The following is a 288358-nucleotide window of genomic DNA, read 5'->3' on the forward strand; positions in this document are numbered from 1 at the left end:
TAGTTAAAATCTTCTATATTATGTATTATTTGTTTCCAAAGTAGATTTCAGTTTATATAGTAGTAGGCTTATACTGTATTACTTTTAAAAATATAGGTTCCAGTTTATTATATTTTACTAATTTTATATCTAGAAGCGTTTCAGTTCAATTAGCATTGAAAATTTATAAGATTTCGATGAGGTCATTAACATAAATGTAAAATAAATTATTTTCATAGCAAATGTATACGTTTTCCTCCTTTTGATACAGACCAATGACTTCCTATGCTATAGGTACCATAGACTTTTTATTTACAATAAACTTATAGTATGAGTAAAAAATGTTTCATATCCTAATGCCAAAAGTAGTTTTGTTTAAAATAAATCGATTGGATCCAAAAGTCTGGAAACATATTTAAGTATGTCAGCCAAATAGTCATCCAACTCATGTCCTGCCTCTAGTACTAAATCCGGTTACAGTTTTAAAAACTGGGTCTGTGTTATTGTTGATTGGTAGGCCACAGGTGTGCACTTCCACTAGACCTACAAGCGAGTCGTTGAAATCCCGCCTATTGGACACGTAAAACTGACCGCCAGGCGAAGGGCAACACTGGCTACAAGGTGTACGAGGTGTAGGCCGCAGGATTGCTGGTCATAATTTCACAAGCTGGCGCAGTTTAAGTTATCTGACCACGAGTGTAGGTACATACCTAGACTATAGGACTTGTGACTTTTACTGCAAAGGTTATCACCCGTTTTTATCATGCTGACTAAATATGTCAGTCTTTGCTAAAGAAACTGTTCAAAAATGTACACAGAGTTTGACGTTAAAGGCATAAGGACAAATCCTCTCCCGTAAAAAAAAAACGCTTTATATAATTTTGAAACAATTTGTTAAAATTTTGTTTTTCTAAAATGTTTTTTACAATAAAAAAGATACACAACATGACTTGGCTTGATATATGAAAAGTTTTACATTCAAATGTTTTACCTTCAATTTTATGTACAACATGTATTTTTAGTATTTGAATACATTTACATTTTTAATGGCATTGAAAGGGATAGTAAATCAAATTTACTTTTCAGTCGATTACTTCACGTGACTTATTTAAGGTTTAAGACAACTTATGAGATATGAGAAATACTCATTAAAGCTTGCTGGTGGAAAATATATTTTCAAAAGTTTTCGGCTCTTTATAAGAATATATTAATGTATTTGATTGTTATAATCTTATAAATAGTAGAACTTATTTATAAGAAAAAATATATAATTTTTATGTACATTGTTACATTCAGTTGTATCTGTAATATAATTATGTAATTATACACAATGATTTTATATTATTCTTTCAAAAAAACTTTTTCTATTTTATAACTGATTATTCTTTTATAATTGATTGTATCCTAACTTCCAATTTAAACTGGAGAGAAATGTTAATACATGGTTATTTTAAAAGAAGTAAATTTGTATAGCATGATTAAATGAATATATAAACCAGAGTTAAATATTTATTGGAATCCCTTACTCCTGGAGATAATAAATGTCATGGGATACTTATTACTTGATTAAGATTTCCTGAGTGACTTCCTTTCGATATTCATAGTTGTATATCTCTACACTGCCATCATTTTGAGCTACAGGTAAGGAATGGTACTGGACATGTGTTGGAGCCAATGAAGAAGTTCCTGACTTGATGTGGCGAGATTAATTTTTGGACAGTTTGGTATAGTATATATTTTTATTACTATGATTTGCCTTCAAGGATATTCTTATATGAGTGTATTATATCATTGGCAAGATAAAATTTGTTGATCCCTGATTAAGGGCAGATTCTACACCTGATCAGGTTGGTGTGATGAAAAGAGGTTTTACTTCCAAAATCATTCTAAACATGTAGATAGTACTTTAATGGTAAAATTATTCAGAATGTATAACCCTTGAGAAAACAAACACAAATGTTGTTTTAAAAGAACTTTTAAAAGAATAAGAATTATAATGATAAATTATATTTATTTTTTGTGATAGTTAAGGTGTAATCTAAACATTTAGGACTGAGATAACAAGAGATTCAATGATAAAGAAGCATTCTTTAAATTTGAGTAAAATTTTGAATTCAATATTAATTTAATAATTCAGAATCGAAATCCAAAATGTTAAAAAAACCTCAGATGGACCTTGAAATCAATATAATATATTTTAATCTATTTAATAGCTTATAAGTTCAACATATTTCATCTAAACTTGTAAGGTTCTTTTTAAAGACATTTTATTAAGTAAAACTGGGATAAAATGGATTTTATTTTAAAAATCTGAAGTTTTTTTTATAAAAATATTACAATACATACTTGCATAAAGTTTCAGCAAGACCAGATAATCATATGTGGTCTTCATGTTTTGATTTCAAGAAACATAATGTTAAGATAGAATATATTGTAGTTTTTAACAAGAATTTGCAGAGAAAGAAAGTTTGTGCTAATCATTTGATTGATTAAAAATTAATTTATAATTTAATTGAGTTGGAGTAGTTTTCATTAAAAGCTTTAATGTTTTTGAATAAAAAAGAAGGGTATTTGACTAATACCTATGTGGTAAATGACAATATCCTACCATTTGTTTGCTTACAGCCGTTACTTATATTATCATAAGTACATAAAGACATTTTTCAAAAACATCTTTTTGGGCCACAGAAAATCAGTTTAAAACTTGTATAAAACTCATAACACTCACATAGTTTATAGGAATGGAGTTGGGAACCCCTGATTTAATGACTTACTATATGACTTAAGTTACTATGCTGATATTCTTCTACACCTCTTGATGTTTTCAGGAACATTAAATGTGTATTAGAAAGATCATCAGAGCAGAACCTTACAAATTCCTTTTTAAATTTCTCTGCCACCATATGACTCATTTGTCTTTCACAACTAAAAGCTGCAGAAATGCAGGTTAACCCCATATTTTTTGAAAATGTTTTTTATGTTTTTCTCAATTACTTCAATGTTTCCTGTTATTTATATATTTATTTTGCACTACAATCTTTTCCAAACTGAGTTGCTTCTTCAATAATTATATGAATAAAATAGATAACTTACATTTTGTTTTCCTCTTCTACAGATGTGGAACCCCTGATTCATAGGACGGTGTCTTTGAAGACACTAAATATTTAAGATTCCAAATATATACATTATTACAATGATAAAAGAGATTTCCTGTTTTGAAGTTAATTGATCTAATAATTTCATTTTATAAACTTATATTAACAATATGATATCAGTATAGCGTAGTGACCAATATTATACTTGTGTGTTGAAGTCCGTTCACCTGATCTTCCATCATATTGATCAAACCTTCAACAAAATATTTGTATTGATAGTCAGTAATGTTTGCAACATCACTTGAGCCTCCAACTAGCAAGATGTTATTGAATATTTATTAATGTACGGATTGGTCTTAAAAGCACTAATTACTGCCTGTCAAGCAGCACCAGGAAGTACATAATCAAATGTTGAAAAACCACTTGATAATTCTCCATCAAAAACTTTTGCCATATCCCTACTTATCAGTGATCACAGTTAGCTTATTTACTGGTATAATCCCTGTTTAAGTTCTTATAAGAAATTTTGTGACATATTTTTCTGTTTATTAACAAATAACACTTTAGTTGAGTCATCTATTTGTTGTTGTTCATATATAAGATCTTTTAAAATTTAAATTCTTTCTCTAAGTACTTAATTTTTTGATTTAGTAAAGATATATGACCCTACACAGCTTCATTTTGTAGATCAATTTTCATCTCACCAATCTTATTTCCACATTTTTCATTATAGACATGGTTGTTTGTAAATTCATTAAGGAGAGTGTAAATTTTACTGTTTGAAAATGCAGTACGATTATTAATGATGTAGGCTAGTAGTGAGCGCTTTTTAAAAATTAATTCCATCCATCCCAAATTTCAGGTTTCAATATAGTTTATGTCTATATACTGTATATATTCCCACTAGAAATTCTCTTAAAATCTTGTTGATAGCAAAGATGACATACAGGCCGCAATCAAAGTTGTTGATTTGTCTACCTCCATTTATTAAGGTAAAACTAGTTTAAGATTAAATCATCCCCATAGAGTCACACAATTTATTCATTACTTTTTTAGATTGTGAGTATTTAATGGTATCTAATGAGTCATATAAGTAAAACGTAGCACATGTGATAGACAAGAACATCCCAATGTGCACCTCCAAATCTGTACATCAATTGAACAAAATTAATTGGAACAATTAAAATGCCTGTGTTTGCCATAATCAAATGTTCTAAGAAATAAGTGTAATATATCAATGATTTCAACCCACATAACTGATAATAGAATTGAAAACAAAAGAATTGTTGATGTGTTTTCCAATATACTCATGTAATATTTTATAATATCAATCAAAATAAGGTACCATTTGGGGAATGTATATAAACATCTATAATTCCATCTTGGTGTGAGGATATTCTGAGAATGTCCCTCCTTTGTCATGTGACATTAGCTATCTTATTTCAATCTCGTATTTCTATTTTAAAATTAATTCATTTAATAAAGTTATTTTTAAAATAAAATTTTTTATAGAATAGGTTTTTATTCAAAGTTTTATAGGTTTTTATTCGATTTTATTCAAAAGTCCAAACAATGGTAATATTTAAAATTTAACTGTTTATATTAATCTTCGTATTAATATTCTATTAAATAAAAATTAATTTTAGTTTTTACTGGAGGCAAAATATATTACTACTGATATATTTAAAACTGGGCTTTACAGATTGTAAGACCAGTGTACTGCCACTGAGCTGCTTAGATACATTGGTAACACTATCATAATCTGCAGTTACTTCAGTCTTCCTAAAGATAACAATTTTCCCTGGGAAAATTCTGTCTTTTTACCAATGATAACATACTATAAAATCAGTTGTCTTAAACCATTAAATAAATTCTTTTATACAGTTTTGTTTATACAAATTCATAACCTTTTGAGCTATTATTAATCAATACCGAGGCATTTCTCGCTAAAGACAGTTGGTTTTAAAAGTAAAGCTAAGCAATATTGATTGTAGGTGAGCTATAGACTTACTTTTTCCAATAATCTTTATAATAGTAATTAAGCACAGACATTGAAAACCTATATCTGATCTCTTCTACACTAGTCCAATGTTGCCTATAAAAACTATTTCCAATATCAATTTACATAACAATATAAATGGTACTTTGGGATTATACAGACCACACCCAGACATGAATCGTTATTTGACATTTTGCTTCTACTGATTACTAAATTAGCGTAGAACAATATTTCGTCAATATAAAACAGGAAATGTCTTATCGCAAACCCCTCCCCAACCTCAGACAGAGGTCAAAGTCGAGCGGTCTAGTAGATAACGTGATTGCAGAATCTCGCCGCCCGTTCAGCTGGTGCGTCGCTTTGTTGTACTTCCGTGTTTTACCCCTACATTTCTCCAAACACAAAAATTCAACAAAAACAAACATTACCAAACAAAAACTAAACTCTTTATTGAAAAAAACACACAAAACTTGTTTTTATTCTTGATCACACTCCGCCACCCAAAATGCGAGTGCCTCCGAAGCCTGCGCTGATGTCAACGAATAAAAAACATCCCTCGAGATAGTACATATCTGTAAAATATCAAATTCTAGAGGGGCTGATCAGAAATATAAATTGAATTGTAATGGAAAGGCAATTATGTACTGTGCAAAAAACTTATATAATCATGTGATGCCGCGCGGCCTGCTGTAATCGGGATTCTCGAGAAAGATAAGATAACAGCGACAACAATACCGATCACAATACCTGGAGATGCTTGTTGATTGATGGAATGTTAGTTCTGTTACTCAACTACATCGTTTTATGACGTTCTAAGTTCATTGAAAAAAGTTTAAGCAATGGGGGCATATAACAGAATCTGACCCCATTAACAATTGATAATTGTTGTAACTTTGTAATTAAAGAATTGTTTTTTCGTTCTATTATGTTTGTTTCTATACATTTATATTTTTGTGTTCTTCATACTGGTGTGGTCGGTATAATCCCAAAGTACCCAATATATTTTAAACACTACAAGGAACCATACTCAAACATCAAATGCTAATCCACCTTTAAGCATAGAATGGTCATAGTAGGGAAAGTTTGATCTAGATGCATCATAGTGGTGCCTTCCTGTAGTCTACACGTAAACAGAGGCGTGTCAAAAAAATATTTAAAAATATTTCATTTCTACTCGTTTGAAGGGGATTATGGGTGACGGCAACATAATTAGAAAGATCTAGCCAAATTCTTTAATTGAAGGATAGTATTGACCTACAAAGTACCGATAGTAGGATCACCTTACAATATTTTAATGTACAATTCTGTTTAACTGTGTACAAAAAATTAAATAAATTTGAAAAATGGATTAATTTTTTCAAAGTGACAGTTTTATAAAAATATTTTTAATCAATCCACTAGGAAGTGCAGGTATGGAAAGTTCAAAATGTAAACAATTCTGTAATGTCCCAAATAAACCGCTGAACATAAACATGCAAAATTGTTATAGTAGCCTACGCATAAGAGACAAGCTTCAGGAGTGACCGTTATTAATTTATGACACAAGGAGATGACATTTTTATAAATACAAATTTCACTGTCTAGTTATTTTTTATGTATAGCCTTCTGTAAAGGTTCTTATCTTTATTTTCAAGAGTTTTTCTGTGGGCCATGTTATAATGTCCAAAATTATCCTTCACATTCCTACCACTTTTAGACAAATAACAAATATTTCTGCATTTAGAAATAGCATCAGGGGTATCATAATACTAACAGCCTTATTGCACCACCTTAATGGACCTAAGTATGTATATTAACAATTTCCGTATACAGGTATCTCGCAGTATAAAGATATAAACGCTGTAAATATTTTTGACAATTCCTACTGCAGTTGTATTTTTTAAGCCTAAAATTGTTTGCTTAAAGTGGTTTATAGGCTATAAGTATCCAAAGATACAAGAAATCGAATATTTAGAATATTTATATAATCACGTGCAAAACAGGACTGGTAAAATGCGGCAACACTATAGGTCTAGGTATCGATGGGTACTATAAAACTACTCATTGGAATTTATAAAATAAAAAGTAAAAATGAAAGTCCAAATATATTTATGGTTTATGCAATCAATAGTTTTAACGTTGCATCATTAATATATCCATTATTTAAACTAAATGTAAACTATGAACACTCAGACATTGAAGTCTTAATCGCATTTACTGTAAAGATATATTATATATGTATTGTTTATTAGGTTATAAACTACTGGCTGACAACTTCTAATAATAGTATTTAATTTACACTTTCAGATAATCGGTATATCTGAGGTTTGTTGACTAAAGGGATGTGGTAATATATAATATTTTTCAATGGTAAACGTTATAAGCTAACTTAATCAATGAATACTTTCAAAGTGCATTTATACAAATCAAACCTTAACAGTGTATGAAAAAACCTATTTCAGAGGTATAATCAATTTGAAATACAAAACGCGCCTGCAGCTGAAGGACGCAACTACCTGCACGCGGCCTCAATGTCCCAAGTGCTGGTTTAGACTGTAAGCCCCGTACTAAAAGGACCTGGGCTACATGAGACTGCTGTCGCTCAGCCAAATTCCCTGTAAGATTTTGTAAGAGTAACAATGTGATCTCTATTTAGAAATGAAGCTTCATACAACATTTAAAGTCTATAAGACATTTATTTCGTTTTCAAAACATCTTTGCGAAAGACAAACAGACAGGCATAAATCAATTTTGCCAGTACACTGAATGGTATAAAAATATCTAAAATTCCAAGTTTGGAGCTCAATCAGCTCTCGAGATATAATGATGAAAGTTAAGCTTAAATGGCGCTCAGTCAAATACCTTGTAGGGGTATGCATTTTTATCGAATTCGATATTTCTTACATTTAAAAGAGGCTTCATAAAAAATTCCAAACTTAATCACGATAAGTGTGGAGATGGTCAGAAGTGACATTTTCATTCCCCAACTTCGATTGTTTATCAATAATAAATTTATTCAAATAACTTTGTTTACACGTGTTTACTAATTATGAGCTGTAGGGGAGGAGGTGTATCTATAAGAAGAATGAAACAGCAGGTCTTTTTTGTAGGCTAAGAAAACATAGCTTATATTTATTTTGTATCTACTAATTTTAATGCAATGCATTGATGAATTGTGCAACACGATACAATACTTTATTTTCTGTTATGTCCAAGAACTGAAAAACATGACGTAATGATTCACGGATAAAAGAGTCTTATTACTTTTGAAGAATAAAGTAAAAACATAGAAATAGTTCAAAGTCATTAAACAGCATAAAACATATAATAAAAATCGTGGATATGTAGTTCCGTTTATAAAATAATAACTGCCATGTCCTATTCTGATGAGCGTCAGAATGGGCCAGGATCGTCAGAAAGGTAGCACTTACGTATAGAAATCGTCAGAAAGGGAGCAGTTACTTACGTATATATATATATATATATATATATATATATATATATATATATAAAACACACATCTTGGATTATGGTAGTTTTTGGTTCATGATCCAACAAAATTGTACAAATCTCCCAGAATTTTCATTATGAGGGCGATTGCAATATGCAAATTCTATCATTACGACCTACATAGGAAAACGCCGAGCTGGTCCAACTCTATGTTGGAAGCCGCGCCTTTATGCTTTTGTCTGGCGTCAAGCGACTATTACACACAGCTGCCCCACAGTATTCCAGATAACAGAGCTGACAACGTCTGGTTCACTATTCATGTTGAAAAATTTCTCTGCGTCTTATTATAATACTCTAGTACTAGTAGTAAAGCAACAAAATTCTGCTTCTCGAATTAAAATAAATTTTGTATAATATAGTAAAAATAAATAATATACGTAACACACACACACCCAATCCAATTAATTTTTGTTGGCATGTACAAGTATGCTAAAAATATAAAGTATTGCTGAAAATGTATAAGTTTTAGCGTCAAGTTTCTTAGCACTTAACATCGGAATTATATATTTAATAAAAACCTTTTGGTTTAGTTCTATTTTAATTTTGAGTCAATAAGTTAACTGTAATTTATGTTATATAAAACAAGAAAATCTTTCTTGAGGAATTCGTACAAGAAAAGTAGTTCTCTAGGCAATTGGAGATTAAATATAAATATTTTACATCGTATAAATATTATTTTATTGAATACCAATTTTAACTTTAAAGTGTTAATGAGATGTTGTTTGATAAAATATTATTTAGTAATTTAAGAAAGTATTATCTTGTTTCTACACACCATTGAGAATTGTAAGATTATAAAAAACTGGCATTAGTACAGATAAAATAATCAAAATACTATTAAAAGAGATCTTGGGGGCTGACATACATAATTAAAATTGTCCTGACCGCAGTTATAGGCTCCGCTAAAGTTCACCTAATAATATTTAGGTAATCTATTAATCAGCGATTTGTAAAATTAAAATAAAGAAAATGGAATAAAATTAGGAAAGTATACATCAGTATTTGAACACGAAGGTTTGGGCGCATCCATAGAACTATTCTGAGATCTTTTTACGCAACTGACAGCCTCAGATAGCACTGAAAGTTCGTGTTTGTACTTTTTATTTCCAGTTAATTTATTGCTCCACATGGAAACTATAAAGTATCTTTTAATACTACTAAATGTTAATAAATCAATACTTTCCAATACATGGTCGAGGCCTTTCGAAACCAGAGTTTTCATCATCTATAGGTATCTTTATTTCAAGGCGTTTTTAAATGATTTAGTGGCCATGGTCACGTGTGCTATATTTTAATGTGAAAAAAAAATGTTAAACATAAAAGTTTAGTACTTACTTTTACTGGATATTCTTAATGCAAATAAATCACTAAGAGTATAATTAGTAATAATAAGTGTCTTATTATTTAGGCTTTTACGATATAAAAGAATACATGCAAATAAGTAATTAAAACATCAATACAAAGAATCTTAAAATTTCTTTCAACTAAGTGCTCATTATAAAACTCCCCTTTAGATGGCCAGAAATACATTTCGCTGTAACCAAAATTCGTAAATGGGAATGTTGTTTTACTAAGAAGGAAGCACGTTTTTATGTAGGTATTTCGGTCAAGAAACTATATTTATTCTATGTACTGTAGTAATGGAACCCCTAAACAGACAACAGTCTTTGGAGCCCTATTTTTCTTTTTTAAATATGATGATTATATACGTACACTGTACTCGCTGATATACATTTTGTAGCTATGTGTATTTTTGATGAATATTAATCCATACATAGTTTTTTACTATTAAATGGTTGGGGAATTAATGTTTTACTACACAGCGATCAGTCTGTTTTGTCAGATGTAGTAATTGGTATTTGAGACATTTAAGTGTAAAATAATGAAATTTAATTAAGGTTAAATATATGTAACGCCAAAAAAGAAAATAAATTATTAATAGTATCATTGCTACTGGAGGCAACATAACCTAAGTTACTGCGTATTTCTCAGATTCTTTTTAACATACATACAAAATATATAAACACTTTTAGACGCTCCTAACACAGTCGATTACATTTTTATTTTATTAAAAGCAAAAGCCTCTGTTCTTTTCGACATCATCACATAAGGATATATGAAACCTAAGGAGTACGTAAATGACGTTATACGCACCTATTATTTGAACGCCAAATATAGATAACTGAGTAGCAAAATCCTTGCCATACGTTCTTTCTCGGTTACAGGTCAAATCAAACATTTAATAACAGAGTGAATACTCGTAACAGGAGTAACCATACTAAAATCGTTTAGGTAAGGTATTGGCATTTGGTTTTCGTCTGTATCAAAAATCGTAGATTGGACTAGGGCATGTTCTTCTCCACCACTCCTTCCACGATAGTCTTTAGACTAGGGCATGTTCTTCTCCACCACTCCTTCCACGATAGTCTTTAGACTAGGGCATGTTCTTCTCCACCACTCCTACCACGATAGTCTTTAGACTAGGGCATGTTTTTCTCTAACACTCCTTCCACGATAGTCTTTGGACTAGGGCATGATCTACTCAACCACTCCTTTCACGATAGGCTTGATTAAAAGCTTCACTTTGGCTTTGAGACATTTTGTGAAAAAAGTAATGAACGCTATACTATGTTGCGTGTAACAAATTTCATTGTAGCTGGATGACAAATTTAATTTCGTCTATGATGTACTTTACTAGGTCATATGTTAAAATGTCATATAATTGTAGTCAGTTTATTTTTAAGTTCATTTATTCTGCGTATTGCTCGTTTATTTATCGGTTAAACTTAAAACCTATGTCAAACTAATCACTGGCGATAATGCTAATCCTATGGAGCATTAAAAAAATTCGTCAAACTTGATGTTGCCTTTATAGAAATGAAGCTTCATACAACATTTCAGTTCTTAAATATCTAACTTTAATCTTTAAATTGTGTTGTTCTTTTTATATTTATCTTCATGTATGTTACCTAATTTCAAAATAGTATTCAATTTCAAATAATTTTGATGGATACACTATTACCGAACTACTTTTAACATTGTAAACCTACATGATGCAATAATGAAATGGAAATAAAAAAGAGAGTTGAAGCAGGGTATTGAGTGACCACCGCTAAAACTAGCGTCATTTCCTATGTATTTATATAAATTTTCGCTATCAATATTGTGAAAAGATATGTTAGGTACTCACCAAAGCAATGTTAAAAGACTATTGTTGTAAGCAATTTCAAAAATTTCAAAACACAACAAATATTATTCATCTTTACTTTGAAATTTACAATTAAGCTTACATAAGTCGCAACAGAATTATGAAAGACAGAGGAAAGTTATAGTAAATTCTATGTTTAGTAGAGTTCCGGATTATTTTGTAAATAAGAATTGACCCCCTCTCACCCTGTACTCTCCTTATCGTCGCTGTCCTGTGTTTTCCACAGTAAGCGTTATCTTGGCGGAAAAACAAACAAAGGGACTCGTGGCTTTTCACACTTTATTTGTCCTGGTCTCTGGTATTATGTCTGCAGTGCAATTTACGATATATTTGTCTATCAAAAATTTTTAATATTAGAGGCTTATGAGTATTATGTTGAAATAATACTATCCTGATTTTTATTTCCTCACTAATAAAAACTGAAGATGAGGGATAATAGACCTGCAATAATTATTTATAAAGTAGATGAATTAAGACTGAATTTGATTTTATTTGAAATATAACTACAATAATATATTTCAATGCTTAAAAAACGATGCAATATTTGTATTTTTATTAAAGTTTAAATTAAATAGTTTTTTCTGTCATATCTCATTAAAAAAAAACTAAAATAGATGTTCCATTGAATCCTTAGGTCTTAATATCATAATGTTCTTGCCATATATATTGTGTGACTCATTATTAATTTAATTTGACATATTTATTGTAGATTTTATAAAGTCAAAACATTTGTAATATGTAAAATAACGGGTTCATCAACTAAAATAATAGTCAGTTTTGTTTTTTTACGCTTTCTCTAATCTGGGTTACTTCTGGATTGCATAAACATCCACATTTTTCTATAGAAGTTAAAACAGTATGCAGAAGATCTATTTCCTGCATTATTTTGTACATTTCAAGCGCAAGCCGCAACTGCTTTGCTATTCTAGCCACGTACCGTATAAGCGTCAATTGAGACAGTTATATATTAAACTGAGATAGTCTGCTGTTACACTCTGGGATGCAGGAAATAGAATAATCTGACTGAAGAGGAGGTGTACATCTTGAATACGTAATGTGCTTTGTTGATTAGATTGTTTAAAGCTCATGCTACTGACGCGTAATTTCATCATGATTGTTGTAGCTTCGTTTAAACTCTTGGGGTATTATTTTGGCATAGCTTTTAATTAAGGAATATATGAATCTTCTCACACTTGTAGTTAAACAAACAATCTAAAAAATACCTTTGCAACAATGAGTTGTTTAGTGATCACACCTCCGTTTGTCGAATGATCATATAATTATAACCTGGAACTTTTGGTAATTTGGGGAAAATAATAATTGCTAAAACTCTGTGTGTGCTTTGGGTTGGAAACTCCTATACATGTGTATGTGTTTTCCACGCTATATCCTCGGGTAGAAATGTGTGTTATCTAATTCTTTGCATGGAGTGATTAATTTTTTTTTTAATCATATTAAATTATAACAGATAACCTTTCACCGCTTTTACTAATGAAATTTGTAAAATTGATTAAGAAATATCTACCAAAGAAATTTGTGAATAAGAAATTCCCTGTCAAATAAGTGTGTGCGTGCGTGCGTATGCGTGTACGTGTGTGTGTGTGTGTGTGTGTGTGTGTGTGTCCAAAGAAATTTGTGAATAAGAGATTCCCTGTCAAATAAGTGTGTGCGTGCGTGCGTGTGCGTGCACGTGTGTGTGTGTGTGTGTGTGTGTGTGTGTGCGTGCGTGCATGTGTGTGTGTGTGTGTGTGTGTGTGTGTGTGTGTGTGTGTGTGTGTGCGCGCGCGCGCGCGCGCGCGCGCGGTTTGAAATTAATATAAATAGTTATAATACAATATGTATAATAATCACATAAAAATGCATTTTTTATAAGACAAATACATTGGTTATAATAAGGAAACTGACTTCTTCGTACATTTAACAAGAAGCCAAAATAAAATAAAATGGGAGTGATACCTTAAATCTTAATCACACATCATGTATGCAAAAATAGCAGTATAAGTAAATTGCAGCTGGGTATGAAATGTATTTCCTAATATCTCAGATGTAATCGTCTCAACTTATAGCAGTACCCTATGGTACGTTAGTGTAGTTACAGGCTTTCAAATCTGATTCAAAATTTGGGAAGAGGAGTGTTAACTTGTCTAAATATCTATCTTTTGCAAAAACCCTTAGTGTTTTATTTCCCAGATCAACTAGGATAATATTTGTGACGATGTCCTTCTGACGAGACCACGTTGTCGTCATTAAAAGTTGTCTCGATAAATGGCTAATACCGTCGCGATTTTGTTTTAGGAGAGTTGCAGTTCGCTCTTTGAGCTCACTTCTTGAGTTCAATCCCAATTCCTTCATGTTTTAGACTTCCAGTCTACTAATCTTCCCCTTTTCCGACTACAGCTGCATTGTCGAGCCAAGAATGCTGACGCCCGCGTTTGTGAGTCGAGTTTTTCCTAAAGGGAAGTTGTTTTAAAAGTTTTAATAATTATTAAATTCAAAGGTACAATCCATAGAACATTGGAATATTTAGACCCATCCCAAGGTATCATATTTTGGTTCATTCATACTCTATTTGGCAGCAACTTGGCAATACTTTATTTTATTTTACCAACTAGAAGTGGTGATTTTATGTTTATTTGCCAATATTAAACATGTACGTAAATTTCGAATTTCGATTATTCATTACTATGACCTCAGCGGTATCCAACCGGTAAGTTCATTCGGTGCAATACAAAAAATTGCAAAAAGAAAAATTTTAAAGAAAAGCTCTTTTATTAATCATTTTAATTTACTTAGTAAAATATCTTATTGTATAAAAATTTCGTTTAGGCAATATTAAATTAATATATCATCACAAATTATTAGTTTATTATTATTTGAAAACAACTCGCAGTGTTCCGTTTTGAATATGAAATACATAAATCAGTGCGACCAAAATCATCCTTGACTTCGAGTATGTAAATTTCAGCCACAAATGAATACAATCTCAAGGTTGTTCTTTAATCATAAAACATAGCTATAATATGCAATGAGGTGATTTCAGAACAGTCCTCTCTCTCTGCTGATTGTTATATCAAATCAGCAGTTTGTCAACAAACTTGCCACCAGAAAATGTATTTCGCCAAATTGCAGTATATTACAAATGATTATCAAACACTATTAGTTATAAATGCTATTTAAAACATTTAAGAAAATAGTAACCTTTTTTATGTTGTTAGAACTTATTAGAATATTATATAATAGTGAGTGTCTTTACCAGAATATATACCAGCAATAAGAGCACTAACCTCAGTTGTTGTTACACGGAATGGCATCCCACATCCACAACCACGTTTAGCAAATTATCGCAAAGCTATCATTAATTCTGATGCATCATAGTGAAATAGTTACATCCAAATGAGGGTGTTATTTTTAATTACTACGTTAAAAATAATTAATGTATTTCGTGTTATGATAACTGAGTGTAATATTAGTATGACGGATTCATCAACAATACTGTGCTTTTTAGGCGTTAACTAACCATGATGATCTCTGACATGGACAAGCACTTTCGACACGATATCGAAAACTTATTTATATATATGAGGCAAGATTTAACTTTATAAACATTGTGAAATAATTATGGACTGAGCCTGTTGAATAACTTCATAAAGATTATATTAGAGAATATGAATGTATTATTTATAGAGAGCTGTTTCATTGTAAGGATAGACATAAATAAAAAAGCGCCACCTCAGTCGTTATCTATTATGGTACTTCACATGCGCACCCACTTCTGACATGCTAGAGAAAACAGCATTAAGTCTCGCCTAAATTTCATTTTACAGTATTTTAAAAGTTACAGACCGAAAAAGTTGAAGTCAATAACTGTAGTTCCTATTACTAAATCGTACTATATTATTTAATAGTAATAGATTTATACAGGGTGCGGCAAAACAAACAGTGCAGTTTGGAAGTGATATTAAAGAAAATCTGTACGAGTTATGAAAATGTGGTTTATTTTGCTTGAATAAGTACATTACCCCATTTTTTCTGTTAAGTACATTACCCACATCAGAAAGATGGCGTCCTCCAGAAGCAATGCACTGATGTAGGCGATTTCTGAAGTTTTCCACTGCATTTTGGCACATATTGATTGGAATGGCGGTGATTTCCTCTCTAATCCGGATCTTGAGTTCTTCCAAGTTGTGAGGACGATGCCGAAAAACCTTGTCCTTGAGATAACCCCACAGGAAAAAATCGCAAATGCTCAAATCAGGTGATCTTGCAGGCCACCGCAGGTCACCCCTCAGAGACACGAGACGCGCAGGAAACATCTACCGCAATTTCGTCCTTGAAACATGTGCTGTGTGGGCCGTAGCCCCATCTTGTTGGAACCAAATATCCTCAAGATGTTGTTCTTCAACCAACTGATTCAATTCTGGCTCAAAAAAATCTTGCAGCATCGAAACGTAACGCTGGGCGGTCACGGTTGTTGTAAGTCCATCCTCCTCAATGAAGTAGGGTCCAATAACCAAATTTGGAAATCGCACACCATACAGTCACTTTCGGGGAATGGAGAGGTCGCTCATTAACTTGTTGTGGGTTTCTGCCCGACCAATAACGGAAATTCTGTTTATTAACTGAACCTGACAGGTGGAAATGGGCTTCATCACTACTGAAGAAGGTTGACCTTGGTGGGATACGTTCTAAAATTTCTTGAGCGCAATTCACGCGGTGTTGAAAGTCTGGAGGCATTAACTTCTGAACCAACATAATTTTATAGGGGTGGAAGAATAAATCTTTGTGTAAAATCCTCCTAACAGAGCGATCAGACATGTTTTACGCAGTTGCGTGGTTCCGGGCAGAGCATGTTGGTGATTGTTCAACAGCTGCCCTCACTACTGCGACGTTTTCGGGAGTTCTCGCTGTTTTTGGTCTTCCCATACCTTTAAGCCTTTGTGTTGAACCAGTTTCTTCCAACGCACGAACCCAACTTGCAATAACATTGCGATGTGGAACGGGATCATTACGCGGAATGTTAAAGTGTACTCGGAACGCTCGTTGAGTCGTGATGTAAGAACGGCCACTTTAAAAAACGTGCGAACGGCAAAGCCGCGATGCTCTCCGCTCCAAACCATTGCCACGACTGAAAACGGGGTTTAATTTGCTAATTGTCATTATTTGGTAGATTAAAAGTATTTGGGAACTCATTAAGTTACTAAAGATAAAATTTGGTGTTCTACATCAGAGGTTAAAGTTTAAAATAAACTAGCAAACCAGCTTTAGTGTTGTATATGGCAACCGACATGTGGCGTGACTTTATTTATAAATCCTTGTTATAATGCAGATTTTCAGAAGAAGGAATAATTCAAATAATGTTTTAAACAGAATAAACAATATTAACAGTTTGCATTCACAATTACTTTACAATAAATTTTGAAATAATGTAAATGTTGAACTACCAACGAAATAACATTTAATTCTGAAAAAAATAAATGATCACTCTAAAAGTAACAGTAAAGAGCCCTACTAGAAATATTCAGAGACCCTATTGAGATTCCAAATATAAAGTTTAATAATATTTCTTTGATAAATTAGTTATATTTTCATAATTTATGTATCTAATTATACATCTTAACAACAACAAAGATGTGTATAACCAGAAAATCAATCGGTTTGTTAAGAGTTTAGGTTTTTGTATATAAAAGGGCTCCTAATTTAAAATGTGAAGGTGTAATTTTCTAATAACATATAATTGAAAAACTTAGACAATCGGATTTCAAGCATTGCTTAAATAAATGCTTACACAAATTTTTCCAGTACCCAAATGAAGGATCCCAGTGGAACACCAGATTTACAATGATAAATCCCTGATGAGAAAGTCATTCCATCAGAATAACGAAAAGCTAGAACTTAATTAGTAGCAAGAGAGAACATTGTGCCCTGATTCTCAGATAAACCTATTTAGACCTTTTTTCATTCCGTTTATAAATTCTTACTTTTTACTATCAACGACTTTTTTAGTGTCTTTTACCTTAAATTAAAATTCAAAAGCTGACGTAATGTTTTGTTAGCGTAAAAATGTTTTTATAACGGACAATTTGAATAGAGGCCTTATTAAGGTCAGTAATCTGTTTTATGACAGTATTAGATATCAGTTGTTAATATAGAAGAGCTTATTATTGTCCTTTCTGTACAGTCTAGTAGTCAACAGCTAATGTTTTCTCTACAAGCACTCCTTATTTTATTGAAATTAATCAAGGATGTTTTGTAAGATACATATTGGTCATCAGCTGTGCTACTTTTGGTGGAGGTCAAAAAAATTAACGTATAGAAATGTTTCAAAATATCATTACAACTTTCTTTAGTTAATGTTTCCTTAGTTTAACCCTCTTAAAAACTAAAAAAATTATACTAATTTCAAACCATATAGTAGTCATAACTATATAGTCGCCATTTTCATCCAACAAGTTGGTTGTTATAAGTCAAGCCTAATTAGGATAAGCTGAATCAGGATAAGCTAAATCTGATTTCGTAGTTTTTATCTGATGTGTAGAATATTTTTTGAACTAGTTACACTCATTAGGGCCACGAAACCACAATATTGATCATAAATTTATTAAATATCAATGTGACTTATAAACCAGTGTTCATAAATGTTTTTTTTTTTCTATTAGCTAAGTATTTTTTTTTCACCAATCAAACAAGTTCACAACAATCTAAAAATCACAAACTTTTTCGGTTTTTAAAAAACGATAATTCTCAAGCAATCAATATTACCAATTCACCTCTTCTTTAAACACGGACTAAAGTGTTTTAAAAACTACTCCTTTCTAGGTTACTTTTCTTCTTGGACCAATTTTGATATTCTCTGCAGGGATTAATTTAGGTGTAGGAGAGGAGGATCTACAAATGTCTGTTATCTTCTCATACACATCTCATATGTTACATATTAGAATATAATTATTCTTAAATAATTGATAAGATTTTCTTATAGATTTTTTTCATTGCCCTGATAAATGCCAACAAGACCAATGTAAATAGGTTTACCAACGTTGAGCCAAATGCCTTATAATCTCGTACACTTATCAAACTCGACGCAGCCTATAAGAAAGTAGAACTGCCTGAAAGTTAAGATGTGATACTCAAGATATTTCTGCCAATTAGAGCCAGAAAGATAAAAATAAACTACAGCTTAAAAACTGTTATGAAACCCACCTTACCCTTTTGTGATCGAATTAGGCTTCCCAGATCTACTATTAATATTGTTTCTTGTTCGGAGCTTCAACATATAATTTACTACAGAAATTACCTTAAACTGGAGGTAAGCTACACTAGCCGGAGGTATAAACTTATAAATTATAAAATCCTCACACACACATACACACACACACACACACACACACACACACACACACACACACACACAAATGAATAATATAAATAAATGTTATTATATTTTCTTATTCGGGCTACCGAGGCAAACTTAACCTTGGTTTTGGAAATATCATTGATTTGAAACTGAAATGCCCACAAAAGGAAAATCTTAAAGGCCTAAAAACCAGTAAAAATATTTCTTAACATATGAAGCTAAACACTGACATAATATAAATCGTAATGGTTCCACTGTTTATGAACGAGAGATTGCGTGCAAAGACACGGGTATCTGCTAGTATACTATAACAATAAACATATGTGTTTACTTATATCGTGTTTATTGTAATATGATATGGCGTATGATACACAAATAATTACTCTCAAACACACAATCATTGGAAAAAGGCTCCATTTCCTGTATGTAAGGAATTATGAAATAGGTATGATAAAAATTTCTTTTTCTTATGATAAAAATTTTTTTTAGAGGGCTTTACTAGCTTTTTATTATTTAAAAGTCTCCCCCTCATTGTGTAATGAGAAAACAAGAAGCTCTCCATCTCCTTTCTCATTTATCCCCTCTCTCAGAGCGCTATGTTTAGATTATGTAATCTTTCTCAAGGGGACTCTAGAAGTTAAACAGGTTTTTACAAAATATAATTTTATACATGATTTTCACCTTTAATTTATTCAACGACAAAAGCTTATTTAGTTTAAACAAATTCTTACTCATTTTACTTTCGACATTAAAACATACATAGTTGTCATAAGTATGTAATAATGTGTTTGTCGACAGTTAAGTATCTCCAAAAATAAATTGCAATCTAAAGAAGAGAGTTATTAGCTGTGATTCCTTATGTATATTTACTAATAACTGCAACAGTACATTATTATAACACAATTAGGACTTCAAAAAAATAATTATCTTAGAACATTTCAGCAGTCCAAAACTAAAACTCATTTTGTTAATTGTCAAAAATTAGTTCTACAACCATTAGAGAGTGTGATAATGACACTAACAAATTTCCAAATACGGCATATTAGTTTGTAGGTGATAATTTTCATTATATAAGTAGACTGTACATATTATAAAAATGTACATCCATATACGATAAATTTTCCCCATTTAAAGGAAAATCCTCACAAGAATATTAGAATAATAGCTGCAAATGTGCTGGGGACTTTTAGTGCTCAAAATGTCACACGTAAGCACAACGAAATAAAATACGAGATGCGATGGAAAGGCTAGAATACGATATTTTGTGTTCTGCGGGTTTAACTCCAACAAACGCACCTGAACGAAGTTGACTACCACACAGAGTTCACGGCGACTGCTTAAAGTGATGACTAAGGGAAGGGGGAAAGGAGCAACAAAACGCCTTGACGTCACTCCTGACCAAACAGTTTTCGGCTATCCTACAGGTGCTCGACAGTCTCCTCAGGTTCACTGCTCCGTATCGAGATTTTCCTATATAAACAGATTAGATTACATGTGCAGGAGTTATAACTAATCTTCTATAGCTATAGTTTGAACCGAGTCTCTTCTATAGCAATTAGAACACCAAGTATTCCAGCAGTAGCCACAGAAAAACGGAACACATTCAATTTGACACAGAGCTGTAAAGCAATAATCTATAGAACAAATTACTAATATGGAACTCTCACCAATCGGTAATGGTAGTGTATACGGTACACAATCTAGTAGCGAAGTAACCAATAACTCAATACAATGATACCTCACCTACCTATTTGCTTTTAAACACTTTGGGAGGGTGACTGTGTTTACTCGTACGAAATAAATAAATACATTCATTTGCTTGTCCTTCCGTTTAAGGAAAATATAAGCTACACTTTTTAATTATATTTATTTTACAACGTAACAGAATGTTTATGTTTTTCAATTTATATTGATTTTCGTAATTTATATCGTAAAAATTAATATTGTTAGATAATATATTGTAATTTTAAATATGGATTACGAGAACAATGAAGATGTTTTTTATTTTGATATTTTTAAAAGCCACTTCGTACAGAAATGTGATTGCAAGAGTGAACAAAATAGGATGATTTATTTATATAGTTACAATAGCATTCATAAATTCGAGTTCTTTTTAAGGAAATGTATTTCTTTTTTTTATCAATTTAACACATTGTGTATTAATTAATTCTAGTATGATGATAGTAAAATTGTTTATTTATTTTTATACTCTATACAAGATAAAAAAAAATATTTCATATGGATAAATATGTGGCGGCTTTATGGTACAAGCTCCCATGATAACCAAGTCGTATGAATAGTAATAGAAAAGAGCTTTGTTGTGTATATTATATAACATAACCCCATAATCAACCTGGAATGTTAGATGTGTTATTGCCTTGGAGACAAATAAGCCGCCAACTGTATATTCTACTGCCAAACTTAGCCCATAAATATTCTACCCTTGTCTGTAATGTTGTTAGCTTGTGTTAACGATGTTCACAGATACTAACACACTTTTACAAAACATGAGATTACGATTGTATTAGAATCCTATAATCATAAAACATAATGAGCTTTATGTATAAAAAGTTTTGTATAAAATTTCACTGTTTGTTCTTAATTATAACTATCGCTATGATTATACTTGTCTCGAGGTCATTAAACAAAAATTTTTAAATATAATTCTGTCCAGTTAAAATTGTTATTGTAATATTTAACTATTCACTGTATATAGCAGTTCAATCTAATATTTATACATAACGTAAATATAATGATAGGTTATATTAGCTAATACAAAAAGAACATTATCAACGTTAATTGTTTGAAGTTTGTTTTTGACGAAAGAAGATTCTTAAGAAAAAAATATCTTTTCTGGACATTTGCCATAGTTTGTTGATGTACACAAATTTTTTGCATTACTGAATGATGGGAAATGTTTGGAAAAAATCTGTTTTTCTTTATTGTTAAAATAAAGTTAAGAATAAAATTTAGATGACCATTAAATTTTACGAGTACGCTAAAAACATTCTAAGGGTAAGGTATTTCAACATTTCATATTTTCAACACGTTCAATTCATCTTGGAAATTAAAATATGAAACCCTCTTATATGTTTATGTACATGACACACACACACACACGCGCGCGCGCGCACACACACACACACAGACACACACACATGCACACACACACACACACACACACACACACACACACACACACACACACACACACACACACACACACACACACACATATATATATATATATATATATATATATATACAGGGTGATTCATGAAGTTCTCCCCCACTTCTACAGCACATTTTACTAGTAAAAATAATGAAAAAATGTTATATAAACATAGGTCCGAAAACGCTTCGTTAGCGAGTTACAGCTAGCGAAAGATTTCGCCTGAATTCCTGGGTAAAGAGTAAAATAAAGCCATACTGAACTTTTTGAAAGGTTAATTAAGTAAGAATATCGTGGATTCTTATGTATTTTTACCTGATAAAGCTAATAAAATAGGTTTCAGAACTGTACCTGTAGTAGTTTTTGAGGGATTCAGGGTTAAATGCAAAAAATTGGGGCACGAAACAATGTTTTTTAAGTATGATGTACAATTACTTTGTTAAATTGCTAATAAATACATAAAATCAACAAACATTAATTGTAGAGAATTTAATTCTGAGAAAATTGATATAATCAAAGTCTAAAATAAAACAGAAATAAGTACCAAAAAATCGATTTTATTCAGTATAATACATTACTAGCTGTAAAGAAATACCGTACGGTATTTAGTTAAAATAAAACAAAAACAAAATGTTTGTTCCTTAATGATGTGATAAATTGAGAAAACAAGATTAACTGTTAAATAAATTTGTTTGTAAATAAAAATATCATGTTTTATTACGTTGTATTTTTTTTTTAATAAAAATTTACATCAAATGTTCGAAAATAAATGAAGGAAACATTTTCCCATTATTGTTTACTAATCACCGAAATGCAGTTTTTTGTTTTATTAATTTCTAAGTTGGTAACGCACGAATAACAGCTGATCAACAATGGTATTCTGTACTGTTACGTTAGAACTGTGTATTAGTGGTGTTTTGCAAGCTACAGCAGGAGATCGGGTTCTGTGAATCGTGTTATTAAATGCAATTTTTCTGTGAGTTATAATTCGATTGTTTATTCAGCGAAAAAATACCTTACTTATTTACATCAGAGGAATACGCTGATATGGTTTTTATTTTGGGTTACTGTAATGGTAATGCTAGAGCTGCTGTAGAAGAATATGAACTACGTTACCCTAATAGGAGGATTCCAGATACCAAAACAATTTCAGGAACTTTTCGTACTCTTCGGGAAACAGGATCACTACCAAGTACTAGAACCAATAATAATAATAATAAATTATTTAATTGCGTAGAACATAAAACAATGTTTATAGCAATCGTCACGTATATCGAGCTAAATTTTCCACTCGTTTCTACCATCGAAGTCCCTTCCATACATACAATTTTTTGCGTTCACTCTCTCTCACTCATTCGAATTGATCCACCACTTCCCCGTCAGTCAGCCAATTGAGAGGTCTCCCAATTGTGTGTGCCATAAACTCGTCTATACTGTAGAACGCATGTGTAATCAATGTTGTTTTTTAGACGAGCTTTGAATGGCCTTCAGCATGGGGACACATTTAATCGAGTTTGGCAAGTTGTTGACAATTCGAACTCCTGCCTGAGAAGGCAAACGCTCGTGAGCTACCGTCCTGTGTCTTCCAGTTCGGTTGTCCATCCCTGCCTCTAGTTGCATAAGAGTGTAAATCACTACCTCTTGTGTGTTCGCATTTGGATTTGAAAAAAAGACACGTTTCCAAGACGTAGAGGCAAGGTAATGTCAACAATTTTAGATTTTTGAAAGCTGGCCTGCACGACTCTCTCCATTGCAGTTTTGCAATTGTTTCGAACTGCTCTGCTTTTTTTTGAAGGATGAAAATTCTGGAAAAGTTTGCGGTTGTGCAACCTCCCCACAATGCCAATCCGTAAGAAAGGTGTGGGTAGATCAGTCCATAATATGCCGTCATCAGTACCTGCGTTGGGCAGTATTCGGACAGTTTCCTCAAGACATAAATGCCTGAGGATAACTTTGAACAAACATAGTCTACATGACAATCCCAAGTCAAACCTCGATCTAGGTGTATTCCAAGGAATTTCATTGAGTACACTTCAGTGATTTCAGATTCGTCTAACATGAACTGTAGGACTACAATCTGAATCTGTTTGTCGCAAAACTAAATTGAATGAATTTTGATTTCAAAGGATTTGTTTTGAGATTGAGCTCATTGAAATGTTGAACTGCACTGTTGAGCTCAATGAACGTAATTTTTTCAAGTTCTTCTTGTGATTTTGAGTTGAGAGACAGAGAGTCGTGTCATCTGCGTACTGGACGAGTCGCCCTTGTTGTACCGATGAACCAACATCAATTACGTAGATCAAGAAGAGTAAAGGGCTAAGTATGGAGCCCTGAGGAACACCATAGCTCAGACCCTCCTCTCCCGATTTGACGCCTGAAATGCCTACAAATTGTGTTAAATCACTGAGATACGATTTGAGCCACTTGAGCGACACTCCTCGCATCCCGTAATACTCCAGTTTGCGAATGAGGATTTGATGGTCGACACAGTCAAACGCTTTGATAAGTCAAGGAACATACTCAAAGTATCTCCTCGACCTTCAATTCCCTCCACTATCGCAATCGACTAGACGCACGACTGCGTCCACACCGTCGATCTACCACTTCGGAATCCGAACTGAGGTTTACAGACAGTAGATGTGTTTGTCCAGAAAATTCACACAACGGGAAAGAAAGAGCTTTCTCAAAGATTTTGCTGAAGACCGGCAATATCGATATGGGGCGGTAATTTTGAGTTGAAAGAGGGTCACCCTTCTTAAAAATTGGAGTGACTTTAGCGATTTGAGAGAGGAAGGAAACGCTCCCGAGTGAAAAGAGAGGTTGATAAGGGTGTTCGAGCGGGGCCCAATAAATGCTTAGAGCATTTGCTTTAGGAGCCACGTTTGACACATAATTTGAGTCATTAGACCGTTTTGATGGGATGCCTCGTATCACTCTAGCAATTTCCTCCTCTGATACCGGGACCAGAGCCAATGAAGCTATTGGACTCGGCACTGTCATGTGAACCGGCTGACTATATGGAGGACGATGTCCTAGTTCAGCTCCAACCGAGGAAAAGAATTTATTGAACTCCTCAGCTACCCTTAAAGGATCATTGATGAGTTTATCTTTGATCTGTAGTTCAATCGGTTTATCAATTAATAAATTTTTATTGTTGATGAAGGCCCATGCAGTTTTTTTGATACGTTTTTCGACGTGAGCAACGCTTTGGTTTACATCATAGGCTTTCGCAGCTTTGATGACTTTTCTATAAATTTGTTTTGTACTTTTGAAAAAATCTTTTGAACTCTTTCGTTTAACTGTGTGCTTGTTTATTTTCCGAGAAAAATGAAATTTTTTCTCTAGAAACCAGGATACCTTTGGTAATCCATGTGCACTTTCGTTTCTTAGGTCTTTGTTTGGGTTTCCTTAGAGGACAGCTCACGTCTAGATGAAAATTGAATGTGTGTTTAAAATTTTTTGAAATGCATTGCAACTCAAGAGGATCCCTAGAATTCAGAAGATTTCCAACTTTCTTTTGCCAAGCTGAAAGTTGAGCAATGCTATGTTTGTGGGTCCCTTGTATCTCTGAATGTTTTTTTCTCTGAGATGGGACCCCTTGGTGCCGTCGTGACCATTGATGATGGCCTGTTGGCCATAGTGGTCTGAAATGGCTGTGTCAACCACCATGACCTCAACGTCTGCTGTCAAATCTGTGATGACGTTGTCAATCGCGGTCGCTGAGTTGGCCGTCACTCTTGTTGGAGAGTTAAACCGACCAGTTCAGGCCAAACGACCCCAGCAAGTCAGCCAATCTCCTTGTCATGGGACTATCGACATCTAAGACGTCAATGTTGAAGTCTCCCATGACTATGAAACCGCGAGTTTTAATTGCAACGTCAGTCAAGATTTGATCGAATTTTGAAAAAAAAACAATTCCTCGTTTCCGTTGGGAGACCTATAGAGACTAATCACATCAATATGAGAGTGTTTGGTTTTGAGTATTTACACCTGTATGTTCACAGTGTTTGTCTGTAGGTTTTGAAAAGAGTGAGAGGGGTAAAGGAGAGCTCATTTTTTCAGAAATATTGCTACAAACCTCCTCCTTTGAAGGAGTTGCGGCAGTAAAAATTTGCCAATTGGTAATTTGGAATTTTAAAGTGTTCGATATTGTTGTTCTTAAAACCGTGTTCGGTCACAACTAACAAGTCTGGATTGAGCTCCTCGCACATGAGAGTAAGCTCATCCACCTTATTCGTAGCTATTTGTGCATTTTGATGCACAAATGACACTGTTTTAGAAATGTGTTTTCTTTAAATTGAAATTTTTTATTTTATTTTTTGTCCAGTCAAATTTGTATGGGGATCAGAGGTGGAGCTTCTACTAAAAAAGACTGAGTGCTGGTTGTTTCCTGCAATTGAATTGGGCTTAGATGTCCCAAGCGACAACTTCAGCAAAGGTGATATGCGGCAGGAGTGAGAGGAGCGGACGTTGATGGAGACGACGGTGAAGACGCTGGCCCCAAAAGTGTCAGAAAAGGCGTTGGAGATGAGGGTAATGGAGGGACGTCGGTACCGGTGGTGGTGCTACCGGAGGAACCGCTCTGCTGGGTGCACGGTTGAGGCGTAGGAGCGATAGCTGACAGTCCTGCTATCTGTGCAAACGGGGCGAGTTTTGGGAGTAGTCAAGCACCTCACCAACATCTCGGCCAGCAGTCTTTTGCCACGCATCGACAGGTGTAGACCATGTCTCGTGAAATACTTCCGGCTAATGGTGTCAAGACGAAGCACTTGGATGTCGTGTCTGGCAGCCAGCTCTTCAATGAAAGCATTCACGAGAATGGTCTCGTCATGGATGGGATTGTCAGGATCTTGCAGGTCGTGGCGATGTGTCATAGTGGCGACTACTAGTTGAGTGTCGGCCGGTCTGTTGGTGATGTACTGCTCCAGATGCTGGTAGATCGTGTGCTGGGCGCCGGTAGCCAGGTCGTGTGTTCCGGCAATCAGTACCTCGCAATGAAGCTAGGTCCAGGTGGAGACGCGGGCTGGTCCAGGCCGACAGTGCTCGCAGGTGGAGGTGTGAGCTGAGGCAGGCTGACAATGTCTAGTAGGCGGGCGCCGGGTTTGCAAACACCGGTGATCGAAGTAGAGGAGTCGACCAGTCCTCTTGTAAGAACCTGCGATGTGCCGAGTGTGACTATCGCCTCTTATTAAAATAGATTTCAGGTTGAGAGCATGTTTTGCGAACGGCAAGCCGGTGCTTTTGAGCTTTATTACTTTTTATTTTTTCTGCTGTTTTGATGTCAAGCTGTAGTCGGGTGTTTTTTGTATTTTTTGTTTGCAATAATTCAGATTTATTTTGAGTTGTTACTGGAGGGAGATGTATCTGAATTGCTGCGAATCACAGTCAATGGTTGGCGAGACTGTTCAGCACACTTGCAGGACTTTAGTTGGAGCTTTAAACTATGGTTTTCTGCTTCCAAAACTTCCACTGTTCCTCTTAAACTACGCACCGATTCTTCCAATTCCATCCACGCTGCCCGCTGGTCTGTTAGGTCACACTGCGCAGACACGTCTGTGTATGTGCGTGTTGCAATAGGTTCAGACGAGCTTTCGTTCACAGGAAGATCGCACACTGTATACTGCAGTCCTTGAGTCGCTGGCCTATTTTTCCTTATTATCGGAGATTGATGCGTCTGATACAAAGATTTTGGTCAGTAAATTTTAGCAGGTGCATATCCGACTTCGATGGCGTGGTCTAGAAGACCCCGCATTTCGTTATTTAAAACGAGTTATTTCATTTTTTAATGTTGAATTTCTCCCGATGAGTCTTCTGCTTTGTGTGATGAAGTGGCTGGAGCATTGCCTGGAATGGAGTGGCGAAGCGGGTGCGGGAGCAGGCGGAATATCAGTCGAGGATGCGGACTCGGGTGCGCTGGAAGATGTGGTCGTAAAAGGTGAAGATCCCGCAGGTCTTGGAGTCGTGACGAGGGAAGACGTCTCTGTGGAGGTGGAGATGGTGTCAGGACCCTTATGGTTATTGGGTTTGGTCCACTATGAGTCTCATTAGCGGTGTAAATGATAGTTTTTTTTATTATCAGTCCTAACATTTCGCTTTACAGTTCCTTTCCCAAACAGCGCCAGACGATGTCTCCACATTTAACCACGTAACTCTCCCGGTATTTATTCTGATTATATAATATCAAGTCTTTGCCATTTATTACTGTTTCTAAAACAAAAGACATAATGTTCTGTGGGACCATGTACAGTTAACTCGACCAAAACTAGCAAATGTGTCAAAGACAAAAGACCAGTAAATAAATAGGCTAATTAACAATTCACAGGAAAACAAATAATAAATAAACGAGCAGGACAATAAATAAACGAGCAGACAATAAATAAACGGAGCAGACAATAAATAAACGAGCAGAAAATAAATAAAAACAGCGGATAAAATATAAATAGACGAGCAGACATAAATAAAACTATGTACATAAAATAAATAAAATAGATTTTTTTTTTTTTATCACAGGCAGTGTAAAGATTTTAATAAAAAGTATATTGTTGACTAGAGTTTCGAATAAAAAGTTGACGGTCAGAAGTGGATCCGATCCGGCGATCTCCAGGTCAGTGGGTAGGGAGCGTTATCTATTGGGCCACGCCGGATGATAAGAACGGCGTTAGAATATTTGTACAAGTAGTGCGGCGCTGGAAGTTTTGATAAACAAGGCAGGTGAGTAGAACGGTTTATTCATGTGTAATCTAACCATAAATTCAAGTAGGTCGAAGCCGTTCTTTACTCACGTTCTAGGTCTAATTAAGCCAAGTTAACTTTTTCAAAACACAATTTAGTCAATTAAATAAGTCAGTTTCACTGTTAAAAATAAATGTCTATAGATAAAATCCGGCCTAAAACTACATTTAATTCAGGAGCGTACCGTCGCACGTTCAACATGTGTAGGACCAGGCCTACCAACCAATTATGAACGAGCTGTCCAACTTGATGATGATATTGTTATTAATGCTGTTCATCGCAGTCCAGGTGTAAGTACACGACGTATTTCTAGGCGGATAGGAGTTTCGCAGTCAACGGTGTGGAGGTCACTTAATCGAAACAAAATTTTATCCGTTTCATAAACAAAAGGTTCAACATCTACAGCTTGGGGATGGTCCGCTCCGCTTGGAGTTTTGCAACTTTTTGAATATTAATAATCAACTCTACAAGCGTATTTTGTTTACGGATGAGGCACAATTCACTCGGGATGGTGTCAATAACTTGCACAATGAACACTCATGGGCAGAAGAAAATCCACATGAGGTAGTGGAACAGAACTTTCAACACCGATTTAGCGTCAATGTCTGGTGTGGCCTTTTGCACAATCGGCTGATTGGACCTTTCATATTACCTGGACGCCTAAATGCTGAGTTCTATTTGCATTTCCTTCAAGAAGAGTTGCCGCAGCTGTTAGAGAATGTTCCTTTACATCTCAGACAAAATTTGTACTTCCAGCATGACGGAGCACCTCCCCACTTTTCACGTGCCGTTTCTGCTTACTTAAATCATCAATTTCCTGGACACTGGATTGGTCGTGGAGGGCCTCACCCTTGGCCACCAAGATAACCAGATATATCTCCATTGGATTATTGCATCTGGGGATGGATGAAAGACATTGTATATACAAGACAAAAGTGAATTCTCGTGATGAATTAATTGCCCGTATTATGGATTCGGCTGTGCAGATACAGGGAAGTCCTGAAAAATTAAGAAACGCAACAAAAGCAATGCACAAACGTACTGCAAAAATTTATTGATAATGATGGCCTCATTTTCGAACATCTATTATAAAAAGGTGTGTACGGTTGGCCCAACCTGATTAATTTTGCTTAAAACTAGTAATGTATTATACTGAAAAAAATCGATTTTTTGGTACTTATTTCTGTTTTATTTTAGACTTTGATTATATCAATTTTCTCAAAATTAAATTCTCTACAATTAATAATTGTTTATTTATGTATTTATTAGCAATTTAAGAAAGTTATTGTACATCAAACTTAAAAAAACATTGTTTCGTGCCCCAATGTTTTGCATTTAACCCTGAATCCCTCAAAAACTACTACAGGTTCAGTTCTGAAACCTATTTTATTAGCTTTATCAGGTAAAAATACATAAGAATCCACGATATTTCTTACTTAATTAACCTTTCCAAAAGTTCAGTATGACTTTATTTTACTCTTTACCCAGGAATTCAGGCGAAATCTTTCGCTAGCTGTAACTCGCTAACGAAGCGTTTTCGGACCTATGTTTATATAACATTTTTTCATTATTTTTACTAGTAAAATGTGCTGTAGAAGTGGGGGGAGAACTTCATGAATCACCCTGTATATATGTATATATGGTCGCATACATAGAATTGAAACTACGTGTAATATTTACAGTTTACAAGTCAGTTCACTTAAGAGATTCCTTCCAAATAAGATGGCAAACAGAAAATTGATAGAAATGTAAACTTTCTAGCCCTCGAGTGTTGGAAGTCATAACGCTTAGCTCATAGCTATTAAAGATTATATGTTCACTTAGTATTTCTCCTTCTAATAAAGAATTGCCTTTAGACACCTATTGAGGATGTAAAGTAATACAAAGAGTCATGTTAACGCCTGTTGTATGCAGTTTTATTATTTCACTATCTTTCACTAAGTCTACAGCTGATATTACTGAAGAGATGTCCTGCAGATAGAAAATTTATTTCAGCTGCAGGTAAACAGAAGAGCTTATCCGCCTGTATACTAAGTGACAGGCTAATTAACATCAGACAAATCCTATAAATAGACATGAATCTTCATCTATACCATGCTTGTTTACATAGAAGTAAATGTTAATAGAATGTTTTCAGTTTACAGATGACATAATTGTCGATATATCATGCGGATACTTATGCTACGTAAAGGCCCAGCCAAACCTACAGAGAGACCTGCCTGTCATCATACACGATGTAGCCTAAGTAAATATTACATTACGTCAATTAGATTAGAATTATATTATAAACATCACCCAGATTTACAGTTTTTTATGCTCAGCCAAATGCTATGACAGGAAGTGCAATATGATTTAACACTATCTTATCTATACTAATGAAAGTGATACGACCCATTATCGAGGGGCTGAATAAAATTTAAAGAAATGCAACAATCAGTCCACCAAATATCATTAGTTATAATGGCATATGATAGAATTAAAATCAGAGCGAAAATTCATTTATACTATGATGGTGTAATTGACATAGTAGTTACCAATAAGGGCAATGAAAACGTTTGGCATCCACACAATTAAACTTGATTATATTAAGTGGGGAGATATCTTCATAAATTTTTCGTCTGTTGACTTTTAACCCATTGGAGACTGAGATATTTAAACGCTATTGTGACAACCCAGGACTGAGTTTTTTTTTTGTTTAAAAAACGTTTAATAGTTTTTTTTCAGTTATGGTGGTATAACTTACCTGTAAAAAGTTTTTGTTGTGGAATTCATGTGTGGTATATATTTACAAATAATTACAAATACATTTTTACTTTTTTTTAGTATTTATTTACTGTATGAAAAATTTCAAAACAGTTCTCCAAATGTAAAGGAACTTTACATTTTTTACATTGGTAAATTGTTTTCTGATCGCCTTCCGTGATCATAACACACTTTACATCTTTTGGATGGTCTAGCTTTGTTTGTTGGAGGAATTTTTTCAATGAAATGTCCCCATTGTTTACATTGTAGCCTCATTGGTTGGTCTAGTGAAGGCCTCCCTCCTGTAGGCCTATCAGGAAGCTGAACTGTTGATAGTAACTGGTCAACAATGTTTAGCCTAAATTCTGAAAGATGAATTTTTCTTTTTAGTGACCAAGTTGTGTACAATACTAGCATTACATAATGCAATATCAAAAAAGGTAAAAAAATATTTTTTTGTACCCTTTGGCACTCCTAACGCATTACTGGAAAGGAGGAAAGTTTTTGGTCCTGCTTGTCTACCCCACACATATACTTGTTGTAATCTACAACAACATTTGGTTTGAGGCTTACTACTGGGATTTTGTTTTCTACTTTCTCGCTGAGAAGTTACTTCTTGGAATCTGGTCTCTCGTGGTATGTTGAAAGCATTGTCACATCCTTCCTATCTTTCCATTTCAGACACAACATGTTATTACTTGAGCGAAATGTTATTTCTCCTTTCTTCAGTTTTTCTTTTTTATTTCCTTGGGAACATTTTTTCTATTGGCTCTCAATGTACCAATGCAATAAGTATCCTCTGTTTAGGAGCTCCAAAAAAAAGGTTTGGCGATGAATACCAATTGTCCATAAACATAAGTCGACCTTCACCAACTAAGTCTTCTGTCATTGTCAAAACAACTTGTTCACTAACTAGCATTGTAGTGTCATTGGTAATTTCCTTCCCCAGTGTATATCTTGAAATTGTAGCAGTACCCTGTTACAGAATCACATACCTTATAAATCTTAATTCCAAACCTAGCCCTTTTTGAAGGGTTGAATTGGATGTAGGCTAACCTTCCTCGAAGGACATCAAACTTTCGTCAATACAACAAAACTTTCCAGGTTTGAATACCCTTTTGAATGATGACAAAAGTAATTCAACAACTGGTCGGATTTTTCCTTAGTTTGTCAGTTTGCAGAAGTGAGGATGAAAAGTGTAAGTATCTAGAAATAGATTTGAATCTGTCGCGTGACATAACCTCACTATAGATAGGACAATGAATTATTTGTCTGCGAGACCAATAGTCAGATTACTTTTTGTTTTGGGTTTTGTGACATCAAAACAACAAGGCTAAAGTAAGCCTTCATTTCATCCTTGGTTACATCAGTCCAATTATTATTAGGCCTAACATCACCTCCACCAAGAATTTTCTCCCTAAGCATACTTGTTAGTTTCACTTACAACTTTATCCCAGAACTCATTGGTTAGAAATTGATTCAATACATCTAGCTCTGTACAATCAGCATTCAATTGCCTGGAAAAGGAAACAATTGGATTTATACCTGAATTTCCAGTAAAGTTGATTTGCCTTACTGTGTTTGTGTCATTTGTCCAGGTCCAAGTTTGGAGGTTAGGCCTATTGTCATTGTCGTCATCGTCATCACTACTATCACTTCGGCCCGTCATTGTCACTGATTTCATCATTATCGTCATTGATATTCACAGTTTCGCCATCTAAATCACCACTATCACTATCACTTTCATTCAGTACATTATCCACATACGCAGATAACTCCGACGAACGGAGAAACACTTCATCGCGAGACGCCATGTTGCTCGACTGATCGCTGTTCTATTGCAAACAGTTACGGTATTCAGGTTTATGTTCGGTTTTTTGCATTCAGTTTCTTGTATTCGGATGTTAGATACCGAATAATACGATTCAACTATCGATCGCTTGTTGGTGAAGAACGGAATAACCATACAAATAACCGAGAATTATATCGATTGAACAAATCCCAAAATTCATGACGGACACTGTCCGTCATCCGTCTTTTACGCGCTGTATACATGATGACGGGCAATATACGTCATCCGTCGCCAATGGGTTAATGCTGCGTAAAACTTCATTTCTATATACACACTAAAATATTCTTTGAGGTCGAACACTTAAATTTGGATGTGCGTCATTGAAGGAAATGACTCAGTGAACTGACACAGCTTTGCCTGCCGGACGAATGTTAACTTTTTATAATTTTTTCTATCTCATCGCAGGACATCTCTAGGATAAAATGAGATGAAGGGTTAACATTTTGGATGCAACCACATAGAATAACGTGAGACTACGATGGGCTTAAACATTGTGTTTAATTTATAACTCAATAACTATTTTAGAATTATGTTTCAAGTTATTTATTTTTAAATAATTCTTTTTTTGTAAAATAATTAATAGAAATAAAATCATATTAAGTTTAAGTGTAAAATATTGCTGTGACAGGAAAAGTATTAGCCTGGATATACTAAAGATAGCACTAAATGCTTTAATAACAAAACACTGCGTCAATCTCCACTGATGGCTAGGATAAATTGCAGCAATTTGTGATGAATTGTTCGTGATCAGCCTATGAAATCCGATAAACCTAACTGTCATAGTGGGATATTTACCGTAATCCCTAATGTAAGGGTTTGCAGAGCTATTGTAAGTCACAAGGGAGTTTCATTATTATGGAAATGATTTTCTTTCTATTCGTAATTGATGAGGGACGGACGTCCTTGTGAATTTAATCTTTCTAGGACAGCGAGGGATTAAAAGGGCTGTTTTAGGGGTTCCGGTAATATTGTTCAGCCCCTCCGATTGATTTATTTACATACAATTTATATGTTATTGGAAGCGTAACGCACATGTGTGTAAAATTCCATCGTAGCAGGATATTGGCAATATAAAACAAAAAATTTCATCTATCTAGTAAATTATAAATTTGGAAAAATAAATGACAATTATCCTCTGGGTTCAACCCTATTTCAACCTTTGTGGATAATTCATCTTCTCTACGTGACCCATGATACTTGTGCGTTTCACGTTTATTTTTCATGACATCGAGAAATTGTAAGCAAATTAGTTTTTCCGAGGATTGCATTCATGTTTACACCTCTAGGAATATATAGTATTTATAAAAATGTATTATTTTTTTGTATTATTTATTACGTACATGTACCAAAATTGCATTAATACGGGAAATCGGGAAGTTGGAGTGTTATTGATGAGTGAGTCAGCCGTTTGAGTGCTATAGTTGCGTAGCTGTTAATTTCAAATGACAATTAAATTTATGTTACGTTTTTGATATCGTATAGTGTTTTATTTATTCAGGGTATAAATTAAGTCCTGATACGCCTGGATATATTCTAAACGGATTTAAATATAATTGAACATCTTATAAAAAATATTTTAATAAACAAATTTCCCTCCTCCATTTTTAAAGTGGGATACTAGGGGGTAACTTACAATTTTCAAATTGCAACCCATATCTTGTGGCATGCCATTTAAAATTTATATTATTTTAATGAAAACACGATGAAATTAATAAAAAACCTCTACGGAATTTCTAACAATACCCATTGGCAAACAACCCCTTACGTTTTAGGGTGAAATAGAAGTCCCGATACGCCTGGATATACTCGAAACAGATTAAGATATCGATGTAAAACCTTCTCCATATTTATTAAAATACTTATATGGATTTTTAAAGGAAAAGTGTTTATCCTCCAAAAAAGTATTTTAAGAAGTATAGTGAAGGTGTTAGATTGATATCTCAGTCTGTTTCGAATATATCCAGGCGTATCAGGACTTAATTCACACCCTAATTTGTAAGTTGTTATTTAACCATACCTTTCCTAGAAAGATTATAGAGATTATTTTAACACAATCATTTTGTTTCTATTGAGTAGACATTTAAAATGACATATCACAAGATAGGGTTTGTAATTTTAAAATTTAAAATAACCCCCTTATATCTCCCTTTCAAAAGAAGGGGTAGAATTTCTTTTCCTTCAAAAAATCCATAGAAGTATTTAAATAAGTATGGTGAAGATTTTATATCGATGCATCAATCCGTTTGGAATATATCCAGGCGTATCGAGACTTAATTCACGCAATGTACTAACGTAAGTGGCCTTTTTTAGCATGGTTAACAGGCTATGCTACAATAAAATTAGCCGATAAAATTTAATTTCAATAAATTCCTCATTGTCTGCGTATGAAAATAAATAAACATGTCCGTATAATCAATAATTGTTATAATATGTTTTCTGAGGCACCTGCTGTACTGCAGCGTTGTTTATTTAAAACTTAAGAACAATTTTAAACTTTAAAGAATTCAAAGACCGTATGTTTAGGAGTAGAGATTTGGGAGATATTAAATGTATTTTTTCTACACACATGTAGCGCAAATTTTAGTTAAGCCGGAATATCAATGAATTGCGTCCACGTTAGTCTATGTCTGAAACTAAGATACGTGTCTAGCTAGTTAGTTAATAGTGATAATAGTATCAAAACGTGCACATTTTACAGGCGAGGATCTCTGCAAAATCATTATATATATATATATATATATATATATATATATATATATATATATATATATATAACAGAACCAGTATTAAATTTTGTCCCAAAAATTCCTTATATGTAACTCAGTTTACAATTACAGTTTCATATTGTAATTCACAAATATGATCAATATTCTCCTATCTAAAATTTATAAGACAAATAATGTTAAGGTAATAAAAAAAGTGGTTTAATTTTATACTGGTAATTGCAGTCATACGATTGTGAGCAATTTTACATCATTTAGTGAAGATAAAGTAATTTTAAACTAATGTCAGAAGCCTAAATGGGCCAAGATTCTGATAAACTGTCTCATTTAACTAAAGACTTTGGTTGATGTCGAAGTTTTCTGATTAAATTCCTTAAATGTCTGCATTTATAAGTGATATTAGTTCTTGCGGTATACCGTTGTATTAACAATATAACGCCCTCTATAATCTAGATCTTCACAATGTGTATGGTATGCCCGGCTTCTAGTACAATATAATAGGTCTAATGTAATATAAAGCAACAAATTTAAATTGTATTAGAGGAAAGATATGCTTAATTGTTTCAAGCACGTTTTAAGGAAGTAATATCTATATAGAATAGTCATAACTTATATTATTAAGTTTATATTTTATGGTATAAGCTACATAAGCTACGCATTTAGTAATTTTATGTTAAATATGATACTTTTTTTAATATTCTAACGAATAAAAGTTTTTCAATTAGTAAATAAAACTATGTGCAATCCACAATAACTAAAATGCTTTTTTACATTTGCTACTCACCGGTATGAAACTTTTAGTTGACTTGTTATTTAAACTCATCACCTGAGATTTTTTAATTAAGAGCCTATAACATTGTGAAAATTCAATGTTGATTTCCTCTTATAAACACACTACGTGTCGAGTAACAGGCTTCGTTTAGATGCATTGGAAATTTATAGCTCATTTCACTATTTACAGTTAGGCAGTTAGTTGCACTATTAGGCAGACAATCCTATGAAAAATAAACATTTACGTTCGGCCACTAATGATAGAGAAATTTTGTCAACCTACTGTGTAGTAAACTTTAACGATGCATAGTTAGATACTCAGTATAATCTAACTCTAGTTTCCATTTTCAATCCATTTTTAGGATATCTTGCAGTCAGAGAGACATATTGATATACAGACAGAAATGAAATTTTTCCCATCCCACACTAATAGTTTGCTAAAGCTCAGTCGATAAATGTTATGATACCAACCAGAAAGAACAACGATAGTTACAGAACATATGAAATAGATCATAATTAAGTCATATGAATACTGCATTTAAGTCATATGAAATAGATATAGCAAATTAAACCGTGCAGAGGAAAATTCGCAACACAGAACATGGATCCTGACATTAAAATTAGCTGAAATATTTAGGATGGTATTGTATAAAAGAAATTTATTGTAATAAAGCATGTAATAAAATAATTAATGGATTAATTTTAATAGACACAGTCTTCAATATCGATATTTTATACTATTTAGGTAGGGGTTCGTCAATTTATTCAAGTTTTGCTTACTCGTCAATTAAACAAATAACAAAAGTATTTAAGTATCAGAAGCCTTTTCCAACAATATTCAATATGTATATAATTATGATTATAACATTTGTAAAACAGATTAAATAATATATCCATTAAATTAAATAATATGGAATATTTAATTTAAAAATCTGAAATCTAAGTATGAAATAATGCACGTGAATAAATTTATCATATTAAAAATACTAAGTCGTAATGCTTACAAAAGAAGGCACATTCGTTCAGCAACAAAGCTAACGACCAAGTCGGTTCCGGGAAGTTAGATTCTCGTCTGAAATTGTACGTGCTTGTTGTGACGTAAGGACTCCATTTTTTTGTTACATTAGTAAAGTGACTTAAATGTAGGAAGTTCAAGGAAACGTTGTACGTTTAACATTTGTTAAAGTTTCTACGTGATGAAAAAATTGTGTACTCAAGAAAACCTTGACCTATTTTTTCTAAAATGATAGCTATGGAAACAAAAGTACTACGGACACGAGTACTATGGAGACGAAAGTACTATGGAAACAAAATAATAAAACTACGCAAGTTTAAGATTTTTAAGTACAAAATCAGAGATAAGTTGTGCTTAAACTGTACGTGGAAAATTGCTCAATATCCGTAAACCAGTCAATATACGTCAGAGTCCATAGAATTTTCTTAAAAGTTCACCAAAGTCATAAACAAAAAAAATCACATTCGTATTCACATCTTTGTATTTTTATTAATGATATGACTTATTTATAACACACATGTATTTATAAAAACACCTGCAGTTACTCGCTTCTCCGCTTGAAATTCGTGGTTAACAAATAAGGAAACCTATGGCGTATGTCTTTTAAATATCATTCTAAACAACCTGTAGATAAGCGAAAGTCACTCAACGATATTTGGATTTCCTGATCAATTTTATATTTAAATTTAAAGAACATTGCTTGGAGTCCTGAAGCGAGATAGAGAAACAATTTTTGTTATTGCCTAAAAAATTACATGAATATCTCTCGAAAATTCTATATTTATTATTCCTTCTGTAGTGGACCTATTGCAAACAAGAAAACTATATGAACCAATTTCATTTATTTTATCCTTTTTTCTGAGCTTGATAAAATTATTTAGTCAGTAAGATGTGGATACATTCATAGTATAGAGTTTATAACACAACAAACCACCACAACAAACATAAGGCTGAAATAAAATCTGAAAAGGCGCACTTGAAGATTTGGTTTGGAGCTTTAAATAATTGATGTAACAGCTAAAGTTATGAGGGTATTGTATTGTATTTTTATTGTATCGACCGACTGTCTACTAAATCATAAAGCCAAGCTCCTGGTGTCAGGTATTATTATATGTCTAGTACCTGATATAAGATCTATTGAAGTTACTGCATTTTAAAGATAAAAGTGAAACAAAATAAAGAAATAGAAATTTCTGTCACGTTCATTGTTGTAGAAAAATGGCACATTCCATTCATATCGGAATATGTTGTAAATTCTTAACCTAACTAGATTAGAAAATTGGATTAAAAATTAAAAAGTGTATTCTTTCTTTACAATAAAATAGTGTTAAAAAAATGACAATAATAATAATAAAACAACTAATTCATATATTTTCAGGGTATTTACAAATGTGTATCACAAACTTCTGTGGCTGATAGGGCTCGTGATTCCAAACAAAAAATGCTCTATAAACATATGTCAAGAAATTTTTCATTTAGCTGATAGCCATTTTGTGTTTTTATAACAATTTATTATCTTTAAAACTACAGATATCAAACTTTTCACATTGGTTATGACAGACAAAAGAAAACCTCAAAAATAATTGTGATAGTTTTTTTTCATATGAACCAAATTTCGTTTGCTAAACGCTTTTAGTCGAATAGAAAATACAGTATGGTTAAATATATTTAAAATATACCAAATATTTTGAAATATGTGCAACTATGCCGATGGTTACTTTTTCCAGCGAAATCACTGTCAACGTTTAACGTATAATTTGAGCACGATAGCTATAAATGTATGCTTTCACAAGCCAGGATCTATAAACCTTTTTCTGTCAGTTGATAGTTATCAGCCGTTTCTATAAGTTATAACAATTTTCAAAATCTAACTGTTTGGAATTTTTATAAAGATTACAACGGTGCTTTTTCTACGAAACCTATCAAAGCATAAGTGAGCACAACCACATAAAACTACGCTTACAAACCGAATAATAATAAGGTGATGCCTCTCAACTATAGCATGTTTGTTACTTGCTACAAACATACCCTTAAAGTGGTCATGCTCAATTATATACGTTGCCAGAACAGTTGGCATCTAGTAAAGTTTTTCCAACTAACTGTATTGTTCCTATTTTCGACTTGAAAACTGTTAATATTTATAGGATGCTTCCTATATTATTGAATTATTTGTAGGAATATTTTTATTTTTAATTGTAAAACTTATATAATAGTTGAATTGTAAGATTGTGAGCCTTCCAGCAGTGCTGAATTTCTTGTCAATTCGTGTTCAAGGAATGCTAGAAGCTTCCTTTTGTATGTAGGTATTGAGCACAGGTTACATGTCTGGGTTGGATATGTGCCATTCAACACAGACATTGTGTTGCTCAATTTTGATTGGCCAATGTTAGCTTGATTAGATGGTGGGAGGGACTTCTAGATCCTTCCGGTGGATTCAACCACGTTTTCAGGGTTTTCTTTGCTGTGTGCTCAGAGAGTGTAGACGTATTAAGGTTTAGCCTACTCTTGCCGTATTGATTTTTCGGGAAGAAGGTTGAGTTGTAAGATTAAAATTATTTTCAAAATTTAAAGTTGTGTTTCAATTAAGTAATATATAATAGTCATTTCGGTTACTTGGTGAAGTCTTCAGGAGAAGTGCGAGGTACTGTGAAAGTTAGAATTTAATATTGAAATAGAAAATTACTTGATGATATTTTCCTGTTCAATTTGGTTTAATCAGGAATAATCTACTGAAAAAGAAAATGTATTTAATCTTCTGAGATTCTATATATATTTAACTAGTTTCTAAATTTAACATTCAAAGCCAAGCGAACAATTCTGGATAATTCAATGATTTGTAAATTGGAAACTTACAGAAAATAAGTAGTTTGAAATTGATACAATTTTGAGTTTAACTGGTTGGACATTGTGTTTGTTCATAAATTAAATATTAATATTACCTTAATTTGTTTGATTTTTATTTTGAGAAGAAAGTATTGTTTTATTATTTATATCATTTTATATTTGAAGAAGATTATTTTATTTTGAAGTTTAATGAAGATTTTAATTTTGAGTTTCCGTGGAAAACATTAGCACTGAGAAACTAGAAGGATACAATTGTTGAATGACTGACTGATTGTTAATTTTAAAGACTGGACTTGTAAAGTTTTGATGAGTTATAAATAAGATTTAATTGAGAATAAATTAAAAGTAAAGAAAGATAGCTTGGCGTTGCTGTATTATTGATTTAAAATTTTAATTAAAAAATCACTGTTAATTTATACTGAGGTTAATTATTGAATTCCATTGATCTCTCTTATACTAAAACAAAAATAGTTGTAATTAGTTTATAGTAGATAAGCTTACTATAGACACGTTACAATATTAAAGGCTATAACACAATTATTTTTTGAAAGTTCCTATTATTTGTCTTAACATATGTGCAAAGATTGCTATCTGATACTTTATTAATTTAAGAGATACATTTTTTTGTAAGAAGTAAAAATTGTGGCTAGTTACATTTTCATACACATCTTTACTAATTTTATAGAGCATTGTTCAGAATGATGAGTACTATCAGACACAGAAGTTTGAGGCACCCTTTTGGGAACACTTTTTAGGTATATATGAAATTATTTTTTATTATTATTATTTTGTTACAATTCATTGATTTTTCAGGAACTGTGTAGATTTAAGGTCACTCACCTCCTCGTATTCTAGAACTACTCTAATCTTTTATTCCTGGGGTGCAATGTGCCATTGGTCTTAAGTTTTCTCAAACTTTTCGGTAGCTGGTGACTTTTTTAGGACGTCCCTCACCTCAGCTGCGTATTCGCCATTCATATGCCCCTCAACAATATTACGTTTCGGAGTCATTTTTAGTGACGCCAGCCAAGGAACACTTGTTCTCAATCTGCACAAACCATAAAACAGGATCGGCAGGCCAGAAATGTGCAATATACAGTACAGTCCCGTTCAGCACTGGACTGTCAGTCTTTGGCATTGTTTTGATAATTCTTCGACTCGTCATTTATCACACATATCACGCGAAAATCACATCGATCTCGTCGGGTCACCACTGTCTTGAAGTGGTAAGGAAAAAGTAAAATGTGTATGTGTATAATGGCCTACTAAACTCTTGAAATATAAACACTAATCCAATTATAACGTTAACTATAATTCAAATAAATCAATAAATTAAAATGTACATGCTAATTCGAGTCAGATAACAAATTAATTTTCCCAAAATTACCACAAACACTACTCGAGTACTCCAATTACGGTTTTCTAATACAATACGGCATCATAACACATTAGGCTCAAATTAGTCTGAGAAGCAGCAGCCAGTCAGGTGGGGAGGCAGATGATAGTGATGGAGTGCTCGTGTAGACCTGGTTAGGAGTATTGACTCCCTGACATAGTAGGTACAGATATTGGAGGGGTATTTATAGACCGACTGTCTACTCAATCACAATGTCAAGCTCCTGCTGTCAGGAATAGGCTCTATCAGATCCTTATAAGACCTGTTGAAACCACGGCTTACTGAAGATAAATTAAATAAATATTTGTTTATCTCTGCACTAAGAAAGAGTAGACGTAGTTCATATAGTTTACATTATTCATATATCAACCAAATTAAGTAAGAAAATTTTAATACAGTGGTATAAGGTATTAAAGTGCAATTTATGTGTGAATTATGATATATATCTTGAAGATAAAATTACACAATAAATAAGTAGCAGTACGCAGAGAACCTTCTATTTATAATGCTCACAAAGAATATGGTGCTTAAATGTGCAAAATTACACGTACTAAATAATACAAAAATTTGTTTTTTATATATATATATATATATATATATATAATCGTTTTAAAAACGCAAGAGGCCTAAACAAAAAATTGGGCTACAAGACAGTGAAATCTAAGAAAAGAAAGAATATGAATTGTTACTAATATTTCATTGACTCAAACGTAAAATGCTACAACTAATTGATATGATTATTACGTTATCAAAGAGTGATTGCTACAATGAAAATAATGCCTATGAATTTAAAAATTACCTATAACTGTGGAACTGTTGTGAACATTTCGGTAAATAGTATACATGTGTTTGTTATATAAGAACTTAAATGTATAGTTATCTCAAATTATTGGTTTTCCAGTAGCTGGCCGTAGGAAGGCCGTATTAAATTAAATTTAAATTACTTTGTATGAACTGACGTCAGAAATTCTCTCAAGATAAAAATATTTTTTTAAGTACTTAAAAATCGCTCGTTTTTCGTGGATGATATTGCCTAGTACAGAGTGAAACCGGAATTTTTTAAATTAAGACATGTAGATATGATAAATATTTTTCAGATCTACTGATACATTTTAATAAATTTTTTTTAATTAAAAAGCCTAATATTTGTTAAGAGATATTTATAAAACTGTACGTATTCTCAAGCGCTAATTCTTACAAGCAAGTAACCATCAAAGTATCTTTGAATTTCGAATCGATAACATGAGTTCATAACATTTCATCAGAACACCTGCGAGAAAACACAGTTCAATCCATTCACGACATAACCACTAAAAAATTAATACAAATAAATAATATCACAAACAATTAGTTTTCAGTCAGCAGTTGTGTAAAATGTTTTCATTTTGAAAAAGACACATGTTTAGTAAGAAGAAAAGAATGAAAAGATAATAATGTTACTTTTAACCTGTCTAGTTGCCTTTATTGTAAAATTAATTGCTGTGTGATTTCAACATTTCTTTAAGAAATCAGATTAGTAATATTAGGTATGGATTTAGCTCAAAACTGTAAATTTGAGTAATTTGCTAGTTAATTTGTATTTTACTTCTAATTGGTTTAACTTTGTATGGCGAATGGTTTTCTGATTAAGGGTCCTAATAACACAAAAATTAAACAACATGTAGACACATAAAGTAGCTATACTGGAGAGGGTTGATTCCATGTGAATTTTGAGTTACGCTCCCATTCACCTTACCTGTTAGTGCAATGCCTGGAACATGACGCTGTTACAGACTTGACCTCTGAAATCTAAAGTCGTGTTCGTCTAAAGAGATCTAAACATTTCGGTAACGAAGAAGCTCAAAATGAACTCGGTACATCTTTCAGTTAAAAGAGGCATCTAGATTACAAGAAATTGTGTGAATTTAGTTTGTACTAATGTAATATGTATGAGTTGAAGAGGTATTGTCATTGTCTCATAAGGTACACAGTTAAGTGCACTACGATGTAATAGACACGATCTTAAGGCACGTTGAAGCAACCAAGTTTTCTAAATATAAATTACGTATGGAGGGAATGGTTGTTTCCAAGTGAATGTTGGGTTAAGAACCAATTAAACTTCCTATTAGTACGGCGTCCTATTAGTGGGATATGACACTATTACAGACTAGACTTTTGAAATCTGACTCAGTGGTCAGGGTCTTCAATAGGTAGTGTTCGACTGAAAAGTATGTCATTTGGGTCTAGCTAACCCCTTTCATGTGAAAGTAACTGTTCTATTGAGGCAAATTTTGTTTTTTTTTAAGCTGTTTCCAATGGTAAAGAATATTTAAAGGTGTTATATGTAAATGCTAATTATAGTATACTATTGAAGATAATCCCTCTTGCAATTATGAACTATAAATACAGATACTTGTAGCGTTAATTGGAAGTTTAATAGAAATAAAAGTCTTCCTTTGCTGTAAAAATACATTTTATCCATAGTAAAGTCAAGCAAGCGCGTAAAAAATTAATAGTTTGAATTTATTATGGTGGCATATATGGTTACTAGTTAATTAGTAAAATAAATTGTATTCTTGTTATACAAGAATAACATTTATTGTAACATAGCAAAACATTAATTGTAACAATTTAGTTCGCAAAACAATACACATTAGTGGACTAATTTACTATCTCGTATTTATGTATACCAGACGATGACTTGTATATAATCTAAATATTTGGATTTTAACGCACACCTTATTAAAACTAAATATTATGATTTATATTACTCATATTATAACAAATGTATTTTGTCTACATAAAAAAACTTTAATATGTTTTATATATATATATATATATATATATATATATATATATATACATATATATATAATAAATTAATCAAACATATTTTTTAATTTCTTAAAGTACTATTATTTAAAGGAACTTATACAACTGTTACAATGGATGAAAGTTTATTTCCGAAATACATATACTGTTTACTGTGTATTGTAGTTTTTAAAAAGTTAAATACGAGAGTAAATGACTTTTTAATGGTATAGAGGGTAGGGAAATGTGTGACTACACATTATACATAACTCTACTGACACTGTGATATGTTATATATATCAGAGAGAAACATCTACACGCCAGGTACACTCGCAGACAACTGTGATAAATGGTATTGTACCAGCACGGCAAGTCTATCTTGTCTCTTGTAACGTGTGTTATGACGCAATATTGCTGAAAAACATACGTTGTTTATGGGCTTAAAAGTAATTTTTTATGTACTTTCAGTATTAGAACTATTAAATTTGTTACAAAAATTCAGGATGTTTGCTATTTAAGACACCAACTACAGTGCTATTTAAGAAATCCGAATTGGGGTCCGAGTTATACATAAAGAGATACGGAACATTCAATTACTGTCCATGAACTTAAGTAAAACTTTACCAAATAACGTAGCCAAGGTGTTTATAACTGATTTTATGTGAATGTTTTCAATCTTTGATGAGTGCAGATTCTGAAATCAGATGCTGTCACGGACCTGACTCTTGGAATCTAAAGTCATGTCAGTGGTATTTTCTAAACATTTACCTTACACTGGGTACCTGCCGGGTAAATAAAACAGTGCTCTTGTATTTTAGGTGTCTCTGAATTCAAAAAAACCTTAATAAACATTTTGTTCGCCTTCATGGCCTACTTTGTTTTAACCTTTTCAGAACTGTCGTGAACTTTAGGTCTACGGAGTTAAGTCTGTGAGAGTGTCAGATATCAGGCGCTGAACTCAGCGTCATATGAAGCTACATATGACGCTAACATCATCATTCTTTTTTATTTCATCCTCCAAACCATAGTTGTGTTATGTTTATAACAACTAAATATAAAAATCATTAAGGACTCTATGTTGTGTGCACTGGGAGTAGATCCATCATACTAACTCCATAAGATATCCGGAGACTTCAGAAATATTTTAATTATTAATTAAATTATTAAGTTGTTATATAGCTTGATATGTGTTTAAAATACAAAATATCATTGTTTGCATTCATACTTTAGCTAAAGTGATAAGCAAAAATACTGAAACACAATGGTTGATACATATTTACAATACATAAATGTTTTAAAATTGTTTAATTGCGTATTCCAAAATGGTCATTTAGAAAATGTCCTGCTTAATATTTTTGTACTACGTAAAATAATTTAATTATTATGGTTTTAACAACTAAATTGTCCTATATTATAAAATGAAGACTTACAAAAAACATTCCTCATATTACTGCAAACAATTGCACTAATACACACGTAATTAAAAAACAACCAGTGCTGGTATAAATTATATAAATTAATAGTATAATTATAATTTAAATTATTAATTAGTATTACTATTATTATTATTACTATTAATTATTATTATACCATACATTAATAATAGTATAAATTAATAGTAAAAAATAAAGTAGCTTGCGCGACGGTCTGTTTGTGCATCCATTTCTTTTTTAAACATTAAATGAATTTTGATACGGTTCATTGTTGGCTTCAGTATGATCTCGAGTAAGTCCCTACGTATAATATAGCAATATATAATCATGTAAAGTAGAGGTAAGTTTGTATAATCCGAAAATTTAAAATTTGTAGAGCTTTCATTATTAATACTGACTGAACGACTGGAACGATTTGGCTAATTTTGATTTTGAATTTTTTTTAACTCCAAGGAAGGTTTAAAAGGTGAAAAATATCGGAAATTGTTTCAATATATTAAATAAATGTGGAAAATAATTACAATATTTACGACACGTAATCGAAAGTTAACTAAACCTAAACAGTTGTTAAGATTTTCAGATAAAGTTCACCAAAGAGGAAGAAATTTTTGTGTACACTTTAAGTTTAAAACATATTGAATAATTATATAGAGCATGATCAGTACTGTTATGCAAATTGAAAAAAGTAATATCTAATTTTTATTTTAGATTACGAGTACACTAGAGACAAATAAACCATCCAAATGACTGAAAACCACATTTCAATTGTGTCTAAAACCCAACTTAATGGACAACGCTGTGAATATTTTACACATAAGTTATTTAAAATTTTATCTCCCTTAACAATTTTGTCATAAAAAATCTAAGAGGTGGCACACCCTTTCCCTCAAATAAGAAGCAGAATAAAAGCGACAAAAGTAAATACATTTTAACAAAAGTATTATTTTTAAGCATATTTATGCACATATTTTCTTGGTCGGAATAAAAATTAGTATTACTTATAGCACAAACATCGCATTTAACGCTTTTACATGTAGGTGGGATACCAAAACTCGCATATTTAATTGTTTTCTAGGTTAGTCCAAAAACATAAACTCTACTGTGGTACCATAAATAAATTAGAGCGGAAGTGAGTTTAATCTGTCGCATCTGACTCTTTTGGAATGTAAAGGAAACAAGATTTTGGAATTGATATTCCTAACAGATATATTTTTACTATGGGAACAAAAAAGCAAACTATCACTATTGCAGTTAAATATCATAGACAGAAAGTAAATTAGAAGAGCCATAAGTAGACGTTTTTATCAAAGATTGTTTTTGTTGATATATTTTCTTGATTGAGGTAATCAAACTCAATATGGCACTTGAAATACCCTGGATATGAATTTAATCGAAACAGACGGAAGTTGAAACTTTTAGGCTAAATTAGGTTTTTGAGATACATGCACATATATATATATATATATATATATATATATATATACAATTTCGACTAGTTCTATTTTAGGTTTTATTGTGTGGAATATATATATATATATATATATATATATATAATATTCCACACAATAAAACCTAAAATAGAACTAGTCGAAATTGTATTTAGGATTTGAATATCTCAACCATGTATACTAAAATTATATGCACCTGATAATATGTCTTCTTTTGTTTGTCATATTACGTCACAAATGCTTTCACTATGAAAGCAACATCCTTCCAGTTTTAACATTTTGTGTAAATGAACACCACGTGTAAAGTGGTGGGTAACTGCCAGTATTGTACATTGATTTGTTTTATAAATATTTTAAGTATAGGATTATGACCTTATTTCACGAGCTAAAGTATTACTATACGTGCGTGGATTGGATAACACAAAGTCAAGCTTCGAATGGCATTGGCTTTAATAACAGTTTGTTTGTTCAACGATATAGTTAAACATTTTTACACTTGAGCAATGTTCCGTATTCAAAATGTTTATTGAATCGACATAAGTGTATAATTTACAAATAAGCAAGTTGGCAATATCAGTTATAAATATAAAACTAGTTGTGTGAATTTTTATGAAGATCAAGATTGGTTAATATTCTTCTTTATATGTATCTTATGCATTATTATTTCCTTGAAACATTTTACCAGTAAGATATATGGTATCATATTCATTATAGTTTATCATATTATTAAATAAAATATTTAAAAGCTGTTACAATGTGTAAGTAATAAGGATTACACACTAGTGAAACGAAATGTATTTATAGTAATGTTGCTATTAGTATTCTCCTTTACAATGTGTGCAACACCCATGTCAATGGTTAAAGGAGCGTGGACTTGGCCTCTCTGCCGACACTTAAGCAGTATTTTATTGTTGTGTTCTCACCATATCTGTTATATTTCCCTCCAAAAGGCTTTTGATGTTCCGGTCTTTACTCCATACGATGTCGTCTTCCATCGTAAACGTTATTTTCTGTCTTTTATTAGATATTTATTTATTTATTTATCAACGTTAATACACCATTGTACAGATAAGGATATCAAGATGACAATAAAAATTATAGAAACACAATACAAAGGTATCAATAAAGAACAAAACAATAAAATATTGCAAGCACGTCAAACAACAACAAGCTAAATTTCTTCTCGTATATGTATTAGCTGTTAAATTGTTGTTTAAATAAAAGATTTAAAATTATGTTTTTGAATTTAAATAAATCGGAATAGATATTAAAAATACCGATTATGTTAGCTTTGTAGAAGAAACATGAATACCGAGCATATACTACTTCTTAGTATGGATATGCGTGTACTTTATTACAAACATTATTTAATGTGTTATTAGAGTGGATAGGACTACGGCATATCGCATGTAGCGTAACAGGCTTCACTAAAGTTGCATTAAAAATTTCAAACCTATATGTCACATAATTCTCAAAGTGTCAGATATACAATTGAATAAAAGAGCACTTTTCAAGGTGCTAAGGTAGTCAGAAAAGGAAATATGCCTGTATGCTGAAGTGAGAGACTTTCAAGCACTTTCAGTCAAATCCCATGGATAGACTGGCACGTCCATTAAACTCATTCTTGCCAATGTTGAAATAGTAAACAAACTACTCGTATATTTAAACTTTACAGATGAAGTAGCTCTGAAGATATCATTTAGATAGTTAAGTTACATAAAGGCTGAACCAATTTCCACAAAGGAACATATCCATCAACATACATAACGTTAGCAAAGTAGACATGACGTTTCATGCACACACACAAAATTTATAGCACAGTACAACATCGATCCTACTGAAATAAGACACACAAATATATAGAGAGAGGAGACATTTATCATATTGAGGCAAATTGGAGGTTTATTCTATGACGTAGCAGATGGAAACAGAGACGGTGACATTGTCAACGTGATTCACAAAGGTTGAAGTGCGCCGTGATCTAGACCCTCAGCGACAAAATTTGGGTCGAACTCAGACAAAAATTCAAACACCATCATTAGTGCACCGGAAGGTTTGTTCTGCGCCTATTGCTTTTCGTTCAATAAAATTTGTTTAGCTTTGAATAGGATGCTAGAATTTATTTTATAGTTACATGTAGCTAAGTAAAATATATACATTTTCAAGCTTAATTAATTCTAGAGATACCATACTGAGGGATTGGCTTTGCTTAACCTCAGTCACGTTCCATGGAGGGGCATGAATGAGAAATATTCTTTGATGTTGCCTATAAAGACATAAAGGCTCATGCACCATTTTAAGTACATGGGTCAGCTGGTATTTGACCTATGCGTGCGGACAGACAGTCTAGTAGACAGAAATTAGTTTTTCTAGGCTATTGAGTAATACGCTTCACTATCGATCAGCCAATTATACATTACGTACATAAGAAAGTAATTTACAGAGCTTTTGCAAAGGCTATCACTCAAGAGACTAGACAAATTTTATTTCTGTTTATTTAACTTGTCCGCAGGTTATCCCAAAAACGATATGACCTATACACATGAAAATTTTGCATTAAAAATCATTTAGAAATAACAGTTATAATATTGCATGTAACTCTATAAGTGTTGTTTGGCTGAGCATTGTGAGTATTTTTATTGATCCTATTGGTAACAATTATCGCAACATATGCGATTATGTGATTTTTTATTCAAAGATTACATTTAAAAAATAATAGTGTGGAAAGGCCACGTTAAAAGTTTGTGACATTATATGATTTCTGCGCACTCTGGTGTTGTAGTAGCCTCCCTAGCACAATGGAAATTACATTATTCCAACATTGGTAAGAAGCTTTACTTAATGAACAAACATTTAAATGAATGACGAGGCAGGATTTTTGAAGAAAGATTTAATTGATAGACATTAAGTTTGGCAGGAAACTTATATGTTATGGTTACAAGAAAGTGTTCTTTTATGGGGCATATCCACCATGGATTTCCGCAAAGCGCAAATATTTGTCAATTCAGGTATGTTTTCTGTCGATCTATCTGCCCACAAGACAACTCCAGAATCACATGAGTTACATATTAAACAATTTGCATGCAAACTTTGCGAAGCCTGGTACGCGACACCCCTACCCTTTATTTATAAGATGTAGAAATTACGATTTTATGCAAGTTTAAACATGAAAATAAAAATTTACTTAATTAAAATGAGCTTTGTAGGGACTATATTTGTTTTGAAACATTTAAACAACACATGACTTCAATAAAATGTTTAATGAAAGGAAATATAGGGAAAATAGTTCAAATAAATAGCACACTTATAGTAGATTAACTGGTATATATTGTTATTGTGTTTACGTATCAGCGTAAGATTACAGAAACCTATTTATAGCAGCCAGAGTAATGTGAGTTAGTGCAATAAAGCTGCAATAAACTTTTAAAGAGGCCCACAACAGTAAACTGTGTTTGTCCTGGTTCCGTCAAGTGATTCAATTTGCTGTGATAAAGTGGCCATGGGGCAGGCAGAGTCCACTCGGTTTTTCACCGCGAACCGTGAATCACAAAAAACACACAATAACACACGTGGTTGAACATAATTATTCTACCAGTTGATTAATGAAATGATTTCAGTTAAAGGTTGGAATTGGAATTAAAACCTCATAATTTTAACTAAGTGTAGTAAATTAATTATAAGCTTTAAACACTACGCCGTCAGCGATTATCTTAAAGTAATTAAGGTCACCATCACAACTGTGCGGGCGACGTTTCTTAATACAAGTGTTTAGATTAAAATTTATATTTCGTCTGCTTCTTGGTCTCCTGATAATTCAGATTGTAAAGGTTGCCCTCAAAGTTTGTATTAACTTTAAGGTTTTGGCTTATTGTAGATAATATCGCGTTTATAGCTTGCTATCAGCAAACTGGCTTAATCCTTGGTTGACCGCTGAGAATTTCTGCCTATTAACGTGTAGGCGGACTGCATAGACTGGGATGGTACAATGGAAGTCATTTTATGTAATTTATTTCATAATCTATTACAGATATCTAATATTTGCCTTTTTAAATGTGGTAAAATAAACTAAGCTGAAAAAGAGCTTTCCAAGATTTTTATTTTTGTAGACATATAGAGATCAGTAATAGTGTTCTGAAATATAAAAACATTCCTAGGAATTCTTTGCGTGTTTGAATTAACAACGTAAATTTTGAATAGTTTTCCTACTCACAACAGTAAAAGTATTTTTAAATATAATAGTGGTGAACGAGTACAATTCTCTTGGGTTGGAACAGTGGAATCGCATTTAGTACAACGAGTTGATCACTGTGCCTGTGGAACGACGACAAACTAAGAGGTCACGAACGGTTCTGGTATTTTGTTTCTCTAGAGAATACGCTAGGATAGCGGTATAAATTATTATCATATCTATTTCAGAGTTAGCGTGTTATATTGATCAACAATAATTATTTCTCTGAGTCATTTAATTTACGACTTTAGGGGACACAATAAAATGGGCTGTTTAAGCAGCGTTGTCATAGAATTTTGTGCCGGAGCCACATAAAGTGAATCTTCATTCAATTAGAGAGCAACTTGATATTTAGATTCCAAGGTTTAAATTGAAGTTTATCTTAAACGCATCATATAAAGGAAATGTGTCGTATTTAGTTGTAGAACATTTTTATTTTAGTTATTTCCAAGTGGTATTTGATTTTTATTTGAAAACTTTATTATTTTATTTCAGAAGAGAGCTCTGATTTTTAGTTTGATATATTTGATTAATATTTTGATTTCTTGCCAAAGGACCTTTTAAAATTACTAAATTAAATTAATATTAAATACAAATTACAAATTTAATTTAATATTAAATCTGGAAGACTATTTCAATATAACGTACAATAAATTTGGTGCTTTCCTCAAAACCCCTCGCGGAAAAAAATTTATAAAAACGGCGCACTGTAATCAACTTAATTCACGAAAATTACCAAAAGAAGGGCGAAAATTATGAGCTGGTGGTTATATACTTCCCCTTCCCACCAATTCTGATGGACATCCACGGTGTTCTCTCATTGGCCCAGCCGAATCCAACTCAAGAACAATAGCCATGTCAGATCTAACGTAACTGCAGAACAAGACAAGTAATTCTGATAAATTTAATTCAAGGCAGTGAACCGCCTTTCTAATAATTTAAAATTACCAACAGTAACTTGCCAAAGGATTACATATTCGTTTTTATCTTTACTTCTCACAATATAATATTAAATTAAATCCCAATATTTCTTTTCCAAAATTTTCATTTAATTTAAGTTTTAATTAAAAAATTAGCCTATGTAGCTTTAAAAACGCTACATTAGTATATTATAGTTTCTTTCTCTTATTAATTATATGCGAACAAAATGGTGGTTGTGTTAATAATGGTTGTTATTCGGTATTATAATCCGTTTTGTAACTGTATCTTTGGGCTCTATTCAGTGAAATATTCGGGGATAAAAATACCCAATTACATAGAGATTCATTCAATCGTAATGAACAAATGTATATTTTTGACCTAATCAACCATGCAACTGTTGACTCATTGAATACAACACTTACCATTCCGTGACCTTCCATAGGATTTTCGGATTATTAATCATGGTTGTATTTCATTTTTTATGTGAGGTATTATTGAACTGAATTCTTTTAATTATGTGAATTTATTTGTAATTACTTAATTTTATCAATTATCTTTTTAGTAAGTGTAGATTTGGATATTTATTAAAGTATATTTTGAGAGATGTTTCATAATATTTTTCAATTTAAAGTTATAAAATTAAATCACATATTTTATATATTTCAGGAAAGTTTTCGTATAATGTGTTCGTATTTTTCCGTTTATATTTTGCAATTTTAAGCATTATAATGCGGGAAGATTACTTTGTATTATCAATATCCCTCCTTCACAAAACCGTACCAAAGAAAGTGTTCAAAAAGGACTTTCAATTCCCAAGAAATTTGTTTAATTACATAGATATGTATATAAAGTCATGATTTTAGAGTTTTCCTCTGAATTAAGCAGGAACTATTTGTTTTATTTGACCAATTCAAAAAATCCAATTAATCTCATTCTCTTAGGAGATTATTTTTTTATACTATGCATGGAGTAGTGAGTTATTAATTTTACAAATGACAAACATTTAGTTGCTTTAAAGTAGAATATATAAAAATAGAAAAAGATATTGCAACCCGTATTTTAAAGTACTACAAAAAACTGGTAAACGCATACTAATACAATACAATAGCTTGATTTGAACATAATACGTTTCAAAGACGTAGTAACAACGTGAAATACAATTCCATTTCTTGACCTCTTCAGATTTTTAAATACATAAAATAGCGTTTATACAGTTAGGCTACAAGGAAAAAATTGAGAAGGTTCGATATTACTATACGTGTTCTCATACCAAAGGTTTTTGTAGATTTCGTGATCAACCACTAAAAACTTTTCACATAAAAAATGTCATACCGAACACCAAATGTCTCTCATGTTAATTAGTATTGTTATTATTATATACATCATTAAAAGTCTTGTACTTTCACGTATGGTATTTATTTGTTCAGTAGTTTAGGTAAAAGAACGTTATCCATAACAACGACTTAATGAGTTTAATCTGTTACAATTATTATACCAAATATTTCGAGCAAAAATTTACCAATAATTTTATACTAGTCCTCAAAGTGGGGTTTATTAAAATATTTTATAGTACCTAATATACAAAGTTTGGTTAAAAATTTAGATGAATTATAACAATTAAATGAACGTATAAAGTAGAAAATGATACTAGAACTATAAATTTAAGCACTATCAAAATTAAGTCTCAGATAGGAAAACTCTGCATCAGCTGATGTCTTATCTCACAAACAGATGATTTCCCCTGAGACTTGCGGCTTATCTTTGACATTACAAAAATATTAATATACATCAACATAGATGTTACTTATACATAGAGAAATTATGAAATATACCACGTCTTGGCATGCAAATAACGTATCATGATACACGTGTAAAAAATACAAGAACTTTATTAATGGCGTTTAAAGACTATTGCTTAAGCTTTATTTACTAATAATTTATTGTTACCCTTAGTGTAAATACAGTTTTCCTATTTAAGAAGAAGAAGTGCTTTTAGAATTTTTAATATAAAACTAAAATTTATTTCTATATACCTTTTAATTATATTCTTTTGGGGTGTAGATTACAAAACTACAAAATACTAAAACAATACAATATTAAAATCTATTATTTTCTATAACTATGTAAGATTTAAAATAAAAATCTGATAAATCTTACATTAGCATACATTTAAACAATGTTTTATCAATAAATCTATATTATACATTGAGTGCGTTCAATGTTATTATAGGTCCGTTCTTGAAAACAGTTTTACATTTTTACAACTAAGCAAAATATATCAATAAATTACAATAAGTACAGGAAAGCTTGATATTTTGAAACACTCAATGCCCTTTACTTAATCAATCGGCGCGAATTAAAATAAATATAGTTATAGAAGATTTACGTTTTATTCTTTTGGAATATTATTTTACTGTTAGTTGTTATTGGTTTACAATGTAAAAACATCTACACCATTAACCTCGATATAGTTTTGAAGTGAACTGAAACGCATGCCTTTTTCAACGCCATACAATTAGTTTAGAGTATTGACTGTGTAGTATGGACTAGGTAGGGTATGAGCCGGGACCCGATTATACCTCCACTGTGATTCAGTCTACACCAAGTGGGCACAAGTCAGGCTTTGGGTGAGCGTCAGTTATAATTTTGTATGGTCTTTTGCTCAAACATTTGCTTCAATAATCCTAACGTTTCACTTTTTTTATTTACCTGATTACCATGATATTCTTGTTGATAATACTTATTAAAGTATACTGTTATCTTGACCTAGCAACACAAATCTTCTTGTTATTTCTTTTGTATTTTAAAGAAATCTTTTGTTATAAGTTCTGCAAAGTTCTCTTAGCCGGGTTCCTGTTCAATAACTTGTTACGGAGCTTTGTAATAATCGTTTATACAATTTAAAATTCATGCTAATATCTATTTAATTTGCTTTTAAAAATAAATAATTCCCCAACATAGTGTTTGCTATCCGATTATTCCAATTTATTTTTTAATAATATACGTAAACAAGACGTAGAAGAACATTTGTACAAAATCCTAAAATTTATTTCATACAAATACGAAATGGCATTTGTATGAAGGTTTGTGAAATTTAAAGCGGACAAATAAATTAATTACAAAGTTCTCTTTTTTAAATTGTATTTTTATTCTCTTTAATAATTACTTATGCTAAAAATAATCTAAAAACGGTATATTGTAACAAAAACGACAAATAAAAACTTTTTACATGTACGGCAGTAATTCACAAAACCCTATGTAATATAGAAAGGTTTTCTGTCGATGTATAATATTAGTAAAATTCCCTTAAATTTGTGGTTATAAATGTTTATTCCTTACTCTTTACAAAATAGCGTATATTGTAATTGCACCTAGCTGTTACAAATCTAGCTGGACGAAGTCCGTGTTACTCTTTAAATTGATATTTCTTCTTGAAAACTCCTGAATAATTGTTCAGAACTATGGTATTATAAGTAATGTTGTTAATACATCTAGAAAAACAAGTAAAATTAATAACATTGTTTTGTTTGGTGATAAATAAACAATTCATATACTACCAACTCATTATCAACAACTTCACTCAAAAGTAAAGTAGTCTTTGGAGATTTGCCTGCATTACTTAGTTATGTAAATAGATAATTACTGGAAAATATTCTTCTATATAAGGTTTTATAAATGTTTTTATTCCTGCATTATTAATAATTTAAGTGTTTTAGAAAGTATTAGTTTTTACTGAAATAAAATGTTAGTAACTTCCGAAGGAAGCAGCCACTATTTCTTTAGTATTGTATGTTGAGTACATTTACAAATTACTCGTATATTTGTAGTAACGCTTGACTTTATGTTGTTTAGCACTGTGTACCGTTCATCTATTTATCTTATTTTTGGACCTTCTCCCAGGTTAATTTATTAATATTACATTAAAGACTAGTTTAGATTTACTGTGGAAAAAGTTAATAGCTTTAATAAAAGTAACAACTTTTTCAATTGCTTTTGTAAGATGGGCATTCATATAGAAATCCTAAAATATCAGTACTGTCAATTTCAACTGTACGGTGAAAACGAGATTTTCTGTCCAAGGGTCAACATTGTTCCTACTCAATATGCTGGGTGAAGGGATGAATATGGAATAGAAATGAGCCTACTGACCTGCTTCATACATGATCTGGTTTGAATACATCACTAAGTTCATACCTATCTAGCTTGATTAGTTGGATTGTCATTATAACATTTAAATAATAAATATATAACTTATTCAGTCTTTATTCAGCAAGCGTTGTTCAAAGTTACACACTCTGATTTACAAGACAACTCTTGTCATAGCATACAAATAAACAATCATTAAAACCTAAATTTAATAAAATTACATAAAAATCTTTTTGACATGGTTTTTAAATGAACGGTAACTAAGGCCCCTCAAAGCAGCGGGCAAAGTATTGTATATGTTTGGTCCAAAGTATCTAAAAGCTTTATTGCCGATTTCTAGACGGACCCTTGGCAAATGAAGTAGGCCGTCCTGTCGAGTACTGCGTGTGTTTATTTCATGCCTGAAAATAAGTTTTTTCCTGAGATATTCAGCCTTGCCAGTCTGAATAACTTTGTAAATAAGTTGAGCAGTTTGCAAGTCACAGCAATCTTCAAATGATGACACCTCAGAACTTAACCTAAATTCACTGATGTGATCAAATTTTTTGAGACCATAGACAAATCTCAGGGCTCTGTTTTGCAATCAACTTAGCAGTCACTGACAGTATCTTTACACATCTATATAGCGTCTTTAACTTGATCACGACTCTTTTACATATCGATTTTACATGACTTGTAAAATAAAGATTGGAATCCAAAATGACTCCAAGGACTTTTAGAACACTGTCTATAACCAAGGGTTTGCCATCTAAAGTGACGAACTGATCAATGAAATCAACACGTGATTGAAAATTCAAAGATGACCCGTTGACCTGCAAAACAGAACATTTTTCCGAGTTAAGCAGAAGCCCATGATCGTCCAACCATGACTTCACCCTCTCCAGGCCCGCATTGATGTTACGCACAGCCACAGCTCTCCCTAATGGGTTGTAAGACACCAACAGTTGTGAATCATCTGCATAAGAGTTAAGAGAACAGAACTCCAAGTGATATTTTAAATCTGCAACTACCCTGAGGGACACCAACGGATCTGGGTAGTACGGGAGACAGCCGATCACTAACCTTTGTTCGCTGAGTTCTCCCCAACATATACGACGAGAACCAACTAACTGAATTGTCATCAAAATGATAAAATCTAAGCTTTGCTAACAACTCGAAGTTAACCGAGTCGAAAGCTTGTGAAAGTCCAAAGCAGTAACCAAGCTCTGAAATCCCTTATCCTTTGCAGAAAGCAGATCATCAGTAAAATTAAGAAGCGCGGAGCAGGTGCTAAATCCCCATCTAAAACCAGATTTTGCTTCAGGCAGTAACTCCTCAGATTCCAAGTAGCTGACCATCTGTTCCGACACAACCCTCTCTAGTATTTTAGAAATTACCGGAAGAATGGATATTGGTCGAAACGGACAAATCGAGGTAGGATTGTTAGTCTTTGGAAGAGGAATCATTATGCTCTGCTTCCATAAGGAAGGAAACCTTCCAGTATTCAGAGACACATTGATTAGATGCGTAATTGCTGCAACACAAAAAGGGCTTAAGCCTTTCACCATAGCAATAGATATTTCATCTATACCAAAAGCAGTACAGTAAGGCTATTCATAAGGTCTATTACCTTTTGCTCAGATACAGACTTAAAGGCGAAAGGAGAATTAATACATGCGTGCTTTTTAGTGTTATAGAAATAAGTTTATCCATGCTTATGTTTCCTCCACAGCCCATGGTGGAAAAATAATCATTCAGCTCTTTTGATGAAAATGGATAGGGATTTTCTTCATTTACGCTCAGAATGCCACCAGCTCGCAACGTAGCCCAAAACTTCTTAGAGTTTTTTATGTTTAGGTTCTCTGAAAAATACTTCTTTTTCGCCAATCTTACTGCCGCGTTGAGAGCATTACGAGCCTTATAGTATTCTGATCTTGATTCTTGTGTTTTCCCGAAAAGATAAGTATCTTTACACCTTTTCTTCTTTTATGTAAGGACAATCAAGTTGGGGTGTCTCCAAGGAGTTCTTTTCTTGGTTATTCTCTTTCTCACCATAGGGGTACACGCGTCAAAGACTTGGATAATGTTTTATTTAAATTCACTGGTGATCCCATCAACGTCTTTTAGAGTTTTTATGTCTTCCCAACGTAAACTGGAGTCAATCGCAATAAACTTCTCACAATCAAAGTCTTGCGATATGAGATGAACTTAGCCTAGGATTTGGGTTCATCGCATCGCACGTCACCATATATTAGCTGATGGTCAGTGATACGTTTACCACTATGCTCAAACATACTGGAAGTATTAACTAGTCCCACATCTGGATTGAAATTCTTGTTAACAATTATGACGTCAATAAGAGAAGATGTATTCTCAGTTATGCGAGTGGGTTCCCTTATAATTTGAACGATACCCAAAGATTGAAAAATTCTCTCAAGATAGTGAACATCTGCTCTTCTCTGGTTCAGAAAATTCACATTCAGGTCGCCCAACAGAATCACCGAATCCACCTCAGGTGACATGTCAATAAACAAAGCATGTATCAAAGAACTTATGCAAGAATATGGTGCATCTGGTGGTCTATAATCAATACACACCCATAGCTTCTGACCCTTCAGATAAACAAAGCCACATATATATTCAATACGAACATCAACGTTGAGAAGTCGGACAAGAGTGAACTTATAATCGCACCTCACATACATAACCACACCATCTCCACAACATCCCAGCTGAGGTGGCCTATCGCTGCGATGAAGTGTGTAGCCCGGCACATCGAAAACACAAGAGGGAACGTCCGGAGATAGCCATGATTCAGTGACTCCCAACAAGTCAAGTTGAAAATCATCAATTATCGAACACAACTCTGTAAAAACTACTATCTAATATGTACATGTGCTACCCTACAACAATTGGTAGTCCCCCGATCTCGTTTCCCGACTGGATGGTACTCGCTGGGGTGCAAACCCCATCAACAACATGACAAGACACTTGCGGCCCGGGACAGACGACCTTTTGTGCCGTCTCACCTGTACACAGGAAGTGACGGGCCTCGTGGACTATTTTCAATGACTAAAAGATAACTCCTGATCCTGGATTCCAGGATCATAGATCCTGTAAAAGATTATTTCCGTTTCGATTGAGGTGTCTCCCGTCATGGGAAAGATGATAGTTTCCAATCACATCGCTGTTATCAAGGAACTCAACGTTGAAATTATTACACATGAGCATCAACTGCTCATTTAAATGAAAGAGGGCTAGCTTACTGATATCCCTTCTTGTAAGAATAATATTTTAGGATCACCGTAGTATTAGGAAAAGTTCGTTTGGCAGCATTCAACATGTCCGCCATTGAGTGGAGCATCGCTTTCTTGCCATAGCCGCCATTGTAACCAGGGCCACCGTCATATCCGCGAACAAGGTCATTAGTGCCAATTAAAATGAATATGATTTCAGGTTGTGCTACTTTATATTTAATGATTTTTTTCTCTAATGTGAGATATTCTAGCCTCTGGATTTATATCCACGATAGCTCCACTCTCTTCACAATGTTCCCCAGAAAAACGCAAAAGAGAGTCCCCGATCAACAAAACATTGGACATTGGTTCTTCCCGAGATTTTAAATTTAATTCCGCTTGAAACTCAAAATCTACTTTGCCACTAGAAACCTTTTCTCTCACAAAAGGCAAATAAACATTTCCACGAGTAAAGAATTCTTTAACTGCTTTTAAGTTACTATTCTTTGTCAATTTTACTGACAATTTAGGTTTGCTTATTTTAAATAACTTCTGGTACCATTTCCCTGATGCATTGTATATTGCAGTGTCTTTTACACTATTGTCCACCTCAGCAAGGGACTCAAAACGATTTACACAATTTCACATTGGTGCCATCTGTAAAAGAATTTACAGTTTTTTAGCCTTTTAACCAAGTTTTTTATTGTATTTTACAGTTTTCCATTTTTCAGAGACATTCCTCGGTCTAATTTAATCGACACTAGAATCAAAACTTGAGATCATTTCAGTAGCATCAGTTACAACAGCTGCCAAATCAACCGGATCTCCTATATTTGGCTCTTCACACTTGTATGCCGACAAAGTGCTTTGAGGCCCCTTCCTAAATAGTGAATACCATTCACAGAACGTAAGACCATTCTTAGGAGTATTGCAAAACCCCTCTTTTATAAATTTAGCCTTAACAAGTACACTATCAACCACATTCATAGCTGTTATTTTGTTGAGCACAACTCAACTCATGGAGATTTTCCTCCGTGGAGTCTACTGGTTACCAACTTAGCAGCAGTCGCATTAGCACCATTGAGTGAATCTAGGTGGTATACTGACTGCCCACAAAGATCAACAAATAACAAACTCCAGTGGGAGCCAGTATCCGCCTTCAAAGTATTTACACTATCACTAATACATAAAAAAGCATAGTCAGATTTGAAAAATTCTAAATTACTTAAAAGAGCCTTTAGATCAACAAAACTACCATGTTTTTACCATTTTAGATACAGTCGGGCCTATAAAATTTAATTTACTTAAGTCTTTACAAGTATTATTATTAAAATTTTTCAAAAAAGAATCCAGAATATTGTTATCAACCCATCTATTATTAAGCCAAGATTTTTCCTCTAGCGCGTTCATATACGACTGAAGTTGCATCACACAATTATTTAATTGTACCTTCTGGTTATCAATAGCTTCTATATCTACACTAAGCTTAGCTATTACGAGATCCTTATCATTAACTACGTTTTTTAAGGATACACATTCATTAGACATTTTTTTCCAAATTGACTTTACCTCTTATTAAGCTAGCGGAAACAGCACTATTCTTTCAACGCACCTCCTTTTTCTTCGCGCATAATGTCTAATTCATTGTAAGATACGTTTAGATCAGACTGTCTTCGTTCTTTCTCACGTTCCAGTATGGCTTCAAGAGTTAAAATGTCACATTTCAACTTATTAATAACTTCTTCAAGATGTTTTGTGGTCGTCAAACTTTGTCCAAAAACTTAAGTAAATTGAAAATGTCCAATTCAAAGTTCGAAACATTAATTTGTGGATTGTTTGCCTCTAGCTTTCTTAATTTAACACAGATGTTAGTAACTAGGATTTCTGTGTCACCGTCAAGATTCTCTGAATTTGTAAACATTTCCTCAATCACATTTATTGCAACGTTTGACATACCACGCGTCATCACCATTTTATTTATTAGGTCAGTCCTATATACAAAAGTGAAATACAGTCCTAGTTTTAAAAACGCCGACTCAGACAATTCTGCAAGCCACAAAGTGCAGTGAAGAATCTGAAGGCGCAGCTGATATCACTCGCAGCGGGTAGGTAGAGTTCAGCGGTTAATTACAAGCAGGGACAAGTTCTGCGCCGCGAACGGAATATTCAGGACGGGATCAGCCGAATCTTATCACCACTGCCAGCGAGCTCGTTAGCTTAGTTAGTGATTTCCACATTCAGCTACTTACAGTTGTCTGATACCACCGGGCGATTGAAGTGGCTAATGGAGACCCAATAAAACAATCGAATCAATACATAATTGACGTATAACGATTGTACCAACGTGTAAAAGAGACATAATTAATAACACACGTCACTCTTCACAGGTCTGCCAACCCCTACGATTTTATCCCACGTTACTAAAAGCGTATTCATAAAATCAGTTACCAAGATCTAAAATAACTAGGCACAAAAATATGAAGAAAAATTATAGACAGCATGAAAATATTTTCTCATTTACTCATGAAGTTGAGACTAAAATAAAGAGATTTCTGAATCAAAAATTTACAATTGAGTTGCATTTTGGTTTATATCAATCTCGTTTGTTCCCTGATTATCAGAGAAAATTATAAGAATAGATATAAAGAACAATATATTTTTGCGTTTTTTAATACACAAGATTCATAATAAAGCCTCGTATAAATAAAATATAACATTACGAAGTAGTATAAAATATAAATTCAAAAATCTGTGTTTACATTTCAAAATATAGTTGTTACAAAAACATATGCAATAAAAACAGACACTGTACGTTACAATAAATAAACACAAATACAAGAAAATACTACAAAGAAACTAACGTAATAGTCTAAAATTCTTCATTGTGGTTGGTCCGATGATCATCATATGAATTGGGACGAAAATTACGTAATTCATTTGAAATGTCACTTTCTTAAAAAGAGCATTAAACTGGAGGACAAACCGTCAATAAAATTATGCCATTAAGTTTAAAGGTAAATTAAAATTAATCCTAATTCCGAATAAATACTAATAAATAGGTCTACGACAAACATAGAAAAAATATTTATTGCACACCGATGAGCAGTATCTGTAATGTTTGATTTGAAAAGTTTATCGGGAGCAAAGCAATAACAATATTTACTTTATTTGTCACCTCCTCGTTTCCACTGAAACGCTATCTTTTTTTCTTACTGTTCACTGGTAATTTTCCAAATTTTTTTCTGTATAGCTATTGTGCCTAGAATTGTTATGACCTTCATCCCTGATTTTAGGTTATAGAAATTAGCGCTTGCTTCATTATATCAGTTTACAAACAGCATTTATGTTGCCTTGAGTTATGTGTGCCTGTTTTTGTGTGATTATTTGTTCACCCTTTTATTTTAATTATGTGTTGATTTAGTTGTCCACCTGAAGAACAGATCTTTCTTTAAGACCTTGAAATATAGTTTTTTATCACGGAATTATTAAAATTGCTTCCCAAAATTTTTAACTCTTAAGTATCAAACCATTGAGCATAGAATATTATTTTAATATGTGTTCACAGTAAAATGTAGAAAATCAGAATTAAATTTTATTTATTAAATTATCGAATAAACCTTTAATGATCAATATTAAGTTAATTATCTATTTTATATAGTGGATTATTAGACTTCTATTTAATGAAAGTCCGACATTAAAGAATACCTGCTCATGGATTCGGTTATCAACAGATAGCAACTAACTTTCCAATCACGTGTATCCGTTGTTTGCTCAACTTCTACTGAACTCTCTCTATTGTTCCGTAGTTTCTCAAATTGTTGTTCAGTTCCACAAGCCAGTCATTCGTACTTTCCATTCACGCGCATCCATTTTTGCTCAACTTTTACTGAGCTCTCTCTATTGTTCCGTAGTTTCTCAAATTATTGTTCATTTCCACAAGCCAGTCATTCGTACTTTCCATTCACGCCATCCATTGTTTACAGACCGTTACTTAACTCAGTCTATATATATATTATATATATATATATATATATATATATGCATGGTGTCTAAATTGATTCTAATAATTGTATTTATTATTATGTTGTATTATTGAGGGACAAGAGGAAACTGTGTGCTCTATGGAATTATTTCTAATTCCATAACTAATCATCTGCTTCAGCAAAATGTCAATATCCACCAAATCAAACGCTCTTTTATCCAACGACTCAGCAATATGTTAAATATGACTTTTTTGGGGTAAAACCCCAAACTGATTATCAGCTATTATAGAATTCCTTAAAAAAATATTCTAATAACTGACACTTGATGACGGACTCAAAGATTTTAGCTATTGTGTTAATCAAAGATATGGGACGATACGATGACAACTCATGTGGGCTTCCAGACTTGAAAATATGGACAACGGTTGCAACCTTAAAAGCATCGGGGAACACACCCTTCATTAACGATTGCGAAAATATATGAAACAATACAGGAACAAAAATATTTTAATTTTTCTTTATAGTCATTATACTAATCCCATCTATTCCACAACTTTTTTTGTTTTTCATTTGTGTTATTATTTGTTGGATGCAATTTTCTGATAACCAGAAGTTTTCTAAATAACAATTTAACTGTGGGAAATGTAGTTCATTAAACAGATCACAACCAAAAGATTCTTCCCTTAACTTAGCCGTAATATTTACAAAGTATTCATTAAAATTCTCAGCATAGGCAATCTCATTGCTTTTTACCTCTATCAAAACCACATGGCAAAGAAATTTATTTATTTTACTTGTTTTCTGACGCATAATGCTTTTAACAATTTTCCAATTTTTTTTGTATCTCCATTGCTTTGCTCTACCAATGAGGAATAATATTTCAATGTATCCTGCTTTATCTGGTTACATACCATTCTAGACAAACTATTATAGCGTGCCTTATGAAACATATTACTTCTATCTCTGGTGTATAATTTAAATAAATAATGTTTCCTATTTCTAATTGCACTAATTCATCCGTTATCCATGGATTTCGCCTTCTATTATTGCTATTTAATCTTTTTAATCTACAAGATGCATCATAGCATAAATAATAAACATTGTAAAAAAGTTTAACACTTTATTTACATAAACTACTTTTTTATCTTTTTTTATGTTTGGACTTTCATTTATATCATTACATTCATAAACATGAGACCAATCAGCAGCAGAAAGCCTAGTTTGAAGTTGACTATAATCTACTACTTTACAAAAATTATATTTTGGATATTTATTTATATTAGGGAAATGATTTTTAATACATAATATGTTTGCGTAATGATCAGTAATACCTCTCTGAATTACTCCACAATCAAAACTTAATGCCTTTGTATTTCGAATCAATACATGATTCAAATATGAAACAGAATTATTTACTATTTTGGTAGGTGACTGGACATAATTTATATAACCGTAAAAAGACAATAAATCAATATACTTGGGACCGGAACCTACATATGTTTAAGAGTACATATGTTTAAATCGCCAATTATGAAAGTTGGGTCATGTGTAATTTTTAATATGTCTTCAATTCATCCTTAAATTTCGAAAATATAAATTTACATGATCTATAAACACCATATATGGATAAATCCAGCTTAGTGCCATTACCTAATGTAACAGTGAGTATGACGTTAATGATATCAGCTGTTTGAAGAGAGACAAGTCTATGCGAGTAGTCAAGGTCGGAGTCTACGTAGACAATCACTCCTCCAGACTGGTTTTCAGCTCTGGGTTGCAGCAACAAGTCGAAACCCGGTATCTGGAACTTGTACTCTTCACCAGCCTTAATCCATAATTCACTTAAAATTATAATTTTGAATTTGATTTTTGATATATGCAAAAATATTAATGTCTCATCAAAATGTTTACGAACACTACGTATGTTTAAGTGAAATATATTTATGTCCAAACCATTTTGAGCAGTGATTGAAAATACACAAATGTCTGTATGGTCCGTTTTTTACAATTTGAAAAACGAGTTACCTAGCACTTTTTTCTTTTAACAATTTTTCCACGTCTTCTTCACAGGTCACAACTACAGCTTTACGAGTATTGTCCAATTTAGCAACCAGACATATTGGTAACCAATGTCTCTAAGTGTTTTAGTTTTGTACAATAAGTCCTTGTTATAGGTAGTAAGTTGTTCGCCTATAAACACCTTAGCTTGCGGCACATTCCTTACAAAAGCAGTAGACTTCAGATGCTCTCTACTTACCTTCGCCTTAGCCAACACAGTGTTTCTTTTTTGCATATTAACAAATTTAACAATTATTGGTTTTATGCCTGATTTGTTCTTTGTAGGAACCCTATGACACGCCTGGATATCCTTATTAAATTCTAAAGGCACTTGAATAATTTCAGCTACCTTATTCAAGATTTTAGGCATTTTTTTCTGTCTCCAATTCTGGCACACCATCAATTTGAATATTATAATTCCTATTGTATTGGTCTAAATGTTCAAGTCTCTGCTTTAGAAAACGGACTTCTTTAGAAAGGGCTACATTTTGTTTAACAATTTCAGCATGAGAATCATCTACAGTCTTTAATTTGTGCAGGAAGGTTTTAACATTTTCTTCATATGTATCAAATTGTTAGAAAAAAACTCCAAGAATTTTTTGAAAGTGTTTATCTCATTTGATACATCCTTAGCATGAATGGCCAAATGTTCCTTAATAGTACTTTCCATTTTAGTCAAATATTCCTCATGTAGCTTAGTGATAAGATTAGAATCAACGGTGTTACCTGATCCTATTGATCCTGGCTTTACCTGGCAGTCTTTACATTTCCATTCACTTCTTCTTTTCTGCCCCCCCCCCTTGCTTCCAGTTATACTCAGTGATGTTTGCAAAATGAAATATACAGTTATTCACAGAGCAAACACAACACTCCTACAAACTAGGAACAGGATCTTCACATGCAGAACAGATATTCATTTTGAGGTTAGCTCAGGAGCAAGCAGACAACAGGTGTGCACTTCAAGGCAGACGCGCGCCAACTTATAAATCTATAATCTAGATTTTTTTAATTATGTGTTCAAAAGCGATTCCATAAAATGTTCAAATAAGAAGTCATTTTCCTGACAAGATTACTCTATACCTTTGAACTATATATGTAAACTGGAAATAGTGGATTATTTACGCATATAGTGGTCTTGTCATACAATGTTTACACAAAACAGTTAAATACATTTAAGATGATCTTTGAATTATTATTTCGCAACTTTAGCGACCAATATGGGGTATTTAACTAATTTAGATCATAGTGGGGCGTATCTCGGAGAGATTTTAGAAATATGAACAAACCTATATTCATACCAGGGACCCTTCAATGCCCATGTAAAATTTTAGTACAATTGATTGAATAGATTACTTGTAAAAACAAAACAAACTTATTATTAAAGTAACGACAAATATGCCATTTTGCATAGAAATTTCGCGTCTGTTACTTGCATAATATATTGTTTTAATTGTAAATATTTAAGTTGTTCTACATGCAGATATATGAAATAGTAAATCACACAAGTAAAACTATAAACGGACACACAATGGAACACATTGACAATGGAATATTTGATTTCAAAAGGACTCGTGTGACAATATTAAATTATTATAGGTTTAATTATAGATGGTTGTCAGTTTCCTTTTATAAATTAATAGAAAATAGTTGTTTCCAATAAGAAGAGTTCCTCCTGCAATGGTATATAAACGGACAAATTATCTTAAAATAAAAATATGGAATGTCGCTTTATTGATGAGTTAAGCAATGTCATTGCACTAAAATTGTGTGAAATTCCTAGAGAAGGAAACTAAGTATTACAAAACATGTAATAGAGAGAACAAGGCTGAGAGGAATGTTAAAGGTAACACGAGCTCGACTTGTTCCCCAAGGACATTATTTACATAACCGACTTGGTTTCCAGTTACTTCTCGTGTTGTATTCTTAACGTTTTGAATTTCAATAGGTTCAACATCACTCATTTCTTAGACAACAATTTAAATTATAGAATATTAAATTCTGAATGCTGCAAAATATGGTTTATATCCCATTTATTTATTTATTTATACCTAAAACAACTGTTGTTTTTAAGAAACATCGTCAACTAGTTTAATATAAAAAATGACATCCGGGCAATATTACTTTTATGTAAATTGTATAAATAAAAATTAAATTCTGAGTTAAAATTTTCAGAACTGCTTCGCTCTTTCGGCTAATTAGCTTTTGTAATATACCGTAACTGACACTAAATAGCTCTCGACACTTTCAGCTTAAGTTCGCCTAAGAAACAAAAACTGTTTAATTAAAAATTTGAGAATATATGAAGTACTCAGTGCTTTAGCCGATGTTTAGTACAGTAAACAAAGCTAAAGTTGATTAGACCGGAAGTAGATTACATAATGTGGAAATGAAAGAACTTTGACTGTTAAACTAAACTGTCGCGCCGTATATACACTAGACATGAAGTGAATTTAAAAAATACAGAGTGAAATATCATAGACGAGGAATAATTATAACTACTTCTGTATATGTCTGGTGCTAGGTGTGCTATTTATTTATTTATTTTATTTTATTTGCATGCTTTATAACAGTATTAACCATTTACAATAAAGCAGTTATTACATATAAACAATTAACTGTGGGAACGTTCTTCACTCACTTCACTTTATATACAGGGTGTTCTGAAAAAAGGTGCCCTTAAGTCAGGGCGTGATTCCTCACATCAAAATAAGAAAAAAAAGGTCTAATTAACATAGGTCCGAAAAATGCTTAGTTACCAAGTTATACAGGGTGAAAGATTTTGTCTGAATTTCAGTTCCCCTGCTGCAACGAAGCCCTACGGGTATTTGTTGGCTGTTAATTAAGATGTACAATTTAGCGTACTTTATGTAAAATGAACTGAAAAATTGAATAAAACCGTTTCCAGACCTGTAGCTACAGTAATTTTTAAGATATGTGACGAAATACGCGAAACTTGGTCCCGAAAAAAACAAGTTTAACATTTAGGTTTGAAGCAGATTTACTATGTTAAATGTACAATAAACACAAAATATTTTTTCACGGTACTTGTAGAAAATTTAATTTCGAAGAGAAAGATGTAAAAATAAGTCTATAATAGACAAACGCAAACTTTAAAAAATAATCCTTAATTACATACAAAACGCATGAAAAATAGACAAAATCTGTTAAGCTCTCTACAAATGTAATATTGAAATTAAAACACAGCTGTTTTATAAAACAAATTAATGAGTTACTATTATTTTTTTATCAAGTAAATATTTTTAACAATCATACATTATCATACATAAAAAAGTTATCTGAATTATCATTCAACAAAAAAGTTACACTTGTCCTAAAAAACTAACCACCGTCACAGTAGATGTTCAAAATGTTTCCCCTCATTCAAAATACAAGCATCCAGCCGTCTTCTCATAGACTGCCGAACTCTTTCGAAGATCCCAGGTGTCTCACGTATCCTTTGAATCCCGGTTAACAATCCTTATTCGCAACTCTTCTATGGTATCCACAGGCGAGTCGTAGACAAGCGTCTTTAAATGTCCTCATAAGAAAAAAGTCTAGAGGATTGAGGTCAGGTGACCTTGCAGGCCATGCTACTGGCTCCTCGACCAATCCATCTGTTTGGATATGTTTCATTTAAAAATTCTCTTACTTGTAATGTGTAATGAGCTGGAGCTCCATCCTGCATGAACCACATGTTGTTGCGTGTGTATAGTGGCACATCTTCGAGTAACTCATTCAGATTAGTCGTCAAGAAATGTAAATAATTTTCACCATTGAGCGTATCAGGTAAAAAAACTAATAAAAATTTTATCACCCAGAATAGCAGCCCATACGTTTATAGAAAACTGATATTGGTGACGGTTCTCTGAAATAGCACGTGGATTTTCAATTGCCCACATGTGAGTATTGTGGGTGTTAAGAATAGCCATTCTTGAAAATTTTGCTTCATCAGTAAAGATAATGTAATTTAAAAAATGTGGATTTCTGCACCTTTGGATAAGCCATTGGCATAGCTGAACACGAGGAAAGTAATCTCGAGGCAAAAGAGCCTGGACCCTTTGATAGTGATAAGAATGCAACTGCTGCTCGTGTAAAATCTTCCAGACAATTGAATTACTAACACCGAAATCCAAGGCTAGTTCTCTAGTACTTCTTCCAGGATGATTCTCTATTTCGTCCAACACGCCCTCCTCCAATTCAGCTGTACACGTTGTACGTGGCCGTCCTGATCTACCAACTTTTCCAGATTTAAAGGTTCCCGTCTCGCTTAGCCCTTCTATGAATGGAAGAAAAACATTTTATGAGTCGGTAACTGTCTATGAGGAAAATGTTCCTGATAGAGTCGTCTAGCCTGACGACTGTTGCAATGTGCAAGACCGTACATTAAATGCATGTCTGCCATTTCACCATTAGTGTACATAAATATTCATATTACCTGCCATGATGAATAAGATATTATTAGCTATCAAAAATTAACTTCAACGGCACTCGCACTAACTTGTATTAAAGTACAGATCAACACACGCACTTAATGAGCAATGGAAAAAATAGCTGCTTGTAATGTTTATTTAAATTATTATAAACAATGTTACATTGTTAAAACATATGTTTTAAATAGAAATTATTTTTGTTTCTCAATCAAAATATTTTAATAAAACAGCTGTTTTAATTTCAATATTACATTTGTAGAGAGCTTAACAGATTTTGTCTATTTTTCTTGCGTTTTGTATGTAATTAAGGATTATTTTTTAAAGTTTTGCGTTTGTCTATTATAGACTTATTTTACATCTTTCTCTTCGAAATTAAATTTTCTACAAGTACCGTGAAAAAATATTTTGTTGTTTATTGTACATTTAACATAGTAAATCTGCTTCAAACCTAAATGTAACTTGTTTTTCGGGACCAAGTTTCGCGTATTTCGTCACATATCTTAAAAATTACTGTAGCTACAGGTCTGGAAAACGGTTTTATTCAATTTTTCAGTTCATTTTACATAAAGTACGCTAAATTGTACATCTTAATTAACAGCCAACAAATACCCGTAGGGGGCTTCGTTGCAGCAGGGGAACTGAAATTCAGACGAAATCTTTCACCCTGTATAACTTGGTAACTAAGCATTTTCGGACCTATGTTAATTAGACCTTTTTTTCTTATTTTGATGTGAGGAATCACGCCCTGACTTATGGGCACCTTTTTTCAGAACACCCTGTATATATATATATATATTATATATATATATATATATATATATATATATATAATATATATATATATATATATATATATATATATATAATTTCAATAAAACATTGACTCACAAAAAGTACTTGCTCCGCCGGGACTATATATATATATATAGTTTTAAAGTATGTGACAACAAAAAAGAAATTTTACTTACAGGCTTATTGTTTTGCTATAATTATATCAAACTTACTGGTATATTCTTTAGACTTTTGGTATGGATTTTTCCATTTATTTAAACTTCTCTTTACTGAATTAGGTAATTTAACACGCCATAAAAATATTTTCATTAGCTCAAATATTGATTTTTCATTTGGCGAAATTGTTGTTTGGCCTCAGTACGTGATTTTATTAATAAAATATTTAACCATAATTAAAACAAAATTAGTTAAATAAAAAATTAAAATCATTGTTTAAAATAAATGATGACATAGCTGTTTGGAGGTAACAAAAGTGCATATTATGTTTTTGGTCGATAAAGATTTTAGTAATACATTTTGTATTACACCAATTCTTCCACTCATTATATTTGTATACAAAACAATACCCAGAAGTACCAAAATAATGAAACACGTTGTGTAAATTTTTCTGAATTTTAATTAGAATAAAGTTGTTGTAGGTTACGGGAAATTATTAATTATCTTAAAACAATCACTATTTATAAATTAAAATATGGTGACTATGCAAAAAATTCCCAGAAGTATCAAAATAATGAAAAACGTTGTGTAATTTTTTCTTAATTTAAAGTAGAATAAGAAACTTCCATATAAAATATTATCATCCTTAATCTTATTTTAATATAAATGAAAAATATGAATACTAATATTCAATATAATATAACTATAATAGATCAAATAAATATTATATACTTACCCAAATATTTATTTGAGCTTAGAGCTCTAGATTACAACACTAAAAAAATGCTCACTACTGAAAAACTTGTTTTATAATGATGTATAAAATTGTAATTGTATGTTATAACTTTTTATAAAATTATTTATTAACTAAATAAGATGAATTATACCACGTATTACTTTTAATGTTGTCCTTGGTTAAGACATAATTATTTATATATGAGCGTACAAAGATCATACGTAAATGTATGGTTAAAACTATTTTCAATTTAAAACCGATTAACTATTATCGAGTTGGTTTAAATATCCATTAAATAACGTGAATTCCGGAATTATTGGTATACTTTATATTTCAGAACAAGTAGCAGGGGTCAACTCAAACGTGCCATATGTTAAATACGAAAAACAGAAACTAGTGTCACCTCAATCATCCTTGTATCTGAATATGTAAATTATGTCCTCAAATGTCCAGATCTACTCTTATCATGTCATGTGACTGGAATATACAATGAGGGTGGTGTGATAACAGCTTTCTTCTCCCTTTTGCTATAATTTTCAAACAGGCAATTTGTCAATAAACTTGTTCACCTAAATATTTACTGTGGTAAATTGCAGTGTCAAATATATCACAAACAAAAACTTTAAATGCTATATATATATATATATATATATATATATATATATATATATATAATTAGTATAGTTTAACAAGCAAAAGAAAACTCATTTGTAACGGGAAGATTTAAAATAAACATTATATAATAACTAGTTGCAAATAATAGGGAGCAACTGAAAAAGTAAAACCGTTACCCATTTACAATAAAATCAATAAGATTAGTTCTGTTATGAGAAGTGAAAATTATATAGCATTGGGGCATCTTTATCAGGATATATATCACCAACAATTGCGACACGAATTTAGTCCCTTTATGTAAAGCAAGGTTTAATTTTTTTTTTTCATTATGAAATTCTTGCAGACTGAACACGTTGAATTCAATAGGGTTCTTAATATTTGTCATTAAAGTTATTTTATTATACAGTTCTTACTAAAAGCATTGGTGGAAATAATACATAAAGGTTTAAGTCTTAGCTTATATATTTAAATTAATTAAATATAACCTGTCATAATTCTCAATTTTACATAGAGTTGTAACAGAACGTAACTTATTAACTTAATAAAATCTTATAACCTTTTTAGACGGTGATTTTTTTAATGTCTCTTAAAAACTTTCTTTAGATATCGACTCCGGAATACTGATGCATATTTGTGATGTTATATTTAGTAATTTCATATATTTGTGATGCTATCTAGGCTCCGTCATATTGTAGTTATATGCTTTCCATATGTAAGGTTTGTGTTGAGGTACTTAAATAGATGGATTGAACTATAGGGGTAAAAAATATGAACTTAATTAAAACGAAGTACTCCTTTCTCCTTGCACGAACAATGATTAGCGGTAGTACGAAATCGATATCTATAGAATGTTTGAATAAATTAAGGAGAGGATCAATTGCAACTCACCCGTAAAATAAAAGCTGAGGTGTTTTTCAATTAAAACTTAATAAAACAATCGACCAATAATTTTAAATCATATTCCTATATTTTGATACGTAATCGTAGTTCAGAAGATCATTTTCATTTCATTAATTTATTTCCCAACAATACTTAATTACATGTGACTTACGAAAATTGTAAAATAAAATTGGAATAATTCCACCAGATACTACAGGATTAGAGTCTGTGTGCAGGATTAGAGTTCTTAAGTCACTCTAGCACACTTAAACCTAATTTTTGAACATTGTTAGCATACATTAGCAGTAAATAAATGAACAGTTTAGTGTGATATAAATATAAACCAAAAATTATATACATCCAGCATATACATGTAAAAAATTTAAACGAACTTTTGCAGTATTCTACTATATTCCAGTAATAATTGAGACTAAATAGCTTTAATCCATAAACTAGGAGAAAGTACACATACGTTACTGCCAGAATAATCGAAACTGGACAAGCCAATCGTACATTATGTTACAGAATGAAAGGAAGCGTGGAAGCGTGTTTGTGTGTGCGTGTGTAAGGATGTATAAGTTCTTGTTAGTGAGTGAGTTTAACGTGTGTGCAATTTACCATTATGTGTATGGCGACTGAATGAGCGCCTCCGCCGCCGCTCAGCCCAGGCTGAGCAACCACTCGCCCACCCATCGCTTGTACGTGGCAGCACCGCCACCCTCTGCCTGCAGCACATCAGTTGGAAGATTTCTAAAAATTTTATAAGCTAAATAAAACGATATATTAGTTTCTAAAGTGTGTACCAGTCTGGGAATAATAAATATAAATTTTATTCTATCTATTGTTAAATATGTATGGGTACTTTCTTCAAAGATTATACATATTACCTGTAAATAATTTAAATTAGTCTAATAATAAATTAATTGATATTGCATATGGTATAGGTAAAGATTTTGAATTAATAAATTATTTATTTTTTAATCAATATTATTAGGTTATAATAATTTAGGTAAAGTTTAAATTTTATGCATTATTAATGTGCATTTTGTAATTACAAATTGGTTTATTGTGCACTCCTTGCTGTTCTTTTAGGTCGATGCTCTCAGAAAAACTTTTTATAAACTATCGTTATGTTTTTAATAAAATATATAAAATTAAGTACATACCAGATCTCTCACGAAAAAAACGACGTTTTGAATAATACTTTAATGTATACTCATACATGTTTCTCAGCTTATTATTTGACGTACTTATGTGGAGAGAAATACTTAGCGTCATGCACGAATACAATAAAAGCCAATATACTTTCTTAGAAATACAAGGAGATTATTTTCGTCTAATTATATCTTCACCAATTCAGGACGAAAAGATATAAACACAGACACGTAAATATCAGAGAGCTTTCATAAGTGATTATGTTGTCATTTTTAACAGTTTGGTTCCTTTCCAGGTGGGGTCCGTAGTTCAGGAACCCTCTAAAGGGTGGCAACCAAAAGTTATCGCATAGGAAGAGCATTTCAATAAGAACGAGCCATTAAACCTCAACCTGCTTGTAAAGGCAACCACTGCTGCCTTTATGGGGTAAACTCTAATTTATACAATGTACATATTAAACAATATATTATAATCGGTAAACCAATTCCTGTATTTAAATTGAACTGGTAAACACTGAGAGAAATATCAAAACAAGATCGAACTTCATACATTTATTTGTAGGATATATTCATTGGCCAGCTACGTACAACAATTTGTTCCAATATGGCCGCCGTTTAAATGAAGAATAACAACATGATTCCGTGTTTTGGAATGCTTTTAGGTATTTCATAAATCTTTCATTTCTAATATACACTTTTTTTAATAAAAATTCTATACATATATTTCAGTTGTGACAGTATCTGCTTAATTGTCTTACTAAGCCAGAATATATATTTTAATGTATATAATATATTTCTACAATATATATTTTCAGAGACTTATAAAAGACTTTCACTGGTCTCTAAAGCACTAATGGTATTATAGTTTGTACACATTTGCTTGATCCAGTACCATGAAAGCCACTCGATAGCCCACAACAATACATCGAGAGAGTAAGCTGATTGCCACTATAAGCTACTTACAAGTGACGAGGGTGCTGGAGAAATCATATCAATATATACCGGAGTATTACTGTGTTTATAAGTACTGTGTTCGTATGTATGCATGCAATGCCATTACTGCTCTTAAAAACTGCATATTCTGGGTATTTTTGTCCAGTTTAAATAGTGTATTATAGTGTATTATACACACACACACACACACACACACACACACACACACACACACACACACACACACACACACACACACACACATATATATATATATATATATATACACGTATATATATATACGAATCAGAGATAAATAAAATGCATAATTTATAATGGCACAATACACACTCCTAAAAATTATCGATTATCACTAAAATATATTCTAAGCTCCTGATTAATTTTAGAATTTTAAATATTTATTTTATGAGCAATGTTTTAAGGTACTGAGGTGAAAAATTGAAAACGTTTATGAATACCACTAAAACGCAAAATCAAAATAAGGTCCAATATGTCTAAGAACTTTTAACCTGTAAATTTGATAGGTGCTTTGAAGATAGAAAAGAATAGAAAAATTATTTATTTCCAAAAACATATACACCAAGATATAAGATTTATTTACAGTTGATAAATTGTAAATTACCTTTTACTACACTTACTAAGCGGCGATAAAATAAAACAGTTTAATTTTAAGTACAGTAGTTAGATAAATATTATTTATATTATTTAAGTATGCGGTATTAAACTATATATTACTGATTAACCTAATATAATCTACAATTGAAATTAGCCTACATGGGCAAGCAGTATGTGCGTAGGCTAGAGTCGTACTAAATAGTATAATTTTATCGGAGATATAACGAACGGAGATATAAGGAAGGGTGAGACATAAGATATAAAGGATGCATTTGAAGATATATGTGAACTCATCGATGTTGATATTCATTGTTGCCTCGCTTAGTCCGAAGGGGACTTCCAGCTCGTCCAGGGCTATAATAATAATAATATTTTTTATAGCATTTTGACAATAATACATGCTCACATTGCACATTGCGCATAGTCACATTACAAAATTCAGGTTTATATTATTAGTTAAAATCCCTACTATACACATTCATACTTACAATACACATTCAAACATACATCTCTTACCCATTCACGCCAACATCATTCAACATGAGGCTCGGGGCTCTAAATTAATTAATTATTATTTAAATTTTGATTCCGATTCTCCCAGCAACCAGCCATGAACTCTTCGACAGAATAAACGCATTCGACACCAGTAGGCGCTTCAGAAGAGCTTTAATCTGTTTAAAACCATCCGACTGCATAAAATCCTCAGGGAGCCGATTGAGAAGCGTTCGAAAGCCCCCTCCTATGCTGTTGTGCACAGTAACTCTCCCTGCCTCTAGTTTCATAGGAGTGAATATCGATACTCAGCATAAGATCACACTTTGATCGACAATTTAAGGCAACCTCTAATATATCTAGGCAGGGCAGAGTCTGTAATTCAAGCTCCCTGAAAGCATCCCTACACGATTCTTTGATGTTTAATTTTGAAATTATTCTGACAGCTTTTTTCTCGTCTAAACACTCGTACTAGATTGAATTTGGCACAGCTACCCCAAAGTCTTAAACCATATGTAAGGCATGCATAAATCAGGCCAAAATAAGCCATTCTTAAGACTTTTTGCGAACAATAGTCGGAAATTTTACGCAGTGTGTAGATGCCTGAAGTAACACGAGCACAAATATAGTCCGCATGATTGTTCCAGGTTAGACCTTTGTCGAGATACATCCTTAGGAACTTGGTGGAGTCACTATTCTCTAAGAGCTCATTTTCTACAAAAACTGCGGGGTGGCTTACATCTTCATTTTCTCGGAGACAAAAATTGATGACATTAGATTTTTTACAGTTTATTCTTAAATTGATCTCAGAAACATTTTCAATGCAGCAATTGACAGCAATGAATAATTCAATTTCAAGATTTTCTTTCGAAGTCGATTTTATGCAGAGAGTCGTATCCGCATTTAAGTAAGTAGCATATTTAATTATCTTTCCATTTTTGGATCGAAAAATTTCTTCGATTTACATGTAGAAGAAAAAGAACCGGCCCAAGAATAGATCCATGTGGGACTAAATGAACCAGTTTATTTCTCCTCGATATGACACCTGAGATCTGCAAGCACTGGTATGTGTTTCTCAGATAAGATGAGATCCATTTATGAGGGGCTCCGAATCCCACAAAGCTCTAACTGGTGGATCAGTATCTCCCGTGATGCACGCAGTGAAACGCCTTGGAAAGGTCGAGAAATACGCTGAGCACGTGTTGTCGCGCCTCCAACTCATCGACAAAATCTAGAAGATTCGACATTGCATCGATTGTGGATTCGTTTTCACTGAATCCAAACTGATTGGGACTCAAAATCTCAAAACGATCCAGAAATACATTTATCCTAATCAGGAAGGCAGCCTCAAAGACTTTACTGAATATCGGCAGGATTGAAATCGGCCGGTATTTACTTATTTGACTGGTATCACCTTTCTTAAAGATCGGTGTCACTTTACCCGTCTTTAAAATTGAAGGAAAAGCATCGAATAAAAGAAAAGTTTATTAATTTTGTTAATTATGTCAATATTTATGATGAAAGCATAACTTAAGAAACCACACTGGAACACCATTTATGTCAGCCAAATGTTTTTATTTCAACCTCTGTATGATGCGGACCACATCCTCGTCAACAGGGACTACGGCCATGGATGTCAGCGGTTCCAGATTTCGACCTGTACCGCAGCCGGACCCCCCACAAGCCAAGTAGAAGACACCAAAGGGCTTTCAGGGATACAGCGGGATCCACGTAAGAACGAAACACTCACTGAGATTCGTTACTCCCATCGGGGTAGGAACAAGTTTAGAAAGGAAAAATCACGAGAAAAAAGGGGTAAGCGAACGCGGCCGTACCTTGTCGTCTCCGACGGTACACGATACACTGCTAACGAGTACGAGAAAATAGGGTCACGAAATACAAAACACCACTACTCTGCCCAAGAGAGAGAAAAGTGCGAGACTTTGTGTGTCCGCGACCGGACCTTATAACCAGAACGGCTCTTGCGGTACAACTGACTTCGGCGTCCAAGGGACGCTCCTAGACATCATACAGAAAGCGTCTTCACAAATGAGAGGCGGCCATTAAGTAGAACGATGGGTCAAATGGTCACACGGTAAGCGTACCAGTTTCGATTTTACTTGAAACTATTTCGAAGGAGTCTTATGCTGAATGTAAAAAACTAAAAATTACTCAACTATATTACAAATATTAAACAAATATACTAAATTTCAAAAACCTTTTCGTTTGAGACGTCCTGTTGTTTAAATTAGGAACTATTTTACACTAAGCGTTTAAACGTTTACAAGCTCTCCATTACGGAAGCGTAAATCTTTAAATAGTTTAGATAGAAACACGACAACGAATACCGTTAATGTTAACAAACTATTTATAAACAATAGCTTAATAGTGTTACTATTCTTTAAATCTTAATAAAATATAAGGGTGCTTCTTAAGAAAGTGAAAAGCTCGTCGTCATACTATTTTAAAATGTATCAAATTTTAAATGTCCAAAAAGTAAGTGAACAAACCAATTTATTCCAGGCGGCCCGCTTCCTAGTGAGATTTTAATTATACTGAGCGGTAAAATTTAATCTGGCATCAATTTCCCTAAACAGCTACATAAAATGGGCCTCCGACACGAACTTTTATCGACATATCGACACGCTCACATCACGCTAGGTCTTGTGCTCTTAAACGTGGTTAAACTGCGTTTGGTTGTAAATATTGTATTGAGGGTTACTTAAGCACCTATCGTAACAATTTAATAGTCTTGTTTAAAGTATAATGTATTTTATCATGCATAGTTTAACTGTGAGGTTTAACATGTGTAATAAATCATTTATTAACACATGAATATAATTACTATAAAAATTTATAAACCACATAATTGGTATAATGTGAACAGCATTTATAAATTGACGGCAATTTACTGTTTTAAAATTCACTAGACACTATAAAACTTCAACTACTATAGGCCCTAAGTCATAATTTCAGTTTCTGAAGAGGAATAAACGAATTTAACCACTATTAAGGGATATAAACAAAAATTTAAATATATTCAGGGCTTTAAGTATGCTATAAATATACTAAAAGTTGTTGTTGTTATTTAATTATTTAAAACATAATGTCATGAAAATATTGATCGCGTTCTCAATAGATACTTTCAGGAGTAAACTAATTACAACCTTGGTGGTATTTGAGACTACTTTTATTTAATTAAAGTTAATGTAAAGTACTCGATATATCGACCATGTTGAATTCTTTAAATAAGTCGAAATTTAAAACTCATTTTTATGAAATTTGCGTCACTCGCCAATTTTGATACCATAACCACATCATGCAGACAATGTCCAGTTGTTTGGGGGGGGACTTGGCGGCTGGAGGATTGGCAAGGACTGGTCGGTCAGATGTGACGCCGGCAGCTATTATACAGTATTATTCAGTACTGAGGGGTAGTGAATTTTGTTCGCAATGAGTTTGTATTGTTCACAACTTGGAAAAACCACATCCCTACTACCCTACTATCCATATCTCCATTGTATGTTCATTGTTGAATCCGAGGCGTAAAAGCGTCACCGGAAATACCCAGTTGTTTGTGGGTTTATAAGGCTGTCACAACTACAGTAATGTTCCATAGAAGACATTTTTATAGGAAAAATATTTTTATAAAAACATATATCACCACATAGACCGTATTAGCCTAAAGCACTTAATTTAGAAATTGAACAAAACTGTTAACTTTCTTCAATATGGGCAAGATTAATAATCGCCTAACAATTTTTTTTCTCTCATCTATCAGGAATCGTAGGAAATGAAAGGGATGGTGGATTGGCCGATTTGGACAGTAAAGAATCTCGTAAGTTGTCAATCACTTGTTGAATAAACCATTTATAAGTACCCGAATTTCAACTTACTATCCTCAAAGATATTAGATGATAGGAACTGATTTTGATAAAAATTAGATATAATTTAGGTATTGTCTATGCCGTAGGGTTTTACTGAACTAATATCTGAACCGACATGTACACATTCTCAGATAGTCGTTCCAATTACAGACATGAATATATGAAACTTCATAATCACATTCAGATATTTTGTAGGAAATATACCCTACAGGGAAAATTATATTTGTAGTATAGTTACCAAATTTTAATACAAAGAGTTTTTTTATAATATTTTGAGTTTCAAAAGGGCCGGTAGTGTCACTATCAATTGATCCATTATTTTACCTTGATGCGTCTCAAATTTACAGAAGATACAGATAATATGGGTGTCATATATAAATACATATCAATCTAGGATATTTACTTAATTCCAAATTTAATTATTTATAAACGAACCTTCTATCACGAAAGAATTACTAAAACATAAGCTTGTGATTTATGTGTTATCTATACCGTGTACAATTTAGAGGGAGAACGTGAAAGCGAGACAAATCGAGCGCACATCCAGCTGTCTGTGGAGTGCCAAGAACTATTTATCTTCAAACTTCACACTGGCCGGCTATGGTACGTTTCTGTTATATTTATGTATAACATATAACTAATATATGGAAATTAATATTACTAAATCAACAGTTAAACAGTAAACAAAAAATTGTTATTAATTTAATTGAAATAAAGGTTAAATGCTTAATTAATAAATACATTTTATAAGGAACGTTACACAGTGTTTCAGGCTACCAGTCTGTAATGTCTAGAGGTCAAACGACTAACTGTTTAGGTTTAGTTTAAACGTATACCCCAATAAATAAATTGCAAAGAATTGGTTTAAAATATATAAAATAACAGTATGTCCCCTCATATATTCTCAAAATCTTTAAATATTGTATATAATTCTATGTTGTAAATAATATTGAAATTCATTGAAACCTTAAAATTGCGAAGAGGAAAAAATTTTAATTACCTCTATTCTTTCAATATAGCGGTGTGAAATATATTGAGAAAACAGTGTTGTTATTTTCGGTTTTCATTTCATTTTTGTGGTACGAACCTAAGACAAAATAAATAGTGTTCTATACAACGTGCCTCAATCTTTCAACTTATTACCATTATTATAATAAATTATTAACAATATAAAAATTTTGTACAACTTTATTACTTTTTTTAAAATGTTAAAAATGTCCAAAAACTATAAATTTTAAATTTGGTGGGTCTTCCGCCACATCAAATGAAAGGTCACATAAAAGTGAATATCATTACACTAAGTTCTTATCTGTCTGTAACCATTAAAAACTGCAGCAATTAAACTGAATTATGGGCACACAGTGTAAGTTCGTTTATTTATAATTAGTGATACAAGTAAAAGTGATACAACTAAAATATCAAATACAACCTAAAAAATAAACTTTATTCAATATGTTAATAAATATAATTTTAACAACACGTTCCCGCCGGGATACGTTCTTAGGGTACGTAAAATGAGGTGACAATAAGCAAGCAGTTTATTATCATCCGCGGTTAAAATTAAAGATTATCACATATTATTGTCTATCCAGAATCATCGTTACCCAGGTACGAACATGTCATTACAGATTTATCTTTTTTCAATACAAATAGTACATTATTCATACTTTTCTCGTATGAGAATCACAACGGGTATAACAAAAGATTCCCCTTTTTGAAATACTCTTGATCTTTCGGTTGTCATGTTATATACGCTAAGAATTTAATATAATATATATATATATATATATATATATATATATATATAATATATATATATATATATATAATGTATACATGTTAACCTAATTACTTAGATAAGGTAACAATACTCTCTTTGTATATCCCAAATTCATGGGAACATATCTATTCCGACGCTATGAGCTCCGAAATTGATCCTTAGGTATGAGGTTTAGAGATAAATGTGACCAATAATATTGCAAAGTGCAGTTAGAAGCGTACATTGTAATGTTCTACATGTATAAATGTAGTAGGTATAACGTACATTTGAATAAGGTCTGCCATTTCCAAGTATCAGGCACGACTAAGCTGATATTAGGCTAGCTCCGTTACAACGGATCTGTAACTTGAACCGAGACTATTAACTATTCTATTCTATTCTATTCTATTCTATTCTATTCTAAAACTTAACTACCGTATATTAACATTGCTTACAATATCATGACAAATTATTATGGCCGTAATTGGCCGTATAGAGAGCATCTAAAAAAACAAATAACAATAATACTTAAAAATGTTGATGACCACACACACACACACACACACATATATATATATATATATATATATATATATATATATATATATATATAGGGCTTTTCTTGTTGGACACGACCTGCTAGATCACCTCTCTACGTTTTATCGTGTAATTATGATACACGCTATGTAAAATAAATTTAAGGTAATAATACGCCTAAAATTATAATGGTTATAAATTCCGTTATTGTGGAATGTAATAATGTAGTCCCTTACAATGAAGTGTAATAAATACAAAAAAGAGTACAAAGAATTTTGAAGTGAAACTGCTATTCTTACTAATGCCTGGTTTTGAGTACTCTAACAGCTGATTTTTTTACTTAATAAAACATTTTATTACTTTAACATCAGCTCATGGCCGAATATTGGCATTATCGTCTGGCTTAAGGTAAATAGAAAATATAATTTTTAAGGAAATTTTGAATTATATTTTAGCAAGAGTCAGCTTTGAAATTTTAGACGTTTAAGACATACTGACAATAATATCACATCAATTTTGAGAATCACAAACTAGAATAAAATGTCAGTTTCATTCCTTTAAAACCGGGAGCCATGACGGCAAAGTGCTGTGACTAATGGTTGTCCTCAGAGACTTGCAGAGTTACTATCTCGTGTGTAATTTGCTATGTGGACTCTGTCTAACCAGAAACTTTTATTGCTTTATACATTTTGTGGATGTATTTGTTGCAGCGAAGTGTGTCACTATATGGACTGTAAGATTTCATTTCTGCATGTCATCTCTTTGTCTGCTTGCACGGTATCTCAAGAATGAACTAACTCAACACTTAGCATGTTCATAAAGCTTGATTACTATATTAACAACGGCAAGTTTGTGATGAGGGTGAATGTCACTCGGTGGATGAGGCTCAGTGTTATTAAAAATGTTCGCACCTGTCCTTGTGTACAAATAACCTGTGACATTGTAACGCACGTAGCATAATAAAACAAACTATAGACTAGAATTTTGCAAGCAACATCTGAGTAGCCTATTAGGTGGCAACAGGCGTGGAGTACTCTTACATTTCAATATATCTTTTATATTATCATTCAACACTACCGATTATGAAACTTAATTTATTCATACGAAGCATATGCGGTTTTCGTGCCAAGGTTTTGCTAAAATCCTTTGTTATTACTTGCCAGGGAGAAATGCTCCAGTGTGGTTGACAAGAAAGGGACAATAATTTACCTAAAGGATCAGTTGGCACCTCTGCCAGATTCTCATGGCTAATACAGTGTAAGTACACACACAATGATCCTCAATATTATGTTAAGTAAATGTGGCACGAACGTGATTTGAATATTTTTAATAAATTTTTTTTATTTTAAAAATCAATATTCTGTTAATATGTTGTTCAAGTTATTTAAACACAGAAAAAAACAATAACAGTTGTCATGTTTTAGTTTTCGAGTTCCCAGAATCCATCCTCAGAAACACACTGATTTAATAAAAAAAAACAAATAACCCAAACCAGGAATAAAAATAATTAAAAGCTTTTTACAAATAAATAAAACACCATAAATACCATAAACAACATGATTCCGATCAGCTGTATGTAGAATATTCAGTAAATGTTTACAAAGAACTAAAAATGTATATAAAGGAAAAAAAGAATAACCTTACGTTCAACCCTTCTGACGTTATAATTAATTGATGTGTGAGTTAAACATGTATTAAATCGATTAGGTTAGTATTTCGGATAGCATTTGGCTTTAAATAGTACATTGCTGTCAGGTCGAAGCAATTTTCTAATTTATTTTGATTGTGTTCAATCGCATGAGCAGATAATGGTATCTTATAATTTTAATGAACGATCTTAAACCGATGATTCGCCATTCTCGCTCTTAATGGAGTGATGGTTTTTCAATATAAACTCTGTGGTAGTATTATATAGAACTGTATTTAAATGTCCTTATTTATTTATCAACAAGATTTTTTGTGTACCCCCTTTCAAAAAGTACATTAGACAGTGTATTTAAGTTGTTATGAAAATCACATTCTGTTTCTGAAAATATTCTGTTTATATGTAATACTGCCCTGTTTATTGCATACATTATATTTTTTCCCCTCGACTTAATCGATAAAGTGGGATGATAAACAAAGATAATATTTAACTTAGTTCATGTTTAAATCCAAACACACTAGTGCATATATTTTTTAATAGTTAATTACGTTCAATATTGTTCTAAATTGATAAAATTGTTAAACTGTATAATATTAGATGCCTAATTATACACTGATAATTGCATACGGTGACTGGATTACGGACATTTGCCATCGTTATATGTTACTAAAGTCTGTGTTATACCTTTCGTAACATTTAACGATAACAAATATGATAAACGCTCTTGTACTTTAAACCTTCCATCGTCAATAAACCACTTAAAAAATACGGTGACAATTACAGAAAACGAAATTTAAATTTACATTGATAGTTGATGTTTTAGTTTATATTTATCGTCAATCCAGTGTAGATTCTTGTGAGAAAGTAAAAGTCATTTAAAAGTATCATGACCCAAAATAAATATACATGTTAATTGTTAATATGATTTAAAATGTATTTTTAAGTTGTGAGTACTACATACTAATTACAGTAGTACGTAAACCAAGATAAAATTAAACATGGAAAATTTGCTTTTTTCCCAAGACTCCATGTAACTCGTATTCAACTTTATGAAAGAAAGTAAATAATCAATCATACGTGTTAAATTGTCGATGTATTTACATAACTTTTACTAATTATTGAAAAGTTGGAGTGGCGATGGCCCATGGACTTTGGATCTGAGTTAGAGGTAGATAGTTTATTCTGTTTGATAAGATCCTCGGCCAGTGGCCCATGAAGACGGACAGAATAAGGCTTAAAAGGCGATCGGCCTCTCCTTAAAAAAAATTGGTATCGAATATATTAATTATCTAGTAATAAAAAAATACAGATGCATTACAAGTTTCAATATAAAATAGAACAAAACATTATGGTTTTATGTTTAACAATCAGTATTAGAAATTAAGAAACATACAAATATACAAATTACTAATTTCCACAAAGCGTAAAATACATTTTATAGAGTGACAGTTGCCCAGTGCAATAGTGATATGATGAAACATACCACATTGTGAATAACCTTGTTGAGTAAGTTAAAATGCATTATAATTATATAATTTTATTGTATCTGATCACAGACAACATAATGTTACAGAACATATCGTCCAACCGTTAAATACATTATTAATTAAACTAAACCCACATAACTATAATTGTGTTAAAGTGGCATAGCGATACTCTGATAAAAGCCTAACCACATGTCACTTGATCCGGATTTGGTATTTCGAAATATGTAGAATTATTCAAACATAATCTATTAAAAACAATCCGTATGATGCTAAGTATCCCTACTTCAAAAATAAGAGTTTTATTTGCCGTCAATTTATTCGATTATAGTATTTGTTGGAAGCCAGAGTTTTTAAAAAGTGTTTGGATTTTCTTAAGTTACACTTAGAAACTAACTTACGTGGGTTTCCTTAACGTTACCAGTCGGAACGAGAAACAAGATAATACACTTAGGTGGATTAAAAGAAAACCGTTTGAACTCCGCTACAGTACGCCTGAACTGTAGTTGTTTAAGACTCGCCTTACTTCCTAAAACTAGTTAAGATGCCTAAGTCTAAATAACTCAATTTCTCGTTTTTGTTTCTAAAAAACTCACGACTTAATGTAGAGTATATTACGTTCTTCATTATAAAAGGACAATTACAGATTTAGCAATGCATACAGGGAGGAGATGTTTTAAGGAGATTATTTTTTATGGAAACTGAAGCCATCGTTGTGAAATAACTTGTTTTGTCACATCTAGCGTGTTTACAACTCATATTTTGTACATAAATTTAAAATTTTCAAAAAAACCTTCTATTCCAAATATTAATGAAGGCAATGAGACGAATGTGATTGGGAATTGGTTTCTGGTTTCTTCTTGTATCATGTCTTTTTTAACTTTGTTTTAAATGTTGCATTTACTCTTGCGTATGCTGAAAAATGCATATCATGTTATTATTAATTTACGGTATTATTCATTTTTCTATTGTAATGTTTGTGGAGTCTCCAGTGTATATTTATTTTAGATATTACGTGTGAAGACTGTGCAGTAGAAATATGACATTTAATGAATTGGAAAGTTCTGCGATGTCTTTTCTAGACGTCTTGTTCCAGAGAATGATACTATCTCGTACACATCCAGGTTGAACGTGTGAAGAAAGTGAATGTAAAAAGTCACTTGTGCCTTGAAGAAATAAAATAATGTCAATCCTCAAAGCTCCAATTTGTGGCTGCAGAAAAGTGCGTAGCATTTCCTTAAAATTTTGTCAATTAACTTTGACAGTTGCACCAATCTCCTCAAAAACATAAGGTTCAACGAATTTTCGAGACCGCACACCACACCGAAATTTAGAACTGTGCAATGGTTTTATATGCAATTCTTATGGTTTTTTAGCTGTCCAATAGCAACAATTTTGCTTGTTTATAGATCGATTCAAATGGTAGTACGCTTCATCAATGCAATTGTCTTTTTATTTGTTGCATGGTCTTTTGAGCATTCACTCACAAAAGATTCTTCGTTGATCAAAATCACGTCCGTGTAGCTTCTGAACAATAATATTCTTGTAAAGATGGAATTCGACTCACTAGTAATGATGCGCTTTAGTGATAGATGTGATATTTCCAAAATCAGAGCAAGCCGCATAGTTGAGCGGTGAGAACATTCAAGAACAGAGGGTCTGACAATATCAACGGTTTGTGGACTTCGGGTTGTACGAGGACAACCAGCCGATTTATTCTTTTAAAATGATCCAGTTGCACGAAACGAGTTTACTCAACTAATTATCGTGTAGTGATGAGGTATCGAACCATTACGCCCGACATTAAACTCTCTACGAAAGATTCAATGAATATTATATATTTCAAGATACATTCGATAAATATTTCAAGATACATTCGATTTGAAATATTGTTCCATAGCGAATACCCGATGATGCAGAGTCCACTGTGCCATTGCTATTAAAGCTGTTCGCTCTAACCTTCAAAATGGCGTCACTCAGCTGTCAATCACAGTTCCCTCCACAGGTAATATGCTAATCTAATCCATGAGTTCTTTTTGTGGTGACACTTTATACGAAATTGTGCTTGAAACTTCAGCATGGTACGTAACAGGATACGTGACTTCTTTTAATTCATAGTTTATTACGTTTTATGAAAGTATTCTCATATTACTCTGTGTAAGTTCACTATATAACAAGAAAATAACACATAACAGCCAAACCACCATATAATTAACAGAAATATAATTTTTACCAATAAAAAATAACGGAGCATTGAACGACCGCATACAGGAGACTATTGTGTATTAAATATAATTTACGGTTAAACAGTATTTAGCTTAGTAATAAAAAACCCTGTGTACAATTATCATACTCAAAACTTTAAAAATTACTTTTCTCCAGGAACTTAGCCTTTTTAAGTGCGTGGATAAGTTTAAGATCTATGTCCCACAGATTTGGGTCTCCTAGGCAATAATTCTAAAAAGATCGGTGCTTTGTTGTAGGATGTCAACCTGTAATACCATTCTTCGCTATGAGTTTTTTCGTGGTATAGTTTCTCACTGTGTTATCCCTTATATTTTACAGCAGTTTTATATTTCTATTCCGACAGTTTAAATTTTCTAAACTTCTCATTGACAGATATATGTTATTAAATATTTAATTTCGTGTTTCTCACTGTTCTCAAAAAATTTAAATACAGTATAAAAATGACTTAAACTCCAATAAATTATTTTTATTACAACTGTATAACTAAATTCTTAATACTATTTGTTTGGCAATAAATACATATTTTTTCAAAGTATATTAAGTATAGGCTATATGGGATGAAAATATATTTGTGATTATCACTCTGAAAATTATCTATTCAACAACAAACAGTTTTATCCAGCTGGGTACAGTAAGGGGATGGAGCAGAATAGCTTATGAATTTTTACGGTGTCAACAACTTGTTTTATCCCCTATGGACCCACAACGCTACGTTATGTTATGTCTTACCCGTTGTTACGAGTTTAATAACAATTCCTTTACATGTAACATCTTGAAGTATATATCATTTGTAGGGTATAAACACAATACTATCAAAAAATATCAGTAAATCCAGAATTTTTTATCTATTCCAATATAATATGTCCCCATTAAAAGAAACACAACAAAATGTAACGTTTTAATTCTAAATCTAAATTTTATATATACATATATCAAATAAGAATGGTAAATAAATTATAAATATTAAGACATTGATTTATTTTTTATCTAAAACCACGACTCAAAAGTTAAGTACAAAAAAGGAAAAGAAATACTTTTGGAAATATGGTATTTTAGTCAGCTGTCATCCACGCAAACAGTATTACCCTGCTATACCAACCGATATGTGTACTTTACTGTAGGCTCCCTCATTATAATTTCATTATAAGACGGCAGAATGAGTTTACTCCAAAATATAAATAATAACCCAAGTTAACACTCCTCTCCTCAAATTATGCAAAGAGTTAGATTTGAAAGCCCGTGGATACAATAACGTAATCCTGGGTATACATATATATATAATATATACTTATAAAATATATACATATTTGACAAAGGAATTCTCATTCACATATTTGTTTGGTAGATATAATCAATTTTAATCATTAAGTTTGTAAAATGCAAACTTAAAGGTTATCTGTTATAAACGAGTCAATTTTGACATACACATAGTAGTCCTGTTATAAATTAATACGATGTTTATTTTATATAATATATTTTATAATAATAATCACTCCATGCAAAGAAGTGCATGCATTTATACCTATTCTGACATAGCGAGGAAAACACATATGCAAGTATTAGAGTTCACAAACCAAAGAATGTACAGATTTGTAGCAACCCTTACTTCCCCCAATTGCGTGTCGGGACAAAAATATTTGATGGAGAGATGAACGGAAATGAGATCACAAAAACCTTTCTCGCTTCTCCAGTTTATTGAGAATGTTCTTTTAACTACAAGGGTGAGAAGATTCATACATGCCTTAATCAAAAGCTATTCCTAAATAATGCCCCAATAAATTAATCTAAGCTACGACAATCATGATGAAATTAGGCGTCAGTAGCATAAGCTTTAAACAATCTAATCAACAAAGCACATTACGTATTCAAGATGCACACGTCCACTTCAGTCAGATTATTCTATTTCCTGCATCCCAGAGTGTAACAGCAGACTATCTCAGTCTAATATATAACTGTCTCAATTGACGCTTATACGGTACGTGGCTAGAATAGCAATTCAACTGTGGTTTGTGCTTCAAATGTACAAAATAATGCTAAGCAGGCAATAGAACTTGTGTCAATCAAAATGACAATTTTTGATTGATTTTATGTACACAATAAAATCTATCAAAAAGTGATAAAAGGTGTATTATTGCATAATATATATCAAACACTTTTCTAGAATACATCTCTAATATAGAACTTATGCTTATCATTTTGACTTCTACATAAAAATGTGGATGTATATGCAATCCAGAAATAACCCAGATCGGAGAAAGCATAAAGAACACAACAGAATATTATTTTAGTTGTTAAACCTGTTATTTTACACATTATAAATGTTATTTTAAAGTGCAATCTACACTAAATAGGTGACATCAGATTAATAATGAGTCAATAAACATATAGGATGTAAAGATACTCAATGGCGAATACTAAACTTATACCACGATAAAGATGTGAAGTCAATAGGGTGATGTAGGAACCAACTCGGAGATTATTTTCGTCTAATTATATCTTCACCAATTCAGGACGAAAAGACATAAACACAGACACGTAAAATATCAGAGAGCTTTAATAAGTGATTATGTTGTCATTTTTAACAGTTTGGTTCCCGGTGGGGTCCGTAGTTTAGGAACCCTCTAAAGGGTGGCTACCAAAAGTTATCGCATAGGAAGAGCATTTCAATAAGAACGAGCCATTGAACCTCAACCTGCTTGTAAAGGCAACCACTGCTGCCTTTATGGGGTAAACTCTAATTTATACAATGTACATTTTATACAATATATTATAATCGGTAAACCAATTCCTGTATTTACATTAAACTGGTAAGCACCGAGAGAAATATCAAAACAAGATCGAACTTCATACATTTATTTGTAGGATATATTGATTGGCCAGCTACGTACAACAATTTGTTCCAATATGGCGGCCGTTTAAATTAAGAATAAACAACATGATTCCGTGTTTTGGAATGCTTTTAGGTATTTCATAAACCTTTCATTTCGAATATACACTTTTTTTAATAAAAATTATATACATATATTTCAGTTGTGACAATATCTGCTTAATTTTCTTACTAAGCCATAATATATATTTTAATGTATATAATATATTTCTACAATATATATTTTCAGAGACTTATAAAAGACTTTCACTGGTCTCTAAAGCACTAATGGTATTATAGTTTGTACACATTTGCTTGATCCAGTACTATGAAAGCCACTCGATAGCCCACAACAATACATCGAGAGGGTAAGCTGATTGCCACTATAAGCTACTTACAAGTGACGAGGGTGCTGGAGAAATCATATCAATATATACCGGAGTATTACTGTGTTTATAAGTACTGTGTTCGTATGTATTCATGCAATGCCATTACTGCTCTTAAAAACTGCATATTCTGGGTTCAAAATCAATTTTTGTCTAGTTTAAATAGATTAGATACACTCAATTCATTACCTGTTGTCTTGAAAAGATTGGATCACCGTGCTATTTCCAATACTGATATTCTTTGTGTAAACATTCCTTTACTTCCGTATTTTTCTTTTTCCTCTCTAAAAGTGCTCAGACAAATTGGGTAATATTTTGCCGATCTTACTAAAGTGTCAATAATTCTCTTAAAGGCATAAACAAATCTCCAGAAAATTGATAATTTTGACTGTAAAATATTCAAATCTCCTAATTTCGTTACAAAATAATAAGACGTTACTTATAATTTTTAGTAACAATGAAATACAATAGTATTTGATATTCACTGCTTTATGTATACTGTTCTTAAAATTTCAGTAGGTCTAATTGTTGAATTATTTTAGGACAAAGTGGAGGAATACTATCTGAAGTAATGTTTGTTAGAAACACTGGTAAATAATGTAATGGAGTGCTTAGAAAACGTTGAATCAAATGTGGACAATGTTTAAGTTACATATTATTTAAGTTTTTTAAGAGGTTCAAAACATAGTACACAAAATAGGAACTGGCTTCCATTCAGGCTCAGCGTTTAAATATAAGCATTTAAAATTAATTATATGTTACACTTCATAGAGTTTTTTTTTCCACATCACGATCTTAGATGTATATATATGTGTGTGTGTGTGTGTGTGTGTGTGTGTGTGTTTATATATATATATATATACACACAATATACACACGTATATATATATATATATATATATATATATATATACACACAATATACACACGTATATATATATATATATATATATATATATATATACAGTGCTGGCCAAATTATTAGACTAAAGCACATTTTTGTGTTTTTTCTTCTCAATTTTTACTAAAAAATTTTTTAATTTCATGTTGGTATATGTTAAAGTATATACCCTCATTCGTGTGTTACTTTAGAATAGTATGAGCAGAAAATTTGGTAATTTTATGTTGGCGGGTGGCAACACTGCCTGTTTTGTTTATCATCTGCCTTTACAAATCTACCAGCTTCATAACCACAATCAGGTTACAGTTAATTTTTCATGTGGTTAACATGTTTTAGGTTCAGTAGATCTTTCTATTAGTGTGTTCTGTTATTATTAAAGTAAGTTTAAGTTCACTTGTGAGTGTATGAAACCACTTTTTTACTTCCTCTTATTGGCTATTTATAAAATTATCAGGAAATGGGTAAAAAGGCGGACCTTTCACCAAGGAAATGTGCTGTGGCCAAGGTTCTTTTGGAAGAACAACATTACACACAAACTGAAATAGCACACAGACTAAATATTTCACCGAAGTCAGTTAGTAGGATCAAGAAAACATTTGATATCAGTGGTATTTATAAATTCAGCCGTATCGGAAAATGTGGCTGGAAGAAAAGCGTTAAGTCCAAGGATGGCCAGAAAGTTGAAAAACATGACACTAGTCAATAGGAAAAATGACCAGCAAGGTTCTTAGTGACCAGTTAAGAGATTATGGCACAAATGCTTCGCCCAGGACCATCAGAAGAACCTTGAATGAACAAGGTCTTCGAGCATGCAGGCCTACAAAAAACAAAAAATAATACCGGCAATGGCTAAGAAGAGATTGGAATGTGCCAAAGGCATTTAGTTCACTGATGATGATTGGAACAAGGTACAGTACCCTCAGGATTCAGTAGACCTGAGATGAGATCCATTTATGAGGGGCTCCGAATCCCACAAAGCTCTAACTGGTGGATCAGTATCTCCCGTGATGCACGCAGTGAAACGCCTTGGAAAGGTCGAGAAATACGCTGAGCACGTGTTGTCGCGCCTCCAACTCATCGACAAAATTATCTAGAAGATTCGACATTGCATCGATTGTGGATTCGTTTTCACTGAATCCAAACTGATTGGGACTCAAATCTCAAAACGATCCAGAAATAAATTTATCCTAATCAGGAAGGCAGCCTCAAAGCCTTTACTGAATATCGGCAGGATTGAAATCGGCCGGTAGTTACTTATTTGTCTGGTATCACCTTTCTTAAAGATCGGTGTCACTTTACCCGTCTTTAAAAATTAAAGGAAAAGCATCGAATAAAAGAAAAGTTTATTAATTTTGTTAATTATGTCAATATTTATGATGAAAGCATAACTTAAGAAACCACACTGGACCACCATTTATGTCAGCCAAATGTTTTTTATTTCAACCTCTGTATGATGCGGACCACATCCTCGTCAACAGGGACTACGGCCATGGATGTCAGCGGTTTCCAGATTTCGACCTGTACCGCAGCCGGACCCCCCACAAGCCAAGTAGAAGACACCAAGGGCTTTCAGGGATACAGCGGGATCCACGTAAGAACGAAATACTCACTGAGATTCGTTACTCCCATCGGGGTAGGAACAAGTTTATAAAGGAAAAATCACGAGAAAAAAGGGGTAAGCGAACGCGGCCGTACCTTGTCGTCTCCGACGGTACACGATACACTGCTAACGAGTACGAGAAAATAGGGTCACGAAATACAAAAACACCACTACTCTGCCCAAGAGAGAGAGAAAAGTGCGAGACTTTGTGTGTCCGCGACCGGACCTTATAACCAGAACGGCTCTTGCGGTACAACTGACTTCGGCGTCCAAGGGACGCTCCTAGACATCATACAGAAAGCGTCTTCACAAATGAGAGGCGGCCATTAAGTAGAACGATGGGTCAAATGGTCACACGGTAAGCGTACCAGTTTCGATTTTATTTGAAACTATTTCGAAGGAGTCTTATGCTGAATGTAAAAAACTAAAAATTACTCAACTATATTACAAATATTAAACAAATATACTAAATTTCAAAAACCTTTTCGTTTGAGACGTCCCGTTGTTTAAATTAGGAACTATTTTACACTAAGCGTTTAAACGTTTACAAGCTCTCCATTACTGAAGCGTAAATCTTTAAATACTTTAGATAGAAACACGACAACGAATACCGTTAATGTTAACAAACTATTCATAAACAATAGCTTAATAGTGTTACTATTCTTTAAATCTTAATAAAATATAAGGGTGCTTCTTAAGAAAGTGAAAAGATCGTCGTCATACTATTTTAAAATGTATCAAATTTTAAATGTCCAAAAAGTAAGTGAACAAACCAATTTATTCCAGGCGGCCCGCTTCCTAGTGAGATTTTAATTATACTGAGCGGTTAAAATTTAATCTGGCATCAATTTCCCTAAACAGCTACATAAAATGGGCCTCCGACACGAACTTTTATCGACATATCGACACGCTGACATCACGCTAGGTCTTGTGCTCTTAAACGTGGTTAAACTGCGTTTGGTTGTAAATATTGTATTGAGGGTTACTTAAGCACCTATCGTAAACAATTTAATAGTCTTGTTTAAAGTATAATGTATTTTATCATGCACAGTTTAACAGTGAGGTTTAACATGTGTAATAAATCATTTATTAACACCTGAATATAATTACTATAAAAATTTATAAACCGCATAATTGGTATAATGTGAACAGCATTTATAAATTGACGGCAATTTACTGTTTTAAAATTCACTAGGCACTCTATAAAACTTCAACTACTATAAGTCATAATTTCAGTTTCTGAAGAGGAATAAACGAATTTAACCACTATTAAGGGATATAAACAAAAATTTAAATATATTCAGGGCTTTAAGTATTTAAATAAATCTACTAAAAGTTGTTGTTGTTATTTAATTATTTAAAACATAATGTCATGAATATATTGATCGCGTTCTCAATAGATACTTTCAGGAGTAAACTAGTTACAACCTTGGTGGCAATTTGAGACTACTTTTATTTAATTAAAGTTAGTGTAAAGTACTCGATATATCAATCATGTTGAATTCTTAAAATAAGTTGAAATTTGAACTCATTTTTATGAAATTCGCGTCACTCGCCAATTTGGAGATCATAACTTCATCATACAGACATTGTCCAGTTGTTTGGGGGGGGGACTTGGCGGCTGGAGGATTGGCAAGGACTGGTCGGTCAGATGTGACGCCGGCAGCTATTATACAGTATTATTCAGTACTGAGGGGTAGTGAATTTTGTTCGCAATGAGTTTGTATTGTTCACAACTTGGAAAAACCACATTCCTACTACCCTACTATCCATATCTCCATTGTATGTTCATTGTTGATCCGAGGCGTAAAAGCGTCACCGGAAATACCCAGTTGTTTGTGGGTTTATACGGCTGTCACAACTACAGTAATGTTCCATAGAAGACATTTTTATAGGAAAAATATTTTTATAAACACATATATCACCACATAGACCGTATTAGCCTAAAGCACTTAATTTAGAAATTGAACAAAAACTGTTAACTTTCTTCAATATGGGCAAGATTAATAATCGCCTAACAATTTTTTTTCTCTCATCTATCAGGAAATGAAAGGGATGGTGGATTGGCCGATTTGGACAGTAAAGAATCTCGTAAGTTGTCAATCACTTGCTGAATAAACCATTTATAAGTACCCTAATTTCAACTTACTATCCTCAAAGATATTAGATGATGGGAACTGATTTTGATAAAAAATTAGATATAATTTAGGTATTGTCTATGCCGTAGGGTTTTACTGAAATATATCTGAACCGACATGTACACATTCTCAGATAGTCGTTCCAATTACAGACATGAATATATGAAACTTCATAATCACATTCAGATATTTTGTAGGAAATATACCCTACAGGGAAAATTATATTTGTAGTATAGTTACCAAATTTTAATACAAAGAGTTTTTTTATAATATTTTGAGTTTCAAAAGGGCCGGTAGTGTCACTATCAATTGATCCATTATTTTACCTTGATGCGTCTCAAATTTACAGAAGATACAGATAATATGGGTGTCATATATAAATACATATCAATCTAGGATATTTACTTAATTCCAAATTTAATTATTTATAAACGAACCTTCTATCACGAAAGAATTACTAAAACATAAGCTTGTGATTTATGTGTTATCTATACCGTGTACAATTTAGAGGGAGAACGTGAAAGCGAGACAAATCGAGCGCACATCCAGCTGTCTGTGGAGTGCCAAGAACTATTTATCTTCAAACTTCACACTGGCCGGCTATGGTACGTTTCTGTTATATTTATGTATAAAAATATAACTAATATATGGAAATTAATATTACTAAATCAACAGTTAACAGTAAACAAAAAATTGTTATTAATTTAATTGAAATAAATAAATGTTAAATGAATTAATAACATTTCATAAGGAACGTTACACAGTGTTTCAGGCTACCAGTCTGTAATGTCTAGAGGTCAAACGACTAAACTGTTTAGGTTTAGTTTAAACGTATACCCCAATAAATAAATAGCAAAGAATTTGTTTAAAATATATAAAAATAACAGTATGTCCCCTCATATATTCTCAAAATCTTTAAATATTGTATAGAATTCTATGTTGTAAATAATATTGAAATTCATTGAAACCTTAAAATTGCGAAGAGGAAAAAATTGTAATTACCTCTATTCATTCAATATAGCGGTGTGAAATATATTGAGAAAACAGTGTTGTTATTTTCGGTTTTCATTTCATTTTTGTGGTACGAACCTAAGACAAAATAAATAGTGTTCTATACAACGTGCCTCAATCTTTACACTTATTACCATTATTATAATAAATTATTAACAATATAAAAATTTTGTACAACTTTATTACTTTTTTAAAATGTAAAAATGTCCAAAAACTATAAATTTTAAATTTGGTGGGTCTTCCGCCAAAATGAACAGTCACATAAAAGTGAATATCATTACACTAAGTTCTTATCTGTCTGTAACCATTAAAAACTGCAGAAATTAAACTGAATTATGGGCACACAGTGGAAGTTCGTTTATTTATAATTAGTGATACAAGTAAAAGTGATACAACTAAAATATCAAATACAACCTAAAAAATAAACTTTATTCAATATGTTAATAAATATAATTTTAACAACACGTTCCCGCCGGGATACGTTCTTAGGGTACGTAAAATGAGGTGACAATAAGCAAGCAGTTTATTATTATCCGCGGTTAAAATTAAAGATTATCACATATTATTGTCTATCCAGAATCATCGTTACCCAGGTACGAACATGTCATTACAGGTTTATCTTTTTTCAATACAAATAGTACATTATTCATCCTTTTCTCGTATGAGAATCACAACGGGTATAACAAAAGATTCCCCTTTTTGAAATACTCTTGATCTTTCGGTTGTCATGTTATATACGCTAAGACTTTAATATAATATATATATATATATATATATATATTTATATATAATGTATACATGTTAACCTAATTACTTAGATAAAGGTAATAATACTCTCTTTGTATATCCCAAATTCATGAGAACATATCTATTCCGACGCTATGAGCTCTGAAATTGATCCTTAGGTATGAGGTTTAGAGATAAATGTGATATAATATTGCAAAGTGCAGTTAGAAGCGTACATTGTAACGTTCTACATGTATAAATGTAGTAGGTATAACGTACATTTGAATAGGGTCTGCCATTTCCAAGTATCAGGCACGACTAAGCTGATATTAGGCTAGCTCCGTTACAACGGATCTTTAACTTGAACCGAGACTATTAACTAAACTACAGTATATTAACATTGCTTACAATATCATGACAAATTATTATGGCTGTTATTGGCCGTATAGAGGGCATCTAAAAAAAACAAATAACAATAATAGTTAAAGATTTTGATGACCACATAATATATATATAGGGCTTTTCTTGTTGGGCACGACCTGCTAGATCACCTCTCTACGTTTTATCGTGTAATTATGATACACGCTATGTAAAATAAATTGAAGGTAATAATACGCCTAAAATTATAATGGTTATAAATTCCGTTATTGTGGAATGTAATAATATAGTCCCTTACAATGGAGAGTAATAAATACAAAAAAGAGTACAAAGAATTTTGAAGTGAAACTGCTATTCTTACTAATGCCTGGTTTTGAGTACTCTAACAGCATATTTTTTTACTTAATAAAACATTTTATTACTTTAACATCAGCTCATGGCCGAATATTGGCATTATCGTCTGGCGGTAAATAGAAAATATAATTTTTAAGGAAATTTTGAATTATATTTTAGTAAGAGTCGGCTTTGAAATTTTAGACGTTTAAGACATACTGACAATAATATCACATCAATTTTGAGAATCACAAACTAGAATAAAATGTCAGTTTCATTCCTTTAAAACCGGGAGCCATGACGGCAAAGTGCTGTGACTAATGGTTGTCCTCAGAGACTTGCAGAATTACTATCTCGTGTGTAATTTGCTATGTAAACTCTGTCTAACCAGAAACTTTTACTGCTTTATATATTTAGTGGATCTATTTGTTTCAGCGAAGTGTGTCACTATATGCACTGTGACGATTTAATTTCTGCATGTCATCTCTTTGTCTGCTTGCACGGTATCTCAAGAATGACTAACTCAATACTTAGTCAGGTGGCAACAGGAGTATAGTACTCTTACATTTTAATATACCTTTTATATTATCATTCAAAACTACCGATTATGAAACTTAATTTATTTATACGAAGCATATGCGGTTTTCATGCCACGGTTTGGCTAAAATCCTTTGTCATTACCTGCCAGGGAGAAATGCTCCAGTGTGGTTGGCAAGAATGGGACAATAATTTACCTCAAGGATGAGTTGGCACCTCTTCCAGGTTCTCATGGCTAATACAGTGTAAATACACACACAATGATTCTCAAAATTATGTTAATTAAATGTGGCACAAACGTAATTTGAATATTTTAAGTACATTTTAAAGATCAATATTATGTTAATATTATTCCAAGTTGTTCAAAGTATATAAACACGTAAAAAACAGTGTTCATGATTTAATTTTCGAGTTCCCAGAACCCTTCATCAGAAACACACTGATTTAATGAAAAAAAAAAACAAACAGAACCCAAACGAGGAATAACAAAATAATAAACAAATTGTTACAAATAAATACCATAAACAACATGATTCCTATCAGCTGTATGTAGAATATTCAGTAAATGTTTACAAAGAACTAAAAATGTATATAAAGGAAAAAAAGAATAACCTTAAGTTCAACCCATCTGGATTTTATAATTAATTGATGTGTGAGTTAAACATGTATTAAATCGATTAGGTTAGTATTTCGGATAGCATTTGGCTTTAAATAGTACATTGCTGTCAGGTCGAAGCAATTTTCTAATTTATTTTGATTGTTTTGAATCGCATGAGCAGATAATGGTATCTTATAATTTTAATGAACGATATTAAACCGATGATTCGCCATTCTCGCTCTTAATGGAGTGATGGTTTTTCCAATATAAACTCTGTGGTAGTATTATATAGAACTGTATTTAAGTGTCCTTATTTATTTATCAACAAGATCTTTTGGGTACCCACTTTCAAAAAGTACGTTAGACAGTGTATTTTAGTTGTTATGGAAATCACATTCTGTTTCTGAAAATATTCGGTTTATATGTAATACTGAACTGTTTATTGCATACATTATATTTTTCCCCTCAACTTAATCGATAAAGTGGGATGATAAACAAAGATAATATTTAACTTAGTTTTATGTTTCAAATCCAAAGACACTAGTGCATATATTTTTAATAGTTAATTACGTTCAATATTGTTCTAAATTGATAAAATTGTTAAACTGTACAGTATAATATTAGATGCCTAATTATATACTGGTAATTGCATACGGTGACTGGATTACGGACATTTGCCATCGTTATATGTTACTAAAGTCTGTGTTATACCTTTCGTAACATTTAACGATAACAAAATATGATAAACGCTCTTGTACTTTAAACCTTCCATCGTCAATAAACCACTTAAAAAATACGGTGACAATTACAGAAAACTACATTTAAATTTACATTGATAGTTAATGTTTTAGTTTATATTTATCGTCAATCCAGTGTAGATTCTTGTGACAAAGTAAAAGTCATTTAAAAGTATCATGACTTTCATAATATATTCCCAAATAAATATACATGTTTATAGTTTATATGATTTAAAATGTATTTATAAGTTGTGAGTACTACATACTAACTACAGTAGTACGTAAACCAAAATAAAATTAAACATGGAAAATTTGATTTTTTCCCAAGACTCCATGTAACTCGTATCCAACTGTATGAAATAAAGTAAATAATCAATCATATGTGTTAAATTGTCGATGTATTTACATAACTTTTACTAATTATGGAAAAGTTGGAGTGCCGATGGCCGATGGACTTTGGATCTGAGTTAGAGGTAGATAGTTTATTCTGCTTGATAAGATCCTCGCACAGGCCAGTGGCCCATGAAGACGTACAGAATAAGGCTTAAAAGGGGATCGGCATCTTCTTAAAAAAATTTGGTATCGAATATATTAATTATCTAATAATAAAAAAATACAGATGTGTTACAAGTTTCAATATAAAATATAACAAAACATTATGGTTTTATGTTTAAAAATCAGTATTAGAAGTTAAGAAACATACAAATATACAAATTACTAATTTCCACAAAGCGTAAAATATATTTTATAGAGTGACAGTGGCCCAGAATAGTAAATAGTGTTATGATGAAACATACCACATTGTGAATAACCTTGTTGAGTAAGTTAAAATGCATTATAATTATATAATTTTATTGTACCTGATTACAGACAACATAATGTTACAGAACATATCGTCCAACCGTTAAATACATTATTAATTAAACTAAACCCACATAACTATAATTGTGTTAAAGTGATATAGCGATACTCTGATACAAGCCCATCCACATGTCACTTGTGATCCGGATTTGATATTTCGAAATATGTAGAATTATTCAAACACAATCTATTAAAAACAATCCGTATGATGCTAAGTATCCCTACTTCAAAAATAAGAGTTTTATTTGCCGTCAATTTATTCTATTATAGTATTTGTTGGAAGCCAGAGTTTTTTTAAAAGTCCTCGGATTTTCTTAAGTTACACTTAGAAACTAACTTACATAGGTTTCCTTAACGTTACCAGTCGGAACGAGAAACAAGATAATACACTTAGGTGGATTAAAAGAAAACCGTTTGAACTCCGCTACAGTACGCCTGAACTGTAGTTGTTTTAAGACTCGCCTTACTTCCTAAAACTAGTTAAGATGCCTAAGTCTAAATAACTCAATTTCTCGTTTTTGTTTCTAAAAAACTCACGCCTTAATGTAGAGTACATTACGTTCTTCATTATAAAAGGACAATTACAGATTTAGCAATGCATACAGGGAGGAAATGTTTTAAGGAGATTATTTTTTATGGAAACTGAAGCCATCGTTGTGAAATAACTTGTTTTGTCACATCTAGCGTGTTTACAACTCATATTTTGTACATAACTTTGACAGTTTCAAAAAAAGCTTCTATTACAAATATTAATGAAGGCAATGAGACGAATGTGATTGGTAATTGGTTTTTGGTTTCTTCTTGTATCATCTCTTTTTAACTTTGTTTTAAATGTTGCATTTACTCTTGCGTATGCTGAAAAATGCATATACATGTTATTATTAATTTACGGTATTATTCATTTTTCTATTGTTATGTTTGTGGAGTCTCCAGTGTATATTTATTTTAGATATTACGTGTGAAGACTGTACAGTAGAAATATGACATTTAATGAATTGGAAAGTTCTGCGATGTCTTTTCTAGACGTCTTGTTCCAGAGAATGATACTATCTCGTACACATCCAGGTTGAACGTGTGAAGAAAGTGAATGTAAAAAGTCACTTGTACCTTGAAGAAATAAAAGAATGTCAATCCTCAAAGCTCCAATTTGTGGCTGCAGAAAAGTGCGTAGCATTTCCTTAAAATTTTGTCAATTAACTTTGACAGTTGCACCAATCTCCTCAAAAACATAAGGTTCAACGAATTTTCGAGACCGCACACCACACCGAAATTTAGAACTGTGCAATGGTTTTATATGCAATTCTTATGGTTTTTTAGCTGTCCAATAGCAACAATTTTGCTTGTTTATAGATCGATTCAAATGGTAGTACGCTTCATCAATGCAATTGTCTTTTTATTTGTTGCATGGTCTTTTGAGCATTCACTCACAAAAGATTCTTCGTTGATCAAAATCACGTCCGTGTAGCTTCTGAACAATAATATTCTTGTAAAGATGGAATTCGACTCACTAGTAATGATGCGCTTTAGTGATAGATGTGATATTTCCAAAATCAGAGCAAGCCGCATAGTTGAGCGGTGAGAACATTCAAGAACAGAGGGTCTGACAATATCAACGGTTTGTGGACTTCGGGTTGTACGAGGACAACCAGCCGATTTATTCTTTTAAAATGATCCAGTTGCACGAAACGAGTTTACTCAACTAATTATCGTGTAGTGATGAGGTATCGAACCATTACGCCCGACATTAAACTCTCTACGAAAGATTCAATGAATATTATATATTTCAAGATACATTTCAAGATACATTCGATAAATATTTCAAGATACATTCGATTTGAAATATTGTTCCATAGCGAATACCCGATGATGCAGAGTCCGCTGTGCCATTGCTATTAAAGCTGTTCGCTCTAACCTTCAAAATGGCGTCACTCAGCTGTCAATCACAGTTCCCCTCCACAGGTAATATGCTAATCTAATCCATGAGTTCTTTTTGTGGTGACACTTTATACGAAATTGTGCTTGAAACTTCAGCATGGTACGTAACAGGATACGTGACTTCTTTTAATTCATAGTTTATTACGTTTTATGAAAGTATTCTCATATTACTCTGTGTAAGTTCACTATATAACAAGAAAATAACACATAACAGCCAAACCACCATATAATTAACAGAAATATAATTTTTACCAATAAAAAATAACGGAGCATTGAACGACCGCATACAGGAGACTATTGTGTATTAAATATAATTACGGTTAAACAGTATTTAGCTTAGTAATAAAAAAACCCTGTGTACAATTATCATACTCAAAACTTTAAAAATTACTTTTCTCCAGGAACTTAGCCTTTTTAAGTGCGTGGATAAGTTTAAGATCTATGTCCTACAGATTTGGGTCTCCTAGGCAATAATTCTAAAAAGATCGGTGCTTTGTTGTAGGATGTCAACCTGTAATACCATTCTTCGCTATGAGTTTTTTCGTGGTATAGTTTCTCACTGTGTTATCCCTTATATTTTACAGCAGTTTTATATTTCTATTCCGACAGTTTAAATTTTCTAAACTTCTCATTGACAGATATATGTTATTAAATATTTAATTTCGTGTTTCTCACTGTTCTCAAAAAATTTAAATACAGTATAAAAATGACTTAAACTCCAATAAATTATTTTTATTACAACTGTATAACTAAATTCTTAATGCTATTTGTTTGGCAATAAATACATATTTTTTCAAAGTATATTAAGTATAGGCTATATGGGATGAAAATATATTTGTGATTATCACTCTGAAAATTATCTATTCAACAACAAACAGTTTTATCCAGCTGGGTACAGTAAGGGGATGGAGCAGAATAGCTTATGAATTTTTACGGTGTCAACAACTTGTTTTATTCCCTATGGACCCACAACGCTACGTTATGTTATGTCTTACCCGTTGTTACGAGTTTAATAACAATTCCTTTACATGTAACATCTTGAACTATATATCATTTGTAGGGTATAAACACAATACTATCAAAAAATATCAGTAAATCCAGAATTTTTATCTATTCCAATATAATATGTCCCCATTAAAATAAACACAACAAAATGTAACGTTTTAATTGTAAATTTTAAATTTTATATATACATATATCAAATAAGAATGGTAAATACATTATAAATATTAAGACATTGATTTATTTTTTATCTAAAACCACGACTCAAAAGTTAAGTACAAAAAAGGAAAAGAAATACTTTTGGAAATATGGTATTTTTGTCAGCTGTCATCCACGCAAACAGTACTACCCTGCTATACCAACCGAAATGTGTACTTTACTGTAGGCTCCCTCATTATAATTTCATTATAAGACGGCAGAATGAGTTTACTCCAAAATATAAATAATAACCCAAGTTAACACTCCTCTCCCCAAATTATGCAAAGAGTTGGATTTGAAAGCCCGTGGATACAATAACGTATCCTGGGTATACATATAATATATACTTATAAAATATATACATATTTAACAAAGGAATTCTCATTCACATATTTGTTTGGTAGATATAATCAATTTTAATCATTAAGTTTGTAAAATGCAAACTTAAAGGTTATCTGTTATAAAAGAGTCAATTTTGACATACACATAGTAGTCCTGTTATAAATTAATACGATTTTTATTTTATATAATATATTTTATAATAATAATCACTCCATGCAAAGAATTGCATGCATTTATACCTATTCTGATATAGCGAGGAAAACACATATGCAAGTATTAGAGTTCACAAACCAAAGAATGTACAGATTTGCAGCAACCCTTACTTCCCCCAATTGCGTGTCGGGACAAAAATATTTGATGGAGAGATGAACGGGAATGAGATCACAAAAAACATTTCTCGCTTCTCCAGTTTGTTGAGAATGTCTTTTAACTTCAAGGGTGAGAAGATTCATACATTCCTTAATCAAAAGCTATTCCTAAATAATGCCCCAATAGTTTAAACTAAGCTGCATGCAACAATCATGATGAAATCAGGCGTCATTAGCATAAGCTTTAAACAATCTAATCAACAAAGCACATTACGTATTCAAGATGCACACGTCCTCTTCAGTCAGATTATTCTATTTCCTGCATCCCAGAGTGTAACAGCAGACTATCTCAGTCTAATATATAACTGTCTCAATTGACGCTTATACGGTACGTGGCTAGAATAGCAATTCAGCTGCGGCTTGTGCTTCAAATGTACAAAATAATGCTAAGCAGGCAATAGAACTTGTGTCAATCAAAATGACAATTTTTGATTGATTTTATGTACACAATAAAATCTATCAAAAAGTGATAAAAGGTGTATTATTGTATAATATATATCAAACACTTTTCTAGAATACATCTCTAATATAGAACTTATGCTTATCATTTTGACTTCTACATAAAAATGTGGATGTATATGCAATCTAGAAGTAACCCAGATCGGAGAAAGCATAAAGAACACAACAGAATATTATTTTAGTTGTTAAACCTGTTATTTTACACATTATAAATGTTATTTTAAAGTGCAATCTACACTAAATAGGTAAAATCAGATTAATAATGAGTCAATAAACATGCAGGATGTAAAGATACTCAATGGCGAATACTAAACTTATACCACGATAAAGATGTGAAGTCAATAGGGTGATGTACGAACCAACTTGCTATATATTCTAGTATGTATGCCTCAGTGATTTGTATCTCCACAAATAATCAGGAAGTTTGATCGAGGTCAAACGTACAGTAAATTTTGATGCCTTTAAACCAAAGTTCTATGTAAATGGTCCTATTTCAAGTATTATTTGTAAATAATCTTACTCACTTTACTCTCTTCTACTTCCAACTTGATCTCAATCAATATTAATACATTTCAGTAGATACATATATTTGGAGGAAATAAATATTTAGATTAGAAATATACGCTGTGACACAAATATTTTAAGTTTAAAACTCCTGCCGTAATATTGTATGGAGAATATACCAAAACATTAATTACCAAATATCAGAGCATTTTTTCCACCACAATTTCTTTTACACACGCCTTTTTCTACTAAGCGCTTATTGTAGGTTCGTATGCGGAACTAGTATCGCAATTCTTGCATTTAAACGATTGTGGCACTAAAGTTCATATTTTTATGAAACCTTAATAAATCTTTTAAAAAATTATATTGTTTGAAATCAACCGAAATTTTTATAGGTTATTATAATAGGTCGTAGTTAGTTTCTAATCGGTAATTTTATAACATAATTACATATTTGACATAATATTACATGACTGAAAATTAATTCGTGGTATTAAGAATTATATTTGAATTGAAAATTGATTGAAATTAATTAATATATTGTGATTTTTACTTATATATGGACATTTTATCTCTAAACATTTTTAAGTTGTGTTAAAAATGGGTAAGAAACTAAAAGCAATGTGAATATTAACAGTTTTAATATGGAAAGAACAAACACATTTGACAGTAGAATATATATATATATATATATATATATATATATATATATATATTAGTACATGTAGAACAGAGAGAGAAGAAACAAAGTCCTACATCAGTAGTAAACTGGAGGCAGCTATAAACTCCAGTATTTATGCCAAGACTAGTTCATTTAATATTACTGCGTCTGCACTCTCTATACTTTTTAACGGGTTGCCTATTCCACCAGAAAATATTCCTGTAAAAATAAAATTTTCAATGAGACTTAAAATAAAATTTATTTATGTTAGTCAAGTTTATTCATAATATAATATAAAAGAGTAATTTTATTTATTTATATTTTCACACACTGTATGTATAATAACACACAATATAGCTTGTATAAAAGACCAAAAAAACGCTAAAAAGATTTGAAATTATCAGGTTTATTTTTTGTTTTGTGCACATTTAAATTTTTCATTCCATCATGAACTGTATAGCCCTAAGTAATACACAGTATTTACATTAGTAATGTAGTATGTTTCCTAATATTACATTAGCCTAATAATGTGTAAGCGTAAAATTTATGGTAATTTAACAGTGTAGTATAGTTAGAAAGGACGAAAACCTCCTGTTATAACCAATTCCTTATATGACAAGAAAAGTATAATATTAAAACCTATGAAATCAATGGAACATTTATTTTGCTTATTTAAAATGAGATTCTACAGGGAAAAACTATTTAATTTAATGGTTAATTCAATAACAAATACAAATATACTATTGCATTGTTGTTTTAAGCATTGAAATGTATTGCAGTTATATTTCAAATAAAATAAAATCAGTTTTATTCCACTTACTCTATAAATAATTATTGCAGTTCTTTTATATCTTAGGTAAGGTTTTATTAGTGCAAAAAATAAAAATAAGGATAGCATTATTTCAACATAGTACCCATAAGCCTCTAATATGAAAAGTTTCTATACAAAAATATATCGTAAATAGCTTTGAAACCTAATTTTGAAAGAGCCCGTAACAGTATATCTGAACATGATATTGCACTGCAGCCATAATACCAGAGACCAGGACAAATAAAGTGTGAAAAGCCACGAGTCCCTTTGTTTGTTTTGCCGCCAAGATAACACTTATTGTGGAAAACACAGGACAGCGACGATGAGGAGAGGAGAGGGTGAGAGGGGGTCAATCCTAATCTACAAAATAATCCGGAACTCTACTAGACATAGAAATCACTATGACTGTGCTCTGTGTTTTATAACTCTGTTGAGATTTATGTAACCTCAATAAAAAATTTAATAGTAACCATTAATATCATTAGTTGTGTTTTTAGAAATTGTAGAAATTGCATGTAATGATAGTTTTTTAAACAACGTTTTGCTAAGTACACAGCATGTCTTTTCACAATATCGATAGAGGAAATTGATATTAAAAATAAATGGCGCTAGTTTTAGTGGTGGTCACTCAATAATCTGCATTAACTCTCTTTTTCATTTCGATTTACTTTGTGTAGTGAAAGTTCTAAGTTATATTTCCAATACAAATCTGTCACGTATATATATATATATGACCTATGTCAAATATGTAACCTAATAGTAGAATTTCTATTTGTTGGTTATAGCTATATATAATCTACACAAAGTAAGTGAGCGCTAAATTGATAACAAGTCTACCAGGACTGGTGTCGGTCGGTAGTCCAGAGTAATGTTTAATTTTTGTGTGGATAAAAGCTAGCTAAATATTACATTTTACTAAGGTTAGGAAAATCCATTTTAATATTTTAGCCTAATGTGTAAATCATGGTTTCATACAAAGTAAACATATTTTTACATATTATCTACAATCTGAAGGGAATTAAAATTTGTTAACTCCTGTATCATATTCTAATAATGGGTAAATACTTGCTGAACAAATTTAATGTTACACGTAATTAAATTTATAGAAGCATTGTATTTCTACACTAACAAATGCCTTTAAAATTTCTCTTGAGAAGTAATAGTTATTCAACTAGTAGGAACGGGTAAGGCAAAACAAGATAACATAGTATTGTAGTTCCATAGGGAATAAAACAAGTTGTTGACACCATAAAAATTCACAAGTTATTCCGTTCTATCTCCTAACTGTACCCAGCTGAATAAAACTGTTTGTTGTTTGTTGTTGTATGGAACATATTCAATGTTATAAGCGCAAATATATTGTTATTCTAAATAAAGCAATGTGTTGTGGCAAAAATTGTCTTCAATTGCAAAATAAAATAGCATTAAGAATTATAGGTTTTAAGAAATTAACTAAGTTAAAGATTTTGGATAAAAATGGAAATTAATCCAATTTATACGTTATTTAAGATATTTTTACAAAAGTGGGAAGCAAGAAACTACAGCAAATTATTTTGGACGGTATATTTTCAGCCGCGTACTTCAAAATATTACCATAGATAGGAAACCAATAGAAGATGCCATGTTAAACTTTTAAACAATCTGCCTTAATGAGGCGACAAAATAAGTTGGATATCTTTATAGAAGGATATGAACTTTTATTAAATGAATAGCGTAAATTCTTTACATATATTTAATTACTAATGTTGGCGTTTTAAGATAACTATGTAACTATGAAAACGTTATAGATACAGTTATATACATTTTCGGGCAATTTCATTACATTATAGTACACCACACAACTAAGTCTTTTCAAACATCTGAGCTATACTAGTTCACTGGCTAATTTGAGTACTTTTGTGGTTACGTATTCAAAACAAAATACGATTCATTAGTGGTTAAATACGAATTTAATTTAGAAAAATGTTTTAACTTCATGAAAAATCCTAAATCACACTCTAAAAGTGACGTAACAGCAGCAAAATCACAGTTTCACAAAGGTCTTTGTTTGAAAAAATATCTATCGGTTTATCCCGTGGGATATTCGTGACCCTTCAAATATAGTAACAAACTTTATTATTATTTCTCATCAAGCCGGATATTGCAGATAAAAGATATCTTATAGACATAAATGACGAGTTTTAATATTCAGGGTGATTCAAAAATAATAATACAACTTTAAACATTTGTATTTACTGGAAGAAGCATAATTAAACCTGATATATATCATTAAAAAGAGTAGTGAAAACATTTCCTTTTCACTCAAAAACTATTTCAGAGACTTCAATATGACCCCCTCCGGACACTCGAGCAATATCAACCCGATACTCAAACTCATTCCACACTCTCAGTAGCATATCAGGCGTAACAGTTTGGATCTAAACACAATCTTTGAAACGAAAGATACATCTGTTTCCATTTGAGTAAGGATAAACTCACAGAAATCGATTCTTTTAATCTTATCAACTGCAAAAAGGGCTTGGACCAATTTGAGACAATAAGGTTCCATTACTAACCTTTTTCGTAGGACTCTCCATACAGTTGTTTGTGGAAGTTGCAGCTCTCTGCTATGTCTTAGAGTCGATTTACCTAGGCTGCGAACAAATGCTTGCTGTATGCGAGCTACATTTTCATAACTCGTGCGCGGCCATCCAGAACTTATCCCTTTACACAAACACCCATTCTCTATAAACAGTTTATACCAACGTTTGATACACCACCTATCAAGAGGTTGAACACCATAATTCGTTCGAAGTGCACCCTGAACAACTGTCGTCGATTCACTTCTGCCGTACTCAATAATACAAAAAGCTTTCTGTTTAACAGTCGACATCTCAGCATCAACTGATGCGAAGGCCTTGTCAACAGCGCCTCAAGTGAACAAATGAGCAAGTAAATGAACTTTAGAGCTTCCTTAATTCGCCGACAAATAGTGCTTAGCTCTCCTATTATTCTCTGCAGAATTATAAATTTCTAAAGTTGTGGTATTCTTTTTAAATCACCCTGTATGATAAAAAATGATTAAGATATCAATGTTTTCAATAAACATACAACAATCATATTTTTCAAATTTTACAACATAGTGAGCTACGTAATACTCCCATTCCTCTGAAATGCAATAATGATAGATGATCCACTTTATAAAATATACAACTCAAATATGCAATGTACATATCAGAGGACTTTCATATCAATTAAATACAATAAGGGTATATGAATCTATGAATAATTATCTAACTTCTATATGTGTTTATTTTACGTTATATATGTCATAAACTGGTATCAAGTAATAAATGTGCATTTATCAATTATCTATCGGAATGATATGCGAGAAGATGTTGCATTATTTGCGCATCATGTCACGACTAAGTATTACTCTTTAAGTTATTTATTTCCTATTTTGAGTAGCATAATCGATAATCTGTTCTTCTTTAAATTAATTTAAAACTCTGATATTTAGGCATCATTCAAGTCACAGCTCTCATAATTTATTTGCTGAGTGTTTGCGAAGCCTACTACTAGTAGGAGTTGGAAAAGTTAATTTCTGTCTCTTTGTATATCTTTCTATTATCAGTCTTTCTGGCCATACTACACTGCGAAAAAAAAAATTATCTGTAGAACTAAAATGTTGCATGCATCTTCATTTCTATATAAAGGCAAAATTGAGTTTGATGATTGTTTACATTACTCCATAGGATTTGTATTAGTGGATAAATTTTTCATAGGTCTTAAGTGTAACCGCAATACCAACAAGAAATGCGCAGAATAAATACATTTGTAAAAAACTGAGTTGCAAAGTGACAGTTTAACACTTTAAATGCCAAGTCGGTCAGAGTTGACCGACGCCTATGATGTTTGTACAGATAACTGTCGGCCATACCTGACCGACAGCGTTGCTACGCAACAGACAACCATTATGCCCGTCCTGTATAATGCACTACACTCTAGCGGAAATTATCAAAACTACGTGACCTAGAATGACATTGGCTATTTACAGAACACTGTTTCAGTTCAGATACGCTACAATAAAGTGCTGTTATATGGCTCGAAAGATAGAGTATTTCTTTAGCATCTCGTCGGCCAAAGATGACCGACAGATGTTTTTGTAATTTTGGTGTAACATAATTTTTGTTATTTTATTGTAAAAAATAGTAGTGATTATAGCAAATACTATTACCCTGTGTTGCATTATAAAATTTAAAGGGAAATCAGCAATTTGTATGGTGCTTTTCTTGTTTTTTAAGATTTAAAGATGTTGTTTGTAAAATAATATACGTATTATGCTGTAATAAAATATACGTTTTATTATTACCGACACAAAAAGTGTTAATTAATTATTAATCTGTAACCGAGAAGGTCACTTACATGAATATCATAATGTACAGTATTATTTAGAATTATACTGTCAGGAATAAAATATTCATACATAATTCAGAACATTACTACAAGCTTTCTTATAGCTTCTTGTAAAGTTGGCTTCCTTATACCTAAATTACAAATATAATTAACACTTTGTGACATAAGGTTTTTGTTAACTTACCACAAATGAAAGATCTAATTTTAATGTCATTTCTGTATTACATAGTAAATTTTTCATTTGTGAATGTCCTTGAAACATGTTTCACATAAAAATGGTTTGTCAGGACACACGCTACAAAATGTAGTGACTTTTGTCATATTTCTTGCTACACTGCGGGCCTCTCTGTTCGGACAGTTTTTGATAACACATTTTGCAAACTTTCCTAACTCTGTGTTTTTTTGCACCTTCTCCAACCATAGCAGATGATGTTAGATAGTGATGCCCAGTCCTTGATACTTCAGGAATGCGTGGCGTTTCCTGCAAACACATTAAGGAGCAAGCTAGCTGTTCTTTGAATTTTGTAATCGAAATTAAGTGCTTCTTTTTAGCATTGGGGAGGTTTTTTTGTTTTCAAAAATGTATTGTATGCCAACCAGCTGTTAACCACAGAAGTACCAAGAACGAGTTTCTTCACCTACTTTTGTGGTACCATCTCATAGTCTTTCTCTCACAGCGGTGCTGTATGAAGACATCTGATCAGAAGATCTATGCCTACTTTAGCCTTATTGTAGGCTGTGACAACAAGTGGCTTTAGTACAGACGGCTTGTCTGGGTTTTTGGATGGAATTTCTACATATTCCGGTTTGTGCACAGTTGACAACATTAAAACTTCTCGTTTTATCCTGCCACTTAGTTATAAGGGACCCCTTCATCATTTTCTAAACAAATCATTTCTCCTTCCTGGATTTTTTCTTTTGTCAAGTCTTTTGGAATGCCCTTTCGGTTTCGTCTTAAGGTTCCACAAAGATGAGTTTGTCTCGATAACAAAGAGTTTGCTAGTTGAACAGAGGTATAATAATTGTCAACATATAGTTGTGGCCACTGTTCAAATGGTTTGCCATGAGCTCCATTACTACAGAGGTAGCTAACTGAGTTGTCTGTTGCAGCAACGGTACCTTTCCCCATATAAACTTTTATACCATAAGTAATAGCCAGTTTTGTCACAAAGTTTAAATATTTTAATACCGTACTTATGAGCTTTGCCAGGTATGTACTGGCGGAGGAAAAGTAACCTACCACGGAATGGTATCATTGTCTCATCGATGACAAGGTCTTGTTCGGCTTCTTTTAGGTTAAAAAACATACCATTTATAATAGAAAGCAAGGGTTTTATTTTGCCGATACGCCCATCTCTTTGCAGATTGTTGTTATCATTGAAGTGCCAAAAGCGTAAAAATTAATTGGAATCTATTTCGGCTCATTACTTTTGAGGCACCTGAGAAGCTGTATAAAGCATTTGTGGACCAATAATCACTTATTCGGGGAAGTGTTACTAGGCCCATGTACAAAAAGTAGGCCTATAAACTTTTTCATTTCTTCTGGATTGGTGTCTGCAGTACAATCCAGTGAGCTATTCTGCACTACCAACCACAAAAACGTAATATCCCACACCTAATATTGTGTCGGTCATGTACGACCGACGGCATATTTTATAGTGTTACTATGTAACTGTAAATTGATCGTGTCGGCCAGGAATGACCGACGATGTAAAAACGTTATATATACAAAAAAAAATTATCAAATCACAATGGTAAGTGACCAACTAACAGAAAAAACATGAATAGTTCCTAGTTTTAGCCACGGATAATTTTGGCACTCTAACGCTAAAACAGAATATTTAGGCTTGGCATCTAACGTGTTAACATATGACATAGTAAAATACATGAGTTGAAACTGTACATGCAGCCTCGTAGAAGTTTGTTACACACAACATGGTTTAGCATCCATTAAACTTTTTTTCACTTCATTTTTAACTGCCAAAGTGAATCTTTTTTAATCAAGACGATCGTGAAAGGAGTGGTTGAGTAGATCATCTCCTAGTTCAATCAACGACTTTGGATACAGACGAAAATAAATGCCAATGCCTTATCTAAACGAGTGGCGTATGGTTAATCCTGAGTCATGAATATTTTCAATTTCACGCTGTTATTAAATGTTTTATTTGAATTGTTACTAAGGAAGAATATATGATAAGATAACAGTGAAAATTGAGTGTCCGGAACGTGTTGGTAAATGTGTATTGGATTCTGCTACTCAATTATCTAAACTTGTCGTAGAAATAATATCTGCATGTAACGTTATTGACGTACTTCTTAGGTTCTATGTATCCTTATGTGATTATGTCTGGAAGAACAGAGGTATTTGTTTTAATTAAATAAACATTTATTCAACTGTATTAGGAATGTAAAAAATATCCACACACACACACACACACACACACACACACACACACACACACACACACACACACACACACACACACACACACACACACACACACACACACGCGCGCGCGCGCGCACACACACACACACACACACACACACGCGCACACACACACACACACACACACACACACACACACACACACACACACACACACACACACACACAGAGAGAGAGAGAGAGAGAGAGAGAGAGAGAGAGAGAGAGAGAGAGAGAGAGAGAGAGAGAGAGAGATGTATTTATTGATTTATTTTAACCTAAAAAGGAATATCAAAAACTAATAACTAATCCAAAACATTAGTTGGCTGAGTGTTTAGCGAGGCCTATTTCTTTTGAGTTACAAAAATTTAATTTCTTTCTGTCTGCCTATCCGTTTGTTTGTAGCACGATATCGCGATATCCAACTTACATATAGACTTGACATTTTTATTTAGGATTAATTTATATATTAGCAGCACTAAATTGTATTATAGTGCATGTCACTCCAAAATATTTAGTCCAGAGTTAGCAAACTTTTACAATATGGGTAACCATTATGGCTACGAGAAAATAGCAGAAAAAACAGATTATTAAGTAATTTGAGTACAATGATATGATATTGTAACAAGTAATATACTACAACATGCAGATTGTCCATACAGGAAGAACTGAAAACAATACAGAGAAAGCCAATGTTAAGAGTTAGCGATAAGATCTAATTTCAGCGTAATCTCTTGCGTTGTAGTGCCCTCTATACCTCATTGGAACCATCATTATTTAAACATTTGCCATGAAACCAAATTAAATAAACAAAATATTGAATTTTAAAATCATCTTCAGCCTTTAAATTATGCATGGAAATTAATTTCTACATAAAAAAGAACGAGTTCTGTTATGATGCATCTCCAATTACCTGAGCATCATTAAAGCACTAACAAACCTTCTTAAAATCTGTTTTCTAGGAGAATGAATAAATAAATCTTGGATATCTTGAGATTTAAATGAGGCGTAGGCTTAAAAATTCGAATACAAACTTAGCTAAGCTTAGTACGCGACACGAGGTGAGCGGTAAGGTATACTCCTACCTTGTAAATGAAAAGAAATGAAATGAAAAATGCCTTTATTTACAGAGGCGAAGTTAGGACTTAAAAGTCCTCTCTACCACTTAACCTCCATACGAGAACCTTGAACTTAACCTCGTACAACCTTGTACGAGAATGTTAAGTACTTTGTGGCCTAGAAGCGTGTTAATTTTATGAGTAGGCACTTACGTTCTTTAATGATTGTAGTGTGCGTTCATATATGACTTTTTGATAGTTCAAAGTGTAACTCTAGTACTGCTGACTAATACAATCCCTGGTTAACTGTTTAATCTAGTTCAGAGGATGATTTTACATTTGATTTGCTGTGTTCCAAGGATGATTTCTTTAATTGGACTTATTTTCAAAGAAGATTTGAAATTTTGGAAAATGTAATTAAAGAAGATAAATATGTTATTATCTCTTAAAATGGTTTAAGAGACATTTTTAACCTCAATATTTCTAAAATCTAGTTTTTCTTACAGTGTGTAAACAATAATAGTGCTCACTAAAATCACCAACATGGAAAATCTTAGAGTGCTTTAATTTATTTCGCATAACATGGTCTACGTTTTGGGTTACGTGAAGGTTTTCAAACAGTTGAAGTGATTTTAATGGATTATAGGACATGGGTCACGTTTGAATACTTTGCTCGTCTTATATTATATTGTCTAAATAAGGATTTAAAGTATAAAATATTCACGTGGAATCGAATATATTTTACAACATTTTTGTCTAAAACATGACCTATAAGACATGGACTACTTTCACTTATTTTGTGTAGTACCCATTCAAATATATTCCTTATAATAACATATGTACGTTTTCATTAAATTTATCATAAAAGTTATTTTTCAAGATCAATTTGGACCACACAACACAGAATGATTCAAAATTTTAATCGTTTATAGGAAAAGGAACAAATCTGAAGCTAATCGAAAGCTGACCTTCCTGATTCATAATTCAAAACATTATTCTCTGGCATAGTGAATAAGTAAATCAAATGTCCAAAAAATAATAAATCAAATCATTATATATATTTATATACAATATAAATTATTGTTACTAATAGATTTCCGGCTTTTACATTTGGAAAATAATTTAAAAAATCAAGGAGTAATTGTTTTGTAGCTTTAAATTCCCAAGGTAAAAGCCATATTCTTATACTGCAGACGTCAGACTGTTTTTATTTCAGCTGGTGTTGTGAGAAATAACAGAGCTCGAGGCCTGGACTTTGTCCCTTGGGGATTTGCTGGCAGAAATAAAAACGTGAACGCTCTTTGTTGTGAGTAATTTATTTGCCAGAAATATGTGCTTCACTTAAATTTTATTGTAATAGTATATATATTATTTAATAAGTGGCTTCAACTTGTTTTGTAATAAATTAATGGATGATAGTTCCAATAAAACTAAAATAATTATCTGATTAATAAACCAAGTTGACGTAGTTCTACACTCAACACTGCTTTGGTGGTAAGGGCTGATTCAATGTGTGTTGAGTTTAGCTTCATTGCACCTTTTGCTTAGTTCAGAGTCTGCTACCTATCTCGTAACCCTAGTAATGCTGATTCGTTCTAGGATACTAAAGTCATGACAAGCACTTAGCAGTATTTCAAAGGTGCTTTAATCTTTCTTACTCGATCTCTTCTGACGAATGAACAATCTAAATGCCATAGAAAATCTGTGATGGTGTCATTTTTCTAACTCTGATTAAGTAGAAAGAAAATGAAGTTACATTCAACTATTTTGTTGTCATAAAAATACGTAATAACGTTAACCTTGCATACACCGTGAAATCTACCATACTGGGTAAACAGATCAATCTATTTACATTGTTTAGGAGATTTTATTTATATTTGGATTGTTACATAGTTGACAAATTGTATGGGCACTTGTAAAACGTTCGAATAATATAGTCACATGGCAGTGTCAAGAAGGAGGGCTTTGGTAAAGAAATTCTAAACACTAAACCCGGTTCAAGGACTCAAAGCGACCGCTTTATTAATACAAGATTCAGTAAATCATTTCAAGAGCGGAATGGAAAGCGACACAAGTCCTCGGCCCAAACGGTCACTCCACGCATGAGATATACTCTAGAGCGTCTCAGAACCAAGGTACGCCAGGTGAATTATTAGACGCCGGTATAGTTCTGTCAATGGGGGTAAATAAATAAATATAAATAAATAATGATGTTTATTTTCAAGCGAATTTCAGTATTTTACAAACTGCTTTTCAAATTAACTCAGGTCAATTACATAATAAGCTGAAACAGCATAAAATAAAGTATACATAAGTGGCTACCTAATAACTTAAATTAATTTCTTTTAACTTCCTTTTAAAACTTCTTAAGGGTAGGGTTTTAACAGCAGGTGGTAGAGCATTGTATTCCTTGGGTCCAAAGTACGAGAATCCCCTCTTGCCCCTCTCCAGGTGAAACCCTCGGCAGTTGCAGCATGGCGTCCTGCCGAGTATGACGTTCCCTGACCGCCGACCGCAACATCAATCTTTTGTTCAGGTACGCAGGTCTACCAGTGTCAAGAAACCTTGTGGACTATGGTGACAGTTTGTCTCCTACAAATCTCCTTAATAGGTTAACACACTTGCTTTCCGGCGGTAACTTGTAATATGGTCAAATTTTACGAATATTGTAAACAAACCTTACTGCACAGTTTTGGAGCCTATGAAGAATTGTAAGTTGTTCCTGACTCAAGCTGTAGACCAAACACGGGAAGTGAATATTCGATTAAAGGAAAATAAGGGCCCTGCACAAGTTGCAACTTTGCAGCCTCGGGAAGGATATTCTTCAGCCTGTAAAGCATCCTAAGTTTGCACATAACTCTACGATGTATCAACTCAATCTGGCTATTGAAAGTAAGCTCCGAGTCTATGCTGACTCCAAGAATCTTCAGCCTATCACACCTTAATAAATCAACACTATTGAGCGAAATATATTCCCATATCAGCATTTAGGGTCTGTTTACCAAAGTGCATGACCGAACACTTTTCAGGGTTCAGCCTGAGACCGTGATCTTCTGACCATTTACTAACTGCTAACAAATCGTTTCTCAGCTGAATACAAGCCTCGTTTGCCTCTGAGGGATGGTTAAGATAGCAAGAGTTGACAATCATCTGCATAGGCATGCAATAAACAGAAAATTTAAACTGGCTGTCCAAACCTGCAACATACAAAATAAACATAATTGGCCCCAAACATCTACCCTGGGGAACTCCTACAGCTTTAGGTAACCATTCTGAAAACTGACCATCAAACCTTTGTCACTTGAGACCTGCCTCTCAAATACGATGAAAACCACCTCAGAGACAAATCATCGAACCCTTAAAACTTCAACTATTGCTAGTAAGACATCATGATTTACCGAATCAAAGACTTGTCTGTAGTCCAGGGCAGCTACGACACTGCACATTTAGTTATTTCTGGCCCTGCAGACTTCATCGACCATATTTAAAAGTGCAGAGCAAGTGCTGAAGCCTCTCCTGAATCCTGACTGTGTTTCGGACACGATTTTCTCATTTTCAATATATGAAATAATTTGTTCTGTCACAGACCTTTTCCATCACCTTTGATATAGTTGGGAGTAAAGAAATAGGTCTAAACTGAGAGGCAGTAGAAGCATTTTGTACTTTGAGGAGCGGAACCACGACGCTTTTCTTCCATGCCGTCGGATAACAACCATCCATCAGTGATTTATTGATAAGGTGAGTAATTACATCCAGAACAGTATGGACTTAAGCCTTTCACCATATGGATGGATATACCATCTACTCCCGAAAGCTGATGAAGAAATGCTGTTTATTACTTGTCTTATTTCATACTCACTCACTTGCCCTAAATTTAAAATCACTCCTGGTTTCACTGTTTGAGTTATTTTTATAAAAATTAAGCATATCTGTACTTGAGGTGTTTCCTGCACCCATTTGAGCAAAGTAAGTGTTCAATACATCTGGAGTTATTTTGCAGGTATTCGTATTATCTTGACCAGTATTCATCGCTCCTTCTCTTCGCATCGCCTTCCAGAAAAGCTTTAGGATTTTTCAGATCTAAATTGTTTTTTAACAATTTTTTCTTTGCAAGCATTATGGCATTGTTTTAAATTATTTCTCAATTTGCAATAAGATTGCTTAATGGTGGGGACATTTTTTGTTTTTACATAAATCGTCATCCTCAATTTATTTTTCATTACGGTTAGTCTTTTTATGTAATCGTCACGCCGTGGTTGCTCTATCTTTAGTGACACGCTTTCTAACTAACGGTACACATATGTCAAATATATTTATTATAGCTTTTGTCAGTTTTTCGGTCATTTCATTGATACACTTTAAATCTTTAATCTCGTCCCATTAGGTTTGATGCAAGATCAATAAAGCTCTCCATATCGAAATCTCGAAAGTTTCTATAGGCTATATACTTAGCTTCCCTTTGGCGTTTGTAATCGAGAAAATATCACAAAACACAAGCTTAGGATCAGTTATCTTTCTTCCCCTTGCATCAAGCATGATTGAAGTGTCTATTAAACGTGTTTAGGAACGAAATTTTTTGTCTGCAATAATGTGATCAATAAGTGTTGATGACGAATCTGTGGTGCGTGTGTGGTTCCCTTATCAACTGAGAAAGACTTAAAGAGCCAAACAAATTTGTCAGATATTTCACTTCAGCCTTAACAGGCTCAAGAAGATTAATATTCAAATCTCCTAGCAAAATGACTGAGTCCACACCTAAGAACATGATCAATAAAAAGTGACTGCAACAAGGAACCCAGACAAGTGTAAAGGAGTTTCAGGAGGCTTATATGCTATACAGACACAAAGTTTGTGGTTTCCTATGTCAGTTCTACAACAGATGTACTCCAGCCGACTGTCAATGTTGTCAAGAAAAATCTGATTTAAAGTCAGACCGGACTTCACATACATACCGACTCCACCACCGGATTGAAGTTTTGAAGTCTGTGGCATCATTCTGTCGCTTCTTAAGAGATTGTACCAACCACCCTGAAACAATCTGAGGGCGTCACTGGATTAAGCCACGTCTCGGAAACACCTAAGACATCAAAATCTAAATCCTCAATGACACTGGCAAAGTTCCTCAAATCCTGTATTTAGTGACCGGATATTTACATGTCCTATCCTTGAAAACAAGGCCTCCTGCTGGACTCGTTTCCGGATGGCCGAGCCTGAACACGGTCCACCGAGTCCGTGTCACACCCATTTCAGAAATAAAGCTCTGGGCCAGCACTAGATCCAGAGGACACATTATTATTAGCTAAGGGAGTCTCTCCAACACAGATAGACAAGTTTTAGAGCTGATGGCGCCGGCTCCCGCACCCCAGAGGCATCCTGAACGAGATTTTGGAAAATAAAATTCCCCAAATTTTGACTTCCAATACGATTTTAGATATCTTCCATCACGAGCTAGATGGTGATAGCCAACAAATCGATGATGAGCCACAAAACAAACTCCACACCAAAATTGCTGCACATGAGGTTAAGCTGATCATTTAAAGAAGACAAAGCATAGGGATTGATGTCTCTGCGAGGGAAGAATGCCACCGACAACTACCCTAGTGTCAGGAAAACTCCGTCTTGTCACACTCAACAGGTCCCGCCATACTGTGCAGGACAGCGCGCTTACCCCAACCACCATTGTATCCAGGCCCTCCGTTGTAACCATTTACAAGATCATTTGTTACCACATGAAAGAATATACATTTTGGTTTCACCTGTACGTAATTAATAATCTTTTTTCTTGATGTTAAAAATCTTTGCCCCTGGATTTACATCTACCGTGGCACCATTTTCAGCACATCTCTTACCAGAGAACTTCAGTAAAGAATCTCCGATAACCAATGCACCCGCCAAAGATCCTATTGACCTCTCGTACTTTGGAAGGTGTTGCTTTGAAATAGAGCTATTTACATTTTGCTTGTGCTTAGATCTAAGTTCACACGATTTCCATGAAAAGACACTTTCTTATAATATAACTACCTGTTTGTACATTTTTTATGTAGCTTTTCCGTTTTACCAAACCAATTTCCACATGATGTTTTTACAGCTTGTTTATTTTTCTTCTCTGACGGTAAGTACTCTGGGGTAAGTACTAGTGTCTGATGAATAAGGGACAATACGAGCAATTATAAATCATACAACAATCAATTTTCTGTTTGCAGCCACCTCTGTATGTAGCTCATTCAGAATTATATCTAAAACTACGTGTGTAAAAAAATATTAATCTTAGAGTAAAAATCATATTTTATATTAGATCACTTAATGTTACAAATACTATTATATTAGTACACTTAAAATTACTAACACCAAAAGAAAACTCTTCACACTCACTAATGGTTCATTTATTATCCGGACTACCTATGTTTTTATTAAAGTATCTAAATTAAATTTTTAATTAAGACAATATCTATTTTTACCTTTTATTTCATTTCCCCGAAGAATTATTAATTTATAAATAGCGGATTAACTAAAAGAAAACTGCATTTATTCACATAAAGAATGGAAATTATATCCACAGTTAAAATTAATTCCCATATGCTCCATTTATTTAATCTTCTTCAGCTGACCGAAAAACTCGATTTTTACCTTAAAAGAATTTTAGAATTAATAAATCAATAAAAACAATATATTATACGATATGAGAATACTAAAAATACGAACAAATCTCGTCTGTAAAGTTCAAAACTAGATACAGTATTGAAGAAATGTCACAACTTATATAAGACGTTATTACTAATTTTGGAAATAAACACACACAAATTTGAATAGAAACAAAGTATGTGTGTTGTTTAACGCTTAGATAAAGTTTTATTGGAACATTTCTATTATAAACAAATAAATGTGTATCTGTAACTATACTGATTTATAAAGTTGATGAAAATTATTAAATAGATTAATTTTGTATGGACAATACAATAGTTTATATAAATACTATTGCAATAGACTCTATAGTAGCTGTAAAGTATAGAGAACTATATTAAGGCGTCTATCAGAATAACACTCATTCATCTTATCTTAGTTTTAAAAGCAATTTAGGTTTCATGCATACGGGCCAGAACTTATATTGAATAATCGTCTTGCCAATGCCAAATTTTGGACAGTTTATAAACCTTTATATACAAAAACATTTTTTTTAAATAATGAAGTAAGATGGTAAATATATAAATACAATAAAATTAAATGTAATATCGTATCCGTAGAACTACTTTGCGAGCTATTTACAGCAGGTGGTGGCTTTAGATACCACTTAAGATCGTGCTTGCGCATTGTACTTGTAAACCCATAACGGCACGTACAAACTGTAATAAAGTTATTTTCATGAGTTTCCCTTGAATCTTCTGTGCCATATATGAATGTTCTTAATAGATTATATATTAAAATCAAAACTCTCTATTACAGGAACCACTTAATTTTATTATGTATAAATACTACTCGTGTAAAAATATTGATCATGCCCATGAACGGAAAGATATATCGTGTTATAGTTATTATTATAAGGAACTCCCTCATTGATTTAAGAATATTGCGTTTTTTTATTCAAACTAAACGTAAAATTATTAATGAATTTATTGAAATGGTGAAAATTACAAATTTCCCTTTCTGAATATTTTACTTATCCAATGCAGATTTTAATCATCTATTGTTTAGAGTTTCGAATACTTGGAGAGTAATTGATGAGCATTACCAACGCCACTACTTAACTACGCTATAAAAATACAAAACTATTAAAAATAGCTCTTTAATTATAATTTTTAAGTATTAATTGCTACGGGAAAGGGTACATATAATCAAATTTTTAGCAAGGCTAAAAAAGGTGTTGTTGAAGAAAATGGTTATTAAAAAAATACTTTTAAACAAATAGTACAAGAAGAAGTCATTGTGAAGAGAGGTAGGAATAGCACATTCATTTCAACATAAAACAGTTTACTCTATAATTTCACATTTACTTCATTAAAATTATAAGCACTTGATGAGAGAGACTTTTTGCACTAGCTGTTTTCAAAATGTCTGCGGGTAAAGTTTATCCATAGACATACTCCTCTTTTTCATTTTTTATTTTTTTCTACTGTAGAATGTTCATATTCTACTTGGGCGTTACGATCTTAGCAATTAGTTGTCACAACGGCAAGATTTTATCTTAAGTGATCGAATTTCCCAAATTCTAAAACATTTATGAGCCAATGCCTTTAACTAATAAAAGTATACATTTTATAACAATTGTTCAATTCTAATCTAAAAAATATTGGTTTTCATTTACCGTTATCACAATATTCACTATTGCTCTCGTTCTATCATAAAGTCTTAGAATGTAGCATTTACGTTCTGAGCTCAAGTAACTAATGAAGAGGGTGGCGGGTTCCAAATAATAAAAAAAAATCTTGGAATATACAAACAAAAATAATAAATTAGGTTTTGAGCAATATATAGGACGTAAACTTACGCTATCGAGGCGGAATCGTACATAACTTAATTACTCCAAGATCAACAAGCTGTTTATTTGTCTCTATAATAGTACTCTTAATAGGCACCCCCTTTCATTTAATAATTTCCAAACAAAAGCCCGTTTTTTCTGGTTTCAGGTATTTAATGTTCCATTTTATCATTGGTCTTCCATCTTTAGATGTTCAGTGATGTTTTCCACTTATTTAGACGCAAACCAGGTTTTACTGGAATATCTTCAATAATTATTTATCATGTACTTTTTTTGAATGCCACGAGAAAACTCATATTTTCAGTCATATTGTGTGCGAATGAAGATTTGTACAACTTAAAATGTTTTTATAATATATCATTTTATGACACCAATTTCAGGCAAAAATGTATTTCTTCTTCTATTAAGTGCTTCTTTCTAGCAGGCGTATATATTATTTAACTACATTCGTTCAAAAATGTTACAATAATCTTTATAATATATTTTAATTAGTCATTCTCGCTTTAGATGCATTAACTAGGATTGTAGGCTAGTATAATACGTAATTAATTGGTTTCTGTAATTAATTAACATATTATTAATTTTTAGATGTATTAAAATATTCACGTATATTTATCTTTGGTAGAGGGTGATTTCATAGTTTATAATGGCGTGTTTGTGTGTGTGTGTGTGTGTCGGCGGAACAAGTACTTTCTGCGATCTCTCTCTCTCTGTCTCTAAAAAAATAATTATTATCCCGTAAAAGAGTTATATTGTATGTAAAACAGCTGATGCCAATCAATAGACAAAATGTTTGCTGCTAGTAGCGCAAGCGTACATTTAAAGTGGTCGTGTTCGCTTATGAATCGAAGGATTTCGTTGAATCAAGCACCGTTGAAATGTAATAAAATGTTCAAACAGTTTGCTTGTAATAAATTTGTATAAGTATACTTGGTTTGTTCTATATAACTTTAACAATTTCAAAAGACGCTATTTTATTAACATTAAAGGAATGAATTTTTTTGCCTATTACCTATTTAAACATACGTGACAAGTTTAGTCTCTCTGCTTAGCTACTTTTAAGGATAATATTTTTTTAATGGCTAGCAGCTAAACAAGAAAGTTTCTCCACCTATGTGGTACCTTTTTTTACACCATTTACATGTATATAAATATATATATATATATATATATATATATATATATATATATATATATATATATATATATAATGATTAAATTATATATATATATACATATATATATATATATATATATATATAAATTTATTAAATTTGCATAAATGACAATACCCGAATTTAATTTCAATAAACGTTGAATCACAAAAATTACTTGCTCCGCCGGGACTCAATCCCGGATCTCTCACTTGCCGGGTGAATGTGCTACCATTACACCACAGAGCTCTTTCTTTTTACGATTTAATTATTTTGTATTTGGCCGTATGTCGCATATGCGTTTAAATAACCAAACTGACATATGATCGGACGACCAAATACCTGTCAAACAACGTTTATGTACATGTATTAAATTTTTATTAATGGTAATAGTCGAATTTAATTTCAATAAACATTGAATCACGAAAAGTACTTGCTCCACCGTTACTCGAACCCTGATCTCCCACTTGCCGGATGTTATATATATCCACATTCCTGCCTTTCTTCCACTATGCATACTGAATCACCAGAAGAAGATTGGGCCCAATCGGAGAACGTTTAAAAGTGCCTATTATTTGAAAGTTTTAGTTTTTAATTTAATTTTTTACTTATTAACTGTTTAAAGGTTACATTTAAGCAATTTAGCTAACAATTACAACAAACTTGCTTTAAATAGGTTGATTGTTGATTGATTAATAGTTGCACCAATTTTACCTATATTCATCAACTTTCACTTGTGAAGATCCATTATTCTTACACTGGGATGGTAAATTTCTCGCAGACATTGCGGGGGACACTGAAATAGTTGACAGATTGCCGATTCTTGCTACTGGAAACGAGGTCGAAAATCTGATAGGAGTCCTAAAGATTGATCGTGGGACTGGACAGGAACAAGCTACAGCTTGTCTAAACACTCTGGATGATTGGAAACTGAGAAAAAATGTGCGTGCTTTAGTATTTGACACAACAGCTGCCAATGCAGGGTTGAAAAGTGGCGCATGTGCCATTCTTGAAGACAATTTAAATTCTAGCCTTGTGTGGATTCTATGAAGACACCACGTACTTAAAATTGTGCTCTCCTCCGTTTTTAGTACAGCTTTTGGAGAGTACACTGTATCGTGAGGAAAGTTACTTTTAGTACCATATAAACGCCACCTATGGTTTTTTAGAATCACTTGATTGGATTAATGATAAATTTAAGAATTAAATACAATTAAATTTTGATTTGATATTGATTATTCAATATGCATAAATATGAGTGATATTAAGTTAATTCAATAATTACTAAGAGTAGATTATTAAATAAATCAACCTTTTTGATTCCCGCGTCAGTATCAAAACCAAAATTGTGATGGTTAAAAACCTACAGCGCCTACCAAAGCCTGTAGGTCCTGTAGCTCTTAAGGCCCTTAAGAGACTTGAGAGTAAATGTTTTAACCATGAGAGTCCTCTCGAAACATACTTGACACAGCGGACAACGGAACTGTTCGACATCCTACTTAAAATTGTAAAGAAAAAACATCTTTCCTTTGCAAGTACCCTGTGTTGTAGCCTACTGAACCGAACTTTATTGATTTTCTATAGGAAGCACAGAACATTAAAGTAGTGAACGACTGGCCGAAAGAAGTATTGCCCTGATTGAAAAATGTAATCCTTATATAAAAAAATGAAGAAAAATTTCAGTACCATCTTCAGTTAGTACAATTTGTCAGAAAACAGTCTCCAACGGCGAAGAAAGCAACGCTGAACGAAGAATATGACTGTAAAATTTACGCTGTGTATTATTTTTATGATAATTATATAAAATTATTTCTTTTTCATGAATGGCTAAAACTTTTTATTTGAAATATAGAATTTTTTATTATATTCACTGTTAAAAAGTTAAACTGTATAATTTGGTACATACAATGTTGATACTACGTTTGTTTGTATAAAAAGTACAGTTTGAAACAACTCAATAATTGTTATTTTAAACCATAGTACGAGTATTATTACTTAGTAGAGGAAAAGTAATTAGACAGAATGACTGCTAAAGAATTACCCAGATGAGATATAGCACCCGTCTCTTGGGAGAAAACAGGTCGAGTATTAAATGAGACGTGAACTGGCGCGGACCCACATAAAAACAAATTGGTTTTCCCAACTTTCCATCAAGATACCTATACATGTTAAACAAGCTTGCTCTTTGTTTTCTTACTTTGTTAATAGTATTTCAAAGTCATTAAAATATTTAAAAATATTCCCAAACTGACATTAAAAATTAAATTAATCGTATTTTACAATCACAGTAATTACCACATGATATACCATATAAGAAAATATAATTAATATAACCATAATATATCGTGCTTGCATATTAAAAACTAAAGGAAAAATAAGTTCCAAATGTAAACATTACTCCAACCATTCAAAATAAATATGACAGATTATAGGAATAACATATCTCGCAAAGATGCTAATAAATGTTTATTGGTAACAGCTTATTTTTTTCAGACGCTTAAATACTCATAAAGCAGATATAGGTACCGGGTGAAGCAGGCCACCCATGCAGTATGTATAGCGGGAAAACAGTTTGGTGTATTTACATGAAGCAAAGTGCTTTCCCCATAAGACACTCATAGGGAAGTCTATTGAAAATGTGTTCACAAAAGTCTATATACACGGTCGGTTCCAAAATTAGGAGTAGAGTGTTCGAATCTAAAAAATGTTTAAATATAAGCAAAGGGCAAACCTTACATCATTTTTAAATTCTTGTTATAAGGAAACTAATTGAAAAAAAATAGAATGCACTTATCTCATTCAGTATCATTACAATGGCGGCTGTTTTTTATGTACAAATTTAGGGAATGTCATGTATTTATATCGTTTATTTTTTTATTTATATAATGTTATCCAAAATATATATATTTACAAATTATAGATTACTTACATTAATGAGTCTTGACACATGTTTTCTGGAAAATCAATTAAACAAATTGTTTGAAATATTCTGTTTATAATTCAATTCCATTAAATAAAATTTCAGGTTTCATATGTTGAAGCGTAGTTACTAATTAAAACGTCATTGTTTCTATGTTATTAGACGAATGTTTACATTTTATATCAGCTTAGTTTCTGGACCTAAGGTATTCATATCAAATATACCGTCTTATAATTTAATGATGAATATTTTATTAATAGAATAGCAGAGATGAAATTCATAAATTTCAAACATTTACTAGTCAATAAAATAAAAGTACGGAGAGTTCCTGTCAATATAAAAAAAGTAAACATTAGTTTATAAACATACGAAAGATATTTGTAAAATATTCAAATATTAACACTATAGTAAAGTGACATGTATGGTAGGGGGTTAAGATAGTTTGCGCTATTTGGTTATGTCTGTTGAAATGGCGAGTTGTGGTAGGAACTGTAAACACCGATAACCCAATGCTGATGTGTTAACAACTTTGAGTACGCCCAACTTTCCATTCCCAGGTCCAGGTTTGTCGGACGTTACGTCTTTATCATATTATCCCATTTATCCCATAATTACAAACTAGGTTAAAATAAACAAATCTTACCAAAGCGTTGTGGCACGCCTAAGTCAGGAATCACAACCTACATGTTTATTTTAACCTAGTTTGTAATTATGTATTAGGTTAGTTCTTTAACCTAAAGAAGAGATCAGATTGCAGATCTCGAAACGTAGTGTTACTGATTTCTTGTGTCACTGAACGATGGCAAATGTCCGGAAAATACTGTTTCCTTCACAATCCTTCCATCGTCAAAAATAACCTTCAAACAAAGAATAAACTATTAATTTATTCATATGATGCAAAAACTCTTTATATACCTGCTGAATATATTATTATATTTAATACGAGATATGAGTATGTCACTGCACGCTTCTTTTTCATTAGACCACATGTGTTACTTTATCACATGTTAAAACACTATATGGTTGTACTCTGTTCATTTAAAATGTTATTTATCCTATTACTTTCTCGTGGCCTTCATAGCTATCCATAATTTCAATGTAAAACGTTTCCAGTTGAGTGTCTTGCACCATCATCAAACTCATTGAAAGCTTATAAATAAATGAGAAGTTCGTACAAAATAGTCTATATGTCAGTTTTGTCTCGAGAAATCGTGCAGACATACGACAAGAAATTGTTCGAGCTCTAGAGTTACGAGCTTAACTGACGCTCAGAAAATAAGTTGTTAAATTATTATTATTTTTCTATGTTCCAAGATGAATGTTCTTTTTTATTTCAACGTGGTTTCCGAGACAAAACTTTATTCGTATTACCATGATCTTAAAATTTCCTAATGAATATTAAACAAATTAATAATTTTATTAATAATTAATGGGTAGAGGAGTTAAAGGAGTTAACAAATTTAACAGTGATTTCCGTATTACTCAATCACACAAACAGATTTGTATATGTCATAATGTCATAATCGATTACAAAAACAGTTCCACACGTCACGTAACGTCACTTGTCACGAAGTTGTTAGAAACTTTGACTTCAGTGGTTCCAAAACACGGCAGTTCCAAACTTTCAGGTGCGGTTGACGTCCAGTGCTTACGCTATTTGGTTAATATTGAATATTTAGTTTCTGATCTGGTGGAAATTGGTACAATTAAATATGCATGTAATATTTGGCCTTCCTCAAATGGCTTGAATTTTTTTCAGTATAAAGACTAATCGAAATAATCTTAGATAAACTCAATGTTTTCTCAGAAATTGTGATAAAGATAAAATGTGACACGTGAAAACGGTAACAAAATAAATATGCTGAACATTTTTTTAAAAAACGAAACAAATATTTGCGAAAGTGAAATTACATTGTCATCCCTTGGGTTAATATTCTTCAATCTGGATTTCAATCCGTTGTTTTAAGTACATGTTTATGTAATCTATTATTTTAAACATTAAAAACAGGGTCTATTTCAATTCTCGAAAAGTAGTGTTGTATATTAATACATATAACGATGGCAAATGGCCGATATTCAATTATTCATTCAAATCATCGTCACTACCAATATATATATTGCTTACTCTATTTGTTATTCTTAATTTAAATTGTATGTATCTTAATGCATGGCCAGATTGAAACATCGTGTTTATTTACAGTTATTAACTTTGTGTTTACAATCCATGATAATTTTTATTTTTAATAACATATACTACAACATTCAAAAAGTGGGCTCAGCCTAAAGAAGTCTATATATTTAGGGACTGTACAAAATTATCCTCCCCCAATATATATTATTTTCAATATACAGGGTGATTCATAAAAGGTGTGCAATATTTCAGGACTTGATACAGGTCATCAAAACAAGGAAAAAAAACTCCATTGCACATGGGTCCGGAAACGTACCGTTTACTGTCTGTCTGTCTGTTTGTGTATTTTGGGAAAAAAAATTACTACTCAAAAACCACTTAAGATACAGAATTCAAACAGTTATGTTAACCTAGTGTTGGTCCTTTTTAGTGAAAAATAAAACAAATATCTCATTGTATTTCAAAATGGCGGCCGTTCAAAATTTTCAAATTGTATTACCTTTGAAACGGTTACTTTGACAACAAATTCTCCAGGATAACTTTTTATTAGCGTATTTTATTACCAATTCAACAATTTTTTTTTTTCAAAAAGATTGAATATCAAAATAACTGAGTTACAGCACATGGCACATTCTTACATGGCAATTGTGTGAAACAGCGTAATTAATTCAATGTGTTTGAAAAATTTTATTGAACATGATACTTTTTATAAAGAAATCAATGATTACATTACTGTAAAACTTTCATAATCGTTGCTCAAAGTGGCGTCCTTGTAACTCGTTGCAGATTCTGAAGCGTCCGTAAGCACGATTCTCTCACCCCTTCAAAAGGATTACTGTCTTGAATAACTGCAGCAGCCTCAACAACTCTAGCTACTAGATCCATTTCATTCTGTATGGGAGTGGTATACACTAATTGCTTCATGTGTCCCCACAAGTAAAAATCAATGGGTGTGAGGTCAGGTGGCCGTGGAGGCCAAGGGACGGGACCTCCACGTCCAATCCAACGATCTCCATACACTTCATTCAAATGTTGTCTAGCAATCAGGGAAAAGTGGGCCGGTGCTCCATCGTGTTGGAACCACATTCTTTGTCTAGTTTCAATAGGAACATGTTTCAACAGCTCAGGTAAGATTTCCTTCAAAAAAAACTTCATAAGTAGGTCCGTTCAGTCTGTTTAGTATAATGTGTGGCCCAATCAAATATCCGTCTATAATTCCAGCCCAGATATTGACAGAAAATTTGTGCTGAAACTTACGTTTGCACAATTTCATGAGTGTTCTCTTCAGCCCATTAGGCTGTTTCGGCTATTAAATATGCCATCTCGAGTAAATGACGCTTCGTCAGTAAAGAGAACATACCTTAAAAAATCGGGTTAATCAACTAATTTTTGAAGGAACCAACGAGAGCATTCTACCCTGAGAGGAAACTCTGCAGGTTCTAAGGCTTGTACTTTCTGAATGTCTGTAAGGGCACAAACGTTCTTCATTTAACACTTTCCACACAGAACTTTTGCATACATCCAAATTATGAGCAAAAGCGCGAACGGCCGGTGGAGGGGTTTTCTTCTACGAATAATAAAACCTCTTCTTCAAAATCAACAGTCCGTACGGATTTTACCCGTCTTCTACATTATTTTTCAAATGTCCCAGTTTCCCTAAGACGAATATGAACGGCACTGAAGACGCTATGTGAACTGGGTGCAGCCTATCTGGAAAGCGCTCTCTGTACAATCTGCTAGCTAATCTAGCATTGCCTCCAGCAAGTCCGTACACAAAGTGAATATCAGCATACTCTTCAAAAGTAAAACGGTTCATATCGTACAAGAAACAAAGTAATAAAAAGAAAATTTAAACTAACAGGAAAACTAACAGGAATTACAAAGAAGAACAGAACATTCAAACAGTGACAATCACGTTCAAAACATAGACTTGCTCAACAATGTCTTGATAGTTTGTTTATTAGTTTTTATTCATTAAAACACCTGATTTGGTTGCTGATTGTTGGTCAGCTGTTTTCATGTAATATTATGCTATTATTTTTTTAAGAGCATTGTGAATAGTTTGTTTCTTTTTTATTTGTGTGTGTGTAATACATGGAAAAAAAATGATAGTAAATATTTTTTTTAGGTTATAATAATTGTTCAGTATTTTTAATAAAGAACCTTAAAAAAGTTTATTCGTAAAAAATCCACTACATTGTTGTATGTACTTGCAATGCATGGATTTTAACCTGTTTTTACGTTTGGTGCTGTAACTCAGTTATTTGTTATTCAATCTTTTTTGAAACAAAAATTTTTGAATTTTTAATAAAATACGCTAAAAAAAGTTATCTTGGTTAATTTGTTGTCAAAGTAACCGTTTTCAAAGCTAATACAATTTGAAAATTTTGAACGGCCGCCATTTTGAAATGCAATGAGATATTCGTTTTATTTTTTTTCACTGAAAAGGACCAACACTAGGTTAACATAACTGTTAAGTTTGAATTCTGTAACTTAAGTGGTTTTTGAGTAGTTTTTTTTTTCAAAATACACAAATAGACAGACAGACAGTAAACGGTACGTTTCCGGACCCATGTGCAATGGAGTTTTTTCCTTGTTTTAAATGACCTGTATTAAGTCTTGAAATATTGCACACCTTTTATGAATCACCCTGTATATACATCACTATTGAAAATAAAAATATAGGTCTATTGAGAAGTACTTAATGATGTTACTTAAAAAGTGGTTTTTTATCATTTTTCTTATTGGTAATGTCGCCAACGAGAAATACACAAAATAAAACCATTTTAAACAGAGTATTGTAAAGATTAATCATGTAAAATATTTCACTAAGTTATCTACTCATTAAATAAAGTAATTTTGATGGATTTCATACAGGTTTCATACAAAGGTTGAACATTTTAACTTAACCTGCAACGATTCCACCTAAAATTAAAAGTACCAAATTACTATGTTATACTGAATGTGTTTATTGAGGAAAAGTATGAACGGAGAATGAATCTCATGAATGGTGGTATAGAACGTTACTAATTAGATCATTTCTTGTCTGTCTGTTCAACACAAATATTTCATCGAATTCATACTACCTTTGCGAATATCTAGAATATTAAAATTGTAAACACAGCTTAGAAGTATTCAACCGTCTAGAAATAAGGAATATCTGTTTGACATTGCAAACGATTAAAAATAGTAAAATTATACAACTATGTTTATACAACTGTTTGCATATTAATAAGATAGTGCCCCTAAATACATTAAATATTTTCTAGAAACTGTAAATAGGCCTAAATGGATGTTTGCCAATGGATAATATAGTTTTTTATTAGTTTATATTTTAACGCTCAATTGTAGTTGTTTACAAGTAAATGTTACAGTAAATTGTTTAATTTCAAATTCTAAGAGTTTGCTCTAAAAAGATATTCAAAATATATTTATAATTGACCAACTCAAAGTTTCATTAGGGGAGTGATCATTGCAGTACACATTACCAGTTCATACCAAAGTAGATTTCTGTGTTTGTGTATATTCGTCTCTATAAACGTTACCTTTAGAATTAATTAACTTGAAAGCCCGAAGTTAGGCGCATTACTCCACCTTTACATTTATCTTTCCATCGAAATTGAAAATGGTAAATGTTAGCCTTCGGACTCCCATTTCAGTAACTTAGATGGTTCAAACTAACTTACTGTTCAAAAAGGGGATGTATAGTGATGTCGTTTGTATAATATAATGCATTTGTAAAGATTTATGAATTCCATTCAGACATAAACTATAAGTTTAGTTTCATTTGGTGAAGATATATGAGGCAGCTATTGGCAATGCAATATATCTTACAACACAAATCACACATCGTTAGTAATGAGTATTTCATGGTCGGCAAAGGCAAGAACCTTGAATATGGGATCTGTGTAAATATGTACTGTTCTTTTGCTAAAAATTATTTATATCACTAGTTGCCTTAATAAAATAAAAATGTAACAGGCTTGTAAATAAATATAGTGTAATTAAATCATGTATTAGAGTTTAATCAATTTGAATACTAAGGAAAATATATGTAAGTTATTATTTTGATATTTTGTATATGTAATTTTTGGCATAATCAAGATATATGTATATGATACATTATAAATAAATGCTATAATGTATACTTTTGTTTAAAAAACATTAACACTTTTTTTGTAATTTGACCTAGATACTTAAATATAGATACATTAGGCTACTTATTTAAATGCATTTTTGTAACTAATATCTAAAATTTTGGAGATTTTACACATGTCTATGTAAAAAATTCTTTAATTAATTACCAATATCACAAAAATAAATACTAACAGTTTATCTTTCCTGTGTAATATGTGCTTTTTTAATCGACAAAATTATATTTATCACAATATATGATTATATACACCATGCTGTGTCAGTACATTACTGCAGTACATTAAATGGCGTAATGGTTGGTAGGATAGTAAATGTGTTGTATCATATATTGTCCAAGTAATTTAACCCTGAACATCTGCGGACAAATGGTTTAAAGGTTCACAGCACAAGACGTATAGCGGCTATATTTTAGAGACAAGCAGGCCCTGCGCTTAAGAGAAGATGAAATGGGGCAGAAAACATAAAAATACATGAGCTCTCACCCAACAACTTCTTCCTCTGGTATCTTTCAGTGGCGAGAGAAATAACACAATAACGTGATATTTGTAAGATATTTTGTGTTGTGTTTTCAATTTTGAAACCTAATTAAATGTTCAATTCTCCAAAGAATGTTAATTTAATTTTATATAGATCAAAATACACAAGATAAAATTTATCGATAAACAAATCACATCCAATATATTTAATTTTCATAGAAAATATATGTACGGCTTGCTGTTCAGCCTTAACACTTTTTATTACGCCCGATATATATTAATTTTGCGAAATACATAAAAAGCCGAAAATATTTATTAAAAGCGTCAAAATTAAAATGTGACACATATACGCCTTATGCTTTTAACGTACATGTCAAAAATTTTTATATAAATTAACCAGCCATAGATATTTGTATTGGGTAGTAATCCCTAGTACGACTATTTCTCTGTTTGTGAATATCCCGATTTTTTAAGAAGAATGAAATTTGACATACATATACATACATGAGACTTTTTGCACACTTCTCAAATGAAAGTGGTATTACATATTATATAATATTAATGCATACTTTAAAAGAAGTTATTATTTGTAAGATAAGTTTTTACGAGAAATGCCTTGTTAATGTATTTTTTCCTGAGAGCACGTCTGAAAATTACTACACTTAAAACGTTTCTAACAATATTGGATTTGTTTTTTGTTACTTTCCCCCACCCCCCCCCCCCCCCACCCCCCCCCCCCCCCACCCCCCCCCCCCCCCACCCCCCCCCCCCCCCACCCCCCCCCCCCCCCACCCCCCCCCCCCCATAGTTATTTTCAAAATATGCTCTTTATAGTATAGCAAAGTCTCATTGTTCTCTAATTCAAATCATATTGGCGAAAGCCATTAAATTGGGTCATTGGCCTAGCACAATATTGATTTATTCTTTATTTATTCTATTTATCGAATGAACAATAGCCGTGAAACTTTGAGTACACAAAGAACTTAAAATCCTATTGCAAACCAAGAACATATCCCAGAAAAAAATTTGGAAGGACCTTTATCTGATGAGATATAATCAGTATGCTTGGTACTGCCTCATTGTTAGCTCCATCATTTGTGCTGGATTTATTTTTGGAGAGACTCCATGACTATTTATTATAAATCTCCTTTGGGTTGAGTTGGGCTGTTCTTTGATAATTCTATTAATTAACTTTGTAGGTATGTAGTGGTATATCTGGATCTTGTCTAGCTTTCAAGAAAGTCCCTGAGTTAAGTAGTGTCATGATAATGTATATTATGCGTGCTTTGAGAAACCTTGTATTGACTGAAAATTCATTGATAGAACTCTGCATTACAAAAACAATTAAAATTAATAAGTATCCTATTCAGCACAGATGGAATTCATTGTTAGCCCATTAACCGACCCATATTCAATGCCCACTTACCTTTTTCTTCTTAATTTTTCCAGGTGTCCAACATTATTAATTCCGTATGGATTGGCTTTAAATATTCCATAAGGAAAAACTCATTATTAACCTATTGACCAACCAATATTCTACTTCAAGAGGACATTTCCATTTCTAGTTTTGTAGGTGTTAAACAGCTTGAACTGAATTTCCACTGCATTGGCTTTAAATATTCCACAAGAATAATGTAGGTACTAAAAACTTTGCTAGGTCTAATAATTCCTCCTAACTGACATCTAATATCTTTCCATATCCCAGTAGAAATACAGGGTAGGGATGCAATTCCTGGGCATTAATATCCTAGTAATATTTAAATGAAATTAAATGTATGTTAGAGCCTATTATAAGTTGATAGGTAACCTAGTCAAAGATGAAATCTTTTGTGTTGATATTGGATTTAATTAGAATGTGCCCTAATTATATATATATATATATATATATAAATATATATATATTTATTTATTCAATTAACTATATTAGGGAATATTTTTGTCTAGTTAGAAGAAGACAAACCATGGGTGCATATTTACACTACAAGAGGCACTTATGGAGAAGATATGAAACATGTTACACTGGACAATAAGGAAATAGTTGTGTATAACAAGGAAGGGTGAGTTTATGTAATGGAACAGTATAATATTGTTGTAATTATGAGTAACTTAAATACAGTGGGGTTATTAGATACAGCTCCATAGGAGAGTGAAAACGTTAATTATATTTTATTAATATTATTTTAACATTATTATTTTATTTTAAATCTATTTCTTAAAATAGTTTTCTTACTTTAAAACTTAGAACTGGCAATCATCAGTTCTAGTTTTCCCTATTTGTGAGGTGGCAACCATTGGATTTTCAGTGATCCTGCACTATTTTACTTTAACTCATGATTTAATATTTAAAGCTACATTGCACGCAAACACAGCATTCATATCAATAAGAACGAAAGATTTATAACTTTCACTTTCATATAAGACGTAACTGACCATTTATTTTGCTATGAATATTAAAAAAAAACTAAAATAATTTGTAAAAGTAAAGATTTACGTCAGTTGGCCAGTTGCATCAATGAAATTGAGTAACTTTCAAACCTTTTTAAGGAGTTATTAATCAGTCTAGGAACTACAAAGTAACACCACTGAAAAGATCCATGTTTGGAGCAAATGTGGTCAATTGAGTGTTTTTTATGTAGGAGATAAAAGTTTTAATGTCACATACTCTTGAAATTATGTCTTTATTTGGATTACGATATGAAGCATATTTAAGTAACATAGTTATTACCTAACAAAATATTAACAGCTGTAATATTGTTTTACTACCTCTCTTATCAATATGGGCTAGCAGTCAGCATGACACAGTGGTTAAAAAAAAAAACATTTTGTAGGTTGTTGCATCACCTAATATAAAAAGTAAAGTTTTACTGTTTGTTGTGCTTGTAGAAGTACAGTAATATATCACTTTCTTTTATTATTATGCGTAATTTGAATTTTGCAATCATATTGTTTAAGATATATTTACATTTTTGTTTCATTTGATGTCAACTGTAGTTTGTTTTTCCAGTAAATACTAGGCTATTACCATTTATACAAATTTAATTATTCTTAAGTCGTTTTGACACATATTTGTTCTTCCCATCATATGTTACTTTAGTTATTTAAACATATATGTGACAGAAATGGTCAAATACAATATAATTGAATTGTAAAAAGTAAGGGGTCTGTGTAGTGGAAATATACTTGCCCGCCAAGTGAGAGATTGGGTTTCGAGTCCCTTTTGTAAAACCTTTTGTGATTTCATCTTTATTGAAATTATGTGCCTATGTATAACATTATACAATAAGTCAATGTAAAATCTTTTTTAGAATTCATCCACAACATTAGCTCTAGAATGACATATAAAAGTACTAATTTCTATGATTGCAACTGAGTTTAGAATAAACGAGTAAATCAATTATGATTTTTCTACATTCTTTTAAAGCTATTTTGATGTGTGATTTTGATATTTGAAACAAAGTAAGTATTTTCTCGATTAAAATGATGACAACTAAGCATTTATTTTATATTAATAATGATTTTTTGTGACACATTCATAATCTGTAGAATATTAGAGACTGCAAAAATATATAACACTAGGGTTCCAGAATATTGTTTTCAATTTATAAATAATTTATTAAACCTCTGCAAAAGCAAAATGGCCTACCACTCTGGTTAAATTCTGACTGCCACTTCTAGGGGTAAATAAATCAATACATTTAGTTAAAGACAACTATTCAAAGTTTAAATGGTCCCAATTTGTTGAATATGAAACTTTTTTTAAGGTTTTTAAATGGATATTGCGTTGACAATCAGATGCTTTCAGGTTTTGTGATTAATTTTATTTCTATGTTGGCCAATTTGTATATGCTAAAAAATATATTTTTTTGTATTAAACACATATTGCTACTTATTTTTATCACTTTCTGTGACAATCTATGAACCGAGCATCAATATTCACTGTATAAGTGAATACTAAGGATGAGTCAATATTCACTCTGATTTTACTTAATCAAAATTGGAATTTTTCTAAGAAAGTTATTGATTGTCAACCATGCTAGTTTAGGTGAGGGCAACAATACTTTTTGCAGATTATGTTTTACTTAGTTTGATACATTTATCAGACTAGACACATAAATGGTAGTTATTTTACCACCACAAAACACAATAATGAGACTGAAAAATGCCACTTTTTGGGGTCTGTTTATGGTTAGCTGATATTGATCTAACATTTATTGCCCTTATGACTGACAGTCAGTTTTCACTATGTTGAACTAAGAAAAATATCTGAGAAAACATTATCATTTCATATACTCTTCCATTTTGATCTCCACTAAAACTAGTGTGGCTGGTACTCTATTAATTTCTTAGGGGGAATTTCCCTATCAATAAAAAAAACCAGGTTGTGTGTATTTTTAACATTTGCAAACCATATGTCAGTTTGCAGATTGCTTCAAATATATTCTATATACTAGATTGCTTAGTACGCTGGTAATAAAAACTAAAAGTATATGTTGTTTTCTTTAAACTTTTAGAATGTTTTGAGAAAATGAGATTCTGTCAATAAACTAATCATCTTAAAAACCAAATTCGTGTTCAAAATTAATTCAAATGAAATAAATTATATTATTATTGACATGTAAGGCGATACTCAGAATTTTGTATATTTAGTATTTAAAAATATTTTTACTTACAAGATTTTTAGTCACAGTTTATTTTTTACTAGCACTTACCTGCAGCTTCATACACAATATCCAGCCAAATAATAGGGATTTCATAGGCATATACTACTTGTTTAAATTTTGTTTATTAACAATAGAAGGTTTAAAAAAATAAAAGAATTACACACATTTGGCATCATTATATGTTACAAAAAATATAACCACTGTGTGTGAGTATTGAATACCTAATAATTATTTTAACTTTGATTGACAGCCCATTGCTGCATTTGTTAGTTTTTTTAACATCTTTTAGTTTTTTTTGTACACCTGAAGAGGAGTTTAGATTTCAATCCTTAAAACTTAGTGTTATATTTCTTTGTAACTTGTAAAAGCAAATGTTAAATTTCTATATTATCCTTTCATAAGAGTATACTTTTAAGTGGTATATAATATCTAGAGAGAGGTGATAAAAAAATATTCCAATCTTCTGATCCAAAAACCGAATAGTAACTGACTGACATACTTTTTTTCCTCTTGGGGGATATAAATATTAGTGTAGTTATTTACTTTGTTTAATATACGGAATTAAGTTAGATGGAGGCCAAAGGTGGCTATGAGATTTGGAGTTCATCTCCCAGAAAAAGTCTCAGCATATATCTGGTAGAGCATTAAACAGTTTTTCAGGCTTAAATATATGCTATTCTAGCTAATATACGATTAAATAGGAATTATGTTGATAAAATCACTCTGATAGCCAGGCCAGTATTTCACTGCCCTTAGCTTGACAGAAGATACTTGAAGGCTGGTATGAGGATGCTTTAAGATCTGATCCATTTTAGATAGTCGCAATTCAGTACATCCCTGCTTGGTTCCTGGATATTCTGGTTTTTAAGGCCAATGAACTCACTGATGAATTAGTGAGAAATGGCCCAAAGGAGCAGTTTCTTGCACCTGAAACCAGCTTGTGGTATGAACAAGTCACTGCACACCAAAATATTAGATAATGGTTCAGAGATAAGTACTATCTTCTGTGGCAGAGTTTCTTTCTGGGGAGTCATATGGCAAGAATCTCATGAAAGGCACTAACATCCAGTTTATGTTAGCTAAATGACTAATAGCTAATAATAAGCTAAATACGATCTATACAGGTAATTTTTATTATTAATGGACAAAGTCAATTTATGAAACACTTGCACGTTTTAAAACTCACCACTGAAGATCCTAGGAGTAGAGTATATAATCAACCAGAGAGACTGCTTAAGTCAATATTTTAGACTGTGAGAGGCTTAAGGTTAGGAGTTTCTAGAACCCAATTTTTTGGTACCTCACAGCCAGATGATGAATACTACGTCATCGCTGGACAGAAGCTCTAGGATCTCGTTGAAGGTAAAGGGGTTGTTAGCCAGGCTCTACTAGTGGAACTTGAGGTGTGTGATGCTTTAGGAACTAACAGTCCTTTATACCCCCCTCTTTAATCTAATCTAATCCAATCTTGATATTGAAAGAACACTAATAAATTAATGGGGTTGATCTATATTATATCAAAATATTGTTAATTTTGTATTAAACAGGTTTTTTTTTTAAGTTATTTTTTAATACTGATTACAGAAAAAAATCTGTGAAAACGTTCAACTGGATTGAAAATGAAGGAGTACTCTCAGGTACATTTTAATTCTATTTTCATGTTTAAGCTTTATTATAAGTTAAAAATTTGTATTTGAAGAATTTCCAGAATTTAAATATTAAATTTTTTCATTGAATTAGAAATAAATATTGGTATTTTGTCAGGTTTATTGTGCATGTTTAGAAATACTATTTTTCAACATAAAAAAGCTTTTATTCTCTAACACAGAATAAAAACTTAATTTAATTATTTATTGAGGTATCCTTGACTTGACCATTCTTTTAGACATGGTCAAGTAGTGCAGCACATAACAAAAACATATTAATATTTACATAATTTTTGAGTAGTGGTAATTTCTAAATTGTCCGTTGTATCACAAACAAACATCTTGATCTACTTCTTACCCTTTAATGAAAAACTGAGAAATACTGAGTTTGTAATTTATAACTTGTTATTTAGAATAACTGTTTCCTAATAAATAGGAGTTTCCCAAATTGAGAGAAGTAAGCAGTTGCCCATAGCTCCACCCCCTTTGACTGGAAAAAAATCTCAAAAGAAAATTAAAAAACTTGTAATATTAAGAGCATATAAAAATAATATTTGTTATATAATTCTTTTCTGGTATGTTAAAACATGGAAACCATTTTTTTTTGATTTTATATTTTTTAACAAAACAAAAACATTATTTAAGAACATTTGTCATATTTTGCTTTGATTTTATACTGCTTAAAGCTGTCAAACTATGTTTGGGAACAAAACCATTAATTTATATATATATATATTTATATATATATATATATATATATATATATATATATATATGTATATGTGTATATATATATATAATGTATATGTGTATGTGTATATAATTATACACATTTATGTTCTGATAGAATAGAAGTGTATTGTTGTAAATAAAAATATGTACAGTATGAGTTTTTAAAATGTTTGTGAATATTGAATATAGCTCCAGTCCATATTCCTTGAGAGGCATGTTGGAATCTGACTTTGTCACAGACTTGACTCCTGGAATCTGGAGTTATGTTCTTCTGAAAAGATCCAAAGTTGACGAAGAAGCTCAAAATAAACTCTTTACATTGTTTTGACATCAAAGACACTTAGATAAAAAAATATAGGGCACTCTACATGAAGAGGTATTCTTATTGTCTCATCAGATGCACATTTGAGTGCACTATGATGTTTTAAACACAATATGTAAGCAATGTAGAGAAACCGAGATTTCTGCACATAGCATATTACGATGATATCTCTTCTCTTAGATTACACTGTAGTTTGATGTAGTATAGATGTCTCTGATGTTGAAATGATGTAAAGAGTTCATTTTCAGCTTCTTCATGACCAACCTTTTTTGTATCTCTTCAGACAAACATGACTCCTAATTCCAGTCAAATCTATGACAGCATAAATTCCAAACACTATACTAAGAGAAAGGTAAACTGGAGCTATACTCAACATTCACATTGAATCAATCAACCATTGCCACTATAGCTATCTTAACATTTTTGTTTTGTTTTATGTACCACTTGAACTGACGAGACACTTGAAATGTGTAAAGTGCAAAATTTTCCTGTGAACATTATAATAGTTTATAACATACACTCATTATTTAAGACACAAAACACTTTTATAAAAAAATAAAGCTATTTAAAATAATGAGTCGCCTATGGATAATAAGTCAGCCCTAACCCGATAGCCTAAGTTAAGACAGACTTCAGGTCTAATACATATACATATTTTAAATTATCATGTTCTGTATAATTTTAGACATGGTCAAGTAGTGCAGCACATAACAAAAACTTTTTTTTGCATATTTTAAAAACCAGGAGATTTAATAGTTAAAAAAAAAAACATTAGTAGTAAAACATTCTTGTTTTCTGTACCTATTTAAGATTAGCAGTGTTTTTAGTTCAGGTACATCCTGTTTAATCATCAATTAATTGTCATTCATAGTTCATGTTTAATTTCTTAACATCCTTATTAGGAGAGGAGGTATGATTGGAGTTGATTAGATTTTTAACTTTATTCTTATGTTAAACATCTAATTGTTCTAGCTTTAAAATATCCCTGATTGTCCTATTAAAACACTAGCAGAATACATAACGAAATAAACTAATTATTTACATAAAACTTGAAATGTAATTGAAGGGTTATTTTTATGTCAAAGTAAATTATTTATTCTACGTATTCTGTAATATATTTAAAAATCATCAGGGGATTTTTCTTACTGCAATCCCTCCCAGTTTGCGAAACATTAATATATTTTTGGAATGAAAGTTCTAATTTTACTGAAAAATTAATGTTTTGGAAGTAAAACTTAAAATTTTTAATTGTTGAAATATTCTATTAGTTCATCAACACAAAAATAAAAGTGAGGAAGCATTTATGAGTCTAGTTTTGGAACTTAAATTTCACTCACAAATATTTAAACGAAAACTACTATATTGATAATAAATATAAACATTAAAGGAATTATATTAATATTCATACTCTAGGTTATGGAGTTTATTTTACAATAAGAAAAGTTTTTGAAGTACAACAAAATTTAAATGTTTCTATTGGGTTTATACTTTGTACTGGGTAAAGGATAAAAATATTTTAATATTTAGTGAATTTCTTGATCAAGTTATCAAATATGGCAAAATGTGTGTGTTTTATTGCTGTTTTGCGTGTTTTATTGTTTTGTGTGTTTGGTTGTTTGGATATAGTCAAACGAGAGTAGTGTAGGTTATATCTGACAATGTCATGTGTTTTATAGCTGTGCTATATTATTATGAAACGTTTGTGACAATAAAGATTTATTATTATTATTATTAAATATTTAGTAAAACTGTTGGATTTTGGATATTCACAGATAAATAGTTTTAATGGCCTTCACTTTGAAGGTATTATATCATAGTTTTTTGTAGTAACTGGCCTTGTTACCATAAACATTTAACCTAAATTTGGTACAATTTAATGTATTAGTTTTTAAGATGTTAATATTTTTTTATTAAAAAACCCATACAGACAATTAAAAATGTATAATAAATAAGTGTTCATGATTGTTTCGTATTCTTTACAGATGGCAATATAAGGTGCTATGTACACTCCTTAGATGCTTTTGCGTATGCCTACTACATCTGTGACATTGAAGGTATATAATATATGTACTGAAATCTGGGTGGATTGGTTTTATGTATAAATACACAATATATAACATTTCAATAAAGATTGTATTAGCTCTGCCTGGAATTGAACCAGAATCTCTCATTTGCGGGGCAGCATTTACCATTTCACCAAAGAGCACAATCAATTATTTTGTATTAGGATATTTCTGTCACACATGTGTTACAATAGTGAAACTAACATGTGATGAGAAGACCAAATACCTGTAAAGCAACTAGTAATATTAATTAAACTTATTGCATATTTATTAGAGTATAATGTGGTGATAAATATTTAGAAGGAACAACTAAATAAACATTTACCTTAGACACTAGTCCAGCATTGTGCATAAGGGGTTTCTTATGTACAAACATTTTGTTATACCACGTTACAACAATAATCAATTATTTAAATATATTAAATGGGACGGTAAATTGTTACCATTGCATTTTTTGTATATGAAAGTTCTTCAAGTAGCATTCAGACGTTCCGATACATTTTTACAATCGTTTAAAAAAAAAAGTAAAAAAAAAACTAATAACCACTGGAAACTTGATAAATGTTTCTAGGGGCCATGGTGTTGTGTCTCAATGTGATTTTGGATTAGGTTTTCCATGATAATCATAAATACTAATACAGGATACCTGGAATAAAATAGTAATAATATAATAATAGAATAAGATACTTTTAAACATTATCGGAAGAAAATACTAATGTTAATTGTTAGGTTTACATTGTCAATGCCATGACTATCAACTATTTTGTACTGTTCCTACGGGATTGTAACTTTTCTAAAACAATCAACATATTGCAATATTTCGGTCCTGCTTTGGAGATTTATCTTGAGCCAGCGATCTTTGGACAGTCCTTCAGCTTTGATATGTTTATTGAATTTGGCTTGCCACAACGAGGCCAGAATATTTTAGAATTTCAATTGTTTTATGAATGTATCAATACAGTGTGAACCTTGATTAACTTACAAAACATCCGTAGTATGTGTCATTTTAAGTATTACATTTACTGATTCAACAGTATTAAGATTCCACTTTAACCTTATCAGTGTCACATCCAATAGTATTACAAATTGTTTCATAGTAAAAAACCATTTTAATAGGTTTCTTCTTTTGAAAAGTGTAAAAAAAATAACTGTTATTGCAGCTGGCATTGAAAAGGCTTCTATATTTTTTACAGGTCCGGCCGGACCTCCTCAGGGAGGAGTCACTATCGCGTTTGGACCTCCAGGAGGTTTGCCCAATGAAACTCTTTATACAGCCTCAGTTATGAAGAAAGACATGAAGAAAATGAAGATTAATGTGAACATTAAATGTGATATCAATATCCCTGGTGATAGATGGTGCTAAAAATATAAATAAGTGTTTTGCTTATAATATTCGCCAAATAATTGTTTCCAGAATTAACTGTACAGTTGTATAAGGTATTCTTAAATTCAATTTGTAAATAACTATATATGTTTGCTCTAACACAATGTGATATTAAAATAATGCTTCTGTTATAAACATATACTGTACTGTAATAGTGCTCATTGTTATTTGGTTTAAACTTATGTATATTATTGATATTTCTTTATATTATAGTATCTTAAGAAATAATTGAACTGTTAAAAGAACCAAGCTTTTTAAAATACAGTTTACTGTCCACAAGCTAGTATGGTTATTATTATTGTGTTAATAAGTGATGTATTATAATTTTGCATTTTGTTGATATATTTTATAAATGAGATGTTCAATAAAATCTGTGATTATGCAGCAAACAAATAGTTTTCATTTGTGGATAAACAAACAAACAAAAAAATTAAGAAGACTAGTACATCATTAGTATGGAGTTTAATCATGCAGACCATTAAGTTGTCATTTATCGAATTCAGTATGAATAAAAATATTAATATTCGATTATTGCATCTATAATGTTAAGTAGATGGCAAATTTAATTTCATCAATAGTAATAGTATGACTACTTATCACGACTTAACAATATTCAGGACATAAAGTTAAAGTTACAATTTGATGTTTTCAATACACACATTTTTTATTTTTGTAGTTTTCATGCAGCATGGTCGGCATCTTTATAAAAGTACTATCCCGGTGGAGCAAGTACTTTTCGCGATTCAATGTTTATTTAAATTAAATAAGGCTATTGCCATTTATACAAATTTAATGTAAATAAAAGTCATTTGACAGGTATTTGGTCTTCTGATCATATGTTAGTTTGGTTATTTAAACGCATATGTGACAGACACGGCCAAATACAAAATAATTGAATCGTAAAAAGTAAGGGCTCCGTGGTGTAATGGTAGCACATTCACCCGGCAAGTGAGAGATCTGGGTTCGAGTCCCAGTGCAGCAAGTACTTTTTGCGATTCAATGTTAATTGAAATTAAATTAGGCTATTGCCATTTATACAAATTATACAATATATATATATATATATATATATATATAATATATATATATATATATATATATATATATATATATGTATGTATTTATGGTTTATATTTATTTATTTTGTGTTCTTATTTATTGTGATAATTTATTTTCTAAATTGTAAAACTGTATTACATAAATATTTTTAACAGATAGCAAAATGCCGGTTTAAAGTAATCTGAGATGCTAGACTCTCATAAATGTGTGTTTATTGTTTTTTTCAATTTACTAATTGGCAACACTACAATAGTCGAAAAAGCGGCCAGTCAATTTAAAAAAATGTTACTGCTTATATTTTTTTTTATATTGATTGGATATTAATTCATTTAGTGGAAAATGAATGAAACGACTTATGTAACAGATTTTATTACAGAAAAGTATCAGTTATGTTATATTGATTAAAATCTGACAATTAAAATGCCCAATATAATTTACGTCATGTAATTCATCAAAATGAAATCATGAATTACTCCTAGCTGAAGGTTTAGAATGCTAATGCTATAGAAAAATCGCCTCATAGAACTGCTACTATCTTACAAAATGTACCACTCAACTCTACAGACGAAGGGCTGCCCAAATGTGTTCTCGGGAGTGCCCAGAACCGAAATACACAAGAAGTTTTTAAAACGACTTTCGTTCTTTAGTAAGTGTACTAAGTGAACCTACAGATTATATAAGAGAGATTATTGTGCTCGTTAATAATTTTTACAGGGGAACAACATAAAATATAATCAAAATAATATTAATTACTGTTGGGTGTCTGCATTATTGCATAGTAGCGCCTATGTTATCTGACTTTGAATTTAGTACCATTTCCAGGGATGGCGCCGAAGGCCACCTTGCAGTTTAGGCAAAAAAACATCTCCCGGGACAGTACATCAATTAGGGCTCAGATCAGGTAGGCACTCGTAAATGTTAAATTATCAGTCTAATTATTAAATTAGTGGAACCAACGGAAATGAAAACACAGAAATAAATTGTAGCAAGCGACGCTCCAGCGGAAACGGTATCGTAATCAGGCTACTACTATCAGCTATGAGAGGTGTCTGCTTTATCTGATCTAAACCGTTGATTACAAACTGGCTTGGCGTTATTTGCTTACGTCTGGTGGTGACCTTGACTAGAGCTACTTGACATTAGGCTACATCAATACGGACACCCGACAGTAGTTATAACTATTTATTGTCGTTTCCCCCGGTAATCGACTATCCTGCTTAATAATTTAAAAGTTTTACACTGTTTCCAATATAAAACATTTAAAATAACAGGAGTAATAACAAGCTATAATTAAAAAGTTAATTGCTTTAGAATAGACATCATGGATTTTTTTTCTCATACATTTTACAACCGGTTATCTATGATTGTGTGGTGAATTTGTAGGTGTGCAAAAAAAAACAAAAGAAGTTTATCCAGATGTATTTATTCACCATGATGTTATATTTTCATATTTGGTGCTCGAACTTGGTCAGTGTTTAAGCGGATATAGGCTTTTGGATTTCAAAGAGAACAGACAACACATCCATACAGAGCCCATATCTCTGCCGGACACTATCCTACACAGTTAAAACCTGAGCCTCTTCCTTTTTAAGTTCTATTTCAAGTATAATATCCAGATGTTACAGAATAAGATTTAAAACAATTAGTTTTATTTGCCCAAATAACAACAAAAATAATATTATATATTTTTTGTAATGACGCCTTCTTTATTAGCTTTTGCCTCTTGTAAAGTTGCAGTATTTTAGCGTTAAGCTGAAATAATGTAGAACAAGTATTCTTTAATGGAAGCTATTGCGAAATATAAGTATATTTTCTACTGATAACAATTTCTTTGCTTTCGTTGCAACCTCATAGCTTTCTGAAATCTAAAAATTGTGTTAGAAAAGACTGATGGAGACAGTACAGTGTGTTTCGATTTTCTTGGATCAATTTAGGTGAGCAGATTCCAGCCCTCAATCCACGACACAGTTTTCAGATTCCAGAAGACTTAGAGATTAGAGTGAAGGAACATCACAGTCCTTATCTGATAGCAGTCCGCCACAAAACATTTTGTGCTCTCGAACTTGATCTTGTAGTAGGAACTCTGCGTATTTATTCTTTTTAGTTTCAGTAAAGTACACTCCCTCTCTCTTTAGGTAGCTGCTAAAAATATTATGGCTGTTAGATACATTAAAAACCACAACTTTAAGCTAAAACTACTATTGGTTTCACTAAAACTATATTACAAGGCATTGTGATTTTACCGTGGACAGTGTTCCCCTGCCGCTGTCATTTATGTGGTACTTTAAAAACTATGTTACAATATATTTAGCTATTATTATATAATCTATTGTCATTCAGTAATAATTACTGCTTATGACAATAAATAAATTGTTATACCTTATCCAGTAAAAACCATCTATTCAAATCGAGTAGAAACGAAATCCATAAGTTGAAACAAAATTTAATTGCAGTGTTATATGTCAATTGGTATTAAATAGCACCTAATTAACCCAGTTCAACAAACAATAATATTTATACTTTGCGAATTATGATAAATACGAATAAGAATAAAATGCCCTGCATCCTAGCACATTACTCCATTATGACCTTTACCTTGTTTTAACATTGTATGGGCATATGAGCCACCTCACTTCTTAAAAAGAAAAATACATTGGTTAATATTGATACATATAGAATTTACTGTTACACATAAAAACAATTTTATTCACAGCTGTTATCATTGTAAACTGCACGTCAGTCGGACCGGAGATCGTTGCACAATCAACATTCTGAAATCTATACGATATTACAATATGAAATATATATTCAATACTCTCCAATGGACATTTAACGAACAGTAATATTCTTAAAAAATTTTTAATTTTAATCAAAATCTATTTTGTACCATTTTAAGTTTATTTTTTGTTCCACCTGGAACTGGTCTTTTGAATATTCCTATTTGTGAAATAGTTTCCTTTTATTAACAATCCATAATATTACAGGTACTGACTACTAACTAATGACACTAATGCTCCACACAACCTCTGGTCATGTTTGATTGAAAAAACTCAAAACTCAGGACAGATCCAAGCGACTACTTCGTCAAGTTTAGTTAAAAACTCCCAACATGATTATTGACAAAATAGTTTTTATCCTAAAGTCTGCTTCTTTAGGTCCTTGGGCCCCATGAGACTGAAATGCATATTAAGTGTTTATTATAAAATAGTAGTCTAATTTTTGTACCAAAATCTGCGTAAATAAGAAAAAAGTAAAGCCCCTTTTTGATTATAGCTGGAAACAGATACGATTAGCCTGAACTTTTTCAGTGTGTAAAATTTCAGGTTTTGCAGCGTTCATTTAAATAGATGCATCAAGATTGATAAATTGTATTAAGTTTTTGAGAACTAAGTAAATTTTAGCTAAAATTATACCAGCTTTTTGATGTAAGTTACACATTTTTAAACCGACTAAAATGGAAATTTCGCCACATCACGTTTTACATAGTAGTCTTTGCTGCGGGAGGTAATACATAAAATTTCAAATCCGTTTGTACCTATACAGCCATCTCGGACCACTACTGCCAAGATGCTATAATTAGTGGAGTAAAAATCGAGAGGGAGCTTAAAATCACAAAAAAACAACAAGATACTTAAGGCCAGCAAACATCGTTCTTCTTAACACTTCACTTTTCAAAGAAAACTGGAAATTCCAAGAGTCAATTCATTCAGTGGAACAGCATTTTAAAATGTTTAGTGATGCACTCAACTTTCATGTCAACATGTACTGTCCTCTCAAAACCATACAAGTTTGTTCCTAAAAGGTAAACAACCAATGGACCACTAAAGAAATTTTAGTTTCTAGGGACAAATTAAAAATTTTGTAAGAAATTCAGAAAACACACAATGAAGAATTCAAGCGGGTTTGTTTCGAAATTACAAACTAATTTACAGAAAAGTATTTATGCGGCATAATTGCCGGCTTGTCTCAATTTTGAAAGTTTTGAGCAAAATACTCGAAACCCTTTTTATTTACAAGAATGCTTCAATTTTGAATAAGCACAACCAGCTTTCTGAAGACCAGTTTGGCTTCAGGAAGAGTATGTAGACAATAGACACAGTTGTAAATCTAGTCAATATGGTTATAGAGGGGCTAGAACGTCGGGATTCCATATTGAATGTGTTCCTATACTTATCGAAAGCATTCGACTGCGTTGACCACGTTACAATGCTTGACAAACTTGAATAACATGGCATCCGGGGCGTGCCTCTCCAGTGACTCAGATCTTTTCTAAGCCACAGAACTCAAATTGTCCAGATCTCAACCAAATCTGAACCTATTTACCTGAGTTATGGTGTCCCATAGGGGTCAATCCTTAGTCCAATTACTTTCCTGATCTATGTAAATGATGGAGGCTTATCACTTCTGCTCGGAAGAATTTTGCAGTATACTGAAGACACGACACTGTTTTCACTAGCAAGCCAAAATTGATTCTGGAACAGCAGAGTTTTGAAGAGCCATGTTCAATATTTCAACAGTCTCAATTTTGAAACAAATTCTGAGAAATCCAATGTTATAAATTTTGCTTTACGATCAGTAGGCAATCATGGCGAGCCAGCTGTTATGATGGCTGACACCATGCTGGAAGAAGTGTACTGTTCGAAATTCCTGGGAGTATACCTAGGTCGAGGGTTGACTTGGAATAATCACATCGACCACATTTGCTCCAAATCGGCCTCAGGCATTTATGTTTTGAGGTCTCTAGCAAAATACTGCCCTATATAGTCAGGTTGTGATGACGGCGCATTATGGCTTGATTTACTCCAATCTCACTTACGGGCTGGTGCTGTAGGGAGCTTGTGCAAACATTTAATTCATGAAAGTATTGAAGCTGCAAAAACAAGCGATCCGCATTATTGCTCAATTGAAATTTAGAGAGTCGTGCAAGGAAGCCTTAAAAAGCACTGCCCTGTCTCTACATCTTGGAAACAACTCTGTTTTGTGTCTAAATGTGCCATGACGAATGGCCGAGACATACATGCGTATGACTAGAGGCAGAGATAAAAACCAAAATGGTAGACACAGAACGGTGGTTTATGAACGCTTGCTTTCCCAGGCAGGTGTTCATTTCGTCAAAAAATAACCAGACTCAATAAAAAAACACTCTAACGCTCAAGATGTGTACCGTAAATTAGTTAATTAAATTTTCATACAATGTAAATTTCGCAAACCTAATCAGCCAGTATAATATAATATTATTTTACATCCAATGTTCCGGAACTAAATTATTGGGCGGAGTAACTACCTAATTGGCACGCGTATGAATTTTGTTTTCTTCTAACCCTTTGTAGCAGCCCAACCACGTAACCGATCAGACCTCGCGCGCTTTGTCCGTAAGTAAAATTTATCTTTTCGTATTATTAAAATTAGCCCTTTGATGCCAAAGTATAAAATGAATGTAACGTAAAGTAAAGATGTGAATAGTAAAGTAACTTACCCTTGAAGATCTTTTATTTGCTTGATGGAGGATAGATAAAAGGTTGTGGCGTCGTCCTTATGGCGACGAGCACGTTTGTTATAAATAGTAATTTGTATCATTAAATGGCTAATACCGTCGCGAATTTGTTTTTAGGCGAGTTTACGTAGCTGATGTATCTCACGTGTTGTTTGAAATAGATGGCTTACCCACTTCCTAACTTCTAACTCCTCTTTCTAGAAATAACCGTTCTTAGACTACAGCTTCAATGTCTCGTGCCAAGACGCCGACACCCGGGTTGTGAGTCTACCTATTGTGAAGGGAAGTGAAATATTATTGTTTTGTAAAGTAAAACGTCGTACGCATAATTCAATAGAACATTGGATATTTTAGGCCCACCTAGAAGATATATTTTTAGTTATTATATTCTAATTGGCAGCAACGTGGCAGTACATAACTTTTCCTTTACCATCTAAAAGTGGTGCTTTTAAGTTTTCGTAATTAAACTGAACTTATAAGTACAACTTTGTATTTCTAGTATTTATTACTACGACCTCAGAAGTCACCACCCCCATGTGTTATCGTCATACGGTTACACAATTTTATTGCGCGAATCTGCTATTGATGTGCCTACTCTGCCATCAACTGGGTGAAACTGAGTGAAAACGCCACAATGCCTGCCATTTAAAATAGAATATTTGTCTAAAGATGAGTTGGTATTTGAACAGATATCTAGAGGTATTAAATTTAAATAGTGACAGTACAGTAAATGAACTCAGAAAGTCCTTAAGACAGTGTTTGAGAAACAATATTTTACCTACTGCTAGTAGCCTATTAAAAATAGACCACAATCAGGAGGTAAAACTTCTCAGTGAAAAAGTGATATTATTAGAACATGGGTGCAGTGAATTGAACAGTGCTAGTTCACCTTTAGAAATCACCAAATTCCAAGAAAAGTGTAAACATTTAATAAACCGTTTATTTTTAGACAACCAGCTAGAACTAAGTTCTGTACATAGTGAAACTTTATCAGCTTTAAAGTGTAGGCTAGTAAATGTTGAACAACAGTTAGCTAAAAACTTGCTACCTACAGTAAACCTAGAACAGCTTAAAGTGTTAGAATCCAATTTAAATGAATCATTAGAACAAGATGAGGCTATGGAACAGGCAGTGAAAGAACAAATAGGCCCTATTTCTGTACAACCACCAACAATATCACAGCCTACCGCAGTACCCCCACTTTGCCTATAATGCCTATTTATAATGCAAACAAAGATTGTATTAGTCAACCTGTCTGGTTTAAATATGTTTTAATAAGTTAAACAACCCTGTAGAATGTTATTTACAAAAATTTTACAGTAACAAATGGCTTAGTAGTACCTGAGCTAATAAACTTTTTGAAAACTTTGTTAAAACTAAAATGTGAAACTAGCCTATCAGAAAATGAAATTTTAGCATTGTTACCATGTTATGCAAAAGGTCCACTTTTAGCCAAAATAATACAGTGTAAGTCTGTCATGCCAAATGTCAACTATCTACACAGGGAATTAATTTAGTGCTTTTATCCCTGTAGGCCTAATTGAAAGACTGAGACTAGTGATTTAGTTTATAGGCCACAAAGGTTTGATGAGCCACTGTATGAATACATCTATGACATCAAAGAGCTCAGTCCAAGTTTTATTGTGTAACATAAGTGAACAGGACTTGGTAACTTGTATAAAAAGAGGTATTAAGCCTACAGGATAGAAATAAGTTTAATTTTTGAAAACAATCCCATTTGTTTTACAGATTTGGAAAATGTGTGTATAGCTAGTAACAATATAACCTTTAATGATAACTTAAGGGACAATTTAAGTAAGACATATGTTAACAACATGTATCCACCACATGTTGAACTTAGAAAAAAGTAGGCCTACTGTCAAAAAACCCAAAGTTATGTTTCAATTGTAATAGGCCTGGTCACTTAGCAAAAAATTGTTTAGGAATCCAAAAAACTAGTTGACAGGGGAGTGGTATTACACACAACACCTAAAAATATCCCTTCCCCGGTTTCATAAAGTTTAAGAATAATAATTTTATAAAATAGTAATTACAGGTAAGAAAAGAAAAACACTATTTTATGAGAGTCTATGGTAAGGTAATTAAAAATTGGAGTAAATTAAACTATAGAAAACCTAATTTAAGACTAAATGTTAGACAGTGTAACAATATGCCTTTAATTGAAGCTATAGTGGGTAAAAATGTAAAAACAAACTGCTTATTAGATACTGGTGCTACAGAGAGATATAATTAGTAAAGAATTTTTATGATAGCCTATTGTTGAATAAAAATGTTTCTAAATTAATGAAGTCAGATGATAGAATGTTTGCTGCAAATAACACTGAAATAAAATGTTTTGGTTACTGTTATGCTAAGATAAAAATTTCTAAATTTTGTTGGAAAGTAAAATTTATTGTATTGGATAATTTAAAATGGGACATTGTATTGGGGAACCCATTTATATCTAATAGCAAATTAATTTTAGATCTTGATGGGGATTCATGTTATTTTTAAATTCCAATTGTAATGAGAAAATAACTATTGTCAGACAACAGCCTTTTGAACATGAAGTAAACAGCATTGATGTAAAAAATAGGGTGCACTAGAGCTGAGGGCTGAGATACAAAACCTTATAGGGGATTTTCCAAATGTTTTTAATCCAAAATTAGGAGAGGCTCTAGATTTGGAAGTGAGATTAGTTCTAAATGACCCCACACTGTAAATATTAGGCCTTATTTTATGAGCCCTCCTACTGTAAATAAGATTGAAAACAATAATACAGGATTGGTTGGACCAAGGAATTAATTGAACCCAGTACTTCAGCCTACTCCAGTCCAGCCTTTTTAACCAAAAAGGACAGACTTGTAGTCAATTATACCGAATTAAATAAAAAGTTACAGAAAATTGATTTTCCCATTGGTGATTTAAATAATTATTATCAACATCTTAGTGGAGCCAAATATTTTTCAATAATAGATTTAAGAAAAAGTTTTTTGCAATGTCCTTTATCACCTGATAGTCAAGATTTTACCTCATTTAGCACAATATTTGGTAAATATAAATTTAAACGAGTACCCTTTGGTTTACATGTTGGTAGTGCTGTATTGTCCGCCTATCTGGACAAAGTCCTAGACAATATAAAATTTTAAATATGTGATAAATTTTTTGTGATGATATCTTAGTGTACAGTAAAGACCTTAATTCGCATTTAGTGCATGTCAGAGAGATTGTAAATAGACTAAGCAAACATGGCTTAACGGCAAACCTAGAGAAAGCAAAGTTTTTGTTTTGAGGAAATCTCCTTTTTGGGGAACTTAATAAAAAATAATACAGTGACTATAGATCCCGAGCGAACAAGGAGTATAAGAGAATTTATGCCGCCTAAGAACGCCAAGCAAAATTTCACAGTTTTTAGGTATGACCAATTTCTTTTCAAAATTTATAAATAATTATGCCGAAATTATGTAATCCTTTAAATCGTTTAAGAAGGAAAAAAAACGCTAAATTTATTTGGACAAGTGAATGTCAAGATTCGTTTGTAAAGTTAAAAGAAGCTATAATGAATCCTCCTGTACTCCAGTTAGCCGATATTTTTCAAAGCAATTTATAGTAATGACAGATGCTAGTGGAATAGCCGCAGGTGGTTGTTTGTTACAGGAAAACGACCAACAATGAATTAATGCCAATAGCCTATTACTCTAGGAAATTTACTGATGCCGAATTAAAATATACTGTTTATGAAAAAGAAGCTTTGAGTGCACTAATTTGCATAGAAAAAAATGGCACGAATTTTTAGAAGTAAGAACCTTTAAATTAATAACTGATAACCCAAGCTTTATCCTATGTCCTCAATCACAAAAGGAAGGTAGGAAGACTTGCCCGGTGGATCGAGAGGATTTTGAATTTGCCATTTGAGGTGGAATTTTTAAAAGTTCCAACCGATAATGCGCTGGCAGACGCCCTTTCACGTATGTTTGAGGGCGAGTCGACGGGAACAGCTGATCCGAGCCCCAGTGACTGCCGAACGGTCCAGACCAGGATAAAAATAGATTATCGATTTCCTTCTGCCATTCAAACTCCTCCCGAAGGCAAAAATGTAAACCAACATCTAATTTAAAGACTAAAATGCAGATAAATAATAAGTGCAATAAGAAGGATAATTTGTGGTTGTTAATTAATGATTTGCCATTAGCGTTTAAAGATTTAGAAAAATATCAACTTCAAGATAAAGAAACTCAGCAAATCATTCAATCTGTAAAAAGCAATAGTAACAATTTATGTTATTTTTATAAAAAACAATTTACTGATGTACAAAAGGAATGTAAAAAGTAAAAGTAAGATATTTTTGCCTGTACAGTTAGTTGATTTAGTATATGAATTCTTCCACAGTTCTTTAATAGGAGGTCATTTAGGCATTGCTAGAACGCAAAGAAAAATTAATCAGTATTTTTATAGACCTGATTTAGACGAAATTATAAAGGCAAAAGTCAAAGAATGTAATGTTTGTAAAATGAGTAAAGTGTGCCAAAGAAAATATGAAGGCGAATTAGTATCTGTGCCATTTAAGAACAATATGGATTGTTTATTCATAGATCTTTTAGGTCCCTTAGTGAGAACTAGAAACAGCAATGTATATTTACTTGTAGTTGTAGATGCCGCCAGTAAATTTCTATGGCTAATCCCTTTGAGGGAATGTAAGAGTGCTGAAATATGTAATAAATTAGACCGCATAATTTTTTAACAACTTTTCTGTACCTAAAATAATAGTGTCAGACAATGCCGCATATTTTACATCACTGTATTTTAAGAAGTTCTTATTTAAGAATTTTATTGAACACCGTAGACTAGCGCCTTACAGGGCTAATGGAAATCAATCAGAAAGGCATATTAGAAACATATCTACAATTATTACGTAGTTTCTATCACAACTGTCATAGTAATTGGGATAATGACCTAGGCTATATACAATTTAAGTTTAAAACCACCGCCCATAATGAAAGCACAGGTTTTGCTGCCTTTGATTTAATGTTTAATCATTCCTGTAATAATGCTTTATCTAATTTATGGAAGCTAAATGATCTAATTGGTGAGAATTTGTCCAAGGAAAATGTTGTAAACAATTTAAAGAGAGCTGTGGTCAATGTAAAAAGGAGTATAGCACATAACAGTAATAGACAAAAGTACTCAGAGCAAAATGTAAAACATCCCTTTAAGTTGCATTCCTTAGTATGGATAAGAACCCACTATTTAAGCAATAAGGTAGAAAAGTTTTGTGCAAAATTAGCACCAAAATATGTAGGAATTTATAGAATTCTATATTTTTTAAGCCCTGTAACTTGTATTGTACAACACACTGAAAATGTTTTGAATGTAAAAAAGGTTCATATTGTAGATTTAAAATTAAATTAAGACCTGTTCTGTATAAAAAAAAACTTTTGTAGCATGCCTAGCTTAAGGAGAACCACTTGCTGCCAAATTTTAAAAGATAAGATAAAAATCCAGAAAGTTAATTGTTTGGTGAATTCTTAACGAATGTTTCAATGGAAACAAAATATAGAAAAAGAGTTTGTAGGTAGACTTTATATAAAGAAATGAGAGAGAGTTGATCCTGTTTGTTAATATAGGAAACAAATATGAAAAGTTGTGTCTGTCTTTTGTATGTATGTCAAAATATTGAAGTTTGAATTTTGTAGATATATTTGAAGTGTTAAAAATTCATGTAGAATGTAAGATGTATAGGATGTTGTATGTAAATATGTATATTAAGAGTGATGAGTATTATAAGGAATGTGAGACTTAGCTTCTCGTGAGGGGACGTTTCATTCCAAAGTATTCGATCCATATTGGTAACTTGTCCGCAAGTCTCAGGGTATTTAATGGCAAAACACTATACACAAAACACTGGTATGAATGAAAAAAAAGAAGTAATGAATGTGGCGCCTATATAACAAAACACTACACTACACTTGTTTACGATTTAATCGCCTTAATGCTCTTATTTCTTGCAACGACCCGCAAATTCTAAAACGCTGCAACGTGCACTGCATGAAAACAGTTTGCCTATATTGACTTTCTATTTTTGGTCCCTAAGCGAGCAGTCATAGAACTGCATTGGGCATGCGATCTAGCGGATTTGATAGGAAAACTTTTGAAACCCCGCGCTATCGTATTGTTACGGTTGAATTTGGAATTTATGTAATGAATAAAAGGTTGAATTAAGTTTGTTATTTAGAATGTGTTTTAAAGTTAAAGCGACTTAATTAGGTTTGCGAAATCAAAACAGGGGGATATTCTGTACCGTAAATTAGTTAATTAAATTTTCATACAATGTAAATTTCGCAACCTAATCAGCCAGTATATAATATAATATTATTTTACATCCAATGTTCCGGAACTAAATTATTGGGCGGAGTAACTACCTAATTGGCAACGCGTATGAATTTTTTCTTCTAACCCTTTTGTAGCAGCCCAACCACGTAACCGATCAGTAACCTCGCGCGCTTTGTCCGTAAGTAAAATTTATCTTTTCGTATTATTAAATTAGCCCTTTGATGCCAAACGTATAAAATGAAATGTAACGTAAAGTAAAGATGTGAATAGTAAAGTAACTTACCCTTGAAGATCTTTTATTTGCTTGATGGAGATAGATAAAAGGTTGTGGCGTCGTCCTTATGGCGACGAGCACGTTGTTATAATAGTAATTTGTATCATTAAATGGCTAATACCGTCGCGAATTTGTTTTAGGCGAGTTTACGTAGCTGATGTATCTCACGTGTTGTTTGAATAGATGGCTAACCACTTCCTAACTTCTACTCCTCTTTTCTAGAAATAACCGTTCTTAGACTACAGCTTCAATGTCTCGTGCCAAGACGCCGACACCCGGGTTGTGAGTCTACCTATTGTGAAGGGAAGTGAAATATTATTGTTTTGTAAAGTAAAACGTCGTACGCATAATTCAATAGAACATTGGATATTTTAGGCCCACCTAGAAGATATATTTTTAGTTATTATATCTAATTGGCAGCAACGTGGCAGTACATAACTTTTCCTTTACCATCTAAAAGTGGTGCTTTTAAAGTTTTCGTAATTAAACTGAACTTATAAGTACACTTTGTATTTCTAGTATTTATTACTACGACCTCAGAAGTCACCACCCCCATGTGTTATCGTCATACGGTACAGATGTTAAAAATTTGTTTGAAACGCTTTTTAGTGTCACAAGCATTTTATAATATTGACGAATTTTTTTGCATATGATTGGGAGACCACCAATGAAAAAGACTGCCTGAATCCGTCGCTGGAAGTGGGTATAATTTTCGAATGAATGGATGTGTTAGTTAAGTTTTAAAATGTATGTTTGAATGAGATTTATTGTGGTGTGTATGACAGAAATTTTAGCAAGTGAATGGTAAAAATTTGACTTTTGTAATCTGTTGTAAAACGTTCTGACAGTAAAAATCTTATTTGATTTAATGTCACATGTTGATTCTCATATGAGTGACTCAGTCTGTCAACAAGTTATTCTATGATTTGCTACTTACCACCATGGTTAACCATAAGATCAGTGTCAACGTTCTATCTAATGCTCAACCACGTCGCTTGGAATGACATGAACCACCATCAAAATTGATGTTACCTGCATAGAATTGAAGATTCATACAAAAATCTAAGTCCAAAGATTAGTTTGTTCTCAAGCTATCGTGCGAATAGACAGGAGACAGAAACTAATTCCTGAAAAGTAAGAAGGTGAGACCTGCCTTACCAACGTTACTATAAGAAGAGAGCTCTTTGCATAACTAACGATATCCATAGTATAAACTAAGCAGTGCAATATTTTTCTAAAAAAGTAAGTGAATTAAACAGAGGAATAAATAAGAGGTATCACAAAGACCAAGTACAATTTTATTTGATGTGGTCTTCTTGTTTTAAACTAGCCTATCAGCCCGCTAAATGTGATGAAAAACTCTGAACAGCAATTGTTTTAAATGGAAAATGTAACGTTTGTAATTATTTTTGTTAGTTTCTAAACTTAATAATCTATTTTAAAGAAATAAATAACTCACCATTAAAATAGCCTATAAATTTTAATTTTACTAGACTGTAGTGCCTAATGGGTGTTGTAGGGTAATGGGTAATGGGTGTGCCTAATATTTTCAAGTTCAGTTCCGCCTGCCCAAGCCAACCCTACATGCTAAAAATGAACTGTATACCTTTTTAACATCAAGGACGTGTTTGCTCATCTCGTATTTAAATTGAACCTGTTCAGTGGCATGTTTGTAGAGACTGACGTGTTTGTCGACCTAACGTCTCTCCTCCTATAGGTTTGCTTAAACAGAGTCAGGAAATGCAAATATTGGAGTCAGCTTGTGTAGTTTGCATATTACCTATACATTATTCAGCAAGTGGGCTTAAATGTAATAAAATGATTCAAAAATATAAAAGGATTGTTTATATGTATGTATTATATTAATACTTTATATTATATTTACCAGAGCTAAGACGTGAAAATAAATTTGAAACCTGGAGACTACTAGCTTTATTGCCGAACCACGTACAGGCAAGCCGCAAGACTACCATTTCCCCAGAGGCCAACATTAATTTCCTGTAGCTTCTACTCTGAAAATTTATTGCACCTCTGGTAAGTAACAGAGCTACACACTAATATGTTCCATTAGTAATACCAAATTAAATAATTTGCTAACAAATGCTGCATTCTTTTGTAAGCGAATCTTATTCTAAAAAAGTTTATGAATTTGAATAAAAAGGAACTATTAATACAATTAGTTACGGACCCTCTATGTTATCAGAAAAACTAAAATTTTTACAGTTTTATTAGTATATTTTTTAGGAATATTTGTATTATATATGTTGAATATGTATTACTGCATTATAATAAAGGTGTTACAAAAATGCAGTTTTGTACTTTAAATTTCTCTACATATTTACTACAATTAATTAATAATATTGAGGCTTTGTATTATGTAGTTAGTAAACAGTAGTTGTTTTACTTACCAAATGTGCATTAATCCCTCCTACCATAACATTAAGTAGTTCAAATACTTGAAGTATTAAGGGCTAAGTGCAATACGAGTGTCCTTTAACTTCCCTTGTATATGTGAACTAAAAATGGTTACACTAGAAATTTCAGAGAGTTGAAGTATTTTAATGTAATTTGCACCTTTTTTATATACCTGTTTATTAATTTGTTACATCACCAACTAAGAAATGGAAAAGCTGTTGGTTTAGGTACCGTAATCTCTCTAAACTGGGTGTTTCTAGAAAGGGAAAATCTTGTGACATCCGCTTCTTTAGAAGAGAAAAAACTACTTGGATATGTTGGATTAATGTCCTCAATTCGCCGATGATTCATGATATTTCATTTACCAAAAAAAGTTGCTGTAAGCGCCCATTTATTCTTAAATTAACCTCTTCCACAGAGAGTTACGGAAGTTAAGGCGCAGCTCTACATTCTTGGCAATCAATTGACTTCCATATTTAAACTATAAGATTTCGTCTGGTACTACGTTGTTTTTAATTTTACAAACGTTGACGCTAATCACCTGTTTAGTCGTATTCCAATAGGCCACTGGCATGTAACAGGATCGTATTATAAGAATAATGAGAATAGTCGGTACAGTACAAGGTCAGTCGTGTGTAAAAAGTGCAACGGTCACAGACAAGATTGGAAATTGTGCTATTTCTAATTCAGATCCAATTTTCCAACGCTTTAACTCTCGCGTAGCCACGTACAAAAGTAAGGCTGTTAATTTTACACTATTACTAGCAACTCTAGAAATCGTGCGGAATCGTGTCACTATTGTGAAGCATTTGAAAACACAAAAACATTTTTATATAGCTTAAAAATTTTCACTGCATCTATTGTTTGACATACTAAACATTTACAACCTATCTTTCATAATTATGTAAATTGATAAATTTAAAATTAATAAATACATACTATTAAAATTGAGTCCGTTTTTTTAATAACCTATATTTAATATATTATTTAACGTGTTACAGACATTTTAGAGGTTCCATTGTTATAAACACTGTCAATGGCGCTCTCTGCAACGTCGCACATACGGGTATACGCCACAAAAAGCTGGCCAAAAGTCGAATTCACAAACTTAGCCATAGAGGTCCCTTTTGTTCTGTAATGACAATAGGGAACCCTCTTCATACAAAACCGGTTCATCCCCGCCGCCAACGCGCCTCCTGCACCCTCCACGTCAGTTGGAAATCATCTGTTGTGATATTTACACGTTTGCTTTCTCGACGCTCGCTATTTTTTCATCACTTTTCTGTGAAATTTTACACTGTTGTGTTTAGTGCTATCCTAAAAACTTCTATGGATTCTTCAAGCACAGGTATGTACTTTGTTTATAATGCATTATTGAACTATAAGAATAACTTTTTCATTCATAAAATGTAGCAGACAGTCATAAATGTTGTCGTGGTAAAAAAATTCTTATAAATTAATCTTCCGAGAGCATTTTAATTATGAGTTAAACGGAGTTAAGCTAAATGTCTTGCGTAGACATATTCTATGAACCTTTTACTTGAATTATTAAGAGAAAAAACCTTCCGCCACTTTGAACTGTATGTGGAGTTATATAAATGGCACCCTATGACCCCCACTCTTCATAAAATTTTATGTCACGGAGCTTTGGTCATTGAACATGCTCTCCTACCAATCGGCCAATTATCAGAGGAGGCGGCCGAATCACGCAACAAGCATTTCCGCTTATACAGGCAAAACTTTGCTAGAAAATTTTCGAGAAAGGACTGCATCCTTCTCCTTCTCACTTCAGACGTCTACCTCAGCTGCAGCAGTAGAATGCTGATAAAAAAGAAGCGGAAACCGTTCTCAGCAGAAACTTTGGCGTTTCTAAAAGCAGACGAGTTCGAGTGTTCAGCTAGCACGAGTACTGATGAAACTAGCGAAAGTGACGGTGATGACTATTAGTAATAAGTACTACTTCCACTTCCTTTCGGACCTTCATACATAATTGTAATTGTATATTAATATTGTTGTATTGTTATTTGTATTTATTATTATTAATATAGTATGTTAGATAATATATATTGTGCCCAAACCGGCAAATGCTTTTGTAAATAGTTCCTATTTTTGTGCCATAGGCTGTACACTAGATTTTATTTGTTGTGGCTACATATATCTATTTATTTATATTATTTGTTAAACTATTAGACTTAGATATTATAAAATTGTGTGTTTTTCCTCAGGGTTAGATTTTAAATTTTTTATAGTTAATAAGAGAATAGTGAATTCAACAATGATGTTCTTCACTTTTGCATTTAGTTTATAATTTTGTTTACTTTCGTTTGTATAAGGTTTTTTTTTTATTATATAACTTTTTATTTGAATAAGCTAATATTTGTAATGTATAGAGTATATTTAATTTAGTTTACTTTGGTGATTAAAAAAATATAACAATAAATCAGACACCTATGAATTTTATATATATATATATATATATATATATTGGTATATATATTGGTTTTTTTATTTTTATCCCATTTTGATTTTTTTTTACTAATAATTGTTGCATATAAATTCGAAAAATGGTATAGGAATAATTATTATTGATCTAAAAAGTCTTTTGGCACTAAATTGTTCCAAAATCACAAAAATGTAGTTTTGGCCAGGTTTTTTTTGTGATATACCCGTATGTGCGTCGATAAATAAACTAACTAATGAGCCATAGTTACATCATCATAAGTCATAATCATGTTACATTTACATTTTGCTGTAGCACCGTTTAAAAATAATATATATATATAATTAACTTAAAATATGTAATATAGTTTTACAGAAGCATAATACTGTACTGTGGATTTTGTCTATTCTGGGAGCAGAGATAATTATGGCATAATTGTGCCTCAAATTTTAAATATTCAATATACTTAGAATGTGAGTAATGTTTGGACTATTTACTAATATGGATAAGGATATACGAATGGAGATACAACAGCCATATATTGTAACTCCTCCAATAATAATTGTATTAATATGAACTTAATAGACCAAATTAATTATTAGCTCAGCAGTTGCGATAACCAAGGGAATCATTTGTGGTCAATTTGTGGCTGTAGTAATAATGCTTGTGGACTATTAGTGATTGCATGATTTGATGTATCCTTCCATATTTCATTTTATACACCTGCAATATCAAAGGTATTTTACGTTTTTATGATAAAAAATTAGTAATATGAATTAATTACTTTTCGAAGCCTTTATAAAGATAAATATTTTCATTGCCGTACTTTTCGGTAATCAGACTTAAACAGAAACTGTAACCAACAGTCAAAACTTAACAGTTATATGATTTTAGTGATTTCATTTACTCGACCAGACATTAAAAGATTAAATCTAAGAGTTATATTTAGGAGTTTTATTAATGAATTATTAATGAGTAATAAAAATAATAATAAACTCTTATTTATTATTATTAGTTTGCTACAAGAATATTATATTACTAGTATAACTAACCTTATACTTATCAATATTTTCTATACTAAATATTTTAAAGTTATTAATTATTAAATTCATTAAGGACACATTCTTCTCCTAAAATGAACAATAATCACTTTAAAACCAACGTAATAAAAATGATTATTTATTTTTAAATAGTTGAAAAAGAGAAAGTTTATTTTAAAATAGGAGAAACATATAAATACTATATATATATGATAGTATATATATATACTATCCTATAAACTATATATTAGCAAGTAAATATGTAAACGTTATATAAACAGCCAAAAGTAAACGCTTTTTTAATCGAAGTTGGTTTTGGGTGGTAGATATTTTCTTAATCCGGGCATAATTAAAACTCTTCTATGGCACTTGAAATAACTTAGATAAAAAATTAATCTAAACATGTGAATGTTGACTCTAATTGACCATATTATGTTTCGATGCCTATGTGTATAATATATATATATATATATATATATATATATATATATATATATATATATATATATTTATTCTTACGTCAAAACCTAAAACACATCTCAACAATGGCTATTAAAGTAATATGTACCTCATATGTCTAAAAACTGTTGGACTCCGTTATATAACATTATAAATTCTTCTACTAAGAAAGCTATTATCTTCGATTTTCGAAATTCTGTGTGAAGCTAGTCTATACAAATAAATACATATACAGAGTGCCTAGTGTTAAAAAGTTTTGTTATTGAAAATATAACATAAATGTGAATCAAATACTAAAATTAAAAGTTTTCATTGCTCATACACAGCGAAAGAGACATTATGTTAGTATTTTAATAAAAACATGAACATTTCGCCAAAACTGTAATATTAATTTGAAATTTTGTCACATTTCTCGAACTATTACTATCATTGTATTTTTAAATTAAATTTTGAGTAAGTATGGGTGACTTTTAATGGGTCTGAATTTCGATAAATATTAATAAAATCCACTTCAACGTAAGTTCTAATTTTTAAAAAAAAAAAAAAAAAAATGTAAAGGGGAAGGTGGCATTCACAATTCTTTATAAAAATGCTAGGGACTAGCAAAAGTCATAGAAAGTTTTTAAAAACCTAAAAATTCAGAAGATATGATACATCGTTTTATTTTTTTGCAATTTAAGTACATTTATGTGAGTTTCAATACTGTAACACACGATATGACCAACATTTCGTTAGCAAGTCACAAATACTTTCAAATCCCTAAATATTGACCATAAAATTTAATAGGTCATACATAGTTGTTTATTAAGTAAATCTACATACCACTTTAGTTTCATTTATGTTTGTTTTCAAAATATCACCCATTCTCTCTCGTGAGGACTCTGGCTCTATTTCGCATTGATCCAACAGTCACTTAATGGCTTAGCTTTTCCTTAAGTTTCTGTACTGCAACTTGGATCCTATTCAAAAGTTCATCTTCGTTATTTACAGGTGTTGCATACACCGCAGACTTAAGGAATCCCCGAACAAAACAGTCAATGTGATTGAGATTAGGAAATCTTGCAGGCCATGCTACAGGACATGCTCTGTCTATCCAAGTTTCATTGTTAGCGTTAAGCAAATTTCGGACGTGCATTTTTTTAAACGATAAGGGTAGAATTTATTCTGCTGTAAAATTTTCAAAATTGTACTTTTACTCACGCGAATGTCACCTGCAAGATCCCTGCTACTGATTTCTGGATCTTGTGTAACTCCGTCTAATATTTGTTCTTCTGTGATAATATCCAACGCTGCTTCCCGCAACTCCCTCCGCTCCTTTTGTACAGATCCACGTTCTACCAGACGCTGATGCAACCTTGTAAATACCTGTGTACTGGGAACTCGCCGACCAGGATAACAGACAGTGTACTCCCTTTGAGCCGTACTATTAGTCGGATTTTTTGGTAAACCTGCCTTATCTCCTGATATTGCACTGCACTTTTTGTTGGAATAAACTGTTACAAAATAATGGTAAACGTGTAAGGTTTTACGATCAGATGTTTAACAATGTATATGTACATATATTAGATAATCAGTTAGGTTTACCAATCATTCGACTAATCGAATGACATTTCTATTCAAACAACAAAAACAAAAACCACAAGGAAAGTGTAGGATAAATGGTATTTTTTGAAATCAGTAAAGACTACTTTCTTTTAATTAAGTGAAAAATTAGTCATTCCGTTACCAAAAAAATGACTCGAACCCTACACCCCGTGTTTGCTGGCCTTAAAACATATGTCATAATAATATTTTAAAACTAGAAGAAATCTCTTGCAGACTTCACGTATAAAACTTTACAATATAGGTTATAACAAGAAAACTGTGAATATTTTAATTAAAATAAGTTTTGTCTATTTAATCTATGCTATATCTCTTACGGTTTCCAAGATCCCTTCAATGTGTATAATATTTGTAATAGGTGACGTTACAATGTAAAATAATAACATTAGCTATTTCTATAAAATACCCAACACATCGGAATAAATACAAATTCCTTAAATCAAGTCATAGTTATGCTCTTCTTAGCTCTTCAGGCCTTATTTACTGCTTCTTAAATGCATTGCCAACATCATTTGAAACCTCTTGTCCTATTACTGAAATTGTTAGAAATAAATTAATATAAATGAATATTTGCAAATATATATACGTACAATGTATTAATCATACGTATGGACTTTTAATTATTAAACTTGTAAAATAGGTTAATAGTCTATGTTAATACGAATATGAATTACATGATGAACAATAAATCCCTGTCAGCAATAAAGCTAATACCAGCCGACAGCCAATTTCAAAACAATTACTGTTTAATTACAGCCACCCTAGTAGCGAGTGGAGGGTAAGGGCTCTGGTGATATAATGACTTGATATTAAATCAGCAGTTAATATCAAAACTCATTTAAATTTCCCTAACAAGCTAAATGTGTAATAGTGCATGATAGTGCTCACTTTCCTGAATTATTATAATGCAATTGCTTCACATTATAACAGAGTAAAGCTGTTACATATATAGGATTAAAATGACAGTAAAAAACTACTTATTATTTTTTGTGTTAAAAAGGGTTTATAGTTTGTAATTAGATTTTCATTCATTTTTAATGATTAAAAGAATTCGAAACAAGCTCAAATTCATGCATGCACAAATTGATATTTGGATTAACGTGTACAATTTAGTTTGTAAAAGATGAAATGTCTTGTAAAAGTTTATTCCAAAACTATAACTGAATAAGCTTTACTTATATTCTTAATAGAGATTTTTTAGTAAAGCATTAGTGTACTTTGTTCATCTAACAAATTAATAGAAGTTTATTAAATTTTCACTTAATACTTTTTATTTTATTCACCAGAATTTAGGAGTAAATTTTTATATTCTTCTAAAGCTTTAAAAGGTTCTTAACTTGCTTGAAAGTACGCATTTATGTATTTCTGAAGAAGGAAGAATTTTCAATATACTTTAAGTCATGATTAATTACTTCATCATAATTGATCATTTTTAACAGTAATATAAGAACATTTTTTTAACAAAATAAATTTTCTGTGAAGTTGAAACAGCTTTTTTATCATGCCATTAAAAGTACCAATGTCTGTAACAAAGCAATTACTGGGTTAGACGTGGTACAAACAAAAGTGAAAATTTACAACAATGAAACAGCTGTTATTGCTTAGCGCCATAATTATGTATTAAAGGTGTTTATATTTTACTTTAACGAGCTATATTTGCATATAATACACAGTGGTTGCGTTAGTGATGTTTTAAAATGATTTAAGCGTATTTTTATCTAAAATAAATTACCAGTGGAATTGCAACAGCTTTTTAACATTCTACTAATGTTGGTAACAAAGAAATTACAAAGAGCGAAAGTGAAAATTTACAACATTAAAACAACCGTTATTGTTCTGTAACTTAATCATGTATTACTGTTGTCATACTGTATTGTAGCGAGCTATACTGGCACATAAAAAACAGTGGATGTGTTAGCGATGGTTTTAAATCATTTAAGTATGTCTTTAAAAAACTACGTATTTGTGAATTTGCAACAGACTTTTAAACGTACATTAACAGTTATTGAAGTATTAATAATTGCAAATGGTAAAATATAATTCTTTACAAAAACTTTTTTACCGATTTTCTGAAGCTTTGCTTTTTTAATTTTTATTACGACCAAATGGTAGTTTATCAAAACAGCACCAAGAATAAAAAGGCTAGAAATTTGCATCCGAGACTCAAATCCTATTATAAAAATAGAAGTTTTCAATTGAAATGTCAACACTGACAGCCATATTCGAAAATGGCAACCGAGTTTTACAATTTTAAATACGTTATATAATTTTAATTATTGTAATGATAAAAAGTGATATATTTAACATTTACTGTAAAATTAATACTTTCCCAGATCTCAATAGTGTGGCTTTATTGAGTTAATTTTCCTGTTTACGAAAGTTACGTAGTCGTGTGACGGAAGTTTTTTGCGAACTTAAGTTTCTGTCTAAAACTAAATGTTATTTTATAAGGGCAGGAAAACAGAACCACTTATACAACAAAATAAAATGTGGTTTTTTCTAGAGAAAGTATTTGAAATCTGACTTTAACTTTTTTAAGTACTGAAGTGTTAAATAAAAGTTTAATCAATCCAGTAAGTGGCAAACGGTACTAATAAAACGTAAGTCTTTGTTTAATAACAGTAATTAATTATCAAAAAAACATAGTTCTTGACAACTAAAATGGTTTTTACGTGTTGTTAGTGAATAATCATCTATTAATTTAATTTACCCATAATAGATAAAAATAAAGTATCTACAAATCGAATTACAAATTTAAAAGCGTATTTAATGAAAAAGAACATTTAAGATGAAAATAAAGACCTTAGTGAAATTCCCATACACGTAATTATTTATCAAAAACAGTATCCCGGTTTACCTAATTGCACGATATCATTTTTACTAAGGATAGTATTGAGACTCTAAAAAGTGAGAGTGAAATATAATTTCTATCCTGAAAATCGGAAACAAGCTTTCTGTATGAAATTTTAAAGTTTGTTTCTCAGTTGCCCAAACAAAGAATAAATCAAACTCATCCAAAATCAAATAGTTGTAATTGAAATAAAAAAAATATATTTTTAGAGATATTTGTTTACATCGTGTTAGGTACATAATTTAAGTGGACTGAAAATTAAATTTCAAATATTTTATAACACCTAATGAAGCTGAATATGATTTAATTCGCCAATTTATTAATGAATATTACATGGATTACATATTTCTAATTTATATACATATATATAATTCTAAGTAAAATCTGGTGTGATTTTCTCTAATAAAATCCAGACTTTAAAACATTTTTTAAAGAAACTGAGGAAACTCTCTTTGGATTTAGTCCACAAATACCTTTGCACTTGCTTTTCCGTGTGACAGAATATTCAAGATGGGCAAGTTTGGGGTTAGGGACCACCTCCCGTTGAGATCTCATGAGAAGGGATATCTATATTTTAGTCTTATCACCTTGGAAAAGGGAGATGCCAGCTCTCTTCCACCCTCAAACAGTCAGAGGGGACAGGGGACTGTTTGAGGGATAAGGACTATAGATAAGGACTGCTTCCTTATCTATAGTGTTTAAGGAAGCAACAGCCTTTAACACCCAGGTTACACAGTCCACTCCAAAAATTATCCTCGGAAAAAAACTAATCCGTCAATTAATACTTTCATCCCAATGCCTAATACCTACATATCCGTTTAGTGATGAGCCGGTCCTAGATCGACATCCATGGCGTTGTCAAGATATATGTTACACATTGATATTTGCCAGTGTAGGTTTAATTGGGTTTTTGTTTAGCCAATAAATATGAAATCACACTTGTCACAATTAATTTTAGAAATATCTAATGTTTCTGCTGCATATATCCCTTAGACAGAAATAAAATATCCACAATATTAATGAACTGTTTGATATTAAATGTATGTAAAAGTTATATATATATATATATGAAATGTTAAAATTTATTTTCTGTATAAGATATTTCCAATATTATTGAGGAGTGTGCCTTGAAGAAAATGTATCAACAAAAACCAATTTCGATCATAAAGCGTCTTCTTTCGGCTCTTTTCATTTACCATCGATCTAACCAAATTCGATTACCTTATGTGCAAACATTCACGGATTTGTACAATGAGGTTGTTTTTCATAATAGCGTTTAATAGTATTTTAATTGCATTAGATAGTTTATTGATCATTAGTGCAATCTAAATTTAAAATTAAGCAATGACGTCTTCTATACAAGCTGCTTTGCACTACTGATCAAGCACTTTACAATAACAATGTTCTACATTTTAAATGTAAACAAATGTTTCTGCCTCTTTGATGAACTTCTTCAGCTGAAAGTATTAACAGCTGATAAGTATCAGTTCGCTTTGTATTACGTGTCGTAGCGCATTCTTACGGATCCAATATAAAACACTCCAATATCAACAACAATATAGTTAAAAATTAATTATATAAACTATTTAAATTGGACCAAATTTTGAATCTGAACCATTTTCGAATCCCCTTTAACACACTCAAAAATTTAATCAAAATCGGTGCAGCCGTTTAGGAGGAGTTCAGTCACATACACACGAACACAAGAAATATATATATATATATATATATAAAGATTTAGAAAACCACCAGTTTTGAAAGATTTTTTAGTACATCCAAATTACCTAAGCACAAAGACCAAGACAACGTGACAGTTGAATCATATCTTTGCAATAAACCCAAGTGTTTAATTTGCAACATGTGCTCTACACCTGTACATCAAAAACATTTACAAGTAGTTTTACACAAAAATCATGCAGTATATATTAGAAGAATTACCATGTGAATAAAAAATATTGATTACAAAATTCAGTGCAAGTTATGCCCTAAAGATTATATTGGCTCAACGATAAATTCTCTTAGAACAAGGATGACAGGGCACAGGTATGCATATAAACATAAAAAGACAGAGCAGCTTGTAGTGGCACATGGCTTAAAACATAATTTAAATTTTGAAGAAACATATTCAGTGAAACCAATTAGGAAAAATATAAGAAAATTTAAGTACAAACAGTCTTAGAACCATGGAACAAGCCTACCAGCTAGTCACTAGGTAAATCAAAATTTACAAATGAATTAAATTTAAGGTCAACAGAGTGAATTTATAAAATCAAATCATATGTTTACCGTTCTACATAATTCATTCTTAATTTTCATGTTCTGTGTTGATGTTTTATGTTTCTTTTGTTCTTATAGCCCTATTTGTAACTTGCAATTTCCTGAAAGTTGGCTTAAGCCGAAATATAGAAACTGTTTAATTTAAACAATTGAAGATTTCTTATTGAAGAACGCACACGCACATATAATACATACATATACATATCACATAGTATTATACCTAGTATATTATATATTATACTACAATATTACACAACAATATTCTAAATACAACACACGACACTATTGTGGCTTACTGGCAGAGAAGCTGGGAGTGAGCAATATTAATGTGTTTCATAAATCAAACACACAATACCTGAAGTCGTGCTTTCGTATAATTAAGATGTATTAACCAATGTACGCACACACAATGTGAGTTCCCTAGAGAATACATTACCACGTGTACTCGTATTGTTTAATGCACGTGGTAATGTTTTAAACAATAACTTTCACCTGAGGTTACGGGTTCGATTCCCGAAAAGGTCAAACAATATGTTTAAGTTGGGTTTGGACCTTTTACCCGTAAAATGTTAAATGACTCAATTAAAATACCTTTGGCGTAGAAAGAACCTCCTTCCGAGGTTCACACAGTCAGGGAATTTGACCTGTTTCTTCGGTAAATCCAGTTTGTGTCCGAAGTATAGTGCATATTATTTTATATTCTTTTCAAATTGCAATCAGTCAATATTGGTGATTAAAACTGGAGATTTTTAGATACTTATTTAATGATGAATGACGATTTATGTCTGAGTTGCGAAGTCTCAATTAGTTGAAAACAGTAGGTTTTTTATGTACTCATTCTCGACATGCATATTAATGTTTTATCCCGTGAAATAAAAGTGCAATTGAATTAAGACAAAAGTTGTTCTTTAGATACTCATTTAATAACTGTTTTAGAAACTGATTGTTGAAATCAATGTTTTGCACTTTTCCATGCCTCATTAAATAAAATAATGAAACTGATATTTTATAATTATTGATAACTCTCATAAATAATACTGATAATATTTTATAAAGCTTAAACACAGAATGAGAGTAACAACTCATTATTACCGATTGGCAGTTTTTTGCAACTACTTTACATTTTTTTGGAAAAATGATGAACTATACATGTTTAAATTATGTTGATAAACTGTTATATGGATATATTACAATATTAATATATCTTTGGAAAGACTTGCTATAGAATAATATTTCCAAGCGTAATATAAGGACGGAGAACACGAAGGGCTTAATGCAGTAGGTTACTTTATATATTATACTGTTTTATTATAGGCATGTGGCATGTAACATATCTTTTATTTAATGAACGATTATTGTATTTCGTCTTAAGTTTTTTCTTTCAAACTACCATATTCATAAGTAAATAAGTTATGGTGTATTCCATCAAATGTATTAGTTTTAAACCATTCTGAACACATATAAAACAAAATATATTTTAAATTAAGGATTTGTTGTAAGAAAACCTCGTTACCATGTATAGGCTACTTACTATTTTTTACTATCTTAATAAAGGAATAGAAAAGAAACACATTTCTTAATAGGAAATTGAATATGCTGTTAACAGATGTCTGTGGCATCGTTAACTTTTTATATGAGTTGGGATACTTTGTTGGCACGTTTAATAGCTTCGAAGAAAGATGGCGTTTTGATATTGCAGTAAGAAAAGGTGCATGTAACTTAAGAAAATTACATATTTAGTGTAATGAAAATATGCTGTCTTAGGATAAAATAATTTAAGATGTAATACGAGATACAATTAAATTGAGTTGAATTAAAATATTGTTCATTAGAAAACGTCTTACATACTTTATTAAATACATTTCTCTAATTTAAACAAATACAAAGTTTATTTAGTATATAATTAGCAATAGATTTCAGTAAAGATATTTTTATAATATATTATAATTATGTATATATATATATATATATATATATATATATATATATTTTATAGTAAATAACTTTTTATATATTATAACATTATTAAACCCTTTACAGAGAAAATTATAAAATTTAAGTTTATGTGACCACTATCTCATTACTATTGATAGTACCTAAAATAAATGTTAAACCTCGTTAACTAGGAGTTCAGGCATGACAAGCCAATGTAAGTATATACAATTTTCAGACAAAATATACATTTCTCTTAAAAATAACTCTTATCTAAACAAAATTATGTATTATATTCTGCGAAGTAGACAATGCCTAGTACAGTTAAAATTGTACCTAAAGTAGTGACTTAATTTGTTGCTGACAGTATGAGTAAATTCGTACAGTGATTATAATCATTATAATCAAGAGCACTTTCTACATCATGGAATCTGCAAATGTCAGTACGAGTAGTCGCATTGTTTACCTACTTGGCAGTTCTCAGACATTACGTTTGTTTCCGCAATGTTTGTGTACAGGTTCACAGGTATTGTTCTTTGCTGCACTGCATTGCGCACGAGACACAAAACTTTGCATGTCACTAATATACGTAATTTGATTCAACATGTAATAAAATTGTACAATGAGAGTAATTTAATGATTAAAAAGGAATAGGCTCATGTTTGATATCTTAATATAAAATAGTTTTTACAGAGAGATCCGCAAGTTCAACAAACTCTCATAGCATAATTTCTTGATTAGTTTAACTGCACTTATTTTTCCTGTTTAAATACTAATTATATATACGTATATACATACATATACTATGCTATCTATGGTACTATGGTAGAACTATGTTTTTACACGTCCTACAAATACGTGAAATGCAGAAAGAAAATGTCTTGGAATACGAACCGTATCATAGTAATGAAATTTCCAGGGGGTGAGAGTACTGAGGGTTAACGGTTTCGAAATAGCCTATAGACCTTCAATAATAGCAATTCCGTAAAACTTAATAAAATTTAACATACGTTTAGTGTGAGGAGATACAGAGTACTTCTTCCAGGCCTAAATATGAAATACGAAACTCGAGTTTACAGGGGTGCTCATAGTGATGTAGAAATTTGGTGAATTAATGTAATTTAGTTAAATACTACACAAATATTTTACAGATTTGCACACTAAATCTTAAAACATTTTAGATACATTATGTTACAAAGAACACGTCTACGGAAGTAAAAATGGCAAATAATCTGCACAGACGTTATATATGTAATATGAGTATTTGGAAGACACACTTATAAAGTGTGCCCAGATATAAACACGGAATTTTCTAAAAACACGTATTTATTATCAGTTAGACAATCATGATACAAATGCACCCTTCATAGATAAGTATCCTAACTACGTATGTGCACAAAAGAACAGTAGAGTCCACAGGTTTCATGTTACCCCCCATACGTCCCAAGAGAGAGTCACGTCCGTTAAATAAGCAACTATATTTCGAATGTCTTACCTTATAAACGCAGACTCGGACAACCGTGAAGGGAAATTGAATATTGTAGAAGGTAATGTCCCTCAAGTATTTCCCTAGAGACACGAAGCTACATTGTAGTCCAGCACTTTAGTTACATCGTCTTTATCAGAAAATTTAGTTGAACTATTTAATGTCTCATAAACGATTAGTATTAAAATAAATGTATAATTAACAACGCAGGAGACAATCAAGTTCTTAAAATAAATGATAAGGGTTTTTCTTTGTTCAATATTTGTATCAACAGAGTCATCTCGTACATGCATTGTGTCTGTTTTTAAAATGAGATTAATAAAGCCCTGATATTGATACGTAACAAACAGGTTATGAGTATGCTACAAAACGTCTTACTTAACCAGCTTCACTGAGATTGAATACCAAAGTTCAGTTATACAACTCATTTCATTAGGCTTCATATTGTGCAGAATGGGAGGTGAACGGGTCGAATTTCCTACAAGAATTTAGAATTACCGAGGATATTTCAGCCTACTGGACTGGTATAGTTCCAGGATTCGCGAGTTAATCGCCTTTAACCTGTGTCTTCTCATCATAACCTCAGAAAAATAAAAAACTAAAATTTTGGTAGAGGCCTAACGAAGTGAAGAACAGTTCTGTTAAAATAAAATAAAGCACTCCCTGACTATCTGATTACATTTAGACTTACCACAAAGATCACCTACTGTAGGGGCCTCTTCGGACCTGACGGAAACTATAGTATTATGATTTACATCAAAATTCTGTGGGTCTCAGCACGGGGCTATACAAAAACGTACTAAAGAAGCGTTAGGTTCATAACCAAAACTCTTTGGGGCTTTTCCGGTGCCATTCGAAATCAGAAGAGAATGGAGTTGGGCTGGCTACCACAACCCTTCCGGACCCAAACTGAATTCAACTGATATTGACTGTGGTTTATCACACAAAATGTCCGGGGTCCTTTTAGGGCAAAACGAAAACAAGATTACCGTTCAGTTAGTCACAAACACTCGTCGGGGCCCTTCGGTGGGCTAAGGGAAAATAAAACACAACTTGAGGCTTGGCTGATCACAAAAAGTTGTTGGGGCCCTTCCGGTAAAAACAAAAACAAAAATTAAACTGAAAATAACCCGATTTCCAAATATGTAAACCCTCTTTAATTTTGGATCGTTAAAATGTGCTATATTGTATTATGTCGAAATTTATTTATTAGTTATTTTGATTATACTCAATTTGCTTATACATTTATTTATTCTACAGTTTTCAAGTTGCCTCTATGTTCTTAAAAGAAAATAATAAGGGGTTTCTTTGTCAAATTGATCTTGCAAATACCTCTGCCAAGTCACTTGGCCAGCTATGTACGCCATTTCGTTTCAATATATCTGCCACTAAACTTCAATAATTCACCGATTCGTTATTAAGGAACTTAGAGAAAAAAAAACAAAATAAGTGTTCCCAATCCGCTTATAACATGTATAAAAATTAGGTTTAATCGAGTGGGACAATTACAAATAAAGCCCATAAAAACATCACCCAAAATAGTTGATAGAAGCCGAAGCGTCTCTAACCTTCATAAAATATATTACCTAACAAATATCTTGACTATAATGACACATAAACTTTTTGTTATAAAAATATTCTTACATCTAACGGTTTTGAGATAAAGAGTATTTGTAAATCCTATGGTAAAAAATGTGTAATATTTTAGCGGTCACAAAATTTTAATAATTCTTCCCACTAAGCCGGAAAGGTTATTTTCATTGTCATTAAGTCAATACTTTTTTATTCTTCAGATTAAATTTCACTTTATGCAATAAATTTTAAATTATATCCTATTTGTATGCCATATTGAGCTCCGTTAGAATACATCAATAAAATATATAAATCTCAAGCCTTTTTACAATACATTGCATATATCATTCGGATTTAAAATTACTCATTGCTTTTAAACATTAAAATTAATCTTTCTATTCGAATTGTGATTTACATTGTAATATTTGATACACTCATGTACACAGATAGTAGACTCATTCTGAAGTTACTAACTTTCCATAAATTGTATTACTCTTACAACTTATTAATAGTTGATTAAACAATCATACTATTCAGCAAACCACCCCACACGGACAGTTTATTGCCGCGGGAAGGCGTATCCAATCAATTACATAGAACGGGAACAAAAACATTGTTTATTGCTTCATATTTCTGCTTTATTGCTGCTTTAATGATCCAGTGTTGACGTAATTCCGGGACTAACGTGCTAGATTGGAACGATACTCCATTTCTGTCAGACAGATGTCGTGTTAAACTTTTATATAAATGTTCACAATAAAATAAGTTATAGATAAATAAGTGGCGGCTCAGCCTCGAAAACGGATAACAATGAGCCCGGCAATTCCAGATTTCTAGTAGATTACAGTAAAAAATGATATAAGAAGGAGCTGTGGATAAATATGGATTTAGGTTACAACTTAATCCTTTAACACATTTCATGCGTTTTATATTGTGTACTTGTTATTCAGTAATTATGTGTGTCTTATTTACATAAAAATGTGCAGAATGATGTGAGAAATTAACGTTAAAAATATAATTAGGACAAGTTAGTTTTGTTGTAGAGATAAGTCTGTTAAATGAAGTATTTAACTAGCACACTCAACCTGTTTATGAAAAAAGTAGGGTGCCAATAGTATATGTACAAGCGAAGGACAACGATTGGGTATACTTCAGAAAGAGTGAACATATAAAATATTTCAATAAATCTCTATTATTCAATGATTGCTGTAAACCGAGTTCTATACAGTCTGTACACTACGTGCCTAACTTAATTATGTAAATTATGTTACGGTTTCCCACACGAGAGAGCAGAATTCTGCTCTCTCGTGTAGGAAACCGTGAATCAGCAGTAAACTTGAGGGCGGCAATAAACTGTACTGTTTACTCAGAGACCGGGTGATTCAATTTGGCGCCACTACCGCAGTGTCTATCGGTGTAAAACTACCCTCTACCTGTTTTTATTTTTTAAATTTTGACTATACCTGGAGTATAGATACTTGAATGAACGTCTATTTGTTTCTCAAATTTGGATCATTAAAGAATCCATAATTATTTTCTATTTTAATTTGTAAATGCAATTTTTAATAACAATAACTGGACTATCAAAACTACTTCTTTGCACTTTATAATTCTAACCTTAATGAAAAATATGTCTAACATTGATTTGGTCATCAGATCTGAAAACAGTGGAAAAGTAAATGTGTTTACAGATTCTTAATTCCCAGATAAAGAAGATGGCCAATACTACTACTTGAGGTTGGAGGATTAATTAACGTATCTGCGCTTGATGACACGAAAACGGCAGTGTGGCAGTAAATTAACCGCAGACGTCTGGGAAATTACAACGGCTTCAGACAATGGACCCTGCCCACAATTGATTACATTTGACATTCCGGGAAGTGAATGTGACACCATACGCTGTCCGATCAACAATTGTAAAATGTATCAAAACTCAACCCGTAATATTAATGAACATTTACAGTTAAACATCATGATCTAGTATATATGTTAAGACTTTCATTATCACCTTATTGGTAGGCAATACTTATTCGCACAACTCCTGCTATCTCTGTTTAGTATTATCATTATCGGCTTGGACTATGGAATATTTCAAAATGGTTAACTGTCGAAGTTTACGTCTAATATACGAGAGATAAAAGTAATCTAAATTTATTCCATCTGAAGGAAACACATGGTTAAATATGTATTGTTTGTTATACTCTTTTGTGTTTTGCATTATTTTTTTTAATCCAAACATTTAAGCCTAAAATACATAACTTATTATCTAGATTAACGTGAGTTTGCAACTGAAAATTTGTATCAATTAGAGCATTTTACTAACTGTATACAAAACACTTTTTACACATTTTTTATAATGAACTTATAAACTGTTGTAGCTTATTGTGTGTTGTAGCTATAATTAATCTAGCATATTGTGTTGTTATTGTTAATTGAAAACAATGTTCTCCCCTCACTCGGTAGTTACTCCTAAACATTTATCTCAAAATCTGTAACTGAATTTTTACGTTTATATGCACATAGAAGAATAAAATATGAAACTAACTTCATTCAATCTTTAAAACTATAATGTAAACTCACGATCAAGTATTTATTTGTACTAACGTACAGTTTTGTATTTTGAATTAGTTTTTAAACATTGTATTTCAAAATATATGTATGACGCACATAATTGCGATTAATTAACAAGATTAACTGCATCTTTTAAACTATCATTTCTGTAACAATGCTATAATATTTAAAATCCGATACACAAAACTATTTACTCACTTTTTATATTGATTTTAAATATTGTTGTAGCTAAATCTGGCCTATTTTGTTAAATAAGAAAGGTTATGTTATTTTAAAATAGAAAAATAAAATAAATGAATGGTAATGTGTGCAATCCACACTCAACTGTTAATGCCCAACGGTTACGACAGTTATTCGAGTCATCCATTTTACCAACACTGTTACTATTTAACTTCAAAGTGGACTACAAGCAAAACTAGATTCGAATTATCCTTTACTTAGCATTTTAAATAAACGTATGTACGGTAATTTATAAAGAAAATAAGTACTATACCTACAAATCTATGTTTTCACAAATATCAAATATTTCCATCATAATGGGGACCATATATCACAGCTAAATCTAAGGCAATAAATTATAATTAAAACTATATTAATTTGTGTTACACTTTGACTTTCTGCTCTGAGTACGCATCGTATATTTGAGGCCTATATTTGCAAAGGAATTTGGTCTTATATATTTGTTACAATCATATCATACATTTTGAGCTGTTAAAATTAATATTTTTCAGTAACATTGATTAAATTGTATTAAAATATTCAAATTTACTACTTACGAATTGTTTTGTTTAATAATACAGTAATTTTTAATAATGTACAGACTATTCTTTAATTGTATCCTGATAATGACTTACTATAAGGTATCAGTGTGTCAAATTAGACCATAACACATACTCTCCACGTATCTAAATAAAACATTGCAAAGCGAAGTAATGCCCTACACAAAATTAGGTTATGTTCAACATTCATCAAGTTTTCAACTATCAATTTCTTCTGTCATACTGGGGGTCAGATGAAAATCTGAAATGAAAGCTTAGGTTGATATGCACAGCAGATTAAAGTTAAAATTAGTAGAGTAAAATGCTATATACCTAAAAAAAAAGCTGAACAATCTGTAGGAAAAATCAGTAGTTAAAAAATGGCTTAAAGTTTTTAAATAATTTAAAGTCGGTTGTAATTCAATTGAAAACGTTTTTAATGTATGCTACAGGTGAAGTTGCTGATTTAAATATTTTAAATCTTTGGTTATAGTTATATTGTCGATGAACCTCATTCAACGAGGCTTAAAAGGCTTGATGCAATATTAAATTGAACTTAAGAAATAAATAAATTGTGTTATGTGAAATGAACCTAGCACATGCTGATATGTATTTTTTCTATGGTTGATAATATGTTGAATCCAACACTTACCTAATATTAAAGCTGACGGCTCAGCCTTAAAAACGGATAATAATGAGCTCAGTAATTCCAGAGCTGCTGGAGATCACGTAAAAGGGAATGGTACAATGTAAAAGAACGAGCTGTAAATAAATCTGGATTTAGGTTACAACTTAATTCATCAACGCGTCTCATGCTTTTCATACGGTTTCCGTTTTATTCAGGAATTAGGTGTGCCTTATATACAACAAAATGTGTACAACAGTGTGAAAAACTAACGTTCAAAGTATTATTAAGACATATTAAGTTTGCTATATGTAATGTATGCGGGTCGACACTGTACTCTCTATGGGTCGGGAAGAATAATTAAACTACACATTTAGAGTAACATTGCTCTAGGACCGCTCGTAAAGGAACGGACGGGACGCGGAGGTTACATGACGGTGTCTGGTGGTGGACTCCGGGTGGACTGCTGGCTGGCCAGCTTGGACCGTTGGTTGTAGGGTAGTGGCGTGATGTGACGTCACAGGAGAGCAGCCTATGAGCATTCTTTATTCTTTTAGACCACATCGTATGTTACATCGCCTGACAATACATACTGCCAACATCACTGGTGCAGACATTAAATATCACTATGGATACCTACCAACTTAGTACTTCTCACACTAAATACACTACAATCCTCCCCCTTAAATACATAAGTCCCCTACAAATTTAGAAATTTATCAATTACAATTTGTTTTACAATTCTCCAATTTTAAATCAATTACAATGAATAAGAAAATTGACATTATACTCCTTTATTTTTGTAAGTATAGATTATAGAGAACAAAATACAAACTCAATATAATCATTTAACACAAATCACAAACACTTCAATCAAAACCAATAAATCAGAATATAGCAATTAATAACACATTGAATGAACACAATTAACAAATCGATAATAATAATGCTTAAACAATATTAATTATATACAAGTCACAATTGGGTTGTATTTACAAGTCCATTTTGACTAAAGGTTTACGATCCCTTAGTGGGTATCGTCGAACAGGTGTCATTTGTTTGGGTGAAACGCTGGAACTGTTATTATTTACATTTGTACGTGGGCTGGGGCTTTGCCCCTGAGCGTTTCTGTTATTGTTATGGTTTTGCGGAGAGGGGGGCAAGGTCGTTGCTAAAAGTACTGGCGACCTTGCGCTCGCTCTGTCCCGCGACTGTATATCGATCGTTTCCTGCGTGTGCTCTGTTGCCACGCTTGCGTCTGGGAGTCTAGGCATTGTTGTCAACTCAGACATTTCCGGACTACACTGTAAACCTACCAACTGGTCGATATGTCGTTTCCACCTCATGCCCGTATTCAGTTCAACTAAATACGTGACTGGTCCTAATCGTGAAACTACCACACCTGGTATCCACTTATTTCTACCTCTGTAATCTCTGGCTATGATTGGTTGTCCAATAGCTAACTGTCTAGTTTTACTACCCCTATAGTACAATCGTTGTTTTTCTTGATTATCTGACATTATTGCTTTAACATTTGGGCGAATTAAATCTAACCTAGACTTTAGCGATCTGCCCAACATTAATTGAGCTGGCGATAGATTGGTAGTAGAATGCACTGTATTTCTATAAGTGAACAGGAAGTTACTCAAAGCTAATTCTAAATCCTTGGAATTATGAAGAGCTGTTTTCAATTTATTTTTAATAGTTCTGACTGACCGTTCTGCCAAACCATTGGTTTCTGGGTGGTATGGTGGTGAAAACGTGTGTTTGATACCATTTGACATCAAAAATTCTTTAAACTCTTGACTGGTAAAAGGTGGTCCGTTGTCGGACACTATGTGGTCTACAATACCATACCTACTAAATAATTCCCTTAATTTCACAATCGTGTGAACAGCTGCCGTTGAAGCAACAGGCAACACCTCTGGCCACTTAGAGTACGCATCTTTTACCACCAAAAATAACTTGGACTGAAAAGGTCCAAAAAAATCAATATGAATTCGAGACCAAACTCGTTCCGGAACATTCCAATGATGCAGGAAAGCCTTGGGCGGTTTTGCTCGTTCCTCCAAACAGGCTGCACAGCTGTTAGCTAGTTGTTCTATGTCCCGGTCGATATTAGGCCACCATACATATGCACGGGCTAATGCCTTCATGCGAACAATACCTATGTGTGAAGTATGCAATTCGTTCAGAATGTTTATTCTGAACCTTTTAGGTATTACCACCCTGTACCCCCACATTAGGATTCCTTGCTCCAAGGTTAATTCCGACTGTCTAATTTCAAATGGCTTTAGATCTGGTTCAGTTACAATAGGCCAACCTAATTCTACATAGGATATTACCTTTTTGATTTCACTATCTACCATTGATTCTCTTTTTATGTCTACATAGCTTAATGGTATGTCATTTTCAGCTAAACACTGCAAATAGGTACCTATGACATTAATATTAAGGTCATCATCCGAGATTTCATCTTTAATCTCACTATTTACAGGTAATCTAGATAAACCATCGGCATTGCCATGGTTTTGGGACTTAACATACACAATCTCATATTGGAAACCACTTAAAAACAAAGCGTATCGTTGTAACCTACTGGCTGCGAAAGCAGGTAACCCTTTCTTTGGTCCAAAAATAGCCACTAAAGGCTTATGATCAGTCTTTAACAAAAACTGTGTACCATATAAATATTGACTAAATTTCTTAACACCAAATACAATGCTTAATGCTTCCTTATCTATTTGTGAATAGTTTTTCTCAGCGCTATTTAACACTCTACTTGCGAATGATATAGGTCTTTCTGTACCGTCGTATTGAATCTGACTCAAAACTGATGCAATGCCATATGGACTAGCATCACTGGCTACCACTAGTGGTAATGCAGGATCATAATGCGCTAAAACTTCAGCAGAGATTAACTTTTGCTTAATCTCTTGTAGTGCCTTCTTACATGCTAAATTAAATACAAAATCGGTATCCTTTCTTAACAACTGATACATTGGGGTTAAAATAGTGGATATCCTAGGAATGAAACGTGAATAGTAATTAACAAGACCAAGGAAGGCTTTAAGCTGTGTCACATTTTGAGGTTCAGGTGCCTTGACAATTGCTTCAACCTTACTAGGTGCGGTATGCAACCCTTGTTTACTGATAACAAAACCTAAATATTCTAAACTGTCACAGAAAAATTTACATTTGTTCTTGCTCACTGTGAACCCATTGTCTTCAAGTCTTTGACACACTAGTCTAAGTCTATGCATGTGTTCCTCATTGTTTTTACCTGTTACTAGAATGTCATCTAAAAATACAGTTACCCCCGGGATACCTTGTAATGTTCGTTCTATTATTCTCTGGAATATTCCCGGTGCTGAACTGATACCAAAACATAGGCGATTGTAAGCATACAATCCTTTGTGTGTGCTAATTGTACAATACGTTTGACTATCTACATCTAGTTTAAGCTGCTGATAAGCTGAAGATAAATCTATTTTAGAGAATTTTTCTCCGTTTTGTAGGCTGGCAAATATTTCTTCAATTTTCGGTAACGGGTGTCGGTCTACCTCCAAGAAAGGATTTACAGTTATTTTATAATCCCCACAAATTCTTATTTTCCCATTAGCCTTAATAATTGGTACAATGGGAGTCCCCCATTCACTGGTATCTACTGGTGAAATAACGTTCTCTTGTTCTAGTCTAGTCAGCTCGGCTTCTACTTTTTCTTTAAGTGTAAAAGGTAACGTCCTAGGTTTAAAGTATTTTGGTACTACATTTTCTTTTAACTTTAATTTAACTGGTGCACCCTTGAAACATCCCAACTTATCCGTAAATACATTTGGAAACTCATTGTACAGTAATTCTACTTGTTTGTTGTTGTTGACAACAGACGGATTGACAGATGTTTGTTTGTTTACCTCTACAGGTGTGTTGTGGCTTCCACTGACAGGCGTGCATGCGTCTGCCGCGCTGCCGCCTGCAGTTGGCACAACCCCCACCATGCTCGTGCGATCAGCTGACTGTACATTGTTTACATTACTAGGCACTCTAACTGTTAAATCTAATGCTTGCATCCAATCACGCCCTAACAAGGGATTAGCCCCATTAGCTACGATGTATAAAGCTAATTGTTTCTCTTTACCTTTATGTTGTACATTGACCATAACCTTACCTAAAGGCCTGATCTTTTCATGTGTATATGAACTTAATACTAAGCTAGTTGGATACATGTTTATATTTCCTAACTTAGTCTTACAATCTTTTTCTGACATAACTGAAACACAAGCTCCACTATCGACTTCAAATACAATTTCCTTACTTTCCACTAATAACTGTACTGTTATTGGCTCAATTTTATTAATCTTAGTTTCTATTTCTTTAACCGTAAATAGATTGGAAATGTCATACACATCGTCATTGTCTTTATGTTTCCAGTGATTATCTGAACCGGACTCTGCTGATTCTTTACTTTCCTCTACATAGTGCTGCCTACCTTTATAAACATATTGCTTTTTATTGCTGTAAAACTGTTTCCCTTTAGCTGAAAGCTCCTTAGACCTATTTGTAAAAACATTTGGTTTGTTCTCATTAGGTTTGTTAACATAATTTTTCGATCTACAAACTCTTTCAAGGTGTCCCTTCTTTTTACAATGATTACACGTGTACTCACGAAACCGACATTGCGATGCTGTGTGTGATCCTCGCTTGCCGCAACAATAGCAGGTGATGTCTCCCAGCGCCTTCCCGCCGTCCGATGACCGTCTCGCTGCGATGCTCGCCGCCTGTGTCCTTTTCGGTATCGACCCGCTGCTCTGCATCCGGTGAATACGTCCTCCTGCAGTTGTCATCTGGGCCGCCCCCTTCTCAGCAAATTCCATTGCAGTAGCTAGTTGCACGGCTTTTTCATAAGTGAGGTTCTCCTCCCCGAGAAGTCTTTTCTGTATCTGTTGGTCTCGCAGACCCGCGACTAATCTGTCCCTTAAGTAGTCTGGCAATTTATCACCAAATTCACAATACTTAGATAACTGTTTTAAATGCACAATATAATCGCTAACCGTTTCATGATCCAATTGATTCCGCCTACTAAATTTAAATCTTTCCGTGATAAAAGAAGGCTTGGGATGCAGATGATTCGCTATAGTGTCCACAATTTCCTTGTACGACTTGTCAGACGGTTTGTCTGGTGTAATTAAGTCTTTCAGTAACGTATAGGTCCTTACACCCATAACTGTCAACAAAGTGCTTAGTTTCTTTGAATTATCGATATCATTACAATCAATAAAAAACTCAAATCTCTCTATATAAGACTGCCACGATTCTTCCGCACTATCAAAATAACCCATAGACCCGATAGTTGCCATTTTGTTTTCTTGTACACTCCGTAATAACTGTTTAAAATGTCCCCGGTAAAAATAATCGTCTAACGGCATTAATTGCAACGATTAAAATCAGCTTGTGCGCTGCTTACACCAAGAATAGTTTATATCGATCGGCGTACCTTACTACTCCCGACCGTTGGAATGTCCGGAATGTCCTTGCACATTCGCGGTTATTTGCACGTGTTCATTACGCTTGTTGCCCTTCCGCACTAAATCACTGTAATTCACTGTTGCAGTTGTTTTCCTCGTCGCCACTGTAATGTATGCGGGTCGACACTGTACTCTCTATGGGTCGGGAAGAATAATTAAACTACACATTTAGAGTAACATTGCTCTAGGACCGCTCGTAAAGGAACGGACGGGACGCGGAGGTTACATGACGGTGTCTGGTGGTGGACTCCGGGTGGACTGCTGGCTGGCCAGCTTGGACCGTTGGTTGTAGGGTAGTGGCGTGATGTGACGTCACAGGAGAGCAGCCTATGAGCATTCTTTATTCTTTTAGACCACATCGTATGTTACATCGCCTGACAATACATACTGCCAACATCACTGGTGCAGACATTAAATATCACTATGGATACCTACCAACTTAGTACTTCTCACACTAAATACACTACACTATAGAGGAAACAATCCTTAGTAAAGAATTTGGGTAGTGCACTAACCTGCTTATGAAAACAAATAATGTGGCGTTAGTATATTAACAAGCGAAGGACAATGGTTTGGCACATTTCAGAAATAGTGAAAATATAAAAAAAATTTTAAAAATTCTAGTATTACAACTATTACTGTAACAGAGTTCTATAAAGTCTGTATACTACGTGCCTAACATAATACTCCCATCTCGTGTATAAAACTATACATTACCAGGAGACTTGGGAGTGGCAATAAACTGTACTGTTTACCCAAAGACCGGGTGATTCAATTCGGCGCCTTAACCGCAGTCTCTAGCGGTGTGAAACTACCTTCTGGCTGTTTTTATTCTTTATATTTCGAATTTATCCCGAATATAGCTACTTGAATGAAGGTCCATTTTTTATCAAGTTTGAAACATCATTACATTTCATACGTGGTATAAGTTACATTTTTCTTTCAATAATTTAAGATAATTAATTTTGAGTAATTTAAATTATTTTACTTTCTCTTCATTATCTTTTTTATTTGGCTACTTAACATTATCTAATTAAATGAAAAGAAACCATTAACCTTTTCTGTTTTAATTATGTAAATAAACATATCATTTGATATAATTTAATGACTGACCACAAAATATATACAAAAATGTTTTGCTATGTATAATGCAGAATCATCAAGAGAATCGGCCCATGTTAGGGTTAGAAGGAATAACACAGGTCCACGTGGTTGACAAAGTACATCAGTATCGTGCGTACTTAAGTGTCGTTTTTATGCTAACAGGACAAACGGATTTTTCAGTTTTCTTCCCAGCGTGTTCTTGTATGTACTGCCAGAGAATTGCATGTTGTCAAAGATATTCATGTTATTGCAAAAAGTTTCACATTATAAAATAGTTTCTGTTTAAGACAATACAAAATACTAATATTTATACAAGTTGGTGACATGTCTGACGCATCCGACCACAGTACAACTTATGTCAGTGTCATATGTTTTAGAGAATCTGCCCTAGAAGGTCTAGGTTGTGAAAGTATTTTTAAATATCCTTTAGTAAATAATTTGATTTAATATTTTCAGCATACTTTAATTTTTAAGGATAGTAAATTACTGTCAAAACATTGACATGGTATTTTGAACGGATAACAGCAAAGTTGAAAAATTAGTGTGTTTCTAGGTTCCTAACTCCCAGTTAAGGCGAATGGTAAATGTTACTTGAGGTTAGAGAATTAATTAACGCCCATGTGGTGGTTGACACGAGAACGGTAGTGTGGCAGTAAATTAGCTACAGACGTCTGGGAAATTACAACGGCTTCAGACAAGGGAACCTGTCCTCAATTGATTACAGTTAGACTTCTAATGAATGAATGAAATGCCATAAGTTGTCTGATCAACAATTTTAATATGTATCAAATTCAGCCCATAATATTAGTGAACATTTCTAGTTAAATATTATGTTGTACTACATGATTTAACTCTTTTCTTACTATTCACAACGTTAATTGGATATATTTATTCGCATAGTTCAGTATTATTATTAGCTGCTTGGACTATTGATTCAAATTATTAAATGTGCTTCTCCTTTTATATGTTAATAAGAGAATAAGGTATTAAACTAACTTTATTCAGTATTAAAAACTATAACATAAACTTGTGGTATTTGATTTTACTAATGTACTTTTTTGTGTTTTGCATTATTTATATTATGTTGTCAAATATATGAGTCTGACGCACAAAATTTTATGATCAAGATCAACTACACTTTGTAAATTATCATATTTTTTAACAATGGCTGTAACTATGGTTATAAACTTTTGTATCAATTTACTCATTACACTTGATCGCTATTCACCATTAAATAAGATGGAAGAATAGAGTTGAAATTTCTTTGATAATGAAACTAGCAACTACATAAACTTTACGTTATTAAATTGTTCATGCGTGATACAATAAACTGTCTTACGTTTTACTTTTAAAAACTAAGATGAATAGGAAACACTACCTACATCTATGTTATGTGTTTTTATAATAATGATTAATAAAACTGTACAACTCTTTTAGTGTTACAAGCCCTTGGGAGCATGTTTTAGCATCAAGTATTCTCTAATTATCTTGTTATCCTACTTGTCCACGTGATTAAAATAAAACACTTTTATAACATTTTGACATGTGTAATTTCAATTTCAAAATTTATTAGGATACGTCAATAATCATTTCCACAAGATGGATAAGGGTCAGCGATATAAAAACATAGCCCTTCTCTTACCAAAGAAAAATTAAGAATCCCCAAAAATATTTTTCTGTAATTTTTAGTTTTTTTTAATTCTTTATAATATTTAATTTTATGAAAGGAAAAGGTAATCATCTTATCGCAAAGGTAATAATACGCCACACTTCGTGTCATGTAACAGGCTTCGCTAAACGTGCATGCAGAATTTCAAGTGCACAGCTCATTTCACTTTCGAGGTATTCTGCTCGCAGATATTCAGACAGACAATAAATCAAAAAGGAATATTTTCTATTTCCCATCAGGCAAAGGAGAAAATGTTTAGCTTAAAAATAAAGCGATAGGCTTATTATAACGCATTATTATGTATGTAGAAATCGAGTTGAATTAAAAATGTAAAGTCTACAGATGATATATGTGTGAGATATTTTGTCACAAGATAGATTAACGGTTTAATTCATTACATACGGTTTCACCGCAGTGTTTTAACGTTCCGTTGCGCTACAACTAAAGAGTGTATTAAAATAAAATCTTTTTTTATCACCGACATTTAATATTGACTTTCCACTCTATTATATTTTTATCTATGGGTAAAAGTCAGTCACTAAAAGATACTGAGGGATGGAGGCTACTAGTTTTACTATGTCAAATGTTAAAATCTCATAAGATTGTATTACGTTTGTTTACATATGTATTTAATCTGCAATTTCCTCGTTGTTATCTTTTTACCCATAAGAAAAATTCACTGACGCTAAGCCAAATCACATGGAATGATATGGACAATCATCATACTCATTGGTTCTTATATAATATTCACCTTCGCCCTCAATTTTAAGTATATCATATCAGTTCATTTTCGAGATACGTCATAGGCAGACAGAATTGCAATATTTTAGCGTCCAATATTTGATAAATTTAGTCCACAGAACTGTCTTTGGGCTTTTGAAAGATTCAATATAACTTTTTTTGTGATTTATAGTAATTTAACTTCTTTTATTATACCGTTTATATGTTTTTATAATACAAACATATTCTAATATATTGTACTATAAATTGAAAATAAAATACAGCAGCATATGGAAAGATTAGTTACACATAAAAGATGGAGATATTTTAATTCCTAAAGAAGGAAATACAATATCTTTGTATTTAAAAAGCTTTGCACTGCTTCCAAAGAGGGCTATTATAATTGTACTAAATATAATATTAATAAATCGCTGAAAAAGGGAAATGTTCTGAAGCAATAATGACTGGCAGGAGGACCACTAGTTGTTAATTTATATTAATAGTAGATAAACTCTAAAAAGTTATAAAATCGTTGACTACCAATTTGCTGCCGAGTTAAAACTTGAATACGTGATTAAAATATAACGCTTTGGTGACATTTTGACGAATACTTTGTAATATGTAAGCTATTTGCAGAAAAATTCATAAAAAGAGAGAAACCTTTCATTTATAGGTGAACTAGTTGCAATACTCGCATGGGTTGATTGTGGTAGTATGTATTTCCAAGAACTATTAATATTTAGTCTATTATTATTCTTTTTTCTATGTAATTTATTAAAATACTCTACAAAGGTGAGCTGAGAGTATAAAATAGTTCACTTAGGTCATTAATGATAGTTATTTTTGGAATAAATATCTTTGGATTAAACAATGAAATTCAAAAATGTTTTTTCGATTAGAAATGTTTATATTGCATAAAACAATCAAAAAGATGGCCTGCATATTAATAAATATCGGCCAACTAATAAAATTTAATTTAAAGGAAAGTTATCTCCCCGTTTTTGGAGATTATAATTTTAAGCTTAAACGAAATGGCACATCAGTAATTTATCCCCATTTGTATTGTGTAGTATTATGGACGCATTATGCAAAGCATTTACACCTGATTGTTTAAACCTTGCCTATACAGTTTTTTGTATATATATATATATATATATATATATATATATTTACTTATTAATTTAATACAAATAAATACATTTATGCATCAACCGATTGACCAGTAAATTAAGGATTTTTTTTAAAGGAAAATGCAATAAAATTCAACAAACATTTTGTAATGATTTTTGAGACTGACGTCAAAACGTGATACCAGTCTATTTCCTATAAAGTGCACTTCACTCATGATCTGCAAACCCAGTATATTTACCCCAGTGTTTTACCCCAGACAATGTATTTTTGAATTTATAAAACATCCACTTAAAGCCATATACAGTACGTGAAACCAAGAAACTGTTTAATGAACGTTTTAACGGATTTAAAAGATTTACTACATATATGTATTCAATATAATTTTATAAAGTTATCTAACTACCATACAAAGAAGGCCGAGCAAAAAACACAATTTTAGTAAACATTTGATAAAAGAATTTTACATCGGGTAGATTTCCGATAAAACTTAACTTAACTTTAATTGGAATTCAGCATCCAAAAATAAGACAATGGTGTGAAAACATGATGTAAGAAAAGAGTTAGGTTAATATACGTTTAAGAGCATTTCTCATTAGTAACAAAGTAATAATAATAGTAATATAGTCATGTAAATACTTTCTCGGCATAATTTGATAGATAATATAAGCTTTAAATTATTTAGAAAACACAATTTTGTACCAGTATACATTTTTGACAAAGAGGATGTGAGGGAGAATGATAGCGATATTGCTAATCTCAGTCGACAGCTAATTACAAAACAATTAGCCAATATTTAATTGGTGACACTCTCGTAGGGATGGGAGGGTGATGAGTAAGGTGATATAGTGACATGATATCCAATCTGCAGCTAATATCAGATCTCCTTTCAATTACCTTATCAAGGTAAATGTATAATACTACACGTATCGATCTAGCGTAATAGTTCACCCCAAAGTATAATGTTTTATAAATGTAGTTTCCGGTATTTAAGGAGCAAAACTTTTACATTAAATTTATAATGTAACAAGCATGTAATTTAAAAACATTCAAATTAATGTCAAAATAAAAGAAATTTGTATATTTGTAGACTAATTGTTTAGGTGTTGTATCTCTTAAAATTGAATCGATACTGTATTTTTTATAGTATCTTGTAGAAAATTTTTGGAAGTAAAGTATTAGTTTATTATAATTAAGACAATTAAAAGCTTACTCCAGTTTAAAGTTCCTATTATTATTTTTAGCAAAAACCAAATGCAATTTCACATATGAAAAAAGTGATATCATCGAACTGCGAGATTGAGACAGTTAAATTGACTTTACAAGAACAGTGAGTCCAATCTCAAGAAACTTCCTTTTTTAATGATTTGTACGCATATTATTTACAGTGGACGTTTAAAGGGATACATTTGAAGGGATTTCTGGAAATTTTTAATAATTATATGTCCTAGAATAATTCACTAACTTTCGATGATTAAAATGCTTTGTGTAGGATTAAAGTTTAAAGATTAATTTAATCCCAAATCAATACAAGGCGATGTCCTCGCCAAAATGAAAATAAAATATTCTTGTAACATATAAAAATATTCGATGTCCTATTATTCTTCTTATAATTATTACTTATGGCAAAAACATATTTTAGAATTATTTAATTTATGTTGAGTGAAACTCTTGATGGAGATAATTAATTGTAGGCTTAGCAATAAATACACCGTACAAATACGCCACACTAAGTGCCGTGTAGCAGGGTTCGCTAAGGTGTGTTAAAAAAATATTATAGGAAATCATCTCGTTTCATTCTCAAGATTACCTTTGGACAGATATACAAAATGAAAACCTTCCAGAACATAATTGTTTACACCCTTAAAAAAAGACAAAAGAGAAACTATGTCTGCCAAATGCGTAATAATCTTCAATGGCGATCAGACAAGAATATAGAACTTACTCTTGTCTATGTAGAAGGAAGTGCAACTTTAACGTCTACATATATGACGAGATATTTTGAAACATGTAACATTCATAATGTTTTCATTAAGTCAAAGTTAATTAAATGTTCAATTAATGTTCCGTCGTGAGAGAGAGGTCACTACAATGCACAAGTGCACTGAAATCAAATCATCACCCCATGGTTATCTGTAAGAGCAGTGTAAAAATATCCACTGCACCATAATTATTGAATTCATTCTTGCTTTTATATAAATGAAGCTTCTTAAAATATTCCAAGTCTACAGGTCAGTTAGTTTTCAAGATTTATAAACAAAGAGAGGTATATAGACAGGCAGTCTCAGGAAATTAATTTTCCTGCCTCTTGAATTATAGGCTTTGATAAAGCTCAGAAAATTATAATTGACAAGTTTGTACGTAATACAAAACTTGAATCCTTAAAAATGATTTACAACAATATAGCTTAAATACACGATGTGTATATAGCTGAAGTATATAGCAATATAGCTTAAATATAAACAACTACTGTTAACCGCTTTGGAGTAGTCCATAGTTAAAACCACTAATCATAATAATGAACAAAACATAGCAAGAGCTATGTGAATACAATATAGCTTTAAATAACAAACCTTTTTTACACTTTTTGATGTATTTTTTATTTTGTACAATGTACATTTCAAATTCTAAAAATCATAAGTACTTATGATTTTAAAACAATTAGTCAATTAATTGTATTATTAGGCACTGTGCCTTTTACAAATAATTTGCTGACAAGCCTTCTGGAACCACGCCGCTGGAAAGCAGTGACGTCATTCATCAGGGGTTCAAGGACTGGAATAATACCCTTTATTGCAAAGGGAGGGAGTGTAGTGTCAGAGCTTCGTCATGTCCAAGGGTGGAACTTTCCTCTCCGGGGACTCTAGCCAGAATATAAACAAGCACAACACTGAAAGTACATCTCCCGTTATATTTAATAAAAAGATGGAAATGAAGTTTTTTAAAGTAGGTAGTGACAAATTATTATTTTTTTTTTATAAAATATACACATTTATTTAAACCCCTATTTTTACTCGTAGTCTACACTGAACTGGATAGTAATACCATTTAAAAAATGGAGAACTTGAATAATCCTACTAATTATAAATGTCGGGAAGTAGCAGTTATGTATAGTAAGTACCTATACATAATCACATTCATTCATTAAATTTTGTTTCCAATTAAAAACAAAAAAAATTAGTTTTTAGCTAACAACATATGAAAGGTTAAGGAATTTTAAGTTCAATATAAAAACCATTTAAAGTGTTTTATCTGTCAAGTTTTCAACATGCTATCATTGTTGTAATATTTTTCAGTTAAAAACTATGTAATATTTGCGTCAAACGGAGATGTTTGAATTGAAAAGCTTTAAATAATAATGCAGGATACAAAAAAGTACGGTAGTATATTAAATAAATAATCATGTGTTTGTTTTAGTAGTATTAAACAGTGAATATAGTTAGTGGTTTGTTTTATTCTCATATATAAATATAAACAACTACTGTTAACCGCTTTGGAGTAGTCCATAGTTAAAACCACTAATCATAATAATGAAAAAAACATAGAAAGAGCTATGTGAATAAATATAACGTGGTGAAAAGTAATAAAATAGTTCAGTTATATACTAAAACATGATGTGTAACTGTGGAGCTTCATTAATATTACGGGTTGAGTGAGTTTGGGTATATTTTGCAACTGTTGATCAGAGAACGTATAGGGTTACATTCATTCACTGGAATGCTAACTGTAATCAATTGTGGGCAGGTTCCCTTCTCTGAAGCCGTTGTAATTTCCCAGAAGTATGTGGCTAATTTACTGCCACACTGTCGTTCTCGTGTCAACCACCACAGGAGCGTTAAGTAATTATCTAACCTCAATTAATATTGGCCATTCAATTTAACTGGGAGTTAGGAGCCTGTAACCACACTAATTTTTCTGTAAAACAACAATTCAGTTATCAACCATGCTTAGAATACGATCAGAACAGCATACCAGAGTTGATAATATTTTTAATTAAAGGTTTTTATTACACAGTGCCAGAAAATGGTATTGATACTGTAGTTATCGGAATTAAAAATCAAGTAGACCTGGAAATTTTAAATCAAACTATTTACTAAAGGATTTGGAAAAAGGATTACGCAAACTAGGACTATCCTATAAATAATTTGTTTCTAATATAAAACTGTCTTAATTTGTATCGTGGTTAGACATTTCATCAACTTAAATAAATATTAAAATTTGTTATTAACTTGGCATTCGAACAGGTTATCTTGAAAAATTATTTCATGATGTGATAACGTACTTTTCAGTTATAACGTGAATTTCTTTATAAGCCTATTAAGAACGAAATCAGTTTCACACACATGAAAAACCATGGCCTTTATAGTGATAAAATACATACTCAAACCTACTTTGAAGTAGTTAATATTAGTTATGATGAAAATATGCCAATATTTAAGTTTATTTTGGATGATACCTGTCCGGTTTGGTTTATTGTAGACAATATTGTGTTTTACTGCATTACCTTTTGATAAATATAAAAGTTTTGAGGATACTTATTAAGATAAAAAAGTCACATGGTAAAGATTTCGCCCAAAAACATATTTAGTTAACAATAACCTAGCCAAAAATCTCTGCTGATTATAACCATCTCAGTTTGTATATAACTTAAAATACTTCTATTGGAAATTAGGAATAGGGAAGAAACAACCCAATTTCTAATAATCGACATAATTCGTTGATATTTAGTTAGACGATAATCTTGTTTTGTTTCCGTTTAAATACATGCGCAAAAGTAAATTTGATTATTTATTTTAAAGAAGATTGTTTTTGTTCTTTCCCCATTTATTCCTCTATGTTATACAAGGGGAACATGGATGTGCTTGCATGATCCTGAAATAAAATGGAAGCATTAAGATTGTAACTCAAAATATACTCTGTGAAAACAAGTATAAACTACCTTCCATCATTAACAACGTATGTCCACAACAGGTTATCTCGCTTATCATAAACCAGAGCCTAATTAAAAAACGGCCAACATTCATAAACAGTTTAAAACATTCATAAATAGTGATACAGATCCCAATCGAGCTTCGTTGATTTATTAAACAAATTGAACTAACTATCATTACCAATGTTAGAAATATAGGTTTGCTCACGAATCTGAGGTTTATCGTAACGCCACTTTCTGGAACATAATTAGAAAAAATTCGTGAAATGGGTACCTGAAAAATATTTTATGGCTTACCAAAAGAAATCTATACATCTATAATAAATTATACTTACTACAAGAGCTACACTAAAATTGATCATATTTCCTGTAAATTTTCAATGCGAAATGAATATAAGAAACATTTTTTTAAACTAGTTCACGAAGCCAATCGGAAAGGATGCGTGCGGTACACTGAGGAGTTTGGCACTATTTTTCTAAGTGACTAAGTACCTGATTAGTTTATGTGGTGTACCCTATATTATTTCACTTAATATAACTACCTCATCTTAACAATTAAGAAAAAAAATTTGAATTAACGAATTATATTTTGAATTTACTGCACAATGGCAACTAGCACGACGATGGAAGAGTCAAATATACAACAAAATGGTATGGTTTCAGATTATTATAATTTAAAAATGTAATCAAATGACTTAAGATACGAGTATTTAATGTTTTTAATTTAATATTAAACTTAAAAAACTTAATTTCAAATAATTTTTACTATTTGGAAAAGGCAATTCCAACCACACACGCACACGAACCTCGCAGGGAAGCAAAAATCTCGAAAAGATCCGTTTTCTAGTGTTAGGTTAAGCCGGGGACAACGCAAGATAATTACCCGACACTTACGTTAGCCCGAGACCGATGTACTCTGTAAAGCTCGTGGACATATGTTATTCCTTCTAACCCTTACATTAGCCTACTCTCTTGTTTCTATTCTGGATTATACAAAGTGAAATAAATTTCTTAGGCAGACAAAAATTTTTAAATATCTTGTAGACCCTGATTACTTAATCGTATATAACCGATTGAGTTTGATAACAACGTGAAATTAAAATACATTAAATTACCTTTTAAATGCTCGTATTAAATTTTGTAAAGAAATATAAAACTTTTTCATCTAATAACTAGTAGTATATTTTTACTTATTAGAGTTGTTTAATACAATGATAGACCTTCAATAAAAATAAAATATTTAGGGATAAATTCTAAGTGTTACTAACACGGAAACAGCCATAGGGTATTTGCACACGGCTAGAGACTGCGGTTGTGGCGCCAAATTGAATCACCCGGTCTCTGGGTAAACAGCGCAGTTTACTGCCTCCGTCGAGTCTACTGCTGATATACGGTTTCCTACACTAGAGAGCAAAGTTACCTTAGGCACGTAGTGTACAGACTTTATCGAATTCTGTTTACTGCCTTAACTGTAATGCTACACACTTTTTGAAATATTTTATAGTATGTTCACTAATTCTGAGATACTCAAACTCGACATTATGTTAGTATAACAAATACTAACAGCTCAAACATTTTTTAATAAAAAGGTAGAGTGTTTTACTTATTTCACCGAACAGCCTATTTCACTTTATAGCAAGTCTTTCAAGTCCTAATTATATTTTAAACGTTATTATCTTACGCTGTTCTTGACATATTCCTGTACGTAATATGCTCATAATTTCTGATAAAACGTATACTTTGTAAATAACCTGACATGCGAAGCAGGATGGGGTTGTAAACATAATTTTTAACCTTAATCCAGATTTATCAACACCTCCTTTTATATAATTATTTTGTTACCTGTGATCTTTAAGAATATTGGAAATACCTAGCTCATTCATATCCGTTCATTGGACTGGTGCACCTGCAGCAATCATAATAAATGATAATAATAATAATGAAGACCATAATATACTTGTAAGGGTATTCATTCACTGGTAGAAGTTCCTCTGCAAGGTAAACATAAATATATTATTAGGTAAGAGTTGCATGTAAAATAATATGTACCACTGATGCATAGCAGTGTGTGTCAGGGTCATTTCAAATAGCATAAATCAGTATATTTCGATATAAATTTAATACTCCATCAAATATTTTATACCTCAGGGAATGAGTGCATTAGTACTCACAAATGCAGTAAGCAAAGATTTAAAAGATTAACCAAAGTAATTTCATAAAAATTGAGTAGTTTAAGAATTTGAACGTTTTTTAGTCATAACTTAGGAAAAAAGAAAAATATTAACTATGATCATGGAATACGTTTTTCCGGGAATATCAATCATATTAAAAATTTTTATAACATATTTAAAAAAATGTAATCCTCTTAATTGAGTCTTAAAATATTTCTTCTTTCAGTTGTAACGCATGATTGAATGAATGTTTTCTTTAAATATTAATGGTTTAGTTACGGGTTTTCCTACACGATCAAGATTATATTTTTCTATAACTCATATTTACATGCAATGGCAAGTTATAATTTTTCGCCGTCGAATCGCACTAATAATAAAAGATAGGATTCGTTCTTCTCTCTGGACTCAAAATGTCAGTTAACTAAAGAATCTATTGACTGAATATAACTATTTTTCATACCGTGATTAATTGGATTTGTTATTAGTTTTAAAAAATTTGTCATGAACGCTTTTTTAGGTGACTGATTTAAACTCTACTTCCGGTATAGTTATTTGTTAGCCAAATTGGCCCATATCAGCCACGAAAGTAAATTCCTAAGAACTGTGTCCGCAAGTCGTGGTCAATATTCAAAGTCAAGGATTTCATGGCAGCATTCATCCTGTGTTCCATGTTTATAGATTTTATGACGGGTAAATGTTATTGCGGGAATATTTTATGGAAGCCTTGTCATAGCCAAGATCATTACGACTTTATTGACTTCTATGGTCATTAGCGTGCCGGGGAGTTCAATTAATGAACACTATTTTTGTTTTAAAAAGATGTGGCTACTTTGAGATTTAAGGAAGGAAGTGCTCAAGGTTAGGACTATATATTAGGGCATATCAGATTATAAAGTCAGTCAACATAGCTGTTATAGGCAAAGTGGCATTATTTTACATCAGAGCTTTAAGGTAAATGATTATTTTGTCATCTCTGAAGACTAAGTTATTTTTAATAATTTACTTCGGTGTAGGTTTATATTGTCATCTTGAATTTTATAATTGACTTAGTATGAGTTTCTCTTCTATGTAGATTTTGTATACAAAATCTATTCCAGACTGTCTATTTAAATTGCTTTCATAGAAGCATCTACCAAAAATGTGGGCAAAAATTCACCGAATATAATAATTAGAGCACAAAACCACCCGCCCTTCAAATGTTTATATGCTATTATGCTATATAATGTGACCTGTGAAAACGATATCTGTCCCGAAGATGTAAAAAATTTTAATAATAATATTATATAATATAATAGTTAATGAAAACCATATTATTAGGTAAAAAACTCACATAGACAGTTTATTGCCGTGGGATTTCGAGTCCAATCAAGTACATAGAACGAGGGCAAACGCGTGGTTTATTGCTTCATCTTTCTGCTTTATCGCTGCTTTATGATCCAGCGTTGACATCATTCTGAGACTAACGTGGTTGATTAGATCTGTACTCCATGTCTGTTAGATAGATATCGTGGTAAGCTTACCGATAAACATTAAACATAAGGGAATTTGGTGTAGAATATTGTTTAGCTTTGTAATATAATGTTGTGGAAATTATATGGAATGGTCTAAAATAGCAATTGACACAATTATACCGTACTTACAGTACGCTATTAGGTAGGTTTTATTAAAATATAATCAGTTCGTCGTAATACAACTACTTTATTATTAAATTGAATAATTCATAAGTAGGCAATTTTGAATACGTTTATTGTGACTGAAATTATTTGTTGATTTGACTGTGATAGATGGATAAGACCAGATATCTTTTCAAATAAAGGCTTAAAGTGAACGTGCACGATAGTTCAGAACAGAAAGGCAATGTAATGTAATCTAATGTAATATAAATTTAATTTTCTTTGCTAAGATTTAGATATTACTTGAGGGACGATTAGAATATAATGTTTACCAAAAGACCAGATATCTTTACAAATCAAGGCTTGAAATAGAACTTGCACGATAATCCAGAACAGAAAGTCAAAGTAATGTAACCTAATGTAATATAAATATGATTTTCTTTGCTAAGATTTATATATTACTTGAGGGACGATTAGAGTATAATGTTTACCAAAAGACCAGATATCTTTACAAATCAAGGCTTGAAATTGAACGTGCACGATAATCCAGAACAGAAAGTCAAAGTAATGTAACCTAATGTAATATAAATATGATTTTCTTTGCTAAGATTTAGATATTACTTGAGGGACGATTAGAGTATAATGTTTACCAAAAGACCAGATATCTTTACAAATCAAGGCTTGAAATTGAACGTGCACGATAATCCAGAACAGAAAGTCAAAGTAATGTAACCTAATGTAATATAAATATAATTTTCTTTGCTAAGATTTAGATATTACTTGAAGGACGATTAGAATATAACGTTTACCTGTCTGTCCATACAACTTATGACCAAAATGACTAATACATTTGGAATTTGGCGTAAAGCTTCATTTCTATATATTCAATCACGAGTCGTTGATATTGCATACGACTACGTGGAATTTGGTGTGATTTGGGTCAGTATATACCATTGGTATAATTGGTAACTACAATGGTAAAGAAAAAATTGTAGAATAGATTTGCAAACAAACTGAATTTAACTAAAAACTTATATATAAAATATAAAAATAACATTTCAACATGTGATCTAGAATACATGTAGCCAAGCTTAAGATATAGTTTTGTACTTTTTTTTACCGCGTTAGTGAAGCTTACGTGATACGTTGTGTACTATATTTTAATATTACATATCGATATGAGACTTTTGATTATATTACATTATAACAACTCGAAACACTGTATGTAAGGAACGGTTATTTCGTTAAAACATTGATCGAAGAAACCCCATATTGTTGTATTTGTTAAACATGAAATTTTCATGCATTTTTTATGATAAATTTATTTTATAAGACGTTTAAAAAGTGCATAACTAAGTATTATTTTAACGACAATTAAACTAAAGTGCTGGATTACATCGTAGCTTTCGTTCTAGGGAAATACCAAAAGGAATATTACCTGCTTCAACATTCATTTGAATATAATTACTTATTAAACGGACGTGGCTTTCCCTTTGATTATTTAATGTACCTTTATATTTTTGAACTCCAATTGTTCGGCCATACGTTAAATAGGCTAATTCCTATAGAACTAAAAACACCTCTGGAGATTATTTTTCAATTTATTTTCTACTGTGGATGCCTCGTAACATAATACATAAAGACGTATTTAAGATATAATGTTCAGATTACACGGTATATTTGTGTGATTATACCCTAAACTAATAGATAGTAGAAAAATGCTGTAGTTTCAATAATTCAAAAACGTGACTCACCATAAAAAGAAAAGCAAAGTAATACGAAAATACTAGAAAGAATACGTGGTCAATAGATAGATTAACTAGCTCGTAAACCCCTATAATCTTAATTTGTTCATTTGTGAGGTTATAAATTATAGGATAAATAGCAATATTCTTCATTCATCTTCATTCTAGCCTTCAAGTTTTTAATGTGGTTTACTTACGAGCCACCATGTACCGTTATGTTTAAAGAATTGCTTGTTCGTTGTGAGCACTTCTGTAAACTAGATTCTCTCACATCTTATATAATCTTACATAATACACTATATATCTCCTCATTTAACCCTTCAACCGTTGTTCATCAAAATTTTGATGAACACAACCCATTGTGAATTGTTGTTCGTCAAAATTGTGATGAAACAAACATTCCCTTGCATAATCACTCATTACAGTATATTCCGGCAACGTATCGATTCGATTCATGCACCATTAGATTCGGGAAAAAAGCCTAAGGAATACTATAGTTTTATTCCTCTTTGTATTGTAGTTGCAACGTACCAAGTTCGTAGTTTGGAACGTAAAAGAAGATGATGCAATTCATTGTGACCGCCATGTTGTCGATGCCGTCTGAGTTGTTGATGTGACGAGTCGTGTTTATTAGTAAGTTTTAGTAGGTCTATTTGTGTTTTAGTGTTGTGTTTAGTGTGTGGTGAATTGTTAAATATTGCAGTAGTGCAAATAAATATATTTTAGAATAAATAAATTTCTCGAAAATTTTTCGGAAAAATTTTGTGTAATGACAAATTGAAACTTTTTTCGACTCTTCAAAAAAAGTTATGGAATTTATTTTACTACTGCTGTATAGTTTACTTCATTCTGAGTAATAAAATATGCAATATAACATGTATTGAAGTAAAACTGTATTAGTAAAACTTTTATTAGTAAACTCTTACATATACACCCTATTTTCACAATTTATGCGCATCGCTGCTTTTTGTTATATAGTGTTATTATAGTTTCATAAATTTGTATAATGCTTATGTTTTTCTGAAACTAGAATAAATTTGACACAAAATGGCTATCTCACTTTTATAGTTTTCTTACTATAACTTGGTTTGCTAGGTATGGTCCACCCCAAATTAAAAAAAAATGTAAATTTTGAATTTCATGGAACAAAATATTTAGTAAACATTTTTAAGGCCAAATTTAAATACTAATATTAGTATATGTTTAATTCTGAACACAAAAATATATACTTCTATATATATTACTTTTAATTTATATTTTTAATACATTTTTATAAAACCCTTGCACGAGGCTCGAAAACATGCCGCCACTACAGGAAAAAATGACTGCCAGTTGGAGGGTTAAAATGGTTGTTAACAGATTATAAATTTCCATAATCATTCTTTTTACGATCCTTATGTCATTATTCAAAATATTTAGGCTCTTTAGCAACCTTTATTGCTCAGTTCTCTCTTCCTTGAAAATTTCCGTACGTTTTAGACCGTTCATAATCCAAGAAGTTTTCCTGCTGTAGTCTACATAATTCTAGTACTTTACACATGAAAAGTCAAGGGTCTAACCAACCATAAGTGGCCTTAAATCGCTTTTAGATTTATCTCAATTCGATCCTCTACATCTAGAAGACTCACTGTATCCAACTCCCTAGTGATATGGTGAACATTAGTAACAGATGTAAAAAAGTAAAGATTGAATCTATATAGAGGTATATCGAGTACGTAAAACCATTGTAAATTAACAATTTAACTTAAAAGTACTTTTTTAAATAATTAAATCACTCTTGTATTTATGCAACTGAGCATATGCTCAATTAAATTACATATATTAGAGTCAACACACACAAAGTTTCGTGACAGGTCCACAGTGCAATGCAGCAAAGACCAATTGACTGTGTCACCCTGTCCTCAAACATTGCAGCAGCAGACGTATGTCTGAGAACTGTCAAGTTGGTAAACAATGCGGCTACTTACGGTTACTGATTGGATGATGTGGAAACTTCCCTTGGTACAGTAAACACTGCCGAATTTATTTATACCATCAACTCCTTTCTAAATAAGTGCACCAATTACAGTTTTACTGTACAATTAGGGAATTTTCCATTTTTTTTATTAATAATTGTGTTTGGTTAAATTTTAGATCTAATTTATATTTTATTTGTAAGATAGGTAATACCTGGAACTCTCGGTTGAGGAGTAAAACATTTCTATTATGTAATATATGTTGTTACTTATTCCACATTATAGGGTCGTCTTTAAGTTAGAATAATTAATGCTGAACTAAACCCATAAAAAAAAATTAATTTAATTTGATACACGTGTTTTGGTATAAACCATCTTCAGTGTGTACATTAATCTCTAACTATAAAATAAATAATTTCGTTGTTTATTTATTTACTGCAATCAGCAAGTAATACCAGAACTCATTTCAATTAAAGTCTTAAAGTTTGGCGTGTTACTACTCATAACACTTTCAAATATTTAGAGATACATTATCCTGAAACCTAAAAATGTCCACTTTATCGTAGAAATTCCTTTGTAAAACGTGGACTTAATTTAATTACGATAAATATGAAATTATTTGTATTTTACACATGTATACAAATTTACTTACACCGATTAAATTATATGAATAATGTTTAAGGATAAATATTGCTCGAAACAGCATGATAATTTAATAAATGTGTAAACTTATACGAGTATTATGTTGTGCAGTACCCAAGGGAATATATTCTATACATATGCGAATGACCGCCATCTTGAACTTTTTCTTGTTTGATAACAGCTATAAAACGTGTTAAAGCAATGTATAAGTATTGTATTGATACCAAGTTTAATTTAAATCGGAAAACCATTTGTGGAATTAAGAGTGTTAACCACCGTTTTTACAACGTTACTGTATATTTGTAAAAGAAATTGTACGATTGCAATCTAAAACATTAACAAATAAGAAAATTGACGTAAGTAAAAACATTTTTGTAAATAACTTGAAAATTCAAAAAAATTTAAAATGCAGATATCTTTAAACCTTAAGATATACTGAACCAAGTGGAAGAATAACATTTATTAAATACCTAATATTTTAAAAGCGCTTATTATTTTGAGTCTATATAGAGAAATAGTCCAGTGTAATGCTTTGCATAAAGGCGAATTGCCGCCATTCTGAAACGTTTTATTGGTAAGGCGAACTCATACAAGCTATGTGTAATTACTTCATCTATGTTAAGTTTAGTTTGGATTTAATAAACACAATGGTAGTTATCGAGTTCAGAATTATTTTCACTGTGCTGCATACTACTTAAAACTGTACGGTTGCTACCTACAAACATCGCGTAATAACAAATATTATTGTAAATGATAAATCACCGGAGGATTCTAAACTACTAGTTTCTTTGCTCTAAAATGCAAAAAACCTTAAAATATAATCGTTCTTTTCCAATCTTTTAATAGCCGATATATTAAATCCTTAAAATATACCAAAGGAAGTACAAGAATATTTAGTTCTTAGCTGTTTGAATGAACAAACCCTTCGAAACAAATACAAATTCGTTACATCAATCATTTAATTCTCTTTTCTCATCTCTACAAGCCTTAACTCCGACTTCTTAAATATAATTTCAAGGTCGTGTGAAAACACTTGTCTTATTGATATAAAATCGTTAGTATAAGTATATATTAATACAAATTAATTTTTTTAAATAAACAATGTAAGAAATTGTACATAGTTAATTTCATTATTATTTACCAATAACACGAATGTGTTATAAATGTAAAATTTTAATATTTGTTAATGTCCATGGTACGAATATGAATTACATGATAGACAATAAATCCCTGTCGGCTGTAAAGCTAACGCCGGCCGACAGCCAATTTCAAAACAATTAATGTTTAATTACAGCCACCCTAGTAGCGAGTGGAGGGTGAGGGCTCTGGTGATATAATGAGTTGATATGCAATCAGCAAGTAATATCAGAACTCATTTCAATTTCCCTAACAAGCTAAATGTGTAATAGTGCATGATAGTGCTCACTTTCCTACATTATTATAATGCAATTGCTTCAAATTATAACAGAGTAAAGCTGTTACATATAAAGGATTAAAATGACTGTAAAAAACTACTTATGTGATATAATGAGTTAATATGCAATCAGCAAGTAATATCAGAACTTGTCAATTATCCTAACAAGCTAAATGTCTGATAATGATGATATTGCTCAATTGCTAAAGTTATTATGGTTGTATTAATTATTAAAATCCCAATACAGTTTTTAAATACGTAAAGGTTTATTATAGCAGTCAAAAATTACTTATTAATTTACTATTGTTTAAAGGAAAATGTGTAGTTACTGATTTGAAATATGAAAATTTGAAATTTGTTTTAAATCTATGAAATTTGAAACAGTCTAATAATCCTTAAATAAAATTAATTTAAAAAAACTTGTATCCAATTTTATGTGCGTGATTTAGTATGATTTTTCTTCCTGTTAATGTTTTAACCATGTCTACTGTTATTTAACTTGCCTATTATACAGTTTTTTGTTTCGCCTGTATGAAATCACATTTGTCACATTTAATTCTGTAAATTCATAGTCGTTCTTCCGCATAGCTTGTGTTTTCGGATGTAAAAATATACAATATTATTGAATTGTTTGTTTTTAAAATTATGAAAAGTATTAATATTATTTCATTTTTGGTTTTTCTCTCACATGTAGGACTGCAGAGACAACAACAAGATACTTGTAACGGCAAAGTTACTTATACAACAACGGCACTATTGTAAAATTCTATCCAAGAAATTAAAAGTGAGAAATATTAATGTGTTTAATATATCAAACACACAATACATGAAGTCGAGCTCTCATATAATGAAAACGTATTCAACAATATTAGCTCACACGTTGTAAGTTCCAAGGAGAATACATTACCACCTGTATTGTGTAATACCCAGTGAGCAAATAGATGAGTTTTTTCGGTAAAAGTAGTCTGCGTTGTCATTATATTGTTTATGAAATTTATGTTCTTTGAAAACAAATTTGTTGGTATTAGTGATTAAAAATGCAAATTTAATTTCGATTTTAACCATTTCCTTATGTTTTAATTATTTTTGAATCAATAAATATCGTTCATTACAAGTGAATAATAATAACAGCAGTATTGTGTTATTTTTTATGTCTGTAAACTACAAAATTTGATACTATCAATAAAAATTACATTTAATTCTCAAGAACACGTAGACATAATTGATTATGTTTTTATTTTTCATTCTTTATAAAATATATTCTTAATTAAGAAACCAATGTTGTTATTGAGTATGTTCTTTGCTTATTATTACTGATTACTTATGAACATGCTTATGCACCAGACTTACATATTTTGCATTTTGTGAGGCTTTTTGCTTTCAAAGAATGCGTCATAAGACTCACGTAATAAAATGTAAGGAGGTGTTTCATAGCAACAATATAAAATAATTCTTACTTAAATATAAACATATGGTTTTTTAAATTACATGAATGGTTTTTAAATTTTTAACATTACGACGGTCTGTGAAATATATCGTTAAGAAAAATAGTAAAACTGATATTTAAATAAAAAAGTCAAGGTAGATTTTGGAAACAAACAGAAAACATATATTATTTACTAATACAGTTTTGCTTTTCATTATCAAATTAGTTTCGTGATTACTATTCTTTAAGTTGCCTCTTGTATCCCTTCTTTTATTTCGCTATTATATATCAATTGACATTAGCAACAGTTAGTTTTATAAATTTCTGATTTTTACGCATGGGTTCTCTTTACATGAATACAACTTACAATTATATCGAGTTGTTCGATTTTAATTTAATGAAATATCTTATTATTATTTTCTTTTTAATTATAGGTATTGCTTTATTCCAATTCGACCTTCTCATATATGGGACCGAAAATATACATCATTGTTCACGACAATATTATAGTTGTAACACAGAACACTATTGTCCTGCTAACCGAGAAGTTGAAAATAAAAAATATTAATGCAACTCGTTTATCAAACACACAATTTCTGAAGTCAAGCTTTCTTATAACGAAGATGTACTGACCAAATCATACTCACAAGTTCTACAGAGAATATATTACTACGTGTATTCTGTAATACAAAGTGAGGAAATATAATGTGTTTGCTCAGTAAATGTTGGAGGTACAGTGTTTATAATATTTTTCTTTGCAAGTTGTCTGTATTAGTTATTATGAATGCGAATTTTAGTTTGATTTTAACCATGCCTTTACCTTTTTATTGATAGTAAAATGCCTAAATAAATAAACATTTTTAATGGCATGGGAAGATAATAAGGCAATATTATATTATTTTACTGAGTGTAACTCAACATTATTGTTTGTACTTCACGTTTAATAAATAAATAATTTTAGCCAGTATATAGTAATATGATTCAAATTATAAAGAAACATTTTAGTTAATTATGTGTTGTAACGAAAAAGGAGTTGTAATAAAATAGAATTGAATTAAACTAATATTGATATGATCTGTTGAAATAATACTATAAAACACTAAACTATGCACTGTAACAATTATTTAATAATAATCCCTTTATATATTTTGTTTAAAGTCACATGGACACAGTACGAAAATTAGAGTAATTAAATAAAAACTACTAAACAAGGAACATGTGCATTTTTAATAACTCATTTATTTAAATTAGTTCTCTTTTATTTAACACGTTATCTTTTGATACTTACTATTGATATTATAATTAGCTACAATAATAACTACAAATATTTACATGGCGTACCGTTTGTAAGGTTAACGTAATTGTAAGAAGTAGTTTTACTCTAATTACCCTCGGAAATTAGGCTATTAAGAGGCAATACGCAAATTAAATGACTGGTAGTTGGTCACTGCCGTGATCTTGGTCACCTCGCCACCGTGGTGCGGGGCTGGCAGGGTTGAAAGCGGTCAGCTGCTTACTGGTTTGATAGAGATTCTTGTAGTTTGTAGTTTCCCTGTTAAAACTTGCTCGGTGTGTAAAGCGCATCTAGGTGGCAATTGGAGTTTGAAGCTAGAGCTTTTCGGAAGCCTTTGCTTATTATAGTTTTATGACTGGTATCTTGGTTGTGCTGAACTTCATGAAGTAAGTAATTGTTAATTGTATTATTAATTTGAATATTGCGTCTCACTTTTGTAGAATAATTGTACATGCACGAGTATTTTATGTAAATTAGTTCAAAATGTTTTAGTTTGCCCTTGTCTTAAATCAGCCCTATGTTGCGTAACATTGACATAGCTTTGTGGTGATTTGTTATTTTGTTCATGGATAATTTCAAGAAATTAAATCACTTAATTCAATAAATAAAATTAATAAGGAAAGTAGTCTGAAAAAGAATAATGAATACACACTGAAAATAAAACGTATATTGAAGTAACGCTGCGTTAGGTCAAGGAGAACAAATATTTACGAGAGCTGTGTGAAAAAAGTTTATATTAATTAATTGCTTTTCGTCATTTTAATTCATTAAACTTCAAATTGAGAAGAGTTAGTTTATTTTCTTTTATTTTGATTTCTAAACTTCTTAAATTTCAACAAAGAATTAAGTACTTTGGGTTTGATGAACAAAATATTGTAAGAAAATATATATTTAAATAACTTATTTTATTTAAAAGAAACACGAGTAAACAGTTTAGAATGAAGATATTACTTTAACACTGATTCATTGGTAACCCTACCACTCAGCGCATTGTAACTCTATGGTAATAGAAGATGAAGAAGAAACTACCTGTAATACTCCGCCGGGAAACGATCTTACACACTGACCAATACATAGTTTCTATTGTTGTGATATATCTAATATTTGTTACAGAATTAGATATAATATTATATCTAATAATATTTTGTGTGTATATTAATAATTATGAGGTTTTGTGTGTGTATATATATATATATATATATATATATATATATATATATATATATACACAAAACCTCCTTTTTAAACATTTAATTTTATCCTCAATTGTTTCTAAATTTCTGGTTCTGTAAGAAACATAAAAATAAGGGCTTAAATCATCCGTCTATTTGATTGAGTTGCCACAAGAACTAGTTTTTTATCTCATTTTAATATAGTATTCTTTTAGGGCCAAAAATCAAAAGGGCAAAAAGGATGAAGAGAAAAATCAAATTAGATACATATTAGAATCTAACGCAATGATGTTGGACTATCTATATTTGAGTAAAATAGGCGCAATAGTTTTAAATCAATAACTCTGTATACTTTCTTATAAATAATATCAAATTTTTGCATAAAAATTATTAAATTTTATATCAAATATCAAAATCATATATTACTATTTAACATACTATTTTCTATCTCTGTTAACTTAATTGTTTACATGTTACTACAAAACTTTAAGAATAAAATATTTTATAATGATTGAAAACACTAATAGTTGGTAGTTTAATCACAGAGTAACAATGCGTTATCACCAATAAGTATTTTGCTTGTAAACTACTTCACTTTATTTTGGGAAAATTTACGTAATATACTTGTTTACAATATGTTGATAAGAAGTTTTATGGATATCCTACAATATTAAAATTCCTAAAAAGAGATCGGTCTTACAATAAAAAGGCATTCCAATTTTAATAATATATATATATATATATATATATATATATATATATATATATATATATATATATATACAGGGTGAGTTTTTTTTAAAGTGATCCAATAGCTAACTTTTTAATTACACGACTTAGCACCACACTTTAAATTTGGAACTTGCTCAATTTTAAGTTTCACTCAGGGATACACTTTCAAATTTTTTGAAGATGGCCGATATTTTGCAATATGGCGGTCAACTTTAAAATCTCTTTTGGAACACCCTGTATTTTATGTTGTTTTTAGATTCTACTCAACAAAATAAGACATTTTTGCATTTTAGAGTTTTTCTATATCTCTAATGGTTCAGGAGCTACGTGGACTGCAAGTTTTCGGATTTTTTCGGACTGATGATAAAAACTTGCAGTCCACGTAGCTCCTGAACCATTAGAGATATAGAAAATCTCTAAAATGCAAAAATGTCTTATTTTGTAGTGTAGAATATAAAAACAACATAAAATACAGGGTGTTCCATAAAAATATTTTAAAGTTGGCCGCCATATTGGCAAAAATTATGAAAACTTCCAGTCCACGTAGCTCCTGAACCATTAGAGATATTGAAAAAACTCTCAAAAGAAAAAATGTATTATTTTGTTGAGTAGAATCTAAAAACAACATAAAATACAGGGTGTTCCATAAGAGATTTTAAAGTTGACCGCCATATTGGAAAATGGCGGCCATCTTCAAAAAATTTGAAAGTGTATCCCTGAGTGAAACTTAAAATTGAGCAAGTTCCAAATTTAAAGTGTGGTGCTAAGTCGTGTAATTAAAAAGTTAGCTATTGGATCACTTTAAAAAAACTCACCCTGTATATATATATATACGACGTAATCGAATGGCTTAATGAAACACGTTAAATTATAATATATTAACCTGTTTTATAATGGCCACGTGAAGGAACTGAATAATATTTGTGGGATATAAAAATGAATAAGTGTAAAATTTGTATAGAAACTATTTTTAAACATTGGATTAACTAAAAAAGCAATAGTACTTTTACTATTATCTAATATTAAATACAATTTATCACAAATTGTGTAACCCTTTAATAAATAGTTCATGAATAAGTTCATAAAATCTCCCCAAACAAACTTTAAGATGTAGCACTTGTAATATCTGGTATATGAAAAAGAATATATTACAGTGATAAAACGTTTGTTTTTGGAAAATTGTTTTATAAAGTACAAAATAGAGCTGTAATTAAATAAATTTATTTGTATAACAGGCTTTAAAAAATATTTTATTTATATTAATAATATTCTAATCACACAAACACGTATATTACCAATGGCAGTCCAAGTATAGGCTATGCATTGAAATATGAGAGGATACATCAAATCAAGCAACCACTAACAGTCTGTTAGCATTATTACTACTGCCACAAATTGTTCACAACTGACTCCCTGGGTTATCGTAACTGCTAAGCTAATTAATAATATGGTCTATTTTGCCACCAATCCAATAATTGTCCTTGATATAACTCTAATAGATGTTTTAAACTATGGCAGTGGGATTTACTATATTTATAGTCCATACATATTACTAGAAAATACATTTTTTGTCCCCCATAAATCAGTGAAGGCTTTAAATTTTGTGGATGGAATCGATTTGGATATTACTCTGCTGTCAAACATGGTGACCAATTTTGGTGAGAGGCCAGTCTCCTACATAACAAACTTCCTGCCAAAAAACTCAGTCTTATAAAGGAGGAAACCAGGACTGTATCTATCCTTGAGAGAGATGATACAGTCAAACCACATATTATTATACCACAGAAAGGAAACGCTACTGTTGTAGCGAACAAAGTAATGTAGAAATAGAAAGTTACGGATATTTTGAAAGCTGAAAAATATAATTTGCATATTCAGGTCCATAACAATGGCGATTTCATCTAGTCTATTGTCTATTTTCACTAATGTCTTAAAAAAAAATTGGAAAAAGCCCTGGTTTCAACTTAATTTAAACATAAGTTTTGGTGGAGATATGTGGGTGACACTTTCTTAAAAACCCACGAAAATATTTTAAAATCCATATCAGAAAATATAAACAAATAAATAATTACTTACATTTTAATCCCTTATGTGACAGGGTTATCAGAGAGAAATTTAGAAGTGTAGGAAGAAAATATATTAGAACTGTTACTAAAACACAAAACATTTTTAGACTTATGTCTTGCAAAGCAAAAATTTCCTTTAATTAAAGGATACATGAGTAAGGCCAAAAAGACTACTAAATATGAGAACCAAAGAATAGAAAGAAAAAGAAAAAGAGGAAAAGTCTGCATGAAAAGTGATGAAACTAACATAATAAAGTGCAAAGAAAACTTCTTTCAACGCAAAAATCTTTTAGGGTTCATAAATAAAACTATCAGACCAACGGATATGTCAAACGTTTGTTGAGGTAATGTGTGGTAATCCCTAGGTTCGTTTGATCTTATCTGAATTACCCGCAGTTTTATTTATATATTTTTAATTTCTTTAGTAGCAGTCCATTTCTCATATCTTACCTCACTTTCATATTATTATGCATTCACTCTAATAGCATTCTCACCTGACGAAGAGGATAGATAGCAATCCTAAATTTTTTTGTTTTACATTTATAAACATATAACAATGGCAAATGTCCAAAATCCTATTATCATTTTATACCTTCTATCGTCAATAACTTAGTAAATAGTTTTTTGTAAAACTACATTACAGCATTAAATTTATTTCTATTTGTAATATGTTTAAGCAGTACTACAGCAGACTGTAAATTTAACATACACTTGGCTTGTTAATTTATTAATTGTTTTATAGTTGCATAGGGCTCATTTATATCATACACTATGGCCTTTAAAATATCTGTAAAGTCTTACAAAAAGTTGTTAAGAATCAAAAAAAAAACATGGTTATTTATAGTTGGAATTGTAAACAAGGTTCATAATTATTTATCTACAAAATTATGTGTTTATAAAGGTTTTTAAATTCTTTATACGGAAACATATATTTGTGCTTGCTATTTTTAAAAAGTATATATAGGACTGTTTGGTTTTAAACGTATCCATTATTCAAGTTAAATTTAAATGCTGTATTGATTTGACAGGGTAGTTTGAAGACGAGTTTGATAACAGTGTATTTGACTGTAAATTATACCTCACGCATGATCTGGAACAAGGAGTGGTTACTGGATCTTAAATTAACTAATCCAAAATATAAAAAAAAACATTCACAATTGTAGTTGCAAAGGCCAATAACAGGTTAGTGGGTTTGTTTCTAAGATTGTAATGTATGAATATCAGTGTTATAAATATAGGTTTTATTATATAAAACATGAATAAACCGAAAACATGGCTTGTTTATTTAGTAACTTAACACATCTTATAAATAAAAATAAATCACAAAATTTGTTGGTAAGCGCAAATCTCGAGAACGGCTGGACCAATTCGGTTAATCCTCTTTATAAAATGTTCATTGAAATCCATGGAAGGTTTCTATGAAGCAAAATATAAGGAAAGTTACCTGAAATATTTAAGAACTTAGAAAAATTGTAGTTTTTACTTTTCATAATCCATATTGAACTCTCGCTAAACATTTGTTCCCACCTTCAGTTTTATGTCGAAAAATTGGCTGACACATCTGTTTAAATTAAAATTTGATGAAATATTAAGTAAACAATACTCGATCAGTAGTGCAAGCAGATAGTAAATAAGAGGTTAATATCAAAGTTTTACTCCAGATCACGCCAGTGACGAATTTAAATCATGTAATGCATTTGAAATATTATTTAAACTTTGTTATGTAACCAAACTCAATGAACCATTGTTATAAATGTTCTCACATAAGTTACTTTAAACTGGTGGGCTTACTTGACATTGCGATATGGCATTTTTTAACAGTCGCTTTTGGAAAAACAGAGAAATGAACACTAAAATGCCTTAAAGATTCATTCTTTCCCTGGCTACAGTCCAAAAAACAAGTGTAACGCAAAACTTTAATAACGATTATTTTGGAATGTTGCATAACCTTACTAAGGATTTCCCCCTTATACCGAAAATACATAGGAAGTAGTTATTACTTCCCCTTGGCCGTAATAGGTTCGACGTATGTGTATATTTCCTTCATTAGGACAACAAAACAAACGACTATGTCATTGGAAATATTTTAAACTGAAAATAGATAACAGAAGCCGATAGTAGACGATTTCGACCAAAGTAGATTTCCGAGAACTGCATAATCGAACGTATCTATAATTTGATCGAGGAAATATTGCAAGCTGAAATGTGACATAGTAAGTGAATTTAAACGATCTGAATAGGCACTTTTAACCGAAGTAGGCATCTCGGTCCTACGTAAGTATATATTTTTTCTTCGTCAGGATAAGGAAAACTCTACTATGGTACTGGAAATATCTGAGACCTGAAATATGTGATAAAGGCTAGAAATAGATGTTTTTTGACCGAAGTAGGTTTCCGAGGCCTGTGTATTTGTATTTTATTGATCAGAATAATAATGCAGGCTCAGCTGTGACACTGCAAATATAATTAATTAATTTGAACCAGAAATGGTCTTCCACGTGCAAAACATGATTTATTAATTAAATTAAACTTTAAAATATTGAAACTTAACTTAAATAGTGTCTACTTGATATATGCCTACTTACGTTTTAAAATTTTCATATAACTCCATCATATTACATCATAAGTGCTTTTACCAAGTAATATTAGGAATTTGGTTGTGAAAATTGCGTGCGAAGCCGCGGGTAACAGTTAGTACCTCATAAAATCAACATTGTACTCACATTTCTTACTAAAAATCTGTAACTCTTGTTTGGAATACAACAGCTGTTTATATTACAACAAAGATTTCATAGAGAAAAAATATCAGGTTTTTTTATCAACCTGAGATTTAATGTAAAGATAAAATCAATAAGGATCTGGACAGAGTGTAAAAATGTTGGTATCCTAAAACTATTTCTCGGCTTAATACAAAATAATATATGTACGTTGTGATGTTTTGTACAAAGATCCGTTTATCCAGTGTTAGGTTAAGCCAGGGACAAAGCAAGATAATTACCCGACATTTACGTAAGCCCGAAACTGATGTACTCTGTCAAGGTCGTGGACTTGTTTTTCCTTCTAACCCTAGCATTAGCCAAAGTCTTATTATTTCTGCATCATATAAAGTGAAATAACTCGTGATATATTACGTGGTCAGATACACAACTTTAGATCACGTTATACGATATTTACAATAAAATTAAGAAATAGATATTGATTATTTTCAATTCATTTCAAATACATTAATAGGTTTGTAGCTAATTGAGTTATAAAACTACATGCAGATAAAATAATGAAAATGGTCTTTAAAATAATCCTCTAACTGTCGCTGAAGAAAAAAGAGACTTTCCACAAGCAATAGCTCGAATTTTTACTATTTCTGGTAATAGCCAATTCTATATATGGAAAGTTTGAGAAATATAATATAGTCCTTCAATGAAGTTACTATATTGCGGATACATTCGAAATGTCAGGAAGAATTGGAACAGTCAGAGGGGTAGTTTTACACCGATAGAGACTGCGGTTGTGGCGCCAAATTGAATCACCCGGTCTCTGGGTAAACAGTGCAGTTTATTGCCGCCCTCAAGTCTACTGCTGATATACAGTTCCCCACACGAGAGAGCAGAGTTACCTTACGCACTTAGTGAACCGGCCTTATCTGTTTATTGTTATTATTGTAATACTAGAAATTTCTTTAAGTATTTTATAAGTTCACTAATTGTGAGTTATACCCGAAACTTGTACTTTGGTAGTACACCTATTAACTGTTCCCTCCTCTGTCCATAAACATACGAGGTTGATTGTGCTTCCCAAATACTTCATCAGAAATTCTTATCTCTATAGCAAAACTAATAAATCATTATATTTTAAACTTTAATTTCTCACAATGTTCTACAACATTTTATCGTAAGTAAGACACGTATTATTAGCGGCTTTGGGAACGATAAGTTTGGTATCTTAGTACCAACAGTTATCTTTTCAATATTTTGTTTATAACGTTTCCTACAATGTTTATTATTAAAATGTGGTTTGATATGTTAAGTGTATATAAATCTCATGAGGATTAATTAATAATATTCCAACTGTCATGAATTGTACTTTTGACTGCTACGGGAGATCCATTGTCATTGTTTATTCAAAGTAAAGAGGTTTTAATATGCAGATAATCTTCCACTTTATGATATAAACTAGAGATAAAGCACACACAGTATAATTATTTGTAAGTATAAAATACAGAAAAACTATACCACACAAAGACAGGTTATAAATTTCATTTACCAGTTGAATAAATATTACTCTTATATAATTAAAGAGATCAAACAATTTATTATGAAATATAATTTGTATTGTATTAGGTGATAAACTCTATAATTGATAATACATTCAAAAGTTACTAAAATAAATTATATTATTCTACTCTTGTAATTTATTAATAATTTTCTAAAACTGCAGTATTTCTGTATTGCACTCTGTCATGGACATTTTATTGCCGCGGGAATTAAATCAAGTAAATAGAACGAGAGCAAACACACGGTTTATTGCTTTATCTTTCCACTTTATTGCTTCTTTAATTACCCAGGATGTAATTCCAAGACTAACGTTTTCGATTCTTTCCAACTCAATTTCTATCTGATCTTCTTATGCTTAGTGTTAAGTGTTAAACATAAACTATCTTCGTATAGAACATTGTTTCCTTTTGCAATATTCTATTGAGATTGTGGACAGCTCTAAAATATCCATTTTATACTATATGATACTTTACATTAAGTCATAATCAGGATTTGAATAAAGGATGGTATGTTATTTTAATACTAATATATTAATTATTTAATTTGAATAATTCATAAGTAATCCATTTTGAAATAGTTTATGGAATATAATGATTGTTACAGTAAAATATATGTTTTAACATCTCAAAATGTGTGATGTAAGTGCAAAATATATGACAAAAATATTTGTATAAATACAGGCCACAAATGAAACCGAAGCAATTACTTAGAAAATAATGAAATTAAAAGCATAAAGTATTGTTACATAACTTTAATTAGTTGTTATTGAGATTTGGCTATTACTCGAGGAGAGGGTAATATAGCATTTGTGCCTGTCTGTATATACAATTAGACATCGAGCTGACTAACAGACCTGAAATTTGGAGTATAGATTAATTTCTATATGGAAAATCCGAGTCGATGATGGTGGATGTCATTTGAAAGGAATTTGGCTTAACGTTAATCAGCATCTTTCCATTGACATTATTGGTAACTATGATGGAAACGAGAAGGTTGTAGACTAAAATAATTTGCAAACAAACTGAGTATAAGAAAATAAAATTTTAAAATGTGAGAAAGTAACACGTGAACCCTAATAAAATAAGCTATACGATTGAACTATTATGTGTATTATCAGTGAAGTTTGTTACTTGAGACGTAGTGTGGTGAACTCCTATTTTGTTTATGTTACATATCAATATGAGGCTTTTAACTATATTATATATTATAAAAAAGAGTCACACTTAAGGTAAGATATGGCTCTGTAGTTACACACATTTAGTACTGAAAACATGTATATTTTATTTTAAGAACACGAGTTTCTCATGCATTGTTTTGTTATACATAAAATTTAATAAACATTTGTGCTATACAATAAATAGTGCATAAACCTTATTCTTTTTACTGCACAACTTTTTACTTGCACTACGTTGTAGCTTTTGTTTTTCTATAACAATATACGCTGGAACATTACCAATTTCTGACTGAATATTCTTATTTAACGGACGTGGCTCTCACAAAGTCGTAAAAATCGTGGTTAACATTTTATCTGTGGATTCTCCTTCTCTTTGAGCCCATACGTTTATTAGGCTACCTATTTAATGAAATGTAAATTAGAATAATACTTTACTAAGTTATAATGAATAGGGTTTTCCAGATTGTTTTGACAATCTTTCGGTTATATCAGGGCACGCTGTATAAAATTATTTCCTTATCACTGTATTATATAATTATTATAACGTTTCAGAACTTAGTATCATTATATTTTTATTTCTGTTTGAATAACTTCTAGCATAATGTATCTTACACGTGTTAAGATATTATTTAGAAATCCCGAGAAATATCTGTGTTATTACATTATAACTACTATAAAATAGATCAAATACAGTAGTTTCAATAGTTGAAAAGTATAAGCCTTCATAAGAAAATAAACAAAGTTATACGAAAAAATCTGAAAAAAAAACACTTTTTCATTATACACAGTGTTATTAATGAAAACAAATTGCTTAATATTTTCATTTGTTAGATTATAACTTATATGAAAAACAACTATTTATATTTATTCAATCCCCTTCATTCCAACATTCATGTCTTCAATGTGTATTACTTCACGAGGCTACATGCTTCATTGTAGTCAGAACATTATATCATATATCAGGCACTCTTGCAAACTTGAATCTCTCATATTTTGCATCTAGGACCTAAGGACTTTCTCTTTATCTTCTCACGATATAAATGGTTGTTAAAAATTAAAATATTCATATGGTTATTGAGTTATTAGATTCCTATGCCTTTATCAAAATATATATGCTCTTTTAAAACTTTTTGTTCTATACCAGTTCTATTGCCCTCTGGAAATCTATTATTTTGTAGGCAGTTTTTTTCCAAAACATTTTCCTTCTTTACTACACGTAATTTGTTTAGTGACACATAAATGTCCACGATTATAGTCCACTATTTCTGGCTTTTGTTGCTTTTACTTAAACCTATTTGATCTTTTTCATCTACAGGGCTTAGGTTACCCGACAATATGATAAATTATTAATGACATACAAAAAATATATTGGAAATGTTATAAAAACATTTTAAATTAACATATTTAACATTAGTTTCTTCGTTTTTTAACATTAAATTACTCTTATCTTTATAAAATGTAATATACGTTGAATCAAATTACGTATATTACTGACAAAACACAGATGGTTTTGTGACACGTTCACAGTGCACTGCAGCAAAGCCCAATAGAGTTTGTCAACCTGTACACAAACATTGCGGCAGCAGACGTAGGCCTGAGAACTGCCAAGTTGGTAAACAATGCGGCTACTGATAGTTGCAGATTGGAGGATGTTAAACAGTATAGATCTCATAGTAACCTCTACACCAATTTATTGGAACCTAGCAGCTTCTTTCAAAGTAATTGCAATAGATACATTTTACCTCAATAATAAAGACATTTTCCATTTCGCTTTTACGATATTTCTGATTGGTTATAATTTAAATTACAGTTATAATTATGTATGTAACTTAGGTACTAATTTAATGTGTGGAATCTCATTTGAAAGGATTAAAACTTATAGTAGGTAATAGAGTAATGGGATAGTGTTCACATTAACGCTTATTTTACAATGCGCTTTGTAAAAATGTTAAATAATCTTTTATATTACAGATTATTTCGAGCAAATTATATTCAAGATTATTGTTCTATTAGGACATGAAGCTGAAACGTATATTATTGCACTCAATCCTGAAAGGACCATTGCGGTTGCTTCCTGAGTGACAGGATATTCAGGATAAGGACTCCATCTTAGTCATGTCATCTTGAAGAAGGGGAGGCCAGTTCTTTACCAGGATCTTCAGGGAAATACATCAGGTGTAAAACCACAAATATATGACATTTTTATGTAAAATATATTTAATTATATATGTGTTATACATAAAAACGGAATACTAAATATCTCTTACACAAATTCAATTAAGTTGTTTAGATTCTATTATTTTGTTACAAGATCAATTTATCTACATGTAAAACTCTATTCAATGGAAACATCTCGTTCTTTAACACTCCAAAACCTATTTTTACTTTGTCGGTATTCAATATATTCAACAATGTCCATTTTTATTATTTTATTATTTCTATTGGATTGTGACTCAAGTACTTATTTGCTATTAAAAGCGTACCAATACGACGTGAATGCGTTCCGGATTAAACTATTTCCTTTTAAAGGAAATGACTGTCTAGGGTTAAATGTCTCTCGTTTATTCTATCTTTGTCGTTTGGAAAGTACTGAAAGATTGTATATTCGAGGTTTGACAAAATCCTGTTACATTCTCTTAGTAAGACCTCTCTCGGATGTATAGTAGAATGTGTTATGTTACTAAGAAATGGAAGCTAAAGGAACATGAGTGAGTGAGAGATTGCCACTTACTGTACTCGTAACTCTGTTAAGTTATACGTCTTATAGTAACTTTTATGGTATCGAAATTATTCAGCCAGAATGCAGCGTAGTATTCAGCTGCGGAGTAGACCAGAGAAAAAAAAATAAAGGAAGCAGAAATGGAACGCTGACTTACCAATATGACTCAGCTACATTTTGTACTACGTTGGCACTGGTACCAGTGGCTTTTGAACTTTAGCGACATATCAAGTAAGACTCATGATACTTATGATATACATTGTGATTAAATTTTACATCTCCAAAACGGAATTATCTGATATTTTGCCAACTCGTTATGCAGATTTATTCAAAGTAGATATTTCGATGTATAATAAATAAATAATACTCGTAGAAACAGGTTTTTCAAATAAATCTAACAATTAAAATGATTCATAGTGTTTCAATCTTATTAGTTTAACTGTAAACGTTGTAATTAGTGGCATTAGAAAAATTAATAAAAGAAAGATTACAACACGGTTTCCAATGAAAAATATTTCAATTTAACTAAATTTTAATTTATCTTATATTAAATCTGAAATTGCTGTACACTTAGAATATTTTATAATATATTTCCTGTACTCTAAATAAGTAATTTTCTTCCGTGACATGCACATTTCCCTACTGCAATATCAAAACGCCATCTTTCTTCAAAGCTATTAAACATGTCAACAACGTATCCCGACTCACATAAAAATGTAATGATGTCACAGGCATCTGTTGGCAGCATATTTAATTTCCTGGCAAGAAAGATATTTCAATTCTACCCTTTTATTGAGGTAGATAAAAATAGTAAGTAGCCTGTATATGATAAAAAGATATCCAATAACAAATTCTTAATAAAAATATTATTCGTTTTTAATTTAATAAAATGAATTAAACCAAATAGTTTTGATGATTAAATACGTAATAAATAAATTTTGTAATAATTAGAGTCATATAAATAGTACGCACTGTTGTATAAAGTTGAGCCAAGTATAGAAACAAATTTTATTTTATTAAAATAGAGGGATGTTAGGAGGTAAAAACTGTCATTTTGTACTGAAATTGCAGAAACATATTAGCAGGTAATATTACATTCTCCTTCATACTCAAGATCTTTTTCTAAATACTATCCAATCATGGCCCCGAAACCCAAAACGAAATAATCTGTAAATATATATATATATATATATATATATATATATATATATATATATATACAGGGTGTCCAAAAAGTCCCGGGTCGGTTAAATATTTTCCAAAATATTTAAAACAGAGCTACAAAACCTTACACAAAGTTACTGGACATAAAAATATATTTTATCACATATTCAGTGATCCGCTACTTCCTCAGGGGGGCGGCCCGCTAGGATTCAGAAGAAAATCTTAAATGTAAGCATAGGTTGAATGTATATAAAATAAAAGGTCTTTATTAGTAGAGTACAGAGCCGTAAATCTGATCTCAAACGGATAATCGAGTAAAAAGTGACAGCAGTTCAAAGATGGCTAGAGTTTGCAACTTAGGTTAATGTAAAAAAATACACATGTAAATACAATATAAAACTATAAAATGTATTAGAAGAGTCAAAAATTTAAAAATAATTCTTATTAGTTTTAAGTAGTTAATAGTCAATGATATGAATTTTAATTACGTGATAAATTATAAATCCGTGTTAGCAATAAAGCTAACGCCAGCCGACAGCCAATTTCAAAACAATTAATGTTTTACAACAATTACAATTAACAATTAATTACAGCCACCCTAGTAGCGAGTGGAGGGTGAGGGCTCTGGTGGTATAATTAGTTGATATGCAATGAGCAGTTAATATTAAAACTCATTTAAACTACCCTAACAAGCTAAGTGTCTGATAGTGCTCACTTTCCTAAACTATTATAGTGGTAATGCTTATTCAGAGTTTATTATTATTGTAATAGAATAAAGTTTGAATAATAGGGATTGAAATACAGCACAAAACTACTTAATCACATGCTTGTGTGTTAAATATGATTCGTGATGTTTAAATTAATTAAAACTGCAAACGTTATACGGCTTGATATTTAAATAAACCTTCACAAGCTCGTTCGTACAAGTTGAAAGGTCTTACAATAGTTCGAGACGTCAGAACCAGAGGGTTCCATCTGCAATTTTTTGATTTTTTTCATTTTTATTGTATTAATGTGTACATTAAAGCCTTTTTGTACTAATATATAACACAATCTTTGTGTAATTATGATACAGTTAATATTTTACAAGCAGGGAAATTTAGTTCCATCTGCATAAGTTGGCAAACTTGAGAACCAGACTGTTCTATCTGCATCAGCTGGGAATAGTATTGTTTCACTGCTGGTAAGGTTATGTTGTCGTTGATTAATGTGTTAAAAGTAATTTCATTGTGTGTTTTGTGTAAACATATTAAAATGGATGGTGATATCATAAATAAATGGATTGATGACAGTTTAAATGATAGTTTGTCAATAGAAAACATCAATAGTGATGATGAATATATACCTTCACCTGACGACCTGTAACAGCGAAGAGGATTGTATTCTCTTTCACCAAACCCAAAACGACGAAGACTTTGTAAAAGGTATGAATATATATATTTGTTTATTTTAGATTTGTTTTTAGATTATATCTGTGGTCATTTTTAATATCAAAATATAGGTAGGCTTTGCAGTAATTGACTATTTTTGACGGATTTTATTGTCAACCCTTGCAAAATCGCTTTAAAAATCTATGACATTCGGGCGCATTTCAACTGCCAGTTAGTGGGTTAACTGTTATATTTTAACAATGATTTGACGGTTTATAAACAAAAGTTAGTCATCATAAAAAATATTCATGTTACTTAACTTGAAGTTTTAACCATGGCGTAGGCCTAGTATGTCTCCATCTTGCAGAGAATAACTAAAAAACTACTGTAAACTTATTATGTAAACATGATGTTTTTATGCTTTGGCCTTTTAAAAAAGCTTTATCGTTGACTTTTGGCTTTATGTTCTAACATCGTTTGTTTTATTTTCAGGTTGTTTGATGCAGACGACACGGATTAAAAACTTCCAGTGAAGCCCAAACGAACAATACCGATCCAGCTCTGGAAAATGAAAGGAAGCTATAGTTCTGTTTGTGATGTTAGCCCAACAGTGAACCAAAGTGGAAAAATAAATCGATCTCTAGTTCCTTACAGTGAAACAGAATCAGAAAAAGACTCCACTTCTGATGAACTAACGCCGATGAAGGAAAAGAAAAAAAACTAGAAAAAGACAGCGGAATCCGAAGATTGGAAGAAAAATGTCTTAGGAAGGAGAGGCGACAAACGGGTAGATCATACACCAGCTCATGTAGGTAAGATTGTTCCTCAAAAGAACCTTCAACACTTAGACTGCAAATGTAAATTTAAAATGTAGTAATAAAGTAAGCAAAGATGAGCGTGAAGCTGTTATGCTGAGCTATTATAAAAATAGACCAAAATGAAAAATATCATTTCCATACTAAGAAATACAGAGTGCAAAAATGTCAGTAAGAACAAAGGTGAAAAAATAATCCCCAGAAAAAGAATTCCTTTTCATATTTTTTACATATAAACAACGAAAAGATTAGAGTTTGTAAACAGTTTTTTCTCCAAACTATTTTAGTGAGTCAGAAGACCATTTACAATGTTCACAATAATAAGGACAAATCAAGTGAAGTACCGAAAATCGGACGAAAGAGGAAAAAAAACTAAAGACAGGACGCAAAAAGCTGAATAAAGATATTCTTAGGAAACATATTGAATCTTTTGCAAAAGTCGAGTCCCATTACTGCAGGGAAAAAACAGCAAAAAGAATATCTTAGCCCTGACTTAAATATCAGTAGAATGTTTGACATGTACCTTGAACATTGCAAGGAACTTAAGGTGAAACCTCTATCCATATCAATGTATAGATCTATTTTCAATAATGAATATAATTTGGATTTTTTGCTTACCCAAGTCCGACAGATGTGACTTGTGCGAAGAATACTCTATGTCCCTAAAAGAAAATCGAATGACAGAAGAGCTTGCTGCCAAATATGATGATCATATGTTCAAATAAAACATTTATGAGAAATGAAAAGAAAAAAAGACCGAGAGAGTTATGAAGTCGTTGTATGTTTTGACTTACAAAATGTTTATAGCGCTAACCTAGGGCTAACGTAAGCTGTTTTTTTTACAAAAGAAAGTTGAAGTATACAACTTAACTGCACATTGCTCAAAAGACAAAAAAGGCTATTGCGCATTTTGGCATGAAGCGCTTTGTGGTCGTTTCTGGGAATGATATTGCCAGTGCAGTGGTAAAAATAATGGAAAAAATAAGTTCAGCGTTTCCAGATGTTTTAAAGATTATATTTTGTGGAGTGACAGTTGTGTTCCCCAAAACAGAAACTCTGTCATTTCATATGCCATTTCTTTATTTATGGCAAAAAATAAAACACATTGAAACGAGTAACAATGAAAATATTCTACTCCAGGCCATTCATGCATACAGGAAGTAGATAATGTGCATTCCAACATTGAAAAGGCACTCATAGTAACTGAGGTTTGGTCCCCTGTTTCTCTTTTAAGAGTAATCATCGCATCTAATAAAAAGTCACCTTATTCAGTAATCCAATGTTGACAAATGACTTCTTCGACTTCCAAGCACAAAGCAAGAACCTTGCGTATCAAGATTGCCTTATACTAAAGTGTGCCAACTTCAATTTTGCCAATCTAATTTACTATCAGTAAAGTTTAAAACCAGCCATGATCCTTTGGAAACCTTGGAACTGCATTAACTTGGTGAAAAAAAAAAATAAGTCGAACAGATCTACAGGACGAGCAACAACTACTCTGCCGAGAATTCTCTGGGGAGCAAACGTTGGCCAGTGCGAGAGACAGGAAGAAATTACCTTCAGACAAGATTAAAGACATAAAATCTATGTTGATGAAATGGATTGCCTACAGTTGATGTAGACTATTTAAATACAGTTTTGAATTAAGGACCTTTTGGACTTTAAATATTGATTTGTACTCAGGGGACAAAAGGTTCCATCTGCACGTTTTGTTTTGTTTAAAAATGCCCTAAAAAATTGTATTTTACTAATATTTCAATAAACTGGGGTTTTTGTAAACACTAACAAACTGTTGATTATTTATAACCTAGAATTTCTGTTCAGTACAATATAAAGTTGCCCTGCAGAAGGTCTTAAACTTTTTAAAACGCTCTACTGTATAAAATTTGTTAAAATGCAGATAGAACCCTCTGGTTCTGACGTCTCGAGTTCATTACAGAATCAATTACTGACTAAAGTATACTTAAAATATTTGCAGAGACATTTAGTAAACAATTAGTGTATTTTATTTCTGTAACTATTCAATATATGTAAATTTTATTTTTATTTCAAACCTATTCGTCACAATTGATTTATTACTTAAAGCCATTGAAGTTTTTAATACTGGATCCGATTATTTAAACCGAGTACTGATATAACTTATTAAAAATATTTTGTGGATGTAAAGGTGACTAATATTCATCGTAATACGTTAATTAGAAACGTAATTGACTTTCAGAAGAGGATGCACGAATGTTTTCTAGGGTTGTTATTCACTCTTCAAATCCAATGGAGGGTAGTCTACAAGAAGTTCGGCAATAAACTTTAAAGTAGGAATAGCCCAAGATGTACATAATTTTAAAGAACAATATTTGATATGAAGGGTCAATAACTACGGTAAGTTTATCTTTCACATCTTAAGCCAAGAAAATAATATTAAACTACCTATAACAGGACCTATATTGTAAAAGGTTCAAACTTTAAGCCAGCACAATTTTTAATAGCGAACCTTTCAAGTCGGATTTATACCTACTACTTTACCTATGCTCTATAAGATGTCCTTATAACTATTTGCGAGCCACCCCCCTGACATGAAAAAATATAATTGTTACTTCAATAAGTACATTTATAGGTGCAGTAATGATGTAGCATATTTTTTGCTTCACCTTCTTTAGTTCTGAATTTTAACAGGTTTCATAATTTTCCAAAAAGATTTTCAGATATTGTTTTGTAAAATTGCATATACTACTACTTCATGTACAGTAATTACATTATTCGCTCTGTAGAAACTTTTAATTATGTAGTATTTTTATTTTCGTTATAAAGTATAAATTTTTGTATAAAATTGTACCTTTAAGCAGCATTATTCACAACAGACATTTTACAAAAGTAATAATATTAGTTAAATCTTGTACTTTTTGAAATTTTATATTAGCGTTGTGGATATTTTTATCTAAAATAACTTTTTCTTTATTATAAAATTTCAACTGGTTTTATAGTTTCCTTGAAATGTTCTTGCCCGTAGTTTTATAAAGTTGCATATACTATATACTATTACTTCTTATAAAATATTTATAATGAACAAATAAAATTTGTAGAAAATTGTAATAATTCATGCATTTTTGGTTTTTGTAATAAAGTAAACGTTTTTGTAAAATATTATAGAATTTAATTTGTTAAATATTTGCTATTTGAATTAAATCGCTTTGTTTATATAAAATATTATTGATGTTTGTGTGTGTGAGGATTTGATATTTCAAGGATTAACCTATATATACCCAGAATATGGAGCATATAGCTGTTACTGTAACATACGGTTGTACTAGTAGAGGATCGATACTGACCCCAAGGACATATTCAGGTTAATATCACCTTAGTAAATAAAAGAAGGTTATTATACATAATAAAAAATGAAATTTCCACTCTTACGACCACACGCTAATTAAAACTGCAGGCTATTAAAGGAAAACAGAATTTAAATTTTTTTATTGGAAGTTCTGTATATTAAATAATAATGTAACATACTAAAATGTATGATTAAGAAAATTAAAACGTAACAGTAGACTCTAGAAAAAACAGCTTCACTATTTAATAAATGTAATTATTAATACAGTTTAATAACTATTCAGTATTTGTATAATTTGGTTTTTTTAAGATATTACGTTTGTAAAATGTGCCCTGTTAGAAGTCCATGTTAGCTAAGGCCAATAATTATCCTTAATTATAATTTGAATAAGGCAGTGACTTATTTATTTAAATTGCCTTTTGTTTAAGTTTATATTTGAATAAATAATAGATTTTCAATCACAGTTATCAAAATTAATTAGATAAATTCCTCAACTTTTTTCATTATATTTTATGTTTTATGATATTTTTTATAAAATAAAAACGTACAATATTGTTGTATTGTTCGGCCAAAAATAATGAAAATCTAAAACAATCAGTATTTTGTTTTTCTGTTTTTATATTAATTTTAATTTATAATATGTACGTCATGACTGCTAAGACGCCTCTGAATAATATACGACAGTATTATAGATAGAACACAGCTCACTAGTATGGATTACTAACAGAGAAGCTGAGAGTGAGCAATATTAATGTGTTTCATATATCAAACACACAATACCTGAAGTCGAGCTCTTGTATAATGAAGATGTATAGAACAATGTAGGTCCACACGTTGTAACTTCCACATAGAACACATTACCATGTGTATTGGTTATTACACAGTCTGGAAGTATGAAGCATTTCTTTGATAAATATTTTTAATGTTCATTTAAAATTGTAATTAGTCAATATTAGCAATAAAACATATAAATTTAACTTTGATTTTAACTATGCTTTTACTATTTATCAGTTATACTAAGATATCAGATAAATATATTTAATGTCATGTGAAAATGGCAATATGAAATAATTTTCCGTCTGTAACTTAAAATATTTTTTTGTTCTTTACGAGTATTAAATAAATTGTATTACCGATTAAAAAAAAACAACAACAATAGTATTGATAAGAAATAAGAAGTGTTTTAGCCATTTATGTGTTTATCGTAACGTGACTCACTGTCGTAGATAGCAAACGTTCCTTTATTCCTCTAATCTGTTTATAATTATATAAAGTGAATTCTACTGACTGACTCGCTATGACGAAAACCTATGTGACATATTTATATGAAATTAGTTACACAGGTTTGTCTTCCTTCTTAGATGATCGCTAAGAAACAATTTTAAAATATCACATACTAATCACGAAAATGTACTAGTCAAGATATTACAATGTCATTTAGGTTCGCAAGTATGTTATACAGATGCACTTAAATAGATTTATGTTGTTATCATAGTTAAAGATGGAAATCTATACATATATTTAATTCAACTTTTATTATTAAAAAATTCAAAAGAATTAAAAAAACTGAACATGTTTACGTAGTAAATTGTAAAGACATTAATTTTATCTTCCGAGTGCTCTATATGAAATTGATTTCTAGTCTTACCTTGTGACTATGCGATAATTTTAATGACATATAAAAAACCACGGAAGGAATTTATATAGACAGTTTTATCCAAGACGTTCTTACTTTCCAGGTGCTTCCAAATATGATACTAATCAACTACTGTATAGCTATCGTTACGAATGTAATCAGTACGATGATACAAGTACTCTGTTGTGAAGCACGGATATCTTCTGTCAGTTACATTATATTTTCCTCGTCACTTTACTGGTGTTCCTGTAATTGTAAACGAAACACTGTGAATTAATGATAGAGGAAGGGTCGCGATAAGCATTATAAAGCAAACAAAAGATGATATGGGAAGTGTTTACCTACGCCTACGTGTCCCGCTATTTAGTGAACTTTATAAACTAACTTCTTCAGCTGTTTACACAATGTTTAATGCTTTTAGTCATTAATGAAGTCGCGTATACTCATTATTCACTGACACTGACGTGTTTGTTCCGTACCAACCATAAAGTATGTTAAAAAACCCTCGTATGATGCATTGTTATATTTCTACTCTCATAAACAACTATACAACACACAATTAATAGTACTAAATTCTTATGGTGACTAGTTATATTGATTTGGTATAGAAATTAGTCCTACAAGAAGGATTGCGTGTTTCAATTTACTAAAATAAAGAAAATTGGACTAAAGTCTCCGGAGCATATTTATTAGGTAGGATTAAAATAATGATCCCAGTTAAATTTAAAATGGGAGTTTATTACAATGTTGGCTGTCATTATAATACGGCATTACCGTTTAAGTGGTTTATGACATTATTGCTTATAAAATTATATCTTGACACGGTATTCGTGGCCACGCAAAGCGATTAACGATAAGGTGTTTTGGTTATTATACTGAAATATATATTACAGGAATCAACAGCAATACTAACAGGTTACATAGCAAGTATTCATTGAAATAAATCATCACCCATGTGTCTAATCTCACTATACAGTATAAATATATATAGTTCCTGTCTAACAAATTGCATCATGTGGAATAGATTACTACTTTGCTAAAACGCAGAAAAGATCAAAGTTCATATAGTAATCATTAAATACAGAATAATACACCTTTTAACATTTTTTGATAGATTTTATATTGCACAATGTACATTTCGAATTCAAAGGTATATTATTTTATATTTATATTAAAACATTTTAGAGGCTACATCTCTAATAGTAGTCATAAATAAAAAAAACCAATATATTGTTTTGTTACTTTCATTTTTGCTAAAACATGCTATATATATATATATATATATATATATATATATATATATATATATATATATATATATATATATATATGTATATATATATGGGTACTTTCCGAAGTAGCTTAATTTAGAATCCATATACATTGTAATGACAGTATGAAATTAAGTTATGTATTTAAGAATAATGAGCTTTAACAATATTATTTAAGACTCACTCAAACAATTTTAGTGACCAACTCAAAAAATTGTGTTATACTTTCTTTAGTGTCACGTCTGTTTTTTAAAGCACAACATATGACGTCACAGTTCCCTGTCCTATTTCATGCCTGGCATAATTTGATCTAGTTAAACGGATCTTAAAACTAAACAATTCCTTTTTACAGTGGAATGCTCTTTCATTAATAATTCAGACGTAAGGCCAGTTCCACTTATTTTGTTTTCACTTAAGAGTTATTGTAAAGACGATTGAAGTATTCTATGGGGCAGCGTGCTGGTTTGTCTTTTGTCCACTTATGACAAGAAGAGAAGGAGAATTTACTTAAATCTAAAAGAATATTTTTGCTTCTTCCGGATCGTCACGATGGGTATGCATGTGAGTAGGAGCCGCCTCCTATTGATGTCCCCGTACGGATAGATAAGGGACAGCTTCTCAGACATAAAATCTTGGAAGAAGGGACTGCTAGCCCTGTTCCTGCTTCTTCCAGTTAAAGCGGGCAAGGAAGACCGAGAGAGGCAACCCTTATGTTTATATATACAAAGAAACGCGATTAGTATTGTAATTTTCCCTAATTTCCTGTCCGGAGGTGTAATGCCACAATAGCGTGTATTTTTTAATCTGTAAAGTGACAGGCTAGTCATTACACGACTCTTGTCACGGAAATAGTTTAGCTGCCATGTAATGAAACAGTTTTTTCTATGAAGGGTAACTTATTATACATTCAAATGCTGGATTTTAACCTCTTATTGTAACATTATTTAATTAATAGGAAATTATTTACTCGAAATGCAATTTCACAAAAATCCGAGTGAATTAAATTCGTTGACACAACATTTTAAAATAATACCACGTGACTATATTGGACTATGCGTTTTCAATTATGGAGAAAATTGATTAAAGTGTACGAACGGTGCCCCGACGCGACGGTTGTATGTTTTAAATTCTTACTGTAAGTTGAAAATTGGGCAACAGAGATGCTTTATACTGGAGTGATAACATGAGAACTACCTATAATATTGGAAACAGGTAATTGTTACAAATTTAAATAAGACGTTTAACATCGCGTAAACAGACCTACCTACAGAACCCGCCACCTTATTAAACAAACTTTTGCGATGTTTACTTTCATGTTACAGAGTTGGGCGCCTCGTTATCATAGTTACAGTTGTTGTTACACAGATTATTCCTTTACATTTACAAAGAAGTATGATAATTTTATTTTGCTTTTTATAATCATATTAGGAGTTACCCGAGGCTTAGTATGCAATTTCATTTTAAAAGGCAAGGAGAATAGTTTAAAAAACTAAACTCTCCTCAAATAAGTCACAGGTCGGATTTCCTTATCCTTTTTAGATTTTTTTAAAGAAAAGTGTTTTGTAACCCTGAAGTTGGAGAGTGAAAGATTTTTATAGTTACTCTTAATCAACTCGTGTTTCTTTTCTACATTGCGTGATATCTGATTTAATAGATCTAATGATTATTAAATTTTAAAATTGAAGTATTTAGGCCAGTCCGGAGAAATGATTTTGATGTAAAAGATTATTTTGTTTTATTCCTAATTTTATGCAGAACCATTTAAATGAGACTTAGGTTGTGGAGAAGGCTCCAATGATTGTGTGTATACAAGTACGCTCCGACAAAGAAGTCCAATGTCATTGAAGTGGCTTTCCAAAATCCATACTGACCAACACTAGTTTTCGCTACAAAGTGACTAAGTTTAAATAATGTATGCTTCATTTACATGCTGTCTTAAAAAGAAATATAAGAAGGAATATACAAATATTTGTTTACGGAAAGAACTCACGGTGTTTGAATGTTGCAACAGATATTGAGACGGGCCAGTAATTTTCCAGACATGTAAAACTGACAACAGGGTCGAGGGGCTCTCAGTCCTACTACAATCGGACTATTTTCGTGCGGAATACACTGGTATTGTTACGTTTTTGCAGATTAATATTGCTCACCAGAATACAGTATAAGAATACTGACCAATAATTTAGGAATCAGAACTTCAATACCTTAGTGTATTGAGTGTCGATAATAATAAAAATACACGCAAAATATTTATTATTATAGTTAATTTTAAAACACCTTTGTATTGGATGGCTTACATTACTTTACAGCTTATATATTAACAGAATAAGTTTAAAGGTTGGCGTATTTAGTACACGTCGTTATACGTAGGAACAAATTTGTATGTTCTTCTCCAGGAAATTTTAACTGTAAATATAAAACTAACTAAGTAACTTAAGTAAATATAAAAGTTTTAATTTCTAAATCAACACATGGTCTGCTTAAATTAGGTGAATGAATATCATACGAGAATCATAGAACATGATTATAACCATTTTCATTTAAGGAATCACATATTCGTCTACTCACTGTAGCTCAAACCACTGACCATGTATTATATTTGACTCGAGTTCGAAAGAAACTTCGAGCAACTCATTAAGATTCTGAATAAATCAATTAAAAGTTTTGGAGTAAACTAAGCCAAAGTTACATAAATCGCTTGATCGGTTTTATTTACTTTGAGGCCGTCTTATGTTAGTTCTGGTTTCGCTTATTTTGAGAACAAGTATTTAACACAGTATGTTCCGGCTTTAATACAAAAGGAATTCCTATAAAGATAATCCAAAAATAACTATTTGTAGTTCCAATTTAATAAAATTTTAGGGGAAAGTGATCTTAAAATAATGTCTTAAAAGTAAAAAAATTGGAGTGAAAGTAAATGGATGAGCGTAACGGAAGATGTTTACATACTACTGATATTAATGATACACACCGTCTCTGGACTCCTCACAGCTTAGGATTTGTTGTAGTTGGCAAGGTTTGGACTAGCATTAGTGTTATATGCTTGGATCTTGCTAGCAAATAGTTCTTATCAGAAGAGAGAATGGCGGAAAAGGGAATATTTGTCGAGCAAGGTGAGTCAAGGACTAATAATAGGATTTATCTAGCATAGGTCAGATAACACGAAAGGGAGGAATTCCAAGATTTTGCTAGCAATGAAGAGGCATGAGCGAATGCTAGGATATCTCTAGTAGAGTTTAAAAAAGGATGAAGGTACGATCGTACCTTACTTTTATAACTATGAAGACGGGTTCTCCGTGAAAGGCATGTTTTCTTTAGTGAGTGTTTAAGAGCAATGACGCGGTGTGCAATATTCGAGGGCTCTGTGGTGTTCAACGAATTGAGTTTTGTTACGATCCGGAGCAAAGTTTCTGGGACAAAAGCTGACTCTGCTTACAAGGGTGTTACCTCCGCGCACGAACGCAAAACTCGTCTATTCGTCATCATGAATTTGATCTTGGATCACCTACAGCCTGTTGTGGATCCATACAGGCTTGCTACATACCTTAGTGCTTTGCAGGAATATCCATAACCTGCTACAATGTCGCGAGGTATGTTTTTAGCAATGAAATGTTACTGCTAAAATGGGTCGATTCATGTTGATATTAAGGTACAAAATATGGGAAAGAATTTTCAGTCAAAGGAACGACGCATAACAACGTAATAGGATGTAAGAAGTAAACCTGAGCGGAAGTGATCCGTATGTGGAGGCTAAATAGAAAGGAAACTATGCGCTAAAAACGAAACAGAATTTAAGTTAAAATATAGCCCATAGGTGCTAAGGAGAATTTTAAGGATCCTAAAAAAACCGTGGAAAAATTTGTTTTAATCGGGAGGCTGCATGGAATGATAGAAGGAAGATGTTTGACTATAAGAGACGATACAGGTTGGAGGAAGATGGTGCAGGGATTGGAAAGGAGTAATTGCGGATTTAGAAGGCGACAACGTCGAAGGAAAGACGACGTCGCCGGAGGGAAGATGATGTTAAGGCAAGGAAGTATATGCTTATGGAAACGACGCCGCCAGAGGGAAGACGAATTTGGGACAGGGAATATAATACAATGCTAAGGAGACGACGCCGCCGGACGGAAGACGACGTTAGCACAGGTAGTGTGATACAATGATTGTAGGAGATATCTTATACGAAGGGTAGCCTAATCGATCTAAGGACAGGAAGCGTAAAATTAGGAGCTCAGGAAGAAAATTAAATTTGTGCAAGGGGGAGTGAAACATATAGGTAACAGGAGACGAATTAACTTAGTCACACATTTATATAGGTTATGGTCTAGTGACATAAACAGTTAATTCACTCTTCCTTTTGAATCAAACCCATACTATCTTTTAAAGTAGTAGAGGAATCAGTGATTGTAACGTCCGGAATTTTATTTATTTTATTATTCTATAATAATCAGATTCATAGCTAAGAGGATTTATTTGTATAGAATTATAACGTAAAGAATACGGATCTACTTTTTGGGATCAGGGCTGCAGAATAGGTACCAATTAAAGCAAATAAATAAATATATAAGAGTTAAAAAATTTACTATCGATTGCTAGTTATAGAAGCGAAAATCTTTAAGTATTTGTGTAAACTTAAGTAGGCTTTTTGTCTTGTTTCTAACTATAATATAAAAAAGTCTTTACATATTTCTTTTAAGTATTACAGAATTTGTCTTTTATTTCTTTTATACTTTGGCGGTGGAGGAGCAGAAGGCAATATAATCAGTTAGTAAAACATACCTTATTTTATATTTAGTTGTATAACTTTCTATTCATTTATATAACATACTGATTATATTTAAAATACATCTATACAATACATAATGATTCCAGTTTACAACAGAGCGTTACTAAATAAATTTGTAAATAAACTGAGTATAATGAATATAACATTTTAAAATGTGAGATAGTAGCACATGAACCCTAATAAAATGAGATATAGGATCGAATATTATTATAACGGTTTAGGGCTTAGTACCTTTACATTTTTATTTCTTTTTAACCTTCTAAAATAATGTATTCAAATCGTTTTAAGGTATGATTTAGCAATCCTTTGAAATATTTTGTGTTATTGCAACCTAAACTGCTATAAAATTAAAAAAAATAGAATAGTTTCAATAGTTAGAGAATACCAGTCATCATATCAATAAAAACTAATATAAATTAGTAAAAACTAAAACTAATAATAAAAAAATTAAAGATCTCCAAAACGGACATTTATTTGGTATCTTGCCAACTCGTTATGCAGATCTATTCAAGATAGGTATTCTGATATAGAACAAATAAATAATAAGATTTGTAAAATAAATGTAACAATTAAAATTATTCATCGTCATTAAGATTTTAACAGGAAATGTTGTATTTGGTTAAATTAGAAAAATTAATTAAATAAAGATTACAAAACGGTTTCTAATGACAAATATTTCAATTTAACTTAATTTTAATTTATCTCATATTAAATCTGAAATCACTGTACCTTTAGAATATTTTACAATATATTTACTGTACTCAATTTAAAAAAAATATTCATTCCACAACTTTGATAAACAGTTTACATTAACACACATATGATATACATATAGGATATAATATACATTTCTTAAAATAAACAATAACTGAAATAGACATTAACATAAAGAGAAAATTTGGTTGATTAATTTATAAAGTTTTTCTTAAATTATAAATACTTTTCTAGATATCTACAAAGCTGTGAAATAGTATACATACCCCCTAGTCAAGCCTGTTTGGGGTAGCCATCCCTATTATTAACAAAAAAAGACTTGGAGGATGGCTGTGCTGCATTACTACAAAGCACATGACTTCAGATATACAAGTTTGTGCTCACAATTTCAAAACTAATAAAAATACTAAATAAAAAGACTTCGCAAAACAAGTAATTGAATTATAATTAAAAGTATTGAATTGAATTATTAAAAGTAATAAATCCTTTTTATAATACATAAAGTGCTTACAAACTAACAGCCTAGCAATTCCTAGAGTACCCTATGCCAATTTATGACATGGACACTTCTCTTAAGAAATTACCCTGAGAAAGCATTCACAGTCTGATAAACGTAAAAAAAACGATTTTAAATTTTTAAGATATACGTTTAAGGAGACATTTTTATCAATATATTTAGAAATGAAATTGAATTTCCTCGGTGCACTCCATGAAAAAAGTTGTTGAACCATAGTTAGATTTGATTTAGGAACAAAAACAGAATTGTTTCTTAATGTATAAGGTGAATTCCGTTCGTCAAAACTTTTTGAACTTCTGATAAAAAAGATTTTTAGAATTTTATAAATATACAAATTACGAAAGGGAAGAATTTTTAACTCCATACATAATGGCCAGGAATGATCAGTAAAACACGAATTGGTTATGATTCTGAGGAAGGACTTTTGGAGGATTATGATAGGATACAATGTGCTGACGTAAGTGCCTCCCCAGCATGCCAGTCCATATCTTAGTCGAGATCTAACTAAGTCATGATACATGTTAATCAGGAATTTGTTTGGACAAATGTTCCTTAACAAGTAAAAACTCCTAACAGTTCTCACCAGCTCTCTCTTTAATTTGTTTACATGGCTCTTCCAAGAAAGATTTGAGTCTATTATTAAACCTACTGTAAGTATTTCATTTCAGTCCAGATTTAAGCAATTACAGTTGCTATTATTTTTACATTCTAAGTCATGATAACATAGCGGATTTCCAAAATTGAATTTGCTTTTTGTATAAAAAACAATGTATTTTGTTTTTTCACTTAATATCATAAAATTATTATCGAACCAAAAACGCAAATAATTTATATCTTCCTGCATTAAGTTGCGAATTACTAGTATATTTGGATTAGTGTACGATAGCGCTGTGTCATCAGCAAACGCTGTCAATCGGCTATGTAACCTGCCTTTGCACAGTTCATTAATATATACTAAAAACAAGACTGGGCCAAGAACTGAACCTTCGGGCACTCCACATCTAATAATGTCACACTCACTAAATTTGCCATCAATTTTCACACATTGTTGTCTATCTTGTAGGTAGCTTACTAACCTTTCATAAGCATGACCCCGTACTCCTGCCAACCATAATTTATTTAAAAGTATACCATGATCAACTGTATCAAATGTTTTTGTTATGTCAAATAATAAGGCAGCACATTTATTTTCACTGTTAGGCTAACATTGTATATATTATCCATGAAATCAATTAAGGCATCTTCTGTACTTAGGCCTTGCCTAAACCTATACTGATTTTCACTTAAAAAGTTTGTAGACTTAAAAAAACCAATTAGTGTTTTTTTAATTAATTTTTTATTATTTTAACTCTAAACATGTAATTTTCTTACGTCACATGCACATTTCCCTACTGCAATACCAAAACGCCATCTTTCTTCTAATCTATTAAACATGTCAACAACGTATCCCAACTCACATAAAAATGTAATGATGTCACAGGCATCTGTTGGCAGCATATTTAATTTCCTGGCAAGAAAGATATATAAATTCTACCCTTTTATTGAGATAGGTAAAAATAGTAAGTGGCCTATATATGATAAAACATGTTCAATAACAAATGAATGAAAACAAATAGTTTTGATGATTAAATACTTAATAAAAAAAACTTTTGTAATAAGTAGATTGATATAAATTGTATGCATTATTGTTTAAAAACGAGCTAAGTACAGAAATAAATTTTATTTACTAAAATAGAGGGATGTTAGGAGGTGAAAACTGTCATTTTGTACTGAAATATGAGAAAAATATAACCAGGTAAATATTAGTACGTAGTTTGAATTGAAATGTACTATTACATTCTCCTTTATTACTCAAGATCTTTTTCTAAATACTATCCAATTATGGCCCGAAATCCAAAACCGAATAATCTGTAAATATATCTTACTTATATATATATACACACACACACACACACACACACAATATACTATATAAATATACACACATACATAATATACAGGGTGATTCAAAACTAAACGGCAATCTCTCGGGAGCTTATTCTATAGCTAAAAACAAGTAAAAAAGTTCATATAACCATATTATGCCAGGAAACGCTTCGTTAGCGAGTTTACGCCTAGCGAAAGATTTCGCCCGGATTTCAGAAACCTTGGTGAAGTCAGGCCGCATAAAAATGGTAAGGTAGTTACAAAGATACAAATACGATTGTTTTTTATGTTTTTGTATTCTGACAAATTTATTAAAATTTGTCCCAGAGCTGTAAATGCAATACTTTCAGAGATATCTTACGTAAAACACAAGAATTGGTGCAAAGAAATAACACATTTTTGTGTTTAACGTAAGATTACTTCCATAAATGTTAAATAAAGGTCATTTTTTTCTTAAACAGATTTGTAGAACATTTAATTTCTGAAAAGATTCATGTGAATTACTTAGGAAAAAAATTAATAATAGGTATTGAAATTTAGCTTTATTTAAAAAATAAAACAGACGCACAAAAATGCATATTCTTATCTGCATAAAATATTAAACTAATGTTTAGGTTGTGAGTAACAGCTGATCATTTATTCTAGACTGAACATTAACATAAAATGTATTTACCTTTATAAAACTGTAATAATCACCTATAATAGTTGCTCAAAGTGTCCTCCGTTGTTAGCAATGCACGTTTTTCGCACGACGAATCCACTCTTTTCTAGCGCGTTTTCATAACGTTTGGAGCATTCTTGATAGTTTCTGCCGCCTCTGTAATGCGATTACGTAACTCCTCTATGGTGTTTAATCCGTTTTTGAATAAACAATTGACTTCATCCAACCCCATAAGAAAAAGTCTGCTGGCGTGAGGTCAGGGAGAACGTGGTGGCCATTTTACTGGTCCATTTCGACCAATCCATTGTCTACCGTATGTATAATTTAAATAGTTTTTCACATCATTAGAAAAATGTGGAGGTGTTCCGTCGTGCATAAACCATGCATTTATTCTGTTTTGAACAGGAATATCTTCCAAGAGGGTTAGGTAGGTTTGTTCTTAAAAAATTTAAGTACGCTACTCCATTAAGTCGATTAGGGAGGAAAAAATGGACCCAACCAAATTATCACCCAGAACACCAAGCCATAAATTGACTGAAAATGTATGTTGAAAATGCCTCGTCGCAGTTTCATGTGGGTTGTCGTACGCCCAAGTATGGGTATTACGAAAATTTACAATTCCATTTCTAGTAAAACAGGATTCATCAGTAACGAGAATAAGCCGAAGAAAATACTGATGTCGTAAACAATTTCTTTCTTAACCAGCGGCAGAACATCTTCCGTTTATTGAGATCTTGCGGTAATTAAGTCTTGAACACGTGTTATATGGAATGGGTACAACTGTGCTTCATGAAGTATCCGCCATACGCTTGACTGGCAAAATATTTAACTGACGTGATAATCGCGTGGTGCTTGTGGTTGGTGATAATTCTACAGCATTTATTATTGCTTGTTCATTATTATAGTTCCTTGCGCTACGTTGACGACCAGTATCTATTCGCTTCGGTTTAAAAGCTACCAGTTTCTCTAAGTCGTCTCTCCACAGCTTCAAATGTTTTGCGATCAGGTGTTCTTCGATGTGGAAAAGTATCACGATATTCCTGAACTGCAGCTAAACCATTCTTGTTAACTTTGCCGTAAATCAGTATCATGTCCGTATACTCTTCAACGAATACATACCATTTACATTATCTGCCATTATTTACTAAGATAATTACATACACTTTTATAAAAATATTTAATAAAATATTTTTAAAAATAAATATTTGATATATATTTTAAAAATAAATATTTGATAAAAATATTTTAAAAATAAATATTTGATAAAATATTTTATACACTTGTATAAAATATTTCCAAATAATCACAGGATCTCACAAAATACAATCTTCACACGCCACAATACAAAAACCTCCATAAAGGTTATTCAAATATTACTTCACGAACTTAATTGTTGATCAGCTGATATTGCCAACCTTTGCAAAGAAAATATGACGATAAAAAAAGTGTTGAATAAATTATCAGCTGTTACTCACAACCTAAAACATTAGTTAATATTTTATGCAGATAAGAATATGCATTTTTGTGCGTCTGTTTTATTTTTAAATAAAGCTAAATTTCAATACCTATTATTAATTTTTTTCCTAAGTAATTCACATGAATCTTTTCAGTATTAAATGTTCTACAAATCTGTTTAAGAAAAAAAATGACCTTTATTTAACATTTATGGAAGTAATCTTACGTTAAAACACAAAAATGTGTTATTTCTTTGCACCAATTCTTGTGTTTTACGTAAGATATCTCTGAAAGTATTGCATTTACAGCTCTGGGACAAATTTTAATAAATTTGTCAGATACAAAAACATAAAAAAACAATCGTATTTGTATCTTTGTAACTACCTTTACCATTTTTATGCGGCCTGACTTCACCAAGGGTTCTGAAATCCGGGCGAAATCTTTCGCTAGGCGTAACTCGCTAACGAAGCGTTTCCGGGCATATGGTTATATGAACTTTTTTTACTTGTTTTTAGCTATAGAATAAGCTCTCGAGAGATTGCCGTTTAGTTTTGAATCACCCTGTATTGTATATATATGTGTGTATATATCATATACGTATTATTTTATGTCTATTTTGGAAAATTAAATCATATGTTAACAATTATAACTAATAGGCCTTATTGATACCTTATTTATATTTTTAGTTGTTATTTTTTCTTATTATTTTCTCTAATTATTATATTTTGATTGTTTTGAACTCAAATATTAAACTTTATAGTAATTAACTTTAACTCATATTTAAATGACATTGTTAAATATAATAAGAACTTTTGGACACAGTAGCTGCTTTAATTGTAATGATTTCAGACTAAAATGGGTTAATATATTATTTTATTTTAAATATTATTTTGTAAAACTTTAATGTTTACAAAAAAAGATTTCAGTGTCAGTCTATACAAATGTTTGCGACCGTACATAATACTAAATATGTATAATGCACTTTTATTAACATACATTAAAAATATCATGCATTTTAAAATATAATACTTACCGATGTCACGGTTAAGAGATGACGGCAGGTCGAGTTTGTTAAAGGATGGTTAATCTCAGATATGATGAATCTTAGAGCAAAACTATAAAATGTATTAAAAGTCTCAAGCATTAAAAACATTCTTATTGGTTTTAAGTAGTTAATAGTCTAAGCTATTAATTTGAATTACTTGGTAAAAAATAAATCCGTGTCAGCAATAAAGCTAACTCCAGCCGACAGCCAATTTCAAAACAATTAATGTTTAATTACAGCCACCCTAGTAGTGGGTGGAGGGTGAGGGATCTGGTTAATGAGTTGATATGCAATGATCAGTTAATACCATAACTCATTTCAACTACCCTAACAAGCTAAGTGTCTTGATAGTGCTCACTTTCCTAAACTATTATAGTGGTAATGCCTTATTATTATTATTGTAATAGAATACAGTTTTGAATAATATCAGTATTGTATTAGTATTGTTAAAAACACTCTTTGGCCAATCAGCCTCAATGAGCCGCTTGATTTGGGTGTTATCCATACCCTATTTGATACCACTGCGTATTGTCTCTGCCTTGGTTATGGACTGTCTGGTTTCAGTTGCTACTGTTCGCTTTTCAACAATCTCATGAGTCAGTGCCTCTGGTGGTAGCTTTCCTGCTTCCTTCTCTTTTATTTCTTCCTCCAGCCGAACTAATACAGAGGTAAGACTTTGGGGATCTTCACTGCATTTCTTAATATCTGTTTTGGTTTTCGGGTTATCCTGTATCAGCTTTTGCAGATCGCTAACCCTCTTGACCATTCTGTGCCAAAGTAAGTTTCTCTCCCTGGTTACCGCTCTGCTGTCCCTAGGAGATTCTTCAACTTTTCTCTTCTTGCGACTTGGTGGTGTAGAAAACTCCTGCCTATCCAGAGAATGAGTCCTGTCTTTTCCAGGCGGGGAGCTTCCAATGCTCTTTCGTCTTGAGTGTTGCAACAAGAGATTTTCCTCAAACTCTTTTCTATCTTCGTCCTCCCTGACTGCAGTTGGTTCACTTAACTCTTCTGAAGTTCTCCAATCCTGGTTGGGATACTCCGTCAATTCCCCTTTGTCTCTCGCTTCACTTGTCACAAAAGATCTGGTAGGGGCTAAGTGGTCCTCCCCCGCCACACCAGTCTGGTTCACCATAACGCACAGTTGGCTCCCCCCAAAATCCTTGGAGCCAGCACTGACAACCGGGGCTTTCACTCGATCGGAATCGGCGACGGGATTCCCCTCACCTAAGAGGGTACCCGCTTGGGGTAATATGTTGATCTGTGCACTCTCCATAGTTTGGTATCGGGGTTCCTCCCCCTAGCTGGTTTTGGTCCACCCCGAGTATTTAATTTCCTCGGTACCACCCATATCTAGGAGGCATTCCCCGATCCGCTACCTGGGGAAACGCCCGGTAGGGGACCAGCAAACCCCCGCGGGTTAAACAGAGTACTGATACAACTTATTCAAAATATTTTGTGGATGTAAAGGTCACAAATTGTGACCTTTTGGACCTATTTTGTGGACGTAAAGGTGGAGGTGGATGTATTTATCGTAATACGTTATTACAAAACGTAAATGACTTGCATAAGAGGATGTACGCATGCTTTCTAGGGTTGTTATTGACTCTTCACATCCAATGGAGGATAGTCTACAAGGAGTTCGGCAAAAAAGTTTAACGTAGTAATGGCCCAAGATGTACGTAATTTTAAAGAACGATATAATATGATATGAAGAGTCAATAACTACCGTAAGTTTATCTTTCACAACTTAAGCTAAGACAAGCGTACTAAACCACTTATAGCAGGACCTATATTGTAAAATCCTGAAACTTTAAGCCCGCATAATTTTTAATAGCGAAACTTTTTAAGTCGGATGTAGACCTACCACTGGACCTATGCTCTATAAGATGTCCTTATAACTCTTTGCGAGCCACCCCACTGATAAGACAAAATATAATTGTTACCTTAATAAGTAGATTTATAGGTGCAGTAATGATGTAGCATATTTTATTGCTTCACCTGTGATCGTTCGGAAACGATCAAGCCCAAGCGGGACTCTTATACAACCTGTAATAAGGGGATTTCAGTATTTAAACGTTCAATTGAGAAAGTATTGAACTTTAAATTTAATTTTGTTGTTTGAAAATGCTAAAACATGACTCTTTAATTAATGTTGAAAAATGTTTAGTTGTTAATTATACAGTACCTTGCACAACAAATATTTTAGAAAGATAATAGTGTTAGTGAAATGAATTACTTTTTGAACTTCGGTATTATTAGAATAACATTGAGAAAGTTATTTATGTCCATGACATTGTAACATAAATTAATTTCTTCTTTAGTTGTAAAATTTCAACAGGTTTCATAATTTTCCAAAAATATTTTCAGATGTTGTTTTATAAATTTGCATAAACTACTACTTCATGTAGAGTAATTTTACATTATTCACGCTGTAGAAACTTTTAATTATGTATGTATTTAAAATTTTCGTAATAAAGTATCCATTTTTGTATAAAATTGTACCTTTAAACAGTATTCTTCACGACATATATTTTACAAAGGTAATAGTATTAGTTAAATCAAAAACTTTTTGAAATTTTATATTAACGTTGTTGAAATTTTGATTTAAAAAACTTTTTCTTTAATTATAAAATTTCAACTGGTTTCGCAGTTTTCTTAAAATGTTTTTTCATGGTTTTATAAAGTTGCATATAATATTACTTTTTATAAAATATTTATAATTAAAATTAAACTTTGTAAAACAGTTTAATAATGCATGAATTTTGGTTTTTGTAATAAAGTAAATTTTTTAGATAATGTTATAGAATTCGTTAAATATTTGCTATTTGATTAAATTCGCTCTTTTTATATACAATTGTACTCATTTTGTTTGTGTGAGGATTTTATATTTCAAGGATTAATGTCAAGTAACTAAATAAAAGGAGTTTATTATAGATAGTAAAATAACAAATGTGTACTCTTTTGAACACACTTTATTTGCACGCTATTAAAGGAAAACAGTATATAAACATATTATAGTACCCGCAAAAAACATAACATTGGTGTTTTTTTTTTGTGTTTTTGTTTATGTTTAAAAATAGGAAGTTCTGCCTAATAAATAATAATTTTAAATAGTAAAATGTATGCTTAAGAAAATAAAAATTAACAATTGACTCTGGAAATAAACAGCTTTACTGTTTAATAAATTTAATTTTTATATAAAAGTAGCTTAGTAATTATTCAGTATATTTATAATTAGTTTTTTTTATGATATAACGTTTGGAAAATGTGTCCTGTTTTTTAAGTCTATGTTAGCTAAGGTTATCATTAAGGGTATTTTTCTTTAGTGATAATTTGAACAACTAAACAATTTATTTCATCATAACATTGCCTTTTGTTTCTGTTAGTTTTTGAATAACTAATATATTTTCAATCACAGTTTTAAAATTAATTAGATCAACTTCTGATATTTGTTCCTTATTTCTTTCTTGTGTTTGATGTTTTTATTTTATAAAATGAAAATGTACAATATTGTAGGATTGCTTGGCCAAAACTAATGAAAATCTAAAACAATCAGTATTTTTGTTTTTTTCCCTTTTTATATTAGTTTATATTTATAATATGTACGTAATGACTGCTAAGACACACCTGGATATACGACAGTATTATAGATACAACACACCTCACTAGTATGGATTACTAACAGAGATGCTGAGAGTGAGCAATATTAATGTGTCTCATATATCAAACACACAATACCTGAAGTCGAGCTCTCGTATAATGAAGATGTATTGAACAATGTAGGTCCACACGTTGTAACTTCCACATAGAACACATTACCACGTGTATTGGTTATTACACAGTCTGGAAGTTTGAAGCATTTCTTTGATAAATATTTTTAATGTTCATTTCAAATTGTAATTAGTCAATATTAGCAATTAAAAATATAAATTTAAGTTTGATTTTACCTATGCTTTTACTATTTATCAGTTGTAATTATATATTAGATAAATATCTTTAACGTCATGTGAAAATGGCAATATGAAATAATTTTCCGTCTGTAGCTTAAAATGTTTGCTTGGTTCTTCTTTACGAGTAATAAATAAATTGTATTACCGATTAAAAAACAACAACAATAGTATTGATAAGAAATAAGAAGTGTTTTAGCCATTTATGTGTTTATCGTAACGTGACTCACTGTCGTAGATAGCAAACGTTCCTTTATTCCTCTAATCTGTTTATAATTATATAAAGTGAAATCTACTGACTGACTCGCTATGACGAAAACCTAAGTGACATATTTATATGAAATTAGTTACACAGGTTTGTCTTCCTTCTTAGATGATCGCTAAGAAACAATTTTAAAATATCACATACTAATCACGAAAATGTACTATACAAGATATTACAATGTCATTTAGGTTCGCAAAAAGATTTTCAGATATTGTTTTGTAAAATTGCATATACTACTACTTCATGTACAGTAATTACATTATTCGCTCTGTAGAAACTTTTAATTATGTAGTATTTTTATTTTCCTTATAAAGTATAAATTTTTGTATAAAATTGTACCTTTAAGCAGCATTATTCACAACAGACATTTTACAAAAGTAATAATATTAGTTAAATCTTGTACTTTTTGAAATTTTATATTAGCGTTGTGGATATTTTTATCTAAAATAACTTTTTCTTTATTATAAAATTTCAACTGGTTTTGTAGCTTCCTTGAAATGTTCTTGCACGTTGTTTTATAAAGTTGCATATACTATTACTTCTTATAAAATATTTATAATGAACAAATAAAATTTGTAGAAAATTGTAATAATTCATGCATTTTTGGTTTTTGTAATAAAGTAAACGTTTTTGTAAAATATTATAGAATTTGTTAAATATTTGCTATTTGAATTAAATCGCTTTGTTTATATAAAATATTATAGATTTTTGTAGTGTGTGAGGATTTGGTATTTCAAGGATTAACCTATATATACCCAGAATATGGAGCATATAGCTGTTACTGTAACATACGGTTGTACTAGTAGAGGATCGATACTGACCCCAAGGACATATTCAGGTTAATATCACCTTACTAAATAAAAGAAGGTTATTATACATTATTAAATTGCCTTTTGTTTAAGTTTATATTTGAATAAATAATAGATTTTCAATCACAGTTATCAAAATTAATTAGATAAATTCCTCAACTTTTTTCATTATATTTTATGTTTTATGATATTTTTTATAAAATAAAAACGTACAATATTGTTGTATTGTTCGGCCAAAACTAATGAAAATTTAAAACAATCAGTATTTTTGTTTTTTTTTCCCTTTTTATATTAGTTTATATTTACAATATGTACGTAATGACTGCTAAGACACACCTGGATATACAACAGTATTATAGATAGAACACAGCTCACTAGTATGGATTACTAACAAAGAAGCGGAGAGTGAGCAATATTAATGTGTCTCATATATCAAACACACAATACCTGTCGAGCTCTTGTATAGAAGATGTATTGAACAATGTAGGTCCACAAGTTGTAATTTCTACATAGAACACATTACCACGCGTATTGTTTATTACACAGTCTGGAAGTTTGAAGCATTTCTTCGGTAAATATTTTTTATGTTCATTTCAAATTGTAATTAGTCAATATTAACAATTAAAAATATAAATTTAAGTTTGATTTTACCTATGCTTTTACTATTTATCAGTTGTAATTATATATTAGATAAATATCTTTAACGTCATGTGAAAATGGCAATATGAAATAATTTTCCGTCTGTAGCTTAAAATGTTTGCTTGGTTCTTCTTTACGAGTAATAAATAAATTGTATTAGCGATTAAAAAACAATAACAATAGAATTGATAAGAAATAAGAAGTGTTTTAGCCATTTATGTGTTTATCGTAACGTGACTCACTGTCGTAGATAGCAAACGTTCCTTTCTTTATTCCTCTAAATTGTTTATATATAAAGTGAAATCTACTATCTGACTCGTTACACGACATCTCAAAAAACTACGTAACATATTTATAGTAAATTGGTTACACAGGTTTGTCTTCCTCCTTAGATGATCGCTACGAAACAATTTTAAAATTTTGCATACAAATTACGAAAATGTCCAAAGACTCGTAATAATTTCTCTCACATTTAGAGTTTTCAAGACATTACAATGTCCTTTAGGTTCGCAAATATGTTTATACAAATGCACTTAATAGATTATTGTTGTTTCCATAGTTATTGATGGAAGTTTATGAAAATTATACATATAATAAAAGCTTTTTATTAGGAAATGCAAAAGAATTAAAACAACTAAACACCTTCATATGGCACATTGTAAACAAATTCGTGCTAATTTCCAGGTTATCTCTACGAAATAGCTTAAAAAAAACTTTGAAGCACGGATATCTTTAGCTAGTTACATTATATTTTCTTCGTAACTTTTACTGGTGTTTCTGTAAATGTAAACGAATCACTGTAAATTAATGATAGAGGAAGGGTAGCGATAAGCGTTATAAAACAAACAAATGATGATAAGGAAAGTGTTTAACGACGCCTACGTGTCCCGCTACTTAGTGAACTTTAAAAACTAACTTCTTCATCTGTTTACACATTGTTTAATACTGAAGGTCATTAGTGAAGTCGCGTTTACTCATTATACACTGACATTGACGCGTTGGTCCCGTACCAACCATAAAGTATGTTTCCAAAATCCTCGTATGATAAATTCCTATTTCTATTGTCATAAATAACTATACAACACACAATTAATGCTAATACATTCTTATGAGACTAGTTATAATGATTTAGTATAGAAATTAATTATTCAAGAAGGATTGCGTGTTTAAATTTACTAAAATAAAGAAAATTGGAGTAAAGTCAGTGTAGCATATTTATAGGCTAGGATTAAAATAATGATCCCAGTTAAATTGAAAATAGGAGTTCATTATAATGTTGGCTGTCATTATAATACGGCATTACCGTTTAATTGGTTTATAACATTATTGCTTAGAAAATTACACCTCGACACGGTATTCGTGGCCACGCAATGCGATTAAAATTACGATAAGGACTTTTGGTTATTATACTCAAATATTTATTACAGGAAATTACAAGTAATAGTAACTGTTTGCATATCAAGTATGAATTGGAATAAATCATCCCCACTGTGTTTAACCTTACTATATAGTATAAGGTAAAGTGTTGCACTAGCAGGCAAAATGTCTAGTTAACCTATTGCATTATGTGAAATAGTATATTACTATGCTAAGACGCAAGAAGGCTCATAGTTCATATAGTAATCGTTAAGAAAAAGACTCAATAGATTTGTTATGTTTCTGCACTCTTGCTAAACATCCTATATTGTTACAGGTACTTTGTGAAGTAGCTGAATTATGAATTTGTATAAATTGTATTGAAAGTATGAAATTTAATTATTTATTTTAGAATAATGTGGTTCAGAAATATTTCTGAAGACTCAGTAAAACAGTTTTGGTGAGTAACTCATTGTGTTCTAAATCTATAAGAACACCCGATCCTATTTCCAGCCTGGCGTAATTTGAACTAGTCAAACGGATCTTCACGACACACACACACACACACACACACACACACACACACACACACACACACACACACACACACACACACACACACACACACACACACACACACGTATATATATATAGAAGCGTTATTAGTATTCTAATTTTCCATAATTTCCTGTCCAGGGGTGTAATGACGCAATAGCGTGTACCTTTTAATCTGTAAAGTGACAGGCTAGTCATTTAGCTGTAATAAGTTTAGACAGGAATAAGTTTAGCTGTAATGTAATGAAACAGCTTTTTCTAAGAAGGGTCACTTATCAAACATTCAAATGCTGGATTTTAACCTGTTATTGTAACATTACTTAATTAATACTAACGTATTTACCCGTATTTCAATCTAGAAATGTAGAGTCATAAGGATGTTTTGAAAAATATATAAAAATAATACCACGTGACTGTTATTGTATACCACGTGTTTACAATTTTGGATAAAATGTATTAGAGTACACGAAAGGTTCTTTCTGACAGGCGCCTCGATGGTTGTATGGTTTTAATTATGTTTTTATGTTGTAAATTGGGCAGCAGAGTTACTGTCTAATGGTGTGCTGCCAAAAGTAGACAATTGTTACAAAAGTAAGTGAGACGAGTAACACCGTGGGACCTTCCATTACTTACTATGAACCCGCCGCCGCCACTAGGTTACGGCTTCCATATATCTACTATACAACCTTTAATATTAAGATTTTCAATTTATTTATTTAATTTTCTATACATAGTTTTAGGCGTTAAAGTATTGGTCGAATACATGGAAATATTTTAAAGCTGAGGTCCTTCTTAAAAAGCTGCAAATAGCATTAAAACTATCAGTTCCCATGAAAAAGTCATTCTACCTTATTATACAGTACTAAACTTTATTTATTTTGCGTTAAATTTATCAAATGTTTTATTTTAGTAAGTAAAAACGATCTGCCTGCAAATACTGTATGGTATTAGTAAATTTTATTACTATGTATTATAACGCTAAATTTACACATGTTGGCAAATATGTTCTACTAAATTTCTTAGAGCTGAATACATTTTCCACATTTTATTGTGGATTACTCACTCTTAATATTAATGTTTAGTATATACAGTAACAAATGATGGAATTTAGATGCATTCTAGAAAATGTTTTTGGATTTTTTCATTATAAAACATAAAGACTTAAATGATAAATATAAAAAGACACGTACATTTTGTACTTGAATTAAAACTGACAAAATGTGTATGGCCGAACCTCGTATATTGCCACACGCAAAGGGAAACAATGCTATTTATCCAAGCCCTTTGTGACATAAAATTTGTTTACATTTACGCGGATGGACACAACACGGGTTATCACTGATGGTAAACGCGCTATGGTATAGATGGTTTGTTTATCTAATAAAATACCACCAACCAACTTTGTTTGTCATGGATGCTCCACAGTTTCGTGTTTAAAATTATATGTACATCAGAAAATTTGGAAGAATAGTTATCAATTAGCTTTTATTCTACTTTCTAATATTATATCTTCTTTAAAATTTATGCACTAAAAAATAAAAAGCAGAATGGGGAGTAAGGTGAAGCATTTCATGCAGTAGGCATAGTGGTCTGTCGGGTTGGCGTCCAATGGTAGAGAGGTGGTAGAGGATGGTAGCCGGACAGTTGTATTTAAAATCTCTTAGTCACAAATATCACAATCCAACAGTTTTATACATCGGCATGACGTTGTATAAGCCATTGGAGGCTTTATATTCAATTGGTAAGTACACATTTTTGGTTAATCAGACAAAAAACCAATATGGAAGGCTAATAATAAAAACGGACGTTTCAGCACGTCAGTATCTTTAGTTCCTGAAGGTCTTATATATATATATATATATATATATATATATATATATATACATACAGACCTTTATGTTTATAAAGGTATTTGATTTTTTTACTGGTTCTGGGTCCGTACTGAGAATCAATTCTTTGTTTGAAGGTTTTAACGATGGAAGGATTGTGAAGGAAACAGGGGTTTTCCGGACACCATCGTTCAGTGAATCAAGAAATCAGTAACACTACTTTTCGAGATCTGCAATCTGATTTCTCCTTTAGGTAAAGAACTAACCTAATACGTAATTACAAACTAGGTTAAAATAAACAAATCTTACCAAAGCGTTGTGGCACGCCTAAGTCAGGAATCACAACCACCATGTTGTTTGTCAACTTCACTAACTCTATAAACATGCACTTAATAAAAAACTATACACAACACTAATCATTAAAATATTACAATCATTAAAACTGTAATTTAACCTAGTTTGTAATTATGTATTCGGTTAGTTCTTTACCTGAAGAAGAGATCAGATTGCATATTTTCAAACGTAGTGTAACTGATTTCTTGATTCACTGAACGATGGCAAATGTCCGGAAAAATCCTGAAGTTAAAGATAGTACAATGACATATTAAGAAGAACTGCAAGTCTAAAGATTTCTTATAATAAAAAGAAATATTATTGAAACAAACACACCAAAGATATAAAAAATATAGTTACCATTTTCAAGAAACAGAATATATATTACTGAAAGTTCATCTAAAAGAGGTAAATTTATATTTAAACTACTACTTATATTTTAAAATGGTGATATAACATATACAGCATTGTGTTAGTTGATAAAATTACTTGAATTAAATTTATTTAGAGATCAGTATTCAGTAAGAAGTAAAGTTAAGTAATCTTCATTCTACCACTAATTACTAACATCTAATTACTAGTTAGTAATTAGTGGGCTTATTAAACAAACTTCTACGATGTTTACTTTCATGTTACAGAGTTTAGCACCTCGTTTACATAGTTACCGTTGTTGTTGCAAAGATTATTCCTTTACATTTTCAAAGAAGTATGACACAATATCATTTTGTTTATTATTATCATATTAGGAGTTACCCGAGGCTTAGTACGCAATTTCCTTTTAAAAACCGGGTATCATGAGCATGGTTAAACAATTACAATCTAAACACGATCAGTTAGAAAACTCGATCAGTAGAAGACTCGGATTTCATGATCCTTTTTAGATTTTTATTAAAGAACAGTGTTTTGGAACCCTGAAGTTGGAGAGTGAAAGTTTTTTAATAGGTACTCGTAGATAAACTCGTATGTCTCTTCAAAATTATGCGATATCTGGTTGAATAAATTCAAGAAGTCAGTAATAACTGATGTATTTTATGCCAGTTCAAAAAAATCCGAGGTAAAAATATTATTTGTTTTTTTCCGGAACTTTAAGTAGAACCTTTTTAAATAGATTTAGATTGTATATAAAGCTCCAATGACTGTGTAAATACAAGTAAAATCCGTACGAAGAAGTCCATTGCCATTTAAAGTGGCTTTTCTAAATCCAAACTGACCACCAATATTTCCCGCTACAAAGTGGCTAAAATCAAATAATGCATGCTTCACATACATGCTATCTTAAAACAATTAAAATTTAATGTACGAATATTTGTTTACGGAAACAACTCATGGGGTTTGTATGTTGCATCATACATATGTTGAGACGGATCTGTAATTTTCGATACATGTAAAACTAGCAACAGTGTCGAGGGGGTCTTAGTCTTTTTATCTACAACCGGACTATTTTTGTTTAGAATACACTAGTATTGCTATGTTTATGTAGATTATTATTGGTCAGCAGAATAAAAAATAAGAATACTGACCAATAGGTTAGTAATAAGAACGTCAGTACCTTAGTGTATTCAAAAATATGTTATATTTCATTATATTCATTTTTAGAACACATGTGTATTGGATAGCTTAGACTACTTTACAGCTTATACATTACTACACTCAATTAAAGGTTAGTGTATTTAATACGCATACGTTATATAGAAAGAAGATTGTATGTTGTTCTCTAGGTAATTTTTAACTGTATTATCAACTTAAATAAATATAAAAATTAAAATTTTTCAGTCAACACATAATCTGCTTAAATTATACCGTATGACGATAACACATGGGGGTGGTGACTTCTGAGGTCGTAGTAATAAATACTAGAAATACAAAGTTTACTTATAAGTTCAGTTTAATTACGAAAACTTAAAAGCACCACTTTTAGATGGTAAAGGAAAAGTTATGTAATGCCACGTTGCTGCCAATTAGAATATAATAACTAAAAAGTATATCTTCTAGGTGGGCCTAAAAATATCCAATGTTCTATTGAATTATGCGTACGACGTTTTACTTTACAAAACAATAATATTTCACTTCCCTTCGCAATAGGTAGACTCACAACCCGGGTGTCGGCATCTTGGCACGAGACATTGAAGCTGTAGTCTAAGAACGGTTATTTCTAGAAGAGGAGTAGAGTTGGGAAATGGTAGCCATCTATTCAAACAACACGTGAGATACATCAGCTACGTAAACTCGCCTAAAACAAATTCGCGACGGTATTAGCCATTTAATGATACAAATTACTATTTATACAACGTGCTCGTCGCCATAAGGACGACGCCACAACCTTTATCTATCTCAATCAAGCAAATAAAAGATCTTCAAGGGTAAGTTACTTTACTATTCACATCTTTACTTTAACGTTACATTCATTTTATACGTTTGGCATCAAAGGGCTAATTTAATAATACGAAAAGATAAATTTTACTTACGGACAAAGCGCGCGAGGTCTGATCGGTTACGTAGTTGGGCTGCTACAAAGGGTTAGAAGAAAAAATTCATACGCGTGCCAATTAGGTAGTTACTCCGCCCAATAATTTAGTTCCGGAACATTGGATGTAAAATAATATTATATTATACTGGCTGATTAGGTTGCGAAATTTACATTGTATGAAATTTAATTAACTAATTTACGGTACAGAATATCCCCCTCTGTTGATTTCGCAACCTAGTTAGTCGCTTTACTTTAAAACATATTCTAAAATAACAAACTTTAATTCAACCTTTTATTCATGACATAAATTCAAATTCAACCATAACAATACGATAGCGCGGGGGTTTCAAAAAGTTTCCTATGAAATCCGCTAGATCGCATGCCAATGCAGTTCTATGACTGCTCGCTTAGGGACCAAAAATAGAAAATCAAATTAGGCAAAACTATTTTCATGCAGTGCACGTTGCAGCGTTTTAGAATTTTGCGGGTCGTTGCAAGAATAAGGGCATTTAAGGCGATTAAATCGTGAACAGGTGTAGTGTAGTGTTTTGTTATATAGGCGCCACATTCATACTTCTTTTTTTGCATTCATACCAGTGTTTTTTGTATAGTGTTGTGCCATTAAATACTGAGACTTGCGGACAAGTTACCAATATGGATCGAATACTTTGGAATGAAACGTCCCCTCACGAGAAGCTAAGTCTCACATTTCGTATTAATACTGCATCACTCTTAATATATATATTTACATACAACATCCTATACATCTTACATCTACATGAATTTTAACACTTCAAATATATCTACAAAATTCAAAAATTCAACATTTCGGCATACATACAAAACACAGACAATTTTTCATATTTGATTCCCTCATTACAAACAGTCAGGATCAACTTTGGTCTCATTTCTTTATACTAAGTCTATTTACAAATTCTTTTTCTATATTTTATTTCCATTGACACATTCGTTAAGAATTCACCAAACAGTTAACTTCCTGGATTTTTATCTTATCTTTTAAATTTGGCAGCAAGTGGTTCCTTAAGCTAGGGATGCTACAAAATGTTTTTTTTTTATACAGAACAGGTCTTAATTTAATTTTAAATCTACAATATTTGAACCTTTTTTACATTCAAAACATTTTCAGTGTGTTGTACAATACAAGTTACAGGGCTTAAAAAATATAAAAATTCTATAAATTCCTACATATTTTGGTGCTAATTTTGCACAAAACTTTTCTACCTTATTGCTTAAATAGTGGGTTCTAATCCATACTAAGGAAATGCAACTTAAAGGGATGTTTTACATTTTGCTCTGAGTACTTTTGTCTATTACTGTTATGTGCTATACTCCCTTTTTACATTCACCATAGCTCTCTTTAAATTGTTTACAACAGTTTCCTTGGACAAATTCTCACCAATTAGATCATTTAGCTTCCATAAATTAGATAAAGCATTATTACAGGAATGATTAAACATTAAATCAAAGGCAGCAAAACCTGTGCTTTCATTATGGGCGGTGTTTAAACTCAATTGTATATAGCCTAGGTTCATTATCCCAATTATTATGACAGTTGTGATAGAAACTACGTAATAATGTAGATATGTTTCTAATATGCCTTTCTGATTGATTTCCATTAGCCCTGTAAGGCGCTTAGTCTACGGGTGTTCAATAAAATTCTTTAAATAAGAACTTCTTAAAATACAGTGATGTAAAATATGCGGCATTGTCTGACACTATTATTTTAGGTACAGAAAAGTTGTTAAAAATTATGCGGTCTAATTTATTACATATTTCAGCACTCTTACATTCCCTCAAAGGGATTAGCCATAGAAATTTACTGGCGGCATCTACAACTACAAGTAAATATACATTGCTATTTCTAGTTCTCACTAAGGGACCTAAAAGATCTATGAATAAACAATCCATATTGTTCTTAAATGGCACAGATACTAATTCGCCTTCATATTTTCTTTGGCACACTTTACTCATTTTACAAACATTACATGCTTTCACTTTTGCTTTATAATTTCGTCTAAATCAGGTCTATAAAAATACTGATTAATTTTTCTTTGCGTTCTAGCAATGCCTAAATTGACCTCCTATTAAAGAACTGTGGAAGAATTCATATACTAAATCAACTAACTGTACAGGCAAAAATATCTTACTTTTACTTTTTACATTCCTTTTACATCAGTAAATTGTTTTTTATAAATAAACATCATAAATTGTTACTATTGCTTTTTTAACAGATTGAATGATTCGCTGAGTTTCTTTATCTTGAAGTGATATTTTTCTAAATCTTAAAAACGCTAATGGCAAATCATTAATTAACAACCACAAATTATCCTTGTTATTGCACTTATTATTTATCTGCATTTTAGGCTTTACATTAGATGTTCGTTTACATGTTTGCCTTCGGGAGGAGTTTGAATGGCAGAAGGAAATCGATAATCTATTTTTTGTCCTGGTCTGGAACGTTCCGGCAGTCACTGGGGCTCGGATCAGCTGTTCCGTCGACTCGCCCTCAAACATACGTGAAAGGGCGTCTGCCAGCGCATTATCGGTGGAACTTTTAAATTCCACCTAAAATGAAAAATTCAAAATCCTCTCGATCCACCGGGCAAGTCTTCCTACCTTCCTTTTTGTGATTGAGGACATAGGATAAAGCTTGGTTATCAGTTATTAATTTAAAGGTTTCTTACTTCTAAAAAATTCGTGCCATTTTTCTATGCAAATTAGTGCACTCAAAGCTTCTTTTTTCATAAACAGTATATTTTAATTCGGCATCAGTAAATTTCCTAGAGTAATAGGCTATTGGCATTAATTCATTTTGGTCGTTTTCCTGTAACAAACAACCACCTGCGGCTATTCCACTAGCATCTGTCATTACTATAAATTGCTTTGAAAATCGGCTAACTGGAGTACAGGAGGATTCATTATAGATTCTTTTAACTTTACAAAACGAATCTTGACATTCACTTGTCCAAATAAATTTAGCGTTTTTTCCTTCTTAAACGATTTAAAGGATTACATAATTCGGCATAATTTATTTATAAATTTTGAAAAGAAATTGGTCATACCTAAAAAACTGTGAAATTTGTTTGGCGTTCTTTAGGCGGCATAAATTCTCTTATACTCCTTGTTCGCTCGGGATCTATAGTTACTGTATTATTATTTTTTATTAAGTTCCCCAAAAAGGAGATTTCCTCAAAACAAAACTTTGCTTTCTCTAGGTTTGCCGTTTAAGCCATGTTTGCTTAGTCTATTTACAATCTCTCTGACATGTACTAAATGCGAATCAAGGTCTTTACTGTACACTAAAGATATCATCACAAAAATTTATCACATATTTAAATTTTATATTGTCTAGGACTTTATCCATATAGGCGGACAATTACAGCACTACCAACATGTAAAACCAAAGGGTACTCGTTTAAAATTTATATTTACCAAATATAGTGCTAAATAAGGTAAGATCTTGACTATCAGGTGATAATGGACATTGCAAAAAACTTTTTTTCTTAAAATCTATTATTGAAAAATATTTGGCTCCACTAAGATGTTTGATAATAATTATTTAAATCACCAATGGAAAATCAATTTTCTGTAACTTTTTTATTTAATTCGGTATAATTGACTACAAGTCTGTCCTTTTTGGTTAAAAAGGCTGGACTGGAGTAGGCTGAAGTACTGGGTTCAATTATTCCTTGGTCCAACCAATCCTGTATTATTGTTTTCATCTTATTTACAGTAGGAGGGCTCATAAAATAAGGCCTAATATTTACAGGTGTGGGGTCATTTAGAACTAATCTCACTTCCAAATCTAGAGCCTCTCCTAATTTTGGATTAAAAACATTTCGAAAATCCCCTATAAGGTTTTGTATCTCAGCCTCAGCTCTAGGTGCACCCTATTTTTACATCATTGCTGTTTACTTCATGTTCAAAAGGCTGTTGTCTGACAATAGTTATTTTCTCATTACAATTGAATTTAAAATAACATGAATCTCCATCAAGATCTAGAATTAATTTGCTATTAGATATAAATGGGTTTTCCCAATATAATGTCCCATTTTAAATTATCCAATACAATAAATTTTACTTTCCAACAAAAATTTAGAAATTTTTATCTTAGCATAACAGTAACCAAAACATTTTTATTTCAGTGTTATTTGCAGCAAACATTCTATCATCTGACTTCATTAATTTAGAAACATTTTTATTCAACAATAGGCTATCATAAAATTCTTTACTAATTATATCTCTTGTAGCACCAGTATCTAATAAGCAGTTTGTTTTTACATTTTTACCCACTATAGCTTCAATTTAAAGGCATATTGTTACACTGTCTAACATTTAGTCTTAAATTAGGTTTTCTATAGTTTAATTTACTCCAATTTTTAATTACCTTACCATAGACTCTCATAAAATAGTGTTTTTCTTTTCTTACTGTATTACTATTTATAAAATTATTATTCTTAAACTTATGAAACCGGGAGGGATATTTTTAGGTGTTGTGTGTAATACCACTCCCCTATCGACTAGTTTTTTTGGATTCCTAAAACAATTTTTTGCTAAGTGACCAGGCCTATTACAATTGAAACATAACTTTGGGTTTTTTGACAGTAGGCCTACTTTTTCTAAGTTCAACATGTGGTGGATACATGTTGTTAACATATGTCTTACTTAAATTGTCCCTTAAGTTATCATTTAAAGGTTATATTGTTACTAGCTATATACACACATTTTCCAAATCTGTAAAACAAAATGGGATTGTTTTCAAAAATTAACTTATTTCTATCTGTAGGCTTAATACCCTCTTTTTATACAAGGTTACCAAGTCTCTGTTCACTTATGTTACACAATAAAACTTGACTGAGCTCTTTGATGCCATAGATGTATTCATACAGTGGCTCATCAAACCTTTGTGGCCTATAAACTAAATCTAGTCTCAGTCTTTCAATTAGGGCCTACAGGGATAAAAGCACTAATTAATTCCCTGTGTAGATAGTTGACATTGGGCATGATGACTTACACTGTATTATTTTGGCTAAAAGTGGACCTTTTGCATAACACATGGGTAAACAATGCTAAAATTTCATTTTCTGATAGGCTAGTTTCACATTTTAGTTTTAACAAAGTTTTCAAAAAGTTTATTAGCTCAGGTACTACTAAGCCAGTTGTTACTGTAAAATTTTTGTAAATAAACATTCTACAGAGTTGTTTAACTTATTAAAACATATTTAAACCAGACATAGGTTGACTAATACAATCATTGTTTGCATTATAAATAGGCATTATAGGCAAAGTGGGGATACTGGCAGTTAGGCTGTGATATTGTTGGTGGGTTGTACAGAAATAGGGCCTATTTGTTCTTTCAATGCCTGTTCCATAGCCTCATCTTGTTCTAATGATTCATTTAAATTGGCTTCTAACACTTTAAGCTGTTCTAGGTTCACTGTAGGTAGCAAGTTTTTAGCTAACTGTTGTTCAACATTTACTAGCCTACACTTTAAAGCTGATAAAGTTTCACTATGTACAGAACTTAGTTCTAGCTGGTTGTCTAAAAATAAACGGTTTATTAAATGTTTACACTTTTCTTGGAATTTGGTGATTTCTAAAGGTGAACTAGCACTGTTCAATTCACTGCACCCATGTTCTAATAATATCACTTTTTCACTGAGAAGTTTTTACTTCCTGATTGTGGTCTATTTTTAATAGGCTACTAGGAGTAGGTAAAATATTGTTTCTCAAACACTGTCTTAAGGACTTTCTGAGTTCATTTACTGTACTGTCACTATTTAATTTAATACCTTAGATATCAGTTGAAATACCAACTCATCTTTAGACAAATATTCTATTTTAATGGCAGGCATTGTGGCGTTTTCACTCAGTTTCACCCAGTTGATGGCAGAGTAGGCACATCAATAGCAGATTTGCGCAATAAAATTATGTATACCGTATGACGATAACACATGGGGGTGGTGACTTCTGAGGTCGTAGTAAATAAATACTAGAAATAACACAAAGTTTACTTATAAGTTCAGTTTAATTACGAAAAACTTAAAAGCACCACTTTTAGATGGTAAAGGAAAAGTTATGTAATGCCATGCCACGTTGCTGCCAATTAGAATATAATAACTAAAAAGTATATCTTCTAGGTGGGCCTAAAATATCCAATGTTCTATTGAATTATGCGTACGACGTTTTACTTTACAAAACAATAATATATTTCACTTCCCTTCGCAATAGGTAGACTCACAACCCGGGTGTCGGCGTCTTGGCACGAGACATTGAAGCTGTAGTCTAAGAAAGGTTATTTCTAGAAGAGGAGTAGAGTTGGGAAATGGTTAGCCATCTATTCAAACAAACACGTGAGATACATCAGCTACGTAAACTCGCCTAAAACAAATTCGCGACGGTATTAGCCATTTAATGATACAAATTACTATTTATACAACGTGCTCGTCGCCATAAGGACGACGCCACAACCTTTATCTATCTCAATCAAGCAAATAAAAGATCTTCAAGGGTAAGTTACTTTACTATTCACATCTTTACTTTACGTTACATTCATTTTATACGTTTGGCATCAAAGGGCTAATTTAATAATACGAAAAGATAAATTTTACTTACGGACAAAGCGCGCGAAGGTCTGATCGGTTACGTAGTTGGGCTGCTACAAAGGGTTAGAAGAAAAAAAATTCATACGCGTGCCAATTTAGGTAGTTACTCCGGCCCAATAATTTAGTTCCGGAACATTGGATGTAAAATAATATTATATTATACTGGCTGATTAGGTTGCGGAAATTTACATTGTATGAAATTTAATTAACTAATTTACGGTACAAAATTATGTTATAATGTTGGTATAATGTGTAAAAGTCTTATATAGTTTTGTAAAACTGTAGATATTTTAGCGAAATAAAGATTGTTTTAAATTGAATGGAATTATGAAGATATCATAAGAGAACCTTAGGACATGATTATAACCATCGTCTACTCACTGTAGTTCAAACCACTGACCATGTTTTATATTTTACTCGAGTTCGAAAGAAACTTCGAGCAACTTGTGTTAGTTCTGGTCTCGCTAATTTTGAGTACAAGTGTGACGACCCCCAGCATATAGTTCTAAGACCAGACCGGTAACATCGTATGCGGTCTTAATTAGCCAATTAAAAATATTAAATTATCAGTAATATATTTTATTTTTATTCAGCAACATCTAATTGTAGTAACGAGTAATGAATATATGCTGTCAGACTTATTAGGTTAAGCAGTGCAGGTGGAGAAGATATATAGTTTAATTCAGCACATGAATTTTAATTCCAGGTCTGTCAGCAGTAAGCCTGGTAACTTTCCATACTCAGAGCAGCTGCGCAGTTACTGGGTGGTAAACAAGCAGGAATTTTGCTAAGGTAGCGTCTGGTACAACGCTGCTCCCTGGAGTTCGTTGTTCTGAGTCGCAGTCGTGCCGGGGTTTTGAACGCGTCAAGTTCGCGTGAAATCGCTCTCTCGCTCTCTCTCCCGTTCTAAATTTGTAATTGTTGATCTGGTTTTAAATTATGTAATAAAATTCAAATTGTTTTCGCAGTAAATTAAATTGTTTTATTTAGCCAACCGAGGAGAGCATTTTTATTACAGCAACCTGATAGATCTGGGCTAGTTTCCATCACCGTGTCCAAGTTAGAACCCGAGAACATTTAAAATTAAATTACGTGTGGTCGTCACGCCACACAAGTATTTGATACAGTATGTTTCGGCTTTTGTATGAAAAGTATTTCCTATAAAGATAATCCCAAAATAACTATTTGTGGTGCCAATTTAATTTAATTTTAGGGTGGAAGTGATCTTAAATTAATGTCGTAAAACTTTGAATTGAAACTATTTGGCTCAGTTTAACGGTCGTTATTCATATATTAATAATATCCATCGTCTCTGAACACAATACCTAGGATTTGTTGTAATGGGCAAAGCTTGAACGAGCATTAGTATCATATGCTTGGATTTATCTAGCAAATAGTTAACTTCAAAAGAGCAAAAAGCGGAAAAAATAATATATATCTCCAGCATGGTAATTGAAGGGCGAATAGTAGGACTTCTCTAGAAAAAGCTAAAATTGAAAGGCGGAAACGTCAAAAGTTCTCTAACAATGAGGAGGCATGAGCGAATGCTAGGATGTCTCTAGCAGAACAGGTGGAAACAGGGTAAAGATACGATCACACCTTACTTTGATGATTTTGAAGACGGGTTCTTCGTGGAAAGTGTTCTTTAGTAAGTGTAAAAGAACAAAGTCGCGTTCTGCAATGTTCGAGGGGTCTGTGGCGTCGAGCAAAGTGAGATGTATGACGATACAAAGCGAAGTGGCTGAGGTAGGAGCTGACTTTGTTTACAATCTGCATGGCTTGAAAGCCAACCTCGTTTAGTCGTTATCATGAATTCGATCTGTGAACACGGAATTTAATATGGATGGCGTCGCCTAACCCTTCGTGCAAAGCAGGATATTAAGGATCTTGAAGAAGACGATGAGAGAATGAGTCCTTATTGTGAGGCGGCACGGGATGATGAAACAAAGATTTATGAGTATAAGAGACGATACAGGTCGGCGGAAGATGGAACGATTGGGAACGAGTAATTGCGGATTCAGGAGACGACTCCACCGTATTGAGGACGACCCTAGAACAAGGAGTATAATACAATGCTTATGGAGGACGACGCCGACGGATGAAGGCGACAGACGGACAACAAATGTGATACAATGATTGTAGGTGATATATACGAATCAAAGTAGGCCAGGAAGGACAAAATTAGGAGATAGGAAGCACACAAATTTGTGGAGGAGGGGATAAAATATATAAAATAACAGGAATCGTTAGATAATATTTTAGACTACTTTTTTACATATACTCGTACATGGGTTATGGAAAAGTACAAATCAGTTCGTTCCTACTTCCGTTTAAATAAAAATCATATTATCTTTTTAAATTAATGGAGGAGTTTGCAATTGTAACGTTCGGAATTTTACTATTCTATATTAATCAGATGCATTGCTGTGAGTATTTATTTGATATACGGAACTATAATATGAAGAATCTGGATTGAAAAGTGAACCTGAATGTAATAATAAGGCAATATAGTAAAAGTATTGTTTTCTGTTTAATAGTATGTGGAAAGTACTTATCCTTTAATTCAATGCATGTTTTAATAATATACACAATATAACCACGTATTATCAATATTAAATTTTAAAATACCTCAAATTGCCTTACAATACATAACATAACTTTTTTAAATTTTCTACATGTAATATAAATTACATTAAAACAATGATAACATTTTATGAAAATCATGATAAAAATAGCACTAAAACAAATAACAGATTTAAGTGTGTTATAATCACTTTGCGGGAATATATTAGATTGAGAAAACTTCGCTTGATGGCTGATAAGATAGATTTTGTTGGTGAGCCCACTGGAAACAAAGAAAATCCAAATAATTTGAAGTAGATATGGTTGGCCCTTGTATTCTGAAAATAACAAAACAATGAAACGATACCGCTGTTAAATAGCTTATTTTAACTATGCATAAAATAGCTCGCTTTTGATTGAGGACATTAAATTTGCTTCAAACATTCATATAAAACAGAAACCTATTTGAGTATTTTACATTCAGTTAAGGTAAATATTAGAGACGAATTAAAACATTAACACATTATAAATATAATTTTCAGACAAAATTTTTACTGTTAATAAATATTCAATACAGTTTTAATTTACTTATTACGATTAACATATCAAAATTCTGACGGATAATTAGTATATTATTTCAATATGGCCACGTTGTTCATGATTAAAAACCTGTATAATGAAATGATTATGGTACAGAATTATAACGAGAGCAGAATGAAGAACTGTAATGGAGTTAAGTTTTGATATTTTAAGATAAGCCATTATAAGGTTTATTAACGACCAGCATGGGCCATGACAACTAGTAGTTCCCAGTTATAGACATAAAGCTGCCATTGTATCTGGAACTGGCAATAAACTTGATTTATAGACAGTTAAACTTGGTGTCTAGTTAGTGTAGCACCGTCCCAGTGTATTTATTCTTGTTAAATGTAATGGTTTGTGTTTACGTTAAGAGGCCAACACCACCTCGTTACTGGGATCACATTTCAACCTTACCCCTGTTACACGTTCCCAGAAGGTCACATTGTTTAGTTATGGTCTAGCTAAACTACACAATAAATTTAAATTTCGATAATGACATCACAAATAGTTTATAATGCTTATCGTTATTTGTTTTAAAACGCGTTAGCCTCTTTTCAAGAAAGCATTTATATTTCATTTAATACAATCGTTCATTATGGTATTGCAACACATCGTGTTATTTCATTTCATTATTATCAGTTTAAGAAAGATAGTTCCAAATCGTCCTACTATACGTGAGCGTACCGGAATGTGGTAACTGCACTACAGTAAAATGTTAAAATTTATATCTTATTAATACATGATCTCATATTATATAGAATTAAAAGCGTAGTTTGAAATTATTCTGAGTAGTTTGAGCAGTATTCTATTCGATACTTAGTGTAGTATGTAATAGTAAAGTTATTATTTATGCGATTTAAAATAATCAATTACTAAATAATAGAGCACCAATTGGGATTTATTTCACAAATATCAGGTCTCTCAGATAAAATTGAAATGATTGCACCTTTATAAAAAGTACGTGGTAACCCAAAAACGATATTTATAGTATCTATGTACTTCAACATAAAAGTTTATAGACCGTGCATAGGACACCTTTTATTTTTATTGAAAAAATTTTAGGAAAAAATACAAAAACTATTAATTTAAAAAAAGGATGAATACATACTCGTATTACTACTAAGCTTTTATGTCATTGAGACAGACTTTGTCAAAGGAGATTTATTATAGGAAAAAAACGGTGTTCGTATAAAAACGTAAATAAAGATCAGCGTGATTGCTTGTAGGATATATAATTGCTGAGCGGTCCTATCGATACAAGCAATCCGCCTGTCAGGATATTGGTGGTGGTTTAGAAGTCAAATTTTACCACTTTGTCTCCAGGTGAAGGGTTAGAATGTTTTTCCTAATCCTAACTTCGTATCCTAAAATAAGATATTTACTTAACTTGTAATCATTACTTTTATCGTAATAGTAAATAACCAGAGATTTCATTTAAAAAATTAGAATATCTGAGTATAAAACTAAAAAATTTAGAATGCCGGACATCATAGCCTAATTTTATAAATTAGACATTGTGATCTTGTCATTTTGTGGTGTTATATGGATCACATAAAATGTTTTACGTATTAATTGCATTAAAAATAAGGCTTTATTTAAAGAGACAGTAATTTTTAAAATAAACGCGACTAGAATTATTATTATAAACGCTACGTCTAGAAAATAACTTTCGCACGGATTTCAACTCTACGTAAAATGACGTCTTCCGGAAATTCTGGTAAGGTAGTTTAAAGAGCAAATTTCATCGTTTTGGATGGATTGTGATCTGATAAATTGAATAAAATAAGTCTCATAACTGTTAAAAGTTAAGTAGTGTTTGAGAAAACCAGTGTTGAAGAATAATTGTAAATTTGACATAAAACTTATAGTTTATTTTTAAATTAAATGAAAAATGTCTTTATGAAGCTGAATCAGGGCTATATGAAAATATTAAGTGAATAACACCGATTTTCATCTTTGGGCAGCAATAAATTTGTTATTTCGCCATGCAACTGATAACATTTTGGTAGAATGTTTTATTCTAAAAAAATAGTGTAAATAAAGGACATAAAGGCGGGCATGTGTTTCATTAATTAATTTTAAAAGTACAAAGTATAATTAACCAATAAGAACTAATGTAAACCTATTCAACCAAATTACCGTAATTTTGAAAAGTGTCGGCACCGACTTTAGTGTATTTTTATCCTCGTTTAAGGATGGTGCTTACTGCTTTCCGTATTTCAACAGGGCTTTCCTTTAACTGCGTAAAAGATTCATTAACACGTCTAAATAGCGCCTCACGGGAATTAACTTTAACCTCGTAAACTTTCCCCTCCATCCATCCATATATTAAAAAATACAACGGCGTATAATATATATTTGTTTGGAAACTGCTGATTCAAGTAGGTTGAAACAATAGCTTCATTGCTCGAGGAAAATATAAAGTACTGTCGATAATTATTCTTGAAGAAACTGTTAATATGTCTGACCTGTTAAGCGCTGTTGAAAAATAAACGGTTCAATCAGCTAATCATGAAACATACCACACCCTACGTTAAAGCTAAAACGCCGTTTGAAGTTACGTTCAATTGTTGCAAGAGGGTTTACTTTTGCCCATGAATGTTGGTTCGTATATTGTTGATACCATCACGAACTGTGTGACTCATCGGTACATAAAATATACTTAAAGGGTCGACATGGATTTCTTAACCAAATTCAGTACTACAAGCGATGGGAATTGTCTCCTGGATGTAAATTATGTATTTTTTGTTTATGTTAGGGATAGCACTTGTCGTTATCGAGTGTTTTCCATACATTACGTCGCGTAGTAACGCTGAGCCGTTTAGAAATACGTCTTTTACTAATACCTGGACTATGTTAAACAGCAGAGACAATGTTTTCCTCTACAATAACATCATGTTGACTAGAGTAGTAATAGTGAAACTTTGCGCTAGGAAGTGATCCTGCTTTCCGTAACTTAAGAAATATAGTACTAATTGTTTTAGCATTTTGAATTCTGCGGGAAGTGTAACCATGTCGGCATTCTACAAAAAAGCAGCCGTTATACTGCCCTCACATACACACCAAATATAAACACCATATCGGCCTATTCTTTACTTGTAAAAAGGTGTGCCATTACTACTCCAATAATTTAATAATTACTACAGACAAAACAATACTTAAACGGACTGAAACTCAATTACTATGAGCACAACATTGCGAAGATGGATTGAAACTCAGTTGTTATCTCTCATAGTAATTTCAGTTCTATAATTCAAATCACATTATTGGTGAACAGCTGCGTGTTGTATTAAAAACTGATAAAATAAAAGTTTCTCGAAAAAATAATTTTTTTAATCAAATTAAATTAAGCCGTACAGAATGCCAGCAGCACCCCAATGCATTGCTAAAACCAATCTACTCTTTTTTAAGTAATTTTTCATTTAAGACTTTATATTTACAATTCCTTATTAGAGATTTAAAATTTTAATTCATAATTCACAAAGCAATTGTCAGTTAAATATAAAAGGTGTGTTGTACTGTTTTGAATAACAATGTTTTAAATTTTACAAATCTTTTCACTATTTCTATATATGTGTGTGTGTGTATATATATATATTTATAAATTTTTAAAAAAGATGTTAAATTAAAAAAAATTATTCTTAACATTATATATAAATAAAAATGTATGTCATTTGACATCTTTATGACATATGTATCACGAATTATACAAAACCACACAGTGAGTGTTATAACATTTCACGATTGAAAATATTTATTATGTTAATATAATGTGCTAATTGAAAAAAAATGTGTTAAAGCAAATGTAGAATGCACAATTATAGCATCCTGTGTAATTTATGCAGCCTTGGGACTAATGGCTTTATTGCTAAACCACGCGCAGGTGAACTACAAGGCTATCGTTTCCCCAGAGCCAAACATCAATTTCCTGTACGCGTGAAGTTACTATGCCAATTATTTATTGCACATCTGGCACCTGTGTACAAGCAATGACGCACTGTATAGTTAAGTATAACAAATTCGAAACATTTTTATTCTTAATGCTTAATAGTTTTGTGGCATTTTCAACTGGTTATTGTTTTGAACATTGTACAAAACCAATTTAAACTAGCTATGAGGTTAATTAGAAAAGCACTATTAACAAATTTATATAAAATACTATCTATATTATTTATACTCTACTATACTACTAGACCACTATATTATTACTTTACTATACTACTAGACCACTATATTATTCAATAATTTCAACTAGTTTTACGTTATACTGAATGCGAACAGTATTGCACAAGATATAAGTACAAGATAATATTAGTTATCACTTGTAAATGAATAAAAATTTTTCAATATTAAATTTACTTTTGAGAGACCTTTCAAAATGAACATTCCATTATCAGCAACTTCACAAGAAATTGTAAAGTTGCTTTTTCTATTTTTTATGATTTACAATTAGTGTTAAATTAAAATCTTTCCAAATACTTCTAGAATCCTCATACTAGATAATATTTAACAGTACTTGACCCTTATGAACTATTCTGAAATTAGGAAATGTTTTTCATAGTTTACGTTCCTTTTGTCATATTCCCTTTAAAACTTTCAAGGTACAAGTATTCTATTACGTATTAACTAATCAATTATTATTATAGCCTGTGATAATACACAAAGCCTATCACTCTAGGAACTGGAAAAATTGCATTTCTGTCTGTCTTTAAATCTGGCTGTCTGACTGTCCTAATGTTACTGCAAAAACGAACTGACGAACTGATGTGATATTTTGCTTAAATCATCGTTTCTATATATGTAAGGCCGATCATGTCAGTAATCTGAGCATGTCACTAAATGGTAAGTACAATTGTATTTGATTTGTAAATGTGGCATTTTTATTCATAGGGTAAAAAGTAAAATATTGAAGTGAAATGATTGACATAGAATGTTAGTAAGAGTTGGTGACAATATGATTAAGAGCACTGTTGCGTTGTGAAACTCTCCCTATCTCACCGAACCGTTTATTATTTGAATTCTGCTATGAAACCTAAATTAATGAACAAAAGTGTGAATGTATCATGCAAAAATATATATCGAGAAAGAATTTCCCTAAGATATATATATATATATATATATATATATATATATATATATATATATATATATATATATATATAATTTATTTCAATAAACATTGAATCGCAAAAAGTACTTGCTTCGCCGGGACTCGAACCCGGATCTCTCACTTTCCGGGTGAATGTGCTACCATTACACCACAGAGCCCTCACTTTTTACGAATCAATTATTTTGTATTTGGCCGTTTCTTTCACATATGTGTTTAAATAACCAAACTAACATATGATCGGAAGACCAAATACCTGTCAAATGACTTTTATTTACATTCATTAAATTTGTATAAATGGCAATAGCCGAATTTAATTTATTTCAATAAACATTGAATCGCAAAAAGTACTTTCTTCGCCGGGACTCGAACCCGGATCTCTCACTTGCCGGGTGAATGTATATATTGTAATTATATATATATATATTATAATTTATATATATTAATTAGATTAATTATAGTTATTTATATTAATATTTATATATTAATTATGCATATATAATTTCTTAGAAAAATCATTAAGAATAGATGTTTACATTATGTTGATAAATACTTATGTACCGATTGTAGGGTATTAAATAATAATTCTGGGGTAACTGAATTACCGGTGGAAGGAGTAGGCCCAGATGAATGATAAGGACTGGACTATACAAAAGAGGCTGCTATCGGCATTATTGCAATATGTGCACTAATCAATTTCAGGTAAATAAAAGGAAATAAAAACCAATAATGCAAGAAGAAATGATATTATTGGTGTACTTGGAAAAATTATGGAAGTAAGAGGAAACTGTTTTAAAACTTAGTTTTAAAAGAATAGTAAAAGTGTATTGTAGCATGTGATGTGCCTGTTGTGTAATACAAAATTCAGGATTATTGTAAAATTTGTTGGATAATTGTATGTAAACTAATATTTGTCCGTCAATAATGTATAATAATATCTGGATAAAGCATACCTAATTGAAATCAAAATGTCTTTACTTAGAGTGAATATAAAAGATTCATATGTAATCCAAATAGGCACAAGACATAGCACACTCACTAGACGGTTGATGTCGCGGAAGAAGAATAAGTACTTGTATAATTACTTTATTCTAAAATGTAGTGCACATACTTAATACTTTGTAATTAATGCTCTCCTTGAAGAAGTATATGGTTTAGAATCATGACGCACAACCGGCCGAACGCAGGTGGATGGACTGACTAGAAGAATTACTGTGCCACCAGGAAATCGAACAAAGGGCCAGCTGTTGCGTCCAGAGCGTACCGAGCGGGGCACTCGGGGTGTCGACGCCCTACTATGGATCCACTCAGCATCATCTGGAGCTTCCTTAGTTTTAAGATTGACAAAGATTGTATGTAAATATTAATGTGTGAATGTGTTTGTAATTGAATGTGTTAAAAGTAGCAATCTTTTTTTTTCTTTTAGTAGGACTCTTCCACGGTAATGCCAGTTTTGAGCGTAGGTGATGTACCGATTGTATTAAATAATAATTCTGGGGTAACTGGAAGGGGTAACTGGACGGGTGGAAGGAGTTGGCCCAGATGAATGATAAGGACTGGACTATACAAAAGAGGCTGCTATCGGCGAGGCGCGCATCGCAGATGGCAGTGTTTGATAACGAAATTGAGAGGTGGGGTGAAGTAGACGTGCCGTACCTCCATCTCAGTTCATCGGAAGTGATTGTAACGAGTAGAGTAAATAGTGCTTAGAATAAATCTTTTGCTAATCGTCATCGAACCTTCGGCTGCTTTCAGCAATTTTTTTATTTATTAAATCTCTAACACTGAAGATTTTTTTGATTTATTAAATCTCTAACACTGAAGAATTTTTAAGCGTCTAACACTAAAGAATAATTTTTTAAAGTAAAGTAAAGAAAATGAGTAGCAAAATAAAAATTGAGTTTAGAAGATAAATTAAAGTGAAGAATTGCCAGATCAGATTAGAGTGTGAATGTTTGAATTTTGAAAATTGAATAAAAGACAGGCCGTAAGAACTTTGTACATTTTTGGGAGTGAAGAATATATTACAAGTTTGAATTTAAAAGTCATCAAGAAGTGTTTATTTTAATTTTAATTCCAGTAATTATTTTTAAGAAGAAGTTTTATTTTATTTTGAAGTTTATTTATTTCAGAAGATTTGCTTTTATTTTTAAACCTTCACAAAAGTTTATTTTAAATTTTAAAGCTAACCCCTCATGTGCCAGTAAAACGATACATAAAAATTGTGCCAGTCTGCTAACTAGTTTTAAACAGCTAACTAGTTTTGAAGTGAAGAAAAACTAGAACTTTGATTTTTTATTTAATTTTGTGAAGGACTGAACGTGTTCTATTTTCGTGTAAGAACACGACTGCAAAGACTTGTGGTGCACAATTTTACCTGCGTGTATTTTCCTGTAGGTATAACAAGAACAGGAATTCAGTGCTACTAGTCCGTTATCTTGATTGTTTACAACCTTTTCTAAACAATAAACATAACCTCAATTGACTCTTTGAATATTAAGTGAACTATTATTTGAAGATTTTATTTTTATTTTAAGAAGTTTAGATTTTATTTTATATTTATACAACATGGAGTCTGTACATGTAGAGTTAATAAATAATGAAGAGTTAATTTATGAGTTGAGGTTTAGAGGTATTGACAGTACTGATGGTAATGTAGCCAAACTTAGGAAGACCTTAAGGTCTGTGCTAAAGTTAAAAGTTAAAGGAAATTATGCTAATTTAAAACAAATATTGTCATTTTCAGCAGAAGTTAGTCACATCTCTAATCATGTAGATTTATTAAATATTAAGGCAAGCGAGTATGATGAAAGTACAAGTAAAGTTGAGTTGATGCGTTGCAATGTGAAGGTTAACCATTACTCAACCAGAATAGACAATTTGTGTAAAATCTTTAAGGTTACTACAGAAAGTGAAATTGATTTGGAAACTTTAATAAACAAAGTAAAAGAAGTTAAGAAACTTGTTAGTGAAGATAAGTTGACATCCGAGGATGTATTAGCAGTAAATGAAAGTTTGTTGAACTTGAGTGTAGAAGAGGAAGTCTTAAATGAGCAGTTAAACCAAAAACCTATACGTAAATGAGTTTACTGTAGAGACTATCCCTACACTGCAAGTAGCAAGTAGTATGTCTGCTAGTTTTGCTAAACTGCAAAATCCAATTCAAAGATACCTAAAAGCGTTTTAAACCGACTAACGGGTTAAATGTATTTGAGTTGATGGATTACCTTCGGGTTATGCAACAATTGGTATTTGAAACTCCACTAAATGATAGGGAAGTATTAAATATTAGCATAGGGTATGCTAATGGGCCATTGTACCAAAAGTTACTGGAATACAAGGTAAGTGGCAAGAGTATTATTGAGATTCATAAAAGTCTAATGAATTTCTTTGGCCTATGGGACAAAAGGAAAGCTTGAAGAGGGATCTTGTACATAGATCACAAAACATAACGAAAGGTTAAGTAGTTATATTAGTAGCATTAAGGAGAATGCTAAACTTCTACAGTGTGACTACACCGAGAAGGAGATTGTTGACATGATAAAGGTTGGTATTGCTCCTAATGTAAGAGCAAGATTAGTATTTTGTGACAATCCGAAAAACTATGAGGACCTGGACCAGCTATGTATACACGAACAGAACGTATACTACGAAGAGAACAAGGTAAGAGAGACCAAACATTATCTCAAAACAGACGACAGCTGGAACGTAAACAAACCCAAGAGAGCAGACGTCAGTCAGTATATAAGTTTTATAATAAGGAATGATTATCTGATTGGTAACAGCTGGTGAAAAACAAACATATTTTTAGTTCAAAATTTTATTTTTAAATACAATAAACATATCTACAATCGATTTAAGTCTCACTGGAAGATTAAAGATGATGCTCAAAATTACCTCCGTCGTTCAAAATGCACGCGTTCAGGCGTCTTCTCATCGAGTTTCGGACCCGTTCAAAAACTGAATAAATGATTTATTTCCATCAGCATCATACAACAGAAATTACAAATACAAAACCTGGAAATTGACTGGCCACGTAACCAGTAGTGTGGCCAGTTTTTATAAGGCAAAGATAAAAATACAATAATTATGTTTTGTTCAGTCTAGCACATAAAGTTTAAATATTCAAGAAAGACACTCTCTGAAATAAAAAAAAGAAACTCCAGGTGTCTGCTTAATGGTTTCTATTCTATTAGAAATGTCTAATCGGAGTTATTCAATGGTATCTATTGGGGAAGCGTAACTAATGTTTTTAAATATCCCCAAAGGTAAAAGTCCAAAGGATATAAGTCCGGTGATCTTGCTGGCCATGAAACTGGTCCACATCGGCCTATCCATTGATTTGTGAAACTCTCATTTAGGTGTCACGAACAGCCAGAGAGTAATGCGCAGGTGCCCCGTCATGCATAAACCACATGTTTTGGCACAAATGCGGAGGACATCAAGCAGGTTTGGTAGCTCGTCTCTTAAAAAGTACACCACGCTATTAGCCTGGGAGGAAGCACGGATACGATTAAATGATCTACTAAGTTTCTAGCCCAAACATTTACTGAAAACTGATGTTGTGAGCGATTTGATATTATGAGGATTTCTCTATGCCCAAGTGTGGTTGTTATGGAAGTTAATGATAGCTGTTCTTGTAAAGTGAGCCTCATCGGTAAACAAAATTGTACTTAAAAAGTTTGGATCAGCACATTTTCCCAGAAGCCATCGACAAAAGGCAACACGGGGAGCGTAGCCTTCTGGAAAAAGAGTTTGGACATGCTGGAAGTGGTATGGGTGTAACTGGTATTCTCCGAATAGTAGATTGGCGGACATTGAACTGTAGTAAAAATTCTCTAGTGCTCTTTTCAGGATAATCAGAAATTTCATTAAGACCAACTCTTCTAATTCAACAGTCATACATGATCGTGCGAAGCCTGCATTACTATGCTCCGGAGACTTCAAAGAACCTGTTTCAGATAGGCGTTGATGAATAGTGACAAAAATGTCTTGTGTTGGACTTGAACAATGATAGCTGTTATTTTAGTTTTAAGCCACAAAATAAGGTAGAGCTATTTGAAAACGCCACTATACTCAATATCAATGTAAATACAAAAATTAAAATTTGTTGCCATCAAGCTAGTGAAGGTGTGATCTAGTAATCTATAGTAAAAAAATCGAAGAACATATGGTACATTTAAGAAACGTGGTAAAAAGCCTTTCAGAACATGGTCTGACTGTCAACCCTGCAAAGGTGAAGTTTGCGTGTAAGGAGATACAATTCCTAGGACACCTAATACGTAAGGAAGAAATAAAAATAGACCAGGACAGAACAAAAGCCATAACGGATTGTGAGCTACCGAAGAATGCAAAAGAAGTGAGTAGATTTATAGGAACGGTAAGTTATTTCAGTAAGTTCATACCAGGGTATGCAAAATATGCTGCCTGCCTAAATGATTTAAGAAAAAAGAATACAAAGTTTGTGTGGACTGAAGAGTGCCAAGCAAATTTTAAAAAATTAAAAGAATGTATAACTAACCCACCAGTGTTAGCTATACCCAACTATAACGAGCAATTTATACTGTATTGTGATGTATCTGAGAAAGCAGCAGGTAGTTGTCCGATGCAAAATATAAAGGGTGAAAATAAGCCTGTTTCTTATTTTCCAAAAAAGTTCAGTGAGACTGAGCGAAGAAACCTTACTGTTTATCAAAAGGAAGCCTTATGTTGTATGGTCAATAAATAAATTCCGAAGTTATTTAGAAATAAGGAAGTTCACTTTGGTCACGGATAACAACGCTTTGGCGTGGGTATTATCCCATTTCAGAAAGCTTGTTAAGTTGTCAAGATGGGTTGCCACTATTTTAAGCCTACCATTCGAAATTAAACATGTGAAAGGTAAGGACAATGCTGTAGCCGATTATTTGTCAAGAGTATTTGAGAGTAAGGACAATAATGAGGAACTGTGTGAGTTCAAGGAATTGCTATATTACAGTGATAGAGTAACAGAAAGTCAAAATGTAAATAGTCCAGTTAGTAAGGTAGTAATTAAGAAGAGTGGTAAGTAATGTTACAAAAATGTTAACAATGAAGTGTGCTGTAATATAGGTAACTTAAAGAACTTTCCATTAGCGTTTAATGAGATTAAAAATCATAAGAGTGAGGACCCAGAAATTGTAAATATTAGATTAAGTATTAACAATAGTAATAACAATGAAAAGTTTTATTTAAGTAAGGGAGTTGTAATGTATAGGGCCAAGAACAATAGTAAAGGTAGAGTGTACCTGCCCTATCAACTTGTGGACGTGGTATTTGCATATTACCATAGTGCAAATGGACACTTTGGTATATTTAAGACTACTAGAAAAATTAGTGAAATGTTTTATCGACCTAACTTAGCGAATGAAATTAAAGACAGAGTAAGTAAATGTGAACTGTGTATTCAAAGCAAAGCCTAGTAGAAAGTATTTTGGTAAGTTAGTGTCTAATGTAAAGGAGAAACCAATGGACAGACTTTATATTGATTATTTTGGTCCACTAGTAAGAAGCAAAATGCAGAACAACAATATTTTAATAATTATGGATGACCATAGCAAGTTTGTATGGTTGTATGCAGTAAAAGATACTAAAAGTACATCTGAAATTAAAATCCTGGAAAATATTGTTTAAAAACTTTGAATATTGTAAATATATAGTTTCTGACAATGCAAAATGTTTTAAAAGTGTGGAACTCAAGAAATATTTGTTTAATAGGGGTTTAGTACATCAATTTATTACATCTTATGTGCCTAGAGCAAATAAATCAGAAAGACAATTAAAAAACTTTGAAACAAACTAAAACTTTATTTTTCTGAAAACCAACATAAATGGGATACAGAGTTGACTAGTATTCAGCAAGCAATTAATTGTAGTGTGTCTGAAGCTACAAAAGTGTGCCCTCATCAGTTAATGTTTGGTTTTCAACCTAATAATGCTTTGAGTAATCAATGGTCATTAAATGAACTTGTGTGTGAAAATGATGTAAACGATGAAAGGTTTGAAGTAGCGATTAAAAATTTAAAAATGTCGATTAAAACCAATAAGAAGAGGAAACTATATAGTAATGAGAATGCACAATATCCTTTTGCTGTCGATAAAGATGTATTTATCGAAACGCATGAACAAAGCAAAAAGTGTGATAAATTTCAGAGTAAATTGGCCATGAACTACACCGGACCCTATAGTCTAATACACAAACTGAGTGAAGTAACCTATTTAGCCCAAAGTGTGAAGAATCCAAAAATAATAAAAAAGGTCCATATTTCACAGTTGAAGTTAAAGAGGTAATGTATTGGTAACAAAGTGTTGTGCTGTTGTGTTTTGTTATTAGTGATTATAGATACCTGGAAGCCTACCTAATAAATAAAAAGGGAAGATGATTTATTATGTATTATGAAGATAGTATCCAAATATTGGATTGCCAGGAAGAATAAATAATCCAATAACAAGCATACTACAAAGGAAGATGGGTGAGAAAGTATATGTTTAATGGAAATGTAAATAAAATTATAATATAATGTGGACTTTGTGTATAGTGAAAATCAGAGTGATATTAATAAAAGTTACATAAACTAATTGCAATATGTGCACTAATAAATTTCAGGTAAATAAAAGGAAATAAAAACCAATAATGCAAGTAGAAATGATATTATTGGTGTACTTGGAAAAATTATGGAAGTAAGAGGAAACTGTTTTAAAAGAATAGTAAAAGTGTATTGTAGCATGTGAAGTGACTGTTTTGTAATAACAAATTTAGGATTATTGTAAAATGTGTTGGATAATTGTTTGTAACATAATATTTGTTCGTCAATAATGTAGAATATCTGGATAAAGATTACCTAATTGAAATCAAAATGTCTTTACTTACGGTGAATATAAAAGATTCATATGTAATCCAAATAGGCACAAGACACAGCACACTCACTAGACGGTTGATGTCGCGGAAGAAGAATAAGTACTTGTATAATTACTTTATTCTAAAATGTAGTGCACATACTTAATGCTTTGTAATTAATGCTCTCCTTGAAGGAGTATATGGTCCAGAGATGGAGCCAGGAGCGTACCGAGCGGGGCACTCGGGGTGTCGGCGCCCTACTATGGATCCACTCAGCATCCAAAGTATATAATATATAACATAATTATAGTTATAGAATTAGTTATATTATGTAATGTAAAAATATATGTAATATAAAAAAATCGATAATAGTTCATTAATATAATCTCTCAAAATCTAACTGTTGGCCTTAATAATTTTAATGTCTGAAATTGTTGATAAAATTACAAAGATGATATAATTACTCAATTAAAAGAGTAATGTGTGGGTGTTTTGTTTGTTGGCTAACGTATTTGTTTCAGTCTAACCATAGACAAGAGCTATAATGAAAATTATTTCTTTCATAACAAGGTTCAAAAATTATTATATTTATTTTATTATTATTATATATTATTATATTGTATTATATATTATTACATTATATATTATATTATTATTATTACTAATATTCTAATCACTAAAACACATAGTATACCTGTAATAGTCAGGGTGTATAGATTGATATATGAAAAGATACCCCAAATCAAGTACACAAACATTACACCCGCATTATTACTACAGCCACTAATTGTCCACAAATGATAACCTGGGTTATCGTAAACTGCTAAAATATCGAATATAGAATATAGTACGGTGTGATATGCTGCTCCCGTCTTACATCGTAAACGTAACGTTTACAATAGTTTTGAGTTCTTTGCAGCTTTTCACTAAGTACTATGGTCATATTATTGATCACGGAGTTATAGTAATTGAAATCTGGAAGTACAAGTGATTTAGTAAAGAGCAGCTTGATATGTTCTGGTCAAAATCGTGGTAAACGTTTGAGTGAGTAAATAGATGAAAAAACCCGTTTACAAATATCCGCAACAGCGTCAGTCCAAGTCAAAGTCGAGTTTATAGTAAAACCAAGATCCTTCACCTTGTCGTAGTACGGCAGAGTGTTACCATTTACAGTTAACGTTTCAATAGTTTTGAAGTTTATTGAGTTTCGTAAACGAGAGTGACAAATAATGATTGCTTTCGTTTTTGTATGGTTTAGTCTCAGGCCATGATTTTTGGACCGCATAACGATATTTTTAGTGTCACTATTGATTTTGGTGATGCATTCATTAATGGAGTCAATTTTAAAGTGTGAAAATATTTGCAGGTCATCGGCATACATGTGATATGGGGTATGTTTATGTACAGAATGAATGTCGTTCACGTGCAGTACAAATAATAAAGGACAAAGAATCGATTCCTGTGACACCCCACAAGTAACAATTTCCCAGTCCGAAGTCAAGTCATCCACTTTTACTCACTGCCGTCTCCCTGACAGATAAGATCTCAGCCAAGTTAATACATGATTAGAAAACCCTATCAGCCTTAGTTTAGGTAGCAAAACTTTATGGTTTATGCTGTCAAAAGCTTTTTAAAAATCGAAAAGATTGAAAATTGTGCCCTGTCTGTGATCCATAGCAAGCCTAATGTCATCCGTCACTTTTAAAAGTGCAGTTTCCGTACTGTGGTTAGTCCGAAAACCAGATTGATAGTCACTAAATATGTTATTGTAAGATAGATATTCAGTGAGTTGACAGTGCACAATTCTCTCTAGGCCTTTAGATAAAGCAGGAAGAATATTTATCGGCCTATAATCTGAACATGATGCTGGTGCTGAAATCATCATGGATCAATCATGGTGGAGAGGACGGACAAAAGCAGATTTCCATTGTAATGGGAAAATACCACTCCTAAGAGACGTGTGGAAAATAAATGTGATTATTGGAAGGACAGCAAATAAAATATTCTTTATGAGGCGTATTGGGATGCCATCGTACCCAACAGCATTACTGCGAATACGGCGTATAGCTTTCAACACGTCACCTTGTATCGCAGGTTTAAAAGTAAAGTCATGATAACCAAAACTACGATGAGGTAGATTTTGAAGATGTTTTAAGTAGTCCTCCACTTTGTCCTAACTGAAAATTTGACTACAAGATGTAAACAGTTGGTTCAACTCATTCAGAGGTATAAGAACTGGCTGTGAAATACGTTGTTTTCCTATTTCAAAGCTTTTACCCTTACGCCATACGTCGCTTGACGACTGTTTCCTATTCTCAAAAAGACCTCGAGTATATCTCAGCCTGAAATTACGCAGAAGTTGTTTAACCCTTTTTCGTAATGATTACTTATATAGAAATCTAGTGATATAAAATAATATAACAACTCAAAAACAAGGCTAATCAGATAAAAACTTACTCATTTAAGTTTACATTTGATAAAAGTTTTACATCGGGTGACTTAGATTTAAGAACAAGAATTTTTAAATTTATTTATGTAAGCAGAAGTTACCATTCACAACGTAAGGCAAAGAAATAAGAAAAATATAATAAGAAAGTTGATATAAATAAAAGTTTATGAGGTTATATTAGGTATATTGTTAAATACATTCCTGAAATTATAGGATGGATAATATTAGTTATTAATTATTTGGAAAACAATATTGTGCCAATATAAATCTGCAACAACATTATATGTAGGATCCGTGTAGCGATAATGCTTATGCCAGTTGACAGCTAATTACGAAACAATTACTATTTCATTGACCCTGGTTATCCTGGTAGGGAGGGGTAGAGAAGCAGTGTGAGGAGGGTATGGTGATATAATGACTTGCTATCCAATCTGCTGTTAATATCAGATCTCCTACCAATTACTTCAACAAGCTAAATATATAGTAGTTACTGCAAGTATCGAATTACCGTAATAGTTTACAGGGCAAAGTATTATTACATGCTGTTCCTGGTTTTAAGGAGTAAAATTTTAGGTTAAATGTCTTATGTGACAAGCATTTAAGTTAAAAGAATACAGCTTAGAATTTAAGAAAATAAAAGAATGATAACCTTATATTAGTAATTTTTAAATTTCTTTTTCTTTAAAGAATGCCACGGTATTGTATTACACAGAAGACACTTTTGAAAATGATTTTGGAGTAAATTTTTAGTTTTTTTTTCGACAAAATCAATTACACGCTTGCTTCAGCTTAAAAGTACTGTTGTTAAAGTACATAAACTAAATGTAATTTAACATACGAGAGCATATCACATACATTGGAAGAAGTAGGTGCAGCGAATCTAATAAAAAAAATCTTTTTATGATTGTTAACAAACTGTTAGCAAATAACTCAATTAGTAATAGTTTTATCTAAGTGCAATCGAGCCTCTTGGTGTAGAGAAATCGCGGCTTGGGGGGGGGGGGGGTGATAAAGGGATTCACAGAGGTGTTTGCAAAACAATATTTATACAAAGTAATCTTAATTTCACTATTGAGATGACCTGCAGGCAAAAAAGTGTATTAACGAAAGTTTTAGATCCTACAGGAGAGAAAGAAAAACTATATACGCACAATGAGTGGTAGGCTTCAATGGTGTTTAACAACATTTCTGATCGAACATGCACTATCATAGACAGACCTTGTTCTTGTTTATGTAGAAGATGATTTCATGTAAACTTTAAAGTCTACAGATGTAATCGTACTTTAGATATCTTGTAACATGATATATGCATATATTTGTTCATTTAGTTAGGATTCATAGCAATGTCCAATAATAGTAGTTCCACTGAAATAAAAAAGCGCGCTAAAGTTAAATATTGACCCAATATGCGTAATTAAAGTTCAATCCTATTACTGTTTATTATTCCAGAATTAAAACGTCATATCTTTAAATCTAATATATCTGTACTATATTTTATTCTGCTATGTTTCCGTTGCCATCATTGTTACTCATAAAACTAACGTAAACATGGTTACAACGCTTAGCAAACTCCCATGCAATATCATAAAAATCAGTGTTGCTAATATATATATATATATATATATATATATATATATATATATATATATATATATATATATATATATATAAAGCTTAATAAAAAAATCAAGTCTATAGGCCAATTAATCTTCGCAATATCATGCGCACAGATGGATAGTTAGTCAGACAGGCATAAATAACAATTTTCGAGACCTTCGAGTAATAGGCTTCCCTAATGACAACTGATTATTAATTGACCTGTTTATACGTAAAAATCTAGAATCTTATACGTAAGAAACAATATTCAAAAAGTTGAAACATAAATACACAAATGGACATATATTTAAAAACCTTAAATAATTTTAAAATCTTTCATAGATATATACAATATTATTATACTTAAATTTAACCTGTACTTATTTACAAAACAACTGTATTTTAATTCCAATTACTGTATAGAATAAAATAAGATAAAACGTAATCGTGTACAATAACTTTTGAATGTGGGTAGTACTGAAAAGTAATTTTTATTTGATTATTTAGTTAGCATATATGTATTTTAGAATAACCTGGTTTGCGAAAACAAAGAACGGAAGAAATCTGTACGGTTATTTCGTTGTATAAAACCTTTTATAAGGTGTAATAAAAAACTTTATTTCGCAAAAGTGTTATTCGTTAGTGGTTAATATCATTACATCCGATGCTCTTGGAATTAAATTATTGGTGGATTAATAACCTAATTGGCACGCGTATTATTTTTCCTCCCGAAAACTTTTTAGCTGACCATCTTGCTGCCGAGAAACACCTCGCGCGCCTTCTCCGTGAGTAAAATTTATATTTTCGTATCATAAATTAGTCCTTCTAATTTTGAATATAAAGTAAAGTTGTAAATAGTAAAGTAACTTACCTTGCGTGATGTTGTAGTTGGCAGATTAATATTGATAATAGTGTGGTGATGTCCTTCTGACGAGACCATGTCGTCATGAATCTTAAGTTGTCTCTGTAAATGGCTAATACCGTCGTGATTTTGTTTTAGGCGAGTTAAGCCAAATCTCCGATCCAAACCTAGTCTCTGAGTTTGATTTTAACTACCAGTACAACTTCTAATCTACTAATCTTACCTTTTTTTCCGAATACAGTTGCAATTTCGAGCCAAGATGCTGACGCCTGCTCTTGTTAGTCGACATCAACGTGAAGGGAAGTCAATTTTAAAGTTTTAATAATTCTTAAGTTCGTATGCAAAATTTCCAGAGAACATTGGAACCATTAGGCCCACCTATATGATAACATTTATTTTATTATCAGTCTATTTTGGCAATGCATTATATTTATTTTTAACACCTAGACGTGTTGGTTTTACGTTTATTTGCCATAATTAAATATATAAGTAAACTTTGCAAATCGAGTATTCAATACTACCATCTCAGTGGTATCCAACCCCATGTGTTTAGTTCATTCAATACATTGGGAATCGGCTGAGCGTCCTTGAAGTCTATCACTCAAGAGTAAGCTGATAAAGTTTTTACTTTTATATGCCAGAAGAAGTAAGCAATTTCTTCTCTGTATCATTGTTTGTCTGCTATGCATGTAGTCTCATCGAGAAGGTTTACTCCTATTCCCACTTTGCATGTGAGAAATAAATCGTGTGATAATTAACATAGTACATTTATTTTAAATAACAATAGATCAAATTTAGTATTGAGAATCGATTGAAATGCTGTGATTGAAATAGATAACGAAACTGTATTATAATTCATTATACGTTTTATTGATTGCTTAAAATGGGCCAAAAGAACGAATAGTTTATTAATGACATGATCTTATAATACATTTTTATACAGATCATCCATCTTATTAGAATAATTTTAAAAAGATACAGTTTTAAATTAGATGTGTTTTCTTATTTTTAAGGCTAAAATATGAGTACCATTAAACCAATGGGTAAATGTTAACATATTTTAGATCCATCTCTCAAACCCACCCAGAATTTTCAAAATAAACTGTACACCTTTAAAAATCAGGGCCGTGTTTGCTCATATCGTATTTAAATTGACCTTTTCCAATGCCATGTTTGTAAAGAATGACATGTTTGTCAACCTAACGTCCCTTTAACTGTTTGTCGAAACAGAATCTGGACATCCAAATATTTGAGTAAGATTGTGTAGTCTATATAATAGGTATCCCTTTTTTAGCACCCAGTCTAACATCTAATAAAGTACTTTACTAGATGAAGGATGTATTGAAGAGCTTAGATGTTTAAATAACTTTACAACAACGAGGCTTAGCTTTCTTTTACTGTCAAACTATTTACACGAAAACCTCAAAACAAACTTTTCTCTAGAGGCCATAATTTATTTGTGTAGGTGTAAAGCTTCTATTCTGTTAGTTTATTCCATCTATGGGGATAGAGCAGTATATACAAAACGATAAGCAAATCATACTTTAATAGCTCCATGAACTTGAATCAACAAGTAACTATTATTATAATTAGTTACAAGCCCTCAGTGTTGTAAAGGAAACATGATTTTTTCCGGAGAATTGCCATCGATTAGTGAAACAAGAAATCAGTAACACTACGATTCGATATCTGCAATCTGATCTCCTCTTCAGGTAAAATTTAGAGTTTCAAAAATAAATCCTCAGTGTTATTAGAATGACCAAAATCCAAAGTTACTTAAAAGTGAAGGAGGAGGGGCTCTTCTTATTGGAAATATAAATTTTCTATTATTTTACAAAAGAAACTCACAATTCTCCACTTAAAAGTGTTTTATAATTTTTATGCAAATTTCTGATACATATGCCAAATATAGATGCAAGAAACATTTTATTATATTGTGTATACTATGTGTCGAATAAAAATAATGTTGTATATTTTAATTGATTATATATTTACGTAGTAACCCAACAGAAACGGGTTTACATACTAATGGTACTTTTATGACGCCTTATAGGGTTTTTTTATGAAAACATTAATAGTTATGAAAACATTGAGTATGTACTTGATATGGTAAATATAAAGAGTTGTATTGGAATTTCCTTCTTTAGGGATGACTCATTATATATATATATATATATATATATATATATATATATATATATATATATATATATATCGTATGGGGGACAAAGGCAGCTATCCATAAATAAATAAATTAAAAATTACAATTATTAAAAAGTACGTAAGAACAAAGTTCTTGAGTCATAAATTAAAAATAATATTAAAATCTCCCGTCACAAAGCTAAATCCAAATTACTGAGCCAGTTTAGAGACCCATCCTCTAAACCACTCAGACCAGCCAGACCACCAGAAAACAATCGCAAAGGGCAGTCGTTTACAATGTGCTCAATTGTCTGAGAGTTTGCGCCACAATCACACGTCTGGTCGTCAGTAATACCCCACTTGAATTTCCAGTGATTGCTTCTCCCAACCCCAGTTCGAAAACGATTCAATAAAACCCATTCCTTTCGAGGAATTTCCAAGCCACCCGCTGCTTTCGTAGGATCGGATATCAAGAACTTGTTCCGTCCATCGAATGATTCCCAGGATGACGCCCAGTTAGCATTAGGCGTAAAGTTCTCCTCTATCAACTGGGATGCTGTTCGTAGTGATGGCTTGCGTGATTTGAGCCGGCTATCTTGCTGAGGAAGGTCGCGCGTAACGGGAAATTCGGGATTGGACACGATCTTATTGAACTCTCTCAGAAGAGCCTCTTTGCGTCTAATCTCAGGTGGTGCTATATTGCTCAGCACTGGGAGCCAAGGTGTTGGTGTTGCCATGAGAGTTCCAGTAATTGTCCTCATGGCCCTATTAAAAACGACATCGACCTCTCGCACATGTGCACTATTAAGCCACACAGGAGCACAATATTCAGCAGCGGAGTACACAAGGGACAAAGAAGTGGTACGCAGTACTTTAGCGTTGGCTCCCCAAGTTGATCCAGCAAGATGCTGTACTATATTAGCCCTTGTTTTCAGCTTTGCTGCTGTCTTTTGAAGGTGACTTTTAAAAGTGAGAGATCGGTCTAAGGTAACTCCCAGATACTGCGGATGTTCATTATGTTTCAATTTGACACCATCAAGAGTTATATTTAACTTGTAGTTCGCCAGTCTGTTATTTAGGTGGAAACATGATACTTCAGTTTTATTAGGATTTGGATTTAGCTTCCAGGCTCTAAAATAATCTGCGAGGACTGAAAGATCATCAGTGAGTGCCTGTTCTGTTTTCTTTATGTCATTATGTTGGTAGGCTAAGGCAATATCATCCGCATAAATAAACTTTCTGGATAACGTTGTTGGGATGTCGGCAGAGTACACGTTGAACAACAAAGGAGCAAGTACTGAGCCCTGTGGAAGGCCGTTTTTAAGTTGCCTGAAAGAACTTTCCTCACGGCCAAGGCATACTTTTATAAGCCTGTCGCTAATCATTGAATTAAGAAGCCGCAGAAGGAAAGGGCAAGGAATTAGATTATAGAGCTTTACTAAAAGGCCTTTTCTCCAGACAGTGTCGTAAGCTGCAGTAAGGTCTATAAAGGCTGTATAGGTTTTTGCTCTCCTTTCAAAACCATTCTCAATAAAAGTTGTTAGCGCAAGCACCTGGTCACAGCAGTTACGACCAGGTCTAAAGCCAGCTTGATCTATAGGAATGCTGGCATTGAGAATGGGAAATATTCTATTATAGATCAACCTCTCCAGCAGCTTATAACACACACTCAACAGGGCTATGGGCCTATAGCTCTCAATACGCTCTGGGTCTTTGTTGGGCTTCAAAACTGCGATTATTTTAGATCTTTTAAATGCTGCAGGCAGGTTACCTGTAGCCAGTATGTCGTTGAACACTGTAAGAAGCCAGTATTTAACTTTGATTCCTGAGTACTTTAGGAATTCTGGGAAGACATTATCGATACCGGCTGCCTTCCCAACTGACAGAGCGGAGATGGCCACTTCAATTTCATCAAGTTCAAATGCTCTCGATATTTCCAACGGAGCTTGCCGACTGCTTTTAAATTCGTTTAACTTGTAGTTAACCAGCTTGTCAGATGGGTGGCGAACTGACTTGGACAAAGCAACAATACGCTTTGCTATTACACAGGGTTTCGGATGTGACAAAGAACTGTTCGTCGAAGGCTTGCCGGTGGAGAGCTTTCTCAAGAGGGACCAAGCTTTACGGCTACTATGGGTGAAGTTAAGGTTTTCCATTGTGTGTACCCACTTTTCTCTTCTTGCTTTGTCAAGAGATTGTAGCAGCCGATCAGCTGTTTCTGTGTTCCCGGTGCCATTGAACTCACTGTAAAGGTCCTCACACTCTTGACTCCAACCTGGCACATAGCTCTTTCGAAATCCTCGTGGAATGCACAGTTTAGCAGTAGCCAGGACTAGCTTTGTGAACCGGTCATAGTTTCTTATCGTGGGAGGGATGAACCTGAGCCATCATCAAGTCTAGATGTAAAGGCTTTCCAATCAGCTTTGTTAAAATTCCAGCGAGGCCGAGGGAAGGATCTTACAAGAGGAATCTTGATTCCGACTGAAATAAGCACAGGCCTATGCTGAGAATGAGGAAAGGCACCAAGAACTTTCCTCCCAACTGCTAAAGGCTTAAGAGAGCGGGCACAAGAGCAAAAACATAGGTCTGGAGTATAACCACGACGCCAGCGGGCTGAATAAAAAGTGTGAGCGTCTTTGGCATCATGTATTAATATTAAGTTGTTATTTTCAGCCCAACTAGTTAAACTCGTACCATTGTCGTCATCCGATGAGTATCCCCACGAGCTGTGATGATTGTTAAAGTCCCCAATGTAAAGGACGGGGTGTCCAAATATGGGAAGTACTGTGTCAGACCATTGTCTATTAGGTGGTTTGTAGACATTTACTATAGTTGTTTCTGACACTTTCACCACCAGTACAAAAATATCGTCATCACAGCTCTTGTAAATCGGGGACACATCATCGATGCCCTGCCTAACATAAGTTGCCACTCCGTATTTTCTGTGGCCAATGGCTTCTACAAGTGTATATCCAGGGATATTGCCTCTTGCACAGGTGTTAGAATTCTCAATGTGAGTCTCCTGGAGTGCTAGGACATCGACGTTGTTCTTTATCATAATTTTGCTTAGGCACTCACATTTAGATCTGCTCAGACCCTCGGCGTTAAAATAACATATATTTAAAAGAGAGCCAATATTTAAAAAATCAGTATTTGTTTGGCCCTGAGAAGGACCGTTTGTTTGGTCTTCGATAGCTGCCATAACTGGGAGATCACAAGAGTGACGGTCCAGCTACCAAAAATTGCTGTTCGTTTAGCGTTACCCAGGGAGCACGTGTAGCAAGCTACGGACGCGAACAACTTCACCCCCCATGATGACTCATTGTCTGAGGGGAAATCAATCTTTTCATTTCTCTAGTTATATTTAACTTTTATTGTATAGTATAATATTTTAAACTTATATTTGTTTCAATAATAACAACATGACACATCTAACTGGATAATTGAAACGAATATCAAACCCGAAATAAAGTTATATGGACATTATAAACCGCAGAATTCTTTATATTTTTGTTGGGTAAAAATCCTTTCAAAAATAGTGCCTCGTAATTTAAAAAAACATATATTTCATTAGAGGAAAGTTTATTATTTTTGCATGGGAAGAAGCCCTCTTATTATTAAAACGCTGACCATCAACCATCTTGAAAAACAGATTATTGACAAATCTTAATACATTTTCAATTTTCAATTGCTTATTACTGAAATCTGTTGAGCAGTCTAAAATATGATTTATTATTATTGTGCGCTTAAATGCTTGCCCAGCCGCGTGAAATATTATACTTTTGTCCAGGTTTGTTCATTATTATTTTAAAAACACCTAATGTATGTACATTTTTACTAACATTAAACCAATCATCTCAGTTTTTAACAGTATATTACTTTTAATAACGTAAGATTGATGAGCCTGCTAATTTCATCACAAAGTAAATTCCGATTCGGTCTTTCAAACTCGCTATAATGCGAAAATGTAATCAAGTATATGAGTAATAAAAAAGAGTGGACTTTAACAAAATGCTTAATCTTATCACTATTAATCTAGTAGTTTCAGTAATTCGTCGTAAATTAAAATTAAATACTAACTTATCATCAAAACAAAATAAAACACGAAAAACCCTAAAATGTGTAGCCTGACAAATAAGCCTTTTTGATCAAACAGATAAATCACATTTTCTCTTATTTCATATCCTCACTATCTATGGAACCAATCTTTTACTTTCTACAGTACTACTTAATTATTATTCAGTAGGCCTCTAGAATCTCTAGAGTTTTATTAATCACGCTATCAGAAATATTATTAAGAATATAGAACAAATCTTGTCACGTTGTGTAAGGTATGTCTTTTGAAAAATTTACTATACAGCATGAAATTTTCACAAATGAAAAGATGACTAGGGAATTTCAAATATAAATCTGAGATCAAAATTAAAGGAAGGGATAATCAATAAATATTTAAAATAGCCCTCTAAAACCATACATTCTAGAGGTTATTGCGTCACTTCTGAGGGAAGTGAAACGCCAGAGTGTGATCGCGGTCAAGGACTGGACTAATACCCCACTTAGCAATAGGTTGGGTATAGTGTCAGAGCTTGCTCATGTCCATGGGTTAGAACTTTTCTGTCCTGGGACGTCACTCCGAACATGAACAAATGCAACTCACCAGGTGGAAGTTCACCTCCCGTTGTATTTACGCTTAAGAAAAATCTGAAAATGACATT

General features: G+C 31.8%; 1 protein-coding gene across 1 annotated transcript; it reads left to right on the forward strand.

Annotated features, from left to right (window-relative positions):
• The first annotated feature begins 137437 nt into the window (after nt 1–137437).
• On the forward strand, nt 137438–146410 carry LOC124365987. Its single transcript, XM_046822155.1, has 4 exons — nt 137438–137571; nt 141760–141812; nt 144858–144929; nt 146132–146410. Exons 1-4 carry the CDS (start codon nt 137519–137521, stop codon nt 146299–146301), a joined length of 348 nt encoding a protein of 115 aa, XP_046678111.1. The 5' UTR covers nt 137438–137518; the 3' UTR covers nt 146302–146410.
• Nucleotides 146411–288358: the final 141948 nt, after the last annotated feature.

Source organism: Homalodisca vitripennis, chromosome 7 (genome assembly GCF_021130785.1).
Source record: "Homalodisca vitripennis isolate AUS2020 chromosome 7, UT_GWSS_2.1, whole genome shotgun sequence".
NCBI classification, from domain to species: Eukaryota; Metazoa; Arthropoda; class Insecta; order Hemiptera; family Cicadellidae; genus Homalodisca; species Homalodisca vitripennis.

What these genes read in the sequence shown, in the direction of transcription:
- LOC124365987 (XM_046822155.1), top strand. Translation starts at nt 137,519, where the DNA reads ATGAAACATGTTACACTGGACAATAAGGAAATAGTTGTGTATAACAAG. An exon ending in GTTGTGTATAACAAGGAAGG is followed by an intron (nt 137,572 to 141,759) that starts GTGAGTTTATGT and finishes TACTGATTACAG; the next exon opens with AAAAAAATCTGTGAAAACGT. An exon ending in AAATGAAGGAGTACTCTCAG is followed by an intron (nt 141,813 to 144,857) that starts GTACATTTTAAT and finishes TATTCTTTACAG; the next exon opens with ATGGCAATATAAGGTGCTAT.